The sequence below is a fragment of the Ambystoma mexicanum genome, chromosome 7p (assembly GCF_040938575.1).
Source record: "Ambystoma mexicanum isolate Mex_15411 chromosome 7p, UKY_AmexF1_1, whole genome shotgun sequence".
NCBI lineage: Eukaryota > Metazoa > Chordata > Amphibia > Caudata > Ambystomatidae > Ambystoma > Ambystoma mexicanum.
The window spans coordinates 164,314,704-164,524,096 of record NC_090939.1 but is presented as its reverse complement, the minus strand read 5'-3'; the positions used below and the strand labels follow the sequence as shown (position 1 = coordinate 164,524,096).

General features: G+C 52.4%; 1 long non-coding RNA gene across 1 annotated transcript; it reads right to left on the bottom strand.

Annotated features, from left to right (window-relative positions):
• Positions 1-1,452: 1,452 nt before the first annotated feature.
• LOC138525786 (uncharacterized) lies at positions 1,453-123,927 on the bottom strand. Its single transcript, XR_011283432.1, has 4 exons — positions 123,865-123,927; positions 123,112-123,190; positions 2,057-2,121; positions 1,453-1,962 (listed from the first exon to the last, which is right to left on the bottom strand). It is a non-coding gene; the product is annotated as an uncharacterized lncRNA (long non-coding RNA).
• Between the last annotated feature and the right edge of the window lie 85,466 nt (positions 123,928-209,393).

Below are 209,393 nucleotides of genomic sequence, written 5' to 3'. Positions count from 1 at the left end.
GATGCAACCATCCATTCCCCTGCAACATGAAACCCTACCTCAGCAGAGGGAAGTGGCATGACAGAAAGGAAAGTATGATGAATGCAGCGTGGAGGTATGCTTGTCTGTAGAGTTGGCAAGCGGGCAACAGCCTTGACTTTGTGTAAATCTGTCAAACACGGATAAAGGCGCGGAGAAAAGACAAAGCCAATGGGCTCTTCTGCAGCGAGCACCAGAGCAAGGCTGGACAGCCACAGCCACACGCGGACTGACGTACAAAGTTTGAAGAAATGACAGACAACTGCTTCGAAAATGTGTGGAAATATGAATACACTGGCGCTAAGATTCTGAACGTACTATTCACTAGAGCGGAGGAAGCCAGGGAATTCATTGGCAAAGCCGAAACAGGGGGTCTGGTGTGTCTCCAAGGGCCAAACACGGGCCAGGCCACGAGAGCGACAGCATACAACATGGGATGCAATGCTTTGCAAAGCCTTGGTTCTGAGGCTGATCAATAAACTCATGAGAGTCCTTCAGGCTTTCTGATCCTTGCAACCCGAATGGTTGCAAGGCCAAGGACAGTGCCAGTGGCAACAAAGTGAAAGTTAGGGGTAGCAGGAGCTACCCCTAAATAGCGTTGGTGGCTAGCAATGCCCAGTGGGAAGAAAGGCTTTTCAGAGTGGAATCGGGCCCAAAGTGTTCCTGAGCAGTGCAGCTGTTTGCGCTTTGCATGCAAAAGTGGAGGACTGGTAGTGGTGATTCCAGGAGCAAGTATAAGGGAGGGACAGTGCTCAGTGTATCTGCACGTGTGCATGCCAGTGGTCGAAGTGCACGAAAAGAAGTAGTGGAACTATGTTCCCTGCACACAATCCCCACAAACCTGACAGCCACAACCCCTCCCACACACAATACACCCCCCAAACACTTGCACCTGCTGTTTAAGGGATTGTGCAGTGCAGTGCACTGAAAGTGAAGGTTTCAACTTCTTCCTACACTTTTATTTTAAAACAAAACCATTCCGGAACGGTTTCTTTTTAAAATAAAAGTAAAGGAGCTGTACAAGGTAATTTAAAAAAGTATAGGAGCACCGCTTCCAACAGCTCCCGCTCACTTCGACCACTGGGACCAGCACATTGTTTTCATCTAGGTATATATCTGCTCTGTATTATGCTCCGGTCCCCTCCCCTCAGTGTACAATACACCGTGAGTATGAAGGACAAGGAAAAAAATAGTAAGGATTGAGGGTATTTTAAAGAGGTCAAGGCCGTGCCCTAGTAAAACCTATACCATTCTATTAACAGGTCTTGACACCTCTTGCCTGTCCCCTATCAAGGTCTAAGTCCACAAGGGACACCACCCGTTGGAGTATTGCTCAACAGAGTATAAAAAAGATGGGAAAAAAAAGAAAATATATCGTAATTCAACTCAAAACAATCCTGGAGTAATTATTATAAATTATATCCTCACACCAAATTATACAAACAATTTTGTTCTTTATTACATATATTTCATTAAAAAATAAATCATAAAATAATGTAAATTGCTTTACATATTTCATTCTCAAATAAAGTTACATGTGTTAAATAATCAGAAGCATCTAAAACTCCGATATATTTGTTATAGATTCCAATGGAAAGAACAATGCACAGTGGCAAAAGACACATTCACCTGCTAACACTTTTCAAAATCATACATTCATGTGTTTAGCATAACGACATTTACTGCATTTATTGACAAATTCCTTCTTCAGGGAACTCTAGTAGACAATCAATGTCCTATTCTAATTGCTTAATTAATATAACAGTATACATGATCCCGACATGTTTCGTTCCCATTTGCGTCAGAAAATAATACAGAGAAATTCATCAGGGGTAAACTTTTGTGTCGTATTACATCAATTTCCAATGCTCGCCATTGCAACACCAGGTATCCAACCTTGAGCACTCCTTGGGTGGTTTAATTGGTTTATAATTCAACAATGACCTAGGGGAACAGGACAAACAGCCTTAATTGGTGCTGTTACAACGTCAAATACACAGCTATAAAACCATAACGAATTAATGACGGTTTATCTTACCACTTGACTTTATCGATTGTTTCATACAGCGGTAGATAGGAATTACTTCTCATTAGTAAACTGATCTAAAAATGGAAGACAAACATAGGCCACTCAGTATATATCACGGGAACAATTACCATATATAGCATTAGTGCAAAAAAAGTTAGTAAATAACCTTTTAAACACGACTCCAAGACGAGTCATACTTCATCTAAAAAAAAACAACAACTATACGTTGCCTCGATAAAACCGTTTATCTCATTTACGAAAAGACACTGCAATTTCTGGTTAACAAACTGGCAACATTACTGGATCACACAAGAACTAATTATAAACTCTTACGCTTATTTTGTCACCTGCTCTAAATTGCGACCTTAGCATGACGCTCTAGTCTTCACAAAAGTTCTAGATGTTGTGCTCACTCGATACTAAGAGGCCGATTCATGGAATAATTAGCGCGGCGCAAGTGGGCAAAAACGTGCGAATCGCAGTGGAATAGCGAAAATCGCAGTGCAAGTGCGAAAATCGCACCAAAAGCAGCGCACATCGATTCATGGAAGGCCGTGCGCGAGAAAACCAGCGGATGTGCGATAAAACAGTGCGCGGCGCACGTTGGCGCACAGGCCATCTAACAACGTGCGCCAGGTCACAGCGAAAATCGCACAGGCCACAGCGAAATTCGCACATAGCGCGGCGCACGCAACAAAAGTAGGCGTAACACGGGCGTAACACTCGGAATGGGGAACAACTTGCCAAAACGTGGGCGTCACGGGGGAAGTACAGGGCACAAGTGCGCGGAACGCCCACACGCTCGCCTACAACACGTATTCATGGAATAGAATAGGGGAAAAAAGCGCACGCTCAAACCAGCGCACAGGCACAAACACGACCGCCACAAGAAAGCAGGCGGTAGCGTCTCTGCGGCTGTAAGAAATGTGCGCCAAAAGGTGCGCCAACAAATAGCACCTATATACTGCCATGATGAATGTCCTATACTGTGGCCCTCCAGGACAAATGAAGTGCAAAGGGGTACCCACAAACACGGACACCCGCTGACAAAAAATACGTGTGCGTGTATACCGGGGTGCGCGGGAAGTCTCACACGCGATTTCAGCAGGGTACGTGTATTTCAGGGGTGCGCGGGAAGTCACACACACGATTGGCCCAGTGCGAGCAGGGTACGTGTATTTCAGGGGTGCGCGGGAAGTTACACACGCGATTCCAGCAGGGTACGTGTATTTCAGGTGTGCGCGCGCAGTTCCACACACGATTGGCCCAGTGCGAGCAGGGTACGTGTATTTCAGGGGTGCGCAGGAAGTTACACATGCGATTCCAGCAAGGTATGTGTATTTCAGGGGTGCGCGGGAAGTCACACACGCGATTTCAGCAGGGTACGTGTATTTCAGGTGTGCGCGCTCAGTTCCACACACGATTGGCCCAGTGCGAGCAGGGTACGTGTATTTCAAGGGTGCGCGGGAAGTTACACACGCGATTCCAGCAAGGTATGTGTATTTCAGGGGTGCGCGGGAAGTTCCACACGCGATTTCAGCAGGGTATGTGTATTTCAGGGGTTCTGGGGAGTACCACACGTGAATTGGCCGTGTGGGCCCTCCCAGGTGTACGCTCTACAACCTCCACGGACCCTGCAGCCAGCCCACACCACGGGGGACTACCCTGCACCCCTGCCCATGTCCCGCAGGCAGCCCATTCACCATGGGCATGCCCACCAGCCAACCCACATGTCACCTTGCACTACTGATCAACAATGCATGTCTACCACCACCCCCACCCCCCAGCATCCAGGGTCACCCTCCACCAGGCCCCCACTCATGTCTCCCACCACCCCCACCCCCCAGCCACCAGGGGCAGCCTCCACCAGGCCCCCACTCATGTCTCCCACCACCCCCACACCCAAGCAGTGCAGGGACACCCTCCACCAGGCCCCCACTCATGTCTCCCACCACCCCCACCCCCCTGCCACCATGGGCAGCCTCCACCAGGCCCCCACTCATGTCTCCCACCACCCCCACCCCCCAGCATCCAGGGTCACCCTCCACCAGGCCCCCACTCATGTCTCCCACCACCCCCACCCCCCAGCATCCAGGGCCAGCCTCCACCAGGCCCCCACTCATGTCTCCCACCACCCCCACACCCAAGCAGTGCAGGGGCACCCTCCACCAGGCCCCCACTCATGTCTCCCACCACCCCCACCCCCCCTGCCACCATGGGCAGCCTCCACCAGGCCCCCACTCATGTCCCCCTGCGCCCCCACCCCCCAGCAGTGCAGGGGCATCCTCCACCAGGCCCCCAATCATGTCTCCCACCACCCCCAACCCCCAGCATCCAGGGTCACCCTCCACCAGGCCCCCACTCATGTCCCCCTGCACCCCCACCCCCCAGCATCCAGGGTCACCCTCCACCAGGCCCTCATTCATGTCTCCCACCACCCCCACCCCCCAGCCACCAGGGGCAGCCTCCACCAGGCCCCCACTCATGTCTCCCACCACCCCCACCCCCCAGCCACCAGGGGCAGCCTCCACCAGGCCCCCACTCATGTCTCCCACCACCCCCACCCCCCTGCCACCATGGGCAGCCTCCACCAGGCCCCCACTCATGTCCCCCTGCACCCCCACCCCCCAGCAGTGCAGGGGCACCCTCCACCAGGCCCCCACTCATGTCCCCCTGCACCCCCACCACCCAGCAGTGCAGGGGCATCCTCCACCAGGCCCCCAATCATGTCTCCCACCACCCCCACCCCCCAGCCACCAGGGGCAGCCTCCACCAGGCCCCCACTCATGTCTCCCACCACTCCCACCCCCCTGCCACCATGGGCAGCCTCCACCAGGCCCCCACTCATGTCCCCCTGCACCGCCAACCCCCAGCAGTGCAGGGGCACCCTCCACCAGGCCACCACTCATGTCCCCCTGCACCCCCACCCCCCAGCAGTGCAGGGGCACCCTCCACCAGGCCCCCACTCATGTCTCCCACCACACCCACCCCCCAGCATCCAGGGTCACCCTCCACCAGGCCCCCACTCATGTCTCCCACCACCCCCACCCCCCAGCATCCAGGGTCACCCTCCACCAGGCCCCCACTCATGTCTCCCACCACCCCCACCCCCCTGCCACCAGGGGCAGCCTCCACCAGGCCCCCACTCATGTCTCCCACCACCCCCATACCCAAGCAGTGCAGGGGCACCCTCCACCAGGCCCCCACTCATGTCTCCCACCACCCCCACCCCCCTGCCACCATGGGCAGCCTCCACCAGGCCCCCACTCATGTCCCCCTGCACCCCCACCCCCCAGCAGTGCAGGGGCACCCTCCACCAGGCCCCCACTCATGTCCCCCTGCACCCTCACCCCCCAGCAGTGCAGGGGCACCCTCCACCAGGCCCCCACTCATGTCTCCCACCACCCCCACCCCCCAGCATCCAGGGTCACCCTCCACCAGGCCCCCACTCATGTCTCCCACCACCCCCACCCCCCAGCATCCAGGGTCACCCTCCACCAGGCCCCCACTCATGTCTCCCACCACCCCCACCCCCCTGCCACCAGGGGCAGCCTCCACCAGGCCCCCACTCATGTCTCCCACCACCCCCACCCCCCTGCCACCATGGGCAGCCTCCACCAGGCCCCCACTCATGTCCCCCTGCACCCCCACCCCCCAGCAGTGCAGGGGCACCCTCCACCAGGCCCCCACTCATGTCCCCCTGCACCCCCACCCCCAGCAGTGCAGGGGCACCCTCCACCAGGCCCCCACTCATGTCTCCCACCACCCCCACCCCCCAGCCACCACGGGCAGCCTCCACCAGGCCCCCACTCATGTCTCCCACCACCCCCACCCCCCTGCCACAATGGGCAGCCTCCACCAGGCCCCTACTCATGTCCCCCTGCACCCCCACCCCCCAGCAGTGCAGGGGCACCCTCCACCAGGCCCCCACTCATGTCCCCCTGCACCCCCACCCCCCAGCAGTGCAGGGGCACCCTCCACCAGGCCCCCACTCATGTCTCCCACCACCCCCACCCCCCAGCATCCAGGGTCACCCTCCACCAGGCCCCCACTCATGTCTCCCACCACCCCCACCCCCCAGCCACCAGGGGCATCCTCCACCAGGCCCCCAATCATGTCTCCCACCACCCCCAACCCCCAGCATCCAGGGTCACCCTCCACCAGGCCCCCACTCATGTCCCCCTGCACCCCCACCCCCCAGCATCCAGGGTCACCCTCCACCAGGCCCCCACTCATGTCTCCCACCACCCCCACCCCCCAGCATCCAGGGTCACCCTCCACCAGGCCCCCACTCATGTCTCCCACCACCCCCACCCCCCTGCCACCAGGGGCAGCCTCCACCAGGCCCCCACTCATGTCTCCCACCACCCCCACACCCAAGCAGTGCAGGGGCACCCTCCACCAGGCCCCCACTCATGTCTCCCACCACCCCCACCCCCCTGCCACCATGGGCAGCCTCCACCAGGCCCCCACACATGTCCCCCTGCGCCCCCACCCCCCAGCAGTGCAGGGGCATCCTCCACCAGGCCCCCAATCATGTCTCCCACCACCCCCAACCCCCAGCATCCAGGGTCACCCTCCACCAGGCCCCCACTCATGTCCCCCTGCACCCCCACCCCCCAGCATCCAGGGTCACCCTCCACCAGGCCCCCATTCATGTCTCCCACCACCCCCACCCCCCAGCCACCAGGGGCAGCCTCCACCAGGCCCCCACTCATGTCTCCCACCACCCCCACCCCCCAGCAGTGCAGGGGCACCCTCCACCAGGCCCCCACTCATGTCCCCCTGCACCCCCACCCCCCAGCAGTGCAGGGGCATCCTCCACCAGGCCCCCAATCATGTCTCCCACCACCCCCACCCCCCAGCCACCAGGGGCAGCCTCCACCAGGCCCCCACTCATGTCTCCCACCACCCCCACCCCCCTGCCACCATGGGCAGCCTCCACCAGGCCCCCACTCATGTCCCCCTGCACCCCCACCCCCCAGCAGTGCAGGGGCACCCTCCACCAGGCCCCCACTCATGTTACCCTGCACCCCCACCCCCCAGCAGTGCAGGGGCACCCTCCACCAGGCCCCCACTCATGTCTCCCACCACCCCCACCCCCCAGCATCCAGGGTCACCCTCCACCAGGCCCCCACTCATGTCTCCCACCACCCCCACCCCCCAGCATCCAGGGTCACCCTCCACCAGGCCCCCACTCATGTCTCCCACCACCCCCACCCCCCTGCCACCAGGGGCAGCCTCCACCAGGCCCCCACTCATGTCTCCCACCACCCCCATACCCAAGCAGTGCAGGGGCACCCTCCACCAGGCCCCCACTCATGTCTCCCACCACCCCCACCCCCCTGCCACCATGGGCAGCCTCCACCAGGCCCCCATTCATGTCCCCCTGCACCCCCACCCCCCAGCAGTGCAAGGGCACCCTCCACCAGGCCCCCACTCATGTCCCCCTGCACCCCCGTCCCCCAGCAGTGCAGGGGCACCCTCCACCAGGCCCCCACTCATGTCTCCCACCACCCCCACCCCCCAGCATCCAGGGTCACCCTCCACCAGGCCCCCACTCATGTCTCCCACCACCCCCACCCCCCAGCATCCAGGGTCACCCTCCACCAGGCCCCCACTCATGTCTCCCACCACCCCCACCCCCTGCCACCAGGGGCAGCCTCCACCAGGCCCCCACTCATGTCTCCCACCACCCCCACCCCCCTGCCACCATGGGCAGCCTCCACCAGGCCCCCACTCATGTCCCCCTGCACCCCCACCCCCCAGCAGTGCAGGGGCACCCTCCACCAGGCCCCCACTCATGTCCCCCTGCACCCCCACACTCCAGCAGTGCAGGGGCACCCTCCACCAGGCCCCCACTCATGTCCCCCTGCACCCCCACCCACCAGCAGTGCAGGGGCACCCTCCACCAGGCCCCCACTCATGTCTCCCACCACCCCCACCCCCCAGCCACCAGGGGCAGCCTCCACCAGGCCCCCACTCATGTCTCCCACCACCCCCACCCCCCTGCCACCATGGGCAGCCCCCACCAGGTCCTCACAATCCCCAATCATGTGCGTAATGGTCAGCCTCCACAGCCAAAAAGCCCTACCAAGTAACCCATTCACCCACATGGAAATGGAAATCACATGTTACACCCCCAATGTTCATGAAGCTAATGAAGCCAAGTCCGTCACACACAATGGTTGCAATTGAATGGGAAAACACACAACATGACATGCATGAAACCAATGAGATGATACCACACAGTGAAGTATGCAAACAAAAATGTATTGAAAAAAAATAAGAATGCTAAAGAAAGAAAACAAACTACAATGTGAATGACAAAAATAAGCTGCATGTCCGTAGGAAAAAATAAAACATGAAATCCAAATAAAAAAAAATGTTGTCCAAAGTCAAATGTAAAAAAATCTCCATGCAATAAAGAACTATGTACAAAAATTACAAGGGTCCATGAGCCCAACTGAACAAAGGAAACCTACTAAAAAACCTACCTAAAAATCAACTATATACAAAAAGTGGAGCAGTGTCCGTCGACTCCAAATCATAATACGAAAGAAAGGAAACCTAAAACTAAAGAACTATATACAAAGGCGGCGGGCAAGTCCAGCGGCTCACTCTGTGGTGTCCCGGGCCAGGGCATCATCGAACTCCTGTTCGATGTCCCGGAGGCGGTCCAGTTCCATGGCCCCGAGGGTCCGCAGGGACGACGCTGTGTCCTCCTCCAACCCCCTGCGGATTGCCTCGAGGCACTCGGCCCGCCTCAGGGCCCTCCGCATGGAGTTCTCCGCCCTGACCATTGTGAGCCGCGCCTCTTCCGCCCGCCGCCGCTCCGCACCTATGGCGTGGCCCAACCGCTGCCACACAGAAGACACTCTCTGTCCTGGGTCCCCCTGCCCTCCGGCCGATGCCTGCCCCTCCATTGTCGAAAGCCCCGAGCCTTCATGGCTCCCACCATGTTGCTGCTGCTGCTGCTCTGCCTCTGCCCGTGCACTGCCTCCTGCTGCCTGCACATCCACTGCCGGCTGGGGTGCACTTGTTGATGTGGCCACCCCTGCTGGACCACCGACTCCCGACTGTGGCAGGGATGCCTCCTCCACCAGCCTGGCCGCACCGTCAGAGGCAGCTCCACAGGGCACCCAGGTGACTGATGGGTGGGAAGATGGCACAGAGGACGACTGGCGCGTAGGGGGTCCAGTTGAGGAGGGGGTCGGAGCAAGCCCCATCAGACGGAGGAATCCGGCCTGGGTGACCTGTCCCAGCAGGCTGACGTGGTCAACGAGCCATTCGAGATGACGTGCAGTCTCTCCATGAAAAGACTGCAGGTCACCTCGCATGGCCCGTTGACGCAACGCCACACCAGCCAGGACAGGCTCAACCCGGACCTGGATGGCCACGTCCGCAGGCAGAGGAAGGCCAGTTGACGTCAGCTCATCCCCTGCCTGAAAACGGGTCTGGACGTAGGCATCCCTGCTGGTGCAAGATGATGCAGGGACAGGATCAGGGACAGGATTGCACACAGGCACCTCCGCGGCCGCCTGTGCTGCCTCCTGTCCCTGGTCCTGCACTGCACCACTAGCACCAGTGGGATCCCCACCTCCAGACCCCGTCTCTGGTGCTTGCGCGGCCCCCTCCTCCACCAAACCCCCCACCAACCTGGATGACTCCGTGCCATCTTCCCCCGTTGGGCCCTGTGGGGTCCCAGCTGCCCCTTCTGCTGCCGAGGAGTCCAACTGCAACCTCCGCCTCTTGGACCTCCCCCCGGCAGCTGCGGCCTGGGACGCGGCACCGGACTCCTCACTCCCCGACGAGATGACAACACGGGAGGGGAGCCGGGCCTTGTGTCTCCGGCTGGCGGTCGGATCCCCGCCGCTGTGCTCCACAGCACCTTCTCCGCCCTCTTCATCAGTTGACGCTGCAGACAGGGAGAAACAAAACACAGGCATCAGGGCACTGTACAATGGACACATACACGCATGACAGTTGCACAGGAGTGGCATTGGCAAACCTCAGACATGTCATCACAATCCCCAACACACATGTCATTGCAACTGGCACACATGAGCCATACCACAGCCATATCGCAACTGCCACCACCATCCCTACACATACAACAGCATCAGCAGCCAAAGGGGACCCAGACATCACATGCAACACAGGAAGTGCACCACACATGTACACACACCACCACACTTGCATGCATGTCCACACCTCTGCCAAACAGATGTGCAACCGGCACAATGGCGAATGATCACCACACGCACTGCTCACAATCAGGATGCATGTACACTCACCGCTCGACTCCAGACGGGTCTGCTTCTCTAGGACCTGGACGTGGAGCGCTGGGGATATGCGTTCCAGGACCCCCATCTGTTCTTCCGACAAGTGGCCCCGGCGCCCCTTGGCATCCGCTGCCTTCAAGAGGCGCCGGGCCTTGTTCAGGGTCCTGGACCTGAAGTCCTCCCAGCGCTTCCTGACATGTTGTAAGTCCCGGACTGCCACCCCCTCCGCGTTGATGGCAGTCACGATGTAGGCCAGATCCGAGTCCGTCCTTCCTTGTCGGCGCGGGAACCTCCGAAGAGGGCATCATACTGCCCCAGGACTTGCTCCACCAGGACACCAACTTCGGTGGCACTGAAGCTGGTGCCCCTCTGCCTCTCTGGCCGGGGGTTGTCAGTGGTCACAGATGGTGTTTGCCCCGACATGACAACCCCAGAGGCAGGAGTGGGTGTGCAACTGGGTCCTGGGGCTGGGCTGTGGAGCGATGGAATTCCAGTCGGGAGTCTTCGGTTCCAGCAGGGGTGGTCACAGCAACAGCACCCCTGGCTGATGTGCAGGCAGCAAATGGCAGTGCACGTGGGCAGCAGGCAGTCAGGCAGCAGCAGATGGCAGGTGGGAGCGTGCTCGGGGCTCTGGGGGGCAGTAGTTCGGCCTTCTGGGCAGGAGCGTGGTCTTCCGTGTGCTTACGCGTGGCCAGCTTGGTACGGAGTGATTTGGCACGTGAAAATCCTGCACGTCAGCGTGAAAACCGAGGAAAGGCCCTTAGCGCGTAAGCGCGTCAGCACGCATACGCGATTCTATTGGACCAAAGGCCCCCAGCGCGTAAGCGCGTCTGTGACGTGAGCCGCACGGGTGTTTCCCACACAGCACGTGATGACAGAGCACACGTGGAAAGACTGCACGTCAGAGTCTCATCGCATGTAATTGGACAGCACGTCAGAGTCTCATCGCGTGTAATTGGACAAAAGTGCGCGTACACGCGATTGGCCTATGTACATGTATATCAGGTGTGCACGGACACTTACACACGCAAGTACGTCAGCGCACCTGTATCCCGGTGTGCGGGCAATTTCCACACGCTATTGGACTGTGCACTGGATTTCTGGGGTGCGCGGGTCACACGCTCGCCTACAACACGCGCAACACATTAATTTGCGCGCTAACAAAATAACTAGCTCAGACCCAGGATGAACATACATTTCCTAGCAGCAGTGGCCGTGGCCTACCAAAGGAGGAGGAGGAGGATAGTCAGGGCCAGAATATTCACACCCAGAACCAGCCTTTTCGGGATGCTTGATGACCAGGTGCATGGGAGGTACAGGTTTCCACCACACATCATACTGGACCTGGTGAGTGAGTGGGAGGACGACCTCACATCACCCACCCTGTGCTGCCAAGCACTCAGCCCCCTGGAGAAGGTCCTCAATGTACTGCACTTCTTAGCCACTGGATCATTTCAGCGGACAAGTGCCATTGTGGGTGGTGTATCACAGGCCACCCAGTCACGCTGCCTACACCAGGTCTTGAACATCATTACTGCACGCCCATCAGTCCGCAGGCACATATACCTGCCCAGAACCCCTGCAGAAAGGCATGCTGCCGCCCTGGATTTTTACGCTGTGGCACGATTCCCCAAAGTGCTAGGTGCCATCGACTGCACCCATGTGGCTCTACGTCCCCCCAGGGCATCTGAGCACATCTATAGGAACGGCAAGCACTGGCATTCCATCAACGTGCAGGTAGTATGTAATGCCAAGGGAATCATCACCTCAGTATATGCCAACTATCCTGGGTCAACCCACGACAGCTTCATTTACCGAATGTCCACCCTAAGCCGGGACCTAGAAGCTGGCCGGCATAGCGATACATGGCTGCTTGGTGAGTATGAATGCCACTGCACATGCATGCATGTCAGATACTGAGCTAGGTCACAACCCCACCAATGATACCAATCACCACCTCCACAGGGGACAGTGCCTACCCTCTCAGCCCCCACATGATGACGCCAATTCGGAACCCCACCACGCCACCCCAGGTAAGATATAACGCTGCCCACACTACAACCCGGGGCATAGTGGAGCGCACATTCGGAGTGCTGAAGTCACGCTTTCGCTCCCTTGACCGTTCTGGCGGGCAGCTGTTGTACGCTCCCCCAGTAGTGTGCAGGATCATAGTGGCAGCATGTGTCCTGCACAACGTTGCAACACGCCGGGGCCTGGCCGTGGACATGGTGGTGCCCCCCCATCCCCAACCACATGCACAGCCGCTGCGCATGGGAGGTGAAAGGGCACGGGGGGAGGCAGCCCGTACACAGCTAGTGGCTAATTACTTCACATAGAAATCACACCCCTGTGGAGTGCACACTGCCCTGGCACATTCCATCTGACAATCAATGATGACTCAACCTGACACTGATCCTGAATGTCTGGAGAAAGAACCGTGAAAACCATATCAGCCTGAGATTGTTCACCTGGAAGTGTCACAATGTGTGCATCCCTACCCACACTGACACCACCAATGCAGTTTTGTGAAGTTACACATTCAAGCAGCTCAAATTAATACCCACTTGCAAAATGCAACAAGAGGACAGTGCCATGTCAGCCAACCCAACCCCAGCACCGCCACACGACACACCGTGCCATGTCATGCTATTTGCAGGTAAACAAAGTAATCCCCACAACATGACACTACTGTCACAATGTACAGTGTCCCTATTAGAAACTTGCAACACGTGAAATGCTCACAGTAATGGCGGACCAACAACAAACTTGAGCACGTACTACCATTGACTTGACATCACTAATGTTTAATATTAGTAGTCTCACCACCTGGAAATGCCTGCACTCCCACCACTACCAACTGTGCAGTGTTGGCGCCTGTAGAGTTGTAGGTGCACTGCTGCCAACATGGACCACATCTCCAGACTAGAGGTCCTTGTGTAGACATGAGGAAGGTACCTGCAAATTGGGAGGTAGACACAGAAGATGAGTTACACATCAATGCAACATGCAGTGTACAACACAACAGCAATATGCACTAGGAATGTATACACAGTATTGACTACAGACTGCCCACACAGCTCATGGGAGTCCAACGTCACTGTGTAATTCACTGTCACTTGGGCACACCCTTTGCAAGCCCATGGAAACGGGAAGCAGGAGGGGTGTGTGTGACTCAAACCCAAGCATCTGAACCAAATACATTACAAGCCTGCATGTGCCCAGCCACAATGCAGCGTATGCCCACAGGAACCACGGAAGCCAACAAATCGTCCCAAAAAAATTGGGAATAAAAGAAATAAAAATAAAAATAAAAACAAAAATAAAAAAAATAAAAAAATGGCCATTGAAGGGCCCGGGGGGGTTGGGGAGGCCACCCAGGAGGTCCGAGGACAGGATGCACACCAGAACCCACCTGCGTGGATCCTGGGAAAAAAAACACCTCCATGGGCTCATGGCCCACACGGCTACCCTATTGTGGGAGTATCACTGCTGTCGCTATTATCACCCTGTGCAGCTGCATCGGGAGGTGGTTGCACTATGGGAGGCAGCCCACGCAAGGCCCTAGTCTGCTCCTCCATGGCTGCAAGCATGCGGGTGTGGTAGGTCTGGTTCTGGAGGATGAGTGTGCGGAGGTCCCCATGCAACAACTCACGGGATGCCCGGACCTCCGCCCTCGTTGCCTGCATCTCAGCTGAGAGCGTACGGGTGAGACGCTCCAGCTGCTCTTCTGTCCTTTGGTGTGTAGAAGCCTCAAGCTCAACAAGAGTCGTCCTGAGGTGAAGGAGCTCCTGCCTCAGGGCTTCCCTGTGGCCCTGGGACTCAATGGAGATGGCCTCCTGCAGAGTCGCCAGTGCCGCCCGCCTGTCCCTGTTGGACCCCAACATGTCCTCCCTGTGTGACTGGCAGATGGAGTCGGTTGCCTGCTCTAGTCGCTCCATCAGCCTTTCAGGGGGGACAATGGAAGTGGCCACCCTATCCATGGCCTGAGCCATCATCTCGGATGATGCTGCCTGTTGGGTTGCCATACCGTAAATGGATTGCTCCCATGCGGTATTGCCAGGTGGCGTACGGCCACCACGTCGGCGGGCACCACACCTGTCTGGGGCAAGGCGAACTGCGCCTTGCTGTGCCGGCACTGCCTGAGGCTGCAGGACTGCATTCCCCCTCTGATCTGCTGGCCCAGGAACAGGATCAGATGTCGCGGAGTGTGACCCTGCATCCGTAACCACCAAAGGCGTAGCTGCCAACACTGACATCCCCATTGAGGGTTCTGACCCTGGTGCAGGTGGGTGAGAGAACAGAATCCCTCCCTGGAACACTCACCTGCGACGGCACGTAGGTCTCATCCGAATCAACACCTGAGTACAGCTCGGGGGAGGTGCAGCCAGAGACACCCCTTGAGAGCAGGACCTGAAGCACTTGTGGGTTCTCACCCACCACCACACCACGTCCCTCACTGGTGGTTGGTCGGCCCTCGGACCCCTCCTGGGTCTGCACCATCTCCACAACCCCAGCAGTATCAGGTGCGTCTTCCCCTGCAAAGACATAAAAACAAAGAAATGGAAAAAGGCATTAGCACCATGGCACACAATGAGGGCTGAGAAGCAAGAGAACCAGTACTTGTTTGACACATGTCCCACATGACTAAAACCCTCCCATGCATGCACCCTCACTGCGTATGAAGGGCATGCTAATGGCACACACTGATGACACCAAGATTGAAGATGAACAAATTTTATGCATGCTGCCTGGCAGTGGCATCACACATTGGCCTGTGATTGGCAGGTGAAACACACATGCCATCAAACAGATGGCATGTACCATTGCTATTGAGTGAAGATGGAGAGGAGGGCAGCACCTATTCATTCTGTCCAGTTCCCGCATGTAATAGCTTTTCTAATTCAAACAGGTCAGATTCTTCACCTGGAGCTGCCAGTCCGAAATGGTCCAATTGCACAGGGACATGTTTGAACAAATGATATCCAGGTAACAAAGTCACTCCACTTTACCATAGCCATGTCAGACATGTGACTAGAGGACTGCAACATGCCTAGTAAAAGTGGTGGAATGTAAAAAATCTGACTAAATGAACAGTGGAAAATTTAGCAACTATGTTGTGGCAAGGTGACACTTCAAGGGCAACTGGCGTGCAGTTGGGCTAGATGTCTACTGTTGGCAGAAGGGATACAGCTATGGGCAAATGCAGATGCGCTGGATGTATTGCATGAAGCACATGGCTGACCCATACGACTCAGGCGCACACACTCTCACCTGGCACACAAACAGAAGCCCTCACACACACCATGCACATGGATGACACACACATGCATGTGCACTCACCGGACAATGCCTCGTAATCAGCCAAATCTCCCACGCCTTGGATCTGTTCCTCTGTGACGTAGGTCCGTGATGTAGGTCCCAGCGCCTGACTCATGTGGAGTGAGTTCCATGTCTGCTACTGGAGACCCACCTCCAGTCACTAGAGTTGCGGCATGACTTGAGGCCAGCTTACTCTTTGCCCTGCGCTTTAGGTCATTCCAGCGCTTATAGCAATCATTGGCTGTGTGCCTCACGATTCCAAGGGCACTTACGATGTCCGCAACGGTCTGCCAGTGTGCCTGGCGTTGTGCAGGTGTGGTCTTGGATCCTGCAACAATGACCATCTCGTTGTCATGTGCGGACACATACTCGACAAGTGCATTCAGTTCGTCATCCGTGAAGCTGGGCTTCCTGGACGGGCCGGACTGTGTAGCCGTGTCTGGGGCATCAGCCTGTGCCGGACGAGCACTCTTCCTCTTCCGCTTGGAAGGTGGTGGTGATCCTGAGTGTCCTGCGCCGCTCTGGACACTAGGGGCAGGAGCCCTGGTGGACTCTGTATCAGGAGTGTGGGATTGCACACTCAGCATGGGAGTTGGTGCAGGCATTGGCTCTAGTGTGATGGTGTCAGGGGGTATATCAGCAGCATGGACTAGGACCGACACTGTCCGGGCTGGGTGTGTGAGGGCTGGGGTGGATGGAGCCGCAGCTGCCCCTGCAGCCTCTCCGCCCTGCCTACTTGGTGCAGCAGATGACCTTGCTGCCCCAGATGCACGTGGCATGGTGACATCAACGTGTCATAGGCCTGCTGACCTGGAAGTCAGCCATGGAGTCAGCCAGGTCTGGTGCCACAATGGGCTGGTCCAACAAGGGCTGAGCATGGATGGTGTCAGCCACATCAGCCTCACGTCCCCTACCGGATCCACCACGGCCACCACTTGTGGCTCTTCCACCTTTGCCACCCTTACGGAATCCTCGCCTCCCAGCCATGGCACTGATGTTAATGTGCGTATGGGAGTGGCAGTAAAATATAGTCCTGGGCAATTGGGGGTCAAAGGGGTTGGGTACCGGATGGTAATTGTACCCTAGTGCTCTTGCAAGGCTGATTGTAACCCCTGGGGAAAGATGACGGGTCACGCTACGCACAGGAGTCCCAAAAAAGGGAGATGACGTGCACGCAACCCCTCCTAGACCACGTGTGCAGAAAGAAAAACCTGCACTACGCTGTGGCACCCAGTAACACAAGAATGAACGTATGCGTGTCACACGCAGCCTAGAATGACCTCTGAAGGGGTAGGCTACACACAGGGCAAGCACAGATGTTAGATACGTGCGTGACTCACCGTCTGCCTGGTAAACGAGCGTGTAAAAGGAGCGCGTTTGGTTGGCAACACCCCCGCCAAAAGAAGATTTGTACGCTGTCTGAGGAGACAGGACAACAGTAGAAGGGAACACTGTTTGAGGGAACAGGCCCAGGTAAACCAGTAAAAGAGTAAAAGGAGAAAAATCTGTCAGAGGTAACAGGGAATACGAACTTGAAACGCCGTGAAGTGAACCGACAAGAAGTACAGAATTCACCCACTCGCTCTCCACGAAAAGCACGTACAAGGAAATGGTGTTCTACGCGCACCTTTTATACAGGCCCACACGTCCAGCGTCACTTACGCGGCGTCTACGCGCTAGGGCCATTTCCACCAATTACACGCTTTGTGACTTATGGGTGTACGGCCATTTCCACCAATTACACGCTTTGTCACTTCTGCGTGTACGGCCATTTACACCAATCACACGCGATGAGACTCTGACATGCAGTCTTTCCACGTGTGCTCTGTCATCACGTGCTGTGTGGGAAACACCCGTGCGGCTCACGTCACAGACGTGCTTACGCGCTGAGGGCCTTTGGTCCAATAGAATCGCGTATGCGTGCTGACGCGCTTACGCGCTAAGGGCCTTTCCTCGGTTTTCACGCTGACGTGCAGGATTTTCACGTGCCAAATCACTCCGTACCAAGTTGGCCACGCGTAAGCACACGGAAGACCACGCTCCTGCCCAGAAGGCCGAACTACTGCCCCCCAGAGCCCCGAGCACGCTTCCACCTGCCATCTGCTGCTGCCTGACTGCCTGCTGCCCACGTGCACTGCCATTTGCTGCCTGCACATCAGCCAGGGGTGCTGTTGCTGTGACCACCCCTGCTGGAACCGAAGACTCCCGACTGGAATTCCATCGCCCCACAGCCCAGCCCCAGGACCCAGTTGCACACCCACTCCTGCCTCTGGGGTTGTCATGTCGGGGCAAACACCATCTGTGACCACTGACAACCCCCGGCCAGAGAGGCAGAGGGGCACCAGCTTCAGTGCCACCGAAGTTGGTGTCCTGGTGGAGCAAGTCCTGTGGCAGTATGATGCCCTCTTCGGAGGTTCCCGCGCCGACAAGGAAGGACGGACTCGGATCTGGACTGACATTGTGACTGCCATCAACGCGGAGGGGGTGGCAGTCCGGGACTTACAACATGTCAGGAAGCGCTGGGAGGACTTCAGGTCCAGGACCCTGAACAAGGCCCGGCGCCTCTTGAAGGCAGCGGATGCCAAGGGGCGCCGGGGCCACTTGTCGGAAGAACAGATGGGGGTCCTGGAACGCATATCCCCAGCGCTCCACGTCCAGGTCCTAGAGAAGCAGACCCGTCTGGAGTCGAGCGGTGAGTGTACATGCATCCTGATTGTGAGCAGTGCGTGTGGTGATCATTCGCCATTGTGCCGGTTGCACATCTGTTTGTATGGGGTCGAGTATGGGTGGGGGTGTACTGGGCCGTGGGGCTGACACATGCGAGGGCTGTAATGCGTGAGACATGGATGGTGCTTGTGTGTGTGGGCTTGCATGGCAAATGGAGTTGTGCGTGCACACATGTTTGGATGAATGTGTATGTAAGTAGACATGTCCGTGATGTCAGGCATGTATGTTGTTTTCGGCTGCATGTATGAGCACTGTGTACATGTGCATGTGTGTGTATTTGACAAGGGTGCAAAAGTGATGCAACATGGATGCATGTGACAGCGGTATGTGGAAGCCTGATTGGCATATGTGACATGGATGGCCGTCTGAACAGTGCGACACTTGGCAGAGGTGTGGACATGCATGCAAGTGTGGTGGTGTGTGTACATGTGTGGTGCACTTCCTGTGTTGCATGTGATGTCTGGGTCCCCTTTGGCTGCTGATGCTGTTGTATGTGTAGGGATGGTGGTGGCAGTTGCGATATGGCTGTGGTATGGCTCATGTGTGCCAGTTGCAATGACATGTGTGTTGGGGATTGTGATGACATGTCTGAGGTTTGCCAATGCCACTCCTGTGCAACTGTCATGCGTGTATGTGTCCATTGTACAGTGCCCTGATGCCTGTGTTTTGTTTCTCCCTGTCTGCAGCGTCAACTGATGAAGAGGGCGGAGAAGGTGCTGTGGAGCACAGCGGCGGGGATCCGACCGCCAGCCGGAGACGCAAGGCCCGGCTCCCCTCCCGTGTTGTCATCTCGTCGGGGAGTGAGGAGTCTGGTGCCGCGTCCCAGGCCGCAGCTGCCGGGGGGAGGTCCAAGAGGCGGAGGTTGCAGTTGGACTCCTCGGCAGCAGAAGGGGCAGCTGGGACCCCACAGGGCCCAACGGGGGAAGATGGCACGGAGTCATCCAGGTTGGTGGGGGGTTTAGTGGAGGAGGGGGCCGCGCAAGCACCAGAGACGGGGTCTGGAGGTGGGGATCCCACTGGTGCTAGTGGTGCAGTGCAGGACCAGGGACAGGAGGCAGCACAGGCGGCCGCGGAGGTGCCTGTGTGCAATCCTGTCCCCGATCCTGTCCCTGCATCATCTTGCACCAGCAGGGATGCCTACGTCCAGACCCGTTTTCAGGCAGGGGATGAGCTGACGTCAACTGGCCTTCCTCTGCCTGCGGACGTGGCCATCCAGGTCCGGGTTGAGCCTGTCCTGGCTGGTGTGGCGTTTATCAACGGGCCATGCGAGGTGACCTGCAGTCTTTTCATGGAGAGACTGCACGTCATCTCGAATGGCTCGTTGACCACGTCAGCCTGCTGGGACAGGTCACCCAGGCCGGATTCCGCTGTCTGATGGGGCTTGCTCCGACCCCCTCCTCAACTGGACCCCCTACGCGCCAGTCGTCCTCTGTGCCATCTTCCCACCCATCAGTCACCTGGGTGCCCTGTGGAGCTGCCTCTGACGGTGCGGCCAGGCTGGTGGAGGAGGCATCCCTGCCACAGTCGGGAGTCGGTGGTCCAGCAGGGGTGGCCACATCAACAAGTGCACCCCAGCCGGCGGAGGATGTGCAGGCAGCAGGAGGCAGTGCACGGGCAGAGGCAGAGCAGCAGCAGCAGCAACATGGTGGGAGCCATGAAGGCTCAGGGCTTTCGACATCGGAGGGGCAGGCATCGGCCGGAGGGCAGGAGGACCCAGGACAGAGAGTGTCTTCCGTGTGGCAGCGGTTGGGCCACGCCATAGGTGCGGAGCGGCGGCGGGCGGAAGAGGCGCGGCTCACAATGGTCAGGGCGGAGAACTCCATGCGGAGGGCCCTGAGGCGGGCCGAGTGCCTCGAGGCAATCCGCAGGGGGTTGGAGGAGGACACAGCGTCGTCCCTGCGGACCCTCGGGGCCATGGAACTGGCCCGCCTCCGGGACATCGAACAGGAGTTCGATGATGCCCTGGCCCGGGACACCACAGAGTGAGCCGCTGGACTTGCCCGCCGCCTTTGTATATAGTTCTTTAGTTTTAGGTTTCCTTTCTTTCGTATTATGATTTGGAGTCGACGGACACTGCTCCACTTTTTGTATATAGTTGATTTTTAGGTAGGTTTTTTAGTAGGTTTCCTTTGTTCAGTTGGGCTCATGGACCCTTGTTATTTTTGTACATAGTTCTTTATTGCATGGAGATTTTTTTACATTTGACTTTGGACAAAAATTTTTTCGATTTGGATTTCATGTTTTATTTTTTCATACGGACATGCAGCTTATTTTTGGTCATTCACATTGTAGTTTGTTTTCTTTCTTTAGCATTCTTATTTTTTTTCAATACAATTTTGTTTGCATACTTCACTGTGTGGTATCATCTCATTGGTTTCATGCATGTCATGTTGTGTGTTTTCCCATTCAATTGCAACCATTGTGTGTGACGGACATGGCTTCATTAGCTTCATGAACATTGGGGGTGTAACATGTGATTTCCATTTCCATGTGGGTGAATGGGTTACTTGGTAGGGCTTTTTGGCTGTGGAGGCTGACCATTACGCACATGATTGGGGATTGTGAGGACCTGGTGGGGGCTGCCCATGGTGGCAGGGGGGTGGGGGTGGTGGGAGACATGAGTGGGGGCCTGGTGGAGGGTGCCCATGGTGGCAAGGGGGTGGGGGTGGTGGGAGACATGAGTGGGGGCCTGGTGGAGGATGCCCCTGGTGGCTGGGGGGTGGGGGTGGTGGGAGACATAAGTGGGGGCCTGGTGGAGGGTGCCCATGGTGGCAGGGGGTGGGGGTGGTGGGAGACATGAGTGGGGGCCTGGTGGAGGATGCCCCTGGTGGCTGGGGGGTGGGGGTGGTGGGAGACATGAGTGGGGGCCTGGTGGAGGGTCCCCATGGTGGCAGGGGGGTGGGGGTGGTGGGAGACATGAGTGGGGGCCTGGTGGAGGATGCCCCTGGTGGCTGGGGGGTGGGGGTGGTGGGAGACATGAGTGGGGGCCTGGTGGAGGGTGCCCCTGCACTGCTTGGGGGTGGGGGTGGTGGGAGACATGAGTGGGGGCCTGGTGGAGGGTGCCCATGCACTGCTGGGGGGTGGGGGTGCAGGGGGACATGAGTGGGGGCCTGGTGGAGGGTGCCTCTGCACTGCTTGGGGGTGGGGGTGGTGGGAGACATGAGTGGGGGCCTGGTGGAGGGTGCCCATGCACTGCTGGGGGGTGGGCGTGCAGGGGGACATGAGTGGGGGCCTGGTGGGGGCTGCCCATGGTGGCTGGGGGGTGGGGGTGATGGGAGACATGAGTGGGGGCCTGGTGGAGGGTGACCCTGGATGCTGGGGGGTGGGGGTGCAGGGGGACATGAGTGGGGGCCTGGTGGAGGCTGCCCCTGGTGGCTGGGGGGTGGGGGTGGTGGGAGACATGAGTAGGGGCCTGGTGGAGGCTGCCCCTGCACTGCTTGGGGGTGGGGTGGTGGGAGACATGAGTGGGGGCCTGGTGGAGGGTGCCCATGCACTGCTGGGGGGTGGGGGTGCAGGGGGACATGAGTGGGGGCCTGGTGGAGGGTGCCCCTGCACTGCTTGGGGGTGGGGGTGGTGGGAGACATGAGTGGGGGCCTGGTGGAGGGTGCCCATGCACTGCTGGGGGGTGGGGGTGCAGGGGGACATGAGTGGGGGCCTGGTGGGGGCTGCCCATGGTGGCTGAGGGGTGGGGGTGGTGGGAGACATGAGTGGGGGCCTGGTGGAGGGTTACCCTGGATGCTGGGGGGTGGGGGTGCAGGGGGACATGAGTGGGGGCCTGGTGGAGGCTGCCCCTGGTGGCTGGGGGGTGGGGGTGGTGGGAGACATGAGTAGGGGCCTGGTGGAGGCTGCCCCTGCACTGCTTGGGGGTGGGGGTGGTGGGAGACATGAGTGGGGGCCTGGTGGAGGGTGCCCATGCACTGCTGGGGGGTGGGGGTGCAGGGGGACATGAGTGGGGGCCTGGTGGAGGGTGCCCATGCACTGCTGGGGGGTGAGGGTGCAGGGGGACATGAGTGGGGGCCTGGTGGAGGGTGCCCCTGCACTGCTTGGCGGTGGGGGTGGTGGGAGACATGAGTGGGGGCCTGGTGGAGGATGCCCCTGGTGGCTGGGGGGTGGGGGTGGTGGGAGACATGAGTGGGGGCCTGGTGGAGGGTGCCCCTGCACTGCTTGGGGGTGGGGTGGTGGGAGACATGAGTGGGGGCCTAGTGGAGGGTGCCCATGCACTGCTGGGGGGGTGGGGGTGCAGGGGGACATGAGTGGGGGCCTGGTGGGGGCTGCCCATGGTGGCTGGGGGGTGGGGGGGTGTGGGAGACATGAGTGGGGGCCTGGTGGAGGATGCCCCTGCACTGCTGGGGGGTGGGGGTGCAGGGGGACATGAGTGGGTGCCTGGTGGAGGATGCCCCTGGTGGCTGGGGGGTGGGGGTGGTGGGAGACATGAGTGGGGGCCTGGTGGAGGGTGACCCTGGATGCTGGGGGGTGGGGGTGCAGGGGGACATGAGTGGGGGCCTGGTGGAGGGTGCCCATGGTGGCTGGGGGGTGGGGGTGGTGGGAGACATGAGTGGGGGCCTGGTGGAGGGTGACCCTGGTGGCTGGGGGGTGGGGGTGGTGGGAGACATGAGTGGGGGCCTGGTGGAGGGTGCCCCTGCACTGCTGGGGGGTGGGGGTGCAGGGGGACATGAGTGGGGGCCTGGTGGAGGGTGCCCATGCACTGCTGGGGGGTGAGGGTGCAGGGGGACATGAGTGGGGGCCTGGTGGAGGGTGCCCCTGCACTGCTTGGCGGTGGGGGTGGTGGGAGACATGAGTGGGGGCCTGGTGGAGGGTGCCCATGCACTGCTGGGGGGTGGGGGTGCAGGGGGACATGAGTGGGGGCCTGGTGGAGGGTGCCCATGCACTGCTGGGGGGTGAGGGTGCAGGGGGACATGAGTGGGGGCCTGATGGAGGGTGCCCCTGCACTGCTTGGCGGTGGGGGTGCAGGGGGACATGAGTGGGGGCCTGGTGGGGGCTGCCCATGGTGGCTGGGGGGTGGGGTGGTGGGAGACATGAGTGGAGGCCTGGTGGAGGGTGACCCTGGATGCTGGGGGGTGGGGGTGCAGGGGGACATGAGTGGGGGCCTGGTGGGGGCTGCCCATGGTGGCTGGAGGGTGGGGGTGGTGGGAGACATGAGTAGGGGCCTGGTGGAGGCTGCCCCTGCACTGCTTGGGGGTGGGGGTGGTGGGAGACATGAGTGGGGGCCTGGTGGAGGGTGCCCATGCACTGCTGGGGGGGTGGGGGTGCAGGGGGACATGAGTGGGGGCCTGGTGGAGGCTGCCCCTGCACTGCTGGGGGGTGGGGGTGGTGGGAGACATGCATTGTTGATCAGTGGTGCAAGGTGACATGTGGGTTGGCTGGGGGGCATGCCCATGGTGGATGGGCTGCCTGCGGGACATGAGCAGGGGTGCAGGGTAGTCCCCCGTGGTGTGGGCTGCCTGCAGGGTCCGTGGAGGTTGTGGAGCGTATACCTGGGAGGACCCACACGGCCAATTCACGTGTAGTACTCCCCAGAACCCCTGAAATACACATACCCTGCTGAAATCGCGTGTGTAACTTATCGCGGAATACACGTACCCTGCTCGCACTGGGCCATTCGCGTGTGGAACTTCCCGCGCACCCCTGGGATACACATACCCTGCTGAAATCGCATGTGGAACTTCCCGCGCACCCCTGGAATACACGTACCCTGCTGAAATCGCGTGTGGAACTTCCCGTGCACCCCTGGAATACACGTACCCTGCTTGCACAGGGCCAATTGCGTGTGGAACTTCCCGCGCACCCCTGAAATACACATACCCTGCTGGAATCGCGTGTGGAACTTCCCACGCACCCCTGGGATACACATACCCTGCTGAAATTGCGTGTGGAACTTCCCGCGCACCCCTGGAATACACGTACCCTGCTGAAATCGCGTGTGGAACTTCCCGCGCACCCCTGGAATACACGTACCCTGCTTGCACGGGGCCAATCGCGTGTGGAACTTCCCGCGCACCACTGGAATACACGTACCCTGCTTGCACGGGGCCAATCGCGTGAGAGACTTCACGCGAACCCCTGCAATACACGTAGCCCGCTCCCCCAGGCCCGATCGCGTGAGGAAGTTCACGCGAACCCCTGTAATACACGTAGCCCGCTCCCCCAGGCCCGATCGCGTGTGGAACTTCCCGCGCACCCCTGAAATACACATACCTTGCTCGCACTGGGCCAATCGCGTGTGGAACTTCCCGCGCACCCCTGAAATACACGTTCCCCGCTTGGCGTTTGCTGTTTGCCAGCCCGGTGAAATGGTCCAGGGTTAGCGCAGCCCTTTGCGATGATTTAGCGATTTTGATGGCTTTTCCTTGCGCGAGGGCGTTCTTCGGGGCGTTACTGGCGCTGCTGCAGGGTCGCTGCGATTCTCTGCGCCACAGCTGGTTTGGGAGCCTAAAATCCATGAATACGCTGTGCGCGGAAATCGGTTTTAGCGCACGTGCCTGGCGCAGACAATCGCACGCGGACACTCTGCGCCAGCCGCTTGCGACACTTTTCTGCGAAATTCTATGAATTACCCTGTAAGTCTCTGCAGTTACCTTTTACCTCAATCTGCACCAACCCTAAATGGGTTCTGTTTTCCGAACATAGTAGTCTAACAAAAACAACCACCTCATCTTCTACTTCCAAAACCCTTCATCATGGGCAAACTCACTGCTGTTCGAATTGGTCACTACCAAGATTAGCAGCTCGGCGGTGTCATTTTCACACATCTTGTGCCCGAAGTCAAAAGAGTGCCCCTGCGTACTGTAACACACAATACCACCTTTTTATTAGCATGCTCATCTGTGTTCTGCATAGCATATTGATATTAAGTGGGCAGTTGTTATATGTCCCCTTTCAGAAAAATATTTCTTATTTAAAAATATTCAAAGGTGCTCAAGCCATGGTAACCTTTCCCTTATTCCCCCGATTTCATCCATTCGTTCTTTCGTTCCTTGTATTCGATTAACCTCAAAGGGGCCGCTATACGTTTACACGTATCAAATTGCTTTAATATTCACACTCATAAGTAGCGTCATAATCTAACCACACTCAGATTCTAAACGCAGCACTGAAACGGGACCCACTTCTTCACGTTTTACCTCGGTGTACAAGTTCACTGCGTCTGCATTCCTTCAGCTCTGTGTTGGAGATTACTAACGCGAGCGCAAACTTCCTCTTATTTAACAGGAAGAAGGAAGTAGAGGCCAGTGCTAGCTGACTCTACCTTACGTGTGCTTCCACGCTAGACTACTCGTTGCCTTAGGACTAGCAGTACTCCAGAAAGTCCATCTTACAAAGGCAGCTGGCTACCCCTAAGGACTAATTATCATGGAATCGCGGTACAGTTCCTACTTCTGATGCAGTGTCCTTTTGGACTATTACGTCTATTACCTTGCCTTAATCAGTGCAAAAACATTGGTAGGTTAGACCCTATCTTGCAGCTAAAGATATGACCAACTGTCATACATTCAGCCAATCAATGGTTTAGTTGATCCAGTTCTCAATGCTATTGCACAGAAAAAATAGGCATTGCTCTTTGTTATACAACCTTTTCTTGCTCTCTGTTGTATTAGGTGGCAGAACCTGCTGTAATATTGTCCACTTGAAGAAATTTGGCGAGTGGACCATTGCTAAGAAATGCCCAACAAGAGATGCAACACGTACTAAACTTTTACAGCTCCTATCCTCTATAATTCGGGTTTTCAATTTCCTTTATGTCATCCCAATATATATCTTCTGGCATGGACACCAAATTGCGTAAATCACCATTTGTGAGTTACAATTGGTGAATTGCTGTTGCCTCCAGAGTTTAGTGTGACCCAAGTCAATTTCCTTTGTCCTTTTCTTAGATGCACAGGAGCAGCACAGACCACATGGTGTGTCCTACGGGTTTAGATAAACCTCATGTTTCAGCCAGAGTGACCTGTGAGCTTTGTGTCTTTGATACGTCATTCTTTGTAACCAAATCTCATACATTTGCCCCCGCTTGAATGCACATAACGGTTGTTCAAGTGGACATTCACCTCCATTAAGAATATGCCAATTCGTTTTGACTGTGGCATTGACTTTATTAGACATTGGATCGAATGTACTCACGAAAACGATTCTGTTGGTATTCCCTGTTTTTGTTTTGTAACCCAGTAGGGCTTCTCTATGGTTGTCCCACGCCCGCTTCTTGGCCTTCTTAATAATGGATTCTGGATAGCCTCTATTTTTCAACTTAGCACGCAAAACAGTTGCTTCACTCTCAAATGTTTCATTAACCGAGCTATTTCTTTTTAACCGTAGAAAATGCCCTACCGGAACGTTTTCCCTGGTGTGCCTTGGAAGGCAACTATCACATTTTAACAGTGCATTCTTATGCGTCGGTTTATGAAATGGTCAGTGTATCTGCACGTGTGCATGGGCCCAGCACATTGTTTTCGTCTAGGTATATGTTGTATTGTTTTATTTAGGATGTTGTCAGGTATATTTTGTGCATATTTTCCTAAATGGTTCTTGAAATTGACTGCCGCAGAGTGTACACACACGGTAATCTTCATGCAGCAGTGCTGTTGTGTTTAAATATGTGTACGGAGAGCTTCTCACATGCATATGTTGGCATGTCTTCGTGCTCCACTGCATATACAAATTCACAGCGGTAGGCCTTGCGAGAAAAAAACAGCACCGCAGCACATACTTCAAGTTGTGATCAGTTGTATTTGCTTTTCAGCCACGCATGCCTCCTCTGCGAATTCCAACCTACACCTTTCTGAGACCGGGTCGGACTGGGGCATACAATTTTCTCGGGCAATAATAAAAAAGTTGCCCACAGTTGAATATGGCAATTAATTCCTTTAGTGAGAGACTGTTTGAATAGTGGGGAGGATGGCTATATTAGCTCTGGTCTGATGTATCTTTTGTAGGAATCAGACTTCCATCTCCTTATGTTTTTTAGTTGTTGAGGTGCTAGGCCTCCTTGCCATGCTGAGGTGGCGGCACCTATTCTGAAGGAGTGGGTGCCAAAACCCTTGGGGTCCCACCCTGCTTTGCTGATTGCTTTCATCAGCACCCCTTTGAATTGGTAGCGGCTTAGTGCCGAGGCGTCCTTGTGGATTAGAAACCTCCCCCCTACATTGGGCCTTTGTGCGTAATAAAGGTTGGTAATACATACTGGGCAGATTGTTACCTCATCAATACAGTAAATGTTAATGATTCTTTTGGCCCCAGTTTTTTGACTGTTGGATTTCTATGTTGATGCTGTCTTGTCTGACCTCCAGAACGCCACAACTGTTTGTGGCCTTGGTGCTGGAGGCGATGAGCTCTCCCACCTGGAAAGCCCTGAAGTAGGCCAGAAAAAATGCTGTTTTGAATAATATGATCTCATATGGGTGCCAGCATATGGCTTCTAACTGGTCTGCTATTTTTACCAGTTGGCTGAAATCAAGGGGGTGACGGGTGTCTACCTGGGGCCCTTCCACTCTGGCCCATCCTTTCATAGCCTAGGAAATTAGGGCGTTCTGAGTGGGATCTGAGTCATCCCGTATTTTTGAAAAATGTGAGATTGCTACTAGGTGTCTTTTTGCGCAGTCTCTCTTAAAGCCCCGCTCATGCGCCCATTTTAAGAATGTTTCTATGTCTTTGATCGTTATTAACTCAACATGGTTTAACCCTGTGGCTCTAAATACTGTTTGCAAACATTTACTGTACTGAGCTGCTGTAGTGCTTGCCAGGGCTTTCTCTGCCATCTCTATTAAGAAACCTGAGCCAGGGTTCGTATTTTCTATGGGCAGCGAGTTGTTAGCACCCATTTTAAAGGTGCCTGTATCATGTTGGACATCCCGGCCTGGGCTCTCTGGCACTGGCGTTGATGTCGGTATTTTGTTGGCACCCGTTTTTGAGGTGCCTGGTTCTTGTCGGTCAGCACGGCCCGGGCTCTCATGCGCAGGCATTGATGCCGTTGTTTTATTAGCACCCGTTTTTGAGGAGCCTGGTTCTTGTTGGACATCCCGGCCTGAGCTCTCTGATGCTGGCGTTGATGCCGTTATTTTTGTATTCCCATTATTGTTCAGCATTCTGCTGGTATTGCCGTCATCTGTTCGTGGGCGTGCGGCGCTAGCTCCCGGAATCTTGGCCACTGAAAGCGAGATAAAGCATCTGCAATATTATTGTCTGCTCCAGCGATGTGCTTTGCTTTGATCACAATGTTTTCTTGTAGTTTGATCGCTGTAATGCCTTGTAGGACTTTCAGTACTGAAGAGCATTTAGTGGATCTTCTGTTTATGGAGCCTACCACGGCCATGTTGTCGCACCAGACCAAGAGTTCCGTGTTCACTGGCTGCCTTCCCCAGATGTGTAAAGTAAGCCAGATGGGAAATATTTATAGGAGGGTGATATTTTTTGTCCACTCTGCAGCTTGCCATGTTATGGGCCAGTGTCCTGCCACCCATTCTGAGTCTAGTATGGCTCCAAACCTCCTGCTCCCGGCTGCATCGGTGAAAAGGACCCTTTTTGTTGAGGTGTTCAATGGCTTATGCCAAAGTGATGTCCCGTTAAAATCTTTAAGGAAATTCCCCCAAATTTCCAGGTTTTGTTTCACCTCTGTGCCTAGTCGGATGTGCAGGTGGGGTTTGGTGTAAGATTTGATTATTAGTTCCAGACTTCTGGAGAATACTCTCCCCTGAGGGATAATTCTGGCTGCGAAGTTGAGACTTCCCGCTAATGACTGAATTTCTTGTACTGTGCCTTTGTCTTTTGTTGTTAGGCTTTGTATTTTCTCCAGGAGTTCTGCTATTTTTGTTTTCGGGATCTTGCATAAGCCCTGTGCCAAGTCAATTTCAATTCCCAGGAAAAGTATGTTGGTGGCCGGTTTGGTCGTTTTTTCCCTTGCTAGAAGTATGCCCCACTGTTCGGCCATTCCTTCTAGTTTTGCCAGAGCCCTGTTGCATTCTTCAGAATTTTCTGGTCCCATTACCATGAAGTCATCGAGGTAGTGTACTATTTTGGTACCTGGTCTCTGTTTTTGGAAAGCCCATTGAAAAAAGAGCTGAATTGCTCAAATAGGGCACAGGATACTGCGCACCCTATGGGGAGGCATCTGTCTACATAGAATTTGTTGTTAAAAGTAAAACCTAGCCATTGTTGGGAATCTGGGTGGACTGGCAGTAGTCTGAAAGCGGATTCGATGTCTAGTTTGGCCATCAGGGTGTTCCTGCCACATTCCTGTATGAGTCTTACCGCCTCCTGGAAGTGTGTGTAGGATACCGTGGATTCCGTGTGTGGAATGCCATCGTTTAGTGATTGGCCTTTGGGATGGGATAAGTGATGAATTAACCTCTTTTTCCCTGGTTTGTTTTTGGGGACCAGTCCTAATGGTGATATTATGTAATCGTTGAGGGGCATGTGGTCCCAGGGTCCTGCAATCCTGCCAAATAGTAATTCCTTCTTGATTTTGCTCTCCACCACTTGGGGGTTGTTCCTGGCTGACTTCAGGTTCATTGGGATGATCTGTGACCATGTGCCTTTGAAAGGGATGATGAAACCCTTGGTGAAACCTTGCCTGATTGCTTCGCTAGTTTCCTTGTCCGGGGAATTCATGAGTTCTTCCCTAAAATTGTTTGGGTTGATGGGGGTTCTGCCTGGTGCTAAGCCTGGGGTTGGGGGAGGGTGGTTGGTGCTAGCGTTTTGAATTTTTGGCTGGCATTTTGGTGCAGTTGCTTGCTGCGTGGTCACAGTTGCAGTTTGTGCAAGTTTTTTTGTACCAGCATTCCTTACCCCAAGTGCAACGGTTTTTTCCAAAATTCCTGCATGGAATATTGGCTTTTGGGGAGTGGTTTTTGTTCTGCCTGTGGGTATTAGACTTAGCCGCCCCTGGCTGGTTCTTCCAAAAGGGCTGTTCCCCCTTTTTGTGTTTCTCATTATCATTACTTCTGGGGCCCTGTCTATTTTTGTTATTTTTCTAGATGGTTTTTGAAGCCTCTTCCTCTGATGGGGGTTCGGCATTTAGCATGTATAAGTCATTTTGGACCTTGTCTCATTCTATGGCTGGCCTCTCTGACATGCTTCTCCTAAATCTGATATCATATGCTAGCCGCGTCTTCCCTTTTTGAGTGATTTTTACTCATGTATGCCCATAGCTTTCTGCCATCATTGGGGAATTTTTCCTTGTATATTGTTGCCAAGATGGCAAAGGCCTGTAACCAGTTATCCTAGTTCTGTTCTACCTGGGCATTTCTGGCTATGGTTTTTCTCCTCTATCTTTTTGGGATCCCTAAAAGCATCTTTCCCTTTGCGTTGGGCTTCTATAAGTGAAAGTATTTCTATGAACTCGTTGGCCCATATGGCCTCTTTGATTGTGGTGTCAATATTCCATGCTATGCATCTTTTATATGTATTCAGTATAATTGGGCATTGCAGATCATTGTTATGTTTGTTGGGCTGCTGTTGCTTTGCCCTCTCTGTCCCAGTGGTTCTGTACTGGGGGTTGCCCATGCTTTTAAAGCACCTGTTGGGTCTGTTGTGGCTGCTGTAAGCACAACTGTGCTGACAGTTGTTGGCGTTGCTGACACCTGTGGCAGTGGTGTGGCTGGGGCTGCTGTTGTTGGGCTTGTTCCTGGTGGGGGGTCACCATTATGGTAGGTTCAAGGGCTATGCTGAGGTTTGTGGGTCCCTTCTCCCCTGTGTGGGGTAATTGTTTACCCCTCATTTCACGCAATAATTGTTGCATTTCTGACATGTTCTCACACAATTTCATCAGTTTTCTGTTACCTTTTTTAGTGCCATCTGTCACTTTCTGTCTCTTTGGTGGTGTTGTGACGTCATCTTAATTGGGTGGTATGGGTGTCCCTTCCCTTGGTAGATCGTACATATTCCCCCTGACCCATGCCCAACCGTATTGTTCCGCTGCCTCGATGGCTGCCATAAGATTGGGTGATTTGGGTTTCTGTGCCGGTGTTGTGGGTTCCTGCGATTTTCGTTTGGGTCCCATGTTTCCTTTCGGCCTGTTTGATTAAAAGAAAGATATTTGAAAAAGGCTGTGTTTGGCCCTACAGGGATCTGAACCCATCTCAGCAGTCTCTGCACAGATGTCAAAATGATCTCTCTACTCATTGTGCAATAGCACCGTCTATCATGCACATTATAATGCTTGTTGTATTATTTGTGGATTGTTGTGGGCTTACAAAAAATGCTGTTTCCTGTGCCGGGTAACTGTAGAGTGTTGCCCCAAAAAATATTTTGGTTTAGGTTCAGACAAACTGCAGCAGTGGTCTTTGGTGAGCTGAAATTATTTCTTGTGCCCAGGTTCGAGTTATGCGTATAAACTATGCCTTTGTTGTTCACTGCAATTAATTACGTGTGCCCTGTTGGCCTGGTTCTTAAAAAATGCCCCAAATGCTGTATGAACCAAAAGTTGTCTGCCTACTGCCTCAATTATAATGTTCATTGTACTTTTGTGATAAGGTTTCCCAGAACGGGGTTTCCCCGCAACCTCAGTGTTTAAACTTGCAATATTTCTATTGAAATTGATGCGCAGCATGCATTCCGGGTCCGCCTGCGAGCGGCTGCCCACGGATGTTTATCTTTGTTGCATGCGGTTAGAAAAAACGGTGTTCTATTTCATGCTCGCAGCCCGGCGTGGCAGCTTACCTGAAATTGACGCTTGACTGAAGCCACCGCATACGCCGGGCTGCTCTGCAGGTTCCTCCTTCCTTCGTTCGTGCTGGTAAGTGGAGTCCTGCTTCCCTTCGGTACGTCCCGGGAGACTTTCTTTGTTTGTTCAGTGTTCGCCGCTCGCTGCCGTGCAAAGGTTCATGAACAGTGCAATGTTCAAAGGGAAACAAAGACGCTGCGAATGCAATGAACTTCAGAGTTTGTTAAAGAAGCAAAGGTTGGAAGGCACCGAGTAAATAGTGCACCTCCTGTTTGTTTGGGTCCCCGTTCAGGGCCATAAACTGATTGTGTTTTCTCAGAGCATGCTGCTCTCATTTATAAGACCCAGGGAAGCCCTGGGTCTTTAACATGTATAGTAGTGGGGGCTGCTCTGTTCCAGCCCCCGACCGGATAGCGGACTGTCTGGCCCCCTGGGGGGCAGGTCTTTGAACCTGGGCCCTGACTGACTGTTGGTTTCCTTAGGTGCTTAGCTCCTTGGTGCCTGGAGGAAAGGGTGAGGTGATTGTTCACACCACGCCCTTCCTCAGCTTTGTGTTGCATAGACTGCGTGTCTCTCTAGCTGGGGGGGGGAGAGGAGCAGATGGGGGCGAAGCTGGGCTGCCCCTCTCCTGGCCTGCTGATGGTAACAGCAGTTACCCTGCCTCGCTTTGGGCGGCTCTGCAGCATTGCCCATATTGACAGCTTTTTTTGTCACCAGCGGCTCCAGCGCGCCACTGGATTAGCCAAAGACAAAATGGTGTGGAGCACTTTGTTAGTGTGAGGAAAAATGAAGTCACACTTTGTAAAACCTTCTTTTGTTGCTGTTCGGCCCCACCTAACACAGATTCATGGCAGAGCATGGAAAAAAAACGCATGGGCACATTCTTGTGGTATTTGCCAGGCATCCGAGATTCAAAATGGGGGTTTGTTAATGTCCTTTCAACGTGAACGTAAACAGGAAACCAAACCAACATGTTGAAACTCCATTGCTTTCTGGGTACCCCCTGACAACTCTACCTGTTGTTCAGCTCTGCACAAATGTTCACTTAATACTAAAAAGGTTTACCTTTGTCTATAGCGTGTTGTGATTGTATTGTCTTGCCCTGTACAACTTCAGCATGCCCTCAGTGTCAGTTTGTTCACAAACATTAAAGGCCAAACATCACCACTGTTCCCTTTTTATATTTTCCTAAATGCCCATTGTACCACTTGCCTTTTTGGCAGCTGCAATTCAGAGCTAGGTGTGCTCTGCTAGCTAGGGCACAGCAATATATCCAGTGAGTCTGTGGTTTGCAGAGCCTGACAAAATGGTGTCATCCAGTTTATTGTGTAAAAAACAGGCAAGCTTGCCTGCCATACTACATATACCTCTTCACTCACACTCTTTTGGCGGGAGTTACCCACCATGCAATCAGGGTCAAACTGGCACAAGAAATAGGCCCGGTCACCCAAAAAAAGTGGCCTACCCCTCGCCTAAATAAAAAGTGGCCCACCTCTCGCCTCACGACCCATCACCATGCCATGCTTAACGCTTCATTGAAATTCTTTGCCTGCCTGTTATTGAATGAACTTTGGCCATCGGCTGAAGCTGCCAAGCTTATTCCTCTAAATCAGACTGGCTTCCAAAGGGGGCTCAGTACGACAACAAATTGTTTAGCCTTGCTAACTGTCATTCAACAGGCATGGCTTATTCACCAATGTCCTGTATATGCAGCGTTTGTTGATTACAGTGTTGCATTTGATTCTGTTAACAGGAATTTGCTTTGGTGGAAACTATCCGATTGGGGTACCCTGTCAGGACTACTCTCCATGATTATTTCCTTGTACTCCAACACAAGGGTAAAAGTCAGATTGGACCAATCAGGCAGGACTTCTTCCTGGATCTCCACGGAGTATGGACTAAAGGAGGGATGTATCCTTGCGTCTCTTCTTTTCAACCTTTATCCAGCTGATATGGGAGTGGTCTTGGTCAACCCTACACCGATTGCCCCTAAACTGGGTAATTTTCCCTTACAGTGGATGGGGTACACGGATGGCATAGTCCTATTCGACCTCATGTCGTCTGGTCTACAGGCCTCCCTTGATTTGCTGAAAAGGTTCTCTGATTCCCATCACCTTGTTGTTAACACCAATGAAACAAAGGTTAAGATGTTTCAACCTCCTGGCCATAAAAATATCACTGCAACTTGGCACCTCAATGGTTATACCCTCATGGTGGCCAGTGAGTATAAATACCTGGTAATCTATTTTGACTGTAGACTACGGGGCACTCGACATCTGTACTATGTCAAGTTAAAATGCTCTCACGCCATTGGGTGCCTTGGACAACTGGACCGCACTGTTCATGGGTACTCTGTGGGGTCTTGATGCGATTTGATCTGGCTGGGATCCTCCCTATTATTTTGTATGAGCAGAAGGCTGGGTCCATGGTAATGCCGATGAAGTAGCTAACATGGAGTCCACATTACTTAAAAGGTTCTTTCGCCTTCCGACACGTACCCCCGTCGAGACGATCTATCTTAAGTTTGGCATTGACTCCTGTTTGGTGAGATTTCAGTTGACTTGTTTGAACACCTACTGGAGACTTGCCAACGCACATACTGGCACCCTGAATGTCCTTATTTTTGATACTCTTCAGACTAAGGCTGCTTATATGCAACACATTGCACTGCTTATTCGTTGAGTATATTTTAAACCGGGAGCACCTTCCGAAATATATCAACCAGTTCATGGGTAACCCATTGGTTTGGGACTACCTCAAACTTAAAACAAACTCAGTAAAGACTTTGGAAATTATGGGTGCCTGGAATGATATTCCAATGCCTTTACGTTTCTGTTGACTGTGTGGCACTAACCAACTCGAGTCCGCCAAACATTTGCTAATTGGCTGTGAAGATGTATAAGTGCTGAGGCTTAAGGCTCTCATGGCAGCTGGCTTGGGCTGTACTAATAATGGGGAGGGCCCCTGGTGATGATTTTGTCAGGTAATCACAAACCCTGTATTGTCTTTTTTACGATATTTTGGAAATAAGTTGTGTGCATTTTTGGAGGATTGTAATTTATATTGATGTGTTTCGTAACTGCGTGGGATTGGTTGGGATTGGTGGTATTGGTCCAGACTGGTGGTATCTGGGTGGGATTGGTTTGAGTAGGGCTCTTTGTTAACTGATGAATAAATTGCATTATAGAGACAGAGCAATGAGAAATTAACTGTGATACAGATCTTTTAATATTTGGTAATTAACTGTGTCCTTATATGTTTTTATACAATATGTTATGTGTTTTTATAGATGTGCACTCTAAAGTGATGAATGGTAAAAGGTTGACTACACCAAATACCAAATTTAAAAGATGTTTTATAGATGTGCACTCTAATTCTGAAATTCAAATCAGGCTGGGTGGTCAGGGACATCTGAGTAGTCCAATACTCACTGAGAGAGATGTGAGGCAGGGGTGCATTTTAGCCCCCTGCCTCTTCAACCTCTACTTGGCGGATTTGAATGAGGCTTTGAAAGATCATGCTTTTGCTAGTCCCAGGGTTGGGAGGGTTAAAGGTATGTTGGATTGCCTACGCAGATGATATTTTGCTTCTAGGTCATATTCCGCAGGGCATCCAATGCTTGCTCACCACACTTGGGGCCTAGGATGAAACAAACAATCTCTTCATCAATCCATCTAAATCAAATATTATCAGATTTAGCAACCCCCAAAAAAATCAACTTGCTATAAATGGTCTCTCTTTGGCCAGGACATGGTTCTTTGTAAGGAGGCATTGTATTTGGGGTTTAAAATCATGTCTCTTGCCAGTGTTCTATTTGTGGAGAGGGGTTTGTAAGGTAAGGTAGGTCAATTGAGTTGCCAGATGAGGAAGCTGTTGAATGAATATTGTAGATTCTCCATACTACCTTTAGTAAATTTTTATAAAGGCAAAGTAATACCAACCTTATTATAGAGGCTGGATGTGGAGTCTGAATCCTGGAGGCTCGATTGGGATAGAATTGACTTTAGGTTGCGGAAGAAAGTACTTCATCTTCCTCAATGCCTCCCAATCACTAGCCTCTGTTACAAACTGGGGTTAAGCTCTCTAGATCCAGCTTGGACTGCAAGCTGGTATCCTTAAATAGGGCAATAATGATGCCCCACAAGCACTCCTTATACAAAGATACAAAATGAATGCTACTGGAGGGTAAATGCCAATTCCTGAACATCTTGGAAGGGTCGTTTTTGGACATTCACTGCATTTTCTCCAGATCTTCTTCCAATTTAATGGTTAATCCTGTGGGTGTTAAAAGGGTCTTAGTTCAAAGGGATTGGATAACAACAATAGAAATAATGCATAACTATAAGTTGGTTTATAGTGATCATTTTGAATTACATTATGTCGAAAGTCATAATGTCGCAAAAAAAAAGTTGAAAAAAAGAATTTCGAATTTCTATTTTTGTTTGTTTTTTTGTTCGAAATGGGGGGGTTCCCCAAAGCCCCCTTTTTTGTAATTTTTGTGTACCCCTTTTTTTTACTTGCGGAACCCAAAAAAAACATGTAAATAAAAAAAGAAAACATTTGAAATTTCTTTTTTTGACATTTTTTTTTTGTTGACATTATGGGCCTCATTCCGAGTAGGGCGGTAAGGGTTAACGGTCACCGGTAACGAGACTGGTGCCGTTAAACCCTTACCACCCTACTACGAGTTCCCTTTGCGGGTCCTTCCTTAACGCCTGCTTTTAGCAGGTGTTAAGGACGGGACCCGCAAAGGGACTTTAGTGCTAATAACGGTACCGTAATTTACGGTACCGTTATTAGCACCTTCCCTATTCCCATTTGAGCCCTATGGGGGCTCAAATGGGAATGGGGAAGGGCCCTGTTGAATGGGGAATTACAGGTCCCTCCAACCTTGGAATGGACCGGTAATTACTCCATTTACCAGGGCAGAGTCGGAACGATTTTGGAGGTAGCCATGCCGCAAATAGCGGCGTGGTTACCTCCAAAGTCGGAATGAGGCTTATGACTTTCGACATAATGTTTTTGACTTTTTCACTGCACACCCTATAAGTTACACAATTGCTTTTCTAAACTGGACAAACCCAGCTGCGTATTTCACCCTATTTAAAGCAGTTGCCCAATTCAAAATGGAGAGCAGAATTTCTGTGGTTTCGCCTGAATATTATACCTATGGGGGAAATCCTGGGAGTGTGGGACAGAGGGCCTAATGTGGGTGCTGTTTGCTTGATGTGTGGTGAAACTGTAATTTAGTCTTTATAACATATCTTGATTTCATATCCAGCCGTTCAAGAGTCAAGACTATGAGCATATGGCCCTTTTGATATTGTGCATGCAATGGATGGGGATGCAGAATAGCTCTGGCACCAAATAATCGAATCAACTCAGGAAGATGGCAAAGGTGCTGTTTTATTAACAATTATTTAAACAGGAAGTTACAACAGACATCAATGGACGTTCGCCCGAGCTTTCAGTGTATTTCTCATAAAAACACCCTTATATGCTAAGAATACGTCAGACGTGATGTCATACTATGTGGCAAATAAGAAAAACCTATGAGGGATTGTAATACGTTCAAGAGGAATGTCTAAGTATACTTTCTATGAGGGCTGGGATTTTTATTGGCTATATACTATCAGGAGGACAACTTATGCCTACCTTTAAAACATGTCATGTTAAACTCTATTAAGCACACAGTTTATCATTGGTCTTCAAACTATAGGGCCCTTCGGTATGCGGTCCTCTATAATTGGTTGGCATGCTTGTGCCATGTCTGGAACATTCGGTTTACTTAGCAGCACGTACGATCTGACCCAGGTGCCAGGAGGTGGACTTGACTTTACCTCCCCACCCATTTAGCCCAACATCTCTCATCACCCATGCCTTCTGCCATGCAGATTGTCTTTGAACTTGGCCCTGCAAAGCAGCCTTGTCTCTGGAAATACATAGCGTAGTGCAAGAACTCACTATCGTTTTTCGAGTACTCCACGCTCAACTCTATTTTCATCCTAGGCTCACGTGACAGGAGACCATGATTTGGTCCATTTTGCAGCATTTAAATGGCTTAAATGAATAAAACTTGGCACACTTGGTGTTCTTCCATTGCACCTTAACAAGGAATGATTCAGCTTCATACGCTCACCGTCTTCAAGAACAGATAACCGGTCTTGGCTGCTTCAGCCTTGATACCAGGCCAGACAGCCTCGCCATTAGTTTCCACGATCTCAGCTTATTTTTGTTGCGACACAGTTCTCACCTTTTCTCTACATGGGACCTGGCTTACTAAATTGATGATACCGATGTCCAGTTTCTATACAATGGGGGCTTTGCCTGCAGTCTATTCACACGTATAGCCAGCTCTAAGATTACTTTATCTACTTACGTTACACCATCTGTACAGTTATTGAAGAGCTTGCATTTTCTGCAATGCTTTGCACACGTGCAATCTTCTTGAAAGTTTACTCGATTCTTAAATTCATCACCAGTTTCTGTAAGATCCATGCATTCTCTTCAGCCAGTATCTTCAGTGAGTCACACTTATCTCTTGTGATGTCATTGGCGTCTCTTTTTGCTCTTGTTCATATTCCTTCAAGGAGTTCCTCCCTCAGATTGTCATCTCTTCGGGGATACATTTGATAGAGTTTTCTCAGTGGGTAACTTCTTTCAAATACTCGTCGTGGTATGGTCACAACAGCTGGTGTTAAGCATGGCACAATCTCAGGCTTCCAACATATAGTAGGTAGGGGAGCAGGATTTCCTGCAGAGGCATGTAACTGAACCTCTACATTCCCCCCTCTGGTCGAGTCATCGACCACCTATTCAATGGTTTCCACATCTTGATATTTTCTGTTGAAAAGGTGCTTCTTTGGAGTCCAGATCTTCATCACTCCCCTCAGGGTGCCGCATGATTTGACATGCTCATCTACACTACTGGTCATGTAATTGCACTGTCCATTCGGATTACAATAGGCCCATCATCCTACATACATGTTATGATTCTTTGGATAAAGGAACGTCTTTCCTTCATGTGCTGTGATGTTGTCCTCTATGTATTTTCTGACATCTTCAGCGGTCAATTCCTTGGGTCCAATCCCAGATTTAACATTGATCATGATCTTCATTCCTACTGCTTTCTTTGCCGTCTTCTTGCATTGGGAGATCAGTATCCTGATTACACAGAATCCAAACATCACCATCACCAATATTGCTCAAAGAAACTTGAATATGTTTGCCATCCACTGCAGAATCCATGAGAATTTGTAAACAAACCTACTGTCATCAGTAATGTCCTCTGTCTCGTCTTCCATCTTGTTATGCAGGTTCGTTAGCAATGCTATGGCCTCTGTCAAGGTCCCATTCCTGTCATCGTGAGAAGGTTTGAATGTGCAATATGATGTCCCAATTTTGGTGCAAACTCCTTGTTCCATCTCTGTGATTATATCAAGGGCATATCTGTTCTGCAGGTCATTAGTCGGATGGCCCTCAGCTGTTCCGTGATAACATTGAATCCCTTTAGGCATAAATATAGTCTTAAATATTAAAGCAGTCTTGCTGAAAAACCTCTGGGCATATGAAATGGAGTCAAATGCTTCTGTTGACTTGGCTGAGAAGTAATTCCCTCTTCTGGTTCAAGTGAGAAATTCAAGCGATCTTCTTTTTCTCAAATGGGCATCTACTTTTGGAAATTCTCCATTGTTCAGGTCACTCTGAGGAATCACTAATGCTGGAACATGGATGAGCATCAAGGGACATATGAAGTATGTCCCTTGATGCTCATCCATGTTCCAGCATTAGTGATTCCTCAGAGTGACCCAAGACTACCTCTTCCTGTCCTGTTGCAGGATACACAAGCATCTTGCTCTCCCATCCAGGTTCACTTTCGATCTGTGTAGTCTTGATATAATCATCCAGGAATAGAAACGACCATTTCGATCTCCATCGTAAAGTGGCCCAACTTCCCTGAAATTGTCCTCTGGTCATACATGCTGCGAGATGAATCAGGCACCAGGCATTGTGTTCTGGGACCTCTCTGGAGATTAAAGTTTGCACTGTATTTATGTCATAGGGGATGAGAGCGCAGACGTAGCAACTCTCCTTAGAAGTTGTTTCCCCTACTTCCCTCATGTGCTGGTACCACATGTTATTACCCAAGTGTGCTGCGTTATTTAGATAGGTATTTATCTCCTCATTATCTTCCTCTGCATCTCCCCTGTGTCTTTTAGGAGCCTTGTACCATTCATGAAGTATATCAAAGGAAAAAAGAAAAGGTCAGGCGCGCACTCTAGTTCCCAGTGTTTTTAATCCTCAAACTAGTAATAACAGGGTTTGATCCCAGCAATGTTAAAAAATAACAGGGTTAAATCCCAACTGCCACAAAATGTTCAAAAAGAAATCTACCAGGGTTAAATCCCAACTGCCAGTTCAAATGCACAATAGTTCTGCTCCTCCAAGTACTTTTGAGTCTCCAACTCTCTTCAGGGAGGCTGTGTTTATATTCAGCTGTTGCCAATTGCTTGTTTAATTACAGTCTCAAGGAATTCTGGTCTTTGTAGTGATGCCATAATGTTTTGTTCAGGAGACCAGGAACTAACTCCCTTCCAAGCACACACACATCTTACCCAAAATTGGGGGAGGGGGAAAAACCATGATTATGGCTCTTCAAAGTGAGGGCATGATAACCCCCGGTGCTGCTGCCTCCAGTACCCGGGCTTCCTGCAACATTAAGTAAAAAAGAAAAGGTCAGGCGCGCACTCTAGTTCCCAGTCTTTTTAATCCTCAAGCTAGTAATAACAGGGTTTGATCCCAGCAATGTTAAAAAATTACAGGGTTAAATCCCAACTGCCACAAAATGTTCAAAAAGAAATATACCAGGGTTAAATCCCAACTGCCAGTTCAAATGCACAATAGTTCTGCTCCTCCAAGTACTTTTGAGTCTCCAACTCTCTTCAGGGAGGCTGCGTTTATATTCAGCTGTTGCAATTGCTTGTTTAATTACAGTCTCAAGGAATTCTGGTCTTTGTAGTGATGCCACAATGTTTTGTTCAGGAGACCAGGAACTAACTCCCCTCCAAGCACACACATCTTACCCAAAATTGGGGTGGGGGAAAAACCATGATTATGGCTCTTCAAAGTGAGGGCATGATAACCCCCGGTGCTGCTGCCTCCAGGACCCGGGCTTCCTGCAACATTAAGTAAAAAAGAAAAGGTCAGGCGCGCACTGTCGATCCCAGTCTTTTTAATCCTCAAACTAGTAATAACAGGGTTTGATCCCAGCAATGTTAAAAAATAACAGGTTTAAATCCCAACTGCCACAAAATGTTCAAAAAGAAATATACCAGTGTTAAATCACAACTGCCAGTTCAAATGTACAATAGTTCTGCTCCTCCAAGTACATTCCAGTCTCCAACTCTCTTCAGGGAGGTTGTGTTTATATTCAGCTGTTGCCAATTGCTTGTTTAATTACAGTCTCAAGGAATTCTGGTCTTTGTAGTGATGCCACAATGTTTTGTTCAGGAGACCAGGAACTAACTCCCCTCCAAACACACACATCTTACCCAAAATTGGGGTGGGGGAAAAACCATGATTATGGCTCTTCAAAGTGAGGGCATGATAACCCCCGGTGCTGCTGCCTCCAAGACCCGGGCTTCCTGCAACATTAAGTAAAAAAGAAAAGGTCAGGCGCGCACTGTCGATCCCAGTCTTTTTAATCCTCAAACTAGTAATAACAGGGTTTGATCCCAGCAATGTTCAAAAATAACACGGTTAAATTCCAACTGCCACAAAATGTTCAAAAAGAAATATACCAGGGTTAAATCCCAACTGCCAGTTCAAATGCACAATAGTTCTGCTCCTCCAAGTACTTTCAAGTCTCCAACTCTCTTCAGGGAGGCTGTGTTTATATTCAGCAGTTGCCAATTGCTTGTTTAATTACAGTCTCAAGGAATTCTGGTCTTTGTAGTGATGCCACAATGTTTTGTTCAGGAGACCAGGAACTAACTCCCCTCAAAACACACACATTTTACCCAAAATTGGGGGAGAGGGAAAAACCATGATTATGGCTCTTCAAAGTGAGGGCATGATAACCCCCGGTGCTGCTGCCTCCAGGACCCGGGCTTCTTGCAACATTAAGTAAAAATGAAAAGGTAAGGCGCGCACTCTAGTTCCCAATCTTTTTAATCCTCAAACTAGTAATAACAGGGTTTGATCCCAGCAATGTTAAAAAATAACAGGTTTGAATCCTAACTGCCACAAAATGTTCAAAAAGAAATATACCAGTGTTAAATCCCAACTGCCAGTTCAAATGCACAATAGTTCTGCTCCTCCAAGTACTTTCCAGTCTCCAACTCTCTTCAGGGAGGTTGTGTTTATATTCAGCTGTTGCAATTGCTTGTTTAATTACAGTCTCAAGGAATTCTGGTCTTTGTAGTGATGCCACAATGTTTTGTTCAGGAGACCAGGAACTAACTCCCCTCCAAGCACACACATCTTACCCAAAATTGGGGTAGGGGGAAAAACCATGATTATGGCTCTTCAAAGTGAGGGCATGATAACCCCCGGTGCTGCTGCCTCCAGGACCCGGGCTTCCTACAACATTAAGTAAAAAAGAAAAAGGTCAGGCGCACTCTAGTTCCCAGTCTTTTTAATCCTCAGACTAGTAATAATAGGATTTGATCCCAGCAATGTTCAAAATAACAGGGTTAGATCCCAACTGCCACAAAATGTTCACAAAGAAATATACCACGGTTAAATCCCAACTGCCAGTTCAAATGCACAATAGTTCTGCTCCTCCAAGTACTTTCGAGTCTCCAACTCTCTTCAGGGAGGCTGTGTTTATATTCATCTGTTGCCAATTGCTTGTTTAATTACAGTCTCAAGGAATTCTGGTCTTTGTAGTGATGCCACAATGTTTTGTTCAGGAGACCAGGAACTAACTCCCCTCCAAGCACACACATCTTACCCAAAATTGGGTGAGGGGGAAAAACCATGATTATGGCTCTTCAAAGTGAGGGCATGATAACCCCCGGTGCTGCTGCCTCCAGGACCGGGGCTTCCTGCAACATTAAGTAAAAAAGAAAAGATCAGGCACGCACTCTAGTTCCCAGTCTTTTTAATCCTCAAGCTAGTAATAACAGCGTTTGATCCCAGCAATGTAAAAAAATAAAAGGGTTAGATCCCAACTGCCACAAAATGTTCAAAAAGAAATATACCAGGGTTAAATCCCAACTGCTAGTTCAAATGCACAATAGTTCTGCTCCTCCAAGTACTTTCGAGTCTCCAACTCTCTTCAGGGAGGCTGTGTTTATATTCAGCTGTTGCCAATTGCTTGTTTAATTACAGTCTCAAGGAATTCTGGTCTTTGTAGTGATGCCACAATGTTGTGTTCAAGAGACCAGGAACTAACTCCCCTCCAAGCACACACATCTTACCCAAAATTGGAGGAGGGGGAAAAACCATCATTATGGCTCTTCAAAGTGAGGGCATGATAACCCCCGGTGCTGCTGCCTCCAGGATCTGGCCTTCCTGCAACATTAAGTAAAAAATAAAAGGTCAGGCGCGCACTCTCGTTCCCAGTCTTTTTAATCCTCAAACTAGTAATAACAGGGTTTGATTCCAGCAATGTTCAAAAATAACAGGGTTAAATCCCAACTGCCACAAAATGTTCAAAAAGAAATATACCAGGGTTAAATCCCACCTGCCAGTTCAAATACACAATAGGTCTGCTCCTCCAAGTACTTTCGAGTCTCCAACTCTCTTCAGTGAGGCTGTGTTTATATTCAGCTGTTGCCAATTGCTTGTTTAATTACAGTCTCAAGGAATTCTGGTCTTTGTAGTGATGCCACAATGTTTTGTTCAGGAGACCAGGAACTAACTCCCCTCCAAGCACACATATCTTACCCAAAATTGGGGTAGGGGGAAAAACCATGATTATGGCACTTCAAAGTGAGGGCATGATAACCCCCGGTTATGTGTGCATAAATGGGAATTCCTAAACAGGTGCTGTACAAATAGCTTTTTTCAGCTCCTTAAACCCTGCCTCCATTTCTTCTGTCCATTCTATTTTTACTTTATCCAGTTGTTCTTTCTTTAAAGCTTGCATAAGGGGTCTTGTGTTTGTACTGTAATCAAACACCCAGGCTCTGCCATAGTTGCAGAACCTCAAAAACTGTTGCATCTGTTTCACTGTATTTGGCTTTGAGGTTTTCATAATCACCTCAGCTTTTTCAGGTTTCACCTTCTTTCCTTCATGTGAAATCAGCTGCCCTATGTATAGCACCTCTTCTTGGCAGTATTGTAACTTCTAATAGTCTACATTATATCCCTTGTCTGCTAGAATAGTCACCAGATGAATAGAATCTTGTCTGCACTCATCTTCCATGGTGCTACAAATTAAAATGTCATTGCAATATTGTATCACACCAGTCTTAAGATCAATATTGACTAAATCCATCTTTAGGACTCTGTCAAAGATCGATGGGGACTCACAGTACCCCTGGGGCAGCCTAGTATGTGTCAGTTGAGTTTGGCAGAATGTAAAGGAAGTCAAGTCTTGTGAGTCTTTGTGCAACGGGATCAAGAAAATTTGATTTTTCAAGTCGATCACTGTGAAATATCGAGCTTCCATCATGATATTGCATAGTATCATTGCCAGGCTTGGAACTAAAGGAAGCTCTGCATCTACAATCTGGTTAATCGGTCTCATATCTTGTATAAATCTCCACCACTCTCTTTTAGATAGTTTGATAGGATACACCATGGTATTAGACAATGGTTATGATGGCATCAGTATCCCTTGTTTCATCAATGCTGAAATGGTCTGAAACATACCTTCATCAGCCTCTCGAGACATGGGGTACTGTTTTGCTCGAGGTAACATCGCTCCTGGCTTCAACTTTATTTTAACTTCCCCTATTCCCTTTATTAAGCCTTCGTCATAAGGGTCTGTGGTCCAAAGGACACATGGCACCTTCTCCAAGTCTTTCTGAAAAAATGTTGGATGCTGCCGCATTATTGCCATTCGCTGTGGGACTTCACTCTTTTCTATTCTTACCCAGTATGTGATGCGCATAAAGAGCACCACTTCATCATCTGTTTGGTCTTCTCTGAACATGTCATCATCAGTTATGTCAGTCAATCTGTACCCTTCCTCGAGAGCTATTACTTTTCTCCATTGCCTGCCCTCATAATCTACTCCTTCGAGCATTGCCATTTCTCTTCGTACTATGGCTGCTTCTAATTCTACAGGGATAGCCTGTCCCCCTCTTAGTCCATAGGTATTTGTGGTCTAAACCAAAACTCACCAGGCATCCTCACAATATTTTCCACTAAGCCAGGTAGCCATCTCAGTAGAATGATCACTCCATATAGAAAAATCTTTGGATATACTGGAACGCCTTGCAGAGCCACTTGCCCTGTGAACGCTCATATAAATTCACCCACGTTTAAATAGTGTATTCCTGGAGTGGAACACATTATTCCTTGATCAATAAATGAAGTTGTCATATTTAATTTTGTCATCAAATCTCTTCGCAAAATGTTAACTGGTGTCTGTCGTGGATATGACAAAGGAACAGACATGTCACATTCTCCGATAGAAGTTGGTAATTCATTGGTAAAATGAACTCAACTCATTGCTCCAGAGAATCCTTGAGCATTATTGGCAATTCCTGACATTGTATATTTTCCTTCTCGGATACACAAATGAGTTGTTCTAGTGTCTTCAATTAAAGAAAAGGATTTGCCTCCTATCATCACATCGACCCTTGGTTCCTCTTGGGAGTCTGGCATCACAGATAGTACTGAACACATCAGTGAGAGTACAGGCTCATCCCCGTCCCTGTGAAAGGATTTCCTACTACCACAGTGATACCACTTATTCTGGGTGTCAGCACTTGTCCTGTGTTTGCATACTGCTGTGTATGCATAGCGGTTTGTTGCGACGGTGCTTGTGGATTCATTTGTTGCTGTACCTGCTGTACTCGCAGCACTTTTGTCTGATAAAATGTGTGATCTTGGGCGAACACCTCTCTAGTTTGTGTACTATATGGTGGAGGATAAGCTGTCCCCCCTCTTGAAAATTGGCCATTTTGTACATTCCCTTGGCTTCCACATATACGTGCAATGTGCCCTGTCATCCCACAAGTCCAACATAATGGTGGTGCCCGTCTGACAAGTCCCCCTTGGTTATATCTGCCCTGGGTACTCTGATTCTCATTCTGTGTATTCTGAAACCCACCTTGATTATTTTGGAACCCACCTCCTCTTCCTCTATAGCACATACCTCTGCCTCATGGCACAAACCCATTTGCACCTTGAGCCATCGGGCGATGATTACTCGCTTGCGATACACCCGTTGCTTCTTGCATTCCCAATCCTTCTACACTTGTCAATACCGCCCCTTCTATGGCAAATGTGGACAATATTTTCTGAACTAATTTAGCTTCCTCGATTTTCCTAGTCTCATCTTTCGTCTTATTTTTCTCTTGTAATAACCGACAATGGTATACTATTGTCAACTGTATCTGAGCCCAAGATTTCGCTTCCATCCCCACTTGTTTTTTCATCTGTCTCTGTACTGGCTCAGGCAACCCCTGGCATAAAATGTTGTAAAATAATGCCATTTTTCCTGAATATCCTGAATATAAGCAATAGGGTCTTAATCTTCCTTCATCTTACATGTCATAAATGCACCCATATCTAATGTACCGGAGTACTGTGGCCTGAGAGCCCTCCACACGTCTGCTCTATAATTATTAAACAGCGCTTCGTCATGCACTGTGTTTTTGTTGTCACACTTGAATTTCCTTCTCTCCTCCATTTGTTTTCAGCCCTTTCCCCAAGAATAGCTGCCAGGAGACCTTTCATGTCCCCTATGGCCAGCGTGTTTCCTCCTGTCATTCTTTCTAATTCATATATCCATTTCCCAGAGCCCAAAGTCAAACTCGGGAGCTTATACCTTAAATTATCCTTGTCCATCTGCGACCATGGGATATACAGTGGTCTTGTGCCCCCTTTTTCCAATAAGGGAAACATGTGAACCCCAACCCAGAGTCGGCTGCCATCACTAGTCTATCCATGGCAGGGATGGTCGTCCCTGTCTGTCTCCTTGTCGGTAACAACCTTAACCTGCTCACATATGGCGGTGATTCTCCCTTCTCACAATACGATCGTCCTCGGGGACCTTCTGGATATGCTATGGGATCTGGCATCCTATCCAGAAGCTCACTGTCTCCAGAGCCCTGGTCCCCCAGAAGCTCACTGTCTCCAGAGCCCTGGTTCTCTCGAAGCTGGACTACTGTAACAGCCTCTATCTAAATCTTCCTGCCTCTACTCTCTGCCCTTTGCAACTCATCCAGAACAGGACTGCGAGACTTGTCCTTGGCCTCAAGCCCAGGGACCGTATCTCTCCAGGACTGAAATCACTACACTGGCTCCCAGTGGCTGCGAGGATTAAGCTCAAAACCCTCTGCATTGTCCACAAGGCCTTCTGGGGCCTTGGGCCAAAATACCTTCAACTCCCACTTTCGAAATATCTTCCTTCTCAAGCTCTTCGCTCATCCACCTCCAACTACCTCAGGGTCAGCCGCGCTTCTCCAAGCAACGAGCTGGGGGTAGATCTCTCTCCGCAGCAGGGGCCTCTCTCTGGAACAGCCTTCCTGCCTCCCTGAAACTTGAGGAGAACCATCTCCGGTTCCGGAAGCACCTCAAAACCTTCCTCTTTGCCTCTGCTTTCTCTCCCTCTCTCCCCTGCTAAAATCACTGAACCTGCACTGAATCTGCTACTGGGCCACTCGCCGATCTTGGTCCTTGGCCAAGCCTCTCTTCCCTGCACTGCCTACCTGCACTACGGGACTGTCTCTGTATCCCACAGCCCCTTCTCCCGGCACTTACCTTGCACTTGCCACCAGCTGGCCCTATTATTTATCTTGTATTCTACTAACCATGTACTGCACTTTCCTTGCACTTGCCACCAGCTGGCCCTATTATTTATCTTGTATTGTACTAACCATGTACAGCACTTCTCCCCCTTTCCCCTTCCCCTTGCACTTTTCCCAGTCCCCTCTACCCTTGCACTTGCGCGATCTGAATGACACCTGGCCTAGTAGGATCATTGTCTGTCTCCCCTTGTTCCCCCCCCTGCCCCGTTGCGCCTTGAAACACTTGTGTATAGGCGCGTTACAAATGCCATATCATATCATATCCTTAGGTTGTTCCAGATCCAACCATATTACTTCTTTAGGCATTTGGTGGCTTCCTTCAGCGGCGCACACGCTCCCTCCTTCTACGACAAGACTGGATTCTCTTTCCTCGTCTGACATATTTTGTCCCCAACTAATATGGCCACATCTTTGCCTAGGTTCAGTCTGCTTAAGTACAATGCTGCAGGTTCATGACTGGACTGAATTCCTTCTTCACTTCATGATTGAAATGCTAGGAATTGATCCCTCTTCCCTTGAAATCCATATTTTCTACCTTCCGTTAATTCTTGATAGACCTTATCGATCTTTTCTCTGATGTTCACATCATCAAAGCTTTCTTCTTCCAATACTACTCTAGATGCTGCTCGTATTGCATCCTTCATCAAAGGAATCTCTTCTATTCTGTCCCATTGTATTTCTCGGCTTGGCCCTACTGGTTCCTTAGGAATGAGACTGGTATCAAAACCCTGATGTCTTCTTCGTTCTATTTCTTCATCTAGTACTCTTTGCTTTCTCGCAAACCTTCGAATTCTTTCTTCCTCTTGCCTTCGTTCCTCTCTCCTTACTACTTCCCTTCTTACCTCTTCTTCCATCAGTTTCTGTATTATTTTGACCCTTATCTTTGCACTTCCTCCTCTTCTCTCTTCCTCTCTTCTATCCCTATCTTCTGTTGCTCTCTGTCTATTGACATACTTTGTTTGTTCTTCTGCCTGTTCTTCTGTTTTCTCTTGCTCCTCCTCATATATCTGTTCATGTAACTCCCTGCTCTTCCTTTTCTTATCATCTTCTTTCAATCTCTTATCTCATTCTTTGTCTTTTCTTTCTTGTTCATCCTTATCTTCTCTTTGCCTAACTTCCTTGGTGCTATTGCCATCCATTGACGAAGCGCAATCTTGTCAGCTTTATCCTTCTCTCCTTTCCATCTCTTAATCTCCCTATCTATTTCTGTCAACAGATTCGACTGAGGACTCCTTTCTTCTTTGTCTTATATAATCTTATATATCTCTTCTTTTCTCGTATTCTTCTCTGGACTATCATCATTACTGTGAGCGCGGGATGGGTTGGGTCATATATTGGATTACTGTACCCCGTCGCCGCTTTCAACTCTTTTAAAGGATATAACCCTATTTCTTCCATACTAGCACCTTTTACTTCAGGTGAGGTAAGGGGAGCTGAGGGCACAACACCTTCCTCCTTGCGCTGACTAAGCATCCACACCTCAGGTGGTGGATCTTCCCTTACTTTTTGGTACATTTTCCAGAACTCTAGAATCTCTGATCTTTTCTCTCATTTCTTGCCCGTGTACGCAGCATGCAAGTATGTAGTCATGTGTTGCAATGCCGCTTTTGACAATAATCCCCCTTGTGGCTACAGCATGAACATTTTATCTGCCGTGCCTTTCACCCATTCCGCACTATGAGGGTAATTCATAGAATTTCGCAGAAAAGTGTCGCAAGCGGCTGGCGCAGAGTGTCCGCGTGCGATTGTCTGCGCCAGGCACGTGCGCTAAAACCGAATTCCGCGCACAGCGTATTCATGGATTTTAGGCTCCCAAACCAGCCGTGGCGCAGAGTATCGCAGCGACCCTGCAGCAGCGCCAGTAACGCCCCCAAGAACGCCCTCGCGCAAGGAAAAGCCATCAAAATCGCTAAATCATCGCAAAGGGCTGCGCTAACCCTGGACCAGTTTACAGGGCTGCCAAACAAGGAACGCAAAGCGGGTAACGTACATATCAGGGGTATGCGGGAAGTTGTACACGCGATTAGCCAGGGTACGTGTATTACAGGGGTACGCGGGAAGTTTAACACGCGATTGGCCAGGGTACGTGTATTAGAGGGGTACGCGTGAAGTTTTACACGCGATTAGCCAGGGCACGTGTATTACAGGGGTACGCGGGAAGTTTAACACGCGATTGGCCAGGGTACGTGTATTAGAGGGGTACGCGTGAAGTTTTACACGCGATTAGCCAGGGCACGTGTATTACAGGGGTACGCGGGAATAATCACACGCGATTTGGCTGGGTACGTGTATTACAGGGGTACACGGGAAGTTTTACACGCGATTTGGCTGGGTACGTGTATTACAGGGGTGCGCGGGAATTATCACACGCGATTTGGCTGGGTACGTGTATTACAGGGGTGCGTGGGAAGTTACACACGCGATTAGGCTGGGTGGGTCCTCACAGGTGTTCCCTGTACACCCTCCACGGCCCCTGCAGGCAGCCCACAAAACAGGGGACTACCCTGCACACCTGCTCATGTCCCCCTGCACCTCCACCCCCCAGCCACCAGGGGCAGCCTCCACCAGGCCCCCACCCATGTCTACCACCACCCCCATCCCCCACCCACCAGGGGCAGCCTCCACCAGGCCCCCACCCATGTCTACCACCCCACCTCCACCCCCCAGCCACCAGGGGAAGCCTCCACCAGGCCCCCACCCATGTCTACCACCTCCCCCACCCCCCAGCCACCAGGGGCAGCCTCCACCAGGCCCCCACTCATGTCACCCACCACCCCCGCCCCCCAGCCACCAGGGGCAGCCTCCACCAGGCCCCCACCCATGTCTACCACCCCACCCCCACCCCCCAGCCACCAGGGGAAGCCTCCACCAGGCCCCCACCCATGTCTACCACCTCCCCCGCCCCCCAGCCACCAGGGGCAGCCTCCACCAGGCCCCCACTCATGTCACCCACCACCCCCACACCCCAGCACTGTGGGGCACCTGCCAGCAGGCCCCCACCCATGTCCAACTCATGTCTCCCACCACCCCCACCCCCCAGCCACCAGGGGCACCCTCCACCAGGCCCCCACTCATGTCCCCCTGCACCCCCACCCCCCAGCCACCAGGGGCACCCTCCACCAGGCCCCCACTCATGTCCCCCTGCACCCCCACCCCCCAGCCACCAGGGGCAGCCTCCACCAGGCCCCCACTCATGTCTCCCAGCGTGCTACGTGTATTACAGGGGTGCGCGGGAAGTTCCACACGCGAATAGCCTGGGCGCATGCATTTCAGGGCTGCGAGGGAAGTTTTACACGCGACTTCAGCAGGGTACGTGTATTACAGGGGTGCGTGGGAAGTTACACACGCGATTAGGCTGGGTGGGTCCTCACAGGTGTTCCCTGTACACCCTCCACGGCCCCTGCAGGCAGCCCACAAAACAGGGGACTACCCTGCACACCTGCTCATGTCCCGCTGCACCTCCACCCCCCAGCCACCAGGGGCAGCCTCCACCAGGCCCCCACCCATGTCTACCACCACCCCCACCCCCCAGCCACCAGGGGCAGCCTCCACCAGGCCCCCACTCATGTCCCCCTGCACCCCCACCCCCCAGCCACCAGGGGCAGCCTCCACCAGGCCCCACCCATGTCTACCACCACCCCCAGCCACCAGGGGCAGCCTCCACCAGGCCCCCACCCATGTCTACCACCACCCCCGCCCCCCAGCCACCAGGGGCAGCCTCCACCAGGCCCCCACCCATGTCTACCACCCCACCCCCACCCCCCAGCAGTGCAGGGGCACCCTCCACCAGGCCCCCACTCATGTCCCCCTGCACCCCCACCCCCCAGCCACCAGGGGCAGCCTCCACCAGGCCCCCACCCATGTCTACCACCCCACCCCCACCCCCCCACCCCCCAGCCACCAGGGGAAGCCTCCACCAGGCCCCCACCCATGTCTACCACCACCCCCACCCCCCAGCCACCAGGGGCAGCCTCCACCAGGCCCCCACCCATGTCTACCACCACCCCCGCCCCCCAGCCACCAGGGGCACCCTCCACCAGGCCCCCACTCATGTCCCCCTGCACCCCCACCCCCCAGCCACCAGGGGCACCCTCCACCAGGCCCCCACTCATGTCCCCCTGCACCCCCACCCCCCAGCCACCAGGGGAAGCCTCCACCAGGCGCCCACCCATGTCCCCCTGCACCCCCACCCCCCAGCCACCAGGGGAAGCCTCCACCAGGCCCCCACTCATGTCCCCTATCACCCCCAACCCCCAGCCACCAGGGGCAGCCTCCACCAGGCCCCCACTCATGTCCCCTATCACCCCCACCCCGCAGCAGTGCAGGGGCAGCAGGCAGTCAGGCAGCAGCAGGTGGGAGCGTGCTCGGGCTCTGGGGGGCAGTAGTTCGGCCTTCCGGGCAGGAGCGTGGTATTCCGTGTGCGTACGCGTGGACAGCTTGGTACGGAGTGATTTTGCACGTGAAAATCCTGCACGTCAGCGTGAAAACTGAGGAAAGGCCCTCAGCGCGTAAGCGCGTCTGTGACGTGACCCGCACAGGTGTTTCCCACACAGCACGTGATGACAGAGCACACGTGGAAAGACTGCACGTCAGAGTGTAATCGCGTGTGATTGGTGGAAATGGCCCTACACGCAGAAGTGACAAAGCGTGTGATTGGTGGAAATGGCCCTACACGCAGAAGTGACAAAGCGTGTAATTGGTGGAAATGGCCCTACACGCAGAAGTGACAAAGCATGTAATAGGTGGAAATGGCCCTAGCGCGTACACGCCGCGTAAGTGACGCTGGACGTGTGGGCCTGTATAAAAGGTACGTGTAGAACACGTTTTCCTTGTACGTGCTTTTCGTGGAGAGCGAGTGGGTGAATTCTGTACTTCTTGTCGTTTCACACGCGATTTACTTCACGGCGTTTCTAGTTCGTATTCCCTGTTACCTCTGACAGCTTTTTCTCTTTTTTCTCTTTTACTGGTTTACCTGGGCCTGTTCCCTCAAACAGTGTTCCCTTCTACTGTTGTCCTGTCTCCTCAGACAGCGGACAAATCTTCTTTTGGCGGGGGTGTTGCCAACCAAACGTGCTCCTTTTACACGCTTGTTTACCTGGCAGACGGTGAGTCACGCACGTATCTAACATCTGTGCTAGCCCCGTGTGTAGCCTACCCCTTCAGAGGTCATTCTAGGCTGCGTGTGACACGCATACGTTCATTCTTGTGTTTCTGGGTGCCACAGCGTAGTGCAGGTTTTTCTTTCTGCACACGTGGTCTAGGAGGGGTTGCGTGCACGTCATCTCCCTTTTTTGGGCCTCCTGTGCGTTGCGTGACCCGTCATCTTTCCCCAGGGGTTACATTCAGCCTTGCTAGAGCACTAGGGTACAATTACCATCTGGTACCCAACCCCTTTGACCCCCAATTGCCCAGGACAATAGTCTACATCCACTCCCATACGCACATTAACATCAGTGCCATGGCTGGGAGGCGAGGATTCCGTAAGGGTGGCAAAGGTGGAAGAGCCACAAGTGGTGGCCGTGGTGGATCCGGTAGGGGACGTGGTCGTAACTTGCAGGGTGAGCCTGTCCCCCCATGTGTGGAGGACCAGTCACGGGCACCCATAATCCCCCCCCCTCCCATTGAGGCTGATGTGGCTGACACCATCCATGCTCAGCCCTTGTTGGACCAGCCCATTGTGGCACCAGACCTGGCTGACTCCATGGCTGACTTCCAGGTCAGCAGGGCTACGACACGTGCGCTGGTGCACGTTGATGCCATCATGCCACGTGGATCTGGGGCAGCAAGGTCATCTGCTGCACCAAGGAGGCAGGGCGGAGAGGCTGCAGGGGAAGCTGCGGCTCCATCCACCCCAGCCCTCACACACCCAGCCAGGACAGTGTCGGTCCTAGTCCATGCTGCTGACATTCCCCCTGACACCATCACACTAGAGCTAATGCCTGCACCAACTCCCATGCTGAGTGTGCAATCCCACACTCCTGATACAGAGTCCACCAGGGCTCCTGCCCCTAGTGTCCAGAGCGGCGCAGGACACTCAGGATCACCACCACCTTCCAAGCGGAAGAGGAAGAGTGCTCGTCCGGCACAGGCTGATGCCCCAGACACGGCTACACAGTCCGGCCCGTCCAGGAAGCCCAGCTTCACGGATGACGAACTGAATGCACTTGTCGAGTATGTGTCCGGACATGACAACGAGATGGTCATTGTTGCAGGATCCAAGACCACACCTGCACAACGCCAGGCACACTGGCAGACCGTTGCGGACATCGTAAGTGCCCTTGGAATTGTGAGGCGCACAGCCAATGATTGCTATAAGCGCTGGAATGACCTAAAGCGCAGGGCAAAGAGTAAGCTGGCCTCAAGTCATGCCGCAACTCTAGTGACTGGAGGTGGGTCTCCAGTAGTAGACATGGAACTCACTCCACATGAGTCAGTCGCTGGGACCTACGTCACGGAGGAACAGATCCAAGGCGTGGGAGATCTGGCTGATTACGAGGCATTGTCCGGTGAGTGCACATGCATGTGTGTGTCATCCATGTGCATGGTGTGTGTGTGAGGGCTTCTGTTCGGGTGCCAGGTGAGAGTGTGTGCGCCTGAGTCGTATGGGTCAGCCATGTGCTTCATGCAATCCTTCCTGCGCAGCTGCATTTGGCCATAGCAGTATCCCTTCTGCCAACAGTAGACATCTAGCCCAACTGCACGCCAGTTGCCCTTGAAGTGTCACCTTGCCACAACATATTTGCTTCTTTTTCACTGTTCATTCAGTCAGTTTGTTTGCATTCCACCACTTTCACTAGGCATGTCGCTGTCCACTAGTCACATGTCTGACATGGGTATGGTAAAGTGGAGTGACTTTGTTACCTGGATATCATTTGTACACACATGTCCCTGTGCAATTGGACCATTTCAGACTGGCAGCTCCAGGTGAAAAATCTGACCTGTTAGAATTAGAAAAGCTATTACATGCGGGAACTGGACTGAATGAATAGGTGCTGCCCTCCTCTCCATCTTCACTCAATAGCAATGGTACATGCCATCTGTGTGATGGCATGTGTGTTTCACCTGCCAATCACAGGCCAATGTGTGATGCCACTGCCAGGCAGCATGCAGAAAATGTGTTCATCTTCCATCTTGGTGTCATCAGTGTGTGCCATTTGCCTGCACTTCATACGCAGTGAGGGTGCATGCATGGGAGGGTTTTAGTCATGTGGGACATGTGTCAAACAAGTACTGGTTCTCTTGCTTCTCAGCCCTCAATGTGTGCCATGGTGCTAATGCCTGTTTCCATTTCTTTGTTTTCATGTCTTTGCAGGGGAAGACGCACCTGATACTGCTGGGGTTGTGGAGATGGTGCAGACCCAGGAGGGGTCCGAGGGCCGACCAACCACCAGTGAGGGACGTGGTGTGGTGGTGGGGGAGAACCCACAAGTGCTGCAGGTCGTGCTCTCAAGGGGTGTCTCTGGCTGCACCTCCCCCGAGCTGTACTCAGGTGTTGATTCGGATGAGACCTACGTGCCGTCGCAGGTGAGTGTTCCAGGGAGGGATTCTGTTCTGTCTCACCCACCTGCACCAGGGTCAGAACCCTCCATGGGGATGTCAGTGTTGGCAGCTACGCCTTCGGTGGTTACGGATGCAGGGTCACACTCCGCGACATCTGATCCTGTTCCTGGGCCAGCAGATCAGAGGGGGAATGCAGTCCTGCAGCCTCAGGCAGTGCCGGCACAGCAAGGCGCAGTTCGCCTTGCCCCAGACAGGTGTGGTGCCCGCCGACGTGGTGGCCGTACGCCACCCGGCAATACCGCATGGGAGCAATCCATTTACGGTATGGCAACCCAACAGGCTGCATCATCCGAGATGATGGCTCAGGCCATGGATAGGGTGGCCACTTCCATTGTCCCCCCAGAAAGGCTGATGGAGCGACTAGAGCAGGCAACCGACTCCATCTGCCAGTCACACAGGGAGGACATGTTGGGGTCCAACAGGGACAGGCGGGCGGCACTGGCGACTCTGCAGGAGGCCATCTCCATTGAGTCCCAGGGCCACAGAGAAGCCCTGAGGCAGGAGCTCCTTCACCTCAGGACGACTCTTGTTGAGCTTGAGGCTTCAACACACCAAAGCAAAAACAAAGAGGTGATGGCTGGAAGGTTTAGACTTAATCTTAACCACTGGCAATGCTCTGGGCAACCCTCCAGACCACCGTTCTTCGCCTGCCAAGCCATTACAGAAGGGAAAGACCATATGCAAATCAGGCTTGGCCCCACCCCAAAAGGGGCAGTCCAGCCCGAACTGCTAGGCCACATCCCTTCTGCACGAGACCACAAGCATCCCCAAACATGTTTCGCCCTTGTTGGGGCTCATCAGTGAGGAGTAGCTTGGGTCTCTAGGCCCAGCAGGCACGGGACCCACGTCTGGGCATACCCGTCCCACTCGGGGTGACATAGCAAAAACAAAGAGGTGATGGCTGGAAGATTTAGACTTAATCTTAACCACTGGCAATGCTCTGGGCAACCCTCCAGACCACCGTTCTTCGCCTGCCAAGCCATTACAGAAGGGAAAGACCATATGCAAATCAGGCTTGGCCCCACCCCAAAAGGGGCAGTCCAGCCCGAACTGCTAGGCCACATCCCTTCTGCACGAGACCACAAGCATCCCCAAACATGTTTCGCCCTTGTTGGGGCTCATCAGTGAGGAGTAGCTTGGGTCTCTAGGCCCAGCAGGCACGGGACCCACGTCTGGGCATACCCGTCCCACTCGGGGTGACATAGCAAAAACAAAGAGGTGATGGCTGGAAGGTTTAGACTTAATCTTAACCACTGGCAATGCTCTGGGCAACCCTCCAGACCACCGTTCTTCGCCTGCCAAGCCATTACAGAAGGGAAAGACCATATGCAAATCAGGCTTGGCCCCACCCCAAAAGGGGCAGTCCAGCCCGAACTGCTAGGCCACATCCCTTCTGCACGAGACCACAAGCATCCCCAAACATGTTTCGCCCTTGTTGGGGCTCATCAGTGAGGAGTAGCTTGGGTCTCTAGGCCCAGCAGGCACGGGACCCACGTCTGGGCATACCCGTCCCACTCGGGGTGACATAGCAAAAACAAAGAGGTGATGGCTGGTGGGCCTAGAGACCCAAGCTACTCCTCACTGATGAGCCCCAACAAGGGCGAAACATGTTTGGGGATGCTTGTGGTCTCGTGCAGAGGGAATGTGACCTAGCAGTTCGGGCTGGACTGCCCCTTTTGGGGTGGGGCCAAGCCTGGTGGTCTGGAGGGTTGCCCAGAGCAACGCCAGTGGTTAAGATTCATTCTAAACCTTCCAGCCATCACCTCTTTGTTTTTGCTGTGTCACCCCGAGTGGGACGGGTATGCCCAGACGTGGGTCCCGTGCCTGCTGGGCCTAGAGACCCAAGCTACTCCTCACTGATGAGCCCCAACAAGGGCGAAACATGTTTGGGGATGCTTGTGGTCTCGTGCAGAGGGAATGTGACCTAGCAGTTCGGGCTGGACTGCCCCTTTTGGGGTGGGGCCAAGCCTGATTTGCATATGGTCTTTTCCCTTCTGTAATGGCTTGGCAGGCGAAGAACGGTGGTCTGGAGGGTTGCCCAGAGCAACGCCAGTGGTTAAGATTCATTCTAAACCTTCCAGCCATCACCTCTTTGTTTTTGCTGTGTCACCCCGAGTGGGACGGGTATGCCCAGACGTGGGTCCCGTGCCTGCTGGGCCTAGAGACCCAAGCTACTCCTCACTGATGAGCCCCAACAAGGGCGAAACATGTTTGGGGATGCTTGTGGTCTCGTGCAGAGGGAATGTGACCTAGCAGTTTGGGCTGGACTGCCCCTTTTGGGGTGGGGCCAAGCCTGATTTGCATATGGTCTTTTCCCTTCTGTAATGGCTTGGCAGGCGAAGAACGGTGGTCTGGTGGGTTGCCCAGAGCAACGCCAGTGGTTAAGATTCATTCTAAACCTTCCAGCCATCACCTCTTTGTTTTTGCTGTGTCACCCCGAGTGGGACGGGTATGCCCAGACGTGGGTCCCGTGCCTGCTGGGCCTAGAGACCCAAGCTACTCCTCACTGATGAGCCCCAACAAGGGCGAAACATGTTTGGGGATGCTTGTGGTCTCGTGCAGAGGGAATGTGACCTAGCAGTTCGGGCTGGACTGCCCCTTTTGGGGTGGGGCCAAGCCTGATTTGCATATGGTCTTTTCCCTTCTGTAATGGCTTGGCAGGCGAAGAACGGTGGTCTGGAGGGTTGCCCAGAGCAACGCCAGTGGTTAAGATTCATTCTAAACCTTCCAGCCATCACCTCTTTGTTTTTATTTTCAACACACCAAAGGACAGAACAGCAGCTGGAGCGTCTCACCCGTACGCTCTCAGCTGAGATGCAGGCAACGAGGGCGGAGGTCCGGGCATCCCGTGAGTTGTTGCATGGGGACCTCCGCACACTCATCCTCCAGAACCAGACCTACCACACCTGCATGCTTGCAGCCATGGAGGAGCAGACTAGGGCCTTGCGTGGGCTGCCTCCCATAGTGCAACCACCTCCGGATGCAGCTGCACAGGGTGATAATAGCGACAGCAGTGATACTCCCACAATAGGGTAGCCGTGTGGGCCATGAGCCCATGGAGGTGTTTTATCTTCCCAGGATCCACGCAGGTGGGTTCTGGTGTGCATCCTGTCCTCGGACCTCCTGGGTGGCCTCCCCAAACCCCCCGGGCCCATCAATGGCCATTTTTGATTGTTTCTTATTTTTATTTTTATTTTGATTTCTTTTATTCCCAATTTTTTTGGGACGATCTGTTGCCTTCCGTGGTTCCTGTGGGCATACGCTGCATTGTGGCTGGGCACATGCAGGCTTGTAATGTATTTGGTTCAGATGCTTGGGTTTGAGTCACACACACCCCTCCTGCTTCCCGTTTCCATGGGCCTGTAAAGGGTGTGCCCAAGTGACAGTGAATTACACAGTGACGTTGGACTCCCATGAGCTGTGTGGGCAGTCTGTAGTCAATACTGTGTATACATTCCTAGTGCATATTGCTGTTGTGTTGTACACTGCATGTTGCATTGATGTGTAACTCTTCTTCTGTGTCTACCTCCCAATTTGCAGGTCCCTTCCTCATGTCCACACAAGGACCTCTAGTCTGGAGATGGGGTCCATGTTGGCAGCAGTGCACCTACAACTCTACATGGCGACAACACTGCACAGTTGGTAGTGGTGGGAGTGCAGGCATTTCCAGGTGGTGAGACTACTAATATGTAACATTTGTGATGTCATGTTAATGGTACTACGTGCTCAAGTATGTTGTTGGTCCGGCATTGCTGTGAGCATTTCAGGTGTTGCAGGTTTCTAATAGTGCCACTGTACATAGTGAGACTGATGTCATGTTGTGGGGATTACTTTGTTTACCTGCAATTAGCATGACATGGCACGGTGTGTCGTGTGGCGGTGCTGGGGTTGGGTTGGCTGACATGGCACTGTCCTCTTGTTGCATTTTGCAAGTGGGTATTCATTTTAGCTGCTTCAATGTGTAACTTCACAAAACTGCATTGGTGGTGTCTGTGTGGGTAGGGATGCACACATTGTGACACTTCCAGGTGAACAATCTCAGGCTGATATGGTTTTGACGGTTCATTCTCCAGACATTCAGGATCAGTTTCAGGTTGAGTCATCATTGATTGTCAGATGGAATGTGCCAGGGCAGTGTGCACTCCACAGGGGTGTGATTTCTATGTGAAGTAATTAGCCACTAGCTGTGTACGGGCTGCCTCCCCCCGTGCCCTTTCCCCTCCCATGCGCAGCGGCTGTGCATGTGGTTGGGGATGTGGGGCCACCACCATGTCCACGGCCAGGCCCCGGCGTGTTGCAACGTTGTGCAGGACACATGCTGCCACTATGATCCTGCACACTACTGGGGGAGCGTATAACAGCTGCCCGCCAGAACGGTCAAGGGAGCGAAAGCGTGACTTTAGCACTCCGAATGTGCGCTCCACTATGCCCCTGGTTGTAATGTGGGCTGTGTTATATCTTACCTGGGGTGGCGTGGTGGGGTTCCGAATTGGCGTCATCATGTGGGGGCTGAGAGGGTAGGCACTGTCCCCTGTGGAGGTGGTGATTGGTATCATTGGTGGGGTTGTGACCTTGCTCAGTATCCAACATGCATGCATGTGCAGTGGCATACATACTCACCAAGCAGCCATGTATCGCCATGCCGCCCAGCTTCTAGGTCCCGGCTTAGGGTGGACATTCGGTAAATGAAGCTGTCGTGGGTGGAGCCGGGATAGTTGGCATATACTGAGGTGATGATTCCCTTGGCATTACATGCTACCTGCACGTTGATGGAATGCCAGTGCTTGCGGTTCCTATAGATGTGCTCAGATGCCCTGGGGGGACGTAGAGCCACATGGGTGCAGTCGATGGCACCTAGCACTTTGGTGAATCGTGCCACAGCGTAAAAATCCAGGGCGGCAGCATGCCTTTCTGCAGGTGTTCTGGGCAGGTATATGTGCCTGCGGACTGATGGGCGTGCAGTGATGATGTTCAAGACCTGGTGTAGGCAGCGTGACTGGGTGGCCTGTGACACCCCACCCACTATGGCACTTGTCCGCTGAAATGATCCAGTGGCTAAGAAGTGCAGTACATTGAGGACCTTCTCCAGGGGGCTGAGTGCTTGGGAGCACAGGGTGGGTGATGTGAGGTCATCCTCCCACTCACTCACCAGGTCCAGTATAATGTGTGGTGGAAACCTGTACCTCCCATACACCTGGTCAGCAGGCATCCCGAAAAGGCTGGTTCTGGGTGTGAATATTCTGGCCCTGACTATCCTCCTCCTCCTCCTTTGGTAGCCCACTGCCACTGCTGCTAGGAACAGTATGTTCATCCTGGCGTCTGAGCTTGTTATTGTTAAAGTCCGCAAATTTATGCTTTGCGCGTGTTCTAGGCGAGCGTGTGACCCGCGCACCCCTGGAATCCAGTTCCCAGTCCAATAGCGTGTGGAAATTCACACGCACCACGGGATACAGGTTCGCTGACGTACTTGCGTGTGTAAGTGCCCGCGCACCCATTAAATACACGTACATAGGCCAATCGCGTGTACGCGCACTTTTGTCCAATTACACGCGATGACACTCTGACGTGCAGTATCTCCACGTGTGCCCCGTAATCACGTGCTGAGTGGGGAACACCCGTGCGGGTCACGTCACAGACGCGCTTATGCGCTGAGGGACTCTGGTCCAATAGAATCGCGTATGCGTGCTGACGCGCTTACGCGCTAAGGGCCTTTCCTCGGATTTCACGCTGACGTGCAGGATTTTCACGTGCCAAATCACTCCGTATCAAGCTGGCCACGCGAAAACACACGGAAGACCACGCTCCTGCCCAGAAGGCCGAGTTACTGCCCCCCAGTGCCCCGAGCAGCCTCCCACGTGCCATCTGCTGCTGCCTGCCTGCCTGCTGCCACCGTGCCCTGCAATTTGGTGCCTGCACATCAGCCATCTGCAGGGGTCCAGTTGCTGTGTCCACCCCTGCTGGAACTGAAGACTCCCGACTGGGATTACATCGCTCCACAGCCCAGCCCCAGGACCCAGTTGCCCACCCACACCTGCCTCTGGGGTTGAAATGCCGCATGGGGAGCCCTATGCAGATTTAGAACATGAGAGCATGCCAGTCTCTGTACCTGGACATGGGTGGGGGTGAGGGATGGGTGCTGATGCCAGGTACATATATGGTAGCCATGTCTGTGTGCCTGACCTGCGTGTCTGTGACTTGTGCATGCCATGGATGCATGACACATGTGTGTGACAATGCACAGATTCAGTAAAGCAGCCAAATTACCCTTGTATCCGCTGTGTTTGGTGTGTTTGGGGCCAGATGGATGTGACTGAGGTGAAGTGTGTGCATGTGATAGGCATGAGCCATGATGCATGTGAGTTACATATCATTGAATGTTTCAAGAGTCCATTGGACATGCATGGAAATGTCCATGGCATGCACCATGCCTGTTACTGTGTGTGTTTTGCCTGGACTGACCCATGTGTTGTGGAGGGACATGATGGAAGTGTACTTTGACAGTGGTGCTCATCTGCTATTGCTTCCTGTCTAGGGGACCATTGTACAGTGCCCTGATGCTTGTGTTCTTTGTCTCCCTCTACGCAGCGGCTAGTGAAGAGGAGGGCGGAGACGGCGCTGTGGAGCAAGGCGGCTGGGATGCCCCCACGGCTGCAGCGGAAGGGGTGGGTGAGCCCCCACAGGGGCCTGCTACGGTGGGAGACGGTGAGGAGCCATCCAGGTTGGTGGTTTGCACAGAGGAGGAGGAGGCCGCCACTGGGGCACACATGGGGCCTGGTGGGGGCATCCCTGCTGGTGCAAGTGGTGCAGTCCAGGGCCAGGGGCAGGAGGCAGCACAGGTCACCGTGGAGGGGCCTGTGCATGTCGCTGTCCCTGACCCTGTGAGTGCACCACCATGCACCAGCAGGGATGCCCCGTCCCAGGCCTGTCCGCAGGTAGAGGGGATGTCCATGTCACCTGACTCCCCTCCACCTGCGGACGTGGGAACCCCTGGCCGTGCGGAGAAGGTCCTGATTGGGGTCGCGATGCGCACGGCTGTGATTCGTGATGCCGTGCGTGCTTCCCGGGAGGAGCACGCACGTCATCACGAAGTGCACCGTGCCGACGTGGCCCAATTGGGATCGGCCATGTTCGGGGGTTTCCTGCATGTGTTGGCCAATGTGGCGGCCCTCTCCTCCTCTGTGCAGGCTATCCACCAGTCGTTCTCCTTGCCGTCTTCCAGCCCAGATGCCACCAGGGCCCCCTGTGGACCTGCCCCGACCAATGCAGCCAGCTCGGTGGGGATCCCATCCCTGCCACAGTCGGGAGTCAAAGATCCAGCAGGGGTGGACACCAGAGCAACTGGACCCCAGCAGATGGAGGATGTGACGGCATCATCGGGCAGGGCACGTGCACGACGGCGTCGGTGGTTTCCATCAGCCTGGATGCCGTCGTGCTGGCACAGGCAGTTGCGTCGGAGGCAGCAGCAGGCTCAACGTGGGAGGCATCATGGCTCGGGGCCATCAACATCAGGGGTGCAGGCATCGGCCGGAGGGCAGGAGAACCCTGGAATGGGAGTGGCTTCCGTGTGGGAGCGGTTGTGCCAGCGGATAGGTGCGGAGCGGCAGCGGGCAGAGGAGGAACGGCTCACGATGGTCAGGGCGGAGGACTCCATGCGGAGGGCGCTGAGGCGGGCTGAGTGCCTCGAGGGTCTTCGCAGGGAGTTTGAGCTTGACACTGCGTTATCCCTGCGGGACCTCGGGGCCAGGGAACATGCCCGCCTCCATGCCATTGACCAGGAGTTCGATGATGCCCTGGCCCATGACAACAACCAGTGAGCCGTCCGAATAGCCCGCTGCCTTTGTATATAGTTGTATAGTTAGGGTTAGGTTTCCTTTGTTTTTTTGATTTTTTTTGGTAGCGATTGGACAATGCACCACTTTTTTGTATATAGTTCAGTTTTTAGTTAGTAGTCATAGTTAGGTTTAATTTGGTTGGGCTCATGGACCCAGGATGATCTTCTTCATGGTTCTTCGTTGGCTTATTTTAATTTTTCAGATTATTTTCTTGGACATTCATCTTGTTTTGTTTGATTTGCTTTGTGTTTTTTCTTATTTCATTTCCATTCTACTTGCTGTTCAATACATTATTTTTTTTATTCTTCAATGTGTCGTATCATCTCATTGCTTTCAGGCATGTCATGTTGGGTGTTTTGTCATTCACTTGCAGCCATTGTGTGTGACAGACATGTGTTCAATTGCATTATTGAAATTGGGGGTGTAACATGTAATTGCCTTTGATATGTGGGTGGGTGTGATAGTTGGTTGGGCCTTTTGGCAGGGGAGGATGGGCATTACGGACATGATTGGGGAATGTTGGGACCCAGGTGCAGGGGGGCATGGATTGGACATGGGTGGGGGCCTGCTGGCAGGTGCCCCACAGTGCTGGGGGGGTGGGGGTGGTGGGAGACATGAGTGGGGGCCTGGTGGAGGGTGCCCCTGGTGGCTGGGGGGTGGGGGTGGTGGGAGACATGAGTTGGACATGGGTGGGGGCCTGCTGGCAGGTGCCCCACAGTGCTGGGGGGTGGGGGTGGTGGGAGACATGAGTGGGGGCCTGGTGGAGGGTGCCCCTGGTGGCTGGGGGGTGGGGGTGGTGGGAGACATGAGTGGGGGCCTGGTGGAGGGTGCCCCTGGTGGCTGGGGTGTGGGGGTGGTGGGAGACATGAGTGGGGGCCTGGTGGAGGGTGCCCCTGGTGGCTGGGGGGTGGGGGTGGTGGGAGACATGAGTGGGGGCCTGGTGGAGGGTGCCCCTGGTGGCTGGGGTGTGGGGGTGGTGGGAGACATGAGTGGGGGCCTGGTGGAGGGTGCCCCTGGTGGCTGGGGGGTGGGGGTGGTGGGAGACATGAGTGGGGGCCTGGTGGAGGGTGCCCCTGGTGGCTGGGGTGTGGGGGTGGTGGGAGACATGAGTGGGGGCCTGGTGGAGGGTGCCCCTGCACTGCTGGGGTGTGGGGGTGGTGGGAGACATGAGTGGGGGCCTGGTGGAGGGTGCCCCTGCACTGCTGGGGTGTGGGGGTGGTGGGAGACATGAGTGGGGGCCTGGTGGAGGGTGCCCCTGCACTGCTGGGGTGTGGGAGTGGTGGGAGACATGAGTGGGGGCCTGGTGGAGGCTGCCCCTGGTGGCTGGGGGGGTGGGGGTGGTGGTAGACATGAGTGGGGGCCTGGTGGAGGGTGCCCCTGCACTGCTGGGGTGTGGGGGTGGTGGGAGACATGAGTGGGGGCCTGGTGGAGGGTGCCCCTGCACTGCTGGGGTGTGGGGGTCGTGTGAGACATGAGTGGGGGCCTGGTGGAGGGTGCCCCTGGTGGCTGGGGTGTGGGGGTGGTGGGAGACATGGGTGGGGGCCTGGTGGAGGCTGCCCCTGGTGGCTGGGGGGGTGGGGGTGGTGGGAGACATGAGTGGGGGCCTGGTGGAGGGTGCCCCGGCACTGCTGGGGTGTGGGGGTGGTGGGAGACATGAGTGGGGGCCTGGTGGAGGCTGCCCCTGGTGGCTGGGGGGGTGGGGGTGGTGGTAGACATGAGTGGGGGCCTGGTGGAGGCTGCCCCTGCACTGCTGGGGTGTGGGGGTGGTGGGAGACATGAGTGGGGGCCTGGTGGAGGGTGCCCCTGGTGGCTGGGGTGTGGGGGTGGTGGGAGACATGGGTGGGGGCCTGGTGGAGGCTGCCCCTGGTGGCTGGGGGGGTGGGGGTGGTGGTAGACATGAGTGGGGGCCTGGTGGAGGGTGCCCCTGCACTGCTGGGGTGTGGGGGTGGTGGGAGACATGAGTGGGGGCCTGGTGGAGGGTGCCCCTGCACTGCTGGGGTGTGGGGGTGGTGGGAGACATGAGTGGGGGCCTGGTGGAGGCTGCCCCTGGTGGCTGGGGGGGTGGGGGTGGTGGTAGACATGAGTGGGGGCCTGGTGGAGGGTGCCCCTGCACTGCTGGGGTGTGGGGGTGGTGTGAGACATGAGTGGGGGCCTGGTGGAGGGTGCCCCTGGTGGCTGGGGTGTGGGGGTGGTGGGAGACATGGGTGGGGGCCTGGTGGAGGCTGCCCCTGGTGGCTGGGGTGTGGGGGTGGTGTGAGACATGAGTGGGGGCCTGGTGTAGGTGCCCCTGGTGGCTGGGGTGTGGGGGTGGTGGGAGACATGGGTGGGGGCCTGGTGGAGGTTGCCCCTGGTGGCTGGGGGGGTGGGGGTGGTGGTAGACATGAGTGGGGGCCTGGTGGAGGCTGCCCCTGGTGGCTGGGGGGGTGGGGGTGGTGGTAGACATGAATGGGGGCCTGGTGGAGGGTGCCCCTGCACTGCTGGGGTGTGGGGGTGGTGGGAGACATGAGTGGGGGCCTGGTGGAGGGTGACCCTGGTGGCTGGGGGGTGGGGGTGGTGGGAGACATGAGTTGGACATGGGTGGGGGCCTGCTGGCAGGTGCCCCACAGTGCTGGGGGGTGGGGGTGTTGGGGGACATGAGTTGGACATGGGTGGGGGCCTGCTGGCAGGTGCCCCACAGTGCTGGGGGGTGGGGGTGCAAGGGGACATGAGTTGGTGTTCATTAGTTCAAGGAGACATGTGCCTTTGCTGGGGGGCATGCCCATGTTGTGTGGGCTGCCTGCGGGACATGACCAGGGATGCAGGGTAGTCCCCTGTGGTGTGGGCTGCCTGCAGGGGCCGTGGAGGGTGTACAGGGTACACCTGGGAGGACCCACACTGTCAAATCACATGTGGGACTCCCCGGCACCCCTGAAATACACGTACCGTGCAGAAATCGCGTGTAAAACTTCCCGCGCACCCCTGAAATACACGCGCCCAGGCTATTTGCGTGTAAAACTTCCCGCGCACCCCTGTAATACACGCGCCCAGGCTATTCGCGTGTGGAACTTCCCGCGCACCCCTGAAATACACGCGCCCAGGCTATTCGCGTGTGGAACTTCCCGCGCACCCCTGAAATACACGCGCCCAGGCTATTCGCGTGTGGAACTTCCCCCGCACCCCTGAAATACACGCGCCCATGCTATTCGCGTGTGGAACTTCCCCGCGCACCCCTGTAATACACGCGCCCAGGCTATTCGCGTGTGGAACTTCCCGCGCACCCCTGAAATACATGCGCCCAGGCTATTCGCGTGTGGAACTCCCCGCGCGCCCAGGCTATTCGCGTGTGGAACTCCCCGCGCACCCCTGAAATACACGCGCCCAGGCTATTCGCGTGTGGAACTTCCCGCGCACCCCTGAAATACACGCGCCCAGGTTATTCGCGTGTGGAACTCCCCGCGCACCCCTGAAATACACGCGCCCAGGCTATTCGCGTGTGGAACTCCCCGCGCACCCCTGAAATACACGCGCCCAGGCTATTCGCGTGTGGAACTTCCCGCGCACCCCTCAAATACACGCGCCCAGGCTATTCGCGTGTGGAACTTCCCGCGCACCCCTCAAATACACGCGCCCAGGCTATTCGCGTGTGGAACTTCCCGCGCACCCCTCAAATACACGCGCCCAGGCTATTCGCGTGTGGAACTTCCCGCGCACCCCTCAAATACACGCGCCCAGGCTATTCGCGTGTGGAACTTCCCGCGCACCCCTGAAATACACGCGCCCAGGCTATTCGCGTGTGGAACTTCCCGCGCACCCCTGAAATACACACGCCCAGGCTATTCGCGTGTGGAACTTCCCGCGCACCCCTCAAATACACGCGCCCAGGCTATTCGCGTGTGGAACTTCCCGCGCACCCCTGGAATACACGTAGCCCGCTCCCCCAGGCCCGATCGCGTGAGGAATTTCACGCGAACCCCTGTAATACACGTAGCCCGCTCCCCCAGGCCCGAGCGCGTGAGGAACTTCACGCGAACCCCTGTAATACACGTAGCCCGCTCCCCCAGGCCCGATCGCGTGTGAAACTTCACGCGAACCCCTGAAATACACGTAGCACGCTCCCCCAGGCCCGATCGCGTGAGGAACTTCACGCGAACCCCTGTAATACACGTAGCCCGCTCCCCCAGGCCCGATCGCGTGTGAAACTTCACGCGAACCCCTGAAATACACGTAGCACGCTCCCCCAGGCCCGATCGCGTGAGAAATTTCACGCGAACCCCTGAAATACACGTAGCCCGCTCCCCCAGGCCCGATCGCGTGAATAACTTCACGCGAACCCCTGTGATGCACGTACCCTGCAAATCGCGTGTGAGACTTCCCGTGCACCCCGGTATACACGCACACGTATTTTTTGTCAGCGGGTGTCCGTGTTTGTGGGTACCCCTTTGCACGTCATTTTTCCTGGAGGGCCACAGTATGGGACATTCATCATGGCAGTATATAGGTGCTATTTGTTGGCGCACCTTTTGGCGCACATTTCTTACATCCGCAGAGACTCTACCGCCTGCTTTCTTGTGGCGGTCGTGTTTGTGCCTGTGCGCTGGTTTGAGCGTGCGCTTTTTTGCCCTATTCTATTCCATGAATACGTGTTGTAGGCGAGCGTGTGGGCGTTCCGCGCACTTGTGCCCTGTACTTCCCCCGTGACGCCCACGTTTTGGCAAGTTGTTCCCCATTCCGAGTGTTACGCCCGTGTTCCGCCTACTTTTGTTGCGTGCGCCGCGCTATGTGCGAATTTCGCTGTGGCCTGTGCGATTTTCGCTGTGACCTGGCGCACGCTGTTAGATGGCCTGTGCGCCAACGTGCGCCGCGCACTTTTTTATCGCACATCCGCTGGTTTTCTCGCGCACGGCCTTCCATGAATCGACGTGCGCTGCTTTTCGTGCGATTTTCGCACTTGCACTGCGATTTTCGCTATTCCACTGCGATTCGCACGTTTTTGCCCATTTGCGCCGCGCTAATTATTCCATGAATCGGCCTGTATATTGTTTGAGCTTGGGCATGTGCTTTGGTAACGTTTTACATAAGTGCATCAGAGGAGTATCTCCCATAATGACCCGTCTCAATTGACTGTCAGTACTTACCAGACTTATGAAATAACCTTTATACTTTTGCTTAAAAACTTTAGACTTCAACACCTTTCAAACAACAAATATGAGCATGCACCATCAACTGCCGCTCAAGCCTCTAATTTCTTAATTAGCTATCTCTACCTTTTGATTGGTATCAATCACTTCGCTATGCTCATACACTACTGCTCCTCAACATTTTCAATTACTTCACAACTTCTATCGCTCTTCGATATTTTGACTCAACAAACAACATACAGACTAGTCGACATTACACATTAATAAAAACTTTGATCACCTTTTTCTCTCTCAACTTTACTTTGTACCCTATAAAGGATTTGAGACATCGCTTTACGTAAAACCTGTTTACACGTTATATGTTTCTGCTTTACCCGTTGGGGTTTGACACGTCTCCTTCTGAAATTCTCTTGAGCCAGGACTCTAGGCGCTACCTTTTCTTTACACAATATTTCCCATTACTTAAAAATTATCACAATCCCATCCCCTTAATTTGTCATTCCCCTTATTCTCTGCTCCATTCATTCATTACTTGACTCAAGGCCTTCGGTATCGACTCATCCTCCAATGCAACCACTTTGCCTTCCGTCCACGGAACGTCCGTGGAAACTGGGCAGGGATTTCATCAAAGGGGGACCTGCCCACCGTCCCGGTTCTCCTCGCAAGTTTATTTCTATTGGCCGCTCTCTATTGGAAATCCTGCCATCTTCCGGCTGATGGCGGAGGATGCCTGATTGTCCGAAAATCTGGAGACAAACTAGTTGGGATCTTTTCCAAACATCTGCACTGCTACCACGTGAGCACATGGCCCTTGAGATATCATGCATGCAACGGATGGGGATGCAGAATAGCTGTGACACCATATAAATGAACCTTCTCAGGAAGATGGCAAAAGTGCTGTTTTATTAACAAACATCTAAAACAGGGAGTTACAACAGACACCAACGGATGTTTGCTCAAGCTCTCAGGGCATTTCTCATAAAAAAACATCTTTATATGCAAAAAAATTGACATAATACGTGGCAAATAAGAAAAATCTACGAGGGATTGTGATACATTCAAGGGTAACATTTAAGTATACTTATTATGAGGGCTGGGATTGTGATTGGCTATCTTACGTGTACCTTTAAAACATGTCATCTTCAACTCTTAGATACACAGTTTATTATTGGTCTTCAAAATATAGGGCCCTTCGTTATAAATGGTTGGCATGCTCATGCCATGTCTGTAACATTCGGTTCACTTAACAGCACGCAAGCTCAGACCAAGGTGCCAGGAGGTGGACTTGACTTTAGCTCCCCACCCAAGCAGAGTGATGAGCAGAAATTATGATGTGTGAGGTTTTTTCTTATTTCTCATTTTCTTTTTGCTTTGTGTAATATGCATCACTAACATGCTTTCTTGCAATATCTCCCCGGTGCTTTAAGGCACTACAGTGTGTTGTAGAGGCCCGGAAAAGGAAAAGAAATGAATTAGCTGCATCGGGAGGATAGCTCAGGGGCAACGTGCTCGCCTTGGAAGCAAGACGACGAAGCACCACATGTTCGATCCCCGGGATCGCACGTAGAAACCTCTGAGCATTAAGCACTTTATAAATAACCTATACTATCATATCAGACAGAGAGGATCTGCAGCACCACAGGACTGTGCTGGGGTTGAAGGGCATTTTGAATGAGGAAGGGGAAGCTCCAAAAGTGAGAAGAAATCGCCCCTACCATGTGCACCACTCCAGTGAGAATTTCTAGGAAAGTTCCTCCTCACCGTTCTGTTTACATCTTCAATTAAGAGTCTAGTGTAAAACAATAGCAAGTGTTGTTTGCTCCACTGATCATTTTTACCTCATCAGCTTTTCCATTATTACTGGCTTTCCAAGCCCCCAATGAAATGTCCACTAGGTATCCCTGTAGGATTACATCTAGTTGTATATGGAAAATGCCACTGAAAACCGCTACCGGCCTACACACGTACTAGGTGTGTCTAGTTGCAACAAGTGCTATCAATCATGTCAGACAATAGACCAAGACATGACAAATAGAGATGAACATATTTTAATTTGTAAATATAAAAACACTCAAAATATTTCTATAAAACAAACAACAATGCATTTTGTTTACACAAGACATCACATAAAAGGCATTTTGTGAAAGTCAATATTTTAAAAAAAAAACCAAAACAAACACAGTCGCCATGTTTGGACAATGTTGTGAGGTTAGTAAGGGTGTGACATATTGTTATTTCGTATATCCTCAATTTGTCACTGCCTTGTCCTTGACTCTGTCGACACAGAGAAATGTGTTTCTGGGTACCAGCAGCTGTTTGCACAGAGCGGAACACTCTATAGCTCACTTAAACTGCTATGGGATTACATCTAGTGACCAGTTCCAACATTTTGTAGACGTGTCGGAGGAAAGCTGCGGCAAAATCGAACAGATAATACCAAATCAACAATCTCTGGTCTTGTAGCTGTTGATATCAGTGAATGTTTTCATTCATGGGGTTTCAGCCACTCAGTTATCCAAACATATCTTATTTTTAATACTGTTTGATCATTTTCAAGTTTCATTGTTGATTGTGTAAGGTTGACTTGATTCAGCTACGTCACAATCAAAATAAAAAGTTAACCAAACAGCAGTTTTAAAGAGGATTTGCTATTTCTTACCCCAGGTTATGCACTTCCTCTCTGCAAATTAGCAGTGCATTATGTAATGGTGTTAATGTGGGACGGTGTGGAATACAGAAACAATGCTGTTAATTGCCATTTCCTGAACTTCTCCACTTCTGTGTAACAATGGCTTTGGATGCTACTCCGAGAACATTAGATCTTTGTTTTGTAATTTCTGATTGCAGTGCATGATATCCTGGACATAACAGCATGTAATCCTTTGCTTTGGATGTCATAGAGCAGGCTGCATTTGAGCCATACGCGCCCCCATTTACGCCCCCAGAACCACCATTAAAGGTAGCTTACCTTAAAATACCAAGCAATTTAGCTTACAAAGACTAGGATGTGGAAGAAAATGAAAAAATGGTGGCAACCTGGCTGGGCTATTAACTGAATATATGTGTGCAGTGAATTATTGCTTTGTACACTACCCCAGTGTTTTGCCAACAATGATCTGCACTCAAGGGCTCTTAGTGTTGGCAACTCATCCAAATTTGACACGTGCAGGCACATGTGAACATTTGCTTGTGCAAAAACATCTTCCCAGTTTTTGCCCCACAAACACTTTTTTAACGCCACCAATTATTTAATTTGCACAGGTGAGCCAACTTTTCCCCAGATAACTGAACGGCAGATAGTCGCCTACTAAACTTCACGCTTTGTACCTGAACTGCATATAAGCGTACTTATGCAAAACACAAGTTGAATAGTTACACTAGATGTGAGACCTTGCAAATAAAAAAACAAAAAATAGGCCCCTCTGCGAGAACGAACACGGCCCATTGACCTGTCCTTTGTGAAGGTACCCACTCGAGAGTCCACAGCCACACTTTAGCTCACTGTACCTTTCACAGATGGGAAATAACCATTTGCATATCAGTCTTTGTCCTGCCCACAGTCCAGCACCAAAATGCCATGGCAATTCCCTTCTGAACAAGAGTACCAGCAGCAACCCCATACACGTGTTTCGGCCTTTTTGGGCCTCATCAGTGAGGTGGAGCTGTGCCTCTCTGAGCACAGTGAGCAAGAGGTCCATGTCTGGGTGACCCTAGGAAACATAGGGTGACTAAACCTAAGGCCCTTAAATAATCAAAAAATAGTCCAAGGCCGCCCCTCTGCCCATGTGGGTGGGACAAAGACTGATATGCATACGTTTATTTCCCATCTGTGAAAGGTAGAGTGAGCTACAATGTGGATTTTTTCAAGGGCATTAGGTTTAGTCACCCTAAGTGTCCTAGAGTCACAGTCTGTTCTAAACTTGATGATAAGCGTATCATCTATTTTAAAAAGCATTTTGAGTATTTTGATATTTTCACTCCAGAAAGTCTTTGGCAACAGATTCTTTGCACAAATCGAACTACAGCTGAATTGATGTATGTAGAGTCTTGGCGCCTTCACGGGATAATCGGGCCGCTTTACTAGGCAGCGAGTAAACGTATTTTATTATATCTTTTTAACTGAGAGGAGGGAGAATTTTATGTGAATTGCAAATGTATTTATCCCCTGTAATTTGTTCATTCTTTTTTTATCTTTTATATTCGGCTGTTTCATCTTTTATATACTTATAAATTGAAAGGTTGATTTTATTCAGCCAAACCAATAAAAAAATTAAATAAGGAAATAACTGTCTTTCAGCGGGTAAAAAATGATGTGCTGTGTTCGTGTGGAGCGCTGAAGGGGTGAATTAAATTATGCAAAGCTAGTATATTACAACTTGATATGTTTCCCTCTGCTTTATGGCATTGTTTGCGTTTTTCTCATAAAGCTGAACAAATATGCCATAGCAGAACATTGGCATTGCACTACACAGAGAATAACATCAGAAAAAGAAAAAGGAAGTAAACAGCCACTTGAGCTAAACTACATCAACAAGATTAAACACCAACGATGAGCTAAAAAAAGGGCACAGTTCTGTCTAAGCCCCCAGGCCGCGCGCCAAAGTTGGACTGCAGTGTACCCAAGAGGGCAATGTGGCCTGGCACATTGGCAAGGCAGGCTTACAGTCCTTAACTCTTCAATGCTCAAAACAAGGACATAACTATTCAGATGCAAATGAGGCCAACGGGAATATCACCAACCTGTGTTTCACGTAAAGTGCAAATAGTGTGGCGGGGCACAGCAGCGCCAAACGGGGCTGGTGAGCCAAGGCAAGACAAGTCTAGAGATATTTATCTACCAGCCAGTCACAGTTACTTATGGCTTTGTCCAATCCTAATATCTGGCTCTAACTACCCCTATATCCTCTTCTTAAGTCCCTATAGGGTGGTCTAAAATTCCCCTTATAAGAAATGCTGTGCTGGACCTATGCTAGCCATGAAATCACAAGGTGGTGATCAAGCAAGAACATGTCTTCATGTGTCAGCCTATTTTTTTTTATTATACTTGTTTAATTCTTTTACAATTTTTACAAGAAATCATCTTTCTCGTCATTATATAATGTGTCAGCCTATAGTTCAACCAAAAAAATTATTACCAAAGGGGCCAATTTATGTTGGTGTAGATGTAAATTCTGAAGCAGTCCATCAAAAACCAGTGAATAAAGAGGTATTGTATATGCAATACACAAAAAAGATAACCACTGAACAACAAGGGAAAGGAGGTAATAATACGGTATTGCTATAAAATATTGTAGGCCATCAATGAGAAGCCAGAAATACTGATTTGTAACAGCCTCATTTCACTGCATATATATGTGAGTGGATGCGTTAAGTTAATAGGAAATGTGGGTGGGGGGCATGTAGGAGGTATCACAGCGGTCGAAGTGTACGATAAGAAGTAGTGGAGCTATGTTCCCCTCAGGTCTGCAACCACTCCCCACAAACCCCATCGCCACACCCCATCCCACACACAATACAAACCCCCATACACATGCACCTGCTGTTTAACGTTCAGTGTAGTGCACTGAAAGTGCAAGTTTAAAATTCTTCCTACACTGTTAGTTTAAAACAAAACCATTCCGGAACAGTTTCTTTTTAAAATAAAAGTATAGGAACAGAAAAACCTAATTTAAAAAAGTAGAGGAGCACCGCTCCCAACCGCTCCCACTCACTTCGACCACTGGAGTCTACCCTTTGCATATATATGCTGAGAAATGGGGTTATTATGGGTTTCATTATGGATTCACTGTTTTCTCTTTTTTTTTTATTGGTTCAGCTGAACAAGTCAACTTTACAATACATTATACAAACAGTTCATCACCTTTTTCCATAGAAATAAAAAAGTATGAGATAAAATAAAAAATAAAAAGGAAAAAGCAAATTTCAATATCTCTCACATATGTAAAATAGTATCCTCATTGTAAAATTATACATATAAAAATTCAGTTCGACATCTGCACGATATAACCTCAAATTTGATCGCATGAGGTAAATTCAGTCCAACTTTTGATTGAGCTTCAATTCACGTAAGAGCCTGATTGCCCCAATTCCTACTCTAGCTAGGAAGCCCGAATGAATCATTTGCCATGCAGTATCAGTTGTCAAATCTTGACATACCTGCAATGAGGGTCTTAGATGTTTGATTCTAATGCTCCATAAGGCTGCACACTCTACCAATATATGTTTAGCGTTTCTCTTTGCAATGGAGACTTAAAATATCTGCAAATATTGTCTCTGCTTGTGAAATCAATTTCTGCTTGGCCAGGACATCTTTAGTTAGCCAAAGATTGAAGCGAAGTCGGAAGAAATCACTCCTATGCGAAATTGATGGATATTTAGTGATGTAACTCTCTGGATTGGAATAATTTTTTATCTGAAAAGGATTTTCATTGAAATCTCTATAGAGTTGACATTTCTCTCTGGTGATAATCCAATCAGACTGAAAAATGTTTGTCTTAACCCTCACAGGATTTTGTATCAGATCAATCAGCAATGTTTCAGTTTGTACTAACGCTTGAATGGCTCTATAACGCCACTTCAATATCAACAGAATTCGAATGCAAGACGTAATTAGACAAAATGCCAATGACCATGGCTGAGTGAATCGCAAGAACACATTTTCTGAAAACAGTAATTACTTGCCATATGTAGCAGATATAAAGGGATATCAGCCCCAATTCATAATGTAAACAAAGGGGACCCGGTTAATGCCTTGCTCTACCCAGGTAGGTAAACTTATATCAAACACAATTGAGCAAGGTCATGTAAACCCAAAAAGGAAGAGCACTAACTCCTGACAGTCAGTAGACACAAAAATGTTTAATATGACTGCTACTTTTAATCCACATTTAACATATAAGTATCCAGTATTACATATACATGGGGTAAAAACAAGGTGTTAGGGAGAATTATCTGTTTAGGCTGAATTTCCTAACCTAGTGAGTCCCCCAGCAGCTTTGCTGGATTTCTGGAGTTTTTTTTTTTCATCCTGCCAAGACTGAGACTCTTTTCCTCCCACTCTTGGACACGAATGTGGTTGATTTCTTTGCATGTCAATGTGTTCTACGGGCTATGGGGTCTTGTACTCCATAGGGCCTCATGTGTTTTGCTATGTGTGTTACACTGCACCCTCCGTGCCGTAACACTGGGGTGTCCTAGAGGATCCCCCCATAGACTCCATACCCTGGGACTGACTACTGTCTCCCAGGGCATGTAAAGTCACCATTGGCTTTACTAGACCTAAATTTACTAACAGAACTAGTAAAAACCATCCTATTGTGGACGTATTGGTAGAGATAATTCGATTACCCCTGGGTCCGTTGTTCAAGGGGGCACTGTCCCGTCCCCCTCGTCGAGTTTTGGCTGGTGGCAGTGGATACTACTTTTTATATTCGAGCGCGAATATATTCCTATGGGATTCTTCCCATTGTTGGAGGCTAATACTTTTTCACATTAGTCTCTAACATACCGCCGGTTTATTTGTCTTAAATAAATCCACTGGTTGGTATTTTCTGCCAGAACTCGGTTTTTAAAATGGCGTATGTGTTTGCCTCTGTAACTCTGAACCAAAGGTTGAGCCCTTTGTTCCAACTTTGGCGGGCATCTGCACAGAAGCCCTCCAGAGTGGTGCCATTCTGTCTGGGTACCACAGGGGGTGTTGGAGGGGGTTTAGGCACCCTGGACTGAGTTGCCTTGCCAACTCAAGTCGCACTCTGGTGTGATGGCCCGAGTGGTGAGCCGCCCCGCTCACCATTTAGCATATTTGATTGACAGCTAGGCTGAATGAATGGGGGTTTTCTGCATAAAAGCAGGGCTTTTGGGACTGGAACTTCAGAAGTCGCCACAGGACCTAAGAATCCGACGAGGGTAAAGCTGAGCCGACCTGCAACGACAGCACCTCCGGTGGAGCCCTGCTGAATGGTCTCACCACTTCCCAACGACAGAGCAGATCTCCCTGCTGGAGAGTCTTCTTCCCCTGACTGGTGGGAACAACCAGTCCCTTGCGTTTTCTTTGCTTCCAGGACGTCTAGTGGTCGACTTGCCCGTGCTGAGCACCCCGGCAACCGGATAGCCACTAACCACTGTACCGCGACCAAAAGGTGGTGCCTTGTGACGGAGCACTCCGCGGCCAGTCTCTTCCCTGGTGGTGCAACGATCTTCAACTTTTCCTCGACGACAGGATCCTCTCATCTTCTGGCAAAGCCCCGACTTGCATCCACCACCAGGAACAACTGCCCCAGCCGGAGCTGTCTCCTCACTCTCAAGGTACTGTGTCTGCCTGGCTTCCCTTGAAACGGTTAGCGTGAGGTGTCTTAAATCATTACCTTTCCATTGGGTCGCCTCCAGACCTTCTTAAACGTTTGTTCTAAACTGGTCCAACCTTTCTGTGACATTTCGCTACAAAGACTTGAAGTGCATTTCCACTGTGGTACTTTTGGGACATATTGCCTTGCCTCTCCGAGTGGGCCTGGCCTCTGAACTTTGTGATTTACAGTAGACCCTGCCTTGCTCGCCTTGCATTTGTTTCGTAAAAGTGTTGGTACTGAGTTGGTTTCATACCCTGCCTTTTTCTCTCCCTTTCTAACGAATACTAGAGTGCCATCTAGGTTAAAGCATTCACCTCTGTCTGCAAATAAATGGTGCAGTTGAACCTAGACTTGTCGAAATATTGTTATGGGATTGATATATACTTATAGTAACTGTGATTGAAGTTGTTTGCCATATTAGTGCCAGTGTGTTTTCCATAGATGTGTTTTTAAATAAATAATTATATATCTTTACATCCAAGCTCTGATCAGTGTCTGCTTGTTCTACTGTGTAAATTGCCCTATCTTGTATACTCCAAATACGGCCTAACTCGTCTTGAGAGAAGTCTGACTGCTCAGCCACAGCTACCAGGTAAATCTGGGTGGTACAGGCTGCTACCAATTGGGTTTACTGCTAACTCCTGTAGACTTAAACTTTTTGCAGTGGTCCCAGAGGGAACTGCACAGGTTTCTGCCTAACACTGGTGTACAGCGGCGGGATTTGTATCGAGTATACAGTTTAGAGTGCTTTTCAACACTTTAGGATAACTAACCACAAAGCTTAGCACTAAAAAGCAACTTTCTAAAAACATGTCTACTATGGAAGTTTACAGTCAGGAGTCCTTGTCAGGAAAAAATACTGAGAGTTTGAGAGCTCTCTGTAGACAAGAGAATCTTTCTGTAAAAGGCAAGAAAATAGAACTGATAGCGAGATTGCTGGAAAACCAAAGTCTGGGTACTGGTTCAGAGGAACCAACTTCTCCAGCAAATGTAGATAACAGTAATGGTGTTGATCTAAATCAAAGTTCTGATGATAGTGATGAAGATGCTGAAGAGGAAGGAGAGGCTAATGAAACTGTCTCCCCTGCTCCTCTGTCTGCCTTACCAGCTGTACCTCCTGGGCCTATAGCAGGTCCCACACTAAGTCCTCAAGTCCTTGAACTAGAAAAAATGAAAATAGGCTTGGAATTCAGAGGATTACTGCTCAAACTGAACAGAAACACCAAGAAATGCAACAAATTCTTAGGCTCAGAGAAATGGAGCTCAAGCATGAGTTAGAAATGAAAAAGTTGTCTGTCGAAACTGCTTCTGTCTCTGGCTCCTCTAGAAGTTCCAGTCCCAAAAGACCCCGGATGCCTAAGGAATTAATTGGTATGTATGAACCAAAGTTGGATGTGTTGGATTTGCTGAGTTTGTTTGAGTACAATCATGGGCTCCAGAACATCACAGGTAATGAACTACTTACCTGGTTGTTCTCTAGGCTCCCCCTGTTGCAACTGATGTGGTAATGGAGTTGGGGGAGGAGGATAGGAAAGAGTATGAAAGTGTGAAACTAGCTTTGATAGCTAGATTTGGGAAGACCCCTTCCCAGTATCTTAAGAGGTTTAGATCCCTCAAAAAGCATGATGGTACCCCTTGGGCTACCTGGGTGAGTGAAGGGTTGAAAAACTTAGAGGGATGGATTAAGGGTTACAAGGTGAACACTTATGAGGGTATGAAGAATATTTTTATGTTGGAGTCTATTGATGATGCCTGTTCTCCTGAGCTCAGACAGCACTTCGCTGATTCGAAGGAATTGGATTCCAGGAAGCTAGCTAAGGCTGCTGACTTGTGGGTTGCTAACAGTGCTACTCATAAGGATTCTGGGGCAACTCAGAAAAAAGGATGAGGGAAAACAGCCTAAAAAAGACTCAAAAGAGAATTCTAATAACTCAAATTCCAAAGAGGGCCCCAAACAAAACCATAAGGGCAAGCCACAAGGAAAACCACAGCAGAATAGTGTACCTTCTGGTGCCAAACCAGAGGGAGGCCAGAACAAGCAACCCTTCCAGAAAGCATTCGGAAAATGCTTTGTTTGTGGCTCTACTGACCATGTGAAAGGAGATCCCAGATGCAAGGGTAAACCTTCAGGGGTCCAGCTTGTCTCCTTAGCCTTCGCTCCAGAGGAGGAAGTCCAAATGGCAAGTGGAAACTTTCTACTGCTGGCTGATGAACCCATTGGAGTCTCAGCCAGTGTTTCTTTAGTGTCTCTGGGTTTGTGGGAACAACAGAATTTAGATGTCTATAATTCTATCCCAGATAATACTAAAGAGTATTATAAGGACAGTGTCCAGGTGAATGGCCAGGAAACACCTGCTATTAGGGACACTGGAGCCAGCATAACTGTGGTGGATAAATCTTTTTTTCATGCTGAGGATGTTGCTAAGGCACCCAAACGCCTCACCAGGTTAGCTGGAGGGCCTGTGCAGATGCTTCCCCAATTACCAGTTCTCATCCAGTGTAATGACATGACTGTGAAGATACCTGTCAGCATACAAAGTGAGGTACCAGGACGAGTTCTGTTGGGTAACGATTTAAAAACTCTCGGAGTTGTGTCTCATACTCCCAGACCTCCTAGTAAACGGTTACAGGAGCTAACCAGACCTGCAAGGGAGAGAACCATGAGAGGTACTCCCCAGGAGATGATGAAGAAGGATATCACTCCTGCTCCACTGGAATTGTCAGCTGCTGTCTCAAAGAAATCAGAAGCGAAAGGGAAACCTAAAACTTCTATACCGAAACCAGCAGCCAGCACTTCAGTGCAGCCAACAAGGACTTCCCCTCGGTTGTCCAAAGTTACACCAGTAACTCCCCCTCCAGCTGAGGCTGAGAGGATGGTACAACCCTGTGTGGTAGAATTAGACTCTGAAGAAGAGCTAATGGAAGGCCAGGAACTCATTGGAGATCTGGATCCTGTTGACCATCCTGAGCTGCAGTCTTTACTGGCAGAAGGTGGACCCAACAGGGCAGATTTCAGTAAGGGACAGAGAGAATGTCCAACTCTGGAAGGTCTTCGCCACCAGGCAGAAGCTCAGGCTGAAGGGCAAGAGTCTGGGAAATACAGGTTGCACTGGGAAGATGGCCTCTTCTACAGTGAACCGACCAAGTCTGAACCTGGAGACTACAAACGACTTGTAGTACCCCAAGAGAACAGACAACAGTTCTTGCAGTTAGCCCCCGAGATTCCTTTGGCTGGTCACTTGAGTTTCAAGAAGACTAAGAAAAGGCTCTCTCTCTACTTTTATTGGCCAAAGATGGGGGCCGAAGTAGAAAAACACTGCAGGAGCTGCCACACCTGCCAGACCTCTGGTAAGGTTGGCTCCAAGAATGTGGCACCTTTAGTGCCTCTCCCAGTTGTGGGAGTCCCATTTGAGAGAGTAGGGATTGACATTGTTGGTCCCCTTGATCCTCCAACCTCCTCAGGCAACAGGTTTATACTTGTTGTAGTAGACCATGCTACTAGGTATCCAGAGGCAATTCCTATGAGGACTGTTACAGCTCTGGCTGTGGCTAAGGCCCTCCTTGGTATTTTTACCAGGGTCGGGTTTCCTAAGGAAGTAATCTCTGACAGGGGGTCAAACTTTATGTCCCTCTACACGAAAGCCATGTGGAAAACCTGTGGGGTTACTTACAAGTTCTCAACAGCTTACCACCCACAAACCGATGGGTTGGTAGAAAGGATCAACCGAACCATGAAGAGCATGATAGGTGCTTTAGAGGAACCCCTTAAGTGGAAGTGGGACCTTCTACTGCCATGCCTTCTCTTTGCTTATAGAGAAGTCCCTCAGGAGGGAGTATGTTATTCTCCCTTTGAGCTTCTCTATGGTCATCCCATCAGAGGTCCATTGGCCCTGATTAAGGAGGGGTTGGAGAGTGCTCCTTCCCCCAAGCCAGTCAGAGTGACTGACTACGTGATAGGTCTCCAGAGGAGAATGTCACACATGATGGCGGAAGCAAGTGATAACTTGAAAGCTGGACAAGCATTGGTCAAGCACTGGCCTGATCAAAAGGCTAACATGGTTGAGTTCACTCAAGACCAGCTAGTTCTCGTTATGATCCCAACAAGGCAGAGGGCCTTGCAAGACAAATGGATGGGACCCTTCAGAGTTGTGGGTAAACTTGGAGAGGTCAACTATCTGGTGGACTTGGGCAATCCCAAGGAGGCTCCGACAGTCTTCCACACCAACAGACTCAAAGCGTATGTCTCGAGACCTGATGTAGGAGTGTTGCTTCTAGCATCATCAGAGGAAGAAGAAGAGAGTGAAGCGCTTCCGGATCTCCTCAGAGGCTTACCTTTAGACGAAAAAATTGAAGGAGTAAATCTCTATTCAAATCTGACACCTGAGCAACAAGAATAGTGCAAATCTATGTTGAATCAGTTTGCCTCCCTGTTCTCACTTTCACCAGGCTTGACCCCTTGGGGCCAGCATGGCATACTCACTGGTGACTGTCTGCCAGTCAAAAGCAGAGGATACAGAATGTCAGAAAGTGTAAGAACCCACATCAAAGGTGAGGTCAGCAAGATGCTTGATCTCGGGGTAATAGAGACCTCTACTAGTCCATGGTCTAGCCCAGTTGGGTTAGTACCAAAGGCAGGATCTAAAGAACTTAGATTCTGTGTGGACTACCGGGCTCTTTATGCAGTCACTAAGACTGATGCCCACCCTTTGCCAAGAACAGATGAGTTGGTGGATAGACTTGGTTCAGCCAAGTTCCTCAGCACATTTGACTTGACGTCAGGCTATTGGCAAATAGCCCTGAGAGACCATGCCAAGGAGAAAACTGCATTTTCTACCCCAGCTGGTTAATACCAGTTTAAGGTAATGCCTTTTGGATTGAAAAATGCACCTGCTACATTTCAACGGATGGTAAACCAGGTTCTGAATGGGATGGAGGACTTCTGCATGGCATACTTGGATGACATATCAGTGTTCAGCAATTCCTGGGAAGAACATGTAACCCACCTAAGAGATGTTTTGCAGGCTCTTGGACGAGCCAATCTGACCATAAAGGCGAGTAAATGCCAAATTGGACAGAGTAAGGTAGTCTATCTTGGACATGAGGTAGGAGGAGAAGAAATAAGGCCTTTGCTCAGTAAGATTGAAGCTGTGCAAAATTGGACAACACCTAATACTCAGACCCAGGTGAGAGCCTTCTTAGGTCTCACTGGGTATTACAGGGATTTCATTGAGAACTATGGGACCATAGCTTCTCCTCTGAATGTCATCTCCTCTCCAAAATTCCCTAAGAAGGTTAGATGGAACGGGGAGTGCAATCAGGCCTTTGAAAACCTGAAAAAGGCTCTTTGCCAAGCCCCAGTACTCAGAGCTCCTGATTACCACCAAACTTTCATTGTGCAGACAGATGCTTCAAATGTAGGAATAGGTGCAGTACTCAGTCAACTGGATGGGAAAGATAGGGAGCACCCGTCTGCTTCATCAGCCGCAAGCTGAAGGATCCTGAAACAAGTTGGGCAACAATCGAAAGAGAATGCTTTGCTATCGTGTGGGCTCTGAAGAAGTTTAGGCCATACTTGTATGGTTCTACTTTTGTCATTCAGACTGACCACCAACCCTTGAGATGGTTAATGCAAATGAAAGGGGAAAACCCAAAACTACTGAGATGGTCAATCTGCCTACAAGGGTTTGATTTCACCATTGAGCACATGTCAGGGTGTCACCACCAAAATGCTGATGGTCTCTCTAGGATGTATATCATCGACTAGAGGTATGAGATTCATCCAGGAGTGGATTAAATCCTCCTGTGCCTTAGTCTGGGGGGGGGGGCGGCGAGTGTTAGGGAGAATTCTCTGTTTAGGCTCAATTTCCTAACCTAGTGAGTCCCCCAGCAGCTTTGCTGGATTTCTGGAGTTTGTTTTTTTCATCCTGCCAAGAGTGAGACTCTTTTCCTCCCACTCGTGGACATGAATGTGGTTGATTTCTTTGAATGTCAATGTGTTCTATGGGCTATGGGGTCCTTTACTCCATAGGGCTTCATGTGTTTTGCTAAGTGTGTTACACCGCACCCTCCGTGCCGTAACACTGGGGTGTCCTAGAGGATCCCCCCCATAGACTCCATACCCTGGGACTGACTACTGTCTCCCAGCGCATGTAAAGTCACCATTGGCTTTACTAGACCTAAATTTACTAACAGAACTAGTACAAACCATCCTATTGTGGACGTACTGGTAGGGGTAATTCGATTACCCCTGGGTCTGTTGTTCGAGGGGGCACTGTCCCGTCCCCCTCGTCGAGTTTTGGCTGGTGGCAGTGGATACTACTTTTTATATTCGACCGCAAATATATTCCTATGGGATTCTTCCCATTGTTGGAGGCTAATACTTTTTCACATTAGTCTCTAACATACCGCCGGTTTATTTGTCTTAAATAAATCCACCGGTTGGTATTTTCTGCCAGAACTCGGTTTTTAAAATGACGTATGTGTTCGCATCTGTAACTCCGAACCAAAGGTTGAGCCCTTTGTTCCACTTTTGGCGGGCTCCAGAGTGGTGCCATTCTGTCTGGGTACCACAGGGGGTGTGGGAGGGGGTTTAGGCACCCTGGACTGAGTTGCCTTGCCAACTCAAGTCGCACTCTGGTGTGATTGGCCCGAGTGGTGAGCCGCCCCGCTCACCACTTAGCATGTTTGATTGACAGCTAGGCTGAATGAATGGGGGTTTTCTGCATAAAAGCAGGGCTTTTGGGACTGGAACTTCAGAAGTCGCCACAGGAGCTAAGAATCCGATGAGGGTAAAGCTGAGCCGACCTGCAACGACGACACCTCCGGTGGAGCCCTGCTGAACCGTCTCACCACTTCTCAACGACAGAGGAGATCTCCCTGCTGGAGAGTCTTCTTCCCCTGACTGGTGGGAACAACCAGTCCCTTGCTTTTTCTTTGCTTCCAGGACGTCTAGTGGTCGAATTGCCCGTGCTGAGCACCCCGGCAACCGGATAGCCACTAACCACTGTACCGCGAACAAAAGGTGATGCCTTGTGACGGAACACTCCGCGGCCAGTCTCTTCCCTGGTGGTGTAACGATCTTCAACTTTTCCTCGACGACGGGATCCTCTCATCTTCTGGCAAAGCCCCGACTTGCATCCACCACCAGGAACAACTGCCCCCGCCGGAGCTGTCTCCTCACTCTCAAGGTATTGTGTCCACCTGGCTTCCCTTGAAACGGTTAGCGTGAGGTGTCTTAAATCCTTACTTTTCCATTGGGTCGCCTCCAGACCTTCTTAAACATTTGTTCTAAACTGGTCCAACCTTTCTGTGACATTTCACTGCAAAGACTTGAAGTGCATTTCCACTGTGGTACTTTTGGGACATATCGCCTTGCCTCTCTCCAAGTGGGCCTGGCCTCTGAACTTTGTGATTTACAGTGGACCCTGCCTTGCTCGCCTTGCATTTGTTTCGTAAAAGTGTTGGTACTGAGTTGGTTTCATACCCTGCCTTTTTCTCTCCCTTTCTAACGAATACTAGAGTGCCATCTAGGTTAAAGCATTCACCTCTGTCTGCAAATAAATGGTGCAGTTGAACCTAGACTTGTCAAAATATTGTTATGGGATTGATATATACTTATAGTAACTGTGATTGAAGTTGTTTGCCATATTAGTGCCAGTGTGTTTTCCAAAGATGTGTTTTTAAATAAATAATTATATATCTTTACACCCAAGCTCTGATCAGTGTCTGCTTGTTCTACTGTGTAAATTGCTCTATCCTGTATACTCCAAATACGGCCTAACTCGTCTTGAGAGAAGTCTGACTGCTCAGCCACAGCTACCAGGTAAATCTGGGTGGTACAGACTGCAACCAATTGGGTTTACTGCTAACTCCTGTAGACTTAACTTTTTGCAGTGGTCCCAGAGGGAACCGCACAGGTTTCTGCCTAACACATGGGATACTCAAAAATACATAAAACACATAGGTTTAGTACACAAAATGGCAGGACCAAAGAGCAAATTATTGGGTTGAGCTTTCAGCAGTTACATTCTATATGTACCCTTGTTAGGAGTAGCAAGACAAAGGATGAAGTAATTGCAATACACAGTAGTAATGACAAAAGTAATAAACACATAGAAGATGGGTCAACACAACTGTGTTTCAGCCTAGGAGCTATCATTGAGTAGCTGTCATTGGGTCGGCCTTCATCAGGACGAAGAAAATGAGTATACGTGAGAGATCCTATGTACTCTGTCAAGAGAAATGGATGGAACATAAAGTCAGGAGTGTGTCGGGTTTAGACTATAATTGTATCATTTGTAGAGGCTAGTGTTGTATTGCTAAGATGTCTCTAATGAGAGACTGTATAACCTGATCACGGTTCGTACCGTAGTCAGATGCACAATGGCATGCAATATGAGAGTCCACGTCTTCAGGGCGGAGTGGGAGACAGTTCCAGAGTGTGTCCCGTCTGTAAATAATGGCCAGACACTAGTGTAAGAGAAACAAATATAGCTCTCTACTGTATTCAACTCATTGATGAGAGGAAGGGATTAGAGGCATTTTCTTACCAGTCTTAAGCCTGTATAATGGATGAGTCAGGAGATACTAGGTAATCAGGAGATGAATCACCATAAAGTGGACTTCGTGCCACTATCCACAGAAAGATTATGGAAGGAAATAAGAGAGAGAGGGATGAGACCCCTGTCTTGGGGGGACCTGGTAAATACGGTAATAGAAAGGAGCCCAAAAGAACCAGGTAACGGCATGTGTGGAGCGTAAAACATGGTGACTACAAAGAAAAAAGCATGTCCCTGTGACTGCATGTTGGAGTAGACTACCGGCTGCTAGCGGGCGCTGTCCCACAATGATATGGGAGTGCCCTTGCATGTAACCTGTAGGAGTAGGACCAGAGGGAGAGTGTGTGTTAGTGTTCCACAACAACGCGCGAAGATATAGTGATAAGTCTGACGATCGGGTACTGCCTATGAACAAAAGGGACCTAGGTGTAACAACTCTATGTATTGGTTGAGTGTGTGTTAGTGTTCCACTACAATCGCGGGACAATATTACCGAATCGAAATATAGTGACATTGGTGTGGAGATTCTATCGTGGTTCATGCAGAGTTGCCGAATTGAGGTCACAGTGATGTAAAAAGAGCCAGATAATCGATCGCTCAAATAAGGCAAAAGGAGTTTGAAAGAGAAATACCTGGCGTGGCTCGTGCAGAGTCCTGCAGCCAGCCGGAGACAACGGGTGGCCTCTCATCCTCAATGTTGCAGGGCTGTGTGGGTTGCCATGGAAACGGCAGCTTTCTATGGCAGTGGCCATTTTGATCTGCCTACGTGGCAAGCCATGACTAGGCATTATTATAAATGAGCATAAGTGGGGTTCCTAGTATGTATAGACATGCGGAAGTAATTTAGATGTGTATTCGCATAATGACACTAAATGTGGTTAGAAAAAAATGGGATGTTAGTGTGGTCGTCATGGTAACCAACAGTGAGTAGTCAGAGTCGGTGTGTTATGACCAAGAATGCATGATTTATACAAACCCACGATAGTATGAGCTGTAAGAACACAATTGAAGCGGAATGCAGGCAATACTGTATAAGCGACCACAGATGAGCAGTTGTGGTAAAAAAATGTGTTGATGGCCCTGATCTACGCATATAGATCGGCATCTTGGATCATGGGCTCCAGTAAGTGTCTGGTAACAAACATGTGGTGTACTGATGTGGCTGAAACATAAAGCAAGTCATGTAACTCAAAAATAACATCAGGTTAATTACAGTAGATGATGGAAAGCAGAACTGGGTCAGTGAATCAAATCTATTTACAAGTGGTGATACCGAGTAGGTTGCAACAAATGACCACATGGAGATCCAATCTAGTTTGAAAGGACAAAAGATTTCCACTGAGTGTCTGCAAATAAACCACACTTAGGGCCTCATTACGACCCAGGCGGTAAGTTACCGCCTGGGCCGTGACTTTACCACCATGGCTTAAACTACGTTTACGCCATGGTGGTTGGCGGACTTACCGCCCCATTCTGACCTTGGCGGGGCAGTAAGTCCCCAATCCCCATTTACCCTTTCCCATTCCCATTTTTGCCCCATAGGGCATAATGGGAGTGGGGAAGGCCCCATAGGGCATAATGGGAGTGGGGAATTAACTCCATGGTCCCTTAGCGCCATGGATTTTAACACCTGCTAAAAGCAGGTGTTAAATCCGCCATGGCGCTAAGGGACCTCGTACTCAGGCGGTAAGGGTCGGCGCTGTTTACGCTGCCGTAAACCCCTTACCACCTGGGTCGTAATGAGGCCCTTAGTGTGTTAATATAGCTAATACACAATGCATGTTTTGTTCAGAAAATGAAAAATATTTACAAGCAAAGCTTGGTAGGTGGATACATCTATTTGCAAGTAGTGATTAACACATAGATGAACCACTAGAATCCAGAAAATCAATCGAATGTCTGAGCCTAGATGGAAGTAACAGACATAGCATGATTGAACAAAATATTTTTCACATAACATCACAGAGATACACCTGGTGTAGTAGTATCACTTAACCACACTGCCTATCATGGTACTAAATGGTGAGGGCAATGCAAGTGTTGGTAGTGTATATTCTATGCTGCCCAGCGAAGGGTGTCAAAGGATCATTCTATATGACGTGTTTCCACTCAACAGTGACATTGAGTCCATCTGTCACGGTATTTAACCTGTGAACACATTTTTGTTCTAATTGTGTCTCCTCCCCGTATTGTGGTGAACAGTTTTTGTAAGACGAGCCACTTCAGATCCATGTTACTGTGGTTCTTCCGATTATAATGTTCAACAAGGTGTTTCTCGGGTACCTCATTCTTAATGCACGATCGATGCTCTGAGATTCTTGTTTTTACAGCTCTCATTGTTTTTCCAACATATAACAAGCCACACGGGCATTTGATGGATAGATGACTTGTTTTGTGTTGCAGTTAGTAAGATCCCTTAGAACCCATGTGATGTTCTTAAGTTTGAAAACCTTCTTGGTTTCTGTGAATTGGCATACTACACATTGTCCACATCGATGATAGCCTTGTACAGGTGGGAGGTTACACAAGGTGGTTTGCGAGTGCGCAGGTTCGATAAAAGTATGGACCAAAGATTCTTTTACATTCTGGTTCTTCTTGAATGCAACAAGTGGTGTTTTGTTCAAAGTACCAGCATTCTTTATGAGAGGCCAATGTTTCTTGATCATATTTCTCACCAAGTTGCTTAATGGACTATATGTGGTCACACATACAAGTTTATCTAGTTCTTTATTTGCTTTATTGGTTAAGCACAGATCCCGATCTGTGTTTGCTGCGCATTTTTGTGCATTTCTCACTGCTTTTTTTGAGTACCCTCTTTGTAGTAGTCATTCTTGTAAGTCACGAGCGTGTTTGTTGTAGGTATCTGAATCAGCAACTCTGCAAACTACAATAGAATCGCCACACCGATGTCACTATATTTCGATTCAGTGATATTGTCCGGCGATTTGTAGTGGAACACTAACACACACTCTCTCGATAGATAGAGTTGTTATACCTAAGTCCCTTTTGTTCACAGGCAATACCCCATCGTTGGACTTATCACTATATCTCTGCGCCTTGTTGTGGAACACTAACACACACTCTCCCTCTGGTCCTACTCCTACGGGTTATGCGCAGGGGCACTGCCATATCATTGTGGGACAGCGCTCACTAGCAGCCGGTAGTCTACTCTAGCATGCAGTCACAGGGAGAAGCTTTTTTCTTTATAGTCGCCATGCTTTACACTCCACACACGCCGTGACCTGGTTCTTTTGGGCTCCTTTATATTACCGTATTTACCAGGTCCCCCAAAGACAGGGGTCCAATCCCTACCTCTCTTTTTTCCTTCCATAGTCTTTCTGTGGATAGTGGCACGAAGTCCACTTTATGTGATTCATCTCCTGATGACCTAGTATCTCCTGACTCATCCATTATACAGGCTTAAGACTGGTAAGAGAATGCCTCTAATCCCTTCCTCTCATCAATGAGTTGAATACAGTAGAGAGCTATATTTGTTTCTCTTACACTAGTGTCTGGCCATTATTTACAGAATGGACACACTCTGGAACTGTCTCCCACTCTGCCCTGAAGACGTGGACTCTCATATTGCATGCCATTGTGCATATGACTACGGTAAGAACCTCATCAGGTTATACAGTCTCTCATTACAGACATCTTAGCAATGCATAACTAGCCTCTACAAATGATACAATTATAGTCTAAACCCGACACACTCCTGACTTTATGTTCTGTCCATTTCTCTTGACAGATTACATAGGATCTCTCACGTATACTCATTTTCTTTTTCCTGATGAAGGCTGACCCAATGACAGATACCCAAGGATAGCTCTGAGGCCAAAACACAGTTGTGTTGACCCATCTTCTATGTGTTTATTACTTTTGTCATTACTACCGTGTATTGCAATTACTTCATCCTTTGTCATGTTACTCCTAACAAGGGTTTATATAGAATGTAATTGCTCAAAGCTCAACCCAATAATCTGCTCTTGGGTCCTGCCATTTTGTGTACTAAACCTATATGTTTTATGTATTTTTGAGTATCCCATGTTTTTACCCCATGTATATGTAATACTGGCTACTTATATATTAAATGTGTATTAAAAGTACCAGTCATATTAACCATTTTTGTGCCTACTGACTGTCAGGAGTTAGTGCTCTGCCTTTGTGGGTTTACATGACCTTGCTCAATTGTGTTTGATATAAGTTTACCTACCTGGGTACAGCGGGGCACTAACCAGGTGCCCTTTGTTTAGTAATCGGTCGTAGTGCAGTCTATGGCTGTTTGCAGGGCATCCACCCCCCCGTCGTGCGGGTGTGATACCAACACTGACAAATTATACATATACTCCATTTAACCACCGACATGGAGAAAGTCAAATGAGTCTTGTACATGGACTTCTATTTCAAGAAACACTTATGGACCACTTCCACCCTAAGTAATGACGATGGCATCCTGACTCAAGGATGGCCAATGATGAAATAGATAATATCAACCAAAAGAAGAAGAAATTGATAAGGACATAAATGCATGGGAAATTCATGCTGGAGTACCTCAAGGCTGGGATAATCGCGGAAGGACTCCAGGTGAAGATTTTTCTGCGTGTTTTTACTGACAACCCCTAATTGACAAAAAGGTTTTAGCGGGGTTGGCAATAAGTGCAGCAGAGACTGGCTGATTCTGGTCATAGATACCGCTGAAGAGGACTGTTAAAAACAAGGAGCGGAACTGGTAGAACTTGAAAAGAAGTTCCAGGATGATCTCATCATACAGGATGCAAAAACTAAATTGGACAAACTACAGATCGAGATCGACAAATTCAAGTGTATCACAATAGAGAGGAAAGCCCAAAAGTTCAAAAAGATCTACAAAATTATGCAGAAGAAAAAACTTACCTCTACTTAAAAGAGAATTATTACACAGATATACAACAAGGGAATTATAACAGAAGAAACAAAAGAGTAACTTTTTCTGGGACCTCATCTAGCAGCGGGAGTGACCCTGGCACCTTCGGACAACAACAATACCAACAATAACAACCTTTTTTTCAGAGAGGAGGGCAGCGATGCCACCCACGAAGAAGACCGATGCCTCGGGGACAAAACATGTGCGCACCCGACAGTGGTACTTCAACCAAGGACAGAGGGGAGGATTCCAGTCTTTAACTTATTCAAACATATGATGACACCAGCAGAATAAAATCTTTTGGGAAAAGGTTTGTCATTCGTTATGGAAGCTAAAGCTAAAGCCTTTGAAACAGAATTGGAATTAAAAAGTTTTTTTCGTAACATCCGACTTAAATACTTCTTCGAAGTTTACCTCACTGAACATTCACATCAGCTTGACACTAACAAATCAAGGTCCAGTGCATCCAGCGAAAATTTCAAAGGTCTGAAATCAAAATCCTAGTTCACACCCCACCGCACACTATACTGTGTGAATTTAAGACTTTTGAAAAACTTGTTACCAAAACCATTATCATGGGTATGAAGAACAAAAATTACTACCTAGACAACCTTCCACAAGAAGAAAAAACATCTCTAAATTCACTGAAAAACAAAAAAACGATCTCAATCAAGCCGGCTGATAAAGGTGGGGGTATAGTGGTCCTCAATACGGAAGACTATGACAAAGAATGCCTACGCTTACAAGGTGATACTGACTCCTACTTACTGACTCCTACTTACTGTCACGCCACTTACCTGGGGGTCGAGGCAATCCTGCCGCTTTCCGCATGCTCCATCCTGACGGATTTACCTGTGCTTTCACTTGGGGGGTCCTTGGACTTCCATTTCCCAGGGTGCTTCCGGGTTTCCCGTTCATGCTGGGCTGCGCATGCGCGGGTGGCCGTATCTCGCCCTCCGCATATTCGCAGTACACAGGACGCGTGGGCTGAGGCGGACATGCGGTCCAAGCCTCACTTTCAGTACACCAATACCTGGGAACTGCACAGCTTGCGTTCCAAGCCTCCCTGGTGTTGGATGCCCTTTATAAGGGGCCGGGCCACTTGAACAATCCGCATCACAACGCGGTTTGTTCTCAGATCGTGTCCTCGCCGGAACTCCTGAGTTCCAGTTCCTTGCCTCCTGGCCTGTTTCCAGTTCCCCTTGTTCCTTGCTCCTTGGGAGAAGGTCCTCCTGTTCTTTTGGTTCCTATTTGCCATGGGGTGATCCCCCATTCCGGTTCCCTTCAGTGGGTTGGTCTTGCTTCCTCTGTTTCTGGGTTCCCCTTGCCTTGGTTTACTTCGCCTGCCTCTTGCCCTGCCTTGGTACTCTGCCTTTTGGACTCATGGGCTCTACAATCCTCATCAATTGCCTGAGGTTCTACTGTCATCTGGATCCAGCTGCTTTCAGAGGGACTATCTACTCGAATCAGGAAACGCTTCCCCTGTCAGTGCTTACACTTTCCTGACACCACATAAGCCAGGGGAGAGCACACCCGTGGCGTTCGGAGTTGGTTCACCTCCAACCCGGTTCTGATTTTGGGTGTGAGTCAGACCGATTCCCCCCGCCTTTCAATCTCCACTGGACCTCCAGACAATCTGGCAGCTTCTCTGAGACCATCAACTGGTCAAACAGTTACTTAGCGCCCTCAAGATGCTTTTCTTAATAAATTGAGACGCCTGCCTTCAGACTCTGAGATGGATGAGAACCAAGACCTTCGGAATGAGGTACAAGCCCTTCGTGCAGAGATGACCGCGCTACACCAGGAGAATGTAGCGTTATATCAGATGGTGACACAGAATGTTGGAGCCGCCCCTCAGGTAGAAAGCACCATGGCTCACACACCACCGAACAAGTTTGATGACCCCAGACGGGTGAGTGAATTCTGTAACCATTGTAGGACACATTTCCTCTACAGGTCTACATATTTCAACAATGATAAGGCCTTGATTGGTTACATCTTAGGCAATCTATCCGGAAACGCTCTTGTTTGGGCAACGCCTTTGGTTGTCACCAACAACCCTATATTCAATGACTTTGTGGCCTTTGAAAAGGCATTCTTGGAAGTCTTTCAGTCTCCCAATTTGGCCTCTGCAGCACAGAACTAACTAATGGACATCCAACAAGCAAACAGCGGTATAATTGCCTATATTGGTCGTTTTCGTCAACTGGCAACCGATTCTCAATGGCCTGAAATTACCCAGAAGACCTTTTTCCGCAGAGGATTAAGCCTTTAACTGCCATGGATTTTTTCCCTCCAGTGTCAAGGACTTTTTTGGGGATTTCGGTATGTGGCCATTCAAAGCCTTGTAACTTTTTTGTTACATGATATATCTCGGCCACATTTGGCTCCTTTTTTTCCCATATGTAGGCGGTCGTAACGCCACCCAAGAATCCTAGGTTGCTGCAGGGGGGTGAGAGAAAATAACCAAAAAGTGCTAGGAACAAATGGTTTGCTGTGCTGAATTATCCAATCTCCTGGCTTTCAAGAACAGGTTGCGTGGAAATGAAAAAAAAAAATTTTTGATGTGGTTATGAACCGTTTTGTGAGAGGTGGGCAATTTTGGCCATTTTTGCCAATTGGACATGCATGGACAGAATGGAAGAAAAGGGTAGGAAATCCGAATTGGAGGACAGAAAGGCATATATTTCTAAAAAGGAAACAAAATTCCAAGTCTAGAAAGGGGTGATTTGCGTAGTTCGGGCAACAACTAGGTAGAGGGAAATGCCATAGATTGGGGGAAAAGCAGGAAAATGACTGCAAAAAAAGGTATGTGTTGGACATGGTTGGCTATGCTCCGCTACATTCCACTGACTCTTGCAGTTAGGAAAGCACACATTTTTTTGTAGTGTTTTACAAAACAAGCAAAACCACAAGCCAAACACTGAGCCAATGGTACACAGGAGTTTTATGCTCACGGCCTGAACAGACGCACTTAGCATGTGTAAATCTGGAAAACCAATGTGGTGAGGAACGGCAAGCATACATTTTTTGAAAGAGCACAGGCAGACCTTTTCAAGGGTAGGTGACTTGTGCAGGCTACAAAAGTGTATGTTGCCTAAAGCACCGACTAAATGTAGGTCACATTTGGGAAATGAAATGATTGTGTTACAAAGGGCACCAGAAAATGGGTCAAAACGTTATGAAACTATGCAAAAACAACAAATGTTATACCTTCCCGCGTTCCCACAGGTGTCCCGATGAAAACGGTACCTCACATGTGTGGGTGCACCTACCTGGGCGCCAAGGGGAAAGCCTAAAACACAAATAACCCCAAGTCTGTTTTCACACCTGAATTTCGCACTCTCTGCAGGCGGGCACATCATACAGATATGGGCCTCCGGTGTCCAAGCCACCAAGGAAAACAGGGAACCTCATGCATTTCCGAAAAAAGGACACCCAGAGGAAACCACAGAGGTATGATTTGTGCAAATCGGCCCAGAATTTATTGCCCAGATACCCCCGCAAAGTCCGAAATGTGGGGAAAAAAACGCTTTTTCCGCACATTTCACCCGGATCACCCATCGAAACACGCCGCCAACAACACATGGCCTACTGTCCCACGTTCCCACAGGTGTCCTGATGAAAATGGTACCTCACATGTGTGGGTGCACCTACCTTGGCGTCAAGGGGAAAGCCTAAAACACAAGTAACCCCAAGTCTGTTTTCACACCTGAATTTCACACTCTCACATCATACAGATATGGGCCTCGGGTGTCCAAGCTACCAAGGAAAACCAGGAGCCCCATGTATTTCCGAAAAGAGGACACCCTTAGGAATCCGCAGAGGTATGATTTGCGCATATCGGCCCAGAATTTATTACCCAGACACCCCTGCAAAGTCTGAAATGTGGAAAAAAAACGCATTTTCTGCACATTTCACTCGGCTCACCCATCGAAACACACCGCCAACAACACATGGCCAACCTTCCCGTATTTCCACAGGTGTGCCGATGAATATGGTACCTCACATGTGTGGGTTCACCTACCTGGGCGCCAAGGGGATAGCTTAAAACACAAGTAACCCCAAGTCTGTTTTCACACCTGAATTTCACACTCTCTGCAGACGGGCACATCATACAGATATGGGCCTCGGGTGTCCAAGCCACCAAGGAAAACAGGGAACCCCATGCATTTCTGAAAAGAGGTCACCCGTGGGAACCGCAGAGGTATGATTTGCGCAAATCGGCCCAGAATGTATTACCCAGACACCCCCGCAAAGTCTGAAATGTGGGGAAAAAACGCATTTTCCGCACATTTCACTCGGCTCACCCATCAAAACACGCCCCCAACAAAACATGGCCTACCGTCCTGCGTTTCCACAGGTGTCCTGATTAAAACGGTACCTCACATGTGTGGGTGCACCTACCTGGGCGCCAAGGGGAAATCCTAAAACACAAGTAACCCCAAGTCTGTTTTCACACCAGAATTTCACACTCTCACATCATGCAGATATGGGCCTCGGGTGTCCAAGCCACCAAGGAAAACAAGGAGCCCCATGTATTTCCCAAAAGAGGACACCCGTGGGAGGTCTGACTTACGCAAATCGGCCCAGAATTTATCACCCAGAATCCCCGGCAAAGACCCACATGGGAGAAGGGTGCCCAAGGCCAGGGATATTACCGCAGACTTTGCTGGAGCCCTGGCTGCCCTGCGTTACAGCTTCTCCCCACCAAGGAGTCTCGGCAGTGTGCCAATACCTTCCCGAAGGGAAAAGCTGTAAACTCCAGGACAGTTGGAGGTGATCTGCCCAGACGGGCCATTCCCACCCACACCACCAACAATCCAGCCCCAGTCTCACCCACCCCACTGACAGTGGGCCCTAACCATAGAATAATAAAAAACAGTACTCACATAATGTTGCAGCTGCTCGGGTAGAAAAAGCTGTAAACAAAACAAAAACATGTGTTACCTACCAGAATAAAAGGGGCCCTCCCTGGGGGCAGATAAGGGAGGGGGCTGTCCTGCACTCCTCCCTGGCCTCAGGTGTCCCTTCCTAGGAGCAGATATCTGGTCCCAGGGAGGGCTGCATGACATGACACCCACTCCATTGCGGGTGGGGGTTGGAGAGGTCACCGCCCCATCCCATTAGAAAATTCCCTGTCCCTTTAGGGTGCCCCACAGCCCCCCCTGAAATGCGTTCCACCGTTTTCCATTTTTTTCTTTGTTTACGAAAATTGCCTTGGTGCAGAGGGGCACATTGGTGTGCCAATCTGGCCCCAGGGTGCCCAACCCTTACTGTTCCACCCACTGAGGGGCTTGTCCCACAATTATTGATGGCCCTCTCCCCCCTCACCCCAAATGGATGGCAGGGGCACCACATGCAGTCCTCCCTAGGCCTCCTACAAATGGCTGCGTGAGGTACATCCCCCTCCATTTGGGGTGCGGGGAGAGGGACACCAAAAATGTGTGGGACAGGCCCCCCAGTGGGTGGGGCAGTAAGGTTTGGGCACCCTGGGGCCAGATTGGCACTACAATGTGCCCCTCTGCGCCAAGGCAAGTTTCGTAAACAAAGTAAATAATTCAAAATGGCAGGTTGCCCTTTAGCGGGGGTGGAGGGGCCCCCAACACCGGTTTGGAATTTTCTAATGTGAAAACATCCCTCTGACCACTCCTCTCTCCTGGAGCGATCACTCCCTCCTCTCATCTCATCTCTCTCTCCCTTCCCCCCAAGCCAAGCCTACCCTAACACTGCCACCTACCTTCTCGGACATCCGGCCCATGAAGCGTGTGTCAGTTGAGGCTTTTGCCACAACTTTCTCTCCCCACCCCTAATACCTTTGGCTGTCTCACATACTGACACAGCCCTGTCTCTGCTCTACTCTTAAATTTCTGATACGCTTGATGCTCTTGCGTCTGTCATGAGGATCCGTTTGAAGTCCAAAGCCAAGTGCAATTCCTGGTATGACTCTGACCTAGCTACACTTAAACGTAAGTGTAGGGCAGCTGAGAGGAAATGGAGGACTTCCTGTTCATCCTCTGACTAACTGGCCTGTCGCCTGCTACAAAGGCAATACTGACTCTCTGTCCTCACCAAGAAGAGAGTCCACATTCAAGCTTGTGTCTCTGCGGCATCTAACAAGTCGGCCAAACTCTTTATAATCTGCAAGGAGCTGGCCAACCCTGCTGCAGTCTCTACCCCTCCTGTTGCCTCCCAGGCTCTTTGCAATGCCCTTGCCTCTCACTTCATTTAAAAATCCAGGACATTCTGTCCACCCTCTCCTCGCACACCCCTCCTCTCCCCTCTCCATCTGTGATTGCTAACCCTCCTGTAGCCACCCTCCCACCATCCTTCTCGTCCTTTCCTCTTTTCACCCCTGACGAGGTCGCTAGACAAGTCTGATCTATGAAAGCCTCGTCAAAACAGGTTCATCCCTGTTCCTCTAAAACCATCAAGGACCACATTGACACCCTCACTCCGGCCCTTGCTGATTTTTGCAACCACTCCTTTGCCTCAGGATCCTTCCCCTCCCCTCTGAAGCACTCCTTTGTGCATCCTTTTCTCAAGAAACCCACAGCTGATCCTTCTTGTCCAACTAACTATCGCCCAATTTCCATTACTCCCTTTCTTGGAAAACTCCTGGAAAAGTTGTCCATCTCTCAACTTAACCTTCATTCCAACTTTGTTGGCTGTCTACATGATCACCAGTCTGGCTTCAGAGCTGCCAGAAGCACGGAAACTGCTCTCCTGAACATCCATGAAGATCTGCTCTCCAACCTTGACTCGAACATTCCCTCTGTCCTCATCCTCCTCGATCTCTCTTCTGCCTTCGACATGGTCAACCATACCATCTGCTCAACCATCTCTGTGGAAACCTGGGTATCTCTGATCAGGCTCTGGCCTGGCTGACCTCTTTCCTCTCAGATTGACCCTCCCAGGTCCAACTTGGGTCCTTCCTTTCATCTATGTTCCTCTCTGCCTGTGGTGTTCCCCACGGGTCTAACCGCTCACCCTGGCTTTTCAACCAATACCTGGCAACTCTCGCGCACTGCATTGCCACTTTCTGCTCAAATCTCCAGTGCTACACTGACAACATTCAAATCATTTTCAGGCTGCCCTCTGCCGCCTCCTCTCCCTCTCTTATCTCTGATTGCCTAACTGCCATTCAAGATTGGTGTTCCGCCAATGATCTTTGTCTGAATGCCAGCAAGACAGAGATCCGCCTCACCGGCACACCCTCACCATCCTTTCCCCTCACTCTCGGGCCGGCATCCCTTGGCCCTACTCCTACCCCCACCTGCGAGGCTAAGAACCTCGGGGTCCTCTTTGACTCCATCCTTTCCTTCTCCGCCCACATCTCTGAGGTCTCTAAAAAGTCAAATTTCCGACTGCACCTCCTCAGAGGTACTCTGCCTTTCCTCTCCTTCCCCCAGAAGCTCTGGTTCTCTCTAGCTTGGGCTATTGTAAAAGCCTCTTTCTAAATCTACCTGCCTCTACTCTCCGCCCTCTGCAACTAATCCAGAACAGGACTGCGAGTCTTGTCCTTGGCCTCAAGCCCTGGGATCGTATCTCTCCAGCTCTGTAATCTCTCCACTGGCTCCCATTGGATGCAAGGAATAAATTCAAAACCCTCTGCATTGTCCACAAGGCTTTCTGGGGCCTGGGTCCAAAATACCTTCAGCTATCCCTCTGCAAATACCTCCCCTCTCGAGCTCTTCGCTCCTCTACCTCCAACTCCCTCAGGGTCAGTTGTTTTTCAAAGAAACAAGCTGGGGTAGATCTCTGTCTTCGGCTGGGACCTCCCTCTGGAACAGCCTCCCTACCACTCTCAAACTTGAGAAGAACCATCTCTGGTTCCAGAAGCACCTCAAGACCTTCCTCTTTTCTTCTGCCTTCGCTCCACCTCTCCCCTGCTGATCTGTTCTCTCTTGGCACTGTGCACCTGGCCACCCTCTGTCCTTCGGGCCCAGGTACCTGCTCACACTGCCACCCTCCCACACTGCCTCCGGGCCACCCCTTGCACTGGGGTCTGTATATGTACCCATACAGCCCCCCCCCTTTTTCTTCCTGCACTTATCAGACCTACCCTGTCTGCTGCCTTCAACCTAGCACTTGCAAATTGCTGGCTGCATTACCACTGTTTGTTGCCTTTATTATTTATTTATTGTTATTCATCTGCTTCCCCTCTGCTTCACACTTTCCACTTCTCCCTCCTCCCATGCACTTTTCTCCTCCCCCTCTCCCATGAACTTGCACGTTCTCAATGTCACTGGACCTAGTAAGATCGCTGTTTTGTTCTCCCCTGTTCCCCTCCCTTGCCTTGTCGTGCTCTGAAACACTTGTGTACGAGCATAATAGAAATAAAATATCAATCAATCAAGGGGGGTGCACCTCTCCACCCCCACCCCAATTGGAGGGGTGACCCATCTCATGTAGCCCTCCCCAGGGGCAGATAAGGGGGGCTGTCTTGCACTCCTCCCTGGGCTCAGGCGTCCTTTCCTAGGAGCAGATATATGGTCCCAGGGAGGCCTGCATGACATGGCACGCACTCCATTGCTGGTGAGGGGGAGGTGGTCAACGCCCCATCCCATTAGACAATTCCCCGACCATTTGGGGTGCCCTACAGCCCCACGAAAAAAAGTTCCACCATTTTCACTTTTTTCCTTTGGTAACCCAACTCCCCTTGGTGCAGAGAGGCACATTGATGTGCCAATCTGGCCCCAGGGTGCCCAACCCTTACTGCCCCACCCACTGGGGGGCCTGTCCCACCATTTTTGGGGGCCCTCTCCCCCCTCACACCCAAATGGGTGGCGGGGGCACCACATGCAGGCCTCCCTGGGCCTCCTACAAACGGCTGCGTCAGGTACACCCCCCTCCATTTGGGGTAGGGGGAGAGGGCCCCCAAAAATGGTGGGACAGGCCCCGCAGTGGGTGGGGCAGTAAGGTTTGGGCACCCCAGAGCCAGATTGGCACATCTGTCCCAAGGCAGGTATAGTAAACAAAGAACACAATTCAAAATGGCAGGCTGCCCTTTAGTGGGGGGCGGAGGGGCCCCCTACACTGCTCTGGAATGTTCTAATGTGAAGGGGGTGCACCTCTCCACCCCCACACCAATTGGAGGGGCGGCCCATCTCATTTAGCCCTCCATAGGGGCAGATAAGGGGGGGGGCTGTCCTGCACTCCTCCCTGGGTTCAGGCGTCCGTTCCTAGAAGCAGATATCTGGTCCCAGGGAGGAATGCATGACATGGCACCCACTCCATTGTGGGTGGGGGGGAGGGGGTCAACGCCCCATCCCATTAGAACATTCCCTGACCCTTTGGGGTGCCCCACAGCCCCCCCTAAAAAGCGTTTCACCATTTTCACTTTTTTCCTTTGGTAACCCAACTCCCCTTGGTGCAGAGAGGCACATTGATGTGCCAATCTGGCCCCGGGGTGCCCAAACCTTACTGCCCCACCCACTGGGGGGCCTGTCCCACCCATTTTTGGGGGCCCTCTCCCCACTCACTCCAAATGGGTGGCAGGGGCACCTCATGCAGGCCTCCCTGGGCCTCCTACAAACGGCTGCGTGAGATACACCCCTCCTCCATTTGGGATGGGGGGAGAGGGCCCTCAAAAATGGGCCCCTTTCCAAAGACACCATTTTTGCCAGAATCCGTGGTGGCTAGTGGGCCCCAGGGCCCCAAACCACCTCCCACTTCCCTTCGAAATGTGTCATATTTTTTTTTTTTGCCCCCTTCTCTGGGGGCAGATGATCAGCCATCTGCCCCCAGGGTTTATTAGATATGTGCCGCCATGCTTTGGGGGCTGGGGGGAGGGCTGCTTACTGTAAGCAGCCCCCTCCCCCTCAACGTCACAAACGTATCCCTGGTGGTCCAGTGGGCATTGCTGGTTACGGATCGAGCGCTCTGTGCCGATCCGTGACCAGCAATGCTTCAAAAATGGTGTCTTTGGAAAGGGGAGAATCTCCCCTTTCCAACAACACCATTCTTTCTAAAATACATGGTGGTCTAGTGGGCCCTAGGGCCCCAAACCACCTCCCACCTCCCTTCGAAATATATTTTTAAATTTTTTTATTTTCACCTCTTGGGGCAGATGATCACTGCCCCCAGGGTTCTCCACAGCCATGGCGCCATACTTTGGGGGCTTGGGGGAGAGGGGGCTGCTTACCTAGTTACTAGGTAAGCAGCCCCCCTCCCCCGCTCCCAAAACAGATCCCTGGTGGTCTAGTGGGCATTGCTGACCACGGATCAAGCTCTGCGCCCGATCCGCGGGCATCAATGCTGTCACATAAGGTATCGTTGGAAAGGGGAGCATCTCCCTTTTCCAACGATACCTGCCTCGATCTCTGGCTTGAAATACAGCCGGAGATCGAGGCAGAGGGAGAGGGGCTCTTACCTTCTTTCGTCACTGCGGTAGCCGAAAATGGCAGCCGCAGTGAATTTACTTTCAATTTCATGCATGCCGACGTGAAATTGAAGGTAATCCAACCCCCGGACAGTGAAGGGGGACCTCCCCCTCACATAGCCCGGGGGTTGAATTACAGTTTTGTACGATCCCTGCTTTGCAGGGATCGCACAAAACAGAGTGCCTGAAAGGACGAGGTATCTCGTCCTTGGCAACAGGGAGGGAATCCCAAGGACGAGATACCTCGTCCTTGGCACTAAAGAGGTTAAGAGAGGAATCAGTGACTTATTGAACAGGTCTTGCAGATTGGCCGAGCGAAGAGGAGAGAGACGGCGGGTTGAGAGGTTGTATCCCAGACCACCAAGCATACCAACCGGAATGCCTGTGCCTTCGGATCCTAGTCCAGAACCTATGCAATTGGGTGCAGTAAGGGGTCCTTTGTCAGAAGACGAAAAGAAACGCTGGAGAAGTCTGCGATTGTGCTTATACTGTGGGGCTGCTGGTCATTATCTGGGTACCTGTCCTCTGCGCCCTCCTAAGCGGGGGGGGAAACTAGAGGACCTGTCATGTACAGGAAAGGCTACGTCAGGTCCTTCCTTGCTTCCAGTCCTTTCCAGTTCCAGTCTTGTGCTTCAGCCCATGCAACCGGCTGTCTTGATGGTTTTGAAGATCAAGCTGAGTTGGCTTGATAAAACGGTAGAGGTCCATGGTTTATTGGATTGCGGGGCTTCCGGAAATTACATTGATGAAGAATTTGCCGCAAACAATGGGATACCACTGTACTCCAGAAGAAACGTTCTGCCTGTGGAGGTCATTAACGGAACACTGTCATCTTCGAGTCCCATACATCTGCATACCGTAGGTTTGCTTCTCCAAATAGAGGGACATGGGGAATGGATTGCCCTCGATGTAATCAAGTCACCCTCATACCAGGTGGTTTTGGGGTTACCATGGCTTTTGCGACACAACCCCACTATCATTGGGAGACCTGAACTCTGGTGTTTACTTCTACCATTTGTCTTCGGAATTGTTGTGTGCCTGGCAAGTCCTGGGACTCTACAACTTCAGTGCCTCTAGCATTTGGTAAGGACTCACTTGGTCTGTGTTCTTTGTCTGAAATCTCGCAAGTATATGCCGACTTTCAGACCGTATTTTCCGAACCTGGAGACATACCGCTACCACCGCACAGACCTTTTGATTGTTCAATTGATTTGGTTCCTGGTGCTGTGATTCCACATGGGAAAGTATATGCCTTGACTCAATCTGAAAGACAAGTACTTCATGACTATTTGGCTGACTGTGTCAAGAATGGATACATTGTGCCTTCCAAATCCCCGGCGGGATTTCCCCTGTTTTTGTGAAGGCACCTTACGGCCATGTATCGATTACCATCAGCTGAATGATATTACACTAAAGGACAGGTAACCCTTGCCTTTGATTCAGAAGATCAGGGAATCACTTTGATCAGCCCGACTCTTCACTAAGTTAGATCTCCGTGGGGCCTACCATCTGGTTCAGATAAGAGAAGGCGATGAGCGGAAGACAGCCTTTAAGACTCCATATGGGCATTACGAATACAGAGTAATGCTGTTTGGTTTATGTAATGCCCGGCTGTCTTTCAACGATTCATGTACAACATCTTCGGTGACCTGAATGGCAACTCTGTGTGGGTCTCGATGATATCCTTATTTTTTCCAACACTCTGGAAGAACATGTTTCACACGTCTGAGAGGTGCTTCAATGTCTGTCTCAGAATCATCTGTTCGCCAAAGACGACAAATGTACTTTTCATTGGAAAGACATGGAGTTTTTGGGCTATGTGATCAGCTGTGCAGGCATACACATGGATTCCGATATGGTTCAAGCCATTCGGGACTGTAAACAACCCCATGATCTGAAGTCTCTCTAGCAGTTCTTGGGATTTGCCAATTTTTATCGGCGCTTTATTCAGCAGTTGTCACTGGTGACGGCCCTGTTACCTCGATTGACCAGCAACAAGATACCATTTCTCTGGGATCCACAGGCTTCCTCAGGTTGTGACTCTTTGAAAATGCCATTCAGCAGGGCCCCCATTCTGCACCATCCTAACGACGAGATGCCATACATCGTCGAGGCTGATGCTTCTAACTTCGCTGTTGGCGCCGTTCTCCTACAGAAAGATCCTGGATCTGGCAATGAACACCCTGTGGCTTATTTTTCCCGAAAACTCTCTCCCAGCAAACAGAATTACGCCGTTATTGAATGGGAACTTCTGGCCATAAAGACTGCGTTCGAGGAATGGAGGCACCATTTACTTGGGGGACGCTTCACTGTGGAAGTACGTACAGATGATCGGAACTTACTATCCTTGCGGCCTTTACAGTTTTGCACCGCTCGCCAAGCCTGATGGACTTTCTTCTTTTCTCATTACTATTTCCATATCACGTACGTTCCCAGTGCTTTGAACTTGAAGGCAGATGCCCTGTCTCGCTCCCTGGAGAAAGAAGACGAGAACACCTGTCTGATACGCTGCTAATTTCCCCCAAACATGGTCTACTCACGCTTTCTTCCCATCTCCAGAAGATATTACAAGAGACTCTAGCAGACCCAGGTTGTGTGGATCTCCTGAAACAGCCACAGATCACGGAACACAATGGTTTACTCTTCTTTCTGAATAGATTGTATATACCCGCATGTTCTCTTTGGGCTAACACCCTCCATGGATTCCATGATTCACAAGTTGATGGTCATCATGGCATCAAAGCTGCCCAGTAACTAGGATCCAGACAGTTTTTTTGGCTGGGTTGGGCCAAAGGAATAAGACAATATGTGGAGAGTTGTCCTGTTTGCGCCCAGACCAAGACACTGAGAAGAAAGCCTCTGGTGTTGCTACGTCCCATTGAAGCACTGCCCTACCCATGGGACACCATCGCCATCGATTTTATAGTCAAGCTTCCACCATCAAAGGGGTACACCCGGTGTTCCATATCTCCCTTCTGAAACCTTTTATTTGGCTGATGTTTTTGGGCACTCCTGTCCTTGTCCTGCATCCATTCAAGTGCAGGGGGTCCCCGAGTTCGAAGTTCAGGAGATCTGTGACTCGCGAATACATTGCGGTGTGCTCCAGTTCTTGGTGGACTGGAAAGTTTACCCTGCTTGTGATTGCATTTGGGAACCACGCTGTAATGTGCATACACTTCGTCTTGTTCGCAACTTTTTTCTTTGCTACCCTTGGAAGCCTGGAGCCCTGGGTCTTTCTGGGAGGGGGCATAGTGTCACACCACTTACCTGGCGGTCAAGGCAATCCTTCCGCTTTCGGCGTGCCCCATCCTGGCGGAATTATCCGCGCTTTCACCTGGGGGGTCCATGGACTTCTATGTCCCCGGGAGCTTCCGGTTTTCCCGTTCGCGCTGGGCTGCGCAGGCGGCTGTGTCTCGCCCTCCGCACATTCGCAGTACACAGGGCGCTCGGGCTGAGGCAGACTTGCGGTCCAAGCCTCACTTTGAGTACACCAACACCTGGGAACTGCACAGCTTGCGTTCCAAGCCTCCCTGGTGTTGGATGCCCTTTATAAGGGGCCGGGCCACTTGAACAAATCACGTCTCAACGTGGTTTGTTCTCAGATCATGTCCTCGCCCGAACTCCTGAGTTCCAGTTCCTTGCCACCTGGCCTGTTTCCAGTTCCCCTTCTTCCTGATACCTACCCTGGCTGTCCTGACCTTGTCTTTCTGCCACCTTGTTCCCTGCTCCTGAGGCGAGGGTCCTCCTGTTCTTTTGGTTCCTATTTGCCCTAGGGTGGTTCCCCATTCCGGTTCCATTCAGTGGGTTGGTCTTGCTAACTCTGTTCCTGGGTTCCCCTTGCCTTGGTTTTCTTCACCGTCCTCTTATCCTGCCTTGGTACTCTGCCTTTTGGACTCATTGGCTCTCCAATCCTCATCAATTGCCTGAGGTTCTACTGTCATCTGGATCCAGCTGTTTTCAGAGGGACTATCTACTTAAATCAGGAAAAGCTTCCCCTGTCAGTGCTTGCACTGTCCTTATGCCACATAAATCAGGGGAGAGCGCACCTGTGGCATTGGGAGTTGGTTCAATTCAAACCCGGTTCTCATTTCGGGTGAGAGTCGGACCGGTTCCCTGCGTCATTTAATCTCCACTGGACCTCGAGACGCTTTTCTTAATACTTACCTCTGCAAGCCTGACACGCCACGCCCGTGAACAATCTTGGATCTGTGATGAAGAATGCATATTTTTGAACAAGACACATCCTCGCACCCCGGATTTTTACATCTTGCCTAAAGTGCACAAAAATGCTGAAGAACCCCCGAGTCGATCTATTGTCTCGGCCTGCGATTCCATTTTCGAACCTTTGTCCATCTACACGGATTTCTTTTTGGAACCATTTTTAGACAAGATGTCTTCCTTTCTCAAAGACAGCACAGACACCATTATCATGCTGAACAACGTCATCCTGGAAGAAGACTATATTTTAGCAACAATGGACGTCGAGACCCTCTACACCGCTATACCTCAACAAGAGGGTTTGGAAGCCCAAGCAGCCACCAATTCGACTCCAACCAACTTCATATTGGAATGCGCCAGGATTGCAATGTCGGAAAACTTTTTTTCTGTTTCGTGACCAGCTCTGTAAACAGATAAAAGGGGTCAGCATGGGGGCCACCTTTGCCCCGGACATTGCGAATCTCTATATGGCGCAGTATGAAACTGACTACATTACTTCTCAACTGAATCCCTACAGGAAGAACATCATTTTATGGAAACAATATATCAATGACATTTGACTCATATGGCATGGTAACCAGCAAGATCTGACCGCCTTCCAAATATGGCTCAATCAGTGCAATCAGCACATACGTTTCACAATGCAGTGGGATTTTCACTGCATCAATTTTTTTGACTTGCACATCTTCAGGTCAGGAAATTCCCTTAAGAGTGAACTATACCAGAAGCCTACAGATTGCAACACACTGCTGCATTTTGGAAGCTACCACCCGGAAGGCCTGAAATACAATTTACTGTATGGCCAATTTTTACAGGTCAGAGGGAACTGTACTGATTAAGATACCTACAACAAACATGCTTGTGACTTACAAGAACGACTACTACAAAGGGGGTACAGAAAAAAAGCAGTGGTAAATGCACTAAAACGCCCAGCAAACACAGATTGGGATCTGTGCTTAAACAAGAAAACAAAGAAAGAACTAGATAGACTTGTAAGTGTGACCACATATAGTCCATTAAGCAACTTGGTGAGAAATACGATCAAGAAACTTTGGCGTCTCAAAGAATGCTGGTACTTTGAACAAAACACCACTCTTTGCAAACCACCTTGTGGAACCTCCCACCTGTACAAGGCCATCATCAATGTGGACAATGTGTAGTATGCCAATTGACAGAATCCAAGAAGGTTTTCAAACATAAGAACATCACATGGGTTCTAAGGGATCATACTAACTGCAACACAAAACAAGCCATCTATTGCATCAAATGCCCGTCTGGCTTGTTATATGTTGGAAAAACAATGAGAGCAGTAAAAACAAGAATCTCGGAGCATTGATTATGCATTAAGAATAATGTACCTGAGAAACCCCTTGTTGAACATTATAATCGGAAGAACCACAGTAACATGGATCTGAAGTGGTTTGTCTTACATAAACTGTCCACCACCCTAAGGGGGAGGAGACACAGATAGGACCGTGACACAATTAGAACAAAAATGTGTTCAGAGGTTAAAGATTGTGACAGATGGACTCAATGAAATGATATTTTTTTTATATGGCGCTCGTACACAAGTATTTCAGAGTGCGACCAGGCAAAAAGGGAGGATAACAAGGGAGAGAAAAAAACCCAGAAAAAACTAGGCCCACATTTAAGAAAGCGCAAGTGCATGGGAAAGGAAAATGGGGGAAAAGTGCAAGGAAGGGGGGAGCGGAAAGTGCGAAGCAGAGGAGATAAAACAAATAAATATTAAATAGAATAAATAATAAATAAGGGCTTTAAACCATGGTAGTGCAGCCAGCAAGTGGCAGGTGAAAGTTAGTCAGAAAGGTATATCTGATAAGTGCAGAAGGAACGTGGGAGGGGGACTATATGGGTACAGATACAGAACCCTAGTACCGATGGTAGCCTGGAGGTAGTGCAGGAGGGTGGCTGGGTGAGCAGGTACCTGGGCCCGAAAGAACAGAGGGTGGCCAGGTGCACAATGCCATGAGAAGAAACAGATCAACAGGGGAGAAGGGGGGCAAAGGCAGAGGCAAAGAGGAAGGTCTTGAGAAGTTTCCGGAACTGAAGATGTTTTTCCTCAAGTTTCAAGGTGGCCAGGAGGCTGTTCTAAGGGGAGGCACCAGCCGAAGACAGGGATGGCCAGGAGGCTGTTCTAAGGGGAGGCACCAGCCGAAGACAGGGATCTACCCCCAGCTCGTTATTTTGAAAAACGACTAGCCCTGAGGGAGTTAGAAGTAGAGGATCGAAGGGCTCGAGAGGGGAGGTATTTACGGAGGGATGGTTGTAGGTATTTTGGACCCAGCTCCCAGAAAGCCTTGTGGACAATGCAGAGGGTTTTAAATGTAATCCTTGCATCCACTGGGAGTCAATGAAGGGATTTCAAGGCTGGAGAGATACGATCCCAGGGCTTGAGGCCAAGGACAAGTCTTGCAGTCCTGTTCTGGCCAATGTCACTGTTGAGTGGAAACACTTCATATAGAATGATCCTTTTTGACACCCGTCTCTGGGCAGCACAGAATATGCACTACCAACACTTGCACTGCCCTCACCATTTAGTACCACGATAGGCAGTGTTTTTAAGTGATATTACTACAACACGTGTGTCTCTATACTGTTTAGTGAAAAATATTTTGTTCGATCATGCTATGTCTGTTACTTCCATCTCGGCTCAGACATTCGATTGATTTTCTGGATTCTAGTGGTTCATCTATGGGTTTATTACTACTTGCAAATAGATGTATCCACCTACCAAGCTCTGCTTTGTATCTTTACAATGTACCTGATGTTGTATTAGACACATAGGTAAATATTTTTCATTTTCTGAACAAAACATGTATTGTGTATTAGCTACGTTAACACACTAAGTGTGGTTTATTTCCAGACACTCAGTGGACCTCTTTTGTCATTTCAAACTAGATTTGATCTCAATGTGGTCATTTGTTGCAACCAACTCGGTATCACCACTTGTAAATAGGTTTGATTCACTGACCCAGTTCTGCTTTCCATCATCTACTGTAATTAACGTTATTTTTGAGTTACATGACTTGCTTTATGTTTCAGCCACATCAGTACACCACATGGCATGAGTGCACCCACTCCACCAAAGTTTGTTGGAAACGAGCACCATGGACCGCCCCCTCTTCACGATCTGCCTTCCCTCCCGTCCCGGCCCCCCTCTTCCCAAATCAACCCACCCTCCTTTGCATTCCCTACCATTCCCCTCTCCAAACACCAAGCCAGAGGGGCACAATGGCGAGCCAACCACCCTAAAACCACTCCTCCCCCAAACCCCACCACCGACCAACCAAGGATAACAATGCCCGCTCCCCTCAATATCATACCGGGGACATCCTGCCATGCAAACATCCACCCTAAGACCACTCCTCCCCTGAACCACACCACCGACCAGCCAAGGATAACCATCCCCGCTCCTCTCACTATCATACCAGGGACATCCCGCCCTGCAACACTCCACCCCCCGCCTTGCCCACAAACCCACGCCACCTTCCACCACGGACCACATTCTTTCCCCTCCCTAAAAACTGCACGCCTGGCCCTAGCAAGAACCGAAGCCGCATCCCTCTCCCCCTCTGACCCCCCTACCCTCTCTCACACTCCAATCGCAACAAAGAAACTAGAGAGGAAACGTACCTGGTCCCCCTCAATCTCTCAACACTCTTCACCGCCCCTGTCTCGACCCACCTCCACCTTTCCCCAATCACCTCCTTCCCCCATGGCTTCACCCTTCATGAAACCCCTCTCCCTCGACTTCTCATCAACAGCAACTGAAACTCCTAACCGCCCACAACACACCTTTAAATCCCCCAAACCAAACCCGATCATCCTAACACACGCAATCATCCAATCCGGCCCGAAGCGCACCATTTTGTCAGCGCGCCCACTATTCCCAACGATCATCACCCACACTACCCCGCCCCCTCTCCAACTTCCACTCTCTCCGCCAACACCCCCTTCCGCTCCAGCCCCAAGACCATCCTCGCCTGCCGATGTGAACTGCATCCTATTTAATGCCCGATCCGTAGCAAAAAACAGACACTGCATCTTTGACCTCCTCGCCTCTGACAAACCAGACCTGGTTTTCATCACCGAAACTTGGTTCTCGGACGACTTCGCCGCAATTGCCAATGAAGCCTTCCCCCCTGACTACTCCCTCATCCCACTGAACCGTCCCTCTAGAGAAGGGGGAGTAGCATTCGTCTTCAAGTCTCTCTTCCGCGCCTCAATCATCGACAACCAACCTTCCATTCCTTCCTGCGAATCTCTCCTCGTTAAACTATCCCTCTCCCCGTCGCTCTCACATAGCTTCCTAATTATCTACAGACCCCCTGGCTATGATAGACAATTCACAAACAACCTCTGCGACTCTATTGCCAACCTTTAACTAAACCATCCCAATCTCACCCTTCTTGGAGACTTCAACATATGGCTCGACATCCCCATCAACCCTATGACACACTCTCTGGTTGACGGTTTAGACGCAATGAAACTCCAACCCCACACAAATGGCCCGACTCACTATAAAGGACACACTCTTGATGCCATCTTTAGCTCCAACACCCGGATTCATTTAAACCCACCCACCCCTATCATCTGATCCGATCACTTCATTCTCTCTTTCACCATTCGCTCACCTGATCCCCTTTGCGTACTCAAATCCGAACCTCCAAATCTACGCAAATGCTGGAAAAAACGAATAATCGTGCCGGATCTAGCCAACGCCCTCCTCCAGTCTCCACCACCTACCTGCCAACTCAATAAACAACTAACCCCTGACGCCTTTGACTCGTGGCTCAATGCATCTCTGATGCAGCTCACACCCTCTTGCAAACCATCAACACGCTTCGGCCTTTTCCCCAGATGGTTCACTCCAGAGTTGAAGACCACTAAACAACTATATAAATACCTAGAACGCAAATGGCAGAATAACAAAACCCAGGAGAGCAAGGCCACCTTGGCCAGACACCTCTATCAGTACAAGGCCGAAATCTGGAAAGCAAAAAAAGCCCACTACAACTCCTGAATCCTAAACTGCAAAAATCCAAGCAAAGAACTCCACAAAATCATCTCCGAATTCACCAAACCCGCTTTCACCAGGACCCCCTCCCAATCACTGTGCGACTCACTCTCCCTCCACTTTTACACCACAGCTCTCGAAAGACAAATACTCTAGCCACCAAGCTAGCTCTCTTACATCTACCAGACAATACTTCCCCCATACTGCCCAGTCCATCAGTTGCGACCACTACCCGACCAACGTTCGAATTTTTAGTCCAATATCTCCAGAGCAATTTCTCAAACTTCTATCTGCCCGCAAACCATCTGGCTCTCCGCTGGACCCTTGCCCAGCCACAACCCTCAAAGAAATTTTCGCTTCCACCTGCGCAGAAGAACACGCTAGATCCATCATAAATGCCTCCTTATCCTCTGGTATCTTTCCCGACGAATTCAAAATGGTTCATGTCAAACCTTTAATTAAAAAACCTTTGCTCGACCCTCTGGAGCCCAAAAACTACCGCCCCATCTCAAACACCAGGTTCCTTGCCAAACACATTGACCGGACCGCCTACTCCCAACTAAATGCCTTTGTCGAAGCCAACAACCTCCTTGATCTCGCACAATCAGGTTTTAGAGCCTGTCACGGAACTGAAACCACCCTAACCTCAATCTGGGATGACCTTAAAATGACAGCAGACTCCACGGGATGCGCTGCACTAATCCTTCTTGACCTATCCGTCGCCTTTGACACAATCAATCACTCAATCCTCCTAGACCACCTCCACTCCCTAGGAATCCGTGGAACCGCCCTTAAATGGATAGCTTCATTTCTCAAAGATAGGTACCAAATAACGTTACTCTCCACCTATACCTCCCAAGCCAGATCAGTTGACACAGGAGTCCCACAAGGAGCATGCCTATCCGCCCTCCAATCTCTACCTGATCACCCTCCCACCGATAATTCAGCCACACAACATCCTGTGCTACAACTATGCCGACGACACTCAACTAATTCTAAAACTCCTGAACTCAAAACCCAACTACGGACCTGACCTGGCCTCCTGCCTCCTTGACATAGAACTCTGGATGTCCCAAAGCCACCTCATGTTAAACCCCTCCAAAACGGAAATCATGATATGTGGCAACTCAGAACTTCTTCCGCACCCGCTGCCCTGGCCATCCGCCATGGGCAACTCACCGACCCCCTCCAACTCAGTGAAAAATCTTGGATGCACCCTTGACTCTGATCTAGCACTCTCGCGCCAAGTCAACAACATCTCAAAGTCCTGCCACTACCACCTTAAAACCCTTAGGCGCATCTTTCCATATCTCTCCTTTCCCAACAGACTCTCCGCAGTCCAATCAATCGTTATATCAAGAATGGACTACGCAAACCCCCTATACCTCGGAGTCCACGCGTACCAACTGAATAAACTCCAAAGGACACAAAACACGGCTGCCAAATTGCTACTTGCGCTCGGCCCAAGAGACCACATCTCACCAGCCCTTAAGGCGCTGCACTGGCTCCCAGTAGCCCGAAGGGTGACCTTCAAAACCTTATGCATCTCCCATCGAGCACTGCATAAAACCGGACCTTAATATCTTCAAGACAAGCTAAAACCCTATCACCCCCCTCGCACACTAAGATCAGGCTCAGCCGGCCTCCTAGTCATACCAAAGACCAACTCAGTCAGGTTAGGCGGATCATCATTCTCAGCCTTGGCCCCCACACTATGGAACTCACTCCCACCCAACATCCGCCTAACCGAGGATTTAACGTCTTTCCGCAAACTTCCCCTAAAAACCAACCTGTCCCAAAAAACCCAAACAGACTAACAGCAACTCAATGGCACCAATCCAACAAACTACCTAATGCAAGAAATTGACAGCTAATAATCCCCAATATAAACTAGAACGACAACCAGAATTAAATGAATAAAGTAGATCAAAGCAGTGAAATGGTTAATAAGAGTAAATCTTACGGAATCAGTAACGAGATTTAAACTCCTGAAATAGACAGAATGCATGACGAGTGTACAAAGTGAATGGCATGGATGAAATAGTTAGAATAGATGAAGCAGGTGGAGCTGATGAATGCGCTGAGTGGAAGAATGCATGAATGGAAGAACAGATAACTATATTGTTCGAATGAATGTGGAAATCGAATGAATATGTAGATCAGATGAGTGTATAGAATGGATAAACATATTTAGCGGATGAGTGTGTAGAGCGGACGAGCGTGTAGCGCTCATGAGTGCGTAAACACAGAGAAGCGAGTAGAGCGCAGGAATGGGTAAGCATGATGAATGTGCAGAACGGATGAGCGTAAACCGGATGAGTGTGTAGAACAAAGGAGTATGTGGAGCGGATGAGTATGTAGAGTGCACAAGTGTGGATAGCAGATGAATACGGAAGTGCGGAGAGTGTTAGATAGCCAGAGCAGATGAATGTATAGAATGGTAGGGTCTATAGAGCGGAATGAGTGTATAGGGCGGAATGAGTGTATAGGGCAGAATGAGTGTAGAGGGCGGAATGGTATATAGGGCGGAATGGTATAGATGGTGGATGTGTGTATAGGACGGATGAGTGTATGGGGCGGATGTGTGTAAGGAGCAGATGGGTATTTGGAGCGGATGTGTAAATGGAGCGGATGAGTGTATGGAGCGGATGAGTGTATGGAGCGTATGGGTGTATGGAGCGGATGAATGTATGGAGCGGATGAGTGTATGGAGCGGATGGGTGAATGGAGTGGATGGGTGTAGGGAGTGGATGGGTGTAGGGAGTGGATGGGTGTAGGGAGTGGATGGGTGTAGGGAGTGGATGGGTGTAGGGAGTGGATGGGTGTAGGGAGTGGATGGGTGTATGGAGCGGATGGGTGTATGGAGCGGATGGGTGTATGGAGCGGATGGGTGTATGGAGCGGATGGTTGCATGGAGCGGATGGTTGCATGGAATGGATGGGTGTATGGAATGGATGGATGTATGGAGCGGATGGGTGTTTAGAGCGGATGGGTGTATAGAGTGGATGGGTGTATAGAGCGGATGGGTGTATAGAGCGGATGGGTGTATAGAGCGGATGGGTAGACGGAGCGCATGGATAGATGGAGCGCATGGGTGTATGGAGTGCATGGGTGTATGGCTCGCATGGGTGTATGGAGCGCATGGGTATATGGAGCGGATGGGTGTATGGAGCGGATGGGTGTATGGAGCGGATGGGTGTATGGAGCAGATGGGTGTATGGAATGTATGGAGCGGATGGGTGTATGGAGCGGATGGGTGTATGGAGCGGATGGGTGTTTGGAGCGGATGGGTGTTTGGAGCGGATGGGTGTATAGAGCGGATGGGTGTATGGAGCAGATGGGTGTATGGAGCGCATTGGGTGTATGGAGCGCATGGGTGTAAGGAGCGCATGGGTGTATGGAGCGCATGGGTGTAAGGAGCGAATGGGTGTATGGACCTGATGAGTATATGGAGAAGATGAGTGCGCAGAGCAGATGAAGGTGTAGAACAGATGAGTGTATGAGATGAATATATAGAACAGGATATTGCTGTTGGATGCGTGAAAAGCATGAGTACTTAAAGCAGATGAGTGCGGAGAGGGGATGAGTGCATGGAGCGGATGAGTGCGTGAAGCAGATGAGTGCGCAGAGGGGATGAGTGCGCAGAGGGGATGAGTGCGCTGAGGGGATGAGTGCGCAGAGGGATGAGTGCATAGAAGGGGTGAGTGCGGAGAAGTGGTAAGTGCGTAGAGGGGGTGAGTGCGTAGAGGGGGTGAGTGCATAGAGAGGGGGTGATGTCGTAGAGAGGGGGAGTGCGTAGCGCGGATGAGTGCGTAAATCTCAGAGAAGCGAGTAGAATGCAAGAATGTGCAAACCAGACGAATATGCAGGACAGATGAGCGTAAACCGGATGAGTGTCTATAACAGATGAATACGTGGAGCGGACGAGTATGTAGAGCCCACGAGTGTGGATAGTGGATGAATGTGGAAGGGCGGAGAGTGTGTAGATCGCCGGAGCAGATGAATGTACAGACCTGGCAAATGTATAGAGCACATGAGTGTATAGACCGCATGAGTGTATGGAGTGGATGAGTGTATGGAGTGGATGAGTGTATGGAGTGGATGAGTGTAGGGAGCAGATGAGTGTAGGGAGCGGATGAGTGTAGAGAGCGGATGGAGCGGATGTGTAGATGAGCGTATGTGTAGAGGAGCGGATGAGTGTATGGAGCGGATGAGTGTATGGAGCCGATGAGTATATGGAGCAGATGGGTGTGCACAAGAGTGCATGCGTGGGGCGGACAAGAGGTCATGTGTGGGGCGGACAAGAAGGCATGCGTGGGGTGGACAAGAGGGCATGCGTGGGGCGGACAAGAGGGCACGTGCGGGGTAGACTGGAGCGCGCGGGGCAGACCGGAGTTGGACGGACTGGAGCGCATAGAATTGCATGACGTATAAAGTATGGCTTAGAATGCAGAGAGAGTTTGAAAGAGCATATAACCCATCATATCACACCACCACGCTTACTCTCGCCTTTACATCACCACTCAACTAGAACACAGAGATACTATGACACCATTCGGTATAACTGTTCTCATACCAACATCCGCCGCTCTCTGCACATCATTCTAAGTAAACACTGCTGGTTTCACACACCCCAGCCAGGCGTTCTCCTCAGGCCTAACGCAGCCGCAGCCGTTCTGGATAAAACCTGCCAGAACGAACACATTCTCCTGATCTCTCAACCACCACACCTACCACTAAGAAGCAGCTTTTACACGAATACCACACAAGCTGCACACATACCCGTTGCTCACATGCACCTTTGACTCTCTCTACTCTCTCTACTGATCTGAACTTCGGTTCCCAAGGGCGTTCAACCTACCAGCGCCTTCAGACCATACCAATGGTGCAAAATAACATAACATAACATAACATGTTTGTTACCAAACCATTACTGGAGCCCATGATCCAAGATGCCGATCTATATGCGTCAGGGCCATCAACACACTTTTTTGCCACAACTCCTCATCTATGGTCGCTTATACATACCGCCTGCATTCTGCTTCAATTGTGTTCTTACAGCTACTACTATCGGTGAGTTTGTATAAATCATGCATTCTTGGTCATAACACACTGACTCTTTCTAATCACTGTCGTTTACCATGACGACCACACTAAAATCACATGTTTTTCTAACCACATTTAGTGTCATTATGCAAATACACATCTAAATTACTTCGGCATCAAAATGGCCACCGCCATAGAAAGCTGCCGTTTCTATGGCAACCCACAGAGCCCTGCAACATTGAGGACGAGAGGCCACACGTTGTCTCCGGCTGGCTGCAGGACTCTGCACGAGCCACGCCAGGTATTTCTCTTTCAAACTCATTTTGCCTTATTTGAGCGATCGATCATGGGGATCTTTTTACATCACTATGGGACCCGATTCGGCAACTCTGCATGAACCACGATACAATCGCCACACCGATGTTACTATATTTCGATTCAGTAATATTGTCCCGCGATTTGTAGTGGAACACTAACACACACTCTCCCGATAGATATAGTTGTTACACCTAAATTCCTTTTGTTCACAGGCAGTACCCGATCGTCTGGCTTATCACTATATCTCTGTGCCTTGTTGTGGAACACTAACACACACTCTCCCTCTGGTCCTACTCCTATGGGTTATCCTCATGGGCACTCCCATATAATTGCGGGACAGCACCCGCTAGCAGCCAGTTGTCTACTCCAGCACGCAGTCATGGGGAGGCGCTTTTTTCTTTATAGTCAACATGCTTTATGCTCCATACACGCTGTGACCTGGTTCTTTTGGGCTCCTTTCTATCACCGTATTTACCAGGTCCCCCCAAGACAGGGGTCTTATCCCTACCTCTCTTTTTTCCTTCCATAGTCTTTCTGTGGATAGTGGCACGAAGTCCACTTTATGGTGATTCATCTCCTCATGACCTAGTATCTCCTGACTCGTCCATTGTACAGGCTTAAGACTGGTAAGAGAATGCCTCTAATCCCTTCCTCTCATCAATGAGTTGAATACAATAGAGATCTATATTTTTCTCTCTCACACTAGTGTCTGGCCATAATTTACAAACTGGACACACTCTGGAACTGTCTCCCACTCCTCTCTGAAGACGTGGACTCTCAGATTGCATGCCATTGTGCATATGACGGCTGCTGCGTTTCGAAACAGAAAAAAAAAGAAGTTGGAAAAAAGATGGCAGACGGGAAAGGGAAAACGTAGTCCATTTTCCCTTTCCATGGCGGCCATCGGGAGCGGACGGGCTGGGAACAGAAGTGTTTCCAGCGCGTTCGTTCCAAGAAAAGAAGAAAAAAGAAGGTAAGGGGGGTGGGGAGGGGATAGTTTGCGGGGGAGGTGGGTGGAGGAAAACAAACTTAACTGAGTCCCCGCTGGGGGACGAAGGCAGCCTCCAGCCATGGGGAGGCTCGGAGCGGGGATTGGCCTGTTTCGAGCCTCCTCATTGGCTAAGGGGCTGCCACGCCCCTCGCCGGGAACAGAGTATCCGGCACGCACGGTGTACACGGGAATACCGTGTGCCCGCACGTTGTATTCCCGGTGTGCAGTGCGTTCCGGGTACTAATGGCTGTTTATATGTTCAATGTGGATTAAAAGTAGCAGTCATATTATCCATTTTTGTGTCTACTGACTGTCAGGAGTTAGTGCTCTTCCTTTTTGGGTTTACATGACCTTGCTCAATTGTGTTTGATACCAATCCGTAACGTATCTATACCATAGGTACACAATTGGGTACTGTTTTCACATAGATCCGTTAATACTATTCCAGCTCATGTTAGACAATGCACAAATAATTGGGTTAATACCATATTAAGTTTAGCAGCAGACATACAAATGCAACTTAACATTATACAAAACTTTCAATTGACAAAACAAAACTTTTTTAAAGGACCTTAACAAAAAGACGAATGTATGCTGTCTTAGTACAACATAACGTACACACCATTGTACACATATCAAACAAGTATACAATCAGCATCAAAGGTTTTAAGCATTTTTTCTGCACTGTTTTAATTTGATGAGGCAATGCAAATGAACTGGTCAATTTAGGTTTCAGCTAATGAGGGACCTCACAGCAATTGGATCAACCCTTCAGGACCAATGCATATTTGATCGGTTCACACCCTTGAATATAGGAATATGTTTATATGGGAGCTTAACCAATTGGATAATTATCCATGTTCATGCTTCACCTTTTTTAATAAAACGTTTTTTGAAGGGTGACTGGCCCACCGTATTAAAAAAAAAAAAAATCCACTGCAAATTTGTATATATATTACAGGATTGGCAATTGTGACACTGAAGTTATGGTTAAATTGAACTCTGTACAGGAAGCACACTTTTTGGGGATTATAACTTTGGCAACATCTGATGAATCTGCACCAAACTTTGGCAAACAAAAATATACACCCAACTCTAAACTGTCTTTGCAATTATCGGTGCGGTTAATCTGATTGACTTAAATGGTTAAACAATGTCTGTCATACCTACACCATGAACCGCTGGATGGATTTTCTCCAAACTTGAGCGAGGAGCAGCAACCTGGTCCCAAAAATGTGCTTTTGCAAATTTGGTATTAATGTGTCCAGCAGAATGTTTTAAGGTGGACAAACCTAGTGAACTCAGTATAGTCTGCAGACTTACTTCAGTGTCCTCTGAAGTTGTTGAACCAATCAGGCGGTACATACCAGTTGCAGACGCTGCACAAAGGCAGTGGTTGGTCAATAGAGAAACGTGATGAATGTCAACAAAATGGATGCCATGTCGGATATACGCCATGTACACACAATCCACAAACATCGTGTTTAAGAAAGTATTCAAAAACACAACATTACATTTGTCTCACACATGAACAAACCTCTTTGGCATTGAGGAGTGAGGAGAATTGGGTGGAATATGTGTTTCAAGGAGCGTGGTTTGGTTTCCGCTGGTCTTTGACACTTAAATGTTCGGGCACACATAGCAGTGTTCAATGCCACCCAAATACTAGGTTCCTCAAAGAACGGAACACTTAATTTGTCTCTCATATAAAACAGCCATGGCATGAGCTGGTCCGGAGCTAGCCAGGGCAGAGCCTCGTTAGTCAAACATTTTCTTGAGATGCAGTTCTGCGTTGTCTCACTAAATCCACCGTGAGAAGCACCTGCCCCGAATTTAGTGAAGAGCACTCATGAGTGTGGTATGTATAACATGCAAACATATGAAAATGCACCTTCGCTTGCAAATTCCTGAAAACTGTACAAGCACTTTAAACACTATTCTCCAGTGACTGTGGTGTTCTTTGTACAGCACCCACTGTAATCTGCACTTATTTCAACATCATATCCTAGACCAACTCAACACTCCAAAAGTTAAATTACACTTTACCAGAAATGTCATGATCAGTTTTGTTGAGTGATGGGTTAGTAAAACAAAGATATGTCTGATGAGGTGTGTTAGTATTACTGAACTTTTGATGACAATGGCGGTCACTTTTGAAACCGCTGGAGTTTAAAAGTAAAGCCTAAAACCAAGTTGTAATCCCTGTATTCTTTGCTTTTATGCTCTGGGGGATTTTAATTCCATTTGGAGGCAGAATGGGGGCACGGAAAGTGAAACACGTTTCTGTGGTGCGCTTCCCCTTGGCCTTGAAATAGCACATGGTGTTCCGCCAGCATGTATTTTCATGCTGGCAGAAAGCCAATGCATTCCAATGGAATCTGTGTGACAAATCAACTTCCAGGGCACCAGTGGTCCAGAGATGAATATTGGTTTCTAAACCACACCTCTAGTACACCAGAAGGGATCTGAAAAGATTGGAATAGAAGTGAATTATAAGACCTCCTTTTCCAATTTTGGTAACTTGGACGCAACAGCATTTCCCAATGATAAAAGGGACTGTCCAGGCAAGGTTGTATACAAATCTCTACTTTATTATTACTACAACTGACAGTTCTAACACACTACAATTACAACCCACACTGTAAAGGAACAAATAGGACACACAGTTTCACGATGGAAAGGGAAGCACTCTCGATACTGTCAGGAGAGTAGCTGTTAAAGTAATCGGTCTTATCGTTCAAGATTATTTGGTTCCCGTACAAAAGGGGCAAATGGTCTTAACTGTCTCTAGGGGCCGTCAGTGAAGGACCATGCGGCAGAACCACAATGTACCTGGTGCTGAAGACGTTCTTGGTGCTCAACAGCGTTGAGGCGGTTCCAGGCCGCTTCACAGCCGTGATACAGAGTGAGTGGCAGGAGACAGCTGTGGATACCAGGCGCCCAGCAGTTCGGCAAGCGAGGCTGGACAGTCGTCTGCAGGCTGTTCGGCACGGCAGTTTGGGGTCAAGAATCATTGTCTCTGCGCTGGTTGGCGGATCTGGAATGCTTGTTGAGGCATCTCAACAGTCAGCGGTGCAGCCGGATGGGATTTGAGGAATCGACTCTCCCGGAATTTTCCTTACAAAGATTGATACTGGATGATGCTTGTGTGGCACTCCTCCTAGCTTCTTCGCAGGGCTCGTGTCCTTTCAAGGCGGACGGCCCAAAGCTCAGGAGAGTGTTAGCAGGCAACGGCCTTATCCTTTATCCAGAGACTCTCCAGCACTTCCCACCTAGGTAGCTTGCTGTCATAACCTAGCAGGGCACGCTGTCTGCTGGCTGTGTACCAGTTCTGGAGCTGCTGGATGGGTCCTCTGAGGTGGGATACTCCCTCTGTTCCCTGTGAGATGTTTAGGGGAGAGATTTTGCTTCCCTCTTGTAACTCCTGGCCTTCCTCCACTGCTGTACGATAAAAGGTAGACTGTATCTTCAGCTCGGGTCCAAATGAGTCCTTCTTCTTACTCCTTGCCTAGTCTTCAGATAATCTGATCAGTGATCATTGAGGGGCTGAGCACTCTTTTAAAGCCAAACGGGGCCCAGGGATTGGTGTAGGCCAAGGCTAACTTAATTGAGCTAATCCTGGGTCCCCATCAACAATCTTCAGTGATGCTTCAGGTCAGAATCAGAGCGCTTGGAAAGAGACAACAGACAGGGAAAGGATGACAACATATACTTCTAAGTCCCACCCATCTTCCTGCCTGCTCTACATCAAAGTGTCTCCCTAATTATCTGAGCCCTATGCAGCGCTTGATCACGACATGTGCCTCCTTTGAAGTAGGGGCTAGCAGGCAGACTTTTGTCTCCTACAATTCACATACTTCCCTGCTCTGAAAGGAGTGTTTCCAGACAGGACATTCACCTCCCTTTCATAGCAATTAGGGGTGTTATTACCAAGTTGACACATTGCATTACAAAGAGGTGTTGGTGCATGGTCTCCATTGTCACATCCTGCACCCAGGGGTTCCCTGTGGCCTGCTAATTAACATTCTTCAGTGTTTGCCGCCACCAGCAAGGTTTGACAATGGAGATGCAAATCCATGGGGCCTTTAAATTTTAACCAGGCTGCCCACGCCCAAAAGCCTTTGATGTAACCGTGGCTGTCAGGTGTCAGCTACACATGACAGGGGAGGGAGGCGCTGGTAAACTGTGTCCTCCCAGAGTACATGACTATTTTTCTGCTGTGCAGTGAGCGTGGAAAATATGTGCGGTAATGGCCCCACATATTTTCGGAGGTTGATCTCCCATCATTATTCTTTTAAGCAAACAAAGAAAGCCCAGGCGAGCACACTCTTTCTGTGCGGATGGTAGAATCCTTCACAATCTGCCTGACATTGTGAGGTGTCCTTAACAAGGGAAGATACGTCTGCAATGAGAGAAGCTATGTCTTGGAAGCAAGACAACGTGGAGCAACACAGGTTCGATCCCTGGGTGCATGCTTAGAAACCTCTGGGTATTAAGCGCATTGTAAATAACCGCTTATAATTATAACTCTCTTTAGGAAGAAGCTATGTTCTTGGAGGCTGAATCCAAAATTTAAGTCTCAATAAAGGAAACTCGTCCCCTGGTGTTAGGGTAAATTCGGGGGTCGGCTAAACTGTAGCTAGGGTCCGTGGACCTCCAGCCCTCATAAAGGGCCTAACTCCTTCCGATGTCCCATAGAAGTCGAGGTCCACACAAGGAGCAAAGGGTTACTGCTGTTTTATTATAGCAAACAAGCAGGGAATCACAAGCATGGAGCAAAATCCAGTCCAGGCACATCTCCCCGATTTTGGGCTTGAAGGCCACTTTTATACACTTGTGATGTCACAATCAGCGTCACTTACCAAAATCCTTCCCTGAACCTAACGCCACTCTGGGTTGGTTCCCTGAGTGGTAGGTCCAGTATAGAAACATATAGTGGGCCTCATCACGAGTTGGGTGGTAACGCCTGTGCTATTAGCGCTGGTGTTAATAGCCCTTCCGCCAAACCCCCCGGCGCTAATAGCGCGGGATCACGGGTTTGGTGGAACGGGTATTGCCCATTCCCCACTGAGCCCATTCGGGAATTCCCCATTCCCCATTGGGCTCAATGGGGAATTTTCGCACTCTTACCGCCGGCGGATTTACCGCCGGCGGTAATAGCGCACATTTTTGGCGGATTTACCCCCAGCTCAGAGCTGGGGAGAAATCCGCCGAAGCCCTGATTTGGCGGACCCTTTAATCCAGCTGTAATAGCGCTACTGCTGGATTTAAGGGTTACCGCCAAACTCGTGATGAGGCCCAGTGTGCAGTGTTACTGGTGGACACTGTATCAGGTGGTAGACTTGGATCATCCCTAAAAATTGCTATCTGAAAAGTGTTACATTAGAGAGCCCGATGATTGGCTGGGGATTCCCACCGCCAGCCCCTATCCTCCCGTGTCCTCATTGGTCATGCCGCAGGCCCCCAAGCCTGGGACTACCGTTGTTCCCAGCCCGTAAGACTCCTGCTCTTGTACAGTGTGTATCAACAAGGTGTGACTATGTGACAGTTTTTAACAATGGGGTGCTTCTATTAATACCATGAGAGCGGTCCATTCCCAGCGCATGCTGTAAGTGGATTGTTGCAATTTGTTGCGAGCTCGGTCCCAAACGTGAGACGGCCGCGTCTTCCCAGCTTCGAGGTCTTGGTACCATGTCAGTTCGGCCGAGTCAAGTGTGAGAAGACCGTTGGTGAGGCCCAATTACTTCGATTTAATTTGTATTTTGGCTTGGAATATTCTCTCCGATAGCCAGTCTCACCGTGGTGCGGTGGGTGAGGAATGTCACTTGAAACATCATGGCCTTTGGCGGCAGCGGTCCCTGCTAGGGCTATTCTGCTTGCACAGCATCTTGCGGCTTGGGATGTTTGTGAGAAGATTCTGGCTTGCTGGATTTTCCCAAGGCCTACTTCGGCTCCGATTATGTATTCAGCGTAATTGTCCATAGGGTTAGGGCATAACATGGTCGTTCAGGTCCCTTGAGTGCTCCTATCCATCCATAGGGTTAATTGCGTGAAGCATCTACAAGCATATGCACAAGCTCTTCTGTCATCTTGTGTTTCTTCAGTGCTGTAGCGAGCCTCCATGGCAAAATGATAAACATGCAGACAGTATGCATATGTCACTGTCCTCTAGCTCATAGAACTGTACGTGCGTGTTCTTCATGTGGATTGGTGTGTGAGTGTCCCGAATGTGCAGGTTGTACATGTGCTTCCTGCCTAACGCAGCTATGTCGTCATGATGTCTCTAACGACCTGCAACATGGTTTGCAGGAGATTCAGTCGATTCAGTCCATATAATCAGCTCCAACTCGGTCTTGACTGTGGTCGCTTGGTTTGCGTAGAGTCCACACCATCGGCGGGTTATATGGTCAGGTAGCTGGGTAGTGCGTTACAACCAATGATCAATTTTTACAAACAAAACAGGTAAATCTAACCTGTGCAAAAAGACATCTCAATGTACATTTTTTGTTACACCAGTGGCCATTCTTTGTGTGTAGTTATGTAGAATAGCTCCACAGCTTAATCACAAGATCTACATACGTTTCAGTCGTAGTATAGTGGCCGTAGTTCAATTGGCTCACAATTCATTCACCTTCTTCAGGATCTAGCCAGACCTCAAATCTGTTCTGGTCTACTAACATTAGGTGAACAATGTCTTCCGGTAAACATCTACAAAATCAAACAAACTATAACATCACATTACTCTCTAGCCCCTTACTCTTAATGACAAAGAACACTTGTGTGTATATATCAAAAAGGACTATACTAGTTGGCACTCACCTTCAACATCCAATTTATGGGGGTAGTGTCAACAGGGGATCTTATCCTTCAGGCTTCCAGCAAATACATCAAGAACAGCCTGAAACAGAACAGGAGAACACAATGAACACGGTTCTCCTTATCTTATCAATCTAAGTTAATGCATCCATCACTTCTGCATAATGACAATGGGTGAACATCCACTCACACATTCATGAGAGTTGACCACTAAGCGTTGGTTCCTCTCTTCATCTGACTCATGAGTTCCTTAAGGGTCAGTCAGTTAAGTCAATTTCCAACTGATCATGAAGAAGGGTAATGAAGAAGGGTAATGTCTCTTTTATACTCGAACATACGGTTTAACTCCTACCCCCATGGGCATACGTGCAAATCACTGGAATGAGGCTATTTAAGGTACATGCTTGTCTTGTGAGGCTGTTTACTGCTTATGTAACCAGTGTGTGCTCGCACCCTAATGCCTCGTGTGCGTCCTCTGTTGTGCTGAGATCTTATAAAACCCTGTGCTTATACGGACAGCGTTGCATGATGATTGAATTACACTTGCGGTGTACCTCGGACCTTCTTACCGTGTGCCGTCCACTGATGTGCTCTGATCACATAACACCCAGTGCTTATAAGGCAGCATTGTTTGCAGACTGAATATACATGAAGGAATGCGCTAATAATTATACGGAGACAGTGCATACTTATTGAATATACCAAGGGAATCACTGAGAAATTAATTGCAGCCGGGGCCATCAAAACAGTGCTTACCTGGCTGCTCTGTCTAGTTGATACTGGCATCCTCCTCCTCTCTGAGTGGGCCGGGCAAAATCTATGGAGCCCTTGAGAATAGCGAGGACCCAATGGGCGTCGCTACCTAGTCTATGATGGAACTAGAAAGAGGACTAACAGATCCCCACATCGAAGCATACTGGATCTATGAAATAAATCAATGGGGGCGCTCAATGCAGCTACCCCTTGTTAAGTATTATCTGTGTGTAAAGTCCAACAGCAATATTTTAGTTGGAAAGTATCGCATCGGGTAAGAATTGCCCTTGAAGTGGAACGGCAGCTGACCAATGGTTGAAATCAATAAATGCAATGGGCTCCAACATTAGACCGTGGAGTCAGCCACTCGGCCCTAGTGCTCACCGAGTGCTGGTGAAAGCAGACAAAATGACATTTTTGGAAAAAATTATTTTGGACAAAATTAATTTGGAAAAAATTTGATTGGAAACAATTAAAGAAATTATAGACAGAATGGAAAACCTCAAAGTAGGTTAGTCCAAACTGGACTATTGTGGAAGCATCCACGTAGTGTAGGGTGCAGCAGCACCCAGAGATCATTTTATTTATTTATTTAAATTTTTATAGCGCCAACATGCCCGTGGGCCTCAGGGCTCACACAAAGACAAGACAAAGACAGACCGGCACTTGAGGCAGAAGAGGAGAAAAGAGTCGATGAGTTATTCCAAGTTAAAGAGTGAGTTTTTATGGCACATTTGAACACAGTATAGCTCTGGATCTGCCGTATCCGGGCTGGAAGTGTGTTCCAAAGAAGGGGACCCTGAGCATCCAGAGTGGTACCTCCAAATTTGGCTGTCCTGAATTTGGGGTGTTTAAGAACGATCGCAGTGGATGAATGAAGATTCCTCACATTAGGCTTATTGCTAATACGACCTGACATGTATGTAGGACTACTTAGACTAAGGCATTTGTGGGTCGCAGTGAGCATCTTGTGTGTTATACGATGTTTGACTGGAAGCCAATGAAGTTTTTTCCTAAAAGTGGATATATGTGTTCGACAAGATTGATTAAAGATATTACGCACACCATTATTCTGAGCCACTTGTAGTGATTGGATGCTAGAGGCTGTGGTGCCCGCTAGGAGACTATTACAGTAGTCTAATTTCGAATTAATCAGTGCAGTGGACAGGAGAGCACAGTTCTCTTCTGAGATGAATGGGCGAATATATCCTATTTTCTTGTTTATAAGACTGCAGCTGGACTTAATGCTGGAAACATGGGATTTCATGGAGAGTTCTTCATCAAGGACAACTCCTAAGGTCTTGACTTTCTTTTGGACGGTGATAATATTGCCGGCAATATGGAAACTAGCATAGTTGGAGTCAAGTTTAGTCAGAGTATTTTTAGATGCTACAATGAGGAGTTCAGTCTTTTTGTCGTTCAGAGCAAGAGAGTTACAGGCCATCCAATCTTGTATGGTTTTATACATATCATGATTGGTGGGCCCCCTCAACTGAAGATGCTAAGAAGTGGCTTGATAGGTTGATGACCGGTGGCAAGTGCACGATCAGTACAACAATCAGCATCTGAGTGGATCAACGTGGCGCTGACTGGGGTTTATGATACTATCAATTTACTCCACTCAATCGAGAGGATCAGACCCTGTTTCACAGTGTCCAGGGAATAAATCCATCTTTGTTCGGCCCGATGCAACCATGTCGACATATCCCCTCCCCTCTTGGGCACTTATGTCATGGTCCATGTGTCCGAGTTTGTTGAAACGATCAACCAGGGGTTTATCCTCAATTTTGTTACGGATACATGACCGGTGTTCTGAGATATGCTGCCGCACTTGTCGTGTTGTTTTCCCCACATACAACATGTTGCACGGGCACATACTTATGTACACAGCATTTTTAGTGAGGCAGTTTGTATGCCCTTTCATTTTCCATTTGACATTGCCATGTTCAAAGTTTTTTCTTGTTTCTGTAAGGGACGGGCCGCACAACTGCCACACTTGTAGTGCTCAATGCTGGGTAGTAAACCCCATTGGTTTCTCACTGCCTGATTCACTTCCATGTCAGTGTAAGTGTGAACCAGTCTTTGTCTTAGATTAGTATGGCATTTAAAGGCAAACAGGTTTTTTTTTGCCAAAGAGCCCGTCTGTTTTACCAAGTGCCAGTTTTTAATTAATGCTTTTCTTAAGCATATTGCTTATAGGCGAGTACGTAGACACACAGATCAAGCAATCATTAATTGGTCTCACTCTAGGGGCATGGCATATGTCATGATGTGTATTCGCTGCCCTCTTGTAGTGCTCTTTCACAAGTATTTTGGGGTAACCCCTGTTCTCCTTTAGAATGGTTGAATTTTCTTGAAAATCATTCACATTACTGCAGTTCCTACGAATCCGTAGGAACTGACCATATGGTAAGTTCAGTTTGAGTCCGTTGGGATGGAAACTCGAATAGTGTAAAAGACTGTTCTTATCTGTTTTCTTCCTAAAGAGTGTGGTCTCCAATGCTGTATCATTTGTCCAGATCATAAGGTCTAGAAAACTCACTTGTTTGTGATCCCACTCGATGGTCAATTTTATATTGGGTTCGCATGTATTGACACACTCAAAAAACAACAGCAGGGACTTGCTCGACCCTCTCCAGACTAGAAACACATCATCAATAAAACGTTTCCAGATGACTATCTTATCTCCAAAGTCTTGTTGTTGTAGACTGTTTTCCACGGCCAAGATACGTACATCTTCAAAATTAGCCATGTACAGATTTGGCACGTCAGGTGCAAAAGTGGCACCCATGCTCATGCCCCTTAGTTGTTTGTACAGTTGTTTTTTGAACAAAAAGAAGTTCTCACTCATCGCTAATCTAGCACATTCAAGGATAAACCCTGTCAGTGGTGCATGGGGGGGTGGCTCATTTATCCAAAAATGTCGCTAATACATCAAGGCATTGCATCTGGGGAATGGAGGTACAAAGTGACTCTATATCCATTGTCACAAGGATGTCATCTTTATCAATCCTCATGTCACTTATGATGTTAATCATATTGGTAGTATCCTTGAAGCACACAGGAATTTTCTGTACAAATGGTTAAAGAATTAAATCAGTGTATATCGACAGAGGTTCTAATAATGAATCTATAGCCGAGACTATAGGTCTACCTGGTGGATGTACTGGATTTTAATGTATTTTGGGTAAAATATAGAATGCACCCTTCTTAGGGTGATTCTTACATAATTATATGTGTTATTCCTGACTATCAATTTTTTGTCACTGGCATGTTTCATGAGACTCGTAATTTCAGCCTTGAGTCTATCTGTTGGGTCATGATCTAGCTTTTTATAGAATGACCATATCTCCCAGCAGTTTTAGGCACTCTTCTTCATATTTGCAGCTGTCCATAATAACAATACCTCCACCTTTATCAGCGGGTTTGATGGTCAACAAATCATTTTCACAGAGGTTCTTGAGACTCTTCCTTCTTCAAAATGTCTTAATGGTAATTTCTTTTTTTGAGTGCTTCGTGAGTTTGTTTTATCACTAGGTTTTTCGAAAGTGAGAATTTCTGGTGGGCACACATGTGGTGGAGGTGTGAAATGTGATTTATTTTTGAGACCAGTGATGTTTACCATCTCTAGTTCATTGTGGGTTCTCATGTCCTTCCTGTTCAAACTTGGTAGATAGATCTCAAAGTAATGTTTGAGTTGGATGTTCCTGAAGAACCTATGTAACTCCATTTCACAGGTGAAGGCATCTGCCTTGGACACCGGCACAAAGGATAAACCTTTTGCTAGTTCTAGTTCGGCACTTGTCAGGATAGATGAGGATAAGTTAAAAATCAGTATTTTGTCCATCTCTAATGGTTCTGATACCATTGGCGGGTCCTGACCACTGGTCCAAATTGCTGCTGCCTCTGCCTCGGGCACCCCCTTTGGCCTCCCCTTTGAAAAAACCTGTCTGTTGTCCCCTTGTGTTGCTGGAGCTAGTGTTTGGTTGCCCCGCACTCGGATCTTCCAAGCCACTTGAGGACCCTGAAGTGTTTGAAAAAGTAACACATCTATTGGGTCTCCAATGGTATGGACCACTGGTTGTTTCCGTATAGAATCCTATCTGTAAACAAGGATACATTTTTTCTTCCTTATAGACACCCAGGTCTTTTTTCAACTTATTAATTTTGCGATCTAGGTTCAGCTGTTTAAATTTGTTTAACTCTGGTCTAGTTTTTCTAGCTGTTTTTTGCGTCTTGTACAATGCTGTTTTCTGAGAAGACTTTCTCCAATTGTTCAATCTCTTCACTTTGAGCCTTGGCTTCCTCTTCCGCAGTTTCTATTATGAAGATAATCAGGTCCCTAGAACATTTGTTACCGACCCCACTAAAATATTTTAGGAATCTACAATTGTCCACAAAAATCCTGAGGATATTCCTCACGTGGAGGCCTTCATGTATTATTTCTCCCTTTAAGTACTCTAACATAAAACTTCTGTAGAGTTCAGTATGGATTAGTTTTTCTTTTTCTGAGTTACTTTATTAATTTCTGTTATTCCATCTATACTCAGTTCATTTGTTTTGGCTCCTTCAAACAAAGCCGGAATCTCCAATAATATTTTATAGTGCTCCTCGGAGAAGAAAAAATATTTACACTCTCCATTTAGATATGCAGAGATATGCAGAGATATGCAGCAATATAGTCTGCTAAGCACAATAATGCATTCCCCAGCAGCCAGAGGTCTATACTCAATGAGTAAATTATAAGGGTAAATGTAAAACCACAGCTCCCCCAGGTAAGTTATATGTAGAAAAACAGAAAATGGACCATGGTATTTGGGGCTAGAGCAATCTACTACATAATCAATAGACGATCTTGATATAAAAAAATATATCTTTTTTATTTTCAGATTAACACTCTTAGTACTGTTTGCTCATCGAGCACATCAATTCATACAAATTTGTCATCTTCTCATTCATTTCACCATCCATACAATCTCACATTCCATAAAACCAATGATCAACTTTTACAAACAAAACAGGTACATTTAACCTGTGAAAAAAGACATCTCACTGTAAATTTTTTGTTACACCAGTGACCATTCTTTGTGTGTAGTTATATAGAATAGCTCCACAGCTTATTCACACGTTTCAGTAGTAGTATACTGGCCGTAGTTCAATTGGCCCGCAATTCATCGATCTTCTCCAGGATCTAGCCAGACCTCAAATCTGGTCTGGTCTACTAACATTAGGTGAACAATGTTTTCCGCTACACAGCTACAAAATCAAACAAACAATAACATCACATTACTCTTTAGCCCCTTACTCTTAACAACAGAGAACACTTGCTTTATCCCTAACAATGTGGTTACATGCTGGAATAATTTGCTTGCAAAATGTGGACCGTTGTGGTACCGAAGGACTTTGCAGATGCCCCACCTTGGGAATAACTCTCTGACCAGAAATTTGGCTGCCCTTAGAGTGTCAGCATGGGAGCATGGGCCCACTGCTATACACCTTGAAAAGGGGCAAACTATCACAATCAAGTAGTGGTAGCCTTGAAATACGTTGATCATATCAACATAGTCGATGTGGGGGTGTAAGAATGGACCTTCAGGCCGGGGTATTACTCCTTGGATCACCTTAAGTGTGTGGCCGGCAGTACATTGTTGACAAGTTAGGCAATTGCTAATGAAATTGGATACATGGGCGTTTAAGACAGGGAAGAACCATAATTCCCCAATGCGTGCCACGATCACCTCTTTCCCTGTGTGGGCAGGATTGTGTAACTGTGATAATGCTATTTCGTATAATGCAAGGGACATGACTACTTTCCCAGTGTTGTTCTGCCTCCACAGGGCATCTGTAGGGAACATTGAGCACCCCCTTTTTACCCAGATTTCCTTTTTCGTCATTGGGGCTGCTGCCTGCAGTTCCATTACCTGTGTCTGTGGTAGGTGCTTATAACCTTCTTTCATTAGCATCTGTCTCGCCCCACCCCTCTCCTTTTGTTTTTCTTGTAGGTCCCACACTTCCCCAAAATAGGAGGCGTGTTTTGCATAGAAGTCGGCTGCTTCATTCCCTTTTGATATTGGGTCTTCCCCATAAGTGAGTGCTTGGCACTTCACTGATGCAAGTTCTGCCAGATATGTGTCCTCTGTGGTGCTATGTGCCTACACTTTTGATATATTAGTTGGCCTATGTACAGAACCTCCTCCTGGCAGTATTGCAGCTTTGCCTAGTCTACTTTGTATCATTTTTCTGCTAATACAGTGAACATTTTAATCGAGTCATTCCGGCACTCAGCTTCTGTGGTGCTGTCGATGAGGATGTCATCTACATATTGCAGAATTTTACTCTCTGTCTCAGTGTTGCCTAGGTCCATTGGATCACCCTGATAAAAATGGATGGTGACTCGCAGTACCCTTGGGGCAATCTGGTGTGTTTCCACTTTGTGTTCCGGTACATAAAGCTTGTTAGGTCTTGTGAGTCTAGGTGCAGTGGTATCGAGGAAAAGACATTTTTGAGGTCAATCACAGTGAAATGTGTAGGCTCAGCTGGAATGTCGCAGAGTATTGTGGTTGGGTTAGCCGCTACTGGGTATTCTGCTTCCTCGATGTGGGTGAGGGGTCTCAAATCTTGTACGAAACACCATGAACCTCCGTTTGCCTTGTGGACGGGGTACACAGCAGTGTTGCAGGGGGTTTCTGATGGGACCAGGATGCCTCTTTCTAAGAAGGCACTTATTGTCTCATAAATTCCCTCATGTGTTTCCTTCGACTTTTTTCAGTTTTATTTTCACTCCTCCTATGCTTTTAATGCACCCTACATCAAAGGGACTAGTTGTCTATAGTGAAGTGGGTACATTTGATAAGTGTTCCTTGCAGAAGGGGGGCGGTGCAGGGAGGGGTGCTTCCAATGCCATTGCCATTTTCTGGGCCACTTCCTGCATGTTAATCATAGCCAAAAGTACACACTCATCCCTAGCATCATCTCACCCTCTGATCTTTATTGTGATAAAAGTTCCTCGTCTGACACTTGGGTCAATTGACACCCCTATGATAGTGCTATTACTGCCCTCCATGCCTTTCCTTTGTTGTATAGAGTGTGTACTGCAATCCAATCCTCTCTAGCCACTATTCCCCCTATGTCTATGGATACAAACGTTCCTTCCTTCTCATCTGTTGGCATCTCTGGTCTAAAGAGATACTCACCTGGCCTTCTCCATACTTTCCCTGCAATCCCGGGTAACTATGTCAGTGCCATGTCCATCCCATACTGAAATACTTTGGGGTCTACTGGCTCCCCCCTCTGTACACTTTTTCCACACTACGCCTGAAGTATTTGCCTGGCTGTGAGCATGTGTATGCCTAGGGTGGAGCACACTATACCTTTGTCTGTGAAGGAGATGGTCATGTTCAGTCTACTTATTATGTCACGTCCCAAGATGTTTACAGGCGCGTGTTTAGAGTAAAGTAAGGGTAGTGATAAGTCATGATCTCCTATAGATAAGGAGATGTTATCAGTAAATTGAACCACTTCTCGAGCCCCAGAAAATCCTTGAGTGTTCATGGCATCACCTGACAATGTGTATTTCCCCTCCCGTACGCATGACCTGGTGGCCCTGTGTCATCCAGAAAGGTTTTCACCTATAGCCACCTTTATGAGAGGTTCCTCCACAGGGTTAGGTGTTACCGATAGGATGGGACACAGCAAGGCAGTCTGTGGGCTGTCCTATTGTTGTGGGTATAGGGAGTGTCCGTTCCCAGTGTAAGGGTTGTGTCCCATTATTGTAACCCCTCCCAATTTTGTCATTGGCACCACCTCTGCCATTTCCATTGGTTGCTCCACCCTGTCCTGTAACTGCGTCAGTTGCTGTGCTGTTTGTATATGTTGTGGTGGTTGTTGTTGTGTTTGTTGTGGTTGCTGTGTCGATGTCCCTGGCACCGTTTGGTGTTGTGTCTGCGGCTGGGGTATGCTTTGCTGTTGTAGCATTGGCTGCGGCCCTGGCTGTGGATCGTACCCGCTCTGGCCTCCATGGTAGGTTTGTTGTCCTTCCTCACCCCAACCTTGTTGTATTGCTCTGTATCTGCACGTGCGGGAAATGTGACCTAACTGTCTGCACGTCCAGCATTGGGGTGGTTCTCGCGCCTGCCATGAGAAACCTCCTCCTCCATCCCCTTGGCCTGGCAATCTCTGCTGTGGGTAGCCTGGAACCCACCTCCGGGATGGTGTGCTTGTGGCCCGAAGCCCCTCCCCCTAGTAAACCCTCTCTTCCTCTAAAGTTTGGTTGGTATCCGCCCATACCCATATACCCCCCATGGGTGGTTGGTATTGATGGGCTGTGTTGTATTGTGGCAGCTGCTGCTGGAGCTGCGGTTGGGGTTGGGAAACTGCTGTCTGAGTTTGTGGTGCAGGGCTGGTGATTACTGCCCCCTCTAAAGCGTATTTTGACAATTTCTTCTGCACTAATTTAGGTTGTCTGATTTTCTATCCACCATCTTTTGTTTCATCTTCTCCTGCCATAATCTACAATTGTGCACTATTGATAACTGTATTTCTGACCATGCCTTTGCTTCCATCCCCACCAATTTCTTCAGCTGTCTTTGCAATGGTTCTGGTAACCCTTGCATTAAGATGTGATAGAAGATAGCTATTATTTTGTCCCAGAGCTCTCGAGTCTCAAGGTGCCAAAGCTCTTGAATCTCTTGAATGTAGGTAATGGGATACTCATCATCACGCATCTTGTGTGACATAATTGCCCCTATGCCTGATGTGTCAGGGTATTGTATCCTTAGTGCCTGCCATCCCGCATGCCTGCAATTTGCAAATGGAGATCCGTCATGTGTTGTGTTTTGTGTCGTTGCCCCTGGGCACCCCGCCCTCCTCTTTATGTCATCTGCTGCGTCACCCAATATGGATACTAGCAACCCCTTGACATCCCCCACTGCTAGCCTGTGTCCCACCGTCAATTTCTCCATTTCGTATATCCATTTTCCTGCTCCTCCACTTGAGGATGGTAACCTATACCTAATGTTTTCCTTGCCCGTGTATTTCTAGGGTACATATTGTGGCCTCGTCCCCCCTCTCTCTAATAATGTCATCTGTGAATATTCAGCCCTTTCTTCAGGTAACCGTCTATACTGTCGTATCTGGATAGGTCCTCTCTCATCTTCCATGTCAAATCCAATGTCTGTGATGTCTATATTGTGTAACACGCTTGGGGCATCCTGTGTTCCTGTGTGTCCGCCCCGCTGACCGGTGTGTCCCCTATTGTGTGTAACAGCTGCCCCATCTCTTCTATTCCCGGGGAGGTCTTGGAGCCTATTCATGTAGGGTGTATGTGGGGCTGCTGCTGATGCCGTGTCCTCAGTAGTTCTATCAGTATGCTGTCCTCCACTCCTTTAATCTTGTGTCCTGCACTCCCATGACATTCCTGTGCCTGTTTGTGTAATGTAGAGTTTGTTTAGCCCTTTGTTTCCTACATCATTACTGTCTTCTTCTTCGTCACTACAGAATCCGTCTGGGAATGTTAGTTTGTGTGGGAGTGGGTAGCGCAATGTCACACTTTTGAGATCAATGTTTGTAAAATTAGTTGCGTACACTTCTCCCCCTCTCCGTACTCTGTGTTCCGGCCCCCTTGGCTGCACACCAGCAGTTCTCATGCTGCTAACTCTGCTCGCTTCCAAACTCACCTGGCTTCTCCCTTCCATCGTGGTTCTCTCCATTATATCTCTCCGTTCCCTTTCTAGTAGCGCTTCACGATACCTTACTTTCCCATTCCACCTTCTCCTTCCTTTCTAGCTCTGACTGCTCTTTCCTTTCCTGTTCCTTCTGTTCTAGTTGTTTCACTAACACGTTCCTTTTCACTTTCAATTCCGCTGTTCTTGCCTCTAACTTCGCCTCCTCTTCCTCTCATGCCATCTCCCCCCGCACGTCATTCACTGGCTTCCCTCTGCATCCCTGCCCCAGTTCCAACCCCTCTATGGACTTAGTTGCCCCTTCCACTTCCCCCGAAGTGGTAACCTTGTAACTTCAATAGTACTTGTGCTGCTATCCATTCATCTGGGCCCACCCCTGTATATTCGTTCTTCGCCTGCCACAGCCCTCCCTCGTCGGTACATGGGCTGCCTGCCTCTGCCCTCATCCCGTTTTGCGGGGCCTTGGGGCCTGTGCGTTTGGGGTATACGGGGAGTGGTTTATATGTTGGATTTGAATAGCCCTCTGCTGCAGTTTATTCTCGGGGCTCCGTAGCCTCATTCAGTTCTCTGATGGGGTATAATCCCTGCTCCTCCTCCTATAGTTCTTATATAAGGCCTTTGTTGCAAACTCTGAAAAAAGCACAGGAAACTCAGGAAAAAAATGTTTGGACTGAGGAACTGGAGGAAGGGTTTGATGAGTTGAAAAAAAGCAATTTGCACAGTTCCAGTTTTAGGAATTCCCCTATTATGCTGAGGAATTCTTCTTTTTTTGCACACGAATGGCACAGTCATGACAGCAGTACTCACACTGAGAACCACGTTGGGGTTCAAGCCCCTTGCATTTTACAGTGGGTCACTTTCCTTGCAAACAATCTTTGGCAGCCGCCGCATTCGCCATTGAGAAAGCTGCTAGCGTATTAATGGGATATTCTATGACGTTATTTGTTGAACATGCCTTGTTTGCCATTTTGTAAAAACTTAAAGGTACGTTGACTTCTCAAAGGGCTTCTGCCTACGAGGTAGTCATATCGAATCCAGCAATCAAAATAGTCAGATGCAGAATAGTGAACCCTGCCATATTTGTAGCAGAACCACTGGCAGAAGACAAGTATGAACATGACTGCTCGAACTATGAGGAATTATATGATGAAATCCAGAGGGTAAAAGAAAATGCTTTGGCAGCTGGAGAGATTCTCCTTATTGACAGTTCTTCATGAATCGATCAAAATGATGAACAAAGATATACAGGTGCTGCTGTGGTAAAGCACAGAGCCAATGGAGAATTTGAAGTATTGATAAGCGCACTACTACCGTCTCAGTTCTCAGCACAGGCTGCAGAATTAGTGGCATTGATTGTTGAGCTCGAGAATCACGCAGACCAGGAAGTAACCGTGTACAGTGACTCTGCCTATGTGATGTTGATGGTACACGCAGGGCTACCACATTGGAAAACGATGGCCTACTGCAGTGGATAGCACTCCGGTGCAGCATGCCACCTTATTGGACAGACTCATTAGAACAGCTACACTACCCTGTGCATGTCACTAGAGAGAGCCTTGCCGCAACAATTGCAGAGGATTGGTTTGTTCCGAATTTGGTAGAACACGTTACATTTTATGTAGTAAACTGCATCGTAAGTCAAAGGTTTACTGCTGGGCATGCACTGTGTACAGTTAGAGGAGTCATTCTGAGACCTAATGGTCCCTTTCAGCATTTACACATCGACTATGTCGACATGCTGCAAGTCTTTAATGGATACAGATATATGATTGTGGTAGCATGTTCGTTTTCAAGGTAGGTTGAAGCTGGTCCATGTACACATCCAGATTCCACCTGCGAGAAGTGTTTTCTAGGTGGGGAATATGTGAAGTATTAAGATCAGATAACGGCCCTCATTTTGTTTATGAAGTCTTTGAACAGATAAGCTTGTTGCTTAGTATAAAGCTCAAGTTTTCCTCGGCTTATCACCTGAAAGCGAATGGGATCTGTAAGAGGCTCAACGGCCTGCTTAAAGAAACAATAGCCAAATTGAAGTTTACCTTGAAGAAAGAATGGTTGCATTGCCTACCACTGGTAATGTATGAGTTGAGAAATCAACCAGGTCCGACCACCATCTTACGCCCCATGAAATAGTAACAGGCAGGCAGATGAGCACACCCCTCACACCTCCATCTAGAACTGCCCAGACAACAGCAGAATTGTTAGGAAAGGAGTTACGTGCTTACTTAACATGTATGACTACAAGTATCTCTGTCATTTCAGATCAGCGGAAGGGGTGTAGGGCTTGGAACACAGATGGAGACGATACAACAACCGGATCTAAAAAACTACGTCTTCCCCAATTTTTCTCCGGTGATCAGATCTTGATTAGAAATTTTACGAGGAGATGGCATGAGCCACATTTTAATGACCCATTTGTTGTGGAGGACGTAATGATGTCAGCCGTGAAAGTGATAGGCAGATGTGTGTGGATATTTCTTGGAGATGTTAAGATCCATGCTGGAGAACCTCCTTAACCCCCTATCCCCGTCGGAAGCAAGCATTGGGGAAGAACCTCAGCAAGGTGCAGACGAAATCCATGACGAGGAAGAAGGACGCAGAGACTGTCAAATAGACAGACAAAGAATACTTTGGACTGTGGTTTGTTTCGGGACACTCTTTTAAGCTGCTAAAAAAGGAGTGAAAGAAAGCTATTTGTTCTTGAACCACAGGAACTTGTTGACATTGGACTGAGACATGTTTAAGTCTTGATCGAGAAGGAAAGAATGCCAGATCTGGATTCCCTTTTCGACAACTGGAAGAGGGAACAGTTCCCCGATCCTTTCTCACTCAATTTCTCTTGACAACGCCCATCGGACCATCTCTACATTCTTCATTCTTGCCCTGCGTTGGTGGGGAGAACTTTTTATGTTCGTAAATTCCTGCAGGATCCTAAGTCTGGTCCAATCATGAGGAGATTGCTCGCAGCCATAATAGAGCAAGTTCTCCAGCCTCCTGAGTATAGTCGGGAAAACACAAATGCCCCTATCTAGTGATAACGCTCATAGACTGGTAGGGTTGGTTTTCTACAATTTAATTGAGGAATGCCCATACCTTGTTTGAACACAAACTGATGTTCGCACTTTCTTGAGAGATCCGAGGAATAACGTGGCACTTAACAAATTGTTGCAAGATATTATCAAACAAGTCAACCTACATTCTGAGAGGACACTGCGGACATCTTGAATGAGGCTGTCGCGAGAAGAGAGCCACAGGACTACTTTCCAGAGCTTTTACTTCTTGCTGGAAAAGCATCCACATTTTGTCTAGCGGAAAGATGACTTCTTTCTGTACATCAGGAACCCTGTTAATCATCCTGTGATCAGCCAGTTGTTGGAAGAACTTGTGGAGCAGATCCGGATATTGCCTGAGTAGTGTATGAGAATACCCAAATAAAGTTAATTTTTTCCTTCCTTAAAAAAGATTAAGAATGGGTAATATTGACAGCAACAATAACGTTGCCAACAATGAGAGGCCACCACGACGAGCAAGGAGCTACTGCTGCATGAAGTGGGCCTATCTATATATAAGCTACACATGCATTTTGTTTATTATGATCCTTATTTCACTCACAGTACATACTACTTCCTATTTGGATCCAAACAAAGAAAGGATCCCTGTGTATTTTCCTATGCAGAAGGAGGGTACAGATGTGGCAACTAATAGACAGCCAAGACTTTTTGTAATTGTCCCTACTCCAGTAGTTCATGTAGGAGTGCCTGGTTCTGTGACAAATGTCACTAGGCATCCTTACTCAGGAAAGAGTCTTATAGAGATTGTTCTTGAGCACCAGATACAGGCTCGAAGGGAGAGACAAAGAAAGAGATCCTTTGTGAGTAAACCGACACAGATCGCACATGTAAAAACACTGGGCCTCATTACAAGTATGGCGGTAAGGCAACAACGGTGCTGGTATTGCTACAAAACTTTGCTAGAACTAAGAATAACGAATAACAATCACCTTCCATCAGCAGAACTACTGACGGTCAAATTCGCCACCTCTGCCACAGCCACCATTACCATGCATCTGATCTACCGACCTCCAGGAGGAGCTACCGCCTTTGAAAATGACATTTCACAACTACTATCCGAAAACACCAAATGTAAATCCCAAGTGATAATCCTAGGCGATTTCAACCTAGGTCTTGACAATCCTAAAGATGGCAAAGCCTCCTCACTCAAAGACACTATGTCAGAATTGGGATTCACACATCATATAAACAACTCAACTCACAACAAGGGCTGAACTCTCGACTGGCTAGCAGATCTCAATTCTTCCATTAAGTTATTAGGAAACACACCATGTGCTTGGACCGACCACCACTTAATTACCTTCGACCATCGACCAATCAGTCACCCGCACCTCCCCCACAAAGGCACCAGCCTCAATGGCAAGAAGTAAACGGAACCTCACCCTAGAAAAACTGATACCACTACTACACCCTCTCAGGCAGACCAACCCTAGTCATACCGACCCATCCGACCTGGTGAAGTTATATAATGAAACCATGACAAAAGCCATCAAAACACTTGCTCCTTTAAACTACAGAAAGCTAAACCGCACGCCCATATAAACAAATGGTACACACCTCACCTAAAAACCCTCAGGAAAGAAAAAAGGGCAGCAGAATCACACTGGAAAAAACACCCATCTGCACAAAACAAAGACATATTCAGGGCAATCTCACTTAACTACAAATCAGCCATTATCCAAGCTAAGAAAAATAATTACAATGATCGTATAGCAAAAGCTAATTCAGATACAAAGGAGTTATTCAATATACTAAAAGACTCGAGTCTCCTGCCCCCATACCTGACCCTTGCATAAAAGACACCCAATGGTGCACCAATATTCAAAATGCGCTCCAAAACAAAATCACAATGCTACTAGAGAAAATCAATATGAAAAAAAATCTCATCAACAATACTTTACCACCGAATCTACCCTCGCCATTGCGAGCAACACTGCCACAATTCAACTTTCAACCTCTCTCCAGTAAAGAAGTTGAACAGATCATACTTAAACTTAAACCCTCAAACTGCAAGGGCGACATCTGCCCACCCACCTTCGTCAAAGAAGCAGCCTCTGTGCTCTCCCCGTTCATAACTAAGTTCATCAACGCCTCATTTGCTACAGGTTCTGTACCTACGAGCCTAAAAGATGCCTGGGTACTCACACTATTGAAAAAGCCCACGCTAGACCCAAACAACCCATCTAACTACCGGCCGATCACCACAGTACCCTTTCTATTGAAAATACTGGATCGAGCCCCCTATCTACAAATACAGCATTACCTTGAAATTAACAATCTGTTGGGCCTAAAACAATCTGGATTCAGACCCAGACATGGGACTGAGACTGCTCTTGTCGATCTCAAAAACCAAATTCAGGCACTAAAAGATAAAGGTAAATCGGCCTTGCTATTACTACTCGACTTATCGGCGGCTTTCGATCTAGTCAACCACGACATGCTATGCAAGCACTTGTCATCCACTGCACACTTTTCCAACCAAGCCAACACATGGATTAGATCATCCCTTAACAATAGATCCATGCACGTCTTTGCCCCTTCAGCCTCAGCCACACCATCACCAGTAACCTGTGGAGTCCCTCAGGGATCATGTGTATCACCCACACTCTATAACATTTTTACCAAACCTCTATTCGATATCTTGGACCACCTGGGTGTCTCGTATACAAACTATGCTGATGACACCCAGATCCTTATCCCCATCACTGGGGACTACACAGCAGACAGCAATACCTTGAACAATATCTACAGCATAATACAAACCTGGATGGCTAATTACTGTTATGTCTAAACGACAACAAAACTGAACTCCTACTACTCCTTTCCCCCAACAAATTAAGTAAACTTGACACTGCCTTCAAAACTTTTATTATCGATGGTAACACCATTAATGTAGCACACAGTGTGAAAACACTGGGTATTCATATTGACGCTGCATTATCCTTCAAGAAACAAACCAATGCACTTGCCTAATCTACAGCTTATACCTGCAAGCTGATCACAGCCTGTCGCTCTTACCTATCCACAAACAATTGCGTATCAGTCGCAAGAGCATTAGTGCTATCCAAATTAGACTATTGCAACACGCTTTACCTAGGCACTTCTAAACAAAACTTAAACAAAATGCAAGTAATGCAGAATAATGCTGTCAGATCAGCCTGTAATATCCCAAGGAATCAACATATTTCCACCATTAGACAAAACCTTAAATGGCCAAACATCAACCAAAGAATCGACATTAAAGCCCTATCATTAACACATAAATCCCTACACAATCAAGCGCCTTCCTACCTTTGTGACACCTTTACTAGGCACACTTCAGCCAGACCTATCGGAACAGCCCAAACCCATTGCATAAATACTCCTAGAGTCAATCTACAAAGTGCGGGTGGAGTCAGCTTCCCTGTCCTTGTTGCAAAAAAATGGAACGCACACCCCCTTAACATCAGAGCTGAGCCCTCCTTCATGATCTTTAGGAACAAAGTCAAGTCAGGCTCTGGAACCAAAATCACACCTAGCCTTTGTCCTCGTGGCGCCTGTTTACACACCTGTATATATGCAAATGTTCTACGTTTTAACTGCCGCCAGTCTGGCCATACAATACTGTAAATTGTAAATTGCAAATATCCTTATGTACAATGTCAATGTATGCATAACATGTATGCAAGATATGCGCTCAGCTGCCCCAGGGCCCCTATGCGCTCAGCTGCCCCAGGGCCCCGATGCGCAATACAAATAAATAAATACAAATACCGGCACCATTGTTACCGTACCAGCATACTAGGAGTTCTGCTCGCGGGTGCCCTTGCAGCCACCAAGTCTGACCTGGTGGCCGTACCGGCACCCGCGAGCAGAACATGATGGTAGCACTGGTACCATTATTAACGGTACCGGTGCTACCACCCTCCCCATTCCCATTTGAGCCCTAGGGGGCTCAAATGGGAATGGGGATGTACTGTGCCCGGCACCCGCGAAAGGGCAATTACTGGGTACGGCTGGGCTGGAATAGCCCGGTAATTGCCCATTCCCCGGTGCCAGACCCGAATGCAAGTTTGGAGGCAGCCTTGCCGGTAAAACCGGCAAGGCTACTTCCAACCTTGTAATGAGGCCCACTGAGTCTAGTGGTAAATGTTCCTATTATTGGTCCAGTAAGAAGGAATTATGCTGACATACTTCATGAGATGATTATAGAAGCTCATATAATGAGACCTAAGAGAAGTGCTAGGGAGGATGATCAGTAGTTAAATGATTACCTGGATAGTGCAGCACACTTGGGATTAACATATGGTATCAGCGTATGAAATAAGTGGGAAGGAGACCTCGAAGGAGAAATGCTTTTTATGTGCACTCCTGCCTTATAGCATGGGGAAGTCTAAGTTCTTCATAGCTATTGAAATAGATGTCCAGACTGCACATTGTCTATCACACATAGCACCCTGCTGTGCAAGAGGCCAGTTCATGGGTCAAACAGCCTATCTTAAATGGGCAACTGAATGTACAGATCCAGAAGAAGATGATTATGTCCAAGACACAAAGACAAGAAATAGGATGCATACTAAGAATCACATGATCAGATACTAAAAACCTGAAGTAAAAGGAGCAGGAATCAGATGGGAAGTAAACAGAAGACTGGAGAGGCCAGGAAAGTTTGCAGAAGAAATTTGTAGATGGAAGAATAGAGGCCAGATGCAGATTTGGGGATCAGTGCTTTCACCAGATGGATGGCATTAAGGAGTTATTATCTGCAGAGCCTGTGTAGTCATTGGTTTCTATCAGCAACCATTGACATAGTACGGAATGGATGCAAGCCACTATGGCCAAGACTTGCTAAGCTACTGACATGGGTCGAAGATAAAGGAGGACCTATGCAGATAGTGCCTTTGGAGAGTGCAAAGCTGTGCTTCAGAAACAATGGCACAAGAAAAGTCTGAGATAACCAGAACTGTGGTTGAATTTTTGATGTACCAGGAATGAGTATTGGAACAGTAGTGATCATGGATCACTAGTGGGCGTGTGGATCCAGAGTTAATATGAAGCTGTCCAAAGACTGGGGAGGACGTTGTTCCATAGTAAATGTCCACATTCCAGCGTTGGTGATTCCGAAATGTGACTTAAACCTTGACAGCTTTCCAAAAGCAGATGCTCACCTAAGGAAGAAGAGATCTGTGGAACTGGTAAGTAGGATAAGGAGAGAGAACTATTGCTCAGCCAAGTCAATAGAAGCTTTTTATGCCATTCCATATAAACACAGACTGTTCAGCCAGACTTCATCGATATTCATGTTGATCTTTATGCCGAGTATCCAGGTTGGAGCAAATACTAAATGGCTGCAGATTACCAGATGGGAGTTGTTGCAGACAATCAACACTACCATGAAGGGATTCAATGCTATCAGGGAAGAAATGAGAGCCATACGACTGATGACTCTTCAGAATAGATATGTCCTGGACATGATCACAGCTATGGATGGAGGTGATTGTGCAAAAATCGGGGAATCATGTTGCACCTTCATACCTATACATGATGACGAGAATGGCACCTTAACAGAGGCCATAGAGATGCTGACAAAGCTACACGTCCAGGTGATGGACGAAGTGGAAGACATTGCTGATGATTTGGATCAATCTTTTCTTGGGTTCCACAATGGATGGCAGACATGTTCAAGTTTCTTGGAGCCCTGATCGTGATGGTATTGCTTGGATCCTTTTTGATTAGGATAATAATCTCAGAATGCAAGAAAACTGCAAAGAAAGCCAAACAGATAAAGATTATGATTGATGTTGAGTCAGGATGGAAAGCCAAATAGTTGACTGATGAAGAAATTAAAGTTTTCATGAAAAACAGCTTCCTTGCACGTGACGGAATGAAGTTCCTGTATCTAGAGAACCATAAGAAGTATGTTGGAAAATGGATCTAATAAAGTCCAAGTGGACAGTGCATGCTCATGACTTGGAACAAGGATGAGCATGTGCAATCAGCTGGATGCCTGAAAGGAGTAATAGAGATTTGGGTCCCAAAGAAGCATTTCTTTAAACAAGGATGTCTAGACATGAAGAATGATGGGAGAGTGGTCAATGAATCGCCCAGAGGGGGGAGAGTAGAGAAGGAGCCAAGTACCCCCACCTCAACCATCTTGCCCATAACGCCTATATGTTGGGAACCAAAGTATGAAACACATGCAGTACCAGTGAAAATACTGATACCAAGAAGAATCCTGGAAGCAAGGTTCCAGTTGAGGAAGCCATACCTGCATACAAGACAGTATGATGGCCATTTGAATGAAATCCCAGAAGAGACAGGACAAATGAATGAAAGAGCAGATTGGTGACGTCACACGAAGCCAGACTAATGAACATAGAAGAGATGCAGAGACAAGACAATGAAGATATCCTATAAGCCATCAAGAAAGTATCAAATATAAGTGACATCTTGGGATCAAGATGAAGAAGCTTATGCTACAGAAACGATGAAGATACCAAGTCATTTTACACATGCACAGATGCAAATAAACGCAAGCACACAAAGTAGTCTTAAGGCTAGCTATGCAGTGAATAGATTGTGGCAAGCGCCAACATATACATATATAGGAGTAAATAAAGAATTGATGTTTCCACTAAACGTGTTATAGCAGAACTGGACCAGAAAAGGAAGGCCTTTCCAGTGTGTCACAGTTAAAGGAAGCAATTGAATTACAGGAGTGAATCTCAGAAGGGCGAGGCTGGACCAGCCCCAAGAAGCCAAGGTCATATTATACTGAGATGAGCAGACATTAGTTACAATCGTGTGAAAGAATGAAACTCCTGTTCAGAAGACATGGATGAAAACAAGGAAGACGTCACAGGTATATTAAAAAATAGTATTTTAAACACACTAGAGCTCAAATTTGTGGTCTTCAGTCACGTGGAAGGATGAAACTGGACAAAATTGACTAACCACACCTACGTAGGGAGGCAGAGCGTGCCTCTACTCCCCTGTATTCTCCAGAGCAAGGAACATTTTCAAGGACAAGTTCAAAGGCTTAATTGACTTGTATACCACTGAGGTGATGATAGATGATATGCTAATTGGTGGGAAGCTATGGTTATGACCAGCTCACCAGCACCTGGAAGTCCAGCCTGCGTGCTGCTAACGTGGATGGAAAAGTGCTGACGGATGTAGAGTGCCAACCAATTGTAGGGGGCTGCGTAATTAAGGGCCCTATAGCTTGTATAACCAATGGGACGGCGTGTATTTAGTGACATTCATAGTGACCTATTTTAGGGGAGGGCTTAGTAGTTCCACCTGACATTGAACAGCCTATCACATTCTTAGACTAGTATGGAACGTATACTTAGATGTTCCTTTAAGCCTATCACAGTTGCCACTAGGTTTTTGTAGTTTGCCACGTAGGATGACGTTAGTGAATACGTAGGTTGACGTCATCAATGACAAGTTTTGACTATATAAATCATGTTTTTTATGAAATATATTGAGAAGCCAAGCTGTGAGATGTCCGTTGATGTCCTTTGTACTCCCTGTTTTAGATAATTGATATTAAAACCGTCAAGCTTTCTGCCAACTTCCTGAGTCATTTCGATTATTGATGTTTGAGTAACTTCTGCATCCCCATTCATCTAAAAGTATTTTTACCTCATCTTAAAGGGACGGGTCTGTCCTGGTTCAGCTTTGTGCGGTGTGCCACGCTGTCATGATCTTGCCTTTTTTGGCGCAGTTCCCGTTTCCGCAGTGCTGGGTGCTATATTGTCACTGAAAGCATCCCCACCCAATGAGAAGACAAGATGGACACCATGCCAGAAGACACCAGTTGGTGAGTTCCCATCCTGATTAGCCTCTCACATGGGTTGCCTATGCGGAGGTTCCTCTTGGAAGCTGCGCATGACCAGGCAATGTTTGCAGCAAAGTGAGGGCTCACCCTCAAATCCACCCCTTGTTATGTGGTTCCATAAAGCAACTTAGTTAGATTACCTGGTGCCTGAGTGGCGCCTTTTAGGTGCTGGAGGTGGGCTATTCTGTGCTTTATCTACGCCTGAAGATTTTAGAATCCCCCTCTGTCTATTATTGATTTTTATCCCTGGTTGACAAGAGTTCTTGTTGAAGTTAACTTCTGTGTCACCATCAGCCATGCCAGAATCATTCCTTGAATTACGCTTTTGCTCTGAGAAGGTAGGATTTCCTGGGAGGTAGACCATCCCCTCCCCTGATATTCCATCCCAGTGACAGAGGGCCATTGCTTCATGCTGTGTGTCACGCTGTTCATGTAGCTGTTCATGAGCGTAAACCATCTCACTCCTGTTTTCGACTCAGAGCTCTTAGGTTCTTGAACCCTAGAAGGCAGGGCTCTCGTTAGCCGAACAGGAGGGTTGTTCACTGTCAGAGATCCACTGTTCAGGGTGTTCAGCATTACACAGACAACGCAGCTGTGCTGCCAACGCACCTGTCCAAATTGTTAAACAAGCTGAAAAGCACTTGAACTAAACAGAGGCTACCAATGTTTTGAGCAGTGTTGGCTCTAACAGATGATTCCAACACATGTGTGGTATCCTCTGCCCTTCCCAGGTCACTGCCTTTCAAGGGATGGTGAGCCAGGTCCGAGTTTATATGGTAACAAATCAAGATGACATTCCTGGATGACATTGCAGTGTTTAATGTCACTTGTTGGGACCACCAAATCCATCTTTTGAGAGTGCTTGACTCTCTGAAAGGCATACCTGACTATTAGGGTCATCAGGTGGCCTGTATGCTACTAAATGTTTGTTGTTTTCCTGACCACATTCTTATCAAATGCATATTTATCCCACAGTCCCTCCTGTGAAAGACCCACTATGTCACGGACCGAGGGTTTCACGACATACAGACCGAAGGGAAGAGCTTCTAATGCATTACATGTTTCTATAGAACATATGCATAGCACCGGGAGGCATTTGTGGCATCAATCACTACGTTAATTCTGAAGACTCAACCCAGTATAATGTGGTGGATTTAGGACAGTTTTTTAATCATGCTGTCTGTGCATCTCCTGTGCTAAGAGGGTCTGAGTTTAATCACATCTACATTATCCATCTATGTCTCTGGCCATGCATTTGCAGCATTGACACAGTTGTAAAACCCTGGAGGTGACCAATGGACTTCCTTTGATCACACCTTAAATAAAACAATGAGGCACCACATTAGAATTTCTTTTTTTATTGCTTTACATAGAAGTAGTTTCCAAGTGTACAACATGTGCATGGGAAGCAGGTGAATACAACATACAAATTCTAGATTCCGCTAAACTTGCCCCACCATTCACAACATGTTTCCAATCCTGATGCCGTTAAGCCGCTCTGTTCAATTACTGGCCATATTTCATGATGGAAGAGGTAGTGCTCCATCTGAAGGTGTGTACCTGTAAATAGGGAAGTAGAATACATGGTGTCACTGCTTGGTGGCCAATATCTGGAATCACACTTGACTGTTCATTCAAACTTCACAATGAATACTTTGATTTAACAGGTACTTTCCATCAGCAGAAGAATATGTTAAAGATTTGGAACACTCATACTCATTACCTTCACAGTATATGTACTCCGGTACCTATGGCACGCGTTGACCAGTGTTGACAGATTATAGTGTATATGGCCCCCATGTGCAGTGTGAACGTGGCTGTTAAGGCCAAGTGACTCATTTGTCGGCCATCTTCTCTGGATGTGTAATCTACGTCACCCACAAGTGAAAGTAGATCTTCTTTCATTGACCTTCTTCCTCCCTGTTCATATGATGCTGTGTGCTGTGGAGTAATGAGCGGAGATCTGCCCTGCTGATCAGGCCTTTCTTTCATTTGCTTTCTTGCGCGTAGTATCTCCTTATGTGAAGACACTTGGTGTGTACTTTGAGTCTCAGATGACATTCAATAGACACGTCTCTCATTTACGCTCCTCATTGTCTTTCGCAATAATCTTCTCAGGCATATTCGTCCTTGTCCGTCTATCGAGAATTCAGCTGTCATTGCTTCGGCTCTGATATCCTGAAAGATAGACTACTGTAACAGCTTATTGGATGGCACCTCGATGCTCAATATGAGCAGGCTCCAAATTATTCAAAATGGAGCAGTCAGGGCTGTTCATGGGCCGAAGAAGCAACAACTGGCTACTGGTCGCACAAAAAATTCCTACTCTCTCACCTTTCAATGTTTAAATGGACTGGCCCTGAGATATCTGACGGAACGTCTGAGTTTAGCCCCCATTCGTTCTAATGAACCTCAACTTCTGACTGCGCCACCATATAATCTTAAGAAACATGGCGGCATTCGCTCGTTTGGCGGCTCATACTTGGAATGGGCCTTCACTTTCAGTTAGGTCTAATCCATGCCTGGCCCGTTTCAGAAGCCTATCAAGACTGTCTTCATTGCTGTGGGAGTGGATTAGACTCTTTGACCACTGTTGCTGTCCCCTTCTTGACCTCATTGTTGTCTGTGTTGTCCTTTGTTTTATGTGCGCCCTGGTGTGTTATTTATTTTTTGCATTTTTAAAGCACTCACACAGCCCACGGGCAGTGAGGCGCTGTTACAAGAATTGTTTGTTTTTTAGTTGCGTAATTGTCTATTTTTTTCTTTGTTGCGTATTTATAACACGCTTAAATACCCAGAGGTTTCGAAGCACGGACCCGGGGATCGAACCTATGTTGCTTTGTGTCATTTTGCTTCCAAGGTGAACACGTTGCTGCTGAGCTATTCTCCTGGGACAAGTTGGCGCATTATAAGTGACAAAGTATAGTAGCTTGGGACCTAGTACTCACCTCCTGAATTTCAGAAAATATCACTGTAATTGACTGCCTGGGAATGCTATACGTGCGTGCTCTGTGAAATGCCTCTCAGACACCTTTTCCCTTTCTTTGATGCATCTACGATAAGAGCACGCAATACTAGCACATCTTTATGGCGCTCCCACTAGTGAACCACGTGCAAAACGCTGAGTGTTGGTAGAGATCCACAACATGCAGAATAGACGGGTGGCTTCTCTATGATCAATTTTCTGTTGACATCATTCCTATATAAGAGGATTCCCTCCCCTGCACTTGAGCAATCTCAATGTCACCTGGCCTAGTAGGATCGTTGTCTCTGTCTTCCCTCTGTTCCCCTCCCTCGCCTCATCACGCCTTGAAACCCTTGTGTATAGGTGCGTTATACATGTCATATCATATCATATAATTTCATATGTTTCGTATGTTCAGGAATGAAAACTCATTGAATTTCTTCAGTGTCACCTTGGTGGACCCCCTGGCATTGATTTTTGTCAGTACAGATTACAGAAAAGATGAAAGACTGAAAGTGGCATGTCATTTTTCATAAAGATGCCATGGCAAGGCATAGCACATGCGTTTGTCACTATGAAGACCGCAATGTGATGAATGGACAGCTTTGAATAAATGATAACCACTGTACATTCCCCTGACCTTCTTCAATTATAGAGGTTTCAGTCTGTCTGCCTCATTACAGAAAGGGCCCATCCATTAACAAAAACACGTATGTTTCTGCCAACAGTGGGGGAAGCCCAGGCGTATTGCAGGGCACATCTCCCCTGCATTGGGAGACTAGGAACCCCAATTTACCTCTGTGCATCAAGTATGAAGAATGACGACCGGAATTTAGAAAGAGGCCTAAGACTCCCCACTCTGAAGTGGCTTCTCCTGTCACCTGATGGGGTACCCCAATCTTGTGTGGTGTGGAATGACTGCTGCTTCTCCCACCCCCCCCCCAGTGGCTCGGGGTGCATTGACTCGGGTACGCTTCCTGCATGGCACACTGACCCCGGCACGCTGCCTGCACTCACGGCTTCACGCTGATTCGCCATGGTGATTGCATGAGTGCAGGGATCTTCTTGCCATGAACCTCCCACACATTGTGCTTTCATATTGTTGGTCTGATTTGCTGTTGCCCACCTTTGCCAGGTCTGAACCACCCAAAACATCTGAATGTCCTCTTTCTGTTTCGTCCACCTCCCCTTTGTGTTGGTGCACCAGGAAGCTTTCTGTGTAATGCTGTTGCTTCTTATAAATCAGAAATCAATATTATTCATAACTAACCATTTCATTTGTATGTTTCCCTTACATTTTTTTGTCTCATGGTGACTGATGTTTTTATTTATTTATCTGTTTATACCGCACATTACTTAAATCATTTTACTTTAAGATGGCATTGGGAGCTTTATGATTTTATATATTCATACTATATCATTGACCTGACCTATGAGTGATTATAATTTTCATTTATGATTTTGTGTCTGTTTAATTTTGATCACTAATTAGCGCCTGGTTATTAACAACACATGACCTACTGAAATCATATGAATGAAAATGATTACGTTATTTGTTGTTGTGTGTGTGTTGGTCTAGTGGTTCCCGCTGCGTGCGTGTCATGACTGCGTCATGACGCTGTAATAATAAAACGGGCCCTGCTGGCTCTGCGAGGGCAGGAGGGCAGAGCAACAGAGGCCCAGGAAGTGGCAACTCGTGTCTGTGCATTTGTGGGTTGTGGGCCTGCCACGTGGTCGTGACCTAGTGTGCAGCGTGGCCCGAGTGCCCGAGGAGCCACGGCTGCTGGAGACTGGGGTTGACACCCCCACATCGTGAGACCTGCGCCTGGTGACACTGAGCGCCTTAGGGTGCTCCCCTACCATAGGTTCGCCGGCTGCCCCCCAGGGCATCTATCTTGTCGGGTGATCCCGACAACATCTGTGGGCTGCCCCGTAGACTGGAGGCAGCCCACAACACTGGCGACGAGGAAGTCGCGCCTGCCTGCTGGTGGTCGCACAAGGAACCAATAATACATTAGAAGAATTGAAAGCTCACTTTGGTCTGATTGTTTATCTAAGTGAAGTATAACCAAGAGGTTGAGTGATGCTTGGAACCTAGGATCTGATTCCTTGTGGCCAAGATATAAATATGTTTTGGGATTTTGGGCCCTATGATTCAGGCTCGGTGTATCTAGAACATGCTCTGTCGCCACGTACCCGAGTTAACATTGTCATCTGGAATGTATGAACAGAAGATGTGTAATCCAACGTATGCCTGGTTCATATCACTGACGAATCTATGCATATAAAATACGTATAGTATGTCAGGTCCTTTTTACTGAAACAAGTGGCTCTTAGGATGTATATTGTGACACTTGTGACAGGTATGTTCAAAACCACAGACAGTATCTCATTGGCCCACAAAGCTAACATAAAGTACAGTTTAGGCATGACTTGTTTTGATTCTATAAAACATTTTTCTTGTGTATCACTGCATGAGTTTTTTTTTCTTCTACTTTTGGTGTTTGATATCGAGTCAAGTACACCAGGTACTTCAGATAACTGAGAAAGAGAATAAAGGCTGGAGGGGAAGCAGGGCTGGGAGTTGGTACTGGAGGGGAAGCAGGGCTGGGAGTTGGTACTGGAGGGGAAGGGCTGGGAATTGGTACTGGAGGGAAAGCAGGGCTGGGAGTTGGTGCTGGAGGGGAAGTAGGGCTGGGAGTTGGCGCTGGAGGGGAAGCAGGGCTGGAAGATAGTACTGGAGGGGAAGCAGGGCTGGGAGTCGGTACTGAAGGGGAAGCAGGGCTGGGAGTCGGTACTGGAGAGGAAGCAGGCCTGGGAGTTGGTACTGGAGATGAAGCAGGGCTGGGAGTTGGTACTGGAGAGGAAGCAGGGCTGGGAGCTGGTACTGGAGGGGAAGCAGGGCTGGGAGTTGGCACTGGAGGGGAAGCAGGGCTGGGAGTTGTCACTGGAGGGGAAGCAGGGCTGGGAGTTGGCACTGGAGGGGAAGCAGGGCTGGGGGATGGTACTGGAGGGGAAGCAGGGCTGGGGGATGGTACTGGAAGGGAAGCAGGGCTGGGAGTTGGTAATGGAGGGGAAGCAGGGCTGGGAGTTTGTACTGGGGGGAAGCAGAGCTGGGAGTTGGTATTGAAGGGGAAGCAAGGCTGGATGATGGTACTGAAGGGGAAGCAGGGCTGGGAGTTGGTACTGGAGGGGAAGCAGCGCTGGGAGTTGGTACTGGGGGGAAGCAGAGCTCGGAGTTGGTACTGGAGGGGAAGCAGGGCTGGGAGTTGGTACGGAGGGGAAGCTGGGCTGGTAGTTGGTACTGGAGGGGAAGGAGGGCTGGTAGTTGGTACTGGAGAGGAAGCAGGACTGGGAGCTGGTACTGGAGGGGAAGGATGGCTGCGAGTTGGTATGGAGGGGAAGCAGGGCAGGGAGCTGGCACTGGAGGGGAAGCAGGGCTGGGAGTTGGCACTGGAGGGGAAACAGGGCTGGGAGATGATACTGGAGGGGAAGCAGGGCTGGGAGTTGGCACTGGAGGGGAAGCAGGGCTGGGAGTTGGCACTGGAGAGGAAGCAGGTCTGGAAGTTGGTACTGGAGATGAAACAGGGCTGGGAGTTGGTACTGGAGAGGAAGCAGGGCTGGGAGCTGGTAGTGGAGGGGATGCAGGGCTGGGAGATGGCACTGGAGGGGATGCAGGGCTGGGAGATGGTACAGGAGGGGAGGCAGGGCTGTGAGTTGGCGCTGGAGGGGAAGCAGAGCTGGGAGTTGGTACTGGAGGAGAAGCAGGGCTGGGAGTTGGTACTGGAGGAGAAGCAGGGCTAGGTGTTGGTACTGGAGGGGAAGCAGGGCTGGGAGTTGGTACCGGGGGGGAAGCAGAGCTGGGAGTTGGTACCGGGGGGGAAGGAGGGCTGGGAGATGGTACTGGAGGGGAGGCAGGGCTGGGAGTTGGTACTGGAGGGAAAGCAGGCTGGGAGTTGCTACTGGGGGGGGGCAGGGCTGGGAGTTGTTACTGGGGAGAAGCAGAGCTGGGAGTTGGTACTGGAGGGGAAGCAGGGCTGGGTTATGGAACTGGAGGGGAAGCAGGGCTGGGTGTTGGTACTGGAGGGGAAGCAGGGCTGAGTTATGGTACTGGAGGGGAAGCAGGGCTGGGAGTTGGTACTGGGGAAGCAGGGCTGGGAGTTGGTACTGGAGGGGAAGGAGGGCTGGTAGTTGGTACTGGAGGGGAAGCTGGACTTCGAGCTGGTACTGGAGGGGAAGCATGGCTGGAAGTTAGTACTGGAGGGGAAGCAGGCCAGGGAGTTGGCACTGGAGGGGAAGCAGGGCTGGGAGATGATACTGGAGGGGAAGCAGGGCTGGGAGTTGGCACTGGAGGGGAAGCAGGGCTGGGAGTTGGCACTGGAGAGGAAGCAGGTCTGGAAGTTGGTACTGGAGATGAAACAGGGCTGGGAGCTGGTACTGGAGAGGAAGCAGGGCTGGGAGCTGGTACTGGAGGGGAAGCAGGGCTGGGAAGTGGTACTGGAGGGGAAGCAGGGCTGGGTGTTGGTACTGGGGGGAAGCAGAGCTGGGAGTTGGTACTGGAGGGGAAGCAGGGCTGGGTGTTGGCACTGGAGAGGAAGCAGGGCTGGGAGTTGGCACTGGAAGGGAAGCAGGGCTGGGAGTTAGTACTGGAGGGGAAGGAGTGCTGGTAGTTGGTACTGGAGAGGAAGCAGGGCTGGGAGTTGGTACTGGAGGGGAAGCAGGGCTGGGAGTTTGTACTGGAGGGGAAGCAGGGCTGGGAGCTGGTACTGGAGGGGAAGCAGGGCTGGGAGTTGGCACTGGAGGGGAAGAAGGGCTGGGAGATGGTACTGGAGGGGAAGCAGGGCTGGAAGTTGGTACTGGAGGGGAAGCATGGCTGTGAGTTGGTACTGGAGAGGAAGCAGGCCTGGAAGTTGGTAATGGACATGAAACAGGGCTTGGAGTTGGTACTGGAGGGGAAGCAGGGCTGGGACATGGTACTGTAGGGGAAGCAGGGCTGGGAGTTGGTACTGGAGGGGAAGCAGGGCTCGGAGCTGGTACTGGAGGGGAAGCAGGGCTGGGAGTTGGCACTGGAGGGGAAGCAGGGCTGGGAGTTGTCACTGGAGGGGAAGCAGGGCTGGGAGTTGGCACTGGAGGGGAAGCAGGGCTGGGGGATGGTACTGGAGGGGAAGCAGGGCTGGGGGATGGTACTGGAGGGGAAGCAGGGCTGGGAGTTGGTAATGGAGGGGAAGCAGGGCTGGGAGTTTGTACTGGGGGGAAGCAGAGCTGGGAGTTGGTATTGGAGGGGAAGCAGGGCTGGATGATGGTACTGAAGGGGAAGCAGGGCTGGGAGTTGGTACTGGAGGGGAAGCAGCGCTGGGAGTTGGTACTGGGGGGAAGCAGAGCTGGGAGTTGGTACTGGAGGGGAAGCAGGGCTGGGAGTTGGTACGGAGGGGAAGCTGGGCTGGTAGTTGGTACTGGAGGGGAAGGAGGGCTGGTAATTGGTACTGGAGAGGAAGCAGGACTGGGAGCTGGTACTGGAGGGGAAGGATGGCTGCGAGTTGGTATGGAGGGGAAGCAGGGCAGGGAGCTGGCACTGGAGGGGAAGCAGGGCTGGGAGTTGGCACTGGAGGGGAAACAGGGCTGGGAGATGATACTGGAGGGGAAGCAGGGCTGGGAGTTGGCACTGGAGGGGAAGCAGGGCTGGGAGTTGGCACTGGAGAGGAAGCAGGTCTGGAAGTTGGTACTGGAGATGAAACAGGGCTGGGGGTTGGTACTGGAGAGGAAGCAGGGCTGGGAGCTGGTAGTGGAGGGGATGCAGGGCTGGGAGATGGCACTGGAGGGGATGCAGGGCTGGGAGATGGTACTGGAGGGGAGGCAGGGCTGTGAGTTGGCGCTGGAGGGGAAGCAGAGCTGGGAGTTGGTACTGGAGGAGAAGCAGGGCTGGGAGTTGGTACTGGAGGAGAAGCAGGGCTGGGTGTTGGTACTGGAGGGGAAGCAGTGCTGGGAGTTGGTACTGGAGGGGAAGCAGGGCTGGGAGTTGGCACTGGAGGGGAAGCAGGGCTGGGAGTTGGTACCGGGGGGGAAGCAGAGCTGGGAGTTGGTACCGGGGGGGAAGGAGGGCTGGGAGATGGTACTGGAGGGGAGGCAGGGCTGGGAGTTGGTACTGGAGGGAAAGCAGGCTGGGAGTTGCTACTGGGGGGGGAGCAGGGCTGGGAGTTGTTACTGGGGAGAAGCAGAGCTGGGAGTTGGTACTGGAGGGGAAGCAGGGCTGGGTTATGGTACTTGAGGGGAAGCAGGGCTGGGTGTTGGTACTGGAGGGGAAGCAGGGCTGAGTTATGGTACTGGAGGGGAAGCAGGGCTGGGAGTTGGTACTGGGGGAAGCAGGGCTGGGAGTTGGTACTGGAGGGGAAGGAGGGCTGGTAGTTGGTACTGGAGGGGAAGCTGGACTTCGAGCTGGTACTGGAGGGGAAGCATGGCTGGAAGTTAGTACTGGAGGGGAAGCAGGCCAGGGAGTTGGCACTGGAGGGGAAGCAGGGCTGGGAGATGATACTGGAGGGGAAGCAGGGCTGGGAGTTGGCACTGGAGGGGAAGCAAGGCTGGGAGTTGGCACTGGAGAGGAAGCAGGTCTGGAAGTTGGTACTGGAGATGAAACAGGGCTGGGAGCTGGTACTGGAGAGGAAGCAGGGCTGGGAGCTGGTACTGGAGGGGAAGCAGGGCTGGGAAGTGGTACTGGAGGGGAAGCAGGGCTGGGTGTTGGTACTGGGGGGAAACAGAGCTGGGAGTTGGTACTGGAGGGGAAGCAGGGCTGGGTGTTGGCACTGGAGAGGAAGCAGGGCTGGGAGTTGGCACTGGAAGGGAAGCAGGGCTGGGAGTTAGTACTGGAGGGGCAGGAGTGCTGGTAGTTGGTACTGGAGAGGAAGCAGGGCTGGGAGTTGGTACTGGAGGGGAAGCAGGGCTGGGAGTTTGTACTGGAGGGGAAGCAGGGCTGGGAGCTGGTACTGGAGGGGAAGCAGGGCTGGGAGTTGGCACTGGAGGGGAAGAAGGGCTGGGAGATGGTACTGGAGGGGAAGCAGGGCTGGAAGTTGGTACTGGAGGGGAAGCATGGCTGTGAGTTGGTACTGGAGAGGAAGCAGGCCTGGAAGTTGGTACTGGACATGAAACAGGGCTTGGAGTTGGTACTGGAGGGGAAGCAGGGCTGGGAGATGGTACTGTAGGGGAAGCAGGGCTGGGAGTTGGTACTGGAGGGGTAGCAGGGCTGGGAGTTGGTACTGGAGGGGAAGCAGGGCTGGGATTTGGTACTGGAGGAGAAGGAGGGCTGGTAGTTGGTACTGGAGGGGAAGGAGGGCTGGTAGTTGGAATTGGAGGGGAAGCAGGGCTGGGAGTTGGTACTGGAGGGGAAGCAGGGCTGGGAGTTGGGAATGGAGAGGAAGCAGGTCTGGGAGTTGGGACTGGAGGGAAAGCAGGTCTGGGGGTTGGTACTGGAGGAGAATCTGGGCTGGGATTGGTACTGGAGGGGGAGCAAGGTTGGGAGTTGGTACTGGAGGGGAGCAGGGCTGGGAGTTGGTACTGGAGGGGAAGCAGGGCTGGGAGTTGGTACAGAAGAGGAAGCAGGGCTGGGAGTTGGTACTGGAGGGGATGCAGGGATCGGAGTTGGTACTGGAGGGGAAGCAGGGTTGGGAGTTGGTATTGCAGGGGAAGCAGGGCTCGGAGTTGGTACTGGAGGGGAAGCAGGGCTGGGAGTTGGCACTGGAGGGGAAGCAGGACTGGTAGTTGGTACTGGAGGGGAAGCAGGGCAAGGAGCTGATACTGGAGGGGAAGCAGGGCTGGGAGCTGGGACTGGAGGGGAAGCAGGGCTGTGAGTTGGTACTGTGGGGAGCAGGGCTGGGAGTTGGTACAGGAGGGGAAGTAGGCTTGGGAGTTGGTACAGGAGGGGAAGTAGGCTTGGGAGTTGGTACTGTAGGGGAAGCAGGGCTGGGAGTTGGTACTGGAGGAGAAGCAGGGCATTTGGCACTGGAGGGGAAGCAGGGCTGGGATTTGGTACTGGAGGGGAAGGAGGGCTGGTAGTTGGTACTGGAGGAGAAGGAGGGCTGGTAGTTGGTACTGGAGGAGAAGGAGGGCTGGTAGTTGGTATTGGAGGGGAAGCAGGGGAGGGAGCTGATAATGGAGGGGAAGCAGAGCTGGGAGTTGGTACTGGAGGGGAATCAGGGCTGGGAGTTGGTACTGGAGGGTAAGCAGGGCTGGGAGTTGGGACTGGAGGTGAAGCAGGTCTGGGAGTTCGTACTGGAGGGGAAGCAGGTCTGGGGATTGGCACTGAAGGGGAAGGAGGGCTGTGAGTTGGGAATGGAGAGGAAGCAGGGCTGGCAGCTGGGACTGGAGGGGAAGCAGGGCTGTGAGTTGGTACTGGGGGGAGTAGGACTGGGAGCTTGCACTGGGGGGAGCAGGAATGGGAGTTGGTACTGGAGGGGAAACAGGGCTGGGAGTTGGTACAGGAGGGGAAGTAGGCCTGGGAGTTGGTACTGGAGGGGAAGCAGGGCTGGGAGTTGGTACTGTAGGGGAAGCAGGGCTGGGAGTTGGTACTGGAGGGGAAGCAGGGCTGGGAGTTGGTACTGGAGGGGAAGGAGGGATGGTAGTTGGTACTGGAGGGGAAGGAGGGCTGGTAGTTGGTATTGGAGGGGAAGCAGGGCAGAGAGCTGATACTGGAGAGGAAGCAGAGCTGGGAGTTGGTACTGGAGGGGAAACAGGGCTGGGAGTTGGTACTGGAGGGGAAGCAGGGCTGGGTGTTGGGACTGGAGAGGAATCAGGGCTGGGAGTTGGTACTGGAGGAGAAGCCAGGCTGGGATTGGTACTGGAGGGGAAGCATGGCTGGGAGTTGACTGGAGAGGAAACAGCGCTGGGATTTGGTACTGGAGAGGAAGCACGGCTGGGAGTTCGTACTGGAGGGGAAGCAAGGTTGGGAGTTGGTACTGGAGGGGAAGCAGGTCTGTGAGTTGGTACTGGAGGGGAAGCAGGGTTGGAAGTTGGTACTGGAGGAGAATCAGGGCTGGGATTGGTACTGGAGGGGAGGTAGGGCTGGGAGTTGGTACTCGAGCGGAAGCAGGGCTCGGACTTGGTACTGGAGGGGAAGCAGGGCTAGGAGTTGGTATGGAGAGGAAGCAGGGCTGGGAGTTGGTACAGAAGAGGAAGCAGGGCTGGGAGTTGGTACTGGAGGGGATGAAGGGCTCGGAGTTGGTACTGGAGGGGAAGCAGGGATGGGAGTTGGCACTGGAGGGGAAGCAGGGCTGGGAGTTGGCACTGGAGGGGAAGCAGGGCTGGTAGTTGGTACTGGAGGGGAAGCAGGGAAAGGAGCTGATACTGGAGGGGAAGCAGGGCTGGGAGCTGGGACTGGAGGGGAAGCAGGGCTGTGAGTTGGTACTGTGGGGGAGCAGGGCTGTGAGTTGGTACTGGGGGAAGCAGGGATGGGAGTTGGTACAGGAGGGGAAGTAGGCTTGGGAGTTGGTACTGGAGGGGAAGCAGGGCTGGGAGCTGGTACTGTAGGGGAAGCAGGGCTGGGAGTTGGTAATGGAGGGGAAGCAGGGCAGTTGGTACTGGAGGGGAAGCAGGGCTGGGATTTGGTACTTGAGGGGAAGGAGGGCTGGTAGTTGGTACTGGAGGGGAAGGAGGGCTGGTAGTTGGTATCGGAGGGGAAGAAGGGCAGGGAGCTGATACTGGAGGGGAAGCAGAGCTGGGAGTTGGTACTGGAGGGGAAGCAGGGCTCGGAGTTGGTACTGGAGGGGAAGCAGGGCTGGGAGTTGGGACTGGAGAGGAAGCAGGTCTGGGAGTTGGTACTGGAGGGGAAGCAGGTCTGGGGGTTGGTACTGGAAGGGAAGCCGGGCTGGGATTGGTACTGGAGGGGAAGCATGGCTGGGAGTTGGGACTGGAGAGGAAACAGCGCTGGGATTTGGTACTGGAGAGGAAGCACGGCTGGGAGTTCGAACTGGAGGGGAAGCAAGGTTGGGAGTTGGTACTGGAGGGGAAGCAGGGCTGAGAGTTGGTACTGGAGGGGAAGCAGGTTTGGGAGTTGGTACTGGAGGAGAATCAGGGCTGGGATTGGTACTGGAGGGGAAGCAGGGCTGGGAGTTGGTACTCGAGGGGAAGCAGGGCTCGGACTTGGTACTGGAGGGGAAGCAGGGCTGGGAGTTGGTACTATAGGGGTAGCAGGGCTGGGAGTTGGTACTGGAGGGGAAGCAGGGCAGTTGGTACTGGAGGGGAAGTAGGCTGGGATTTGGTACTGGAGGGGAAGGAGGACTGGTAGTTGGTACTGGAGGGGAAGGAGGGCTGGTAGTTGGTATTGGAGGGGAAGCAGGGCAGGGAGCTGATGCTGGAGTGGAAGCAGAGCTGGGAGTTGGTACTGGAGGGGAAGCAGGGCTGGGAGTTGGGACTGGAGAGGAAGCAGGTCTGGGAGTTGGTACTGGAGGAGATGCAGGTCTGGGGGTTGGTCCTGGAGGGGAAGCAGGGCTGGGAGTTGGTACTGGAGGGGAAGCAGGGCTCAGAGTTGGTACTGGAGGGGAAGCAGGGATGGGAGTTGACACTGGAGGGGAAGCAGGGCTGGGAGTTGGCACTGGAAGGGAAGCAGGGCTGGTAGTTGGTACTGGAGGGGAAGCAGGGATGGGAGTTGGCACTGAAGGGGAAGCAGGGCTGTGAGTTGGCACTGAAGGGGAAGCAGGGCTGGGAGCTGGGACTGGAGGGGAAGCAGGGCTGTGAGTTGGTACTGGGCGGGGAGCAGGGATGGGAGTAGGCACTGAAGGGGAAGCAGGGCTGGGAGTTGGTACTGGAGGGGAAGCAGGGATGGGAGTTGGCACTGAAGGGGAAGCAGGGCTGGGAGTTGGTACTGGAGGGGAAGCAGGGCTGGGAGTTGGTACTGGAGGGGAAGGAGGGGTGGTAGTTGGTACTGGAGGGGAAGCAGGGCAGGGAGCTGGAATGGGTGGAGCAGGGATGGGAGTTGGTACTGGAGGGGAAGGAGGGCTGGTAGTTGGTATTGGAGGGGAAGCAGGGCAGGGAGCTGGAATGGGTGGAGCAGGGATGGGAGTTGGTACTGGAGGGGAAGCAGGGCTGGGAGTTGGTACTGGAGGGGAAGCAGGGCTGGGAGTTGGTACTGTAGGGGAGCAGGGCTGGGAGCTGGTACCGGGGGAAGCAGGGATGGGAGTTGGTAAAGGAGGGGAAGTAGGCTTGGGAGTTGGTACTGGAGGGGAAGCAGGGCTGGGAGTTGGTACTGTAGGGGAAGCAGGGCTGGGAGTTGGTACTGGAGGGGAAGCAGGGCAGTTGGTACTGGAGGGGAAGCAGGGCTGGGATTTGGTACTGGAGGGGAAGGAGTGCTAGTAGTTGGTACTGGAGAGGAAGGAGGGCTGGTAGTTGGTATTGGAGGGGAAGCAGGGCAGGGAGCTGATACTGGAGGGGAAGCAGAGGTGGGAGTTGGTACTGGAGGGGAAGCAGGGCTGGGAGTTGGTACTGGAGGGGAAGCAGGGCTGGGAGTTGGGACTGGAGAGGAAGCAGGTCTGGGAGTTGGTACTGGAGGGGAAGCAGGTCTGGGGGTTGGTACTGGAGGAGAAGCTGGGCTGGGATTGGTACTGGAGTGGAAGCATGGCTGGGAGATGGGACTGGAGAGGAAGCAGCGCTGGGATTTTTTACTGGAGGGGAAGCACGGCTGGGAGTTGGTACTGGAGGGGATGCAGGGTTGGGAGCTGGTACTGGAGGGGAAGCAGGGTTGGGAGTTGGTACAGGAGGGGACGCAGGGCTGGGAGTTGGTACTGGAGGGGAAGCAGGGCTCGGAGTTGGTCCTGGGGGGGAAGCAGGGCTGGGAGTTGGTACTGGAGGGGAAGCAGGGCTCAGAGTTGGTACTGGAGGGGAAGCAGGGATGGGAGTTGACACTGGAGGGAAAGCAGGGCTGTGAGTTGGGACTGTAAGGGAATCAGGGCTGGTAGTTGGTACTGGAGGGGAGGCAGGACAAGGATCTCATACTGGAGGGGAAGCAGGGCTGGGGGTTGGTACTGGAGGGGAAGCAGGGATGGGAGTTGGCACTGAAGGGGAAGCAGGGCTGTGAGTTGGCACTGGAGGGGAAGCAGGGCTGGGAGCTGAGACTGGAGGGGAAGCAGGGCTGTGAGTTGGTACTGGGAGGGAGCAGGGCTGTGAGTTGGTACTGTAGGGGAAGCAGGGCTGGGAGTTGGTATTGGAGGGAAAGCAGGGCTGGGAGTTGGTACTGGAGGGGAAGGAGGGCTGGTAGTTGGTACTGGAGGGAACGGAGGGCTGGTAGTTGGTATTGGAGGGGAGGCAGGGCAGGGAGCTGGCATGGGGGGAGCAGGGCTGGGAGTTGGTACTGGAGAGGAACCAGGGCTGAGAGTTGGTACTGCAGGGGAAGGAGGGCTGGTAGTTGGTACTGGAGGGAAGGGAGGGATGGTATTTGGTATTGGAGGGGAAGCAGGGCAGGGAGTTGGTACAGGAGGGGAAGTAGGCCTGGGAGTTGGTACTGGAGGGGAAGCAGGGCTGGGAATTGGTACTGCAGGGGAAGCAGGGCTGGGAGTTGGTACTGGAGAGGAAGCAGGGCTGGGAGTTGGTACTGCAGGGGAAGGAGGGCTGGTAGTTGGTACTGGAGGGAAGAGAGGGCTGGTATTTGGTATTGGAGTGGAAGCAGGGCAGGGAGCTGATACTGGAGAGGATGCAGAAGTGGGAGTTGGTACTGGAGGGGAAGAAGGGCTGGGAGTTGATACTGGAGGGGAAGCAGAGCTGGGATGTGGGACTGGAGAGGAAGCAGGGCTGGGAGTTGGTACTGGAGGAGACGCTGGGCTGGGATTGGTACTCGAAGGGAAGCATGGCTGGGAGTTGGGACTGGAGAGGAAGCAGCACTGGGATTTGGTACTGGAGGGGAATCACGGCTGGGAGTTGGTACTGGAGGAGAATCAGGGCTGAGATTGGTACTGGAGGGGAAGCAGGGCTGGGAGTTGGTACTCTAGGGAAAGCAGGGCTCAGACTTGGTACTAGAGGGGAAACAGGGGGAGTTGGTACTGGAGGGGAAGCAGGGCTGGGAGTTGTACAGAAGGGGTAGCAGGGCTGGGAGTTGGTACTGGAGGGGAAGCAGGGCAGTTGGTACTGGAGGGGAAGTATGGCTGGGGGAAGGAGGGCTGGTAGTTGGTACTGGAGGGGAAGGAAGGCTGGTAGTTGGTATTGGAGGGGAAGCAGGGCAGGGAGCTGATACTGGAGGGGAAGCAGAGCTGGGATGTGGTACTGGAGGGGAAGCAGGGCTGGGAGTTGGTACTGGAGAGGAAGCAGGGCTGGGAGTTGGGACTGGAGAGGAAGCAAGTCTGGGATTTGGTACTGGAGGGGAAGCAGGGCTGGGAGTTGGTACTGAAGGAGAAGCTGGGCTGGGATAGGTACTGTAGGGGAAGCATGGCTGGGAGTTGGGACTGGAGAGGAAGCAGCGATTGGATTTGGTACTGGAGGGGAAACACGGCTGTGAGTTGGTACTGGAGGGGACGCAGGGCTGGGAGTTGGTACTGGAGGGGAAGCAGGGCTGGGAGTTGGTACTGGAGGGGAAGCAGGTTTGGGAGTTGGTACTGGAGGAGAAGCAGGGCTGGGATTGGTACGGGAGGGGAAGCAGGTCTGGGAGTTGGTACTGGAGGGGAAGCAGGGCTGGGAGTTGGTACTGGAGGGGAAGCAGGGCTGGGAGTTGGGACTGGAGAGGTAGCAGGTCTGGGAGTTTGTACTATAGGGGAAGCAGGTCTCGGGGTTGGTACTGGAGGAGAAGCTGGACTGGGATTGGTACTGGAGGGGAAGCATGGCTGGGAGTTGGGACTGGAGAGGAAACAGCGCTTGGATTTGGTACTGCAGGGGAAGGAGGGCTGGTAGTTGGTACTGGAGGGAAGGGAGGGCTGGTAGTTGGTATTGGAGGGGAAGCAGGGCAGGGAGCTGATACTGGAGAGGATGCAGTGCTGGGAGTTGGTACTGGAGGGGAAGAAGGGCTGGGAGTTGGTACTGGAGGGGAAGCAGGGCTGGGATTTGGTACTTAAGGGGAAGGAGGGCTGCTAGTTGGTACTGGAGGGGAAGGAGGGCTGTTAGTTGGTATTGGAGGGGAAGAAGGGAAGGGAGCTGATACTGGAGGGGAGGCAGAGCTGGGAGTTGGTACTGGAGGGGAAGCAGGGCTGGGAGTTGGTACTGGAGGGGAAGCAGGGCTGGGAGTTGGGACTGGAGAGGAAGCAGGTCTGGGAGTTGGGACTGGAGGGGAAGCAGGTCTCGGGGTTGGTACTGGAGTTGAAGCTGGGCTGGGATTGGTACTGGAGGGGAAGCATGGCTGGGAGTTGGGACTGGAGAGGAAACAGCGCTGGGATTTGGTACTGCAGGGGAAGGAGGGCTGGTAGTTGGTACTGGAGGGAAGGGAGGGCTGCTAGTTGGTATTGGAGGGGAAGCAGGGCAGGGAGCTGATACTGGAGAGGATGCAGAGCTGGGAGTTGGTACTGGAGGGGAAGAAGGGCTGGGAGTTGGTACTGTAGGGGAAGCAGGGCTGGGAGTTGGTACTGGAGGGGAAGCAGGGCAGTTGGTACTGGAGGGGAAGCAGGGCTGGGATTTGGTACTTGAGGGGAAGGAGGGCTGGTAGTTGGTACTGGAGGGGAAGGAGGGCTGTTTGTGGTATTGGAGGGGAAGAAGGGCAGGGAGCTGATACTGGAGGGGAAGCAGAGATGGGAGTTGGTACTGGAGGGGAAGCAGGGCTGGGAGTTGGTACTGGAGGGGAAGCAGGGCTGGGAGTTGGGACTGGAGAGGAAGGAGGTCTGGGAGTTTGTACTGGAGGGGAAGCAGGACTCGGGGTTGGTACTGGAGAGGAAACAGCACTGGGATTTGGTACTGCAGGGGAAGGAGGGCTGGTAGTTGGTACTGGAGGGAAGGGAGGGCTGGTAGTTGGTATTGGAGGGGAAGCAGGGCAGGGAGCTGATACTGGAGAGGATGCAGAGCTGGGAGTTGGTACTGGAGGGGAAGAAGAGCTGGGAGATGGTACTGGAGGAGAAGCTGGGCTGGGATTGGTACTCGAAGGGAAGCATGGCTGGGAGTTGGTACTCTAGGGGAAGCAGGACTCGGACTTGGTACTGGAGGGGAAGCAGGGGGAGTTGGTACTGGAGGGGAGGCAGGGCTGGGAGTTGTACAGAAGCGGAAGCAGGGCTGGGAGTTGGTACTGGAGGGGATGCAGTGCCCGGAGTTGGTACTGGAGGGGAAGCAGGGCTGGGAGTTGGTACTGTAGGGGAAGCAGGGCTGGGAGTTGGTACTGGAGGGGAAGCAGGGCTGGGAGTTGGTACTGGAGGGGAAGGAGGGATGGTAGTTGGTACTGGAGGGGAAGGAGGGCTGGTAGTTGGTATTGGAGGGGAAGCAGGGCAGGGAGCTGATACTGGAGAGGAAGCAGAGCTGGGAGTTGGTACTGGAGGGGAAACAGGGCTGGGAGTTGGTACTGGAGGGGAAGCAGGGCTGGGAGTTGGGACTGGAGAGGAATCAGGGCTGGGAGTTGGTACTGGAGGAGAAGCTGGGCTGGGATTGGTACTGGAGGGGAAGCATGGCTGGGAGTTGACTGGAGAGGAAACAGCGCTGGGATTTGGTACTGGAGAGGAAGCACGGCTGGGAGTTCGTACTGGAGGGGAAGCATGGTTGGGAGTTGGTACTGGAGGGGAAGCAGGGCTGGGAGTTGGTACTGGAGGGGAAGCAGGGTTGGGAGTTGGTACTGGAGGAGAATCAGGGCTGGTGTTGGTACTGGAGGGGAAGTAGGGCTGGGAGTTAGTACTCGAGCGGAAGCAGGGCTAGGACTTGGTACTGGAGGGGAAGCAGGGCTGGGAGTTGGTATGGAGGGGAAGCAGGGCTGGGAGTTGGTACATAAGAGGAAGCAGGGCTGGGAGTTGGTACTGGAGGGGATGCAGGGCTGGGAGTTGGTACTGGAGGGGAAGCAGGGATGGGAGTTGGCACTGGAGGGGAAGCAGGGCTGGGAGTTGGCACTGGAGGGGAAGCAGGGCTGGTAGTTGGTACTGGAGGGGAAGCAGGGCAAGGAGCTGATACTGGAGGGGAAGCAGGGCTGGGAGCTGGGACAGGAGGGGAAGCAGGGCCGTGAGTTGGTAATGTGGGGGAGCAGGGCTGGGAGTTGGTACTGGGGGAAGCAGGGATGGGAGTTGGTACAGGAGGGGAAGTAGGCTTGGGAGTTGGTACTGGAGGGGAAGCAGGGCTGGGAGCTGGTACTGTAGGGGAAGCAGGGCTGGGAGTTGGTACTGGAGGGGAAGCAGGGCAGTTGGTACTGGAGGGGTAGCAGGGCTGGGATTTGGTACTTGAGGGAAAGGAGGGCTGGTAGTTGGTACTTAAGGGGAAGGAGGGCTGGTAGTTGGTATCGGAGGGGAAGAAGGGCAGGGAGCTGATACTGGAGGGGAAGCAGAGCTGGGAGTTGGTACTGGAGGGGAAGCGGGGCTGGGAGTTGGTACTGGAGGGGAAGCAGGGCTGGGAGTTGGGACTGGAGAGGAAGCAGGTCTGGGAGTTTGTACTGTAGGGGAAGCAGGTCTCGGGGTTGGTACTGGAGGAGAAGCTGGACTGGGATTGGTACTGGAGGGGAAGCATGGCTGGGAGTTGGGACTGGAGAGGAAACAGCGCTGGGATTTGGTACTGCAGGGGAAGGAGGGCTGGTAGTTGGTACTGGAGGGAAGGAAGGGCTGGTAGTTGGTATTGGAGGGGAAGCAGGGCAGGGAGCTGATACTGGAGAGGATGCAGAGCTGGGAGTTGGTACTGGAGGGGAAGAAGGGCTGGGAGTTGGTACTGGAGGGGAAGCAGGGCTGGGATTTGGTACTTAAGGGGAAGGAGGGCTGCTAGTTGGTACTGGAGGGGAAGGAGGGCTGTTAGTTGGTATTGGAGGGGCAGAAGGGCAGGGAGCTGATACTGGAGGGGAAGCAGAGCTGGGAGTTGGTACTGGAGGGGAAGCAGGGCTGGGAGTTGGTACTGGAGGGGAAGCAGGGCTGGGAGTTGGGACTGGAGAGGAAGCAGGTCTGGGAGTTGGGACTGGAGGGGAAGCAGGTCTCGGGGTTGGTACTGGAGTTGAAGCTGGGCTGGGATTGGTACTGGAGGGGAAGCATGGCTGGGAGTTGGGACTGGAGAGGAAACAGCGCTGGGATTTGGTACTGCAGGGGAAGGAGGGCTGGTAGTTGGTACTGGATGGAAGGGAGGGCTGTTAGTTGGTATTGGAGGGGAAGCAGGGCAGGGAGCTGATACTGGAGAGGATGCAGAGCTGGGAGTTGGTACTGGAGGGGAAGAAGGGCTGGGAGTTGGTACTGTAGGGGAAGCAGGGCTGGGAGTTGGTACTGGAGGGTAAGCAGGGCAGTTGGTACTGGAGGGGAAGCAGGGCTGGGATTTGGTACTTGAGGGGAAGGAGGGCTGGTAGTTGGTACTGGAGGGGAAGGAGGGCTGTTAGTGGTATTGGAGGGGAAGAAGGGCAGGGAGCTGATACTGGAGGGGAAGCAGAGATGGGAGTTGGTACTGGAGGGGAAGCAGGGCTGGGAGTTGGTACTGGAGGGGAAGCAGGGCTGGGAGTTGGGACTGGAGAGGAAGGAGGTCTGGGAGTTTGTACTGGAGGGGAAGCAGGACTCGGGGTTGGTACTGGAGAGGAAACAGCGCTGGGATTTGGTACTGCAGGGGAAGGAGGGCTGGTAGTTGGTACTGGAGGAAAGGGAGGGCTGGTAGTTGGTATTGGAGGGGAAGCAGGGCAGGGAGCTGATACTGGAGAGGATGCAGAGCTGGGAGTTGGTACTGGAGGGGAAGAAGAGCTGGGAGTTGGTACTGGAGGAGAAGCTGGGCTGGGATTGGTACTCGAAGGGAAGCATGGCTGGGAGTTGGTACTCTAGGGGAAGCAGGGCTCGGACTTGGTACTGGAGGGGAAGCAGGGGGAGTTGGTACTGGAGGGGAGGCAGCGCTGGGAGTTGTACAGAAGCGGAAGCAGGGCTGGGAGTTGGTACTGGAGGGGATGCAGTGCCCGGAGTTGGTACTGGAGGGGAAGCAGGGCTGGGAGTTGGTACTGTAGGGGAAGCAGGGCTGGGAGTTGGTACTGGAGGGGAAGCAGGGCTGGGAGTTGGTACTGGAGGGGACGGAGGGATGGTAGCTGGTACAGGAGGGGAAGGAGGGCTGGTAGTTGGTATTGGAGGGGAAGCAGGGCAGGGAGCTGATACTGGAGAGGAAGCAGAGCTGGGAGTTGGTACTGGAGGGGAAACAGGGCTGGGAGTTGGTACTGGAGCGGAAGCAGGGCTGGGAGTTGGGACTGGAGAGGAATCAGGGCTGGGAGTTGGTACTGGAGGAGAAGCTGGGCTGGGATTGGTACTGGAGGGGAAGCATGGCTGGGAGTTGACTGGAGAGGAAACAGCGCTGGGATTTGGTACTGGAGAGGAAGCACGGCTGGGAGTTCGTACTGGAGGGGAAGCATGGTTGGGAGTTGGTACTGGAGGGGAAGCAGGGCTGGGAGTTGGTACTGGAGGGGAAGCAGGGTTGGGAGTTGGTACTGGAGGAGAATCAGGGCTGGTGTTGGTACTGGAGGGGAAGTAGGGCTGGGAGTTGGTACTCGAGCGGAAGCAGGGCTCGGACTTGGTACTGGTGGGGAAGCAGGGCTGGGAGTTGGTATGGAGGGGAAGCAGGGCTGGGAGTTGGTACATAAGAGGAAGCAGGACTGGGAGTTGGTACTGGAGGGGATGCAGGGCTCGGAGTTGGTACTGGAGGGGAAGCAGGGATGGGAGTTGGCACTGGAGGGGAAGCAGGGCTGGGAGTTGGCACTGGAGGGGAAGCAGGGCTGGTAGTTGGTACTGGAGGGGAAGCAGGGCAAGGAGCTGATACTGGAGGGGAAGCAGGGCTGGGAGCTGGGACTGGAGGGGAAGCAGGGAAGGGAGCTGATACTGGAGGGGAGGCAGAGCTGGGAGTTGGTACTGGAGGGGAAGCAGGGCTGGGAGTTGGTACTGGAGGGGAAGCAGGGCTGGGAGTTGGGACTGGAGAGGAAGCAGGTCTGGGAGTTGGGACTGGAGGGGAAGCAGGTCTCGGGGTTGGTACTGGAGTTGAAGCTGGGCTGGGATTGGTACTGGAGGGGAAGCATGGCTGGGAGTTGGGACTGGAGAGGAAACAGCGCTGGGATTTGGTACTGCAGGGGAAGGAGGGCTGGTAGTTGGTACTGGAGGGAAGGGAGGGCTGCTAGTTGGTATTGGAGGGGAAGCAGGGCAGGGAGCTGATACTGGAGAGGATGCAGAGCTGGGAGTTGGTACTGGAGGGGAAGAAGGGCTGGGAGTTGGTACTGTAGGGGAAGCAGGGCTGGGAGTTGGTACTGGAGGGGAAGCAGGGCAGTTGGTACTGGAGGGGAAGCAGGGCTGGGATTTGGTACTTGAGGGGAAGGAGGGCTGGTAGTTGGTACTGGAGGGGAAGGAGGGCTGTTTGTGGTATTGGAGGGGAAGAAGGGCAGGGAGCTGATACTGGAGGGGAAGCAGAGATGGGAGTTGGTACTGGAGGGGAAGCAGGGCTGGGAGTTGGTACTGGAGGGGAAGCAGGGCTGGGAGTTGGGACTGGAGAGGAAGGAGGTCTGGGAGTTTGTACTGGAGGGGAAGCAGGACTCGGGGTTGGTACTGGAGAGGAAACAGCACTGGGATTTGGTACTGCAGGGGAAGGAGGGCTGGTAGTTGGTACTGGAGGGAAGGGAGGGCTGGTAGTTGGTATTGGAGGGGAAGCAGGGCAGGGAGCTGATACTGGAGAGGATGCAGAGCTGGGAGTTGGTACTGGAGGGGAAGAAGAGCTGGGAGATGGTACTGGAGGAGAAGCTGGGCTGGGATTGGTACTCGAAGGGAAGCATGGCTGGGAGTTGGTACTCTAGGGGAAGCAGGACTCGGACTTGGTACTGGAGGGGAAGCAGGGGGAGTTGGTACTGGAGGGGAGGCAGGGCTGGGAGTTGTACAGAAGCGGAAGCAGGGCTGGGAGTTGGTACTGGAGGGGATGCAGTGCCCGGAGTTGGTACTGGAGGGGAAGCAGGGCTGGGAGTTGGTACTGTAGGGGAAGCAGGGCTGGGAGTTGGTACTGGAGGGGAAGCAGGGCTGGGAGTTGGTACTGGAGGGGAAGGAGGGATGGTAGTTGGTACTGGAGGGGAAGGAGGGCTGGTAGTTGGTATTGGAGGGGAAGCAGGGCAGGGAGCTGATACTGGAGAGGAAGCAGAGCTGGGAGTTGGTACTGGAGGGGAAACAGGGCTGGGAGTTGGTACTGGAGGGGAAGCAGGGCTGGGAGTTGGGACTGGAGAGGAATCAGGGCTGGGAGTTGGTACTGGAGGAGAAGCTGGGCTGGGATTGGTACTGGAGGGGAAGCATGGCTGGGAGTTGACTGGAGAGGAAACAGCGCTGGGATTTGGTACTGGAGAGGAAGCACGGCTGGGAGTTCGTACTGGAGGGGAAGCATGGTTGGGAGTTGGTACTGGAGGGGAAGCAGGGCTGGGAGTTGGTACTGGAGGGGAAGCAGGGTTGGGAGTTGGTACTGGAGGAGAATCAGGGCTGGTGTTGGTACTGGAGGGGAAGTAGGGCTGGGAGTTAGTACTCGAGCGGAAGCAGGGCTAGGACTTGGTACTGGAGGGGAAGCAGGGCTGGGAGTTGGTATGGAGGGGAAGCAGGGCTGGGAGTTGGTACATAAGAGGAAGCAGGGCTGGGAGTTGGTACTGGAGGGGATGCAGGGCTGGGAGTTGGTACTGGAGGGGAAGCAGGGATGGGAGTTGGCACTGGAGGGGAAGCAGGGCTGGGAGTTGGCACTGGAGGGGAAGCAGGGCTGGTAGTTGGTACTGGAGGGGAAGCAGGGCAAGGAGCTGATACTGGAGGGGAAGCAGGGCTGGGAGCTGGGACAGGAGGGGAAGCAGGGCCGTGAGTTGGTAATGTGGGGGAGCAGGGCTGGGAGTTGGTACTGGGGGAAGCAGGGATGGGAGTTGGTACAGGAGGGGAAGTAGGCTTGGGAGTTGGTACTGGAGGGGAAGCAGGGCTGGGAGCTGGTACTGTAGGGGAAGCAGGGCTGGGAGTTGGTACTGGAGGGGAAGCAGGGCAGTTGGTACTGGAGGGGTAGCAGGGCTGGGATTTGGTACTTGAGGGAAAGGAGGGCTGGTAGTTGGTACTTAAGGGGAAGGAGGGCTGGTAGTTGGTATCGGAGGGGAAGAAGGGCAGGGAGCTGATACTGGAGGGGAAGCAGAGCTGGGAGTTGGTACTGGAGGGGAAGCGGGGCTGGGAGTTGGTACTGGAGGGGAAGCAGGGCTGGGAGTTGGGACTGGAGAGGAAGCAGGTCTGGGAGTTTGTACTGTAGGGGAAGCAGGTCTCGGGGTTGGTACTGGAGGAGAAGCTGGACTGGGATTGGTACTGGAGGGGAAGCATGGCTGGGAGTTGGGACTGGAGAGGAAACAGCGCTGGGATTTGGTACTGCAGGGGAAGGAGGGCTGGTAGTTGGTACTGGAGGGAAGGAAGGGCTGGTAGTTGGTATTGGAGGGGAAGCAGGGCAGGGAGCTGATACTGGAGAGGATGCAGAGCTGGGAGTTGGTACTGGAGGGGAAGAAGGGCTGGGAGTTGGTACTGGAGGGGAAGCAGGGCTGGGATTTGGTACTTAAGGGGAAGGAGGGCTGCTAGTTGGTACTGGAGGGGAAGGAGGGCTGTTAGTTGGTATTGGAGGGGCAGAAGGGCAGGGAGCTGATACTGGAGGGGAAGCAGAGCTGGGAGTTGGTACTGGAGGGGAAGCAGGGCTGGGAGTTGGTACTGGAGGGGAAGCAGGGCTGGGAGTTGGGACTGGAGAGGAAGCAGGTCTGGGAGTTGGGACTGGAGGGGAAGCAGGTCTCGGGGTTGGTACTGGAGTTGAAGCTGGGCTGGGATTGGTACTGGAGGGGAAGCATGGCTGGGAGTTGGGACTGGAGAGGAAACAGCGCTGGGATTTGGTACTGCAGGGGAAGGAGGGCTGGTAGTTGGTACTGGATGGAAGGGAGGGCTGTTAGTTGGTATTGGAGGGGAAGCAGGGCAGGGAGCTGATACTGGAGAGGATGCAGAGCTGGGAGTTGGTACTGGAGGGGAAGAAGGGCTGGGAGTTGGTACTGTAGGGGAAGCAGGGCTGGGAGTTGGTACTGGAGGGTAAGCAGGGCAGTTGGTACTGGAGGGGAAGCAGGGCTGGGATTTGGTACTTGAGGGGAAGGAGGGCTGGTAGTTGGTACTGGAGGGGAAGGAGGGCTGTTAGTGGTATTGGAGGGGAAGAAGGGCAGGGAGCTGATACTGGAGGGGAAGCAGAGATGGGAGTTGGTACTGGAGGGGAAGCAGGGCTGGGAGTTGGTACTGGAGGGGAAGCAGGGCTGGGAGTTGGGACTGGAGAGGAAGGAGGTCTGGGAGTTTGTACTGGAGGGGAAGCAGGACTCGGGGTTGGTACTGGAGAGGAAACAGCGCTGGGATTTGGTACTGCAGGGGAAGGAGGGCTGGTAGTTGGTACTGGAGGAAAGGGAGGGCTGGTAGTTGGTATTGGAGGGGAAGCAGGGCAGGGAGCTGATACTGGAGAGGATGCAGAGCTGGGAGTTGGTACTGGAGGGGAAGAAGAGCTGGGAGTTGGTACTGGAGGAGAAGCTGGGCTGGGATTGGTACTCGAAGGGAAGCATGGCTGGGAGTTGGTACTCTAGGGGAAGCAGGGCTCGGACTTGGTACTGGAGGGGAAGCAGGGGGAGTTGGTACTGGAGGGGAGGCAGCGCTGGGAGTTGTACAGAAGCGGAAGCAGGGCTGGGAGTTGGTACTGGAGGGGATGCAGTGCCCGGAGTTGGTACTGGAGGGGAAGCAGGGCTGGGAGTTGGTACTGTAGGGGAAGCAGGGCTGGGAGTTGGTACTGGAGGGGAAGCAGGGCTGGGAGTTGGTACTGGAGGGGACGGAGGGATGGTAGCTGGTACAGGAGGGGAAGGAGGGCTGGTAGTTGGTATTGGAGGGGAAGCAGGGCAGGGAGCTGATACTGGAGAGGAAGCAGAGCTGGGAGTTGGTACTGGAGGGGAAACAGGGCTGGGAGTTGGTACTGGAGCGGAAGCAGGGCTGGGAGTTGGGACTGGAGAGGAATCAGGGCTGGGAGTTGGTACTGGAGGAGAAGCTGGGCTGGGATTGGTACTGGAGGGGAAGCATGGCTGGGAGTTGACTGGAGAGGAAACAGCGCTGGGATTTGGTACTGGAGAGGAAGCACGGCTGGGAGTTCGTACTGGAGGGGAAGCATGGTTGGGAGTTGGTACTGGAGGGGAAGCAGGGCTGGGAGTTGGTACTGGAGGGGAAGCAGGGTTGGGAGTTGGTACTGGAGGAGAATCAGGGCTGGTGTTGGTACTGGAGGGGAAGTAGGGCTGGGAGTTGGTACTCGAGCGGAAGCAGGGCTCGGACTTGGTACTGGTGGGGAAGCAGGGCTGGGAGTTGGTATGGAGGGGAAGCAGGGCTGGGAGTTGGTACATAAGAGGAAGCAGGACTGGGAGTTGGTACTGGAGGGGATGCAGGGCTCGGAGTTGGTACTGGAGGGGAAGCAGGGATGGGAGTTGGCACTGGAGGGGAAGCAGGGCTGGGAGTTGGCACTGGAGGGGAAGCAGGGCTGGTAGTTGGTACTGGAGGGGAAGCAGGGCAAGGAGCTGATACTGGAGGGGAAGCAGGGCTGGGAGCTGGGACTGGAGGGGAAGCAGGGCCGTGAGTTGGTAATGTGGGGGAGCAGGGCTGGGAGTTGGTACTGGGGGAAGCAGGGATGGGAGTTGGTACAGGAGGGGAAGTAGGCTTGGGAGTTGGTACTGGAGGGGAAGCAGGGCTGGGAGCTGGTACTGTAGGGGAAGCAGGGCTGGGAGTTGGTACTGGAGGGGAAGCAGGGCATTTGGTACTGGAGGGGAAGCAGGGCTGGGATTTGGTACTTGAGGGGAAGGAGGGCTGGTAGTTGGTACTGAAGGGGAAGGAGGGCTGGTAGTTGGTATCGGAGGGGAAGAAGGGCAGGGAGCTGATACTGGAGGGGAAGCAGAGCTGGGAGTTGGTACTGGAGGGGAAGCGGGGCTGGGAGTTGTTACTGGAGGGGAAGCAGGGCTGGGAGTTGGGACTGGAGAGGAAGCAGGTCTGGGAGTTGTACTGGAGGGGAAGCAGGTCTGGGGGTTGGTACTGGAGGAGAAGCCGGGCTGGGATTGGTACTGGAGGGGAAGCATGGCTGGGAGTTGGGACTGGAGAGGAAACAGCGCTGGGATTTGGTACTGGAGAGGAAGCACGGCTGGGAGTTCGAACTGGAGGGGAAGCAAGGTTGGGAGTTGGTACTGGAGGGGAAGCAGGGCTGAGAGTTGGTACTGGAGGGGAAGCAGGGTTGGGAGTTGGTACTGGAGGAGAATCAGGGCTGGGATTGGTACTGGAGGGGAAGCAGGGCTGGGAGTTTGTACTCGAGGGGAAGCAGGGCTCGGACTTGGTACTGGAGGGGAAGCAGGGCTGGGAGTTGGTACTATAGCGGAAGCAGGGCTGGGAGTTGGTACTGGAGGGGAAGCAGGGCAGTTGGTACTGGAGGGGAAGCAGGGCTGGGAATTGGTACTGGAGGGGAAGGAGGGCTGGTAGTTGGTACTGGAGGGGAAGGAGGGCTGGTAGTTGGTATTGAAGCGGAAGCAGGGCAGGGAGCTGATACTGGAGTGGAAGCAGAGCTGGGAGTTGGTACTGGAAGGGAAGCAGGGCTGGGAGTTGGGACTGGAGAGGAAGCAGGGCTGGGAGTTGGGACTGGAGAGGAAGTAGGTCTGGGAGTTGGTACTGAAGGAGATGCAGGTCTGGGGGTTGGTCCTGGAGGGGAAGCAGGGCTGGGAGTTGGTACTGGAGGGGAAGCAGGACTCAGAGTTGGTACTGGAGGGGAAGCAGGGATGGGAGTTGACACTGGAGGGGAAGCAGGGCTGGGAGTTGGCACTGGAAGGGAAGCAGGGCTGGTAGTTGGTACTGGAGGGGAAGCAGGGATGGGAGTTGGCACTGAAGGGGAAGCAGGGCTGTGAGTTGGCACTGAAGGGGAAGCAGGGCTGGGAGCTGGGACTGGAAGGGAAGCAGGGCTGTGAGTTGGTACTGGGCGGGGAGCAGGGCTGGGAGTTGGTACTGTAGGGGAAGCAGGGCTGTGAGCTGGTACTGGAGGGGAAGCAGGGCTGGGAGTTGGTACTGGAGGGGAAGGAGGGGTGGTAGTTGGTACTGGAGAGAAGGGAGGGCTGGTAGTTGGTATTGGAGGGGAAGCAGGGCAGGGAGCTGGAATGGGGGAGCAGGGATGGGAGTTGGTACTGGAGGGGAAGCAGGGCTGGGAGTTGGTACTGGAGGGGAAGCAGGGCTGGGAGTTGGTACTGTAGGGGAGCAAGGCTGGGAGCTGGTACTGGGGGAAGCAGGGATGGGAGTTGGTAAAGGAGGGGAAGTAGGCTTGGGAGTTGGTACTGGAGGGGAAGCAGGGCTGGGAGTTGGTACTGTAGGGGAAGCAGGGCTGGGAGTTGGTACTGGAGGGGAAGCAGGGCAGTTGGTACTGGAGGGGAAGCAGGGCTGGGATTTGGTACTGGAGGGGAAGGAGGGCAAGTAGTTGGTACTGGAGAGGAAGGAGGGCTGGTAGTTGGTATTGGAGGGGAAGCAGGGCAGGGAGCTGATACTGGAGGGGAAGCATTGTTGGGAGTTGGTACTGGAGTGGAAGCAGGGCTGGGAGTTGGTACTGGAGGGGAAGCAGGGCTGGGAGTTGGGACTGGAGAGGAAGCAGGTCTGGGAGTTGGTACTGGAGGGGAAGCAGGTCTGGGGGTTGGTACTGGAGGAGAAGCTGGGCTGGTATTGGTACTGGAGGGGAAGCATGGCTGGGTGTTGGGACTGGAGAGGAAGCAGCGCTGGGATTTTTTACTGGAGGGGAAGCACGGCTGGGAGTTGGTACTGGAGGGGATGCAGGGTTGCGAGCTGGTACTGGAGGGGAAGCAGGGTTGGGAGTTGGTACAGGAGGGGAAGCAGGGCTGGGAGTTGGTACTGGAGGGGAAGCAGGGCTCGGAGTTGGTCCTGGGGGGGAAGCAGGGCTGGGAGTTGGTACTGGAGGGGAAGCAGGGCTCAGAGTTGGTACTGGAGGGGAAGCAGGGATGGGAGTTGACACTGGAGGGGAAGCAGGGCTGTGAGTTGGGACTGGAAGGGAAGCAGGGCTGGTAGTTGGTACTGGAGGGGAGGCAGGACAAGGATCTCATACTGGAGGGGAAGCAGGGCTGGGGGTTGGTACTGGAGGGGAAGCAGGGATGGGAGTTGGCACTGAAGGGGAAGCAGGGCTGTGAGTTGGCACTGGAGGGGAAGCAGGGCTGGGAGCTGGGACTGGAGGGGAAGCAGGGCTGGGAGTTGGGACTGGAGGGAAAGCAGGGCTGGGAGTTGGTACTGGAGGGGAAGGAGGGCTGGTAGTTGGTACTGGAGGGAACGGAGGGCTGGTAGTTGGTATTGGAGGGGAGGCAGGGCAGGGAGCTGGCATGGGGGGAGCAGGAATGGGAGTTGGTACTGGAGGGGAAGCAGGCCTGGGAGTTGATACTGGAGGGGAAGCAGGGCTGGGAGTTGGTACTGTAGGGGAAGCAGGGCTGGGAGTTGGTACTGGAGAGGAAGCAGGGCTGGGAGTTGGTACTGCAGGGGAAGGAGGGCTGGTAGTTGGTACTGGAGGGAAGGGAGGGCTGGTATTTGGTATTGGAGGGGAAGCAGGGCAGGGAGTTGGTACAGGAGGGGAAGTAGGCCTGGGAGTTGGTACTGGAGGGGAAGCAGGGCTGGGAATTGGTACTGTAGGGGAAGCAGGGCTGGGAGTTGGTACTGGAGAAGAAGCAGGGCTGGGAGTTGGTACTGCAGGGGAAGGAGGGCTGGTAGTTGGTACTGGAGGGAAGAGAGGGCTGGTATTTGGTATTGGAGGGGAAGCAGGGCAGGGAGCTGATACTGGAGAGGATGCAGAAGTGGGAGTTGGTACTGGAGGGGAAGAAGGGCTGGGAGTTGATACTGGAGGGGAAGCAGGGCTGGGATTTGGGACTGGAGAGGAAGCAGGGCTGGGAGTTGGTACTGGAGGGGAATCACGGCTGGGAGTTGGTACTGGAGGAGAATCAGGGCTGAGATTGGTACTGGAGGGGAAGCAGGGCTGGGAGTTGGTACTCTAGGGAAAGCAGGGCTCAGACTTGGTACTGGAGGGGAAGCAGGGGGAGTTGGTACTGGAGGGGAAGCAGGGCTGGGAGTTGTACAGAAGGGGAAGCAGGGCTGGGAGTTGGTACTGGAGGGGATGGAGTGCTCGGAGTTGGTACTGGAGGGGAAGCAGGGCTGGTAGTTGGTACTGGAGGGGAAGCAGGGCAAGGAGCTGATACTGGAGGGGAAGCAGGGCTGGGAGCTGGGACTGGAGGGGAAGCAGGGCTGGGAGCTGATACTGGGGGGGAGCAAGGCTGGGAGCTGGTACTGGGGGAGGCAGGGATGGGAGTTGGTACAGGAGGGGAAGTAGGCCTGAAAGTTGGTACTGGTGGGGAAGCAGGGCTGGGAGTTGGTACTGTAGGGGAAGCAGGGCTGGAGTTGGTACTGGAGGGGAAGCAGGGCAGTTGGTACTGGAGGGGAAGCACGGCTGGGGGAAGGAGGGCTGGTAGTTGGTACTGGAGGGGAAGGAAGGCTGGTAGTTGGTATTGGAGGGGAAGCAGGGCAGGGAGCTGATACTGGAGGGGAAGCAGAGCTGGGATTTGGTACTAGAGGGGAAGCAGGGCTGGGAGTGGGTACTGGAGAGGAAGCAGGGCTGGGAGTTGGGACTGGAGAGGAAGCAAGTCTGGGAGTTGGTACTGGAGGGGAAGCAGGGCTGGGAGTTGGTACTGGAGGAGAAGCTGGGCTGGGATAGGTATGGTAGGGGAAGCATGGATGGGAGTTGGGACTGGAGAGGAAGCAGCGCTTGGATTTGGTACTGGAGGGGAAACACGGCTGTGAGTTGGTACTGGAGGGGACGCAGGGCTGGGAGTTGGTACTGGAGGGGAAGCAGGGCTGGGAGTTGGTACTGGAGGGGAAGCAGGTTTGGGAGTTGGTACTGGAGGAGAAGCAGGGCTGGGATTGGTACTGGAGGGGAAGCAGGTCTGGGAGTTGGCACTGGAGGGGAAGCAGGGCTGGTTGTTTGTACTGGAGGGGAAGCAGCGCAAGGTGCTGATACTGGAGGAGAAGCAGGGCTGGGAGCTGGGACTGGAGGGGAAGCAGGGCTGTGAGTTGGTACTGTGGGGGAGCAGGGCTGGGAGCTGGTACTGGGGGAATCAGGGATGGGAGTTGGTACAGGAGGGGAAGTAGGCTTGGGAGTTGGTACTGGTGGGGAAGCAGGGCTGGGAGTTGGTACTGGAGGGGAAGCAGGGCTGGGAGTTGGTATTGGAGGGGAAGCAGGGCAGTTGGTACTGAAGGGGAAGCAGGGCTGGGATTTGGTATTTGAGGGGAAGGAGGGCTGGTAGTTGGTACTGGAGGGGAAGGAGGGCTGTTAGTTGGTATTGGAGGGGAAGAAGGGCAGGGAGCTGATACTGGAGGGGAAGCAGAGCTGGGAGTTGGTACTGGAGGGGAAGCAGGGCTGGGAGTTGGTACTGGAGGGGAATCAGGGCTGGGAGATGGGACTGGAGAGGAAGCAGGTCTGGGAGTTTGTACTGTAGGGGAACCAGGTCTCGGGGTTGGTACTGGAGGAGAAGCTGGGCTGGGATTGGTACTGGAGGGGAAGCATGGCTGGGAGTTGGGACTGGAGAGGAAACAGCGCTGGGATTTGGTACTGCAGGGGAAGGAGGGCTGGTAGTTGGTACTGGAGGGACGGGAGGGCTGGTAGTTGGTATTGGAGGGGAAGCAGGGCAGGGAGCTGATACTGGAGAGGATGCAGAGCTGGGAGTTGGTACTGGAGGGGAAGAAGGGCTGGGAGTTGGTAGTGGAGGGGAAGCAGGGCTGGGAGTTGGTAATTAAGGGGAAGGAGGGCTGCTAGTTGGTACTGGAGGGGAAGGAGGGCTGTTAGTTGGTATTGGAGGGGAAGAAGGGCAGGGAGCTGATACTGGAGGGGAAGCAGAGCTGGGAGTTGGTACTGGAGGGGAAGGAGGGCTGGGAGTTGGTACTGGAGGGGAAGCAGGGCTGGGAGTTGGGACTGGAGAGTAAGCAGGTCTGGGAGTTGGGACTGGAGGGGAAGCAGGTCTCGGGGTTGGTACTGGAGTTGAAGCTGGGCTGGGATTGGTACTGGAGGGGAAGCATGGCTGGGAGTTGGGACTGGAGAGGAAACAGCGCTGGGATTTGGTACTGCAGGGGAAGGAGGGCTGGTAGTTGGTACTGGAGAGAAGGGAGGGCTGTTAGTTGGTATTGGAGGGGAAGCAGGGCAGGGAGCTGATACTGGAGAGGATGCAGAGCTGGGAGTTGGTACTGGAGGGGAAGAAGGGCTGGGAGTTGTTACTGTAGGGGAAGCAGGGCTGGAGTTGGTACTGGAGGGGAAGCAGGGCAGTTGATAATGGAGGGGAAGCAGGGCTGGGATTTGGTACTTGAGGGGAAGGAGGGCTGGTAGTTGGTACTGGAGGGGAAGGAGGGCTGTTAGTGGTATTGGAGGGGAAGAAGGGCAGGGAGTTGATACTGGAGGGGAAGCAGAGATGGGAGTTGGTACTGGAGGGGAAGCAGGGCTGGGAGTTGGTACTGGAGGGGAAGCAGGGCTGGGAGTTGGGACTGGAGAGGAAGCAGGTCTGGGAGTTTGTACTGGAGGGGAAGCAGGACTCGGGGTTGGTACTGGAGAGGAAACAGCGCTGGGATTTGCTACTGCAGGAAAGGAGGGCTGGTAGTTGGTACTGGAGGGAAGGGAGGGCTGGTAGTTGGTATTGGAGGGGAAGCAGGGCAGGGAGCTGATACTGGAGAGGATGCAGAGCTGGGAGTTGGTACTGGAGGGGAAGAAGGGCTGGGAGTTGGTACTGGAGGAGAAGCTGGGCTGGGATTGGTACTCGAAGGGAAGCATGGCTGGGATTTGGTACTCTAGGGGAAGCAGGGCTCGGACTTGGTACTGGAGGGGAAGCAGGGGGAGTTGGTACTGGAGGGGAGGCAGGGCTGGGAGCTGTACAGAAGCGGAAGCAGGGCTGGGAGTTGGTACTGGAGGGGATGCAGTGCCCGGAGTTGGTACTGGAGGGGAAGCAGGGCTGGGAGTTGGTACTGCAGGGGAAGCAGGGCTCGGATTTGGTACTGGAGGTTGAGCAGGGATGGGAGTTGGCACTGGAGGGAAAGCAGGGTTGGGAGTTTATCACTGGAGGGGAAGCAGGGCTGGTAGTTGGTACTAGAGGGGAAGCATGGCAAGGAGCTGATACTGGAGGGGAAGCAGGGCTGGGAGCTGGGACTGGAGGGGAAGCAGAGCTGGGAGCTGGTACTGGGGGGAGCAAGGCTGGGAGCTGGTACTGGAGGAGGCAGGGATGGGAGTTGGTACAGGAGGGGAAGTAGGCCTGGAAGTTGGTACTGGTGGGGAAGCAGGGCAGGGAGTTGGTACTGGAGGAGAAGCTGGACTGGGATAAGTACTGGAGGGGAAGCATGGCTGGGAGTTGGGACTGGAGAGGAAGCAGCGCTTTGATTTGGTACTGGAGGGGAAGCACGGCTGGGATTTGGTACTGGAGGGGAAGCAGGTTTGGGATTTGGTACTGGAGGGGAAGCAGGGCTGGGATTGGTACTGGAGGGGAATCAGGTCTGGGAGTTGGCACTGGAGGGGAAGCAGGGCTGGAAGTTTAAGGAGCTGATACTGGAGGGGAAGCAAGGCTGGGTGCTGGGACTGGAGGGGAAGCAGGGCTGTGAGTTGGTACTGTGGGGGAGCAGGGCTGGGAGCTGGTACTGGGGGAAGCAGGGATGGGAGTTGGTACAGGAGGGGAAGTAGGCTTGGGAGTTGGTACTGGATGGGAAGCAGGGCTGGGATTGGTACTGGAGGGGAAGCATGGCTGGGAGTTGGGACTGGAGAGGAAACAGCGCTGGGATTTGGTACTGCAGGGGAAGGAGGGCTGGTAGTTGGTACTGGAGAGAAGGGAGAGCTGGTAGTTGGTATTGGAGGGGAAGTAGGGCAGGGAGCTGATACTGGAGAGGATGCAGAGCTGGGAGTTGGTACTGGAGGGAAAGAAGGGCTGGGAGTTGGTACTGGAGGGAAGCAGGGCTGGGATTTGGGACTGGAGAGGAAGCAGGGCTGGGAGTTGGTACTGGAGGAGAACTGGGCTGGGATTGGTAACCGAAGGGAAGCATGGCTGGGAGTTGGGACTGGAGAGGAAGCAGCACTGGGGATTTGGTACTGGAGGGGAATCACGGCTGGGAGTTGGTACTGGAGGAGAATCAGGGCTGGGATTGGTACTGGAGGGGAAGCAGGGCTGGGAGTTGGTACTGGAGGGGAAGCAGGGCTGGGATTGGTACTGGAGGGGAATCAGGTCTGGGAGTTGGCACTGGAGGGGAAGCAGGGCTGGAAGTTTAAGGAGCTGATACTGGAGGGGAAGCAAGGCTGGGTGCTGGGACTGGAGGGGAAGCAGGGCTGTGAGTTGGTACTGTGGGGGAGCAGGGCTGGGAGCTGGTACTGGGGGAAGCAGGGATGGGAGTTGGTACAGGAGGGGAAGTAGGCTTGGGAGTTGGTACTGGATGGGAAGCAGGGCTGGGATTGGTACTGGAGGGGAAGCATGGCTGGGAGTTGGGACTGGAGAGGAAACAGCGCTGGGATTTGGTACTGCAGGGGAAGGAGGGCTGGTAGTTGGTACTGGAGAGAAGGGAGAGCTGGTAGTTGGTATTGGAGGGGGAAGTAGGGCAGTGAGCTGATACTGGAGAGGATGCAGAGCTGGGAGTTGGTACTGGAGGGAAAGAAGGGCTGGGAGTTGGTACTGGAGGGAAGCAGGGCTGGGATTTGGGACTGGAGAGGAAGCAGGGCTGGGAGTTGGTACTGGAGGAGAACTGGGCTGGGATTGGTAACCGAAGGGAAGCATGGCTGGGAGTTGGGACTGGAGAGGAAGCAGCACTGGGGATTTGGTACTGGAGGGGAATCACGGCTGGGAGTTGGTACTGGAGGAGAATCAGGGCTGGGATTGGTACTGGAGGGGAAGCAGGGCTGGGAGTTGGTACTCTAGGGGAAGCAGAGCTCGGACTTGGTACTGGAGGGGAAGCAGGGGGAGTTGGTACTGGAGGGGAGGCAGGGCTGGGTGTTGTACAGAAGGGGAAGCAGGGCTGGGGGTTGGTACTGGAGGGGATGCAGTGCTTGGAGTTGGTACTGGAGGGGAAGAAGGGCTGGGACTGCAGGTGAAGCAGGGCTCGGATTTGGTACTGGCGGGGGAGCAGGGATGGGAGCTGGCACTGGAGGGAAAGCAGGGCTGGGAGTTGGCACTGGAGGGGAAGCAGGGCTGGTAGTTGGTACTGGAGGGGAAGCAGGGCAAGGAGCTGATACTGGAGGGGAAGCAGGGCTGGGAGCTGGGACTGGAGGGGAAGCAGGGCTGGGAGCTGGTACTGGGGGGAGCAAGGCTGGGAGCTGGTACTGGGGGAGGCAGGGATGGGAGTTGGTACAGGAGGGGAAGTAGGCCTGGAAGTTAGTACTGGTGGGGAAGCAGGGCTGGGAGTTGGTACTGTAGGGGAAGCAGGGCTGGGAGTTGGTACTGGAGGGGAAGCAGGGCGGTTGGTACTGGAGGGGAAGCATGGCTGGGGGAAGGAGGGCTTGTAGTTGGTACTGGAGGGCAAGGAAGGATGGTAGTTGGTATTGGAGGGGAAGCAGGGCAGGGAGCTGATACTGGAGGGGAAGCAGAGCTGGGATTTGGTACTGGAGGGGAAGCAGGGCTGAGAGTTGGTACTGGGGAGGAAGCAGGGCTGGAAGTTGGGACTGGAGAGGAAGCAAGTCTGGGAGTTGGTACTGGAGGGGGGCAGGGCTGGGACTTGGTACTGGAGGAGAAGCTGGGCTGGGATTGGTACCGGAGGGGAAGCATGGCTGGGAGTTGGGACTGGAGAGGAAGCAGCGCTTGGATTTGGTACTGGAGGGGAAGCACGGCTGTGAGTTGGTACTGTAACGGACACAGGGTTGGGAGTTGGTACTGGAGAGGAAGCAGGGCTGTGAGTTGGTACTAGAGGGGAAGCAGGTTTGGGAGTTGGTACTGGAGGAGAAGCAGGGCTGGGATTGGTACTGGAGGGGAAGCAGATCTGGGAGTTGGCACTGGAGGGGAAGCAGGGCTGGTAGTTTGTACTGTAGGGGAAGCAGGGCAGGGAGCTGATACTGGAGGGGAAGCAGTGCTGGGAGCTGGGACTGGAGGGGAAGCAGGGCTGTGAGTTGGTACTGTGGGGGAGCAGGGCTGGGAGCTGGTACTGGGGGAAGCAGGGATGGGAGTTGGTACAGGAGGGAAGTAGGCTTGGGAGTTGGTACTGGAGGGGAAGCAGGGCTGGGAGTTGGTACTGTAGGGGAAGCAGGGCTGGTAGTTGGTACTGGAGGGGAAGGAGGGCTGGTAGTTGGTATTGGAGGGGAAGAAGGGCAGGGAGATGATACTGGAGGGGAAGCAGAGCTGGGAGTTGGTACTGGAGGGGAAGCAGGGCTGGGAGTTGGTACTGGAGGGGAAGCAGGGCTGGGAGTTGGGACTGGAGAGGAAGCAGGTCTCGGAGTTGGTACTGGAGGGGAAGCAGGTCTCGGGGTTGGTACTGGAGGAGAAGCTAGGCTGGGATTGGTACTGGAGGGGAAGCATGGTTGGGAGTTGGGACTGGAGAGGAAACAGCACTGGGATTTGGTACTGGAGAGGAAGCACAGCTGGGAGTTCGAACTGGAGGGGAAGCAAGGTTGGGAGTTGGTACTGGAGGGGAAGCAGGGCTGGGAGTTGGTACTGGAGGGGAAGCAGGGTTGGGAGTTGGTACTGGAGGAGAATCAGGGCTGGGATTGGTACTGGAGGGGAAGCAGGACTGGGAGTTGGTACTCGAGGGAAGCAGGGCTCGGACTTGGTACTGGAGGGGAAGCAGGGCTGGGAGTTGGTACAGAAGAGGAAGCAGGGCTGGGAGTTGCTACTGGAGGGGATGCAGAGCTCGGAGTTGGTACTGGAGGGGAAGCAGGGCTGGGAGTTGGTACTGCAGGGGAAGCAGGGCTCGGAGTTGGTACTGGAGTGGAAGCAGGGATGGGAGTTGGCACTGGAGGGGAAGCAGGGCTGGGAGTTGGCACTGGAGGGGAAGCAGGGCTGGTAGTTGGTACTGGAGGGGAAGCAGGGCACGGAGCCGATAGTGGAGGGGAAGCAGGGCTGGGAGATGGTACTGTAGGGGAAGCAGGGCTGGGAGTTGGTACTGGAGGGGAAGCAGGGCTGGGAGTGGTACTGGTGCGGAAGGAGGGGTGGTAGTTGGTACAGGAGGGGAAGTAGGGCAGGGAGCTGGCATGGGGGAGCAGGGATGGGAGTTGGTACTGGAGGGGAAGCAGGGCTGGGAGTTGGTGCAGGAGGGGAAGTAGGCCTGGGAGTTGGTACTGGAGGGGAAGCAGGGCTGGGAGTTGGTACGGTAGGGGAGCAGGGCTGGGAGCTGGTACTGGGGGAAGCAGGGATGGGAGTTGGTACAGGAAGGGAAGTAGGCTTGGGAGTTGGTACTGTTGGGGAAGCAGGGCTGGGAGTTGGTACTGGAGGGGAAGCAGGACTGGGAGTTGGTACTGGAGGGGAAGCATGGCTGGGATTTGGTACTGGAGGGGAAGGAGGGCTGGTAGTTGGTACTGGAGAGGAAGGAGGGCTGGTAGTTGGTATTGGAGGGGAAGCAGGGCAGGGAGCTGATACTGGAGGGGAAGCAGAGGTGGGAGTTGGTACTGGAGGGGAAGCAGGGCTGGGATTTGGTACTGGAGGGGAAGCAGGTTTGGGAGTTGGTACTGGAGGGGAAGCAGGGCTGGGATTGGTACTGGAGGGGAATCAGGTCTGGGAGTTGGCACTGGAGGGGAAGCAGGGCTGGAGGTTTAAGGAGCTGATACTGGAGGGGAAGCAAGGCTGGGAGCTGGGACTGGAGGGGAAGCAGGGCTGTGAGTTGGTACTGTGGGGGAGCAGGGCTGGGAGCTGGTACTGGGGGAAGCAGGGATGGGAGTTGGTACAGGAGGGGAAGTAGGCTTGGGAGTTGGTACTGGATGGGAAGCAGGGCTGGGATTGGTACTGGAGGGGAAGCATGGCTGGGAGTTGGGACTGGAGAGGAAACAGCGCTGGGATTTGGTACTGCAGGGGCTGGTAGTTGGTACTGGAGAGAAGGGAGAGCTGGTAGTTGGTATTGGAGGGGAAGCAGGGCAGGGAGCTGATACTGGAGAGGATGCAGAGCTGGGAGTTGGTACTGGAGGGAAAGAAGGGCTGGGAGTTGGTACTGGAGGGAAGCAGGGCTGGGATTTGGGACTGGAGAGGAAGCAGGGCTGGGAGTTGGTACTGGAGGAGAACTGGGCTGGGATTGGTAACCGAAGGGAAGCATGGCTGGGAGTTGGGACTGGAGAGGAAGCAGCACTGGGGATTTGGTACTGGAGGGGAATCACGGCTGGGAGTTGGTACTGGAGGAGAATCAGGGCTGGGATTGGTACTGGAGGGGAAGCAGGGCTGGGAGTTGGTACTCTAGGGGAAGCAGAGATCGGACTTGGTACTGGAGGGGAAGCAGGGGGAGTTGGTACTGGAGGGGAGGCAGGGCTGGGTGTTGTACAGAAGGGGAAGCAGGGCTGGGGGTTGGTACTGGAGGGGATGCAGTGCTTGGAGTTGGTACTGGAGGGGAAGAAGGGCTGGGACTGCAGGTGAAGCAGGGCTCGGATTTGGTACTGGAGGGGGAGCAGGGATGGGAGTTGGCACTGGAGGGAAAGCAGGGCTGGGAGTTGGCACTGGAGGGGAAGCAGGGCTGGTAGTTGGTACTGGAGGGAAAGCAGGGCAAGGAGCTGATACTGGAGGGGAAGCAGGGCTGGGAGCTGGGACTGGAGGGGAAGCAGGGCTGGGAGCTGGTACTGGGGGGAGCAAGGCTGGGAGCTGGTACTGGGGGAGGCAGGGATGGGAGTTGGTACAGGAGGGGAAGTAGGCCTGGAAGTTAGTACTGGTGGGGAAGCAGGGCTGGGAGTTGGTACTGTAGGGGAAGCAGGGCTGGGAGTTGGTACTGGAGGGGAAGCAGGGCGGTTGGTACTGGAGGGGAAGCATGACTGGGGGAAGGAGGGCTTGTAGTTGGTACTGGAGGGCAAGGAAGGATGGTAGTTGGTATTGGAGGGGAAGCAGGGCAGGGAGCTGATACTGGAGGGGAAGCAGAGCTGGGATTTGGTACTGGAGGGGAAGCAGGGCTGGGAGTTGGTACTGGGGAGGAAGCAGGGCTGGGAGTTGGGACTGGAGAGGAAGCAAGTCTGGGAGTTGGTACTGGAGGGGAAGCAGGGCTGGGACTTGGTACTGGAGGAGAAGCTGGGCTGGGATTGGTACCGGAGGGGAAGCATGGCTGGGAGTTGGGACTGGAGAGGAAGCAGCGCTTGGATTTGGTACTGGAGGGGAAGCACGGCTGTGAGTTGGTACTGTAACGGACACAGGGTTGGGAGTTGGTACTGGAGAGGAAGCAGGGCTGTGAGTTGGTACTGGAGGGGAAGCAGGTCTCGGGGTTGGTACTGGAGGAGAAGCTAGGCTGGGATTGGTACTGGAGGGGAAGCATGGTTGGGAGTTGGGACTGGAGAGGAAACAGCACTGGGATTTGGTACTGGAGAGGAAGCACAGCTGGGAGTTCGAACTGGAGGGGAAGCAAGGTTGGGAGTTGGTACTGGAGGGGAAGCAGGGCTGGGAGTTGGTACTGGAGGGGAAGCAGGGTTGGGAGTTGGTACTGGAGGAGAATCAGGGCTGGGATTGGTACTGGAGGGGAAGCAGGACTGGGAGTTGGTACTCGAGGGAAGCAGGGCTCGGACTTGGTACTGGAGGGGAAGCAGGGCTGGGAGTTGGTACAGAAGAGGAAGCAGGGCTGGGAGTTGCTACTGGAGGGGATGCAGAGCTCGGAGTTGGTACTGGAGGGGAAGCAGGGCTGGGAGTTGGTACTGCAGGGGAAGCAGGGCTCGGAGTTGGTACTGGAGTGGAAGCAGGGATGGGAGTTGGCACTGGAGGGGAAGCAGGGCTGGGAGTTGGCACTGGAGGGGAAGCAGGGCTGGTAGTTGGTACTGGAGGGGAAGCAGGGCACGGAGCCGATAGTGGAGGGGAAGCAGGGCTGGGAGATGGTACTGTAGGGGAAGCAGGGCTGGGAGTTGGTACTGGAGGGGAAGCAGGGCTGGGAGTGGTACTGGTGCGGAAGGAGGGGTGGTAGTTGGTACAGGAGGGGAAGTAGGGCAGGGAGCTGGCATGGGGGAGCAGGGATGGGAGTTGGTACTGGAGGGGAAGCAGGGCTGGGAGTTGGTGCAGGAGGGGAAGTAGGCCTGGGAGTTGGTACTGGAGGGGAAGCAGGGCTGGGAGTTGGTACGGTAGGGGAGCAGGGCTGGGAGCTGGTACTGGGGGAAGCAGGGATGGGAGTTGGTACAGGAAGGGAAGTAGGCTTGGGAGTTGGTACTGTTGGGGAAGCAGGGCTGGGAGTTGGTACTGGAGGGGAAGCAGGACTGGGAGTTGGTACTGGAGGGGAAGCATGGCTGGGATTTGGTACTGGAGGGGAAGGAGGGCTGGTAGTTGGTACTGGAGAGGAAGGAGGGCTGGTAGTTGGTATTGGAGGGGAAGCAGGGCAGGGAGCTGATACTGGAGGGGAAGCAGAGGTGGGAGTTGGTACTGGAGGGGAAGCAGGGCTGGGATTTGGTACTGGAGGGGAAGCAGGTTTGGGAGTTGGTACTGGAGGGGAAGCAGGGCTGGGATTGGTACTGGAGGGGAATCAGGTCTGGGAGTTGGCACTGGAGGGGAAGCAGGGCTGGAGGTTTAAGGAGCTGATACTGGAGGGGAAGCAAGGCTGGGAGCTGGGACTGGAGGGGAAGCAGGGCTGTGAGTTGGTACTGTGGGGGAGCAGGGCTGGGAGCTGGTACTGGGGGAAGCAGGGATGGGAGTTGGTACAGGAGGGGAAGTAGGCTTGGGAGTTGGTACTGGATGGGAAGCAGGGCTGGGATTGGTACTGGAGGGGAAGCATGGCTGGGAGTTGGGACTGGAGAGGAAACAGCGCTGGGATTTGGTACTGCAGGGGAAGGAGGGCTGGTAGTTGGTACTGGAGAGAAGGGAGAGCTGGTAGTTGGTATTGGAGGGGAAGCAGGGCAGGGAGCTGATACTGGAGAGGATGCAGAGCTGGGAGTTGGTACTGGAGGGAAAGAAGGGCTGGGAGTTGGTACTGGAGGGAAGCAGGGCTGGGATTTGGGACTGGAGAGGAAGCAGGGCTGGGAGTTGGTACTGGAGGAGAACTGGGCTGGGATTGGTAACCGAAGGGAAGCATGGCTGGGAGTTGGGACTGGAGAGGAAGCAGCACTGGGGATTTGGTACTGGAGGGGAATCACGGCTGGGAGTTGGTACTGGAGGAGAATCAGGGCTGGGATTGGTACTGGAGGGGAAGCAGGGCTGGGAGTTGGTACTCTAGGGGAAGCAGAGATCGGACTTGGTACTGGAGGGGAAGCAGGGGGAGTTGGTACTGGAGGGGAGGCAGGGCTGGGTGTTGTACAGAAGGGGAAGCAGGGCTGGGGGTTGGTACTGGAGGGGATGCAGTGCTTGGAGTTGGTACTGGAGGGGAAGAAGGGCTGGGACTGCAGGTGAAGCAGGGCTCGGATTTGGTACTGGAGGGGGAGCAGGGATGGGAGTTGGCACTGGAGGGAAAGCAGGGCTGGGAGTTGGCACTGGAGGGGAAGCAGGGCTGGTAGTTGGTACTGGAGGGAAAGCAGGGCAAGGAGCTGATACTGGAGGGGAAGCAGGGCTGGGAGCTGGGACTGGAGGGGAAGCAGGGCTGGGAGCTGGTACTGGGGGGAGCAAGGCTGGGAGCTGGTACTGGGGGAGGCAGGGATGGGAGTTGGTACAGGAGGGGAAGTAGGCCTGGAAGTTAGTACTGGTGGGGAAGCAGGGCTGGGAGTTGGTACTGTAGGGGAAGCAGGGCTGGGAGTTGGTACTGGAGGGGAAGCAGGGCGGTTGGTACTGGAGGGGAAGCATGACTGGGGGAAGGAGGGCTTGTAGTTGGTACTGGAGGGCAAGGAAGGATGGTAGTTGGTATTGGAGGGGAAGCAGGGCAGGGAGCTGATACTGGAGGGGAAGCAGAGCTGGGATTTGGTACTGGAGGGGAAGCAGGGCTGGGAGTTGGTACTGGGGAGGAAGCAGGGCTGGGAGTTGGGACTGGAGAGGAAGCAAGTCTGGGAGTTGGTACTGGAGGGGAAGCAGGGCTGGGACTTGGTACTGGAGGAGAAGCTGGGCTGGGATTGGTACCGGAGGGGAAGCATGGCTGGGAGTTGGGACTGGAGAGGAAGCAGCGCTTGGATTTGGTACTGGAGGGGAAGCACGGCTGTGAGTTGGTACTGTAACGGACACAGGGTTGGGAGTTGGTACTGGAGAGGAAGCAGGGCTGTGAGTTGGTACTAGAGGGGAAGCAGGTTTGGGAGTTGGTACTGGAGGAGAAGCAGGGCTGGGATTGGTACTGGAGGGGAAGCAGATCTGGGAGTTGGCACTGGAGGGGAAGCAGGGCTGGTAGTTTGTACTGGAGGGGAAGCAGGGCAGGGAGCTGATACTGGAGGGGAAGCAGTGCTGGGAGCTGGGACTGGAGGGGAAGCAGGGCTGTGAGTTGGTACTGTGGGGGAGCAGGGCTGGGAGCTGGTACTGGGGGAAGCAGGGATGGGAGTTGGTACAGGAGGGAAGTAGGCTTGGGAGTTGGTACTGGAGGGGAAGCAGGGCTGGGAGTTGGTACTGTAGGGGAAGCAGGGCTGGTAGTTGGTACTGGAGGGGAAGGAGGGCTGGTAGTTGGTATTGGAGGGGAAGAAGGGCAGGGAGATGATACTGGAGGGGAAGCAGAGCTGGGAGTTGGTACTGGAGGGGAAGCAGGGCTGGGAGTTGGTACTGGAGGGGAAGCAGGGCTGGGAGTTGGGACTGGAGAGGAAGCAGGTCTCGGAGTTGGTACTGGAGGGGAAGCAGGTCTCGGGGTTGGTACTTGAGGAGAAGCTAGGCTGGGATTGGTACTGGAGGGGAAGCATGGTTGGGAGTTGGGACTGGAGAGGAAACAGCACTGGGATTTGGTACTGGAGAGGAAGCACAGCTGGGAGTTCGAACTGGAGGGGAAGCAAGGTTGGGAGTTGGTACTGGAGGGGAAGCAGGGCTGGGAGTTGGTACTGGAGGGGAAGCAGGGCTGGGATTGGTACTGGAGGGGAAGCAGGACTGGGAGTTGGTACTCGAGGGAAGCAGGGCTCGGACTTGGTACTGGAGGGGAAGCAGGGCTGGGAGTTGGTACTGGAGGGGAAGCAGGGCTGGGAGTTGGTACAGAAGAGGAAGCAGGGCTGGGAGTTGCTACTGGAGGGGATGCAGAGCTCGGAGTTGGTACTGGAGGGGAATCAGGGCTGGGAGTTGGTACTGCAGGGGAAGCAGGGCTCGGAGTTGGTACTGGAGTGGAAGCAGGGATGGGAGTTGGCACTGGAGGGGAAGCAGGGCTGGGAGTTGGCACTGGAGGGGAAGCAGGGCTGGTAGTTGGTACTGGAGGGGAAGCAGGGCACGGAGCCGATAGTGGAGGGGAAGCAGGGCTGGGAGATGGTACTGTAGGGGAAGCAGGGCTGGGAGTTGGTACTGGAGGGGAAGCAGGGCTGGGAGTGGTACTGGTGCGGAAGGAGGGGTGGTAGTTGGTACAGGAGGGGAAGTAGGGCAGGGAGCTGGCATGGGGGAGCAGGGATGGGAGTTGGTACTGGAGGGGAAGCAGGGCTGGGAGTTGGTGCAGGAGGGGAAGTAGGCCTGGGAGTTGGTACTGGAGGGGAAGCAGGGCTGGGAATTGGTACGGTAGGGGAGCAGGGCTGGGAGCTGGTACTGGGGGAAGCAGGGATGGGAGTTTGTACAGGAAGGGAAGTAGGCTTGGGAGTTGGTACTGTTGGGGAAGCAGGGCTGGGAGTTGGTACTGGAGGGGAAGCAGGACTGGGAGTTGGTACTGGAGGGGAAGCAGGGCTGGGATTTGGTACTGGAGGGGAAGGAGGGCTGGTAGTTGGTACTGGAGAGGAAGGAGGGCTGGTAGTTGGTATTGGAGGGGAAGCAGGGCAGGGAGCTGATACTGGAGGGGAAGCAGAGGTGGGAGTTGGTACTGGAGGGGAAGCAGGGCTGGGATTTGGTACTGGAGGGGAAGCAGGTTTGGGAGTTGGTACTGGAGGGGAAGCAGGGCTGGGATTGGTACTGGAGGGGAATCAGGTCTGGGAGTTGGCACTGGAGGGGAAGCAGGGCTGGAAGTTTAAGGAGCTGATACTGGAGGGGAAGCAAGGCTGGGAGCTGAGACTGGAGGGGAAGCAGGGCTGTGAGTTGGTACTGTGGGGGAGCAGGGCTGGGAGCTGGTACTGGGGGAAGCAGGGATGGGAGTTGGTACAGGAGGGGAAGTAGGCTTGGGAGTTGGTACTGGATGGGAAGCAGGGCTGGGATTGGTACTGGAGGGGAAGCATGGCTGGGAGTTGGGACTGGAGAGGAAACAGCGCTGGGATTTGGTACTGCAGGGGAAGGAGGGCTGGTAGTTGGTACTGGAGAGAAGGGAGAGCTGGTAGTTGGTATTGGAGGGGAAGCAGGGCAGGGAGCTGATACTGGAGAGGATGCAGAGCTGGGAGTTGGTACTGGAGGGAAAGAAGGGCTGGGAGTTGGTACTGGAGGGAAGCAGGGCTGGGATTTGGGACTGGAGAGGAAGCAGGGCTGGGAGTTGGTACTGGAGGAGAACTGGGCTGGGATTGGTAACCGAAGGGAAGCATGGCTGGGAGTTGGGACTGGAGAGGAAGCAGCACTGGGGATTTGGTACTGGAGGGGAATCACGGCTGGGAGTTGGTACTGGAGGAGAATCAGGGCTGGGATTGGTACTGGAGGGGAAGCAGGGCTGGGAGTTGGTACTCTAGGGGAAGCAGAGCTCGGACTTGGTACTGGAGGGGAAGCAGGGGGAGTTGGTACTGGAGGGGAGGCAGGGCTGGGTGTTGTAGAGAGGGGGAAGCAGGGCTGGGGGTTGGTACTGGAGGGGATGCAGTGCTCGGAGTTGGTACTGGAGGGGAAGAAGGGCTGGGACTGCAGGTGAAGCAGGGCTCGGATTTGGTACTGGAGGGGGAGCAGGGATGGGAGTTGGCACTGGAGGGAAAGCAGGGCTGGGAGTTGGCACTGGAGGGGAAGCAGGGCTGGTAGTTGGTACTGGAGGGAAAGCAGGGCAAGGAGCTGATACTGGAGGGGAAGCAGGGCTGGGAGCTGGGACTGGAGGGGAAGCAGGGCTGGGAGCTGGTACTGGGGGGAGCAAGGCTGGGAGCTGGTACTGGGGGAGGCAGGGATGGGAGTTGGTACAGGAGGGGAAGTAGGCCTGGAAGTTAGTACTGGTGGGGAAGCAGGGCTGGGAGTTGGTACTGTAGGGGAAGCAGGGCTGGGAGTTGGTACTGGAGGGGAAGCAGGGCGGTTGGTACTGGAGGGGAAGCATGGCAGGGGGAAGGAGGGCTTGTAGTTGGTACTGGAGGGCAAGGAAGGATGGTAGTTGGTATTGGAGGGGAAGCAGGGCAGGGAGCTGATACTGGAGGGGAAGCAGAGCTGGGATTTGGTACTGGAGGGGAAGCAGGGCTGGGAGTTGGTACTGGGGAGGAAGCAGGGCTGGGAGTTGGGACTGGAGAGGAAGCAAGTCTGGGAGTTGGTACTGGAGGGGAAGCAGGGCTGGGATTGGTACTGGAGGGGAAGCATGGCTGGGAGTTGGGACTGGAGAGGAAGCAGCGCTTGGATTTGGTACTGGAGGGGAAGCACGGCTGTGAGTTGGTACTGGAACGGACACAGGGTTGGAAGTTGGTACTGGAGAGGAAGCAGGGCTGTGAGTTGGTACTAGAGGGGAAGCAGGTTTGGGAGTTGGTACTGGAGGAGAAGCAGGGCTGGGATTGGTACTGGAGGGGAAGCAGATCTGGGAGTTGGCACTGGAGGAGAAGCAGGGCTGGTAGTTTGTACTGGAGGGGAAGCAGGGCAGGGAGCTGATACTGGAGGGGATGCAGTGCTGGGAGCTGGGACTGGAGGGGAGGCAGGGCTGTGAGTTGGTACTGTGGGGGAGCAGGGCTGGGAGCTAGTACTGGGGGAAGCAGGGATGGGAGTTGGTACAGGAGGGAAGTAGGCTTGGGAGTTGGTACTGGAGGGGAAGCAGGGCTGGGAGTTGGTACTGTAGGGGAAGCAGGGCTGGTAGTTGGTACTGGAGGGGAAGGAGGGCTGGTAGTTGGTATTGGAGGGGAAGAAGGGCAGGGAGATGATACTGGAGGGGAAGCAGAGCTGGGAGTTGGTACTGGAGGGGAAGCAGGGCTGGGAGTTGGTACTGGAGGGGAAGCAGGGCTGGGAGTTGGGACTGGAGAGGAAGCAGGTCTCGGAGTTGGTACTGGAGGGGAAGCAGGTCTCGGGGTTGGTACTGGAGGAGAAGCTAGGCTGGGATTGGTACTGGAGGGGAAGCATGGCTGGGAGTTGGGACTGGAGAGGAAACAGCACTGGGATTTGGTACTGGAGAGGAAGCACAGCTGGGAGTTCGAACTGGAGGGGAAGCAAGGTTGGGAGTTGGTACTGGAGGGGAAGCAGGGCTGGGAGTTGGTACTGGAGGGGAAGCAGGGTTGGGAGTTGGTACTGGAGGAGAATCAGGGCTGGGATTGGTACTGGAGGGGAAGCAGGACTGGGAGTTGGTACTCGAGGGGAAGCAGGGCTCGGACTTGGTACTGGAGGGGAAGCAGGGCTGGGAGTTGGTACTGGAGGGGAAGCAGGGCTGGGAGTTGGTACAGAAGAGGAAGCAGGGCTGGGAGTTGCTACTGGAGGGGATGCAGAACTCGGAGTTGGTACTGGAGGGGAAGCAGGGCTGGGAGTTGGTACTGCAGGGGAAGCAGGGCTCGGAGTTGGTACTGGAGTGGAAGCAGGGATGGGAGTTGGCACTGGAGGGGAAGCAGGGCTGGGAGTTGGCACTGGAGGGGAAGCAGGGCTGGTAGTTGGTACTGGAGGGGAAGCAGGGCACGGAGCTGATAGTGGAGGGGAAGCATGGCTGGGAGCTGGGACTGGAGGGGAAGCAGGGTTGTGAGTTGGTACTGTGGGGGCAGCAGGGCTGGGAGCTGGTACTGGGGGAAGCAGCGATGGGAGTTGGTACAGGAGGGGAAGTAGGCTTGGGAGTTGGTACTGAAGGGGAAGCAGGGCTGGGAGTTGGTACTGTAGGGGAAGTCTGGCTGGGAGTTGGTACTGGAGGGGAAGCAGGGCAGTTGGTACTGGAGGGGAATCAGGGCTGGGATTTGGTACTGGAGGGGAAGGAGGGCTGGTAGTTGGTACTGGAGGGGAAGGAGGGCTGGTAGTTGGTACTGGAGGGGAAGCAGGGCAGGGAGCTGATACTGGAGGGGAAGCAGAGCTGGGAGTTGGTACTGGAGGGGAAGCAGGGCTTGAAGTTGGGATTGGAAAGGTAGCAGGTCTGGGAGCTGGTACTGGAGGAGAAGCAGGTCTGGGGGTTGGTCCTCGAGGGGAATCAGGGCTGGGAGTTGGTACTGGAGGGGAAGCAGGGCTCAGAGTTGGTACTGGAGGGGAAGCAGGGATGGGAGTTGACACTGGAGGGGAAGCAGGGCTGGGAGTTGGCACTGGAGGGGAAGCAGGGCTGGTACTTGGTACTGGAAGGGAAGCAGGGCTGGGAGTTGGCACTGGAGGGGAAGCAGGGATGGGACTTGGCACTGAAGCGGAAGCAGGGATGGGACTTGACACTGAAGGGGAAGCAGAGCTGTGAGTTGGCACTGGAGGGGAAGCAGGGCTGGGAGTTGGTACTGGGTGGGGAGCAGGGCTGGGAGATGGTACTGTAGGGGAAGCAGGGCTGGGAGTTGGTACTGGAGGGGAAGCAGGGCTGGGAGTTGGTACTGGTGCGGAAGGAGGGGTGGTAGTTGGTACTGGAGGGGAAGCAGGGCAGGGAGCTGGCATGGGGGAGCAGGGATGGGAGTTGGTACTGGAGGGGAAGCAGGGCTGGGAGTTGGTGCAGGAGGGGAAGTAGGCCTGGGAGTTGGTACTGGAGGGGAAGCAGGGCTGGGAGTTGGTACGGTAGGGGAGCAGGGCTGGGAGCTGGTACTGGGGGAAGCAGGGATGGGAGTTGGTACAGGAAGGGAAGTAGGCTTGGGAGTTGGTACTGTTGGGGAAGCAGGGCTGGGAGTTGGTACTGGAGGGGAAGCAGGGCTGGGAGTTGGTACTGGAGGGGAAGCAGGGCTGGGATTTGGTACTGGAGGGGAAGGAGGGCTGGTAGTTGGTACTGGAGAGGAAGGAGGGCTGGTAGTTGGTATTGGAGGGGAAGCAGGGCAGGGAGCTGATACTGGAGGGGAAGCAGAGGTGGGAGTTGGTACTGGAGGGGAAGCAGGGCTGGGAGTTGGGACTGGAGAGGAAGCAGGTTTGGGAGTTGGTACTGGAGGGGAAGCGGGTCTGTGGGTTGGTACTGGAGGAGAAGCTGGGCTGGGATTGGTACTGGAGGGGAAGCATGGCTGGGAGTTGGGACTGGAGAGGAAGCAGCGCTGGGATTTGGTACTGGAGGGGAAGCACGGCTGGGAGTTGGTACTGGAGGGGATGCAGGGCTGGGAGCTGGTACTGGAGGGAAAGCAGGGTTGGGAGTTGGTACAGGAGGGGAAGCAGGGCTGGGAGTTGGTACTGGAGGGGAAGCAGGGCTGGGAGTTGGTACTGGAGGGGATGCAGGGCTGGGAGCTGGTACTGGAGGGAAAGCAGGGTTGGGAGTTGGTACAGGAGGGGAAGCAGGGCTGGGAGTTGGTACTGGAGGGGAAGCAGGGCTGGGAGTTGGTACTGGAGGGGAAGCAGGGATGGGAGTTGACACTGAAGGGGAAGCAGGGCTGTGAGTTGGCACTGGAGGGGAAGCAGGGCTGGGAGCTGGGACTGGAGGGGAAGCAGGGCTGGTAGTTGGTACTGGAGCGGAGGCAGGACAAGGATCTCATACTGGATGGGAAGCAGGGCTGTGAGTTGGCACTGGAGGGGAAGCATGGCTGTGAGTTGGCACTGGAAGGGAAGCAGGGCTGGTAGTTGGTACTGGAGGGGTGGCAGGACACGGATCTCATACTGGATGGGAGGCAGGGCTGGGGGTTGGTACTGGAGGGGAAGCAGGGATGGGAGTTGGCACTGAAGGGGAAGCAGGGATGTGAGTTGGCACTGGAGGGGAAGCAGGGCTGGGAGCTGGGACTGGAGGCGAAGCAGGGCTGGGAGTTGGTACTGGAGGGGAAGGAGGGCTGGTAGTTGGTATGGAGGGAAGGGAGGGCTGGTAGTTGGTATTGGAGGGGAAGCGGGGCAGCGAGCTGGCATGGGGGAGCAGGGATGGGAGTTGGTACTGGAGGGGAAGCAGGGCTGGGAGCTGGTACAGGAGGGAATGCAGGGCTGGGAGTTGGTACTGGAGGGGAAGGAGGGCTGGTAGTTGGTATGGAGTGAAGGGAGGGCTGGTAGTTGGTATTGGAGGGGAAGCGGGGCAGCGAGCTGGCATGGGGGGAGCAGGGATGGGAGTTGGTACTGGAGGGGAAGCAGGGCTGGGAGCTGGTACAGGAGGGGAAGTAGGCCTGGGAGTTGATACTGGAGGGGAAGCAGGGCTGGGAGTTGGTACTTTAGGGGAAGCAGGGCTGGGAGTTGGTACTGGAGAGGAAGCAGGGCTGGGAGTTGGTACTGTAGGGGAAGCTGGGCTGGGATTGGTACTCGAAGGGAAGCATGGCTGGGAGTTGGGACTGGAGAGGAAGCAGCACTGGCATTTGGTACTGGAGGGGAATCACGGCTGGGATTTGGTACTGGAGGAGAATCAGGGCTGGGAGTTGGTACTCGAGGGGAAGCAGGGCTCGGACTTGGTACTGGAGGGAAAGCAGGGGGAGTTGGTGCTGGAGGGGAAGCAGGGCTGGGAGTTGTACAGAAGGGGAAGCAGGGCTGGGAGTTGGTACTGGAGGGGATGCAGTGCTCAGAGTTGGTACTGGAGGGGAAGCAGGGCTGGGAGTTGGTACTGCAGGGGAAGCAGGGCTCGGAATTGGTACTGGAGGGGGAGCAGGGATGGGAGTTGGCACTGGAGGGAAAGCAGGGCTGGGAGTTGGCACTGGAGGGAAAGCAGGGCTGGGAGTTGGCACTGGAGGGGAAGCAGGGCTGGTAGTTGGTACTGGAGGGAAAGCAGGGCAAGGAGCTGATACTGGAGGGGAAGCAGGGCTGGGAGCTGGGACTGGAGGGGAAGCAGGGCTGGGAGCTGGTACTGGGGGGAGCAAGGCTGGGAGCTGGTACTGGGGGAGGCAGGGATGGGAGTTGGTACAGGAGGGGAAGTAGGCCTGGAAGTTAGTACTGGTGGGGAAGCAGGGCTGGGAGTTGGTACTGTAGGGGAAGCAGGGCTGGGAGTTGGTACTGGAGGGGAAGCAGGGCGGTTGGTACTGGAGGGGAAGCATGGCAGGGGGAAGGAGGGCTTGTAGTTGGTACTGGAGGGCAAGGAAGGATGGTAGTTGGTATTGGAGGGGAAGCAGGGCAGGGAGCTGATACTGGAGGGGAAGCAGAGCTGGGATTTGGTACTGGAGGGGAAGCAGGGCTGGGAGTTGGTACTGGGGAGGAAGCAGGGCTGGGAGTTGGGACTGGAGAGGAAGCAAGTCTGGGAGTTGGTACTGGAGGGGAAGCAGGGCTGGGATTGGTACTGGAGGGGAAGCATGGCTGGGAGTTGGGACTGGAGAGGAAGCAGCGCTTGGATTTGGTACTGGAGGGGAAGCACGGCTGTGAGTTGGTACTGGAACGGACACAGGGTTGGAAGTTGGTACTGGAGAGGAAGCAGGGCTGTGAGTTGGTACTAGAGGGGAAGCAGGTTTGGGAGTTGGTACTGGAGGAGAAGCAGGGCTGGGATTGGTACTGGAGGGGAAGCAGATCTGGGAGTTGGCACTGGAGGAGAAGCAGGGCTGGTAGTTTGTACTGGAGGGGAAGCAGGGCAGGGAGCTGATACTGGAGGGGAAGCAGTGCTGGGAGCTGGGACTGGAGGGGAGGCAGGGCTGTGAGTTGGTACTGTGGGGGAGCAGGGCTGGGAGCTAGTACTGGGGGAAGCAGGGATGGGAGTTGGTACAGGAGGGAAGTAGGCTTGGGAGTTGGTACTGGAGGGGAAGCAGGGCTGGGAGTTGGTACTGTAGGGGAAGCAGGGCTGGTAGTTGGTACTGGAGGGGAAGGAGGGCTGGTAGTTGGTATTGGAGGGGAAGAAGGGCAGGGAGATGATACTGGAGGGGAAGCAGAGCTGGGAGTTGGTACTGGAGGGGAAGCAGGGCTGGGAGTTGGTACTGGAGGGGAAGCAGGGCTGGGAGTTGGGACTGGAGAGGAAGCAGGTCTCGGAGTTGGTACTGGAGGGGAAGCAGGTCTCGGGGTTGGTACTGGAGGAGAAGCTAGGCTGGGATTGGTACTGGAGGGGAAGCATGGCTGGGAGTTGGGACTGGAGAGGAAACAGCACTGGGATTTGGTACTGGAGAGGAAGCACAGCTGGGAGTTCGAACTGGAGGGGAAGCAAGGTTGGGAGTTGGTACTGGAGGGGAAGCAGGGCTGGGAGTTGGTACTGGAGGGGAAGCAGGGTTGGGAGTTGGTACTGGAGGAGAATCAGGGCTGGGATTGGTACTGGAGGGGAAGCAGGACTGGGAGTTGGTACTCGAGGGGAAGCAGGGCTCGGACTTGGTACTGGAGGGGAAGCAGGGCTGGGAGTTGGTACTGGAGGGGAAGCAGGGCTGGGAGTTGGTACAGAAGAGGAAGCAGGGCTGGGAGTTGCTACTGGAGGGGATGCAGAACTCGGAGTTGGTACTGGAGGGGAAGCAGGGCTGGGAGTTGGTACTGCAGGGGAAGCAGGGCTCGGAGTTGGTACTGGAGTGGAAGCAGGGATGGGAGTTGGCACTGGAGGGGAAGCAGGGCTGGGAGTTGGCACTGGAGGGGAAGCAGGGCTGGTAGTTGGTACTGGAGGGGAAGCAGGGCACGGAGCTGATAGTGGAGGGGAAGCATGGCTGGGAGCTGGGACTGGAGGGGAAGCAGGGTTGTGAGTTGGTACTGTGGGGGCAGCAGGGCTGGGAGCTGGTACTGGGGGAAGCAGCGATGGGAGTTGGTACAGGAGGGGAAGTAGGCTTGGGAGTTGGTACTGAAGGGGAAGCAGGGCTGGGAGTTGGTACTGTAGGGGAAGTCTGGCTGGGAGTTGGTACTGGAGGGGAAGCAGGGCAGTTGGTACTGGAGGGGAATCAGGGCTGGGATTTGGTACTGGAGGGGAAGGAGGGCTGGTAGTTGGTACTGGAGGGGAAGGAGGGCTGGTAGTTGGTACTGGAGGGGAAGCAGGGCAGGGAGCTGATACTGGAGGGGAAGCAGAGCTGGGAGTTGGTACTGGAGGGGAAGCAGGGCTTGAAGTTGGGATTGGAAAGGTAGCAGGTCTGGGAGCTGGTACTGGAGGAGAAGCAGGTCTGGGGGTTGGTCCTCGAGGGGAATCAGGGCTGGGAGTTGGTACTGGAGGGGAAGCAGGGCTCAGAGTTGGTACTGGAGGGGAAGCAGGGATGGGAGTTGACACTGGAGGGGAAGCAGGGCTGGGAGTTGGCACTGGAGGGGAAGCAGGGCTGGTACTTGGTACTGGAAGGGAAGCAGGGCTGGGAGTTGGCACTGGAGGGGAAGCAGGGATGGGACTTGGCACTGAAGCGGAAGCAGGGATGGGACTTGACACTGAAGGGGAAGCAGAGCTGTGAGTTGGCACTGGAGGGGAAGCAGGGCTGGGAGTTGGTACTGGGTGGGGAGCAGGGCTGGGAGATGGTACTGTAGGGGAAGCAGGGCTGGGAGTTGGTACTGGAGGGGAAGCAGGGCTGGGAGTTGGTACTGGTGCGGAAGGAGGGGTGGTAGTTGGTACTGGAGGGGAAGCAGGGCAGGGAGCTGGCATGGGGGAGCAGGGATGGGAGTTGGTACTGGAGGGGAAGCAGGGCTGGGAGTTGGTGCAGGAGGGGAAGTAGGCCTGGGAGTTGGTACTGGAGGGGAAGCAGGGCTGGGAGTTGGTACGGTAGGGGAGCAGGGCTGGGAGCTGGTACTGGGGGAAGCAGGGATGGGAGTTGGTACAGGAAGGGAAGTAGGCTTGGGAGTTGGTACTGTTGGGGAAGCAGGGCTGGGAGTTGGTACTGGAGGGGAAGCAGGGCTGGGAGTTGGTACTGGAGGGGAAGCAGGGCTAGGATTTGGTACTGGAGGGGAAGGAGGGCTGGTAGTTGGTACTGGAGAGGAAGGAGGGCTGGTAGTTGGTATTGGAGGGGAAGCAGGGCAGGGAGCTGATACTGGAGGGGAAGCAGAGGTGGGAGTTGGTACTGGAGGGGAAGCAGGGCTGGGAGTTGGGACTGGAGAGGAAGCAGGTTTGGGAGTTGGTACTGGAGGGGAAGCGGGTCTGTGGGTTGGTACTGGAGGAGAAGCTGGGCTGGGATTGGTACTGGAGGGGTAGCATGGCTGGGAGTTGGGACTGGAGAGGAAGCAGCGCTGGGATTTGGTACTGGAGGGGAAGCACGGCTGGGAGTTGGTACTGGAGGGGATGCAGGGCTGGGAGCTGGTACTGGAGGGAAAGCAGGGTTGGGAGTTGGTACAGGAGGGGAAGCAGGGCTGGGAGTTGGTACTGGAGGGGAAGCAGGGCTGGGAGTTGGTACTGGAGGGGATGCAGGGCTGGGAGCTGGTACTGGAGGGAAAGCAGGGTTGGGAGTTGGTACAGGAGGGGAAGCAGGGCTGGGAGTTGGTACTGGAGGGGAAGCAGGGCTGGGAGTTGGTACTGGAGGGGAAGCAGGGATGGGAGTTGACACTGAAGGGGAAGCAGGGCTGTGAGTTGGCACTGGAGGGGAAGCAGGGCTGGGAGCTGGGACTGGAGGGGAAGCAGGGCTGGTAGTTGGTACTGGAGCGGAGGCAGGACAAGGATCTCATACTGGATGGGAAGCAGGGCTGTGAGTTGGCACTGGAGGGGAAGCATGGCTGTGAGTTGGCACTGGAAGGGAAGCAGGGCTGGTAGTTGGTACTGGAGGGGTGGCAGGACACGGATCTCATACTGGATGGGAGGCAGGGCTGGGGGTTGGTACTGGAGGGGAAGCAGGGATGGGAGTTGGCACTGAAGGGGAAGCAGGGATGTGAGTTGGCACTGGAGGGGAAGCAGGGCTGGGAGCTGGGACTGGAGGCGAAGCAGGGCTGGGAGTTGGTACTGGAGGGGAAGGAGGGCTGGTAGTTGGTATGGAGGGAAGGGAGGGCTGGTAGTTGGTATTGGAGGGGAAGCGGGGCAGCGAGCTGGCATGGGGGGAGCAGGGATGGGAGTTGGTACTGGAGGGGAAGCAGGGCTGGGAGCTGGTACAGGAGGGAATGCAGGGCTGGGAGTTGGTACTGGAGGGGAAGGAGGGCTGGTAGTTGGTATGGAGTGAAGGGAGGGCTGGTAGTTGGTATTGGAGGGGAAGCGGGGCAGCGAGCTGGCATGGGGGGAGCAGGGATGGGAGTTGGTACTGGAGGGGAAGCAGGGCTGGGAGCTGGTACAGGAGGGGAAGTAGGCCTGGGAGTTGATACTGGAGGGGAAGCAGGGCTGGGAGTTGGTACTTTAGGGGAAGCAGGGCTGGGAGTTGGTACTGGAGAGGAAGCAGGGCTGGGAGTTGGTACTGTAGGGGAAGCTGGGCTGGGATTGGTACTCGAAGGGAAGCATGGCTGGGAGTTGGGACTGGAGAGGAAGCAGCACTGGCATTTGGTACTGGAGGGGAATCACGGCTGGGATTTGGTACTGGAGGAGAATCAGGGCTGGGAGTTGGTACTCGAGGGGAAGCAGGGCTCGGACTTGGTACTGGAGGGAAAGCAGGGGGAGTTGGTGCTGGAGGGGAAGCAGGGCTGGGAGTTGTACAGAAGGGGAAGCAGGGCTGGGAGTTGGTACTGGAGGGGATGCAGTGCTCAGAGTTGGTACTGGAGGGGAAGCAGGGCTGGGAGTTGGTACTGCAGGGGAAGCAGGGCTCGGAATTGGTACTGGAGGGGGAGCAGGGATGGGAGTTGGCACTGGAGGGAAAGCAGGGCTGGGAGTTGGCAGTGGAGGGGAAGCAGGGCTGGTAGTTGGTACTGGAGGGGAAGCAGGGCAAGGAGCCGATACTGGAGGGGAAGCAGGGCTGGGAGCTGGGACTAGAGGGGAAGCAGGGCTGGGAGCTGGTACTGGGGGGAGAAGGGCTGGGAGCTGGTACTGGGGGAGGCAGGGATGGGAGTTGGTACAGGAGGGGAAGTAGGCCTGGAAGTTGGTACTGGTGGGGAATCAGGGCATTTGGTACTGGAGGGGAAGCACGGCTGGGGGAAGGAGGGCTGGTAGTTGGTACTGGAGGGAAGACAGGGCTGGTAGTTGGTATTGGAGGGGAAGAAGGGCAGGGAGCTGATACTGGAGGGGAAGCAGAGCTGGGAGTTGGTACTGGAGGGGAAGCAGGGCTGGGAGTTGGTACAGGAGGGGAAGTAGGCCTGGGAGTTGGTACTGGAGGGGAAGCAGGGCTGGGAGTTGGTACTGTAGGGGAAGCAGGGCTGGGAGTTGGTACTGGAGGGGAAGGAGGGCTGGGATTTGGGACTGGAGAGGAAGCAGGGCTGGGAGTTGGTACTGGAGGAGAAGCTGGGCTGGGATTGGTACTCGAAGGGAAGCATGGCTGGGAGTTGGGACTGGAGAGGAAGCAGCACTGGGATTTGGTACTGGAGGGGAATCACGGCTGGGAGTTGGTACTGGAGGAGAATCAGGGCTGGGATTGGTACTGGAGGGGAAGCAGGGCTGGGAGTTGGTACTCGAGGGGAAGCAGGGCTCGGACTTGGTACTGGAGGGGAAGCAGCGGGAGTTGGTGCTGGAGGGGAAGCAGGGCTGGGAGTTGTAGAAGAAGGGGAAGCAGGGCTGGGAGTTGGTACTGGAGGGGATGCAGTGCTCGGAGTTGGTACTGGAGGGGAAGCAGGGCTGGGAGTTGGTACTGCAGGGGAAGCAGGGCTCGGAGTTGGTACTGGAGGGGGAGCAGGGATGGGAGTTGGCACTGGAGGGAAAGCAGGGCTGGGAGTTGGTACTGGAGGGGAAGCAGGGCAAGGAGCTGATACTGGAGGGGAAGCAGGGCTGGGAGCTGGGACTGGAGGGGAAGCAGGGCTGGGAGCTGGGACTGGAGGGGAAGCAGGGCTGGGAGCTGGTAGTGGGGAGAGAAAGGCTGGGAGCTGGTACTGGGGGAGGCAGGGATCGGAGTTGGTACAGGAGGGGAAGTAGGCCTGGAAGTTGGTACTGGTGGGGAAGCAGGGCTGGGAGTTGGTACTCTAGGGGAAGCAGGGCTGGGAGTTGGTACTGGAGGGGAAGCAGGGCACTTGGTACTGGAGGGGAAGCACGGCTGGGGGAAGGAGGGCTGGTAGTTGGTACTGGAGGGGAAGGAGGGCTGGTAGATGGTATTGGAGGGGAAGCAGGGCAGGGAGCTGATACTGGAGGGGAAGCAGAGCTGGGATTTGGTACTGGAGGGGAAGCAGGGCTGGGAGTTGGTACTGGAGAGGAAGCCGGGCTGGGAGTTGGGACTGGAGAGGAAGCAAGTCTGGGAGTTGGTACTGGAGGGGAAGCAGGGCTGGGAGTTGGTACTGGAGGAGAAGCTGGGCTGGGATTGGTACTGGAGGGGAAGCATGGCTGGGAGTTGGGACTGGAGAGGAAGCAGCGCTTGGATTTGGTACTGGAGGCGAAGCACGGCTGTGAGTTGGTACTGGAGGGGACGCAGGGTTGGGAATTGGTACTGGAGGGGGAGCATGGCTGGGAGTTGGCACTGGAGGGGAAGCAGGGCAGGGAGTTGGTACTGGGGGGATGCAGGGCTGAGAGTTTGTACTGGAGCGGAAGCAGTGCTGAGGGTTGGCACTGGAGGGGAAGCGGGGCTGAGAGTTGGTACTGGTGGGGAAGCAAGGGTCAGAGTTGGCACTGTAGGAGATGCAGGGATGGGAGTTGGTACTGGAGGAGAAGCAGGGCTGGGAGTTGGTAATGGAGGGAAAGCATGGGTGGGAGTTGGTACTGGAGGGGAAGCAGGGCTGGGAGCTGGTAGTGGGGGGAGAAGGGCTGGGAGCTGGTACTGGGGTAGGCAGGTATGGGAGTTGGTACAGGAGGGGAAGTAGGCCTGGAAGTTGGTACTGGTGGGGAATCAGGGCTGGGAGTTGGTACTGTAGGGGAAGCAGGGCTGGGAGTTGGTACTGGAGGGGAAGCAGGGCACTTGGTACTGGAGGGGAAGCACGGCTGGGGGAAAGAGGGCTGGTAGTTGGTACTGGAGGGAAGAGAGGGCTGGTAGTTGGTATTGGAGGGGAAGTGGGGCAGGGAGCTGGCATGGGGGGAGCAGGGATGGGAGTTGGTACTGGAGGGGAAGCAGGGCTGGGAGTTGGTACAGGAGGGGAAGTAGGCCTGGGAGTTGGTACTGGAGGGGAAGCAGGGCTGGGAGTTGGTACTGTAGGGGAAGCAGGGCTGGGAGTTGGTACTGGAGAGGAAGCAGGGCTGGGAGTTGGTACTGGAGGGGAAGGAGGGCTGGGATTTGGGACTGGAGAGGAAGCAGGGCTCGGAGTTGGTACTGGGATTGGTACTCGAAGGGGAGCATGGCTGGGAGTTGGGACTGGAGAGGAAGCAGCACTGGGATTTGGTACTGGAGGGGAATCACGGCTGGGAGTTGGTACTGGAGGAGAATCAGGGCTGGGATTGGTACTGGAGGGGAAGCAGGGCTGGGAGTTGGTACTGGAGGGGAAGCAGGGCTCGGACTTGGTACTGGAGGGGAAGCAGGGGGAGTTGGTGCTGGAGGGGAAGCAGGGCTGGGAGTTGTACAGAAGGGGAAGCAGGGCTGGGAGTTGGTACTGGAGGGGATGCCGTGCTCGGAGTTGGTACTGGAGGGGAAGCAGGGCTGGGAGTTGGTACTGCAGGGGAAGCAGGGCTCGGAGTTGGTACTGGAGGGGGAGCAGGGATGGGAGTTGGCACTGGAGGGAAAGCAGGGCTGGGGGTTGGTACTGGAGGGGAAGCAGGGCATGGAGCTGATACTGGAGGGGGAGCATGGCTGGGAGTTGGCACTGGAGGGGAAGCAGGGCAGGGAGTTGGTACTGGGGGGGATGCAGGGCTGAGAGTTTGTACTGGAGCGGAAGCAGGGCTGAGGGTTGGCACTGGAGGGGAAGCAGGGCTGGGAGGTGGTACTGGAGGGGAAGCAGGGCTGGGAGCTGGTAGTGGGGGGAGAAGGGCTGGGAGCTGGTACTGGGGTAGGCAGGTATGGGAGTTGGTACAGGAGGGGAAGCAGGTTTGGGAGTTAGGTAATGGCGGGGAAGCAGGGCAGGGAGTTGGTAATGGAGGGGAAGCAGGGCTGGGAGTTGGCACTGGAAGAGAAGCAGGGCTGGGAGTTGGTATTGAGGGGAAACAGGGCTGGGGGTTGGTACTGGAGGGGAAGGGCTTGGAGTTGGTATTGGAGGGGGAAGTAGGGATGGGAGTTGGTACTGGAGGGGTAGCAGGGCTAGGAACTGTTACTGCCGGGGAAGCAGGTCTGGGAGCTGGTACTCGAGGGGTAGCAGGGCTGCGTGTTGGTACTGGAAGGGAAGGGCTGGGAGTTGGTACTGGAGGGAAGCAGGGCTGGGAGTTGGTACCGGAGGGGAAGCAGGGATGGGAGTTGGTACTGGTGGGGAAGCAGGGCTGGGAGTTGGTAATGGAGGGGAAGCAGGTTTTGGAGTTAGGACTGGAGGGGAAGCAGGGCAGGGAGTTGGTACTGGAGGAGAAGCAGGGCTGGGAGTTGTTACTGGAGGGGAAGCAGAGCTGGGAGTTGGTACTGGAAGGGAAGTAAGGCTGGGTGTTGGTACTGGAGGGGAAGGGCTGGGAGATGGTACTTGAGGGGGAAGCAGGGATGGGAGTTGGTACTGGAGGGGTAGCAGGGCTAGGAGCTGTTACTGGAGGGGAAGCAGGGCTGGGAGCTGTTACTGGAGGGGAAGCAGGGCTGGGAGCTGGTACTGGAGGGGAAGCAGGGCTGGGATCTAGTACTGGAGGGGTAGCAGGGCTGCTTGTTGGTACAGGAGGGGAAGGGCTGGGAGTTGGTACTGGGGGGGAAGCAGGGCTGGGAGTTGGTACTGGGGGGGAATCAGGGTTGGGAGTTGGTACTGGAGGGGAAGCAGGGCTGGGATTTGGTACTGGAGGGGAAGCAGGGCTGGGAGTTGGTACTTGAGGGGAAGCAGGGCTGAGAGTTGGTACTGGAGGGGAAGCGGGGCTGGGAGTTGGTACTGGAGGGGAAGCAGGGCACTTGGTACTGGAGGGGAAGCACGGCTGGGGGAAGGAGGGCTGGTAGTTGGTACTGGAGGGGAAGGAGGGCTGGTAGATGGTATTGGAGGGGAAGCAGGGCAGGGAGTTGATACTGGAGGGGAAGCAGAGCTGGGATTTGGTACTGGAGGGGAAGCAGGGCTGGGGTTGGTACTGGAGGGGAAGCCGGGCTGGGAGTTGGGACTGGAGAGGAAGCAAGTCTGGGAGTTGGTACTGGAGGGGAAGCAGGGCTGGGAGTTGGTACTGGAGGAGAAGCTGGGCTGGGATTGGTACTGGAGGGGAAGCATGGCTGGGAGTTGGGACTGGAGAGGAAGCAGCGCTTGGATTTGGTACTGGATGGGAAGCACGGCTGTGAGTTGGTACTGGAGGGGACGCAGGGTTGGGAATTGGTACTGGAGGTGAAGCAGGGCTGGGAGTTGGTACTGGAGGGGAAGCAGGTTTGGGAGTAGGTACTGGAGGAGAAGCAGGGCTGGGATTGGTACTGGAGGGGAAGCAGGGTTGGGAGTTGGTACTGGAGGGGAAGCAAGGCTGGGATTTGGTACTGTAGGGGAAGCAGGGCTCGGACTTGGTACTGGAGGGGAAGCAGGGCTGGGAATTGGTACTGGAGGGGAAGCAGGGCTGGGAGTTGGTACAGGAGGCGAAGCAGGGCTTGGAGTTGGTAATGGAGGGGAAGCCGGGCTCGGAGTTGGTACTGGAGGAGAAGCAGGGCTGGGAGTTGGTACTGCAGGGGAAGCAGGGCTTGCAGTTGGTACTGGAGGGGAAGCAGGGATGGGAGTTGACACTGGAGAGGAAGCAGGGCTGGGAGTTGGCACTGGAAGGGAAGCAGGGCTGGTAGTTGGTACTGGAGGGGAAGCAGGGCTGGGAGTTGGTACTGAAGGGGAAGGAGGGATGGGAGTTGGCACTGAAGGGGAAATAGGGCTGGGATTTGGCACTGGAGGGGAAGCAGGGCAGGGAGTTGGTACTGGAGGGGGAGCATGGCTGGGAGTTGGCACTGGAGGGGAAGCAGGGCAGGGAGTTGGTACTGGGGGGGATGCAGGGCTGAGAGTTTGTACTGGAGCGGAAGCAGGGCTGAGGGTTGGCACTGGAGGGGAAGCAGGGCTGGGAGTTGGTACTGGTGGGGAAGCAAGGGTCAGAGTTGGCACTGTAGGAGATGCAGGGATGGGAGTTGGTACTGGAGGAGAAGCAGGGCTGGGAGTTGGTAATGGAGGGAAAGCATGGGTGGGAGTTGGTACTGGAGGGGAAGCAGGGCTGGGAGTTGGTACTGGAGGGAAACCAGGGCTGGGAGTTGGTACTGGAGGGGAAGCAGGGCTGGGAGGTTGTACTGGAGGGGAAGCAGGGCTGGGAGTTGCTACTGGAGGAGAAGCAGGGCTGGAAGTTGGTATTGGAGGGGAAGTAGGGCTGGGAGTTGGTACTGGAGGGGAAGCAGGGCTGGGAGTTGGTACTGGAGGGAAACCAGGGCTGGGAGTTGGTACTGGAGGGGAAGCAGGGCTGGGAGGTTGTACTGGAGGGGAAGCAGGGCTGGGAGTTGCTACTGGAGGAGAAGCAGGGCTAGGAGCTGTTACTGGAGGGGAAGCAGGGCTGGGAGCTGTTACTGGAGGGGAAGCAGGGCTGGGAGCTGGTACTGGAGGGGAAGCAGGGCTGGGAGTTGGTACTGGAGGGGAAGGGCTGGGAGTTGGTACTGGAGGGGGAAGCAGGAATCCGAGTTGGTACTGGAGGGTAGCAGGGCTAGGAGCTGTTACTAGAGGGGAAGCAGGGCTGGGATCTAGTACTGGAGGGGTAGCAGGGCTGCTTGTTGGTACAGGAGGGGAAGGGCTGGGAGTTGGTACTGGGGGGGAAGCAGGGCTGGGAGTTGGTACCGGAGGGGAAGCTGGTCTGGGAGTTGGTACTGGGGGGGAATCAGGGTTGGGAGTTGGTACTGGAGGGGAAGCAGGGCTGGGACTTGGTACTGGAGGGGAAGCAGGGCTGGGAGTTGGTACTTGAGGGGAAGCAGGGCTGAGAGTTGGTACTGGAGGGGAAGCGGGGCTGGGAGTTGGTACTGGAGGGGAAGCAGGGCACTTGGTACTGGAGGGGAAGCACGGCTGGGGGAAGGAGGGCTGGTAGTTGGTACTGGAGGGGAAGGAGGGCTGGTAGATGGTATTGGAGGGGAAGCAGGGCAGGGAGCTGATACTGGAGGGGAAGCAGAGCTGGGATTTGGTACTGGAGGGGAAGCAGGGCTGGGGTTGGTACTGGAGGGGAAGCCGGGCTGGGAGTTGGGACTGGAGAGGAAGCAAGTCTGGGAGTTGGTACTGGAGGGGAAGCAGGGCTGGGAGTTGGTACTGGAGGAGAAGCTGGGCTGGGATTGGTACTGGAGGGGAAGCATGGCTGGGAGTTGGGACTGGAGAGGAAGCAGCGCTTGGATTTGGTACTGGATGGGAAGCACGGCTGTGAGTTGGTACTGGAGGGGACGCAGGGTTGGGAATTGGTACTGGAGGGGAAGCAGGGCTGGGAGTTGGTACTGGAGGGGAAGCAGGTTTGGGAGTAGGTACTGGAGGAGAAGCAGGGCTGGGATTGGTACTGGAGGGGAAGCAGGGTTGGGAGTTGGTACTGGAGGGGAAGCAAGGCTGGGATTTGGTACTGTAGGGGAAGCAGGGCTCGGACTTGGTACTGGAGGGGAAGCAGGGCTGGGAGTTGGTACTGGAGGGGAAGCAGGGCTGGGAGTTGGTACAGGAGGCGAAGCAGGGCTTGGAGTTGGTAATGGAGGGGAAGCCGGGCTCGGAGTTGGTACTGGAGGAGAAGCAGGGCTGGGAGTTGGTACTGCAGGGGAAGCAGGGCTTGCAGTTGGTACTGGAGGGGAAGCAGGGATGGGAGTTGACACTGGAGAGGAAGCAGGGCTGGGAGTTGGCACTGGAAGGGAAGCAGGGCTGGTAGTTGGTACTGGAGGGGAAGCAGGGCTGGGAGTTGGTACTGAAGGGGAAGGAGGGATGGGAGTTGGCACTGAAGGGGAAATAGGGCTGGGATTTGGCACTGGAGGGGAAGCAGGGCAGGGAGTTGGTACTGGAGGGGGAGCATGGCTGGGAGTTGGCACTGGAGGGGAAGCAGGGCAGGGAGTTGGTACTGGGGGGGATGCAGGGCTGAGAGTTTGTACTGGAGCGGAAGCAGGGCTGAGGGTTGGCACTGGAGGGGAAGCAGGGCTGGGAGTTGGTACTGGTGGGGAAGCAAGGGTCAGAGTTGGCACTGTAGGAGATGCAGGGATGGGAGTTGGTACTGGAGGAGAAGCAGGGCTGGGAGTTGGTAATGGAGGGAAAGCATGGGTGGGAGTTGGTACTGGAGGGGAAGCAGGGCTGGGAGTTGGTACTGGAGGGAAACCAGGGCTGGGAGTTGGTACTGGAGGGGAAGCAGGGCTGGGAGGTTGTACTGGAGGGGAAGCAGGGCTGGGAGTTGCTACTGGAGGAGAAGCAGGGCTGGGAGTTGGTATTGGAGGGGAAGTAGGGCTGGGAGTTGCTAATAGAGGGGAAGCAGGTTTGGGAGTTAGGACTGGACGGGAAGCAGGGCAGGGAGTTGGTAATGGCGGGGAAGCAGGGCAGGGAGTTGGTAATGGAGGGGAAGCAGGGCTGGGAGTTGGCACTGGAGGAGAAGCAGGGCTGGGAGTTGGTATTGAGGGGAAGCAGGGCTGGGGGTTGGTACTGGAGGGGAAGGGCTGGGAGTTGGTATTGGAGGGGGAAGCAGGGATGGGAGTTGGTACTGGAGGGGTAGCAGGGCTAGGAACTGTTACTGCAGGGGAAGCAGGTCTGGGAGCTGGTACTGGAGGGGTAGCAGGGATGCGTGTTGGTACTGGAAGGGAAGGGCTGGGAGTTGGTACTGGAGGGAAGCAGGGCTGGGAGTTGGTACCGGAGGGGAAGCAGGGATGGGAGTTGGTACTGGTGGGGAAGCAGGGCTGGGAGTTGGTAATGGAGGGGAAGCAGGTTTGGGAGTTAGGACTGGAGGGGAAGCAGGGCAGGGAGTTGGTACTGGAGGAGAAGCAGGGCTGGGAGTTGTTACTGGAGGGGAAGCAGAGCTGGGAGTTGGTACTGGAAGGGAAGTAGGGCTGGGTGTTGGTACTGGAGGGGAAGGGCTGGGAGTTGGTACTGGAGGGGGAAGCAGGGATGGGAGTTGGTACTGGAGGGGTAGCAGGGCTAGGAGCTGTTACTGGAGGGGAAGCAGGGCTAGGAGCTGTTACTGGAGGGGAAGCAGGGCTGGGGGCTGGTACTGGAGGGGAAGCAGGGCTGGGAGTTGGTACTGGAGGGGAAGGGCTGGGAGTTGGTACTGGAGGGGGAAGCAGGGATGGGAGTTGGTACTGGAGGGTAGCAGGGCTAGGAGCTGTTACTAGAGGGGAAGCAGGGCTGGGATCTAGTACTGGAGGGGTAGCAGGGCTGCGTGTTGGTACAGGAGGGGAAGGGCTGGGAGTTGGTACTGGGGGGGAAGCAGGGCTGGGAGTTGGTACCGGAGGGGAAGCTGGTCTGGGAGTTGGTACTGGGGGGGAAGCAGGGTTGGGAGTTGGTACTGGAGGGGAAGCAGGGTTGGGACTTGGTACGGGAGGGGAAGCAGGGCTGAGAGTTGGTACTTGAGGGGAAGCAGGGCTGAGAGTTGGTACTGGAGGGGAAGCGGGGCTGGGAGTTAGTACTGGAGGGGAAGCAGGGCTGGGAGTTGGTACTTGAAGGACCAGGACATTAAGGTCCCCACACTGATGAATGGGCAACTTGTTCTCTTCTTTAAACGCAATCCCACTGGACACATTCTACCTACCTTGACACGAACCCTGCTCCTCAGTCAATCACAGGGGCACCCGGTCAGCATGTGGCTACTGCTCCTACACAGAGTGATGGGCGTCTGAACGTCCAGCTGCTTCCAGCCACACCCAATGGCGAGGAGAGACCTAGCAGCGAATTTAAGAGCATTGTCTCGAAGGGATGAGCTACTAGCAAAGAAGCGCCCAGATCTTTGGATGTGGTTTATGCAGCCAACAGACAATCTGATGAATGCCAAACTTGCTCACAGGTGCTGAACTCTATATATTAGTGCCTGAGTCTGATCTTCTGATTCATTCTGGCTCTGGGGTGGCTTATCACCATGCGTTACACACTAGCAGTGCCTTAGTGAAGAGGAGAGTTGTTTTGCCATTCAAAGTCAGGTGATTTGGTTCTTTTCTGAAGTGACAAGTGCAATCCCTCTTCTGCAGTGATGACCTCTAGGCTCTGTTCCTGGCCCCCTTCATAGTTCCATCCTTTCACCTTCTATCATATTATCATGAGCTGATTGTCCACATTTGAATGGAGATGATTCTCAAATGCTCTCCTGTAACTCGATTGAACGGTCTGTTCTCTTATTCTGTGCACCTAACTCCATGTCAGTTCAAGGTCATCCTGTTTCTTCTCCTTTGGCCACTCTGCTTCGCTTCAATCGTATGTGTTCCCGTCATCCACCAGCCTTCAGCTGCGACCAGTAATCCTGCTTTTCACTTTGACCCACATGTTTTAAACACACGTTGCACTTGTTTCCTCACTCTGCTACCTTAATTTTATTTTCTGGTAGATGTTCTCTTTTCTCACTGCCTCTTTTGCCGCAGCTGTAACAGACATAGTTCTCTTTTCCTGCACGAGCAATGCTTGAACTCTTAGTTGACATTCACTGTACTCCTTTTCCCTGTTATAAGGGAATATTCTTCTTAGCAGTAACATTGTACATATTATGTTTGAGTAAATTCAAATGTTCTAAAGGTTTGTCTACAAATGTATCATTACATGGATTTGTATGGTTTTGATCTCTGCT